The 247,237-nt window shown below is 31.9% G+C and overlaps 3 protein-coding genes and 5 long non-coding RNA genes across 13 annotated transcripts in view; 1 reads left to right on the top strand and 7 right to left on the bottom strand.

Annotated features, from left to right (window-relative positions):
• Positions 1-3,802, bottom strand: part of LOC148602847 (uncharacterized) — a 4,321-nt gene extending 519 nt beyond the window's left edge. The window contains exons 1-2 of the long non-coding RNA XR_015916287.1: positions 3,711-3,802; positions 1,097-1,191 (exon numbers count right to left, since the gene is read on the bottom strand). This is a non-coding gene — a long non-coding RNA (uncharacterized LOC148602847). The remainder of the gene's footprint in view (positions 1-1,096; positions 1,192-3,710) is intronic.
• A 20,926-nt stretch (positions 3,803-24,728) lies between these two features.
• On the bottom strand, positions 24,729-28,815 carry LOC148602848 (uncharacterized). Its single transcript, XR_015916909.1, has 3 exons — positions 28,733-28,815; positions 26,390-26,484; positions 24,729-25,040 (listed from the first exon to the last, which is right to left on the bottom strand). It is a non-coding gene; the product is annotated as an uncharacterized LOC148602848 (long non-coding RNA).
• A 12,635-nt stretch (positions 28,816-41,450) lies between these two features.
• On the bottom strand, positions 41,451-45,433 carry LOC148602849 (uncharacterized). Its single transcript, XR_015916905.1, has 3 exons — positions 45,394-45,433; positions 43,034-43,128; positions 41,451-41,684 (listed from the first exon to the last, which is right to left on the bottom strand). It is a non-coding gene; the product is annotated as an uncharacterized LOC148602849 (long non-coding RNA).
• A 14,839-nt stretch (positions 45,434-60,272) lies between these two features.
• Positions 60,273-64,308, bottom strand: LOC148602850 (uncharacterized). Its single transcript, XR_015916395.1, has 3 exons — positions 64,216-64,308; positions 61,856-61,950; positions 60,273-60,506 (listed from the first exon to the last, which is right to left on the bottom strand). It is a non-coding gene; the product is annotated as an uncharacterized LOC148602850 (long non-coding RNA).
• Positions 64,309-76,868: 12,560 nt separating this feature from the next.
• On the bottom strand, positions 76,869-80,941 carry LOC148602851 (uncharacterized). The gene is made up of 3 exons (XR_015916854.1): positions 80,858-80,941; positions 78,512-78,606; positions 76,869-77,162 (listed from the first exon to the last, which is right to left on the bottom strand). It is a non-coding gene; the product is annotated as an uncharacterized LOC148602851 (long non-coding RNA).
• A 44,334-nt stretch (positions 80,942-125,275) lies between these two features.
• LOC148602852 (calcitonin gene-related peptide type 1 receptor-like) lies at positions 125,276-171,318 on the top strand. 5 transcript variants are annotated; one of them, XM_088551257.1, is made up of 13 exons: positions 125,276-125,644; positions 150,490-150,570; positions 154,828-155,272; positions 157,735-157,826; positions 158,990-159,081; positions 161,642-161,795; positions 162,495-162,645; positions 164,907-164,967; positions 165,728-165,794; positions 166,856-166,938; positions 167,785-167,920; positions 168,891-168,932; positions 169,866-171,318. In XM_088551257.1, the coding sequence occupies exons 2-13, from the start codon at positions 150,517-150,519 to the stop codon at positions 170,169-170,171; spliced, it is 1,683 nt and encodes a 560-aa protein (XP_088407383.1). In that variant the 5' UTR covers positions 125,276-125,644; positions 150,490-150,516; the 3' UTR covers positions 170,172-171,318. The 5 variants fall into 5 exon arrangements, with proteins under 5 accessions (XP_088407383.1, XP_088407384.1, XP_088407388.1 ...); XM_088551258.1 differs by lacking the exon at positions 125,276-125,644 and adding an exon at positions 143,888-144,121 and having other exon boundaries at positions 169,866-170,495; XM_088551262.1 differs by lacking the exon at positions 125,276-125,644 and adding an exon at positions 144,214-144,232 and having other exon boundaries at positions 169,866-170,317.
• A 206-nt stretch (positions 171,319-171,524) lies between these two features.
• LOC148602853 (integrin beta-PS-like) lies at positions 171,525-197,419 on the bottom strand. Of its 2 annotated transcripts, none has more exons than XM_088551256.1 (23): positions 197,342-197,419; positions 192,518-192,587; positions 191,585-191,664; positions 190,023-190,127; positions 188,987-189,068; positions 188,446-188,577; positions 188,117-188,201; positions 187,605-187,692; positions 186,754-186,840; positions 186,016-186,099; positions 185,291-185,368; positions 184,308-184,493; positions 183,118-183,194; positions 182,735-182,792; positions 181,901-182,056; positions 181,114-181,253; positions 179,466-179,614; positions 178,595-178,704; positions 177,339-177,437; positions 176,750-176,888; positions 175,812-175,919; positions 173,157-173,323; positions 171,525-172,244 (listed from the first exon to the last, which is right to left on the bottom strand). In XM_088551256.1, the coding sequence occupies exons 2-23, from the start codon at positions 192,576-192,578 to the stop codon at positions 172,176-172,178; spliced, it is 2,340 nt and encodes a 779-aa protein (XP_088407382.1). In that variant the 5' UTR covers positions 192,579-192,587; positions 197,342-197,419; the 3' UTR covers positions 171,525-172,175. The 2 variants fall into 2 exon arrangements, with proteins under 2 accessions (XP_088407382.1, XP_088407381.1); XM_088551255.1 differs by lacking the exon at positions 197,342-197,419 and adding an exon at positions 195,279-195,326.
• Positions 197,420-199,298: 1,879 nt separating this feature from the next.
• LOC148602854 (neuronal acetylcholine receptor subunit alpha-10-like) lies at positions 199,299-225,859 on the bottom strand. Its single transcript, XM_088553078.1, has 8 exons — positions 225,384-225,859; positions 213,587-213,732; positions 213,233-213,277; positions 210,695-210,804; positions 209,415-209,953; positions 207,881-208,071; positions 207,509-207,583; positions 199,299-199,864 (listed from the first exon to the last, which is right to left on the bottom strand). Exons 1-8 carry the CDS (start codon positions 225,421-225,423, stop codon positions 199,481-199,483), a joined length of 1,530 nt encoding a protein of 509 aa, XP_088409204.1. The 5' UTR covers positions 225,424-225,859; the 3' UTR covers positions 199,299-199,480.
• Between the last annotated feature and the right edge of the window lie 21,378 nt (positions 225,860-247,237).

A 247,237-nucleotide genomic window follows, 5' to 3' on the forward strand; every position in this document is an offset into this window, starting at 1 on the left:
CTAATTGAAATCAATTATATACATACGCACATTTAACACATACGATGACATATTTATATATAAATTTAATCCAACTTCCATACGGGGAAATTTAAACGGAACAGTCATTATTTTGGCTACGCCTAGGGCAATTTTGTCACAAACATTACCGTCTTTGTCATATTAGAAAAGAAAGAATTCCTTCCGGGGGTATTCCACGAATTATTTCTTAATCATAACTTTTTCGTAGAGCATTATTTTTATTATCTTGCAAATTCATACAGATATATACAGATGTGCTTCCAAGTCAATATAAGCGTTTGTCAATGCATAAAAATAGTGCGTTTTGCGTAAAATTCTGTATGGTAATTTCCAAACATGTATTGTAGAAAATATTTTTCCATAATGGAAAAAATCCCTACATAATCCATATTTATGTTGTAAAAATGCCTTTACGAAGACTTACTAATCTAGAAATCACGTTCGGTGACTTATGATTTTTACATTAAAATTTGAAACCATGTTCATTCAATATCAACTTTAAGAAAAGATAAGAAAATCTATATAGTTTGATCTATCTGAACGTGGACATATTTTGTATTTTGTACGAGAAGACTTTTAATCACTTTTAAATGCCCGACATTATTGTCATGTCCATATAGATCGGGTTGGATCTTGATGTAATTGTGGTACGGCCATACGAGAAGAATTTCCTAGTCATAAAACTCTATATGTATAATATATTAATATTTACACTTAAGTTAGTGATTCAATACTGAAAAAAACGAGTTTAAATGGTACTGATTTTATTTCTGAGTTTTTCCATGTTTTAAAAATACTTTAAGAAACATCCTATCTCATAAAAAGAAAACTGATCAACCCCATTTCCTTCTTAAACAGCCCATGTTAAAGACCCATAGATTTATATATAACTGTTGAAAAGTGACAAAATCATGTACTTTGTGCCCTGGAAAATAAAGCAATTCAATTAGCCTATCCGTGTATGTGTTTATATAGCCAGTTACCAATGACAAATAATAAAAAAGGACTTGAACTTAATTATTTAAATGTTTCTAAAAATAATAACTTTTTATATATTTTTTTATTATACACTTACGTCTATACGTTGGTTTCTTCTTTTTATTGTTCCTGATTTTGTTTGTGATTGTTTGATTCTCTCCTGAAGGTTCGTTAACTTAATCAGGCGATCATCTATAAATGGAAATATCAAGTGTACTTACATGTTAGAGTCATTTCAAGAACAAATACATTGCGATTTTCGCAAATTATGAAAGTTTCACTTCATTTATTTTGGGGTATTTTGCAGCTTGCTTTATGATATGGGTTCTGTTCATCATTGAAAAGCATGTGGTTACCAGTAAAAGAGTTTTTTAATTTGTTTTTTTATAAATTGTTTCATTTATAATCTGAAAAGTGAGTACTCAATTTTTCACTGACAAATTTTATAGATTTTTACGAACTGTTCATAACATCAATAAGTATCTGGTTTGGAAAATATCCACAACTGAGAAATAATCTCACTATACTAGTATGATAACATGGTTATAGATACGGTAAACGGTTGCGGTATGGCGGTTTATTTTTGGTGTGTAAAATCTTGATATTTGAAACAAAAATGCATTTGAACAACGTTTGCGTTTCTAATTCTCGCGGAAGCTAATTTGTGAATTGAGTACTGAATTTCAGAGTGAATAAATTGTTTAAGGCGTTTTTGAAACAGACCGCTAAAATGCGTCAAAAATAATACTTTCGCAAAATTGCCCGCCAAGCAGTATTTCATTTGTACTGGTTTATATTATACCGGTCAAAATATATATGAAATTCGGCAAGAGATGTAAATGCAATCGCACTTTATAATTACTTAGTAATTAACAATTTATTCATCTGCGGGTGTTTGCATGTATAAAGTACATACTTTTCATCCAATAACTTTTTGAACTTACATAATGAACTGTCGACCAAAGTTTCATAAATACAATGGTCTAACAAATATTTCTTTTTTTTACTTCATTCTGAAATAATTGCTTGACGAAGTAAATCTGCCAATATTAATATCCATTTTTTTTTTTTTTTTTTTTTTTTTTTTTTTGGTTACCTCATTCTTTATCTTCCTTGCAGATTCAAAGAAATATTGTTCCACAGTTTTTCTTTGGTTTCTTTTAATAGAAATTACCTATAAATACTTGTTTCACTAAAAGTATAATATTGGAATTCTATCCGATTTGTTCTGTTTCTTTGTTATTAAGAATTGAAAGACGGAATTGAATTATCAAAATTTCATATTTATCTTTTTGACCTTAAATGCAATTCCACATAATACACAATAAATGCATAAAACGCAGTCGTTTTAACACCTCATTAGATTTTAAAATGTTCAAGTTAAGATTTAAATCCTATATACACAATAATTATAAGTTAAAGAGACTTTTATGAAACAGTTAGGACATTTTCATTATATCTTCTCACATTTCTTTCTTTTATTCTTTTTAATATATTTGTCCTATGTTGTTTGAGGTCGATACGAACTCCCTGTTAATAAACATTTTTAATTACGTTGATTGAATGGTAGCAAGTACTCCATTTTTTTTAATTATTTTGTATTTTGATGTATTTTCAGATACCCTTGCATACAATTCTGAAGATTCTCTTTGTTTCTTTCTTCGTGTGCTCAGTGCCTTACATTTGTTTGGTATGATATAAAAAATATAAGTTATGGAAAGTCAGTCAACTACAGGTAATTAAGAACTTTGCTATCTAAAAATCAGGTAAAATAAGTACAAAATGTGGCACATAAAGACACATATTTTTGCATTGCTGAGTATGTATGCTTCATAGCCTCCAGAAATATCAATACAAATGTTTGTAAAATTTGCCTTTTTTAAGACATTGATAAGTTAAATTTTGTTGAAATACAATACGGAAAATTACCTTTTCCCTATATAAGCAGTAAAAACTATATACGGCCAAGATACTTCAGGGTAAATTTTAATAGCGTTTCAGTTACTTCTTGCTTATTTGATATATTTGAGGCAAAAAAGATTAAATTAAGGAAAGTTATGTGCCACCGATTGCCTCATTCTTACACAAAATGCTACTTTGATATTCAACATGTTTATGAAACAATTGATGAGCTGAAAATGCGAAACATGGAGATTAAGAGACTAAGTGTAAAATGAATGACCGAATACTGGATAAACGATAAGATTTTACCCCTTTAATAGAATAGAAGTTGGAAGCAAGTGCCAATGCATTGGAAATACTCTAAATAAACATAAAAGGATCTTAAACTACTCTATCAGTAGAAAACAAAATGAAATTGTCTTTCAAAATGCAAGATCAAATTTTCGTTAATTAAAAAAAGATATTTTATGAAAATAGTTATAAACAAATATCTAACACATTAAGTTCCACGGATAATTTTGGCCGATATATTTGCCGTTTTAAATTTTTAGTCCTTATAATGCTGAAAACTCTACTTCATAAAATAAAAAGGACCAGAACACTATTATTAAAACTCTTTTATCAATGATATTTCCAGACATAACTATAATCATACAACTTTTTTTTTCAAAAACGCAACGGAAGGGAAATTCACAATATAGATTTCTACAAATGTAACAAATCAATTTTTTGGGCAAAGTATTATTTTTATTTATCCTCGTATTATTTGCCGTAGAATAAAGCAATTTATTAGATGTAGCAAAACTTACCGCAAGCAATCTCAATATCTTTCTCAACAGAATAGGCCACATGGCACACTGTGAGATAGAGAAACAAATAAGTAAGCATTGAATTCTTGGAAGGCATTTTCGGACTGTAGTGAAATTTGTTTGACTCTCTCCATTATATACAAGACTAGCAGCCTACAATTTTCTTTGTATAAACATTCCACAAACATAAGTATACCTAGTTACCCAATCGCTTTGGCAGTGATTCAACAAACCGTATCTACTATGCATAGCAAAGTTATGAAAATCAGCTCCGGATGTTCCGAACCACAATTAGTAGGAGTCGGAACTAACTTTTGAAATACATCAATTTGTTTTTCTTATACACGTATTTACATTTTTACTAGTTGCTAAAAAAATTATACTTTAAACATGATTTTGTTGATTGAATTGCATACTTAACCATTATTACGTGGATTATGGGATTTTACTATAGTGATACATACGATTTGTTATTATAAACTCAAGAATAACCGGTCTTAATTCAAAAACGGTCATTTTTTAATAGATGTTAGGGAACAAATATTCATAATGTTAGTACATTGATAATTGGTTATATATATGAATTTGACGACTCTATTCGCTACACTGCTCCAACTATGGCCATGGCCATGGTATATAAAAATATAGCTCTTGCTGGTCGGGTCATTGTTCCTCGTGGGATTAATCATACATTGTATACTTAGATACAGCTCTAGATTCTGATTCAATGGAAAGAATTTTTATTTTTTTTTAAAATGTGTGCCTCCCAATTTATTATTGGTATGTTGTAATAATATTGATTTTTTGTAATACATGTTCAGTAAAGTTAAGTCCAAGAGATGACCCTGACCTCTATGTTATATACAATGAAAATACATATTAAAGAATGATTATACATATATAATATTCAAAATATGAGTGCTTTGTTTGTTATTTTGCTATCTTAAAATAAAAGATTAAAATAGAATTTTCAAAGATGATTTTCGTTTTTTTTAAGCAATATAGGTATATGCTTCTTCTGATTCTTCATCTATTTTTTTAAAAATCTATTTGCTTTACAAAATGTTGTATATAATAAATGAATTAATAGTTGATCTCATTGCACATTGAATCATGTATATTTTAATATACAAAAATGACATAACTCTTGAAATCAGTGATATGTTTGTATCGTATTCAATTTCATCAAAAACTATCAAGCTCTCGTCTGAAACAGAAGGAAATCAGTCTACGTTTTTCTGATGCCTAAATGAGATTGATGTAAAATGCGGAATACAAACGTTCCAATGACTTGTAAGAGTTGTGTCCCTTACCCCAGGTCTACCTCCTGACATGAGCAAAATCCTTCTCAATTCAAACACACATTTTTCTATTGATGTAGTTTCAATATTGCACAACTGCAAATATCAGGAATATACATATTTGAATTTTCGTTTTAACTGTAACATTGAATCGAACGTTATTCCGGGAAGGTTTTTCGTTTTTTTATTTTTGTTTTTTGTTTTTGTATTTTTTTTTTGTGGTTTTTTTTTTGTTTTTGTTTTTTGTTTTTGCTTTGTCTGTTTTAACGAGAAGCTTATTCGTTTTCGCCTACATTAAGCAAAATATTTATTGACACTCAAACGTGTTCCAGTATAAAATGATTTATTCATGGCAGAAATATTAGCTTACTTTCGTTTATACAATTAACGGAATTGAGTTGCTCGATGGCAAAAATACTTTGGTTTATATCATTGTGTTAGCACAAAAAATAAACAGGATTTTAATTTCATAGGATTGTGATTTCGTAAAGCAGAACTATTCTTTGGTACAACGATTTTAAACTTGAACGGCGGAAATCAAAAGGCTGTAGTCAAATAACAAAGATCAGTTCTAGAAAACAGACAAAGAACATAATATAATTGAAATAATACATACAAAGTAACAAGCGTAAATGAGTTACTCGCACTCTACTAAAAACTGGGAGCATGGACCAGGTGCACCGGTAGGGTAAGCATCCTCTGCTTTTCTAGAAACACCCGCCGAGTTGCTCATTATTAAGAAAAAGAAAGGTAATACTTTAACATATTAAAAATACATTGAAGCCTGAATAATCAAAACCTGTCCAAACCATGCATGCAAAATTTAAAATCTCTTTACATTAATTTAAGCGCATTGTAAAGGTCGAAAAGGGGTTCGCTGTATTGTATGAATGTTTTGAAATTTTCGAAAAATAATGTCGAAAACATCCTGTTGCACTGGGTTTTCAAGGTGCAACTTGTATGATACATGATACATATGTGCACCAAAAAGCATTTATATAAGGATATTTCTCCTTGAATACACTCTGATAGCATTAGGATGGTTATGTTATCCAAAAGTGACACTATACCAGTCAAGGAGTAAACATTTAAATGCGTTCGAGGAAATGAACTTTGGCAATTTTTTTGTCTTTGTTTGTTTGTTTGTTTTTTGTTTCAAATACGTCACCAATCGATTATATAAATATGTTGATAAAAAATTATGTAAGATTTATTGTGTAAACTAACTGTATAGAAATTGGTTTAACATTTAAATTAAAAATAGACGCAAAAATATCAATATTCCAGTGTAAGAATCAAAGTACGAACTTTTAAGACAGTCAGGCTAGAAATACTACATTTTCTATGATATTTTTACGCTTACCCTACCGGTACACATGGTCCGTGATCCCAGGTTTTTTTTAGTGGAGTCCCAGTTGCTCATTTGCTTTTGTTACTTGGTATGTGTGATTTAGTTAATTTATGTTCTTTGTTGTGTATGTCTGTTTTCCATGTCTTGTTTTTGTCCCGGGATAACATTCTTTTTATTACCACTAAAACCTTGGTTCCCTTATTTACTCATGGACCTGCATATTTTAGGAATTTTCTCACATGTCCCACTGTAAATTCCGGTACAATACACAACTAACTTTACACTATTGTTCGTTGTGATGGTCTAACGACTTGTACACGTTTTAAGAATATATGATCGATAGTTTCAGAGGAATGGGACTTTTTAATATTTCAATGATTTTTGTAACATGTCATATTGGACGACAGGCGTTCATGGAGCACCTGTTTACTTTGGTCACGCATTTTCGATTGAATCAATATAATTTTATGTGTATCAAAGTTTACAGATGTTTTTATACATTTGGAGTGATGCTATATATGTTTTTTTATAAACTGTCGAGTTGCTCATAAAATGTCACGTCCAGATTAGACGCAAGTTGACAGGAATGGGACATACATGGGATTTGCGCATGACAAAACCGGCGCTGGGTTATGGAAAATGGAATAGAATAAGAAGTTTAAGTGGGGAAAATATAATAAAATATCGCTTACATTTTGCTGCATAAAAATTAAAATTCACAATGTACCAAGGCGTTAGAAAATCGATATTGTTAATTAAACAAAACGTTGAAGGAGAATAACAGCGTAGTATTTGTCATCATATATTTATGAAGACTGATAAGGAGTAATGCATATCCGTTGTAGTTATTGTAAGGCCTAGTGATTCATCAAGTAAGGCAAAATGGAAAAATTCAGAAACATGCATGTAAAATCCAACCGATCAGACAATATAATTTTACTCAAGGATGATTTCCATATTTTGAAAAGATTTTAATCGTCAGGGAATGGTGGATGGTAATGGTGATTCGTACCATTCCCTTTTCACTGCCTGTTTATTTTCTTAAGTGTAAGTGTGTGTAAGAAACATGCAAAAAGAGAAAAATCAGAATCATGTATTTCAAAACCCCAACGACCTGACAATAAAATATTACTCAATGATGCTTTCTCTATTTGAAAAGACTATTTTGTGTTCTCTGCATCCTTGGATTTGCAAAGAAATTTGTCGATAGAATGTTAAAAGAATAAAGTTTTTGACGGAGTGATCTACCCTTGCATGTTCATTTTCAATGCATTTCAATGAAATTATAACTCAATGGTCCAGTACAATATGGAAAATATTGTATGTTTTCCTAATTCTAATGGTGCAAATAGTCAAAATACACTATCAAAATGATGGATTTTTTTATATCATATTTCATCTACTGCCTGTTTATTAGAGGGATTGACACTTATAAACCCTCGTGATCGGCACTTGACACAGTAGGCATAGATATTATTTTCATCAAATTATATACTGGCGAGTATTATTTGTTATATGTCTTCTTTCCGACTTTTCAAAACTTTCAGATCGGAGCAACTTCATTACAAGAACAAAAGAATTAACTTGTAATTTTTCAAAATATTCATTTGTTTACAACTTTTTGTCATGTCATCACTGATGATTTTAACATTATTCAAAATGGAAATCTCTGAGAAGAGATAGTTCACGGTCCGAAGATCAGAAAACCCAACAAATAAACCAGTACCTTAATTTTAATAATAAAGCAGTGACCTAACTAACTAATCTTAGCTAAGCACAAGTCCTTTATGGCCCCATTGAATGTTCTTTTAATCGGAAAGTCTGAGGACTAACTTTATTTGTATTGGGTTGCAAAACTGGATAAAAACATACAAGCAAAGGTACACAGCAAGATCATATACTTGTTCAACAAAAGGGGCTGTCTATATAGCTCATAATTTTGTTTTCAACAGTGAAGGAACGACAATAAAAATATTGTGAAACTCTTTACTCGCCGCACGATAAATTGAAAACACGTCTCAGAGAAATCATCCACAAACTATTGATCTGCAAGAATGGTAATTTGCACCAATTTATTGCTTAAAGCTTCGATCCTACATATTTAATCTAAAATTGCTACACCGAGCAACAAATAATTAGTATTCTAGAGTTTCTCCTCAATAACACTTTGGGTGGGCAATTATTTATCGGCATTCCAATAGGCACAAGTTGTGCTTCATCGCTGACATGTTGTTTTTTCCTATGAATCGGAGTTGGCTCAAAATCTTGTGGAAGAGAACAGGTAAAGGAGACAAGATCAATAAAAAACATATCGATATATTGAAAAAACTGAACTTGGAAAATGGCTTTCTGTTTATTTATCAACCAGAACTAGAAATTAAAGAGACTACTGACACAACATCCTCTGAGTCATTTTAGACATTCACCTCGAAATTGACCACAGTAGTCATTTCGTAAACAATATAGGACATATGAGACGATTTTGATTTTAATATTATAAATTACCCTTTCTTGTGCAGTATTATACAAGTTTGCCCTGCATACAGTTTTGATGTTTCTCTGTTGTTAAGGTTTGTCAGAATTAGCAACGACTATTTTGACATCTTACGACACCACCGTTGACCAGGCTTTTGGAACAGGGTTATAAGAAAATACTTCTCATACGACGTCTAAAATGTTTTATTGCCGATATCTATATCTTATTGAAAAATATTCTCTTTCTAAAAAACAATTATAGATGATGAATGTTCATAATATCAACACATTAATAATTGGTAGTATTTACTTGTATACTATCATTATTTCATCTTGCGCTTGACGCACTTTCCACACAAGGTTCAAGACTAAACGAAACTCGTGGCTAGGATTCACATCATATTTATTGTATTTAGTTATTTTTTCTTCAACTATTCATTGCTCATATCTTCTGTACTGTTTTGATGCTACCGATTTGGATTGAAATATACCGGAAGTAATTAACCGTAATGGAATCGGGAGGTTTAGTGCGCTATAAAATTTGATTCAACTCGTCTTTCATAATCAAATGCCTGTACCAAGTCAGGAACATGCGGTTGTTTCGTTACCTCCTTGTTTTACCCAGATGTATTGCAATTTGTTTTACGGACTTTCTTTTTCTGCTAATCTTTTGGACCACTGCCTAGATTTTATCAGCTCATTAATTTTGTTTTTGCTCTTCATTTGGTACAATTTCATAGAAAGCAAGTTAAATTATAATAATATATATAAATGAAATCTAGAATGTGATATTTCTAAAAAGATCAAATCAATATTTGGTATATCCGAGTTTGTTTTAAATATCATTGGTCAAAACAATGTACAAAAAAATTCGGAACAGATAAAAAAGGAACTGTATGCAGTTAATAATGCAATATACATTAATATTTATACCAGTCCTTTTTGAACTGAAAACATGTTATAGAGTCGTATTTGCGGGTTCTCGGTACCATTTCTACAATATGTTCTCAATTACACAATAAATTTTATGATATCCAATTATCATTTATCTAATTATAATAAGTATAGTATAGTTTGCTTACATTAAACAGCGTGACAACGTGTCTGTCAGCAAGTCAAAAATAACAACACGTGAATGTGAAACCTTTACTTCATTATAAAAAATACAAAGTTTCACTAGCGACTATCTATTTCAACTGCCATAGCTAGCGTACAGTGTACAGCCAATTATAGACAAATATGACGCGTCCAAGGTGACCGTAATAGGTTACGTTACGAAAATGTAAAAAAGTACCGTTATTGTCCGAATAAAATCGAAATAAATCACGTAATTGCATAAATGGTCACCCCGTGGTAAAACAGTAATACATTGGATTTTACTTGATTTATTTTCCAATTTTAAACATGAAATGACCATTTATAAAGCGTTCTATGTCTTTTCCTTCGGTAATACTTCGATATATTGACATGGCAGTTACAACAAAATCATTGAAGCCAATTGGACACTACAAGAACTGGAATCAGCCATCAGCAAGAATGAAGGTCAAACCAAGTAAATCTAGAAGTATGGTGATCAAAAACGGAAAGCTAACAGAAGAAAGTTTCAAGATTTGGAACGAGATAACACCAATAGTCTCGAAGAAAACTGTGAAATGTTTGGCAAAGTTCTTCAACCAATCACTTACAGACAGGCAGAATGTAAGGGAAAATTGTAACCGGCTAGACAATTGGATGACAATTGATAATAAGAGAGGACTTCCAGGAAAGTACAAAGCATGGATTTATCAACCGGGATGCTACCTCGTTTGCACTGGTCACTGCTGGTGTATGATGTACCAATGACCACGGTTTAAGTAATAGCGACAACAGCAAACAGCCAGTTGAGTAGATGGCTTGGTGCACCAAGGAGTTTCTGCAGTATTGAATTATATAGTTCAGGGTCAAAATTACAGCTACCTTTTAAATCCATCACAGAAGAATTCAAGGTGACTAAAGCACGGCAACGAGACAGCAGCGACGAGAAAGTACGAACAGAAAGAGTAATGATCAAGACAGGGAGGAAATGGTCAACAAAGGAGGCAATCAATGAAGCTTAGTCACGCTTGATGCACAGTGAGATAGTGGGAAGAGTGACAATCGAAAGACAGGAATTTGATGTCACACCAACAGACAAATGGGGAACAGCAGAATGAAAAAGAAAGGTGGTACAGAGAGAAGTGCGGACAATGGAGAAAGACGCTAAAATGCTGAAGGCAGTCGCAATGAAGACACAAGGCAGCTGGTCAAAGTGGGAAGGCGCAGGGCAAGCGAAGCTAGGATGGAACGATCAATGGAATATGGAACCATCTAGACCGCAATTTAAGCTGAAATCAGTGTATGAAGTCCTTCTAAGTCCTACTAACCTTGTAACGTGGGGACTGACAGAATATCCGAAGTGTGTATTATGTCGAAATTAAGAACATATATTATCAGCATGCTCAGACTCGTTGAAAGATGGAAGGTACACTTGTGGACATGATAAAGTATCAGCAGTATTGGTTGACACCTCAGAGAGAAGTGTAAAGAAGCCGAGGAAAAAGAAAGCTTTAAATTTGTCAACTTTGTGAAGAAAAGGGAAAGGACACAATTCTGGTGTTGAAGGAAGTGGTCTATTAGGGACAGCAACAGATTGGCAGATGAGGGTAGACTTGAGACAGAGAATGGAGTTTCCAAACAAAATAGCAGTACAAACAAGAAACCCGATAGTGTCATCTGGCGACAACGAAGCATGCAATGCTTCTAGAACTTACCGTGCCATGGGAAGACAGAATTGAAGATTGAGGAAGAACCTGCAATACCAAGAACAGGTGAACGACTGTCAACGAAATTGATGTAAGATCTGGTCGTTTGCTGTAGTAGTGGGAAACAGGGGCTTTGTTGGACAGTTCATGTGAAGTGCCATGAGAGCAATGGGGATTAGTGAAGCATCCAAAAGGAGATTGTATAGACTGAGTAGAGAGGCAGAGACAGCATCTATGTGGTTGTGGAGAATTCGAAGGGGGTAGACAAATGGAAGACCAATAACTGAGATGAAGAGCCAAGTGGTTCCAGAGTGGGACTTGAACACCCCAGTCGGCGCACATCTGGAGGTTGTAGTGGACAGCTCCGAAACAGCCGAGGAAGGAGGAACCAATACGGAGCCACGCATCATTCCACCACGACGCTTACAGGTAATCATTTTATTTCAGAAAAGTTATGTTATATTCCCTATAAATCATTTCACACATACTGTGTAGCAATGGCCACGTGCCACGTGCACCATCAAGTATGAAACCTAACAATAACAATCGTCAATGAATTAAACTATGTACCTGTCTATGTGTGAACACTGTGACCCTATAATACAAACGAGTATTGTCATATCTTACATCGTTCTACTTAATTCGCCCTTTACTTCATTATAAAAAATACAAAGATTCACTAGCGCCTATTTCAACTGACATAGCCAGCGTAAAGTGTACAGCCAATTATGGACAAATATGACGCGTCCAAAGTGACCGTAATAGGTTACGTTACGAAAATGTAAAATAAAGTACCGTTATTGTCCGAATAAAATCGAAATAAATCACGGAATGGCATAAATGGTCAACCCGTGGTAAAACAGTAATAAAATGGATTTTACTTTATTTTATTTCCTAATTTTAAACATGAAATGACCATTTACAAAGCGTTCTATGACTTTTCCGTCGGTGATACTTCGATATGTTGACAAAGTCACGTGCTTAACCAAGTTAAAACAAAGACAGATGAACATATTTTGTAACGTTTTAATTCCATTGACTTTCGAAAAAAAAACAAACTACTAGATTATGTATTTTATACGCATATTATCTGCCAGCAAGTCAAAAATAACAACACATGAATGTGAAACCTGTCGATACCAAACAATTTTTTGATATTATAATTGATTTGGATTAGGCCAATGCTCAATATACACATATCTTTATACATTTTGCATTAAATAAAATAACTTTGAGAGGTTGTCGAGTTTAGACAAGGTTTTAGATTTTCATAATTTGGTTTGGACAAGTTCCATAGGTATAAACAAATCAAATGAAAAAAAAATACAAAGAATTGGAAAACAAAATATCCCTCTCAATTTTTTAACCCATGCGTTGCACGGATAATATCAATTCATAAATATTTCAAAGAGGGTCATTTTCAAGGATTACTTAAGACAAGTTTCTGGCGGTTTTGTTGAACTATTGTGAGGATCCGAACAGCATCTGACGTTCGAAATTCACTTTACACGCTGCAGCAAATGGAAGAATCTTGCTATATCGGCAAAAATGTGAATAATTGAACGCGACGTTATCTGATTGTCAACCGACGTATGATTTGAAAAACCCTTCTAATTTCTAAAGGCTTGTCTGCAGCGGTTAGTAAGAGGGAAAACGAACGTCTGTCACCGCGTACAGCTTGCTTAATTTTAGGCAGTTATACCTGATCTCCTTTCAGAAATTGTAAAAGAAACCTTGGTCTATATCATTATTGATATTACGTATGTAAAGATAATAACGCATATTTAGAATTTTGTTGAAAGCCCTTCGATTTTGTCTTTTTTCCTATGAAGCCCTAGCTATATTTAGACAAGTAGTTAAGTATATGTGTGTTTCTTTTTTTTTTTTTTTTTTGCTTAAGTATACATGGTTATGTTCTGGTGGAGAAAAAAATCGGGAATTATTAATGTGCTCTGTTTTTCGTGGGTGTGTCTGGCTACATGTAATCCATCGGAGTACCTTTTGCTTCTTTAAACATACGTCTATCTAAATTGACGAACAAATTGAACTGGGTGTTTAATTCAGATTTGTTTTGCAATGAAAAAATATAGACGCGCATAATTTTCCAATCTCTCTTAAAAAAACCGACAAATATGTGTTCAGCCGTTTTAATAGCTACAACTTTAGAATGTCATAGTAAGAATTAGTAGAACTGTAGTTAATTCGAGTTGTATGAAGTTCTTGTTAACTCTAATAATTCATCAAATCTGATTGGTTCCTTTCTTGGAATTAGAAGTGGGGATGAATGAAGTACCTTGTGTACTTTAAAGACTCATCGGATGCTTGGGTTTGTTGTATATTCTGTATGACGAATACCTAGTGTATGAGTCAAGTTTGCTCTAATTAGGTTCTGACTAGTTTATCAGGTTATTTTTAAAGCACTTTTTTTGCTGTATTTCATTATGTCGTTCTTCGTCAAACGATATTTGAATTTTTGAAACTGTAAAAAATATTTGTGTGTGTATGCTTCCTTTGCCATTCGTTTAAATGGTGACAAGACACTACAATCAATAACAATTACTTGATTAATGAAAGAAGTAAATCTTATACATTTCTCACGAGGTAATGACAGCATTCCTTACTCGGGTAGGGATGTAGATTTTTACGCCAAAAAGAATTATCATACCAAAGTGTGTGCGCATTTTGGCTTTTATATTTTTTTCCCGTTAAAAGCCGGCCATCTTGAGTAGCATATTGTATTATGCATCACGGAAAACTTACTTCTGTGTGTTTTGTTTATTTTGATCAATCTTTCAGTATTAGTCTTGGCGAGCGATCAGCTTAAAAAAGTATATTGTAGATTCTAATATAACGTCTTCATATCGTCAAACAGTATTTGTCGGAACAACCCCACCTTTAGTACCTTTGCACTGTCTCTTTTATTTCGCTGTCGCTTCGAGACAAAACACCCATTTACAAACGTTTACGCACGCAATGAATTAACGGCTGAGAGACTATCTGATTGAAATCAATTATATAAATACATACATTTAACACATACGATGCCATAGATATACAGATTTAATCCAACTTCCATATGGGGGAGGTTAAACGGAACAGCCATTTTTTGGCTACGCCTACGGAAATTTGGTCACAAAAAGTACCGTCTTTGTCATATTAGAAAAGAAAGAATTCCTTCCGGGGATAGATTTGTACTCATCGTAACATGGATTTGGCATTTATATTCGATTATTTGACACCGAGCGATAGCTCGGTTTTAAATAATCGAATATAAATGCCGTACCCATGTTAAAATGAGCAGCACAAATCTACCCCCTCCACAATTTATTTCTTAATTATACCTTTTTCGTGGAGCATTATTTTTATTATCTTGCAAAATCATACACATATATACAGATGTGCTTCCAAGTCAATATAAGTGTTTGCCAATGCGTAAAGATAGTGCTTTTGGCGTAAAATTCTGTATGATAAATTTTCAAACATTTATTGTAGAAAATCTTTTTCCATAATGGGAAAAATCCCTATATAATTCATATTTATGTTGTAAAAATGTCTTTAAGAAGACTTGCTTATCTAGAAATCACGTTTGGTGACTTATGATTTTTACATTAAAATTTTAAACCATGTTCATTCAATATCAACTTTTAGACAAAATAAGAAAATCTATATGGTTTGAACTATATTAATGTGTACATATTTTGTATTTTGTACGAGAAGACTTTTAATCACTTTTAAATGCCCGACATCATTGTTATGTCCATAAAGATCGGGTTGGATCTTGATGTAATTGTTGAATTTCCAAGCCACAAAACTGTATATGTATAATATATTATTATTTTCACTTGTGTTAGTGATTCAATACTAAAAGAAGCAAGTTTGAATGGCTGTGATTTTATTTCTGAGTTTTTCCATATTTTAAAAATACTTTAAGAAACATCCTATCTCATAAGAAGACAACTGACCAACCCCCTTTCCTTCGTAAACAGCCCATGTTAAAGACCCATGGATGTATATATAACTGTTGAAATGTGACAAAATCATGTACTTTGTGCCCTGGAAAATAAAGCAATTCAATCAGCCTATCCGTGTATGTGTTTATATAGCCAATTACCAATGACAAATAACAAAAAAGGACACGAACTTAATTATTTAAATGTGTCTAATATATGATAACTTCTTATATATTTTTTTTATTATACACTTACGTCTATACGTTGGTTTCTTCTTTTTTATTGTTCCTGATCTTGTTTGTGATTGTTTAATTCTTTCCTGAAGGTTCGTCAACTTAATCAGGCGATCATCTGTAAATGGAAATATCAAGTATACTTACATGTTAGAGTCATTTCAAGAACAAACATATTGCGATTTTTGTAAATTATGAAAGTTTCACTTCATTTATTTTGGGGTATTTTGCAGCTTGCTTTATGAGATGGGTTCTGTCCATCATTGAAAAACATGTGATTACCAGTGGAAGAGATTTTTAATTTTGTTTTTTTAATTCTTTAAATTGTTTTATTTACAATGTGAGAATTGATTATCCAATTTTTCACTGAAAAAGTTTATATATTTTTACGAACTGTTCATAACATCAATAAGTGTCTGGTTTAGAAAATATCCACAACTGAGAAATAATCTCACTCTACCAGTGTGATAACATGGTTATAGATACGGTAAACGGTTGCGGTATGGCGGTTTATTTTTGGTGTGTAAAATCTTGATATTTGAAACAAAAATGCATTTGAACAATGTTTGCGTTTCTAATTCTCGCGGAAGCTAATTTGTGCATTGAGTACTGAATTTCAGAGTAAATAAATTGTTTTAGGCGTTTTTGAAACAGACCGCTAAAATGCGTCAAAAATAGTACTTTCGCAAAATTGCCCGCCAAGCAGTATTTCATTTGTACTGATTTATATTCTACCGGTCAAAATATATATGAAATTCTGCAAGAGATGTAAATGCAATCGCACTTTATAATTATTTGGTAATTAACAATTTATTCATTTGTGGGTGTTTGTATTCTACCGGGCAAAATATATATGAAATTCTGCAAGAGATGTAAATGCAATCGCACTTTATAATTATTTGGTAATAAACAATTTATTCATCTGCGGATGTTTGTATGTATAAAGTGCATACATTTTATCCAATAACTTTTTGAACTTACATAATGAACTGTCGACCAACGTTTCATAAATAGAATGGTCTAAAATTTTTTTCTATTTTTCACTTCATTCTGAAATAATTGCTTGACGAAATTAATCTAACAATATTGATATCCATTTTTAATTGTTCTAAAACATTGAAAAAAGGCAATCGGTTCTTTTCCATACCTCATTATTTATCTTCCTTGCAGATTCAAAGAAATATTGTGACACAGTTTTTCTTTTGTTTCTTTTAATAGAGACTACCTATAAATACTTGTTTCACTAAAAGTATAATATTGGAATTCTATCCGACTTGTGCTGTTTCTTTGTTATTAAATGAATGAGGGAATTTTATTATCAAAATATCATATGTATCTTTTTGACGTTAAATACAATTCCGCATATTATACAATAACTGCATAAAACGCAGTCATTTTAACACCTCATTAGATTCTAAAATGTTCAAGTTAAGATTTAAATCCTATGTACAATAATTATAAGTTAAAGAGACTTTTATTAAACTGTTAGGACATTTTCATTATATCGTAGCAAGTACTCCATTTTTTTTTTTTTTTTTTTTTTTTTTTTTTTTTTTTGTATTTTGATGTATTTTCAGATTCCCTTGCATTCAATTCTGAAGATCCTCTTTGTTTCTTTCTTCGTGTCCACAGTGCCTTACCTTTGTTTGGTATAATATAAAAAAATATAAATTATGGAAATTAAGTCAGCTACAGGTAATTAAGAACTTCTCTATCTGAAAATCAGGTAAAATATGTACAAGATGTGGCACATAAAGACACATATATTTGCATTGCTGAGTATGTATGCGTCATAGCCTCCAGAAATATCAATACAAGCGATTGTAAGATTTGCCTTTTTTAAGACATTGATAAGTCAAATTTTGTTGAAATACAATACGGAAAATTACCTTTTCCTTATATAAGCAGTAAAAACTATATACGGACAAGATACTTCAGGATAAATTTTGATAGCGTTTCAGTTACTTCTTGCTTATTTGATATATTTGAGGCAAAAACGATTAAATTAAGGACAGTTATGTGCCACCAATCGCCAGATTCTTACACAAAATGCTACTTTGATATTTAACATGTTTAAATAACAATTGATGAGCTGAAAATGCGAAACGTGGAGATTAAGAGACTAAGTGTAAAATGAATGACCGAATACTGGGAAAACGGTAAGCTTTTACCCCTTTAATAGAATAGAAGTTGACAGGAAGTACCAATGCATTCGAAATACTCTAAATAAACATAAAAGGATCTTAAACTACTATATCAGTAAAAAACAAAATCAAATTGTCTTTCAAAATGCAAGATCAAATTAAAAAAAGATATTTTATGAAAATAGTTAAAACAAATATCTAACCCATTAAGTTCCTCGGATAATTTTGGCCGATATATTTGCCGTTTTAAATTTTCAGACCTTATGATGCTGAAAACTCTACTTAATAAAATAAAAAGTACCAGAACACTATTATTAAAACTCCTTTATCAATGATATTTCCCGACATAACTGTAATTAGACAGCAATGTTTTTTTTAACTAATCAATTTTTTAGGCAAAGTATTATTTTTGTTTGTTCAACGGTAGAGTATCCTCGTATTATTTGTCGTAGAATAAAGCAATTTATTAGATGTAGCAAACCTTACCGCAAGCAATCTCAATATCTTTGTCAAAAGAATAGGCCACAAGGCACACTGTGAGATAGAGAAACAAATAAGTTAGCATTGAATTCTTGGAAGGCATTTTCAGACTGTAGTGAAATTTGTTTGACTCTCTCCATTATATACAGGACTAACAGCCTACAATTTTCTTTGTCTAAACATTCCACAAACATAAGTATATCTAGTTACCGTATCGCTTTGGTAGTGATTCAGCAAACTATCTACTATGCATAGTAAAGTTATGAAAATCAGCTCCTGATATTCCAAATCATAATTAGTAGGAGTAACTTTTTAAATATATCATTTTTTTCTTCTACACGTATTTAAATTGTTTACTACTTGCGAAAAAAATATACTTTAAACATGTTTTTCTTGATTAAATTGCATACTTAACAACAATTACGTGGATTATGTGATTTTACTATAGAGTGATATCATTTAACACATATGATTTGTTATTATAAACTCAAGAATAACCGGTCTTACTTCAAAAGCCGTCCTTTTTAATAGATGTGAGGGAAGAAATATTTATAATGGTAGTATATTGATAATTGGTTATATATATGAATTAGATGAACGACTCTATTCGCTACACTGCTCCATCTAACGATGTAAGAACTGTCAAATTTGCGACATGTTGTATACAATGAAAATGATAAAAAAAATCGTATAATAAATTATATAAGATTTATTGTGTAAACTAACTGTATAGAAATTGGTTATCGGTAATAATATCAAAATAATAACATTTAAATTAAAAATAGACACAAAAATATAAATAGAAGATTCCAGTGTAAGCATCAAAGTTCGAACTTCTTCCATTTCAATGAATACTTCGCACTACTTTTAAGACAGTCAGGCTAGAAATATTACAAAATACACAAGATATTGCATTTTCTATGATTTTTTTACGCTTTCCCTACCGGTACACCTGGTCCGTGATCCCCGGTGAGTCCCAGTTGCTCATTTGCCTTTATTACTTTGTATGTACGATTTAGTTACTTTATGTTCTTTGTTGTGTATGTCTGTTTTCCATGTCTTGTCTTTGTCCCGGGATTACATTTTTTTTAATTACCACTAAATTCTTGGTTCCCTTGATTATTCATTGACCTGGATATTTTAGGATTTTTCTCCCATGTCGCACTGTAAATTCCGGTACAATACACAAAAAAACTTTACATCACTTTAACGACCTGTACACGTTTTAAGAAAATATGATCCATAGTTTCAGAGGAATGGGGCTTTTTAATATTTCAATGATTTTTGTAACATGTCATATTGGACGACAGGTGTTCATGGAGCACCTGTTTACTTTGTTCACGCATTTTCGATTGAATCAATATAATTTTATGTATATCAAAGTTTACCTATGTTTTTATACATTTGGAATGATGCTAAATTTGTTTTTTTTTTTTTTTAAACTGACGAGTTGCTCATAAAATGTCACGTCCAGATTAGACGCAAGTTGACAGGAATGGGGCATACATGGGATTTGCTCATGACAAAATAGCGCGCTGGGTTATGGGAAATGGGATAGAATAAGAAGTTAAAGTGGGGAAAATAGAATAAAATATCGCTTACGTTTTGCTGCATAAAAATTAAAATTCACAATGTGCCAAGGCGTTAGAAAATCGGTATTGTTAATTCAACAAAAGTTGAAGGAGAATAACAGCGTAGTAGTTATCGTCTGATATATTAATGAAGATTGATAGGGAGTACTGTATATCCGTTGTAGTTATTGTAAGTCCTAGTCATTAATCAAGTAATAAAAAGCAGGCAAAATGAAAAAATTCAGAAACATGCATGTAAAACCCAACCGATCTGACAATATAATTTTACTCAACGATGATTTCCATATTTTGAAAAGATTTTAATCGTCGGGGAATGGGGAGTTAATGGTGATTTGTACCATTCTCTTTTCACTTCTTCTTTATATTCTTAAGTGTAGGTGTGTGTAAGAAACATGCAAAATGGGAAAAATCAGAATCATGCATGTCAAAACCCCAACGACCTGACAATAAAATATTACTCAATGATGCTTTCTCTATTTGAAAAGATGTGTTCTCTGCATCATTGGATTTGCTAAGAAATTTGTCAATAAAATGATGAAAGAATGAAGTTTTGGACAGAGTTATCTGGCCTTGCATGTTCATTTTCGATGCATTTCAATGAAATTATAACTCAATGGTCCAGTACGATATGGAAAATATTGTATGTTTTCCTAATTCTAACGGTGAAAATAGTCAAAATACACTATCAAAATGATGGATTTTTTATATCATATTTCATCTAATTATATAATGGCGAGTATTATTTGTTATATGTTTTCTTTCCGACTTTTCAAAACTTTCAGATCGGAGCAACTTCATTACAAGAACAAAAGAATTAACTTGTAATTTTTCAAAATATTCATTTGTTTACAACTTTTTCCATGTCATCACTGATGATTTTAACATTATTCAAAATGGAAATCCCTTAAAAGAGATAGTTCACGGTCCGAAGTTCAGAAAACCCAACAAATAAACCAGTACCTTAATTTTAATAATAAAGCAGTGACCTGACTAACTAATCCTAGCTAAGCAAAAGTCCTTTATGGCCCCATTAAATGTTCTTTCAATCGGGAAGTCTGAGGACTAACTTTATTTGTATTGGGTTACAAAACTGCATAAAACATACAAGCAAATGTACAGAGCAAGATCATATACTTGTTCAACAAAAGGGGCTGTCTGTATAGCTCACCATTTTTTTTCAGCAGTGAAGGAAGGACAAGAAAAATATTGTCAAACTGTTTACTCGCCGCACGATAAATTGAAAACACGTCTCAGAGAAATCATCCACAAACTATTGAACTGCAAGAATGGTAATTCGCACCAATTTATTGCTGAAAGCTTCGCTCCTACATATTTAATCTAAAATTGCTACACCGAGCAACAAATAATTAGTATTGTAGAGTTTCTCCTCAATAACACTTTGGGTGGGCAATTATTTATCGGCATTCCAATAAGCACAAGTTGTGCTCACCTGTTGTTTTATTCCTATTAATCGGAGTTGGCTCAAAATCTTGTAGAAGAGAACAGGTAAAGGAGACAAGATCAATAAAAAACATATCGATATATTGAAAAAAGCTAAAATTTGGAAAATGGCTTTCTGTTTATTTATCCACCAGAACTAGAAATTAAAGAGACTACTGACACAACATCCTCTGAGTCATTTTGGACTTTCACCTCGAAACTGACCACAGTAGTCATTTCGCAAACAATATAGGACATATGAGACGATTTTGATTTTAATATTATAAATTTCCCTTTCTTGTGCAGTATTATACAAGTTTTCCCTGCATACAGTTTTTATGTTTCTCTGTTGTTAAGGTTTGTCAGAGTTAGCAACGACTATTTTGACATCTTACGACACCACCGTTGACTAAGAGAGAAGCTTTTGGAACAGGGTTATAAAAAAATTCTTTTCATACTACGTCTAAAAAGTTTTATTGCCGATATCTATATTTTATTGAAAAATATTCTCTTTCTAACAAAACAATTATAGATGATGAATGTTCATAATATCAACACATTAATAATTGGTAGTATTTACTTGTATACTATCATTATTTCACCTTGCGCTTGACGCACTTTCCACACAAAGTTCAAGACTAATCGAAACTCGTGGCTAGGATTTACATCATATTTATTGTATTTAGTTATTTTTTCTTCACCTATACATTGCTCATATCTTCTGTACTGTTTTGATGCTACCGATTTGGATTGAAATATACCGGAAGTAATTAACCGTAATGGAATCGGGAGGTTTAGTGCGCTATAAAATTTGATTCAACTCGTCTTTCATAATCAAATGCCTGTATCAAGTCAGGAACATTGCGGTTGTTTTGTAACCTCCTTGTTTTACCCAGATGTATTGCAATTTGCTTTACGGACTTTCTTTTTCTGCTAATTTTTTGGACTATTGCCTAGATTTTATCCGTTCATTAATTTTGTTTTTGCTCTTCATTTGGTACAATTTTAGAGAGAGCAAGTTAAATTATAATGATACATATAAATGAAATCTAGAATATGATATTTCTTAAAAGACCAAATCAATATTTGGTATATCAGAGTTGTTTTAAATATCATTGGTCAAAACAATATAAAAAAAATTCGGAACAGATAAAAAAAAAAGGGCCTGTATGCAGTTAATAATGCAATATACATTAATATTTATACCAGTCCTTTTTGAACTGAAAACATGTTATAGAGTCGTATTTGCGGGTTCTCGGTGCCATTTCTAACATTAAACGGCGTGACAACGTGTCTGTCAGCAAGTCAAAAATAACAACACGTGAATGTGAAACCTTTACTTCATTATAAAAAAAAAGTTTCCTAGCGACTATTTCAACTGACATGGCTAGCGTAAAGTGTACAGCCAATTATGGACAAATATGACGCGTCCAAGGTGACAGTAATAGGTTACGTTACGAAAATGTAAAAAAGTACCGTTATTGTCCTAATAAAATCGAAATAAATCACGGAATGGCATAAATGGTCAACCCGTGGTAAAACAGTAATAAAATGGATTTTACTTGTTTTATTTCCTAATTTTAAACATGAAATGACCATTTACAAAGCGATCTATGATATTTCCGTCGGTGATACTTCGATATGTTGACAAATTCACGTGCTTAACCAAGTGAAAACAAAGACAGATGAACATATTTTGTAACGTTTTAATTCCATTGACTTTCGAAAAAAAACCAAACTACTAGATCATGTATTGTATACGCATATATGCAAGGAAGTCAAAAATAACATCATGTGAATGTGAAACCTGTCGATACCAAACCACTTTTTGATATTATAATTGATTTGGATTAGACCAATGCTCAATATACGCATATCTTTATACATTTTACATTAAATAAAATAACTTTGAAAGGATGTCGAGTTTAGACAGGGTTTTAGATTTTCAGAATTTGGTTTGGACATGTTTCATAGGTATAAAAAATCAAATGAAAAAAATACAAAGAATTGGAAAGCAAAATTTCCTTCTCAATGTTTTAACCCATTCGTTGCACGGGGAATATCAATTCATAAATATTTCAAAGAGGGTCATTTTCAAGGATTACTTAAGACAAGTTTCTGGCAGTTTTGTTGAACTATTGTGAGGATCTTAATTTTCAAGCTCCGAACAGCATCTGACGTTCGAAATTCACTTTAGACGCTGCAGCAAATGGAAGAATCTTGCTAAATCGGAAAAATGTGAATGATTGAACGCGACGTTATCTGATTGTCAATCGACGTATGATTTGAAAAACCCTGCTAATTTCTAAAGGTCTGTCTGCAGCGGTTAGTAGGAGGGGAAACAAACGTCTGTCACCGCGTGCAGCTTGCTTTATTTCAGGCAGGTATACCAGAAATTGTAAAAACAACCTTGGTCTATCTCATTATTGATATTACGTATGTAAAGATAATAACGCATATTTAGAATTTTGTTGAAAGCGCTTGGATTTTGTCTTTTTTCCTATGAAGCCCTAACTATATTTAGACAAGTAGTTAAGTATATGTGTGTTTCTTTCTTTTTCTTTTGCTTCTGTACACATGTTCTGGTGGAGAAAAAAATCGGGAATTATTAATGTGCTCTGTTTTTCTTGGGTGTATCTGGCTACATTTAATCCATCGGAGTACCTTTTGCTTCTTTAAATATACGTCTATCTAAATTGACAAACAAATTGAATTTGATGTTTAATTCAGATTTGTTTTGCAATGAAAAATGCATCGACGCGCATAATTTTCCAATCTCTCTTAAAAACCCGTCAAACATATGTTCAGCCGTTTTAATAGCTACACCTTTAGAATGTCATAGTAAAAGTTAGTAGAACTGTAGTTAATTCGAATTGTATGAAGTCCTTGTTAACTCTAATGATTCATCAAATCTGATTAGTTCCTTTCTTGGAATTACAAATGGGGATAAATGAAGTACCTTGTGTACTTTAAAGACTCATCAGATGCTTGGGGTTTGTTATATATTCTGTATGACGAATACCTAGTGTATGAGTCAAGTATGCTCTAGTTAGGTTATGACTAGTTTATCAGGTTATTTTTAAAGTAATTTTTTGCTGTATTTCATTATGTCTTTCTTCGTCTAACGATATTTGAATTTTTGAAACTGTAAAAGATATTTTTGTGTGTATGCTTCCTTTGCCATTCGTTTAAACGGTGCTAAAAATACTGACGGATAGACAGACATCCATTTGGAGCAAAATCACTATATCATTTTGTTGTCATTCTACGTTTTTTCCTCAAGTGTAGAAAATTATAAAATATTCTTCATAATGATTTTGTTGACAACAAAGTTAAATATGATATTTATTTATTTTCAGACATTTATTTAAAAAAAATAAAAAAACGTACATAAATGTAAATTATAAATATAAAAAATTGTATAAATAAATGAATAGAAAAATAAACATTTGTTTTAACTGTTGTGGACGTCAGGCAACACCAACTTAACGTTGTATGGTAATCTGCTAATCACTTCAGGTAATCATTCAATATATCTTTTACGAACACCTTTCATTTAATCTTTCGATTTCTGCGACAAGACACTACAATCAATAACAATTACTTTATTAATGAAAGAAGTAAATCTTATACATTTCTCACGAGGTAATGACAGCATTCCTTACTCGGGCAGGGATGTAGATTTTTACGCCAAAAAGAATTATCATACCAACGTTTGTGCGCATTTTGGCTTTTATAATTTTTCCCGTTAAAAGTCGGCCATCTTGAATAGCATATTATATTATGCATCACGGAAAACTAACTTCTGTGAGTTTTGTTGATTTTGATCAATTTTTCAGTATTAGTCTTGGCGATCTGCTTAAACAAGTATATTGTAGATTCTTATATAACGTCTTCATATCGTCAAACAGTATATGTCGGTACAACCCCACCTTTAGTACCTTTGCACTGCCTCTTTTATTCGCTGTCGCTTCGAGACACAGCACCCATTTATAAACGTTTACGCGATGAATTAACAGCTGAGAGGAGACTATCTAATTGAAATTAATTATATAAATACACACATTTAACACATACGATGGCATAGATATACAAATTTAATCCAACTTCCATACGGGGGAATTTAAACGGAACAGCCATTATTTTGGCAACGCCTAGGGACATTTTGTCACAAACATTACCGTCTTTGTCATATTAGAAAAGAAAGAATTCCTTCCGGGGATAGATTTGTTCTTATTGTAACATAGATTTGGCATTTATATTCTCATTTAAGAGCTCGCTATCGCTCGGTGTTAAATAATCGAATATAAATGCCGTACCCTTGTTAAAATGAGCACAAATCTACCCCCTCCACGAATTATTTCTTAATCATACCTTTTTCGTGCAGCATTATTTTTATTATCTTGCAAAATCATACAGAATTATACAGATGTGCTTCCAAGTCAGTGTAAGTGTTTGTCAATGCATAAAAATAGTGCGTTTGGCGCAAAATTCTGTATGGTAAATTTCCACACATTTATTGTAGAAAATCTTTTTCCATAATGGAAAAAGTCCCTACATAATCCATATTTATGTTGTAAAAATGCCTTTACGAAGACTTACTAATCCAGAAATCACGTACAGTGACTTATGATATTTACTTTAAAATTTTACTTTAAGAAACATCCTATCTCATAAGAAGAAAACTGACCAACCCCATTTTCTTCTTAAACAGCCCATGTTAAAGACCCATAGAATTATATATAACTGTTGAAAAGTGACAAAATCATGTACTTTGTGCCCTGGAAAATAAAGCAATTCAATTAGCCTATCCGTGTATGTGTTTATATAGCCAGTTACGAATGACAAATAATAAAAAAGGACTTGAACTTAATTATTTAAATGTTTTTAAAGATAATAACTTTTTATATATTTTTTTTTATTATACACTTACGTCTATACGTTGGTTTCTTCTTTTTATTGCTCCTGATCTTCTTTGTGATTGTTTGATTCTCTCCTGAAGGTTCGTTAACTTAATCAGGCGATCATCTATAAATGGAAATATCAAGTGTACTTACATGTTAGAGTCATTTTAAGAACAAATACATTGCGATTTTCGTAAATTATGAAAGTTTCACTTCATTTATTTTGGGGTATTTTGCAGCTTGCTTTATGATATGGGTTCTGTTCATCATTGAAAAGCATGTGGTTACCAGTGGAAGAGTTTTTAGTTTTGTTTTTTTTTTAATTGTTTAAATTGTTTTATTTAAAATCTAAGGATTGAGTATCCAATGTTTCACTGACAAATTTTTCATATTTTTACGAACTGTTCATAACATCTATAAGTGTCTGGTTTGGAAAATATCCACAATTGAGAAATAGTCTCACTCCACTATTATGTTAACATGGTTATAAATACTGTAAACCGTTGCGGTATGGCGGTTTATTTTTGGTGTGTAAAATCTTGATATTTGAAACAAAAATGCATTTAAACAATGTTTGCGTTTCTAATTCTCGCGGAAGTTAATTTGTGCATTTAGTACTGAATTTCAGAGTAAATAAATTGTTTTAGGCGTTTTTGAAACAGACCCCTAAAATGCGTCAAAATTATACTTTGCAAAATCGCCCGCCAAGCAGTATTTCATTTGTACTGGTTTATATTCTACCGGTCAAGGTAGTTAATTTTAGAACCCATCGGTTCTTTTCCATACCTCACTATTTATTTTCCTTGCAGATTCAAAGAAGTATTGTTCCACAATTTTTCTTTGGTTTATTTTAATAGAAATTACCTATAAATACTTGTTTCACTAAAAGTATAATATTGGAATTCTATCCGATTTGTTCTGTTTCTTTGTTATTAAGAATTGAAAGACGGAATTGAATTATCAAAATCTCATATTTATCTTTTTGACCTTAAATGCAATTCCACATAATACACAATAAATGCATAAAACGCAGTCGTTTTAACACCTCATTAGATTTTAAAATGTTCAAGCTAAGATTTAAATCCTATATACAATAATTATAAGTTAAAGAGACTTTTATTGAACTGTTAGGACATTTTCCTTATATCGTCTCACATTTCTTTCTTTTATTCTTTTTAATATATTTGTCCTATGTTGTTTGAGGTCGATACGAACTCCCTGTTAATAAACATTTTTAATTACGTTGATTGAATGGTAGCAAGTACTCCATTTTTTTTAATTATTGTGTATTTTGATGTATTTTCAGATACCCTTGCATTCAATTCTGAAGATTCTCTTTGTTTCTTGCTTCGTGTGCTCAGTGCCTTACCTTTGTTTGGTATGATATAAAAAAAAATATAAGTGATGGAAAGTCAGTCAGCTACAGGTAATTAACTTCGCTATCTAAAAATCAGGTAAAATATGTACAAAATGTGGCACATAAAGACACATATTTTTGCATTGCTGAGTATGTATGCTTCATAGCCTCCAGAAATATCAATACAAATGTTTGTAAAATTTGCCTTTTTTAAGACATTGATAAGTTAAATTTTGTTGAAATACAATACGGAAAATTACCTTTTCCCTATATAAGCAGTAAAAACTATATACGGCCAAGATACTTCAGGGTAAATTTTAATAGCGTTTCAGTTACTTCTTGCTTATTTGATATATTTGAGGCAAAAAAAATTAAATTAAGGAAATTTATGTGCCACCAATTGCCTCATTCTTACACAAAATGCTACTTTGATATTTAACATGTTTAAGAAACAATTGATGAGCAGAAAACACGAAACGTGGAGATTAAGAGTTTAAGTGTAAAATGAATGACCGAATACTGGGTAAACGGTAAGCTGTTACCCCTTTAATAGAATAGAAGTTGACAGGAAGTACTAATGCATTCGAAATACTCTAAATAAACATAAAAGGATCTTAAACTACTATATCAGAAGAAAACAAAATGAAATTGTCTTTCAAAATGCAAGATCAAATTTTTGGTAATTAAAAAAAGATATTTTATGAAAATAGTTATAAACAAATATCTAACCCATTAAGTTCCTCGGATAATTTTGGCAGATATATTTGCCGTTTTAAATTTCAGACCTTATGATGCTGAGAACTCTACTTAATAAAATAAAAAGTACCAGAACACCATTATGAAACTCCTTTATCAATGATATTTCCCGACATAACTGTAATTAGACAGCAATGTTTTTTTTTAACTAATCATTCATTTTTTTGGGCAAAGTATTATTTTTGTTTGTTCAACGGTAGAGTATCCTCGTATTATTTGCCGTAGAATAACGCAATTTATTAAATGTAGCAAAACTTACCGCAAGCAATCTCAATATCTTTCTCAAAAGAATAGGCCACATGGCATACTGTGAGATAGAGAAACAAATAAGTTAGCATTGAATTCTTGGAAGGCATTTTCAGACTGTAGTGAAATTTGTTTGACTCTCTCCATTATATACAGGACTAGCAGCCTACAATTTTCTTTGTCTAAACATTCCACAAACATAAGTATATCTAGTTACCATATCGCTTTGGTAGTGATTCAGCAAACTGTGTCTACTATGCATAGTAAAGTTATGAAAATCAGCTCCGGATATTCCGAACCACAATTAGTAGGAGTCGGAACTAACTTTTAAAATACATCAATTTGTTTTTCTACACGTATTTAAATTTTTACAATTTGCGAAAAATTTATACTTTAAACATCTTTTTGTTGATTAAATTGCACACTTAACCACAATTACGTGGATTATGTGATTTTACTATAGAGTGATATTATTTAATACATATGATTTGTTATTATAAACTCAAGAAAAACCGGTCTTACTTCAATAGCGGTCCTTTTTTAATAGATGTTAGGGAACAAATATTCATAATGTTAGTATATTGATAATTGGTTATATATATGAATTAGATGAACGACTCTATTCGCTACACTGCTCCATCTAACGATGTAAGAACTGTCAAATTTGCAACATGTTGTATACAATGAAAATGATAAAAAATCGTATAATAAATTATGTAAGATTTATTGTGTAAACTAACTGTATAGAAATTGGTTATCGGAAATAATATCAAAATAGTAACATTTAAATCAAAAATAGACACAAAAATATAAATAGAAGATTCCAGTGTAAGAATCAAAGTACGAACTTTCTCTATTTCAATGAATACTTCGCACTACTTTTAAGACAGTCAGGCTAGAAATACTACAAAATACACAAGATATTGCATTTTCTATCATGTTTTAATCTTACCCTACCGGTACACCTGGTCCGTGATTCCAGGTTTTTAGTGGAGTCCCAGTTGCTCATTTGCCTTTGTTACTGTGTATGTATGATTTAGTTACTTTATGTTCTTTGTTGTGTATGTCTGTTTTCCATGTCTTGTTTTTGTCCCGGGTTTACATTCTTTTTATTACCACTAAAACCTTGGTTCCCTTGATTACTCATTGACCTGCATATTTTAGGATTTTTCTCCCATGTCGCACTGTAAATTCCGGTACAATACACAAAAAACGTTACATTACTTTAACGACCTGTACACGTTTTAAGAAAATATGATCCATAGTTTCAGAGGAATGGGACTTTTTAATATTTCAATGATTTTTGTAACATGTCATATTGGACGACAGGTGTTCATGGAGCACCTGTTTACTTTGTTCACGCATTTTCGATTGAATTAATATAATTTTATGTATATCAAAGTTTACCAATGTTTTTTATACATTTGGAATGATGCTAATTTTTTTTTTAAACTCAATGTCACGTCCAGATTAGACGAATGTTAACAGGAATGGGACATACATGGGATTTGCGCATGACAAAAAGGGTGCTGGGTTATGGGAAATGGGATAGAATAAGAAGTTTAAGTGGGGAAAATATAATAAAATATCGCTTACGTTTTGCTGCATAAAAATTAAAATTCACAATGTGCCAAGGCGTTAGAAAATCGGTATTGTTAATTCAACAAAAAGTTGAAGCAGAATAACAGCGTAGTATTTATCGTCTGATATATTGATGAAGATTGATAGGGAGTAATGCATATCCGTTGTAGTTATTGTAAGGCCTAGTCATTAATCAAGTAATAAAAAGTAGGCAAAATGGAAAAATTCAGAAACATGCACGGAAAATACAACCGATCTGACAATATAATTTTACTCAAGGATGATTTCCATATTTTGAAAAGATTTTAATCGTCGGGGAATGGTGGTTAATGGTGATTTGTACCATTCTCTTTCCACTGCCTCTTTATATTCTTAAGTGTAGGTGTGTGTAAGAAACATGCAAAATGGGAAAAATCAGAATCATGCATGTCAAAACCCCAAAGACCTCACAATAAAATATTACTCAATGATGCTTTCTCTATTTGAAAAGACCATTTTGTGTTTTCTGCATCGTTGGATTTGCTAAGAAATTTGTCAATAGATTGTTAAAAGAATGACGTTTTTGACAGAGTTATCTACTCTTGCATGTTCATTTTCAATGCATGTCAATGAAATTATAACTCAATGGTCCAGTACGATATGGACAATATTGTATGTTTTCCTAATTCTAATGGTGCAAATAGTCAAAATACACTATCAAAATGATGGGTTTCTTTCTATCATATTTCATCTACTGCCAGTTTCTTACAGGGACTGATACTTATAAACCCTCGTGATCGGCACTTGACACAGTAGGCATAGATATTTATTCATCAAATTATATACTGGCGAGTATTATTTGTTATATGTCTTCTTTCCGACTTTTCAAGAACAAAAGAATTAACTTGTAATTTTTCAAAATATTCATTTCTTTACAACTTTTTGCCATGTCATCACTGATGATTTTAACATTATTCAAAATGGAAATCCCTGAAAAGAAAACCCAACAAATAAACCAGTACCTTAATTTTAATAATAAAGCAGTGACCTAACTCACTAATCCTAGCTAAGCAAAAGTCCCTTATGGCCCCATTAAATGTTCTTTCAATCGGGAAGTCTGAGGATTAACTTATGTGTATGGGGTTGCAAAACTACATAAAAACATATAAGCAAAGGTACACAGCAAGATCATATACTTGTTCAACAAAAGGGGCTGTCTATACAGCTCACCATTTTTTTTCAGCAATTGAGGAAGGACAACGAGAATATTGTAAAACTGTTTACTCGCCGCACGATAAATTGAAAACACGTCTCAGAGAAATCATCCACAAACTATTGAACTGCAAGAATGGTAATTCGCAACAATTTATTGCTGAAAGCTTCGATCCTACATATTTAATCTAAAATTGCTACACCGAGCAACAAATAATTAGTATTCTAGAGTTTGTCCTCAAACACTTTGGATGGACAATTATTTATCAAAGTATCGGCATTCCATTAGGCACAATTTGTGCTTCATAGCTAACTTGTTGTTTTATTTCTTTGAATCGGAGTTGGCTCAAACTCTTGTGGAAGACAACAGGTAAAGTAGACACGATCAATATAACATATCGATATATTGAAAAAAAGCTACATTTGGAGAATGGTTTCTGCTTATTTATCCACCAGAACTAGAAATTAAAGAGGCTACTGACACAACATCCTCTGAGTCATTTTATACTTTCACCTCAAAATTGACCACAGTAGTCATTTCGTAAACAATATAGGACATATGAGACGATTTTGATTTTAATATTATAAATTTCCCTTTCTTGTGCAGTATTATACAAGCTTTCCCTGCATACAGTTTTTATGTTTCTCTGTTGTTAAGGTTTGTCAGAGTTAGCAACGATTATTTTGACATCTTACGACACCACCGTTGACTAACAGACAGGCTTTTGGAACAAGATTATAAGAAAATACTTCTCTTACGACGTCTAAAAATGTTTTATTGTCAATATCTATATCTTATTGAAAAATATTCTGTTTCTAACAAAACAATATTAGATGATAAATGTTCATAATATCAACACATTAATAATTGGTAGTATTTACTTATATATTATTATTATTCATCTTGCGCTTGACGCACTTTCCACACAAAGTTCAAGACTAATTGAAACTCGTGGCTAGGATTCACATCATATTTATTGTAATTAGTTATTTTTTCTTCAACTATTCATTGCTCATATCTTCTGTACTGTTTTGATGCTACCGATTTGGATTGAAATATACCGGAAATAATTAACCGTAATGGAATCGGGAGGTTTAGTGCGCTATAAAATTTGATTCAACTCATCTTTCATAATCAAATGCCTGTACCAAGTCAGGAACATTGCGGTTGTTTTGTAACCTCCTTGTTTTACTCAGATGTATTGCAATTTGTTTTACGGACTTTCTTTTTCTGCTAATCCTTTGAACTACTGCCCAGATTTTATCAGTTCATTAATTTTGTTTTTGTTCTTCATTTGATACAATTTCAGAGAGAGCAAGTTAAATTATAATAATATATATAAATGAAATCTAGAATGTGATATTTGTTAAAAGATCAAATCAATATTTGGTATATCAGAGTTGTTTTAAATATCATTTGTCAAAACAATATAATAAAAATTCCGAACAGATAAAAAAAAGGCCTGTATGCAGTTAATAATGCAATATACATTAATATTTATACCAGTCCTTTTTTAACTGAAAACTTGTTATAGAGTCGTATTTGCGGATTTGTGGTACCATTTCTACAATATATTCTAAATTACACAATAAATTTTATTATATCTATTTATCATGCATCTACCAAAAATGATAGTAAGTATAGTATAGTTTGCTCAACATTAAACGGCGACACAACAATTGTTTGACCAAATGTTTGAATAACCAATGTAAATCTATATCGTTATATGGGACAGTGAATAAATCTTTGAGACCAGGATAAGGACAAAAATTATAAAAAGAGCATGATTCCGTGATGCCGGCTATACAATGGAAATTTACAAGCACAGAAAAGATCATGAAATGACCAAAATAACACATACATAGAGACAAAACAAAATGACAAACCTGTCTTACGAAAGCGGACACGCACAACAATAAATATAAAATAGCCAATACAGCATGTACAGAAAAAAACTAAAGTAGAAAGCAAACCATACCCCACTTAACACTGAAACCATGGAACAGGCGCAAAGATAAGGAAACGTCTGGTGCGATTCTAGAAAGTCGGTAATCGATATGTTATGTAATATTTTCATATTTACACGTAGTTTTATGTACAAGTTAATAAATTACTTCTCTTCTTAACCAACTCCAAATATATAATTGGTCCTATTTCACAGTATTGGTATTTCTTTGGTGTTTTCTATTGAATATGATGGTATTTTCTATTTAAAATATTGGTGGATATCGATGTATGTTAAAAGATTTGTCTCAAAGTCTTATCTTATACATGTAGAAGAATAACTAACATGAATAAAAATTGTCATAAACCGTGATATTTGCTAGTTGATATTTTCATGATTAATTTTATTATATAAGTCCATCGTCTTTATTTCAAGCATGGCAAATTATAGTGTTTCAAACAAGAATGCTGGAAGTACAGGTATCCATGAACCATTCATCGAAGGTTTTAGTAGAGTACTTTTTTAGTTTCTATGTGTAGTTTTGGTGGGTATGTGACATTAATGATGTTTGTCTATTTTGTTTGTCTAGCCTTTGGTCTTGAATATTCTCATACTGTTGTATAAGAGACTGAAACTCGTTGTAAAATGAAAGGGATATTTTTACCATCATTGACACACGATAATTCAAATACATCAAGTGACGATCAGAAGGCTCTAGCAAATTTCATTTCTAAAAAAATTGACCACAATATGAATGAAATCATTTATGTCATGAAAACTTGTTACATGAAAATAAGTACTACCATAGATAGACAATTTGTATAGTGCTACCGATATAACTATGATTAAAGAACTTCCTACATTCTTGGTCTACTTTCCTTAACATTATATATATATATATATATCATTTAGTTTAACCACATGCTTTATTTTTAGATCGTGGTCTGCCTGCCTTATAATCTCAAATTACATAATAGGATGATTATAAATATCGTTTATGATAGCTTACACACTCTTCTTTACATTATAAAAAACAACTAAATTAAGTCATTAAGAAGAGGAAGTGATTGATAAAAACATCGTTGTTACTATAAATATGTGAATTTCAAATTAAAACGATTAGCGTGTTGATTTTCCGTTGATGTTAATGAATTGTATGAACTTTTCGACCTTAAAACTATGATCAGGTCCACTTTTCAACATTTTAATGAGGTAACTTCTTTGATTACCCGTGTGAAATGACGTGTCACGTGCTTCTTCATATGGAAGATCAGTTAAAACACTTGAAAAATATTCTTGGGAAAAGCTTCCGGTTGCGAAGTGAAAGTCTATTAAAAAAAACGAACAATTGTAACTTAGTGTACAAATTTTTATCATATTACAATTGTTTTCAGTGTATAGAAAGTAAATACTTACAGTTCAGACATTAAGCCATACAGGTAAACATTTTAAAAACAACAAGATAAGAATAAATAACTAAACGACAATATTGTTATCATTAAAATAAATCTGGAACCCTTATTTAATAAAACTGTTGGCGAAACGGAAAAAGAAAAAGAAAATATCTAAATATGCAAATATAGTTGATATAGAAAATTGTTACATTGAGATTAATTTTGAAAAATGTGATGTCTCTGTATACAACTGAAAAACGGATACGTTTGACTGCACAGAATAAAAAACCTTCAGATCTTTTTCTTCCTCTTTCTTATACAGATATGTATGTGAGATGTAGAATTAATGAAAGTTGAACATGATTTACATAAAAATATGCCTATGTACAGTTTTTTGTAATATGATATCAATTTTTTATCAATGATATTTCGGCAACCAGTACGCATTTTTCTGTGGTAAAACAGGTACATATTTGAGTAGGATGTTTGTTGAAGCCATCCACCACAGATTATATAAAACCATTACTGAATTTCAATCCCCTCAAACAAGTGATTGTCTATGTCAAGTGTCAGTTATGTCTCAATTCTTCTCTCGCTCCGAAATGTGAAGGCGGTTGCTTACACTTAATGTAGATTGAAATTCTTATTTCATATCATTCTCAAATGTTTATTTAAAAATCTCTAAATTGAATATTGTTAAGATCATGACATAAATGCATTAACCATCATACGTATCTGAAGTCTTGCACGTGTACTGCTATTTTAAACAATTATTATTAAAATAATTATTTAGCCCGAAAGATGTTTCGTTTAGACCGATTTCAATGTATATCATCGTACCTGGTTTTAAAATACATTTAAAGTTATATAAGGAGACTTAGATGTATAAAGAGAGAGACATGTTCAGGAGGTAGATCTACGGTAAGAGAAATAACTCTTGAAATCAGTGATGTTTGTGTATATATATATAATTTATTCTGATAAAATCGATGTAGTACAAAGATATGCAGAATAACATATTTTTACAAATTGCATTGAGTTGTACAGTTGCGGAGGGAAATACAATCATAATTTTTTAGAGGTCAGAGAGAATCCAGAGTGCCATTTATAATTCTAATGAATTTGCACAATTTTCTTAGTTTGGATTGCTGTTTCTGATTCATAACAACACTAAATTTTAAAATATTACAGTTAAATATGAATTTTTTATCAATGTAAAGCTTTCTGTCGTTTCGAAAATTTGAACATTCCATCAGGTAGTGGTACTCATCACCAATAACCTCTCTGCATACATGGCATGTTCGTTGATTACGCTCTACATGTTGCCATCTGCCGCTTTCTATGAGTAGTTTGTGGTTCGTTGTCCTAAACTTCGAAAATGTAATAATATCTTTGTCGTTTAGTATGTTAAAATATTGTTCGAAGTTATGTGAATTCTTGAATAACCGATAGTTAATAGTTTTTGGTGAGTTGGTGATGTTTCCTGCCCATTTCTGCTTATACTGGTCCTCTTGTCTTTGTTTTATTACGTGTTTTATATTAGTTGTATTTTAAAAAGTCCAAAGATGCGAAAATCTACAATTATCGAGAATATTTTTCATCTTGTCTAGAAGTCGTGATCTAAATGTAGATATTTGCATTAATCTAAATAGGTATTTAAATATAATTGAAGCAATTTTGTTTTCTTTTCCTGTTATCAGTTTTGTCCAAAACGATATCAATTTGGTTTGTATGTCTATGTATAACGGAAAACAACCCAATTCTCTATAAATGACATCATTCTGAGTCGATGAATTTAGGTATAAGAGGATCTTATAAAATTTTAATTATACTCTTTCCAAAATGTCAATATTTTCAAATCCCCATATTTTACATCCATATAGTAATATCGGTCTGACAAGTATATTGAATAGATCTATGTGGCACTTTATAGATAGATTATGCAGACGACCTTTCCTTAGAACTTCATTCATAGCACAAGTTGCTTTGTCCTTGAGTTGCTGTTTGCATTGTTTAAAACTGCCAAATTTACTAAAGGTAATTCCTAAATAATTAAAGTTGTTTAATACTTCGATTTGACGGCCGTTGTAATAGAAATTTGGATAATTTGTTCTTCCTTTTGAGAAAATAACTATCTTAGTTTTGTTAACATTAACTTTCGTCTTCCATGTCTCGCATTAGTTTTTAAACTTGTTCAAGGCTTCCTGCAGTTGTTCTGGTGTTTCAGCTAAGATCGCTGTATCATCGCATACAAGATTATAAAAAAATAAGAAATATTCCTAGCTTTACTTCTATTTCTGAACTTATGTTGTTCAACCCGGCAATATTTTCGGAAATGAGGTAATCTTCCAAGTCATTTAAGTACAAAGAAAACAGAAAAGGCGACAGATTTTATCCTTGTCTAACGCCACCTGCACATGGGAATAATGCCGATGTTTGATTATCATAACTTTGGCTTGATTTTATATTCTGGTACATATTGTAGATAATACGGAACATTTTACGTCTATATTGCTGTTTAATAAGTTTTTCCAAAGAGATTTACGATCAACAGTAACAATGCCTTTTCAAAGTCTACAAATGCGCAGAATAGTTTCTTTTTTAGAGTGTTGTTGAATTTCTATCAGGGAATTAAGGATGAATGCACAATCAATTGTTGAGTAGTTTTCTCGGAATCCGTTTTGGGTTTCTTTGAACAGTGATGTTTGCTCAGCAAAATTCTTGAGGCGCTCATTTAATACGGCTGTAAAAATTTTCCAAAACAGCTAACAATGGTTATTGGTCTATAGTTTTTGTAAATGTTCTTGTAAATCGGTTTTATAGTTCCTTGAGTCCATTTCGAAGGACTTTTTCCGGTTTCGAATATCACATTGAATATTTTTACGTACATGTCTATTAGGATATGGGACGATGATTTTAGATATTCGTTGATCAGTCCGTCTTCTGCACAAGCTTTATCATTTTTTCAAATTTTTGAATGCCTTTAATATTTCATCTTTTGTTATTTCACAGTTTAACATTTTATTAATTTCCTGTCCACTGTATCGTGTATTCGTATCAATTTCGTGTGCTTCGTCATCTTCGGGTGGTGCTCTGTAAAGTTCTTTGAAATAAGTGACCAGTTTTCCGAAGTCGATCTTAGATTGGTTTGTAATTTTCTTTGTGTTTAGGATTCGCCAGAATTATTTGGAATCATTTTGTTTTAAGTTATCAATTTTGTTTCTAATTTCTCTTCTGTGTTCCTTGTGTGCTTTATTTAAGATATTTTTATATTCTTTCTCGACATCTTTAGTTATTTGTCAATGAAATGGTGACATGTTTTTCTCTCGTTTTTCAGCTTATGGAATTTTGCCCTTTCTACTTTGCAATCATTGTCTACACTTTCTTGCGTTACTTCTATGACATCGCCCATTTCAGAATTTATAATTTCTATTTCTGTTAAATTCAGATGCTCTAAATAAAGGTTTGATTTTCCCATTTTTCCATTTTCTTAGGGACTTGACATTTTGCTGGTTAACTAGGATCTCGTCGTTTTGGCAGTCGGTTTCCCCAGTTTGTTTCAACAAAATATCTAATGCCGAATGGATATCTGAGTAGAGACATGAAAATTCTAGTACTGTCAAATCTATGAAGTTTTTGATAAGGTCTTCGTTGCATAAACAGTAGTCAGCTACACTAAAATTACGGCATGTAAACTTTCCGCGTTTAAGTCGCCCGGTGTTGTGCTATTCATTATAAAGAAGTTATTTCCACGACAAAATTCTAATAATTGGTTTCCGAATCTATATCTAATGTTATCCCTACTATTTCTTTTGCGATTAAATCCAAATTTTTCTAAAGTGCAGATGGCATTAATTGACATATTTTCCATTTCTAATACATTGAAATCACTATCAGGGATATAGATAAAATCCTGTTCTGAACCGGTCCTTGTATTAAAATCACCAGTAAATAAAGACTTTGAAAATTTGTTGGACAGCTCAAAGTATTCCATATCTATTTCATTAATTGCATCAGGCGAAGAGTAAGAAGTATATTCTGGAGGAACATAAACAACTTCCAAGAGTATATCGTCTTTTGGACTAATTTTGTTCGTTATTTTACACCATAAGACATTTTTGCATTCTGTTTTAATATATTCAATAGTTTCCTTAAGATTTGTTTTGTATGCTATAGCCAAACCTCCTGATCTTCTCTTGCCAATATTTGATCTGTTTTTGAAAATAAATTCGTATCCTTTGTAAATCAATACTATCGATATCATCAAGTTTTGTTTCTGCAAAGCCAGCAATTTAATTTTGTTTGATTAATTCAGGGTATTTAAGTTTTGATATTATTCCACAACAATTAATGTACATACGTTTTAAATAATTAGAATAAGTGTTTAAAATGTTCGAGGACTCTCTCGACCTGTCCTACATATGTGTAGTGACATTTTCTTCATTTATAGGTTCGTTTGGGTCAGTTTCACGGCGAGTTCTTTTGAACCGACGTTCTGCTACGATCTTGTTTTCAGCTTCTTGTGTTTGATTTTCACGGATCAGGATATCTCGGTATTCATTGCTTTTAGTTTCAGATGGTTCGTACTGTTTTCCGTTTATATATAATTTGTCTCTCACCATTTTAACTTTCTTACCTTCGCTCTTAGCTTTTCTCATGACCGGGTATAGTAATTTCCGTCTTTTCTCGATTTCGAGGGGAAATTGTTCACTAATTCCATAGCGCTTTCCCTTCAACTTATTTGCGTTGTTCAGAACTTCTTCTAATTCGTAATGGTGGATAAATTTTGCTACTATCGGGCGTACGCTGTTTTGTCCTGGCTTTCCAAATCCAAACCTATGGACATTGCCTAGATTTACTCTGTATGGTATTCCTAGCTTGTTTGAGATAAAGTTCTGCACTTTCAGTTGACATATATCATCGCGCTGAAATGCTAAACCAGAGAAAATCAGGTTGTCTTTCATACTTCTACACTTAAGATCTAGCACTTCTGTCTGTAGTTCTTTAATAAAATTCGTGGTTTGTATTCCCTGTCCTTTCTCTATTGTGTCAATTTTTCCTTTTATTTCGGCTATCTGTTCCGCATTTGTTGAATATTTGCCAAAGGTATGAATCGACTATTTGTCCCATTTGTTCGAAGTCATCCTCTACTTGCTTATTTTTCTCTTGTAATTCTTATATTAAGTCTTCGTTTTTTTGAACACGCGTTGTTAGATTTGATAGGTTTTCACTTATTTGGGTGATTTTCTGCACTTTCCGTTCGATGTTCTCCATGCTTGTTGATAAACCATGGATCATTGTCTTTATTTCCAGGAGAATTATTCTTGAGCCTTTAGTTCCAATCTCTAGTTGTAGATCATCATCAGTTTGTAGAGGAGTTGTCGCCATTTTGACGTTACTATGGTATTGAATTGTTATCGTACTTTGTGACGTCCTGGCTTTAGAAGTTTCTATCGCATATCAAATATTAAATTTAAACGTTCTAGGTAAATTATCGTCTATTTAGCCACAAGGAAACCAGCACCGACGAAATTTGAAACTCTTCAGGAGGTTTTTATGCTAATTTCTAAAGGTCTGTCTGCAGCGGTTAGTAGGAGGGGAAACGAACGTCTGTCACCGCGTGCATCTTGCTTTATTTTAGGCAGATATACCAGAAATTGTAAAAACAACCTTGGTCTATCTCATTATTGATATTACGTATGTAAAGATAATAACGCATATTTAGAATTTTGTTGAAAGCGCTTCGATTTTGTCTTTTTTCCTATGAAGCCCTAACTATATTTAGACAGGTAGTTAAGTATATGTGTGTTTCTTTTTTTTTCTTTTGCTTCTGTACACATGGTATTGATCTGGTGGAGAAAAAAATCGGGAATTATTAATGTGCTCTGTTTTTCTTGGGTGTATCTGGCTACATTTAATCCATCGGAGTACCTTTTGCTTCTTTAAACATACGTCTATCTAAATTGACGAACAAATTGAATTTGATGTTTAATTCAGATTTGTTTTGCAATGAAAAATATATCGACGCGCATAATTTTCCAATCTCTCTTAAAAACCCGACAAACATGTGTTCAGCCGTTTTAATAGCTACACCTTTAGATTGTCATAGTAAAAGTTAGTAGAACTGTAGTTAATTCGAATTGTATGAAGTTCTTGTTAACTCTAATGATTCATCAAATCTGATTGGTTCCTTTCTTGGAATTACAAGTGGGGATAAATGAAGTACCTTGTGTACTTTAAAGACTCATCGGATGCTTGGGTTTGTTATATATTCTGTATGACGAATACCTAGTGTATGAGTCAAGTATGCTCTAGTTAGGTTATGACTAGTTTATCAGGTTATTTTTAAAGTAATTTTTTGCTGTATTTCATTATGTCTTTCTTCGTCTAACGATATTTGAATTTTTGAAACTGTAAAAGATATTTTTGTGTGTATGCTTCCTTTGCCATTCGTTTAAACGGTGCTAAAAATACTGACGGATAGACAGACATCCATTTGGAGCAAAATCACTATATCATTTTGTTGTCATTCTACGTTTTTTCCTCAAGTGTAGAAAATTATAAAATATTCTTCATAATGATTTTGTTGACAACAAAGTTAAATATGATATTTATTTATTTTAAGACATTTATTTTTAAAAAAATAAAAAAAAACGTACATAAATGTAAATTATAAATATAAAAAATTGTATAAGTAAATGAATAGAAAAATAAACATTTGTTTTAACTGTTGTGGACGTCAGGCAACACCAATTTAACGTTGTATGGTAATCTGCTAATCACTTCAGGTAATCATTCAATATATCTTTTACGAACACCTTTCATTTAATCTTTCGATTTCTGCGACAAGACACTACAATCAATAACAATTACTTGATTAATGAAAGAAGTAAATCTTATATATTTCTCACGAGGTAATGACAGCATTCCTTACTCGGGTAGGGATGTAGATTTTTACGCCCAAAAGAATTATCATACCAAAGTGTGTGCGCATTTTGGCTTCTATATTTTTTCCCGTTAAAAGTCGGCCATCTTGAATAGCATATTGTATTATGCATCACGGAAAACTATGTTCTGTGAGTTTTGTTGATTTTGATCAATTTTTCAGTATTAGTCTTGGCGATCTGCTTAAACAAGTATATTGTAGATTCTTATATAACGTCTTCATATCGTCAAACAGTATATGTCGGTACAACCCCACCTTTAGTACCTTTGCACTGTCTCTTTTATTCGCTGTCGCTTCGAGACACAGCACCCATTTATAAACGTTTACGCGATGAATTAACAGCTGGGAGGAGACTATCTGATTGAAATTAATTATATAAATACACACATTTAACACATACGATGGCATAGATATACAAATTTAATCCAACTTCCATACGGGGGAATTTAAACGGAACAGCCATTATCTTGGCAACGCCTAGGGAGATTTTATCACAAACATTACCGTCTTTGTCATATTAGAAAAGAAAGAATTCCTTCCAGGGGTAGATTTGTTCTTATTGTAACATAAATTTGGCATTTATATTCTCATTTAAGAGCTCGCTATCGCTCGGTGTTAAATAATTGAATATAAATGCCGTACCCTTGTTAAAATGAGCACAAATCTACCCCCTCCACGAATTATTTCTTAATCATACCTTTTTCGTGGAGCATTATTTTTATTATCTTGCAAAATCATACAGATTTATACAGATGTGCTTCCAAGTCAATGTAAGTGTTTGTCAATGCATAAAAATAGTGCGTTTGGCGCAAAATTCTGTATGGTAAATTTCCAGACATTTATTGTAGAAAATCTTTTTCCATAATGGAAAAAGTCCCTACATAATCCATATTTATGTTGTAAAAATGCCTTTACGAAGACTTACTAATCTAGAAATCACGTACAGTGACTTATGATATTTACTTTAAAATTTTACTTTAAGAAACATCCTATCTCATAAGAAGAAAACTGACCAACCCCATTTTCTTCTTAAACAGCCCATGTTAAAGACCCATAGATTTATATATAACTGTTGAAAAGTGACAAAATCATGTACTTTGTGCCCTGGAAAATAAAGCAATTCAATTAGCCTATCCGTGTATGTGTTTATATAGCCAGTTACGAATGACAAATAATAAAAAAGGACTTGAACTTAATTATTTAAATGTTTCTAAAGATAATAACTTTTTATATATATTTTTTTATTATACACTTACGTCTATACGTTGGTTTCTTCTTTTTATTGCTCCTGATCTTCTTTGTGATTGTTTGATTCTCTCCTGAAGGTTCGTTAACTTAATCAGGCGATCATCTATAAATGGAAATATCAAGTGTACTTACATGTTAGAGTCATTTCAAGAACAAATACATTGCGATTTTCGTAAATTATGAAAGTTTCACTTCATTTATTTTGGGGTATTTTGCAGCTTGCTTTATGATATGGGTTCTGTTCATCATTGAAAAGCATGTGGTTACCAGTGGAAGAGTTTTTAATTTTGTTTTTTTTTTAATTGTTTAAATTGTTTTATTTACAATCTAAGGATTGAGTATCCAATGTTTCACTGACAAATTTTTCATATTTTTACGAACTGTTCATAACATCTATAAGTGTCTGGTTTGGAAAATATCCACAATTGAGAAATAGTCTCACTCCACTATTATGTTAACATGGTTATAAATACTGTAAACGGTTGCGGTATGGCGGTTTTTTTTTTTTTGGTGTGTAAAATCTTGATATTTGAAACAAAAATGCATTTGAACAATGTTTGCGTTTCTAATTCTCGCGGAAGCTAATTTGTGCATTTAGTACTGAATTTCAGAGTAAATAAATTGTTTTAGGCGTTTTTGAAACAGACCCCTAAAATGCGTCAAAATTAGTACTTTGCAAAATCGCCCGACAAGCAGTATTTCATTTGTACTGGTTTACATTCTACCGGTCAAGGTAGTTAATTTTGGAACCCATCGGTTCTTTTCCATACCTCACTATTTATTTTCCTTGCAGATTCAAAGAAATATTGTTCCACATTTTTTCTTTGGTTTATTTTAATAGAAATTACCTATAAATACTTGTTTCACTAAAAGTATAATATTGGAATTCTATCCGATTTGTTCTGTTTCTTTGTTATTAAGAATTGAAAGACGGAATTGAATTATCAAAATCTCATATTTATCTTTTTGACCTTAAATGCAATTCCACATAATACACAATAAATGCATAAAACGCAGTCGTTTTAACACCTCATTAGATTTTAAAATGTTCAAGCTAAGATTTAAATCCTATATACAATAATTATCAGTTAAAGAGACTTTTATTGAACTGTTAGGACATTTTCCTTATATCGTCTCACATTTCTTTCTTTTATTCTTTTTAATATATGTGTCCTATGTTGTTTGAGGTCGATACGAACTCCCTGTTAATAAACATTTTTAATTACGTTGATTGAATGGTAGCAAGTACTCCATTTTTTTAAATTATTGTGTATTTTGATGTATTTTCAGATACCCTTGCATTCAATTCTGATGATTCTCTTTGTTTCTTGCTTCGTGTGCTCAGTGCCTTACCTTTGTTTGGTATGATATAAAAAAAAATATAAGTGATGGAAAGTCAGTCAGCTACAGGTAATTAAAAACTTCGCTATCTAAAAATCAGGTAAAATATGTACAAAATGTGGCACATAAAGACACATATTTTTGCATTGCTGAGTATGTATGCTTCATAGCCTCCAGAAATATCAATACAAAATGTTTGTAAAATTTGCCTTTTTTAAGACATTGATAAGTTAAATTTTGTTGAAATACAATACGGAAAATTACCTTTTCCCTATATAAGCAGTGAAAACTATATACGGCCAAGATACTTCAGGGTAAATTTTAATAGCGTTTCAGTTACTTCTTGCTTATTTGATATATTTGAGGCAAAAAAAATTAAATTAAGGAAATTTATGTGCCACCAATTGCCTCATTCTTACACAAAATGCTACTTTGATATTCAACATGTTTATGAAACAATTGATGAGCAGAAAACACGAAACGTGGAGATTAAGAGTTTAAGAGATTAAGTGTAAAATGAATGACCGAATACTGGGTAAACGGTAAGCTGTTACCCCTTTAATAGAATAGAAGTTGACAGGAAGTACTAATGCATTCGAAATACTCTAAATAAACATAAAAGGATCTTAAACTACTATATCAGAAGAAAACAAAATGAAATTGTCTTTCAAAATGCAAGATCAAATTTTTGGTAATTAAAAAAAGATATTTTATGAAAATAGTTATAAACAAATATCTAACCCATTAAGTTCCTCGGATAATTTTGGCAGATATATTTGCCGTTTTAAATTTCAGACCTTATAATGCTGAGAACTCTACTTAATAAAATAAAAAGTACCAGAACACCATTATTAAACTCCTTTATCAATGATATTTCCCGACATAACTGTAATTAGACAGCAATGTTTTTTTTTAACTAATCATTCATTTTTTTGGGCAAAGTATTATTTTTGTTTGTTCAACGGTAGAGTATCCTCGTATTATTTGCCGTAGAATAACGCAATTTATTAAATGTAGCAAAACTTACCGCAAGCAATCTCAATATCTTTCTCAAAAGAATAGGCCACATGACATACTGTGAGATAGAGAAACAAATAAGTTAGCATTGAATTCTTGGAAGGCATTTTCAGACTGTAGTGAAATTTGTTTGACTCTCTCCATTATATACAGGACTAGCAGCCTACAATTTTCTTTGTCTAAACATTCCACAAACATAAGTATATCTAGTTACCATATCGCTTTGGTAGTGATTCAGCAAACTGTGTCTACTATGCATAGTAAAGTTATGAAAATCAGCTCCGGATATTCCGAACCACAATTAGTAGGAGTCGGAACTAACTTTTAAAATACATCAATTTGTTTTTCTACACGTATTTAAATTTTTACAATTTGCGAAAAATTTATACTTTAAACATCTTTTTGTTGATTAAATTGCACACTTAACCACAATTACGTGGATTATGTGATTTTACTATAGAGTGATATTATTTAATACATATGATTTGTTATTATAAACTCAAGAAAAACCGGTCTTACTTCAATAGCGGTCCTTTTTTAATAGATGTTAGGGAACAAATATTCATAATGTTAGTATATTGATAATTGGTTATATATATGAATTAGATGAACGACTCTATTCGCTACACTGCTCCATCTAACGATGTAAGAACTGTCAAATTTGCAACATGTTGTATACAATGAAAATGATAAAAAATCGTATAATAAATTATGTAAAATTTATTGTGTAAACTAACTGTATAGAAATTGGTTATCGGAAATAATATCAAAATAATAACATTTAAATCAAAAATAGACACAAAAATATAAATAGAAGATTCCAGTGTAAGAATCAAAGTACAAACTTTCTCTATTTCAATGAATACTTCGCACTACTTTTAAGACAGTCAGGCTAGAAATACTACAAAATACACAAGATATTGCATTTTCTATCATGTTTTAATCTTACCCTACCGGTACACCTGGTCCGTGATTCCAGGTTTTTAGTGGAGTCCCAGTTGCTCATTTGCCTTTGTTACTGTGTATGTATGATTTAGTTACTTTATGTTCTTTGTTGTGTATGTCTGTTTTCCATGTCTTGTTTTTGTCCCGGGTTTACATTCTTTTTATTACCACTAAAACCTTGGTTCCCTTGATTACTCATTGACCTGCATATTTTAGGATTTTTCTCCCATGTCGCACTGTAAATTCCGGTACAATACACAAAAAACGTTACATTACTTTAACGACCTGTACACGTTTTAAGAAAATATGATCCATAGTTTCAGAGGAATGGGACTTTTTAATATTTCAATGATTTTTGTAACATGTCATATTGGACGACAGGTGTTCATGGAGCACCTGTTTACTTTGTTCACGCATTTTCGATTGAATTAATATAATTTTATGTATATCAAAGTTTACCAATGTTTTTATACATTTGGAATGATGCTAATTTTTTTTTTAAACTCAATGTCACGTCCAGATTAGACGAATGTTAACAGGAATGGGACATACATGGGATTTGCGCATGACAAAAAGGGTGCTGGGTTATGGGAAATGGGATAGAATAAGAAGTTTAAGTGGGGAAAATATAATAAAATATCGCTTACGTTTTGCTGCATAAAAATTAAAATTCACAATGTGCCAAGGCGTTAGAAAATCGGTATTGTTAATTCAACAAAAAGTTGAAGCAGAATAACAGCGTAGTATTTATCGTCTGATATATTGATGAAGATTGATAGGGAGTAATGCATATCCGTTGTAGTTATTGTAAGGCCTAGTCATTAATCAAGTAATAAAAAGTAGGCAAAATGGAAAAATTCAGAAACATGCACGGAAAATACAACCGATCTGACAATATAATTTTACTCAAGGATGATTTCCATATTTTGAAAAGATTTTAATCGTCGGGGAATGGTGGTTAATGGTGATTTGTACCATTCTCTTTCCACTGCCTCTTTATATTCTTAAGTGTAGGTGTGTGTAAGAAACATGCAAAATGGGAAAAATCAGAATCATGCATGTCAAAACCCCAAAGACCTCACAATAAAATATTACTCAATGATGCTTTCTCTATTTGAAAAGACCATTTTGTGTTTTCTGCATCGTTGGATTTGCTAAGAAATTTGTCAATAGATTGTTAAAAGAATGACGTTTTTGACAGAGTTATCTACTCTTGCATGTTCATTTTCAATGCATGTCAATGAAATTATAACTCAATGGTCCAGTACGATATGGACAATATTGTATGTTTTCCTAATTCTAATGGTGCAAATAGTCAAAATACACTATCAAAATGATGGGTTTCTTTCTATCATATTTCATCTACTGCCAGTTTCTTACAGGGACTGATACTTATAAACCCTCGTGATCGGCACTTGACACAGTAGGCATAGATATTTTTTCATCAAATTATATACTGGCGAGTATTATTTGTTATATGTCTTCTTTCCGACTTTTCAAGAACAAAAGAATTAACTTGTGATTTTTCAAAATATTCATTTCTTTACAACTTTTTGCCATGTCATCACTGATGATTTTAACATTATTCAAAATGGAAATCTCTGGAAAGAAAACCCAACAAATAAACCAGTACCTTAATTTTAATAATAAAGCAGTGACCTAACTCACTAATCCAAGCTAAGCAAAAGTCCCTTATGGCCCCATTAAATGTTCTTTCAATCGGGAAGTCTGAGGATTAACTTATGTGTATGGGGTTGCAAAACTACATAAAAACATATAAGCAAAGGTACACAGCAAGATCATATACTTGTTCAACAAAAGGGGCTGTCTATACAGCTCACCATTTTTTTTCAGCAATTGAGGAAGGACAACGAGAATATTGTAAAACTGTTTACTCGCCGCACGATAAATTGAAAACACGTCTCAGAGAAATCATCCACAAACTATTGAACTGCAAGAATGGTAATTCGCAACAATTTTATTGCTGAAAGCTTCGATCCTACATATTTAATCTAAAATTGCTACACCGAGCAACAAATAATTAGTATTCTAGAGTTTGTCCTCAAACACTTTGGATGGACAATTATTTATCAAAGTATCGGCATTCCATTAGGCACAATTTGTGCTTCATAGCTAACTTGTTGTTTTATTTCTTTGAATCGGAGTTGGCTCAAACTCTTGTGGAAGACAACAGGTAAAGTAGACACGATCAATATAACAGAAACTGGCAGTAGATGAAATATGATAGAAAGAAACCCATCATTTTGATAGTGTATTTTGACTATTTGCACCATTAGAATTAGGAAAATATAACATATCGATATATTGAAAAAAAGCTACATTTGGAGAATGGTTTCTGCTTATTTATCCACCAGAACTAGAAATTAAAGAGGCTACTGACACAACATCCTCTGAGTCATTTTATACTTTCACCTCAAAATTGACCACAGTAGTCATTTCGTAAACAATATAGGACATATGAGACGATTTTGATTTTAATATTATAAATTTCCCTTTCTTGTGCAGTATTATACAAGCTTTCCCTGCATACAGTTTTTATGTTTCTCTGTTGTTAAGGTTTGTCAGAGTTAGCAACGATTATTTTGACATCTTACGACACCACCGTTGACTAACGGACAGGCTTTTGGAACAAGATTATAAGAAAATACTTCTCTTACGACGTCTAAAAATGTTTTATTGTCAATATCTATATCTTTTTGAAAAATATTCTGTTTCTAACAAAACAATATTAGATGATAAATGTTCATAATATCAACACATTAATAATTGGTAGTATTTACTTATATATTATTATTATTCATCTTGCGCTTGACGCACTTTCCACACAAAGTTCAAGACTAGTTGAAACTCGTGGCTAGGATTCACATCATATTTATTGTAATTAGTTATTTTTTCTTCAACTATTCATTGCTCATATCTTCTGTACTGTTTTGATGCTACCGATTTGGATTGAAATATACCGGAAATAATTAACCGTAATGGAATCGGGAGGTTTAGTGCGCTATAAAATTTGATTCAACTCATCTTTCATAATCAAATGCCTGTACCAAGTCAGGAACATTGCGGTTGTTTTGTAACCTCCTTGTTTTACCCAGATGTATTGCAATTTGCTTTACGGACTTTCTTTTTCTGCTAATCCTTTGAACTACTGCCTAGATTTTATCAGTTCATTAATTTTGCTTTTGTTCTTCATTTGATACAATTTCAGAGAGAGCAAGTTAAATTATAATAATATATATAAATGAAATCTAGAATGTGATTTTTGTTAAAAGATCAAATCAATATTTGGTATATCAGAGTTGTTTTAAATATCATTTGTCAAAACAATATAATAAAAATTCCGAACAGATAAAAAAAGGCCTGTATGCAGTTAATAATGCAATATACATTAATATTTATACCAGTCCTTTTTTAACTGAAAACTTGTTATAGAGTCGTATTTGCGGATTTGTGGTACCATTTCTACAATATATTCTAAATTACACAATAAATTTTATTATATCTAATTATCATGCATCTACCAAAAATGATAGTAAGTATAGTATAGTTTGCTCAACATTAAACGGCGACACAACAATTGTTTGACCAAATGTTTGAATAACCAATGTAAATCTATATCGTTATATGGGACAGTGAATAAATCTATGAGACCAGGATAAGGACAAAAATTATAAAAAGAGCATGATTCCGTGATGCCGGCTATACAATGGAAATTTACAAGCACAGAAAAGATCATGAAATGACCAAAATAACACATACATAGAGACAAAACAAAATGACAAACCTGTCTTACGAAAGCGGACACGCACAACAATAAATATAAAATAGCCAATACAGCATGTACAGAAAAAAACTAAAGTAGAAAGCAAACCATACCCCACTTAACACTGAAACCATGGAACAGGCGCAAAGATAAGGAAACGTCTGGTGCGATTCTAGAAAGTCGGTAATCGATATGTTATGTAATATTTTCATATTTACACGTAGTTTTATGTACAAGTTAATAAATTACTTCTCTTCTTAACCAACTCCAAATATATAATTGGTCCTATTTCACAGTATTGGTATTTCTTTGGTGTTTTCTATTGAATATGATGGTATTTTCTATTTAAAATATTGGTGGATATCGATGTATGTTAAAAGATTTGTCTCAAAGTCTTATCTTATACATGTAGAAGAATAACTAACATGAATAAAAATTGTCATAAACCGTGATATTTGCTAGTTGATATTTTCATGATTAATTTTATTATATAAGTCCATCGTCTTTATTTCAAGCATGGCAAATTATAATGTTTCAAACACGAATGCTGGAAGTACAGGTATCCATGAACCATTCATCGAAGGTTTTAGTAGAGTACTTTTTTAGTTTCTATGTGTAGTTTTGGTGGGTATGTGACATTAATGATGTTTGTCTATTTTGTTTGTCTAGCCTTTGGTCTTGAATATTCTCATACTGTTGTATAAGAGACTGAAACTCGTTGTAAAATGAAAGGGATATTTTTACCATCATTGACACACGATAACTCAAATACATCAAGTGACGATCAGAATGCTCTAGCAAATTTCATTTCTAAAAAAATTGACCACAATATGAATGAAATCATTTATGTCATGAAAACTTGTTACATGAAAATTAGTACTACCATAGATAGACAATTTGTATAGTGCTACCGATGTAACTATGATTAAAGAACTTCCTACATTCTTGGTCTACTTTCCTTAACATTATATATATATCATTTAGTTTAACCACATGCTTTATTTTTAGATCGTGGTCTGCCTGCCTTATAATCTCAAATTACATAATAGGATGATTATAAATATCGTTTATGATAGCTTACCCACTCTTCTTTACATTATAAAAAACAACTAAATTAAGTCATTAAGAAGAAGAAGTGATTGATAAAAACATCATTGTTACTATAAATATGTGAATTTCAAATTAAAACGATTAGCGTGTTGATTTTCCGTTGATGTTAATGAATTGTATGAACTTTTCGACCTTAAAACTATGATCAGGTCCACTTTTCAACATTTTAATGAGGTAACTTCTTTGATTACCCGTGTGAAATGACGTGTCACGTGCTTCTTCATATGGAAGATCAGTTAAAAACCTTGAAAAATATTCTTGGGAAAAGCTTCCGGTTGCGAAGTGAAAGTCTATTAAAAAAAACTTAGTATACAAATTTTTATCATATTACAATTGTTTTCAGTGTATAGAAAGTGAATACTTACAGTTCAGACATTAAGCCATACAGGTAAACATTTTAAAAACAAAAAGATAAGAATAAATAACTAAACGACAATATTGTTATCAATAAAATAAATCTGGAACCCTTATTTAATAAAACTGTTGGCGAAACGGAAAAAGAAAAAGAAAATATCTAAATATGCAAATATAGTTGATATAGAAAATTGTTACATTGAGATTAATTTTGAAAAATGTGATGTCTCTGTATACAACTGAAAAACGGATACGTTTGACTGCACAGAATAAAAAACCTTCAGATCTTTTTCTTCCTCTTTCTTATACAGATATGTATGTGAGATGTAGAATTAATGAAAGTTGAACATGATTTACATAAAAATATGCCTATGTACAGTTTTTTTGTAATATGATATCAATTTTTTATCAATGATATTTCGGCAACCAGTACGCATTTTTCTGTGGTAAAACAGGTGCATATTTGAGTAGGATGTTTGTTGAAGCCATCCACCACAGATTATATAAAACCATTACTGAATTTCAATCCCCTCAAACAAGTGATTGTCTATGTCAAGTGTCAGTTATGTCTCAATTCTTCTCTCGCTCCGAAATATGAAGGCGGTTGCTTACACTTAATGTAGATTGAAATTCTTATTTCATAACATTCTCAAATGTTTATTTAAAAATCTCTAAATTGAATATTGTTAAGATCATGACATAAATGCATTAACCATCATACGTATCTGAAGTCTTGCACGTGTACTGCTATTTTAAACAATTATTATTAAAATAATTATTTAGCCCGAAAGATGTTTCGTTTAGACCGATTTCAATGTATATCATCGTACCTGGTTTTAAAATACATTTAAAGTTATATAAGGAGACTTAGATGTATAAAGAGAGAGACATGTTCAGGAGGTAGATCTACGGTAAGAGAAATAACTCTTGAAATCAGTGATGTTTGTATATATATATAATTTATTCTGATAAAATCGATGTAGTACAAAGATATGCAGAATAACATATTTTTACAAATTGCATTGAGTTGTACAGTTGCGGAGGGAAATACAATCATAATTTTTTAGAGGTCAGAGAGAATCCAGAGTGCCATTTATAATTCTAATGAATTTGCACAATTTTCTTAGTTTGGATTGCTGTTTCTGATTCATAACAACACTAAATTTTAAAATATTACAGTTAAATATGAATTTTTTATCAATGTAAAGCTTTCTGTCGTTTCGAAAATTTGGACATTCCATCAGGTAGTGGTACTCATCACCAATAACCTCTCTGCATACATGGCATGTTCGTTGATTACGCTCTACATGTTGCCATCTGCCGCTTTCTATGAGTAGTTTGTGGTTCGTTGTCCTAAACTTCGAAAATGTAATAATATCTTTGTCGTTTAGTATGTTAAAATATTGTTCGAAGTTATGTGAATTCTTGAATAACCGATAGTTAATAGTTTTTGGTGAGTTGGTGATGTTTCCTGCCCATTTCTGCTTATACTGGTCCTCTTGTCTTTGTTTTATTACGTGTTTTATATTAGTTGTATTTTAAAAAGTCCAAAGATGCGAAAATCTACAATTATCGAGAATATTTTTCATCTTGTCTAGAAGTCGTGATCTAAATGTAGATATTTGCATTAATCTAAATAGGTATTTAAATATAATTGAAGCAATTTTGTTTTCTTTTCCTGTTATCAGTTTTGTCCAAAACGATATCAATTTGGTTTGTATGTCTATGTATAACGGAAAACAACCCAATTCTCTATAAATGACATCATTCTGAGTCGATGAATTTAGGTATAAGAGGATCTTATAAAATTTTAATTATACTCTTTCCAAAATGTCAATATTTTCAAATCCCCATATTTTACATCCATATAGTAATATCGGTCTGACAAGTATATTGAATAGATCTATGTGGCACTTTATAGATAGATTATGCAGACGACCTTTCCTTAGAACTTCATTCATAACACAAGTTGCTTTGTCCTTGAGTTGCTGTTTGCATTGTTTAAAACTGCCAAATTTACTAAAGGTAATTCCTAAATAATTAAAGTTGTTTAATACTTCGATTTGACGGCCGTTGTAATAGAAATTTGGATAATTTGTTCTTCCCTTTGAGAAAATAACTATCTTAGTTTTGTTAACATTAACTTTCATCTTCCATGTCTCGCATTAGTTTTTAAACTTGTTCAAGGCTTCCTGCAGTTGTTCTGGTGTTTCAGCTAAGATCGCTGTATCATCGCATACAAGATTATAAAAAAATAAGAAATATTCCTAGCTTTACTTCAATTTCTGAACTTATGTTGTTCAACCCGGCAATATTTTCGGAAATGAGGTAATCTTCCAAGTCATTTAAGTACAAAGAAAACAGAAAAGGCGACAGATTTTATCCTTGTCTAACGCCACCTGCACATGGGAATAATGCCGATGTTTGATTATCATAACTTTGGCTTGATTTTATATTCTGGTACATATTGTAGATAATTCGGAACATTTTACGTCTATATTGCTGTTTAATAAGTTTTTCCAAAGAGATTTACGATCAACAGTAACAATGCCTTTTCAAAGTCTACAAATGCGCAGAATAGTCTCTTTTTTAGAGTGTTGTTGAATTTCTATCAGGGAATTAAGGATGAATGCACAATCAATTGTTGAGTAGTTTTCTCGGAATCCGTTTTGGGTTTCTTTGAACAGTGATGTTTGCTCAGCAAAATTCTTGAGGCGCTCATTTAATACGGCTGTAAAAATTTTCCAAAACAGCTAACAATGGTTATTGGTCTATAGTTTTTGTAAATATTCTTGTAAATCGGTTTTATAGTTCCTTGAGTCCATTTCGAAGGACTTTTTCCGGTTTCGAATATCACATTGAATATTTTTACGTACATGTCTATTAGGATATGGGACGATGATTTTAGATATTCGTTGATCAGTCCGTCTTCTGCACAAGCTTTATCATTTTTTCAAATTTTTGAATGCCTTTAATATTTCATCTTTTGTTATTTCACAGTTTAACATCTTATTAATTTCCTGTCCACTGTATCGTGTATTCGTATCAATTTCGTGTGCTTCGTCATCTTCGGGTGGTGCTCTGTAAAGTTCTTTGAAATAAGTGACCAGTTTTCCGAAGTCGATCTTAGATTGGTTTGTAATTTTCTTTGTGTTTAGGATTCGCCAGAATTATTTGGAATCATTTTGTTTTAAGTTATCAATTTTGTTTCTAATTTCTCTTCTGTGTTCCTTGTGTGCTTTATTTAAGATAACATATTTTTACAAATTGCATTGAGTTGTACAGTTGCGGAGGGAAATACAATCATAATTTTTTAGAGGTCAGAGAGAATCCAGAGTGCCATTTATAATTCTAATGAATTTGCACAATTTTCTTAGTTTGGATTGCTGTTTCTGATTCATAACAACACTAAATTTTAAAATATTACAGTTAAATATGAATTTTTTATCAATGTAAAGCTTTCTGTCGTTTCGAAAATTTGAACATTCCATCAGGTAGTGGTACTCATCACCAATAACCTCTCTGCATACATGGCATGTTCGTTGATTACGCTCTACATGTTGCCATCTGCCGCTTTCTATGAGTAGTTTGTGGTTCGTTGTCCTAAACTTCGAAAATGTAATAATATCTTTGTCGTTTAGTATGTTAAAATATTGTTCGAAGTTATGTGAATTCTTGAATAACCGATAGTTAATAGTTTTTGGTGAGTTGGTGATGTTTCCTGCCCATTTCTGCTTATACTGGTCCTCTTGTCTTTGTTTTATTACGTGTTTTATATTAGTTGTATTTTAAAAAGTCCAAAGATGCGAAAATCTACAATTATCGAGAATATTTTTCATCTTGTCTAGAAGTCGTGATGAAAATGTAGATATTTGCATTAATCTAAATAGGTATTTAAATATAATTGAAGCAATTTTGTTTTCTTTTCCTGTTATCAGTTTTGTCCAAAACGATATCAATTTGGTTTGTATGTCTATGTATAACGGAAAACAACCCAATTCTCTATAAATGACATCATTCTGAGTCGATGAATTTAGGTATAAGAGGATCTTATAAAATTTTAATTATACTCTTTCCAAAATGTCAATATTTTCAAATCCCCATATTTTACATCCATATAGTAATATCGGTCTGACAAGTATATTGAATAGATCTATGTGGCACTTTATAGATAGATTATGCAGACGACCTTTCCTTAGAACTTCATTCATAGCACAAGTTGCTTTGTCCTTGAGTTGCTGTTTGCATTGTTTAAAACTGCCAAATTTACTAAAGGTAATTCCTAAATAATTAAAGTTGTTTAATACTTCGATTTGACGGCCGTTGTAATAGAAATTTGGATAATTTGTTCTTCCTTTTGAGAAAATAACTATCTTAGTTTTGTTAACATTAACTTTCATCTTCCATGTCTCGCATTAGTTTTTAAACTTGTTCAAGGCTTCCTGCAGTTGTTCTGGTGTTTCAGCTAAGATCGCTGTATCATCGCATACAAGATTATAAAAAAATAAGAAATATTCCTAGCTTTACTTCAATTTCTGAACTTATGTTGTTCAACCCGGCAATATTTTCGGAAATGAGGTAATCTTCCAAGTCATTTAAGTACAAAGAAAACAGAAAAGACGACAGATTTTATCCTTGTCTAACGCCACCTGCACATGGGAATAATGCCGATGTTTGATTATCATAACTTTGGCTTGATTTTATATTCTGGTACATATTGTAGATAATACGGAACATTTTACGTCTATATTGCTGTTTAATAAGTTTTTCCAAAGAGATTTACGATCAACAGTAACAATGCCTTTTCAAAGTCTACAAATGCGCAGAATAGTTTCTTTTTTAGAGTGTTGTTGAATTTCTATCAGGGAATTAAGGATGAATGCACAATCAATTGTTGAGTAGTTTTCTCGGAATCCGTTTTGGATTTCTTTGAACAGTGATGTTTGCTCAGCAAAATTCTTGAGGCGCTCATTTAATACGGCTGTAAAAATTTTCCAAAACAGCTAACAGTCCGTCTTCTGCACAAGCTTTATCATTTTTTCAAATTTTTGAATGCCTTTAATATTTCATCTTTTGTTATTTCACAGTTTAACATCTTATTAATTTCCTGTCCACTGTATCGTGTATTCGTATCAATTTCGTGTGCTTCGTCATCTTCGGGTGGTGCTCTGTAAAGTTCTTTGAAATAAGTGACCAGTTTTCCGAAGTCGATCTTAAGATTGGTTTGTAATTTTCTTTGTGTTTAGGATTCGCCAGAATTATTTGGAATCATTTTGTTTTAAGTTATCAATTTTGTTTCTAATTTCTCTTCTGTGTTCCTTGTGTGCTTTATTTAAGATATTTTTATATTCTTTCTCGACATCTTTAGTTATTTGTCAATGAAATGGTGACATGTTTTTCTCTCGTTTTTCAGCTTATGGAATTTTGCCCTTTCTACTTTGCAATCATTGTCTACACTTTCTTGCGTTACTTCTATGACATCGCCCATTTCAGAATTTATAATTTCTATTTCTGTTAAATTCAGATGCTCTAAATAAAGGTTTGATTTTCCCATTTTTCCATTTTCTTAGGGACTTGACATTTTGCTGGTTAACTAGGATCTCGTCGTTTTGGCAGTCGGTTTCCCCAGTTTGTTTCAACAAAATATCTAATGCCGAATGGATATCTGAGTAGAGACATGAAAATTCTAGTACTGTCAAATCTATGAAGTTTTTGATAAGGTCTTCGTTGCATAAACAGTAGTCAGCTACACTAAAATTACGGCATGTAAACTTTCCGCGTTTAAGTCGCCCGGTGTTGTGCTATTCATTATAAAGAAGTTATTTCCATGACAAAATTCTAATAATTGGTTTCCGAATCTATATCTAATGTTATCCCTACTATTTCTTTTGCGATTAAATCCAAATTTTTCTAAAGTGCAGATGGCATTAATTGACATATTTTCCATTTCTAATACATTGAAATCACTATCAGGGATATAGATAAAATCCTGTTCTGAACCGGTCCTTGTATTAAAATCACCAGTAAATAAAGACTTTGAAAATTTGTTGGACAGCTCAAAGTATTCCATATCTATTTCATTAATTGCATCAGGCGAAGAGTAAGAAGTATATTCTGGAGGAACATAAACAACTCCCAAGAGTATATCGTCTTTTGGACTAATTTTGTTCGTTATTTTACACCATAAGACATTTTTGCATTCTGTTTTAATATATTCAATAGTTTCCTTAAGATTTGTTTTGTATGCTATAGCCAAACCTCCTGATCTTCTCTTGCCAATATTTGATCTGTTTTTGAAAATAAATTCGTATCCTTTGTAAATCAATACTATCGATATCATCAAGTTTTGTTTCTGCAAAGCCAGCAATTTAATTTTGTTTGATTAATTCAGGGTATTTAAGTTTTGATATTATTCCACAACAATTAATGTACATACGTTTTAAATAATTAGAATAAGTGTTTAAAATGTTCGAGGAATCTCTCGACCTGTCCTACATATGTGTAGTGACATTTTCTTCATTTATAGGTTCGTTTGGGTCAGTTTCACGGCGAGTTCTTTTGAACCGACGTTCTGCTACGATCTTGTTTTCAACTTCTTGTGTTTGATTTTCACGGATCAGGATATCTCGGTATTCATTGCTTTTAGTTTCAGATGGTTCGTACTGTTTTCCGTTTATATATAATTTGTCTCTCACCATTTTAACTTTCTTACCTTCGCTCTTAGCTTTGCTCATGACCGGGTATAGTAATTTCCGTCTTTTCTCGATTTCGAGGGGAAATTGTTCACTAATTCCATAGCGCTTTCCCTTCAACTTATTTGCGTTGTTCAGAACTTCTTCTAATTCGTAATGGTGGATAAATTTTGCTACTATCGGGCGTACGCTGTTTTGTCCTGGCTTTCCAAATCCAAACCTATGGACATTGCCTAGATTTACTCTGTATGGTATTCCTAGCTTGTTTGAGATAAAGTTCTGCACTTTCAGTTGACATATATCATCGCGCTGAAATGCTAAACCAGAGAAAATCAGGTTGTCTTTCATACTTCTACACTTAAGATCTAGCACTTCTGTCTGTAGTTCTTTAATAAAATTCGTGGTTTGTATTCCCTGTCCTTTCTCTATTGTGTCAATTTTTCCTTTTATTTCGGCTATCTGTTCCGCATTTGTTGAATATTTGCCAAAGGTATGAATCGACTATTTGTCCCATTTGTTCGAAGTCATCCTCTACTTGCTTATTTTTCTCTTGTAATTCTTATATTAAGTCTTCGTTTTTTTGAACACGCGTTGTTAGATTTGATAGGTTTTCACTTATTTGGGTGATTTTCTGCACTTTCCGTTCGATGTTCTCCATGCTTGTTGATAAACCATGGATCATTGTCTTTATTTCCAGGAGAATTATTCTTGAGCCTTTAGTTCCAATCTCTAGTTGTAGATCATCATCAGTTTGTAGAGGAGTTGTCGCCATTTTGACGTTACTATGGTATTGAATTGTTATCGTACTTTGTGACGTCCTGGCTTTAGAAATTTCTATCGCATATCAAATATTAAATTTAAACGTTCTAGGTAAATTATCGTCTATTTAGCCACAAGGAAACCAGCACCGACGAAATTTGAAACTCTTCAGGAGGTTTTTATGCTAATTTCTAAAGGTCTGTCTGCAGCGGTTAGTAGGAGGGGAAACGAACGTCTGTCACCGCGTGCATCTTGCTTTATTTTAGGCAGATATACCAGAAATTGTAAAAACAACCTTGGTCTATCTCATTATTGATATTACGTATGTAAAGATAATAACGTATATTTAGAATTTTGTTGAAAGCGCTTCGATTTTGTCTTTTTTCCTATGAAGCCCTAACTATATTTAGACAGGTAGTTAAGTATATGTGTGTTTCTTTTTTTTTTCTTTTGCTTCTGTACACATGGTATTGATCTGGTGGAGAAAAAAATCGGGAATTATTAATGTGCTCTGTTTTTCTTGGGTGTATCTGGCTACATTTAATCCATCGGAGTACCTTTTGCTTCTTTAAACATACGTCTATCTAAATTGACGAACAAATTGAATTTGATGTTTAATTCAGATTTGTTTTGCAATGAAAAATATATCGACGCGCATAATTTTCCAATCTCTCTTAAAAACCCGACAAACATGTGTTCAGCCGTTTTAATAGCTACACCTTTAGATTGTCATAGTAAAAGTTAGTAGAACTGTAGTTAATTCGAATTGTATGAAGTTCTTGTTAACTCTAATGATTCATCAAATCTGATTGGTTCCTTTCTTGGAATTACAAGTGGGGATAAATGAAGTACCTTGTGTACTTTAAAGACTCATCGGATGCTTGGGTTTGTTATATATTCTGTATGACGAATACCTAGTGTATGAGTCAAGTATGCTCTAGTTAGGTTATGACTAGTTTATCAGGTTATTTTTAAAGTAATTTTTTGCTGTATTTCATTATGTCTTTCTTCGTCTAACGATATTTGAATTTTTGAAACTGTAAAAGATATTTTTGTGTGTATGCTTCCTTTGCCATTCGTTTAAACGGTGCTAAAAATACTGACGGATAGACAGACATCCATTTGGAGCAAAATCACTATATCATTTTGTTGTCATTCTACGTTTTTTCCTCAAGTGTAGAAAATTATAAAATATTCTTCATAATGATTTTGTTGACAACAAAGTTAAATATGATATTTATTTATTTTAAGACATTTATTTTTAAAAAAATAAAAAAAAACGTACATAAATGTAAATTATAAATATAAAAAATTGTATAAGTAAATGAATAGAAAAATAAACATTTGTTTTAACTGTTGTGGACGTCAGGCAACACCAATTTAACGTTGTATGGTAATCTGCTAATCACTTCAGGTAATCATTCAATATATCTTTTACGAACACCTTTCATTTAATCTTTCGATTTCTGCGACAAGACACTACAATCAATAACAATTACTTGATTAATGAAAGAAGTAAATCTTATATATTTCTCACGAGGTAATGACAGCATTCCTTACTCGGGTAGGGATGTAGATTTTTACGCCCAAAAGAATTATCATACCAAAGTGTGTGCGCATTTTGGCTTCTATATTTTTTCCCGTTAAAAGTCGGCCATCTTGAATAGCATATTGTATTATGCATCACGGAAAACTATGTTCTGTGAGTTTTGTTGATTTTGATCAATTTTTCAGTATTAGTCTTGGCGATCTGCTTAAACAAGTATATTGTAGATTCTTATATAACGTCTTCATATCGTCAAACAGTATATGTCGGTACAACCCCACCTTTAGTACCTTTGCACTGTCTCTTTTATTCGCTGTCGCTTCGAGACACAGCACCCATTTATAAACGTTTACGCGATGAATTAACAGCTGGGAGGAGACTATCTGATTGAAATTAATTATATAAATACACACATTTAACACATACGATGGCATAGATATACAAATTTAATCCAACTTCCATACGGGGGAATTTAAACGGAACAGCCATTATCTTGGCAACGCCTAGGGAGATTTTATCACAAACATTACCGTCTTTGTCATATTAGAAAAGAAAGAATTCCTTCCAGGGGTAGATTTGTTCTTATTGTAACATAAATTTGGCATTTATATTCTCATTTAAGAGCTCGCTATCGCTCGGTGTTAAATAATTGAATATAAATGCCGTACCCTTGTTAAAATGAGCACAAATCTACCCCCTCCACGAATTATTTCTTAATCATACCTTTTTCGTGGAGCATTATTTTTATTATCTTGCAAAATCATACAGATTTATACAGATGTGCTTCCAAGTCAATGTAAGTGTTTGTCAATGCATAAAAATAGTGCGTTTGGCGCAAAATTCTGTATGGTAAATTTCCAGACATTTATTGTAGAAAATCTTTTTCCATAATGGAAAAAGTCCCTACATAATCCATATTTATGTTGTAAAAATGCCTTTACGAAGACTTACTAATCTAGAAATCACGTACAGTGACTTATGATATTTACTTTAAAATTTTACTTTAAGAAACATCCTATCTCATAAGAAGAAAACTGACCAACCCCATTTTCTTCTTAAACAGCCCATGTTAAAGACCCATAGATTTATATATAACTGTTGAAAAGTGACAAAATCATGTACTTTGTGCCCTGGAAAATAAAGCAATTCAATTAGCCTATCCGTGTATGTGTTTATATAGCCAGTTACGAATGACAAATAATAAAAAAGGACTTGAACTTAATTATTTAAATGTTTCTAAAGATAATAACTTTTTATATATATTTTTTTATTATACACTTACGTCTATACGTTGGTTTCTTCTTTTTATTGCTCCTGATCTTCTTTGTGATTGTTTGATTCTCTCCTGAAGGTTCGTTAACTTAATCAGGCGATCATCTATAAATGGAAATATCAAGTGTACTTACATGTTAGAGTCATTTCAAGAACAAATACATTGCGATTTTCGTAAATTATGAAAGTTTCACTTCATTTATTTTGGGGTATTTTGCAGCTTGCTTTATGATATGGGTTCTGTTCATCATTGAAAAGCATGTGGTTACCAGTGGAAGAGTTTTTAATTTTGTTTTTTTTTTAATTGTTTAAATTGTTTTATTTACAATCTAAGGATTGAGTATCCAATGTTTCACTGACAAATTTTTCATATTTTTACGAACTGTTCATAACATCTATAAGTGTCTGGTTTGGAAAATATCCACAATTGAGAAATAGTCTCACTCCACTATTATGTTAACATGGTTATAAATACTGTAAACGGTTGCGGTATGGCGGTTTTTTTTTTTTTGGTGTGTAAAATCTTGATATTTGAAACAAAAATGCATTTGAACAATGTTTGCGTTTCTAATTCTCGCGGAAGCTAATTTGTGCATTTAGTACTGAATTTCAGAGTAAATAAATTGTTTTAGGCGTTTTTGAAACAGACCCCTAAAATGCGTCAAAATTACTACTTTGCAAAATCGCCCGACAAGCAGTATTTCATTTGTACTGGTTTACATTCTACCGGTCAAGGTAGTTAATTTTGGAACCCATCGGTTCTTTTCCATACCTCACTATTTATTTTCCTTGCAGATTCAAAGAAATATTGTTCCACATTTTTTCTTTGGTTTATTTTAATAGAAATTACCTATAAATACTTGTTTCACTAAAAGTATAATATTGGAATTCTATCCGATTTGTTCTGTTTCTTTGTTATTAAGAATTGAAAGACGGAATTGAATTATCAAAATCTCATATTTATCTTTTTGACCTTAAATGCAATTCCACATAATACACAATAAATGCATAAAACGCAGTCGTTTTAACACCTCATTAGATTTTAAAATGTTCAAGCTAAGATTTAAATCCTATATACAATAATTATCAGTTAAAGAGACTTTTATTGAACTGTTAGGACATTTTCCTTATATCGTCTCACATTTCTTTCTTTTATTCTTTTTAATATATGTGTCCTATGTTGTTTGAGGTCGATACGAACTCCCTGTTAATAAACATTTTTAATTACGTTGATTGAATGGTAGCAAGTACTCCATTTTTTTAAATTATTGTGTATTTTGATGTATTTTCAGATACCCTTGCATTCAATTCTGATGATTCTCTTTGTTTCTTGCTTCGTGTGCTCAGTGCCTTACCTTTGTTTGGTATGATATAAAAAAAAATATAAGTGATGGAAAGTCAGTCAGCTACAGGTAATTAAAAACTTCGCTATCTAAAAATCAGGTAAAATATGTACAAAATGTGGCACATAAAGACACATATTTTTGCATTGCTGAGTATGTATGCTTCATAGCCTCCAGAAATATCAATACAAAATGTTTGTAAAATTTGCCTTTTTTAAGACATTGATAAGTTAAATTTTGTTGAAATACAATACGGAAAATTACCTTTTCCCTATATAAGCAGTGAAAACTATATACGGCCAAGATACTTCAGGGTAAATTTTAATAGCGTTTCAGTTACTTCTTGCTTATTTGATATATTTGAGGCAAAAAAAATTAAATTAAGGAAATTTATGTGCCACCAATTGCCTCATTCTTACACAAAATGCTACTTTGATATTCAACATGTTTATGAAACAATTGATGAGCAGAAAACACGAAACGTGGAGATTAAGAGTTTAAGAGATTAAGTGTAAAATGAATGACCGAATACTGGGTAAACGGTAAGCTGTTACCCCTTTAATAGAATAGAAGTTGACAGGAAGTACTAATGCATTCGAAATACTCTAAATAAACATAAAAGGATCTTAAACTACTATATCAGAAGAAAACAAAATGAAATTGTCTTTCAAAATGCAAGATCAAATTTTTGGTAATTAAAAAAAGATATTTTATGAAAATAGTTATAAACAAATATCTAACCCATTAAGTTCCTCGGATAATTTTGGCAGATATATTTGCCGTTTTAAATTTCAGACCTTATAATGCTGAGAACTCTACTTAATAAAATAAAAAGTACCAGAACACCATTATTAAACTCCTTTATCAATGATATTTCCCGACATAACTGTAATTAGACAGCAATGTTTTTTTTTAACTAATCATTCATTTTTTTGGGCAAAGTATTATTTTTGTTTGTTCAACGGTAGAGTATCCTCGTATTATTTGCCGTAGAATAACGCAATTTATTAAATGTAGCAAAACTTACCGCAAGCAATCTCAATATCTTTCTCAAAAGAATAGGCCACATGGCATACTGTGAGATAGAGAAACAAATAAGTTAGCATTGAATTCTTGGAAGGCATTTTCAGACTGTAGTGAAATTTGTTTGACTCTCTCCATTATATACAGGACTAGCAGCCTACAATTTTCTTTGTCTAAACATTCCACAAACATAAGTATATCTAGTTACCATATCGCTTTGGTAGTGATTCAGCAAACTGTGTCTACTATGCATAGTAAAGTTATGAAAATCAGCTCCGGATATTCCGAACCACAATTAGTAGGAGTCGGAACTAACTTTTAAAATACATCAATTTGTTTTTCTACACGTATTTAAATTTTTACAATTTGCGAAAAATTTATACTTTAAACATCTTTTTGTTGATTAAATTGCACACTTAACCACAATTACGTGGATTATGTGATTTTACTATAGAGTGATATTATTTAATACATATGATTTGTTATTATAAACTCAAGAAAAACCGGTCTTACTTCAATAGCGGTCCTTTTTTAATAGATGTTAGGGAACAAATATTCATAATGTTAGTATATTGATAATTGGTTATATATATGAATTAGATGAACGACTCTATTCGCTACACTGCTCCATCTAACGATGTAAGAACTGTCAAATTTGCAACATGTTGTATACAATGAAAATGATAAAAAATCGTATAATAAATTATGTAAGATTTATTGTGTAAACTAACTGTATAGAAATTGGTTATCGGAAATAATATCAAAATAGTAACATTTAAATCAAAAATAGATACAAAAATATAAATAGAAGATTCCAGTGTAAGAATCAAAGTACGAACTTTCTCTATTTCAATGAATACTTCGCACTACTTTTAAGACAGTCAGGCTAGAAATACTACAAAATACACAAGATATTGCATTTTCTATCATGTTTTAATCTTACCCTACCGGTACACCTGGTCCGTGATTCCAGGTTTTTAGTGGAGTCCCAGTTGCTCATTTGCCTTTGTTACTGTGTATGTATGATTTAGTTACTTTACGTTCTTTGTTGTGTATGTCTGTTTTCCATGTCTTGTTTTTGTCCCGGGTTTACATTCTTTTTATTACCACTAAAACCTTGGTTCCCTTGATTACTCATTGACCTGCATATTTTAGGATTTTTCTCCCATGTCGCACTGTAAATTCCGGTACAATACACAAAAAACGTTACATTACTTTAACGACCTGTACACGTTTTAAGAAAATATGATCCATAGTTTCAGAGGAATGGGACTTTTTAATATTTCAATGATTTTTGTAACATGTCATATTGGACGACAGGTGTTCATGGAGCACCTGTTTACTTTGTTCACGCATTTTCGATTGAATTAATATAATTTTATGTATATCAAAGTTTACCAATGTTTTTTATACATTTGGAATGATGCTAATTTTTTTTTTAAACTGTCGAGTTGCTCATAAAATGTCACGTCCAGATTAGACGAATGTTAACAGGAATGGGACATACATGGGATTTGCGCATGACAAAAAGGGTGCTGGGTTATGGGAAATGGGATAGAATAAGAAGTTTAAGTGGGGAAAATATAATAAAATATCGCTTACGTTTTGCTGCATAAAAATTAAAATTCACAATGTGCCAAGGCGTTAGAAAATCGGTATTGTTAATTCAACAAAAAGTTGAAGCAGAATAACAGCGTAGTATTTATCGTCTGATATATTGATGAAGATTGATAGGGAGTAATGCATATCCGTTGTAGTTATTGTAAGGCCTAGTCATTAATCAAGTAATAAAAAGTAGGCAAAATGGAAAAATTCAGAAACATGCACGGAAAATACAACCGATCTGACAATATAATTTTACTCAAGGATGATTTCCATATTTTGAAAAGATTTTAATCGTCGGGGAATGGTGGTTAATGGTGATTTGTACCATTCTCTTTCCACTGCCTCTTTATATTCTTAAGTGTAGGTGTGTGTAAGAAACATGCAAAATGGGAAAAATCAGAATCATGCATGTCAAAACCCCAAAGACCTCACAATAAAATATTACTCAATGATGCTTTCTCTATTTGAAAAGACCATTTTGTGTTTTCTGCATCGTTGGATTTGCTAAGAAATTTGTCAATAGATTGTTAAAAGAATGACGTTTTTGACAGAGTTATCTACTCTTGCATGTTCATTTTCAATGCATGTCAATGAAATTATAACTCAATGGTCCAGTACGATATGGACAATATTGTATGTTTTCCTAATTCTAATGGTGCAAATAGTCAAAATACACTATCAAAATGATGGGTTTCTTTCTATCATATTTCATCTACTGCCAGTTTCTTACAGGGACTGATACTTATAAACCCTCGTGATCGGCACTTGACACAGTAGGCATAGATATTTTTTCATCAAATTATATACTGGCGAGTATTATTTGTTATATGTCTTCTTTCCGACTTTTCAAGAACAAAAGAATTAACTTGTGATTTTTCAAAATATTCATTTCTTTACAACTTTTTGCCATGTCATCACTGATGATTTTAACATTATTCAAAATGGAAATCTCTGGAAAGAAAACCCAACAAATAAACCAGTACCTTAATTTTAATAATAAAGCAGTGACCTAACTCACTAATCCAAGCTAAGCAAAAGTCCCTTATGGCCCCATTAAATGTTCTTTCAATCGGGAAGTCTGAGGATTAACTTATGTGTATGGGGTTGCAAAACTACATAAAAACATATAAGCAAAGGTACACAGCAAGATCATATACTTGTTCAACAAAAGGGGCTGTCTATACAGCTCACCATTTTTTTTTCAGCAATTGAGGAAGGACAACGAGAATATTGTAAAACTGTTTACTCGCCGCACGATAAATTGAAAACACGTCTCAGAGAAATCATCCACAAACTATTGAACTGCAAGAATGGTAATTCGCAACAATTTTATTGCTGAAAGCTTCGATCCTACATATTTAATCTAAAATTGCTACACCGAGCAACAAATAATTAGTATTCTAGAGTTTGTCCTCAAACACTTTGGATGGACAATTATTTATCAAAGTATCGGCATTCCATTAGGCACAATTTGTGCTTCATAGCTAACTTGTTGTTTTATTTCTTTGAATCGGAGTTGGCTCAAACTCTTGTGGAAGACAACAGGTAAAGTAGACACGATCAATATAACATATCGATATATTGAAAAAAAGCTACATTTGGAGAATGGTTTCTGCTTATTTATCCACCAGAACTAGAAATTAAAGAGGCTACTGACACAACATCCTCTGAGTCATTTTATACTTTCACCTCAAAATTGACCACAGTAGTCATTTCGTAAACAATATAGGACATATGAGACGATTTTGATTTTAATATTATAAATTTCCCTTTCTTGTGCAGTATTATACAAGCTTTCCCTGCATACAGTTTTTATGTTTCTCTGTTGTTAAGGTTTGTCAGAGTTAGCAACGATTATTTTGACATCTTACGACACCACCGTTGACTAACGGACAGGCTTTTGGAACAAGATTATAAGAAAATACTTCTCTTACGACGTCTAAAAATGTTTTATTGTCAATATCTATATCTTTTTGAAAAATATTCTGTTTCTAACAAAACAATATTAGATGATAAATGTTCATAATATCAACACATTAATAATTGGTAGTATTTACTTATATATTATTATTATTCATCTTGCGCTTGACGCACTTTCCACACAAAGTTCAAGACTAGTTGAAACTCGTGGCTAGGATTCACATCATATTTATTGTAATTAGTTATTTTTTCTTCAACTATTCATTGCTCATATCTTCTGTACTGTTTTGATGCTACCGATTTGGATTGAAATATACCGGAAATAATTAACCGTAATGGAATCGGGAGGTTTAGTGCGCTATAAAATTTGATTCAACTCATCTTTCATAATCAAATGCCTGTACCAAGTCAGGAACATTGCGGTTGTTTTGTAACCTCCTTGTTTTACCCAGATGTATTGCAATTTGCTTTACGGACTTTCTTTTTCTGCTAATCCTTTGAACTACTGCCTAGATTTTATCAGTTCATTAATTTTGCTTTTGTTCTTCATTTGATACAATTTCAGAGAGAGCAAGTTAAATTATAATAATATATATAAATGAAATCTAGAATGTGATTTTTGTTAAAAGATCAAATCAATATTTGGTATATCAGAGTTGTTTTAAATATCATTTGTCAAAACAATATAATAAAAATTCCGAACAGATAAAAAAAGGCCTGTATGCAGTTAATAATGCAATATACATTAATATTTATACCAGTCCTTTTTTAACTGAAAACTTGTTATAGAGTCGTATTTGCGGATTTGTGGTACCATTTCTACAATATATTCTAAATTACACAATAAATTTTATTATATCTAATTATCATGCATCTACCAAAAATGATAGTAAGTATAGTATAGTTTGCTCAACATTAAACGGCGACACAACAATTGTTTGACCAAATGTTTGAATAACCAATGTAAATCTATATCGTTATATGGGACAGTGAATAAATCTATGAGACCAGGATAAGGACAAAAATTATAAAAAGAGCATGATTCCGTGATGCCGGCTATACAATGGAAATTTACAAGCACAGAAAAGATCATGAAATGACCAAAATAACACATACATAGAGACAAAACAAAATGACAAACCTGTCTTACGAAAGCGGACACGCACAACAATAAATATAAAATAGCCAATACAGCATGTACAGAAAAAAACTAAAGTAGAAAGCAAACCATACCCCACTTAACACTGAAACCATGGAACAGGCGCAAAGATAAGGAAACGTCTGGTGCGATTCTAGAAAGTCGGTAATCGATATGTTATGTAATATTTTCATATTTACACGTAGTTTTATGTACAAGTTAATAAATTACTTCTCTTCTTAACCAACTCCAAATATATAATTGGTCCTATTTCACAGTATTGGTATTTCTTTGGTGTTTTCTATTGAATATGATGGTATTTTCTATTTAAAATATTGGTGGATATCGATGTATGTTAAAAGATTTGTCTCAAAGTCTTATCTTATACATGTAGAAGAATAACTAACATGAATAAAAATTGTCATAAACCGTGATATTTGCTAGTTGATATTTTCATGATTAATTTTATTATATAAGTCCATCGTCTTTATTTCAAGCATGGCAAATTATAATGTTTCAAACACGAATGCTGGAAGTACAGGTATCCATGAACCATTCATCGAAGGTTTTAGTAGAGTACTTTTTTAGTTTCTATGTGTAGTTTTGGTGGGTATGTGACATTAATGATGTTTGTCTATTTTGTTTGTCTAGCCTTTGGTCTTGAATATTCTCATACTGTTGTATAAGAGACTGAAACTCGTTGTAAAATGAAAGGGATATTTTTACCATCATTGACACACGATAACTCAAATACATCAAGTGACGATCAGAATGCTCTAGCAAATTTCATTTCTAAAAAAATTGACCACAATATGAATGAAATCATTTATGTCATGAAAACTTGTTACATGAAAATTAGTACTACCATAGATAGACAATTTGTATAGTGCTACCGATGTAACTATGATTAAAGAACTTCCTACATTCTTGGTCTACTTTCCTTAACATTATATATATATCATTTAGTTTAACCACATGCTTTATTTTTAGATCGTGGTCTGCCTGCCTTATAATCTCAAATTACATAATAGGATGATTATAAATATCGTTTATGATAGCTTACCCACTCTTCTTTACATTATAAAAAACAACTAAATTAAGTCATTAAGAAGAAGAAGTGATTGATAAAAACATCATTGTTACTATAAATATGTGAATTTCAAATTAAAACGATTAGCGTGTTGATTTTCCGTTGATGTTAATGAATTGTATGAACTTTTCGACCTTAAAACTATGATCAGGTCCACTTTTCAACATTTTAATGAGGTAACTTCTTTGATTACCCGTGTGAAATGACGTGTCACGTGCTTCTTCATATGGAAGATCAGTTAAAAACCTTGAAAAATATTCTTGGGAAAAGCTTCCGGTTGCGAAGTGAAAGTCTATTAAAAAAAACTTAGTATACAAATTTTTATCATATTACAATTGTTTTCAGTGTATAGAAAGTGAATACTTACAGTTCAGACATTAAGCCATACAGGTAAACATTTTAAAAACAAAAAGATAAGAATAAATAACTAAACGACAATATTGTTATCAATAAAATAAATCTGGAACCCTTATTTAATAAAACTGTTGGCGAAACGGAAAAAGAAAAAGAAAATATCTAAATATGCAAATATAGTTGATATAGAAAATTGTTACATTGAGATTAATTTTGAAAAATGTGATGTCTCTGTATACAACTGAAAAACGGATACGTTTGACTGCACAGAATAAAAAACCTTCAGATCTTTTTCTTCCTCTTTCTTATACAGATATGTATGTGAGATGTAGAATTAATGAAAGTTGAACATGATTTACATAAAAATATGCCTATGTACAGTTTTTTTGTAATATGATATCAATTTTTTATCAATGATATTTCGGCAACCAGTACGCATTTTTCTGTGGTAAAACAGGTGCATATTTGAGTAGGATGTTTGTTGAAGCCATCCACCACAGATTATATAAAACCATTACTGAATTTCAATCCCCTCAAACAAGTGATTGTCTATGTCAAGTGTCAGTTATGTCTCAATTCTTCTCTCGCTCCGAAATATGAAGGCGGTTGCTTACACTTAATGTAGATTGAAATTCTTATTTCATAACATTCTCAAATGTTTATTTAAAAATCTCTAAATTGAATATTGTTAAGATCATGACATAAATGCATTAACCATCATACGTATCTGAAGTCTTGCACGTGTACTGCTATTTTAAACAATTATTATTAAAATAATTATTTAGCCCGAAAGATGTTTCGTTTAGACCGATTTCAATGTATATCATCGTACCTGGTTTTAAAATACATTTAAAGTTATATAAGGAGACTTAGATGTATAAAGAGAGAGACATGTTCAGGAGGTAGATCTACGGTAAGAGAAATAACTCTTGAAATCAGTGATGTTTGTATATATATATAATTTATTCTGATAAAATCGATGTAGTACAAAGATATGCAGAATAACATATTTTTACAAATTGCATTGAGTTGTACAGTTGCGGAGGGAAATACAATCATAATTTTTTAGAGGTCAGAGAGAATCCAGAGTGCCATTTATAATTCTAATGAATTTGCACAATTTTCTTAGTTTGGATTGCTGTTTCTGATTCATAACAACACTAAATTTTAAAATATTACAGTTAAATATGAATTTTTTATCAATGTAAAGCTTTCTGTCGTTTCGAAAATTTGGACATTCCATCAGGTAGTGGTACTCATCACCAATAACCTCTCTGCATACATGGCATGTTCGTTGATTACGCTCTACATGTTGCCATCTGCCGCTTTCTATGAGTAGTTTGTGGTTCGTTGTCCTAAACTTCGAAAATGTAATAATATCTTTGTCGTTTAGTATGTTAAAATATTGTTCGAAGTTATGTGAATTCTTGAATAACCGATAGTTAATAGTTTTTGGTGAGTTGGTGATGTTTCCTGCCCATTTCTGCTTATACTGGTCCTCTTGTCTTTGTTTTATTACGTGTTTTATATTAGTTGTATTTTAAAAAGTCCAAAGATGCGAAAATCTACAATTATCGAGAATATTTTTCATCTTGTCTAGAAGTCGTGATCTAAATGTAGATATTTGCATTAATCTAAATAGGTATTTAAATATAATTGAAGCAATTTTGTTTTCTTTTCCTGTTATCAGTTTTGTCCAAAACGATATCAATTTGGTTTGTATGTCTATGTATAACGGAAAACAACCCAATTCTCTATAAATGACATCATTCTGAGTCGATGAATTTAGGTATAAGAGGATCTTATAAAATTTTAATTATACTCTTTCCAAAATGTCAATATTTTCAAATCCCCATATTTTACATCCATATAGTAATATCGGTCTGACAAGTATATTGAATAGATCTATGTGGCACTTTATAGATAGATTATGCAGACGACCTTTCCTTAGAACTTCATTCATAACACAAGTTGCTTTGTCCTTGAGTTGCTGTTTGCATTGTTTAAAACTGCCAAATTTACTAAAGGTAATTCCTAAATAATTAAAGTTGTTTAATACTTCGATTTGACGGCCGTTGTAATAGAAATTTGGATAATTTGTTCTTCCCTTTGAGAAAATAACTATCTTAGTTTTGTTAACATTAACTTTCATCTTCCATGTCTCGCATTAGTTTTTAAACTTGTTCAAGGCTTCCTGCAGTTGTTCTGGTGTTTCAGCTAAGATCGCTGTATCATCGCATACAAGATTATAAAAAAATAAGAAATATTCCTAGCTTTACTTCAATTTCTGAACTTATGTTGTTCAACCCGGCAATATTTTCGGAAATGAGGTAATCTTCCAAGTCATTTAAGTACAAAGAAAACAGAAAAGGCGACAGATTTTATCCTTGTCTAACGCCACCTGCACATGGGAATAATGCCGATGTTTGATTATCATAACTTTGGCTTGATTTTATATTCTGGTACATATTGTAGATAATTCGGAACATTTTACGTCTATATTGCTGTTTAATAAGTTTTTCCAAAGAGATTTACGATCAACAGTAACAATGCCTTTTCAAAGTCTACAAATGCGCAGAATAGTCTCTTTTTTAGAGTGTTGTTGAATTTCTATCAGGGAATTAAGGATGAATGCACAATCAATTGTTGAGTAGTTTTCTCGGAATCCGTTTTGGGTTTCTTTGAACAGTGATGTTTGCTCAGCAAAATTCTTGAGGCGCTCATTTAATACGGCTGTAAAAATTTTCCAAAACAGCTAACAATGGTTATTGGTCTATAGTTTTTGTAAATATTCTTGTAAATCGGTTTTATAGTTCCTTGAGTCCATTTCGAAGGACTTTTTCCGGTTTCGAATATCACATTGAATATTTTTACGTACATGTCTATTAGGATATGGGACGATGATTTTAGATATTCGTTGATCAGTCCGTCTTCTGCACAAGCTTTATCATTTTTTCAAATTTTTGAATGCCTTTAATATTTCATCTTTTGTTATTTCACAGTTTAACATCTTATTAATTTCCTGTCCACTGTATCGTGTATTCGTATCAATTTCGTGTGCTTCGTCATCTTCGGGTGGTGCTCTGTAAAGTTCTTTGAAATAAGTGACCAGTTTTCCGAAGTCGATCTTAAGATTGGTTTGTAATTTTCTTTGTGTTTAGGATTCGCCAGAATTATTTGGAATCATTTTGTTTTAAGTTATCAATTTTGTTTCTAATTTCTCTTCTGTGTTCCTTGTGTGCTTTATTTAAGATATTTTTATATTCTTTCTCGACATCTTTAGTTATTTGTCAATGAAATGGTGACATGTTTTTCTCTCGTTTTTCAGCTTATGGAATTTTGCCCTTTCTACTTTGCAATCATTGTCTACACTTTCTTGCGTTACTTCTATGACATCGCCCATTTCAGAATTTATAATTTCTATTTCTGTTAAATTCAGATGCTCTAAATAAAGGTTTGATTTTCCCATTTTTCCATTTTCTTAGGGACTTGACATTTTGCTGGTTAACTAGGATCTCGTCGTTTTGGCAGTCGGTTTCCCCAGTTTGTTTCAACAAAATATCTAATGCCGAATGGATATCTGAGTAGAGACATGAAAATTCTAGTACTGTCAAATCTATGAAGTTTTTGATAAGGTCTTCGTTGCATAAACAGTAGTCAGCTACACTAAAATTACGGCATGTAAACTTTCCGCGTTTAAGTCGCCCGGTGTTGTGCTATTCATTATAAAGAAGTTATTTCCATGACAAAATTCTAATAATTGGTTTCCGAATCTATATCTAATGTTATCCCTACTATTTCTTTTGCGATTAAATCCAAATTTTTCTAAAGTGCAGATGGCATTAATTGACATATTTTCCATTTCTAATACATTGAAATCACTATCAGGGATATAGATAAAATCCTGTTCTGAACCGGTCCTTGTATTAAAATCACCAGTAAATAAAGACTTTGAAAATTTGTTGGACAGCTCAAAGTATTCCATATCTATTTCATTAATTGCATCAGGCGAAGAGTAAGAAGTATATTCTGGAGGAACATAAACAACTCCCAAGAGTATATCGTCTTTTGGACTAATTTTGTTCGTTATTTTACACCATAAGACATGTTTGCATTCTGTTTTAATATATTCAATAGTTTCCTTAACATTTGTTTTGTATGCTATAGCCAAACCTCCTGATCTTCTCTTGCCAATATTTGATCTGTTTTTGAAAATAAATTCGTATCCTTTGTAAATCAATACTATCGATATCATCAAGTTTTGTTTCTGCAAAGCCAGCAATTTAATTTTGTTTGATTAATTCAGGGTATTTAAGTTTTGATATTATTCCACAACAATTAATGTACATACGTTTTAAATAATTAGAATAAGTGTTTAAAATGTTCGAGGAATCTCTCGACCTGTCCTACATATGTGTAGTGACATTTTCTTCATTTATAGGTTCGTTTGGGTCAGTTTCACGGCGAGTTCTTTTGAACCGACGTTCTGCTACGATCTTGTTTTCAACTTCTTGTGTTTGATTTTCACGGATCAGGATATCTCGGTATTCATTGCTTTTAGTTTCAGATGGTTCGTACTGTTTTCCGTTTATATATAATTTGTCTCTCACCATTTTAACTTTCTTACCTTCGCTCTTAGCTTTGCTCATGACCGGGTATAGTAATTTCCGTCTTTTCTCGATTTCGAGGGGAAATTGTTCACTAATTCCATAGCGCTTTCCCTTCAACTTATTTGCGTTGTTCAGAACTTCTTCTAATTCGTAATGGTGGATAAATTTTGCTACTATCGGGCGTACGCTGTTTTGTCCTGGCTTTCCAAATCCAAACCTATGGACATTGCCTAGATTTACTCTGTATGGTATTCCTAGCTTGTTTGAGATAAAGTTCTGCACTTTCAGTTGACATATATCATCGCGCTGAAATGCTAAACCAGAGAAAATCAGGTTGTCTTTCATACTTCTACACTTAAGATCTAGCACTTCTGTCTGTAGTTCTTTAATAAAATTCGTGGTTTGTATTCCCTGTCCTTTCTCTATTGTGTCAATTTTTCCTTTTATTTCGGCTATCTGTTCCGCATTTGTTGAATATTTGCCAAAGGTATGAATCGACTATTTGTCCCATTTGTTCGAAGTCATCCTCTACTTGCTTATTTTTCTCTTGTAATTCTTATATTAAGTCTTCGTTTTTTTGAACACGCGTTGTTAGATTTGATAGGTTTTCACTTATTTGGGTGATTTTCTGCACTTTCCGTTCGATGTTCTCCATGCTTGTTGATAAACCATGGATCATTGTCTTTATTTCCAGGAGAATTATTCTTGAGCCTTTAGTTCCAATCTCTAGTTGTAGATCATCATCAGTTTGTAGAGGAGTTGTCGCCATTTTGACGTTACTATGGTATTGAATTGTTATCGTGCTTTGTGACGTCCTGGCTTTAGAAGTTTCTATCGCATATCAAATATTAAATTTAAACGTTCTAGGTAAATTATCGTCTATTTAGCCACAAGGAAACCAGCACCGACGAAATTTGAAACTCTTCAGGAGGTTTTTATGCTAATTTCTAAAGGTCTGTCTGCAGCGGTTAGTAGGAGGGGAAAGGAACGTCTGTCACCGCGTGCATCTTGCTTTATTTTAGGCAGATATACCAGAAATTGTAAAAACAACCTTGGTCTATCTCATTATTGATATTACGTATGTAAAGATAATAACGCATATTTAGAAGTTTGTTGAAAGCGCTTCGATTTTGTCTTTTTTCCTATGAAGCCCTAACTATATTTAGACAGGTAGTTAAGTATATGTGTGTTTCTTTTTTTTTTTTCTTTTGCTTCTGTACACATGGTATTGATCTGGTGGAGAAAAAAATCGGGAATTATTAATGTGCTCTGTTTTTCTTGGGTGTATCTGGCTACATTTAATCCATCGGAGTACCTTTTGCTTCTTTAAATATACGTCTATCTAAATTGACGAACAAATTGAATTTGATGTTTAATTCAGATTTGTTTTGCAATGAAAAATATATCGACGCGCATAATTTTCCAATCTCTCTTAAAAACCCGACAAACATGTGTTCAGCCGTTTTAATAGCTACACCTTTAGATTGTCATAGTAAAAGTTAGTAGAACTGTAGTTAATTCGAATTGTATGAAGTTCTTGTTAACTCTAATGATTCATCAAATCTGATTGGTTCCTTTCTTGGAATTACAAGTGGGGATAAATGAAGTACCTTGTGTACTTTAAAGACTCATCGGATGCTTGGGTTTGTTATATATTCTGTATGACGAATACCTAGTGTATGAGTCAAGTATGCTCTAGTTAGGTTATGACTAGTTTATCAGGTTATTTTTAAAGTAATTTTTTGCTGTATTTCATTATGTCTTTCTTCGTCTAACGATATTTGAATTTTTGAAACTGTAAAAAATATTTTTGTGTGTGTGCTTCCTTTGCCATTCGTTTAAACGGTGCTAAAAATACTGACGGATAGACAGACATCCATTTGGAGGAAAATCACTATATCATTTTGTTGTCATTCTACGTTTCTTCCTCAAGTGTAGAAAATTATAAAATATTCTTCATAATGATTTTGTTGACAACAAAGTTAAATATGATATTTATTTATTTTAAGACATTTATTTAAAAAAAATAAAAAAACGTACATAAATGTAAATTATAAATATAAAAAATTGTATAAATAAATGAATAGAAAAATAAACATTTGTTTTAACTGTTGTGGACGTCAGGCAACACCAACTTAACGTTGTATGGTAATCTGCTAATCACTTCAGGTAATCATTCAATATATCTTTTATGAACACCTTTCATTTAATCTTTCGATTTCTGCGACAAGACACTACAATCAATAACAATTACTTTATTAATGAAAGAAGTAAATCTTATACATTTCTCACGAGGTAATGACAGCATTCCTTACTCGGGCAGGGATGTAGATTTTTACGCCAAAAAGAATTATCATACCAACGTTTGTGCGCATTTTGGCTTTTATAATTTTTCCCGTTAAAAGTCGGCCATCTTGAATAGCATATTATATTATGCATCACGGAAAACTAACTTCTGTGAGTTTTGTTGATTTTGATCAATTTTTCAGTATTAGTCTTGGCGATCTGCTTAAACAAGTATATTGTAGATTCTTATATAACGTCTTCATATCGTCAAACAGTATATGTCGGTACAACCCCACCTTTAGTACCTTTGCACTGTCTCTTTTATTCGCTGTCGCTTCGAGACACAGCACCCATTTATAAACGTTTACGCGATGAATTAACAGCTGAGAGGAGACTATCTAATTGAAATTAATTATATAAATACACACATTTAACACATACGATGGCATAGATATACAAATTTAATCCAACTTCCATACGGGGGAATTTAAACGGAACAGCCATTATTTTGGCAACGCCTAGGGAGATTTTGTCACAAACATTACCGTCTTTGTCATATTAGAAAAGAAAGAATTCCTTCCGGGGATAGATTTGTTCTTATTGTAACATAGATTTGGCATTTATATTCTCATTTAAGAGCTCGCTATCACTCGGTGTTAAATAATCGAATATAAATGCCGTACCCTTGTTAAAATGAGCACAAATCTACCCCTCCACGAATTATTTCTTAATCATACCTTTTTCGTGCAGCATTATTTTTATTATCTTGCAAAATCATACAGAATTATACAGATGTGCTTCCAAGTCAATGTAAGTGTTTGTCAATGCATAAAAATAGTGCGTTTGGCGCAAAATTCTGTATGGTAAATTTCCAAACATTTATTGTAGAAAATCTTTTTCCATAATGGAAAAAGTCCCTACATAATCCATATTTATGTTGTAAAAATGCCTTTACGAAGACTTACTAATCTAGAAATCACGTACAGTGACTTATGATATTTACTTTAAAATTTTACTTTAAGAAACATCCTATCTCATAAGAAGAAAACTGACCAACCCCATTTTCTTCTTAAACAGCCCATGTTAAAGACCCATAGAATTATATATAACTGTTGAAAAGTGACAAAATCATGTACTTTGTGCCCTGGAAAATAAAGCAATTCAATTAGCCTATCCGTGTATGTGTTTATATAGCCAGTTACGAATGACAAATAATAAAAAAGGACTTGAACTTAATTATTTAAATGTTTTTAAAGATAATAACTTTTTTATATATTTTTTTTTATTATACACTTACGTCTATACGTTGGTTTCTTCTTTTTATTGCTCCTGATCTTCTTTGTGATTGTTTGATTCTCTCCTGAAGGTTCGTTAACTTAATCAGGCGATCATCTATAAATGGAAATATCAAGTGTACTTACATGTTAGAGTCATTTTAAGAACAAATACATTGCGATTTTCGTAAATTATGAAAGTTTCACTTCATTTATTTTGGGGTATTTTGCAGCTTGCTTTATGATATGGGTTCTGTTCATCATTGAAAAGCATGTGGTTACCAGTGGAAGAGTTTTTAGTTTTGTTTTTTTTTTTAATTGTTTAAATTGTTTTATTTACAATCTAAGGATTGAGTATCCAATGTTTCACTGACAAATTTTTCATATTTTTACGAACTGTTCATAACATCTATAAGTGTCTGGTTTGGAAAATATCCACAATTGAGAAATAGTCTCACTCCACTATTATGTTAACATGGTTATAAATACTGTAAACGGTTGCGGTATGGCGGTTTATTTTTGGTGTGTAAAATCTTGATATTTGAAACAAAAATGCATTTAAACAATGTTTGCGTTTCTAATTCTCGCGGAAGCTAATTTGTGCAATTAGTACTGAATTTCAGAGTAAATAAATTGTTTTAGGCGTTTTTGAAACAGACCCCTAAAATGCGTCAAAATTATACTTTGCAAAATCGCCCGCCAAGCAGTATTTCATTTGTACTGGTTTATATTCTACCGGTCAAGGTAGTTAATTTTGGAACCCATCGGTTCTTTTCCATACCTCACTATTTATTTTCCTTGCAGATTCAAAGAAATATTGTTCCACAATTTTTCTTTGGTTTATTTTAATAGAAATTACCTATAAATACTTGTTTCACTAAAAGTATAATATTGGAATTCTATCCGATTTGTTCTGTTTCTTTGTTATTAAGAATTGAAAGACGGAATTGAATTATCAAAATCTCATATTTATCTTTTTGACCTCAAATGCAATTCCACATAATACACAATAAATGCATAAAACGCAGTCGTTTTAACACCTCATTAGATTTTAAAATGTTCAAGCTAAGATTTAAATCCTATATACAATAATTATAAGTTAAAGAGACTTTTATTGAACTGTTAGGACATTTTCCTTATATCGTCTCACATTTCTTTCTTTTATTCTTTTTAATATATTTGTCCTATGTTGTTTGAGGTCGATACGAACTCCCTGTTAATAAACATTTTTAATTACGTTGATTGAATGGTAGCAAGTACTCCATTTTTTTAAATTATTGTGTATTTTGATGTATTTTCAGATACCCTTGCATTCAATTCTGAAGATTCTCTTTGTTTCTTGCTTCGTGTGCTCAGTGCCTTACCTTTGTTTGGTATGATATAAAAAAAAATATAAGTGATGGAAAGTCAGTCAGCTACAGGTAATTAACTTCACTATCTAAAAATCAGGTAAAATATGTACAAAATGTGGCACATAAAGACACATATTTTTGCATTGCTGAGTATGTATGCTTCATAGCCTCCAGAAATATCAATACAAAATGTTTGTAAAATTTGCCTTTTTTAAGACATTGATAAGTTAAATTTTGTTGAAATACAATACGGAAAATTACCTTTTCCCTATATAAGCAGTAAAAACTATATACGGCCAAGATACTTCAGGGTAAATTTTAATAGCGTTTCAGTTACTTCTTGCTTATTTCATATATTTGAGGCAAAGAAAATTAAATTAAGGAAATTTATGTGCCACCAATTGCCTCATTCTTACACAAAATGCTACTTTGATATTTAACATGTTTAAGAAACAATTGATGAGCAGAAAACACGAAACGTGGAGATTAAGAGTTTAAGTGTAAAATGAATGACCGAATACTGGGTAAACGGTAAGCTGTTACCCCTTTAATAGAATAGAAGTTGACAGGAAGTACTAATGCATTCGAAATACTCTAAATAAACATAAAAGGATCTTAAACTACTATATCAGAAGAAAACAAAATGAAGTTGTCTTTCAAAATGCAAGATCAAATTTTTGGTAATTAAAAAAAGATATTTTATGAAAATAGTTATAAACAAATATCTAACCCATTAAGTTCCTCGGATAATTTTGGCAGATATATTTGCCGTTTTAAATTTCAGACCTTATGATGCTGAGAACTCTACTTAATAAAATAAAAAGTACCAGAACACCATTATTAAACTCCTTTATCAATGATATTTCCCGACATAACTGTAATTAGACAGCAATGTTTTTTTTTTAACTAATCATTCATTTTTTTGGGCAAAGTATTATTTTTGTTTGTTCAACGGTAGAGTATCCTCGTATTATTTGCCGTAGAATAACGCAATTTATTAAATGTAGCAAAACTTACCGCAAGCAATCTCAATATCTTTCTCAAAAGAATAGGCCACATGGCATACTGTGAGATAGAGAAACAAATAAGTTAGCATTGAATTCTTGGAAGGCATTTTCAGACTGTAGTGAAATTTGTTTGACTCTCTCCATTATATACAGGACTAGCAGCCTACAATTTTCTTTGTCTAAACATTCCACAAACATAAGTATATCTAGTTACCATATCGCTTTGGTAGTGATTCAGCAAACTGTGTCTACTATGCATAGTAAAGTTATGAAAATCAGCTCCGGATATTCCGAACCACAATTAGTAGGAGTCGGAACTAACTTTTAAAATACATCAATTTGTTTTTCTACACGTATTTAAATTTTTACAATTTGCGAAAAATTTATACTTTAAACATCTTTTTGTTGATTAAATTGCACACTTAACCACAATTACGTGGATTATGTGATTTTACTATAGAGTGATATTATTTAATACATATGATTTGTTATTATAAACTCAAGAAAAACCGGTCTTACTTCAATAGCGGTCCTTTTTTAATAGATGTTAGGGAACAAATATTCATAATGTTAGTATATTGATAATTGGTTATATATATGAATTAGATGAACGACTCTATTCGCTACACTGCTCCATCTAACGATGTAAGAACTGTCAAATTTGCAACATGTTGTATACAATGAAAATGATAAAAAATCGTATAATAAATTATGTAAGATTTATTGTGTAAACTAACTGTATAGAAATTGGTTATCGGAAATAATATCAAAATAGTAACATTTAAATCAAAAATAGATACAAAAATATAAATAGAAGATTCCAGTGTAAGAATCAAAGTACGAACTTTCTCTATTTCAATGAATACTTCGCACTACTTTTAAGACAGTCAGGCTAGAAATACTACAAAATACACAAGATATTGCATTTTCTATCATGTTTTAATCTTACCCTACCGGTACACCTGGTCCGTGATTCCAGGTTTTTAGTGGAGTCCCAGTTGCTCATTTGCCTTTGTTACTGTGTATGTATGATTTAGTTACTTTACGTTCTTTGTTGTGTATGTCTGTTTTCCATGTCTTGTTTTTGTCCCGGGTTTACATTCTTTTTATTACCACTAAAACCTTGGTTCCCTTGATTACTCATTGACCTGCATATTTTAGGATTTTTCTCCCATGTCGCACTGTAAATTCCGGTACAATACACAAAAAACGTTATATTACTTTAACGACCTGTACACGTTTTAAGAAAATATGATCCATAGTTTCAGAGGAATGGGACTTTTTAATATTTCAATGATTTTTGTAACATGTCATATTGGACGACAGGTGTTCATGGAGCACCTGTTTACTTTGTTCACGCATTTTCGATTGAATTAATATAATGTTATGTATATCAAAGTTTACCAATGTTTTTTATACATTTGGAATGATGCTAATTTTTTTTTAAACTGTCGAGTTGCTCATAAAATGTCACGTCCAGATTAGACGAATGTTAACAGGAATGGGACATACATGGGATTTGCGCATGACAAAAAGGGTGCTGGGTTATGGGAAATGGGATAGAATAAGAAGTTTAAGTGGGGAAAATATAATAAAATATCGCTTACGTTTTGCTGCATAAAAATTAAAATTCACAATGTGCCAAGGCGTTAGAAAATCGGTATTGTTAATTCAACAAAAAGTTGAAGCAGAATAACAGCGTAGTATTTATCGTCTGATATATTGATGAAGATTGATAGGGAGTAATGCATATCCGTTGTAGTTATTGTAAGGCCTAGTCATTAATCAAGTAATAAAAAGTAGGCAAAATGGAAAAATTCAGAAACATGCACGGAAAATACAACCGATCTGACAATATAATTTTACTCAAGGATGATTTCCATATTTTGAAAAGATTTTAATCGTCGGGGAATGGTGGTTAATGGTGATTTGTACCATTCTCTTTCCACTGCCTCTTTATATTCTTAAGTGTAGGTGTGTGTAAGAAACATGCAAAATGGGAAAAATCAGAATCATGCATGTCAAAACCCCAAAGACCTCACAATAAAATATTACTCAATGATGCTTTCTCTATTTGAAAAGACCATTTTGTGTTTTCTGCATCGTTGGATTTGCTAAGAAATTTGTCAATAGATTGTTAGAAGAATGACGTTTTTGACAGAGTTATCTACTCTTGCATGTTCATGTTCAATGCATGTCAATGAAATTATAACTCAATGGTCCAGTACGATATGGAAAATATTGTATGTTTTCCTAATTCTAATGGTGCAAATAGTCAAAATACACTATCAAAATGATGGGTTTCTTTCTATCATATTTCATCTACTGCCAGTTTCTTACAGGGACTGATACTTATAAACCCTCGTGATCGGCACTTGACACAGTAGGCATAGATATATTTTCATCAAATTATATACTGGCGAGTATTATTTGTTATATGTCTTCTTTCCGACTTTTCAAGAACAAAAGAATTAACTTGTAATTTTTCAAAATATTCATTTCTTTACAACTTTTTGCCATGTCATCACTGATGATTTTAACATTATTCAAAATGGAAATCTCTGAAAAGAAAACCCAACAAATAAACCAGTACCTTAATTTTAATAATAAAGCAGTGACCTAACTCACTAATCCTAGCTAAGCAAAAGTCCCTTATGGCCCCATTAAATGTTCTTTCAATCGGGAAGTCTGAGGATTAACTTATGTGTATTGGGTTGCAAAACTACATAAAAACATATAAGCAAAGGTACACAGCAAGATCATATACTTGTTCAACAAAAGGGGCTGTCTATACAGCTCACCATTTTTTTTCAGCAATTGAGGAAGGACAACGAGAATATTGTAAAACTGTTTACTCGCCGCACGATAAATTGAAAACACGTCTCAGAGAAATCATCCACAAACTATTGAACTGCAAGAATGGTAATTCGCAACAATTTATTGCTGAAAGCTTCGATCCTACATATTTAATCTAAAATTGCTACACCGAGCAACAAATAATTAGTATTCTAGAGTTTGTCCTCAAACACTTTGGATGGACAATTATTTATCAAAGTATCGGCATTCCATTAGGCACAATTTGTGCTTCATAGCTAACTTGTTGTTTTATTTCTTTGAATCGGAGTTGGCTCAAACTCTTGTGGAAGACAACAGGTAAAGTAGACACGATCAATATAACATATCGATATATTGAAAAAAAGCTACATTTGGAGAATGGTTTCTGCTTATTTATCCACCAGAACTAGAAATTAAAGAGGCTACTGACACAACATCCTCTGAGTCATTTTATACTTTCACCTCAAAATTGACCACAGTAGTCATTTCGTAAACAATATAGGACATATGAGACGATTTTGATTTTAATATTATGAATTTCCCTTTCTTGTGCAGTATTATACAAGCTTTCCCTGCATACAGTTTTTATGTTTCTCTGTTGTTAAGGTTTGTCAGAGTTAGCAACGATTATTTTGACATCTTACGACACCACCGTTGACTAACGGACAGGCTTTTGGAACAAGATTATAAGAAAATACTTCTCTTACGACGTCTAAAAATGTTTTATTGTCAATATCTATATCTTTTTGAAAAATATTCTGTTTCTAACAAAACAATATTAGATGATAAATGTTCATAATATCAACACATTAATAATTGGTAGTATTTACTTATATATTATTATTATTCATCTTGCGCTTGACGCACTTTCCACACAAAGTTCAAGACTAATTGAAACTCGTGGCTAGGATTCACATCATATTTATTGTAATTAGTTATTTTTTCTTCAACTATTCATTGCTCATATCTTCTGTACTGTTTTGATGCTACTGATTTGGATTGAAATATACCGGAAATAATTAACCGTAATGGAATCGGGAGGTTTAGTGCGCTATAAAATTTGATTCAACTCATCTTTCATAATCAAATGCCTGTACCAAGTCAGGAACATTGCGGTTGTTTTGTAACCTCCTTGTTTTACCCAGATGTATTGCAATTTGCTTTACGGACTTTCTTTTTCTGCTAATCCTTTGAACTACTGCCCAGATTTTATCAGTTCATTAATTTTGTTTTTGTTCTTCATTTGATACAATTTCAGAGAGAGCAAGTTAAATTATAATAATATATATAAATGAAATCTAGAATGTGATTTTTGTTAAAAGATCAAATCAATATTTGGTATATCAGAGTTGTTTTAAATATCATTTGTCAAAACAATATAATAAAAATTCCGAACAGATAAAAAAAAGGCCTGTATGCAGTTAATAATGCAATATACATTAATATTTATACCAGTCCTTTTTTAACTGAAAACTTGTTATAGAGTCGTATTTGCGGATTTGTGGTACCATTTCTACAATATATTCTAAATTACACAATAAATTTTATTATATCTAATTATCATGCATCTACCAAAAATGATAGTAAGTATAGTATAGTTTGCTCAACATTAAACGGCGACACAACAATTGTTTGACCAAATGTTTGAATAACCAATGTAAATCTATATCGTTATATGGGACAGTGAATAAATCTATGAGACCAGGATAAGGACAAAAATTATAAAAAGAGCATGATTCCGTGATGCCGGCTATACAATGGAAATTTACAAGCACAGAAAAGGTCATGAAATGACCAAAATAACACATACATAGAGACAAAACAAAATGACAAACCTGTCTTACGAAAGCGGACACGCACAACAATAAATATAAAATAGCCAATACAGCATGTACAGAAAAAAACTGAAGTAGAAAGCAAACCATACCCCACTTAACACTGAAACCATGGAACAGGCGCAAAGATAAGGAAACGTCTGGTGCGATTCTAGAAAGTCGGTAATCGATATGTTATGTAATATTTTCATATTTACACGTAGTTTTATGTACACGTTAATAAATTACTTCTCTTCTTAACCAACTCCAAATATATAATTGGTCCTATTTCACAGTATTGGTATTTCTTTGGTGTTTTCTATTGAATATGATGGTATTTTCTATTTAAAATATTGGTGGATATCGATGTATGTTAAAAGATTTGTCTCAAAGTCTTATCTTATACATGTAGAAGAATAACTAACATGAATAAAAATTGTCATAAACCGTGATATTTGCTAGTTGATATTTTCATGATTAATTTTATTATATAAGTCCATCGTCTTTATTTCAAGCATGGCAAATTATAATGTTTCAAACAAGAATGCTGGAAGTACAGGTATCCATGAACCATTCATCGAAGGTTTTAGTAGAGTACTTTTTTAGTTTCTATGTGTAGTTTTGGTGAGTATGTGACATTAATGATGTTTGTCTATTTTGTTTGTCTAGCCTTTGGTCTTGAATATTCTCATACTGTTGTATAAGAGACTGAAACTCGTTGTAAAATGAAAGGGATATTTTTACCATCATTGACACACGATAACTCAAATACATCAAGTGACGATCAGAAGGCTCTAGCAAATTTCATTTCTAAAAAAATTGACCACAATATGAATGAAATCATTTATGTCATGAAAACTTGTTACATGAAAATTAGTACTACCATAGATAGATAATTTGTATAGTGCTACCGATATAACTATGATTAAAGAACTTCCTACATTCTTGGTCTACTTTCCTTAACATTATATATATATCATTTAGTTTAACCACATGCTTTATTTTTAGATCGTGGTCTGCCTGCCTTATAATCTCAAATTACATAATAGGATGATAATAAATATCGTTTATGATAGCTTACCCACTCTTCTTTACATTATAAAAAACAACTAAATTAAGTCATTAAGAAGAAGAAGTGATTGATAAAAACATCATTGTTACTATAAATATGTGAATTTCAAATTAAAACGATTAGCGTGTTGATTTTCCGTTGATGTTAATGAATTGTATGAACTTTTCGACCTTAAAACTATGATCAGGTCCACTTTTCAACAATTTAATGAGGTAACTTCTTTGATTACCCGTGTGAAATGACGTGTCACGTGCTTCTTCATATGGAAGATCAGTTAAAAACCTTGAAAAATATTCTTGGGAAAAGCTTCCGGTTGCGAAGTGAAAGTCTATTAAAAAAAAACGAAAAATTGTAACTTAGTGTACAAATTTTTATCATATTACAATTGTTTTCAGTGTATAGAAAGTGAATACTTACAGTTCAGACATTAAGCCATACAGGTAAACATTTTAAAAACAACAAGATAAGAATAAATAACTAAACGACAATATTGTTATCATTAAAATAAATCTGGAACCCTTATTTAATAAAACTGTTGGCGAAACGGAAAAAGAAAAAGAAAATATCTAAATATGCAAATATAGTTGATATAGAAAATTGTTACATTGAGATTAATTTTGAAAAATGTGATGTCTCTGTATACAACTGACAAAACGGATACGTTTGACTGCACAGAATAAAAAACCTTCAGATCTTTTTCTTCCTCTTTCTTATACAGATATGTATGTGAGATGTAGAATTAATGAAAGTTGAACATGATTTACATAAAAATATGCCTATGTACAGTTTTTTGTAATATGATATCAATTTTTTATCAATGATATTTCGGCAACCAGTACGCATTTTTCTGTGGTAAAACAGGTGCATATTTGAGTAGGATGTTTGTTGAAGCCATCCACCACAGATTATATAAAACCATTACTGAATTTCAATCCCCTCAAACAAGTGATTGTCTATGTCAAGTGTCAGTTATGTCTCAATTCTTCTCTCGCTCCGAAATATGAAGGCGGTTGCTTACACTTAATGTAGATTGAAATTCTTATTTCATATCATTCTCAAATGTTTATTTAAAAATCTCTAAATTGAATATTGTTAAGATCATGACATAAATGCATTAACCATCATACGTATCTGAAGTCTTGCACGTGTACTGCTATTTTAAACAATTATTATTAAAATAATTATTTAGCCCGAAAGATGTTTCGTTTAGACCGATTTCAATGTATATCATCGTACCTGGTTTTAAAATACATTTAAAGTTATATAAGGAGACTTAGATGTATAAAGAGAGAGACATGTTCAGGAGGTAGATCTACGGTAGGAGAAATAACTCTTGAAATCAGTGATGTTTGTATATATATATAATTTATTCTGATAAAATCGATGTAGTACAAAGATATGCAGAATAACATATTTTTACAAATTGCATTGAGTTGTACAGTTGCGGAGGGAAATACAATCATAATTTTTTAGAGGTCAGAGAGAATCCAGAGTGCCATTTATAATTCTAATGAATTTGCACAATTTTCTTAGTTTGGATTGCTGTTTCTGATTCATAACAACACTAAATTTTAAAATATTACAGTTAAATATGAATTTTTTATCAATGTAAAGCTTTCTGTCGTTTCGAAAATTTGGACATTCCATCAGGTAGTGGTACTCATCACCAATAACCTCTCTGCATACATGGCATGTTCGTTGATTACGCTCTACATGTTGCCATCTGCCGCTTTCTATGAGTAGTTTGTGGTTTGTTGTCCTAAACTTCGAAAATGTAATAATATCTTTGTCGTTTAGTATGTTAAAATATTGTTCGAAGTTATGTGAATTCTTGAATAACCGATAGTTAATAGTTTTTGGTGAGTTGGTGATGTTTCCTGCCCATTTCTGCTTATACTGGTCCTCTTGTCTTTGTTTTATTACGTGTTTTATATTAGTTGTATTTTAAAAAGTCCAAAGATGCGAAAATCTACAATTATCGAGAATATTTTTCATCTTGTCTAGAAGTCGTGATCTAAATGTAGATATTTGCATTAATCTAAATAGGTATTTAAATATAATTGAAGCAATTTTGTTTTCTTTTCCTGTTATCAGTTTTGTCCAAAACGATATCAATTTGGTTTGTATGTCTATGTATAACGGAAAACAACCCAATTCTCTATAAATGACATCATTCTGAGTCGATGAATTTAGGTATAAGAGGATCTTATAAAATTTTAATTATACTCTTTCCAAAATGTCAATATTTTCAAATCCCCATATTTCACATCCATATAGTAATATCGGTCTGACAAGTATATTGAATAGATCTATGTGGCACTTTATAGATAGATTATGCAGACGACCTTTCCTTAGAACTTCATTCATAGCACAAGTTGCTTTGTCCTTGAGTTGCTGTTTGCATTGTTTAAAACTGCCAAATTTACTAAAGGTAATTCCTAAATAATTAAAGTTGTTTAATACTTCGATTTGACGGCCGTTGTAATAGAAATTTGGATAATTTGTTCTTCCCTTTGAGAAAATAACTATCTTAGTTTTGTTAACATTAACTTTCATCTTCCATGTCTCGCATTAGTTTTTAAACTTGTTCAAGGCTTCCTGCAGTTGTTCTGGTGTTTCAGCTAAGATCGCTGTATCATCGCATACAAGATTATAAAAAAATAAGAAATATTCCTAGCTTTACTTCAATTTCTGAACTTATGTTGTTCAACCCGGCAATATTTTCGGAAATGAGGTAATCTTCCAAGTCATTTAAGTACAAAGAAAACAGAAAAGGCGACAGATTTTATCCTTGTCTAACGCCACCTGCACATGGGAATAATGCCGATGTTTGATTATCATAACTTTGGCTTGATTTTATATTCTGGTACATATTGTAGATAATACGGAACATTTTACGTCTATATTGCTGTTTAATAAGTTTTTCCAAAGAGATTTACGATCAACAGTAACAATGCCTTTTCAAAGTCTACAAATGCGCAGAATAGTCTCTTTTTTAGAGTGTTGTTGAATTTCTATCAGGGAATTAAGGATGAATGCACAATCAATTGTTGAGTAGTTTTCTCGGAATCCGTTTTGGGTTTCTTTGAACAGTGATGTTTGCTCAGCAAAATTCTTGAGGCGCTCATTTAATACGGCTGTAAAAATTTTCCAAAACAGCTAACAATGGTTATTGGTCTATAGTTTTTGTAAATGTTCTTGTAAATCGGTTTTATAGTTCCTTGAGTCCATTTCGAAGGACTTTTTCCGGTTTCGAATATCACATTGAATATTTTTACGTACATGTCTATTAGGATATGGGACGATGATTTTAGATATTCGTTGATCAGTCCGTCTTCTGCACAAGCTTTATCATTTTTTCAAATTTTTGAATGCCTTTAATATTTCATCTTTTGTTATTTCACAGTTTAACATCTTATTAATTTCCTGTCCACTGTATCGTGTATTCGTATCAATTTTGTGTGCTTCGTCATCTTCGGGTGGAGCTCTGTAAAGTTCTTTGAAATAAGTGACCAGTTTTCCGAAGTCGATCTTAGATTGGTTTGTAATTTTCTTTGTGTTTAGGATTCGCCAGAATTATTTGGAATCATTTTGTTTTAAGTTATCAATTTTGTTTCTAATTTCTCTTCTGTGTTCCTTGTGTGCTTTATTTAAGATATTTTTATATTCTTTCTCGACATCTTTAATTATTTGTCAATGAAATGGTGACATGTTTTTCTCTCGTTTCAGCTTATGGAATTTTGCCCTTTCTACTTTGCAATCATTGTCTACACTTTATTGCGTTACTTCTATGACATCGCCCATTTCAGAATTTATAATTTCTATTTCTGTTAAATTCAGATGCTCTAAATAAAGGTTTGATTTTCCCATTTTTCCATTTTCTTAGGGACTTGACATTTTGCTGGTTAACTAGGATCTCGTCGTTTTGGCAGTCGGTTTCCCCGGTTTGTTTCAACAAAATATCTAATGCCGAATGGATATCTGAGTAGAGACATGAAAATTCTAGTACTGTCAAATCTATGAAGTTTTTGATAAGGTCTTCGTTGCATAAACAGTAGTCAGCTACACTAAAATTACGGCATGTAAACTTTCCGCGTTTAAGTCGCCCGGTGTTGTGCTATTCATTATAAAGAAGTTATTTCCACGACAAAATTCTAATAATTGGTTTCCGAATCTATATCTAATGTTATCCCTACTATTTCTTTTGCGATTAAATCCAAATTTTTCTAAAGTGCAGATGGCATTAATTGACATATTTTCCATTTCTAATACATTGAAATCACTATCAGGGATATAGATAAAATCCTGTTCTGAACCGGTCCTTGTATTAAAATCACCAGCAAATAAAGACTTTGTTGGACAGCTCAAAGTATTCCATATCTATTTCATTAATTGCATCAGGCGAAGAGTAAGAAGTATATTCTGGAGGAACATAAACAACTCCCAAGAGTATATCGTCTTTTGGACTAATTTTGTTCGTTATTTTACACCATAAGACATTTTTGCATTCTGTTTTAATATATTCAATAGTTTCCTTAAGATTTGTTTTGTATGCTATAGCCAAACCTCCTGATCTTCTCTTGCCAATATTTGATCTGTTTTTGAAAATAAATTCGTATCCTTTGTAAATCAATACTATCGATATCATCAAGTTTTGTTTCTGCAAAGCCAGCAATTTAATTTTGTTTGATTAATTCAGGGTATTTAAGTTTTGATATTATTCCACAACAATTAATGTACATACGTTTTAAATAATTAGAATAAGTGTTTAAAATGTTCGGGGACTCTCTCGACCTGTCCTACATATGTGTAGTGACATTTTCTTCATTTATAGGTTCGTTTGGGTCAGTTTCACGGCGAGTTCTTTTGAACCGACGTTCTGCTACGATCTTGTTTTCAACTTCTTGTGTTTGATTTTCACGGATCAGGATATCTCGGTATTCATTGCTTTTAGTTTCAGATGGTTCGTACTGTTTTCCGTTTATATATAATTTGTCTCTCACCATTTTAACTTTCTTACCTTCGCTCTTAGCTTTTCTCATGACCGGGTATAGTAATTTCCGTCTTTTCTCGATTTCGAGGGGAAATTGTTCACTAATTCCATAGCGCTTTCCCTTCAACTTATTTGCGTTGTTCAGAACTTCTTCTAATTCGTAATGGTGGATAAATTTTGCTACTATCGGGCGTACGCTGTTTTGTCCTGGCTTTCCAAATCCAAACCTATGGACATTGCCTAGACTTACTCTGTATGGTATTCCTAGCTTGTTTGAGATAAAGTTCTGCACTTTCAGTTGACATATATCATCGCGCTGAAATGCTAAACCAGAGAAAATCAGGTTGTCTTTCATACTTCTACACTTAAGATCTAGCACTTCTGTCTGTAGTTCTTTAATAAAATTCGTGGTTTGTATTCCCTGTCCTTTCTCTATTGTGTCAATTTTTCCTTTTATTTCGGCTATCTGTTCCGCATTTGTTGAATATTTGCCAAAGGTATGAATCGACTATTTGTCCCATTTGTTCGAAGTCATCCTCTACTTGCTTATTTTTCTCTTGTAATTCTTATATTAAGTCTTCGTTTTTTTGAACACGCGTTGTTAGATTTGATAGGTTTTCACTTATTTAGGTGATTTTCTGCACTTTCCGTTCGATGTTCTCCATGCTTGTTGATAAACCATGGATCATTGTCTTTATTTCCAGGAGAATTATTCTTGAGCCTTTAGTTCCAATCTCTAGTTGTAGATCATCATCAGTTTGTAGAGGAGTTGTCGCCATTTTGACGTTACTATGGTATTAAATTGTTATCGTACTTTGTGACGTCCTGGCTTTAGAAGTTTCTATCGCATATCAAATATTAAATTTAAACGTTCTAGGTAAATTATCGTCTATTTAGCCACAAGGAAACCAGCACCGACGAAATTTGAAACTCTTCAGGAGGTTTTTATGCAGACATTACGTTATAGCATCTTTTAAACGGAGTTTTCAGCAGGAGCAATTTTCATGAAGCTTCCCTTAGCAACGTACTGGAAGTCTCTCCCAATCAAGGGATCCAAGGTTATAGCGGTAATCAAAAGAATGTAATCCAGGGACAAAGACCAGACATGGAAAACAGACATACACAACAAAGAACATAAAGTAACTAAAATCATACATACAAAGTAACAAAAGTAAATATGCAACTCGGACTCCACTAAAAACTGGGAGCATGGACCAGGTGCACCGGTAGAGTAAGCGTCCTCTGCTTTTCTAGAAACACCCGCCGAGTGGCTCATAAAAAGTCTAGTCCGGGGTAGACAAACGGGGAAAGGTAAACTATGACCCGTTGAATAAATCAGTTGTCATGATGCTGATGGATATATCATAACGATCCACGAGTTCATGATGACGACCATAAAACTTCTGTAGTTATGACTTCAATCTTGTAGCAACATAACCCTGTTCCAGAAGTCTATTTATTAGAGTTCTAGCGCGATGCAAAAAGTCTGCGTAGCTTCGGCCAGCTCTGGCATAACGTATGAGTTGTGACATGAACACTCCATACGCAGGAGCCGAAGGGATGTTGCCACAGATGAAAGGAAAGTTGACAATTTTGAATGAAAAGTCATCACGTTTGTCGTAAAGTTTGGTCAATAGTTTTCCTTCACCATCGATTTCTAAGTGTAGGTCAAGATATGAGGCTGACTTCACAGTGTCTGTAGTATCCTTTATCTCAAGTTCTTTTGGGTAGATGCAATGTATCAAATCCCCGAAATTAGGATTGTTTAAAGATAATACGCCATCTATATAGCGGAAACTTAGATTGAAGGATCTAGCCAAACGATATTATTTCTTTCTGATCAAATCAGCTATAAAGTCAGCCTCATAAGAGTGAAGAAATAGGTCAGCAAGTAAAGGAGCACAATTTGTTCCCATTGGAATGCCGACCGTTTGTTGAAAAACACGTCTACCACACTGGACAAATATGTTGTCGATTAAAAATTCCAGCATTTTGTAAACATCTTCCTCTGTATATTTGGAAGATGATTTGGAATTATTTCTTACAAAATATGAGGAATTTCTACCAAGAACTATGTATTTGTATCTAGGTGTACCATCTTTTTGGAAAAACAACGATGTATAATGTTTTTAATTCGGGATTTTAACTGAGTAGAGGGGAATAGAAGTATACAGTGTTGAAAAATAATAGGTTTTAATGCTATTATATTCAGATAATAGTCTTGAACTGATTGTCTCCAAAAGATCTTTCGAATTTTTCAGGATCCACATTGAATTAATACCACTACGGGAGTAACAAGTGTTGTGGTAGGACTGCAGACCCTCTTTGACAGTTGTGAGTATAGAAGTTAAAAGTTTTGAAAGAGGTTTGGTGGTACATTTTGCAGATCCAGCTATGAAACGTTGTTTGTATGGACTCTTGTGAAGTTTAGGAATCCAGTACATAGACGGTAAATCACAACCATCGTCCTTGGTAGAGATCAAAAGCGGATAGCACAGATTTATGGTTTTCCACAATCTCTTCTTTGGAGAGAGTGGTAGCAGTATAGGTCTTATCACTGCTATTTTTTTTCTACGTCTACATCTGATAATAAACATTGGATATAAAACGTTTTGCAGAAAAAACAATGTTGTTTTGGGCTTTGCCTGATGGTACGACCACATATTTGTCATGTATAGTAGACAATTTTTTTGCTACATCGGGGTCTTTGAAAACTGATGTAGCCTTGGCACTCATTGACCTACTTAAAACTTTCATTCGTTTCAAAATTAAAGACCTCACGGCCTTTAACCACTCTGACAGAGAATCAATGTCTTCTTGTTCTCGTTTTATCCATTTTCATGCATAGTCCTCGACGGCATCCACAAGAACTTTAAAGTTATAATTCCAATTTATGGAGCGTGGTTCACGGTACTTGGGACCTTTAGAAAGGATATTACGTAGAGATTCGTTTTCGATAATGGTTAAATCTCGCAACGACGTGACCAGAAGGATCATATTTGAATGGAGAGCTTTCGCAAGAACAGTCAGGTGGTTTAGCCTTGAAGTCCTCAATCTCGAGGTTCTGCAATAGCCTTTTATAATTGAAAATTTTGGATGCAATGGGTGAAGTATAGGAATATGAAATAATTGGTATGGATTTGTTTTTGTATGAAAGGAAGGAAAGCATCTATGGAGACATCATGTAACTTATAGTGGCGATGGCAATGACTCCTTTCCCGTCTTGTATTTTTGACAAATAAATTCATCACATTCATGTTATTGTTATATTGGCTTGAAAGGTTTCCTATACTTTTGATGTTGTCATTGCATCCGTAAGGTATTGCAAAACCTAGTCTTCGTCTCCAGTACTCCTCTCTTTCCCTACGATAATTTTTACTTAGAACGGGACTGTTTGTAGGATGGAAATATTTTTTTCTAAAACACGAATTTTTATGGAGAGGATTGAATGATCTTGTTGATTAAAGTGTTGATACACTGTCGGGAATTTGGTGGTGTTAATTCCCGAACGATGACCGCACATTCTTTTATTTAATCGTTCTTGCGTTTCTCCAAAAGTACGCTATTTGTGTGTTGTTTTCGTAAACATGTTTTACAAAGTTAAGTTATGCAAAACAAACTTTTATTCTGTTTCGTTGGGTCCAACATTTTAAGAAAAGATATAAAAATATTCTTTTGTATAATAATATAAATTCATATTCAAATTAGATTTTAATGTGCATCTTCTTTTTACAATATAGCTGTCTTCATTTGTCATTTACAATACTTTATTTTTTATAAATTTGATTTTGAATAGAGTATGTACAAAGGCGTATGTATGTTCCAATGTATCCAAATCTAACGTCTCAGAATGTGACGACTCTATTTGCTACACTGCTCCATCGGATCAAATTGATACAGGGAAGATATATAAACGTATAGAAAGGTCTGAAAAATTCCCAACGATGTTAGAACTGTCAACTTAGTACACAATAATACTTAGTACATAATATATATATATATATATATTTTTTCTTTAAAACAGTTTGTATATTATCATTGACATTTTTCGTGAGTGTTTCCCTCTTCATGTTATACCATTTATCTTATCATATCGCCCTCATTCAGTTCTTAAATGTTAAGCCTTAATTCTTACTTTTAAAAATATCTTTACCAAAAAATATTTAATATAAGTACTTCTCCTTGTAGTCGCAAAGATTTATTTTAAAAAAATAGATAGATTTTGACTTTTCATTTGATTAATCTGCTTCTTTCCTTTCATATGAGTATTGCATAAATATAACTATTATATTTTCCTTTGAAATATCTTTTAAAGTTTTCAAACTGAAGCTCTTTCAATGTGACGAATAAAACCTTTGATAAAACTGATAAAAAGGTAATAATTATTTACCAACAGTAATCAACTAAGTATTGTCAAGTTCCTGGGTTCTAGATATGAAACATTAAGTAGTGATATTTTCAGGTCACCATTCTGTAACAGTAGGGGATTATAGCTTTAATACAGTGATTCCATTTAAATCCGAACCCCTTTTACGTTTTTTAAACAGCTGTTCGGTTTATCCAAATACTTCACAATCTAAACAGATTTAAACATGTCTAGTCTCGACAAATTATTCAAGGATCGGTTTGAATAGGTTTCACTTTAATATAAAGCGCTTGTATAACACTGTTTGTCTATACCAAGACTGTAAATAGTTAATTTCCGAAACTGACGTTCAAAATTCACTCTAGTCGGGAAAAAGTGAATGATTTTTTTTTTTTTTTACATTATCCGATTGTCAAATGACGGATGACTTCAATAACCCGAGAATTTCGAAAGGCCTGTCTGCAGCGGTAAGTACAAGATAAAACAAACGTCAGCCATTGTGTGGAGCTTGGTAAATAATAACTGTAGTCCCTACGTCCGACCAAGCCGTGTTATGTGAGTAATATATCCCCTATATAACCCGTATACATGCATGTTTTTGGCTGTAAATAAATATAAAAGTCGGTCGCTTATAGTTGAAAATAAGATAAGTTTTTATTCCGTTTTTCAATAAAATTCGAGATCTAGACATTAAAACTCTCATTTTCGTGCGTGTCTGAGGTTTCGTACTTTAACTGCTTTTTTAAACAACAAGTTAAAACGTCAGCAATTTTAATTGTAACCCCAACAAATTACCTGGCAGATAAAGTCAGGTGTACATTTACTTGATGAATACCGTCCACACCGAACCATGGGTAAACCGAACACCTTCCTATCCAAACAAATTAAATTCTACAGTCTGCAAAATGTTACGGTTAGCCAGGATTTACTGTGCATTATCGTACTTGGGCTTAAAATACGTTTAAATTCAAATAAAGGAACTCTAAAAATGACTGGTTATGACAGATATTCGGGTAATCCAGGATCGGTTTAAAGAGTTTTCATTTTTTCAAACTGTAATTGAATTTCTGAACTCAGATAATTTTGTGATATGCTAATGTTTTGTTTTTTTTATTGACGCAAGTAAATAAGTCGTGAACCTTCATATTTTACTGCCCCTTATAGTATGCAACGGGTAAATGGAGAAATAACATTCCTAAATTGTCCTTTTATACACTGTTATTTCAAGCGAATCATAAAACTATCGATTGGGAGAGATTAAGTGGCACTCCAGCTGAGAATCATGCAAAATGTGTTTCATGGCTAAAAAGCCTACATATTTTTATTTTTGATATTTTGTTTGAATTGCCATAATAAACAGAAATTGACAGTCAGTTTGTCATATACTCCGTGTTCTTAAGAGATAAAAATTATATAGAATGCACTGTAGATTTCAAAATTAAGGGAGATAACTCTGTAATTGACGCTCAAATATAATAGAATCTATTAGATTTTCAATGTTGATTATCTCCTAAGAGCAGGCAGATTCGAACAAATATTTACACATTTCATAATATAGACCCATTAATCAACTTAATATCAAAAAAAAATATGTAGCCTTTTTTGAGGTATGTCACATTTTACAGATTTTGCATGATTCTTACAAAGACTACTACTTAAAATTCTACCCGATATACAAACATATTTTCCACCATTAGTTTCAAGAAGATTTGTTGAATTTCTAAAGATCATTTATGTTTCTAACATTTCGAAGTTTCTTGTATTGAAATGAGAATATAAAACATAATAAAAATATACAAAAATGCAAATTAGTTACAGGTCACAAAAATATCGAATTTCAGCAAGAAATTTCAGTGAACACGTACATATTGCTTAAAAAGGGTCAGATATTTTGCTCAAAGATCATACGGGTAACTAAAGACCGAAAAGATGAGGACAAGCATCCTACATATGGTACAATATGAGTGGAAAGTTTGAAAGCATACCAGTATGTAAGAAACATTTCAATATACAGATATTTTATTTAGAAGCAATTCAAAAATAATAATAACAGAAAACTTGTATTGTATCAAAACAGACCTTGCACTAGGAGTGTAAAGTAGTGCATCAATCAAACCTTTCAACGGGTCATAGTTCACCTTTCCTTGTTTGTCTACCCCGGACTTGACTTTTTATGAGCAACTCGGTGGGTGTTTCTAGAAAAGCAGAGGACGCTTACCCTACCGGTGCACCTGGTCCATGCTTCCAGTTTTTAGTGGAGTCCGAGTTGCTCATTTACTTTTGTTACTTTGTATGTATGATTTTAGTTACTTTATGTTCTTTGTTGTGTGTGTCTGTTTTCCATGTCTGGTCTTTGTCCCTGGATTACATTCTTTTGATTACCGCTATAACCTTGGTTCCCTTGATTACTCTTTTACTGAAGCATAAATGTATTGCTTTTAAGAATTAACATCAACATATATCATATTTTAAGAAGGCGAAATAAAGCTCAAAATCAAAATAAGATTAAAATTGTTAAAAATATCTACCAAATGAATAACGTCCCTTCGATGAAACCGGGGCACAAAGAAGAAAATATATAGCAGATTTAAACAAATGCATGACAACGTTCATTAAATAAAATTAATCTGATTCCTTGTTGACATAAACATTTTATTTTCTAACGCAATGCAAAATTACAATAATGATTTTCAACTTTATCGTTACAAGCCAGTGTAAGTGTTTGTGAGAATCAGGCAAAATGGGAGAAATCAAAAACCCCACCAGTCTGCCAAAGTAATGTCACTCAAGGATACGTTTTTTTATTGGAAAAGACCATTACTTGACCTCTGCATCACTGGCTTTGCTCAGAATTTTTTCAGTACATGTTAGAAAAATGAGGTTTCTGTCAATTATCTGCCCTTAAAATGTTAATTTCCAGTGCAACTCAATGGTCTAGCATGATATGGAAAATCTTGTCTGTTTTCTTTGATTCTGATTGTGAAAACAGTCAAATTAAACTATCAATTTTTTTTTTTCATAAAATGTTTCACCCACTGCCTGATTCTTACAGATACCGTCACTTAAAAAAAAAAAAAAAACAAAACATGAATTTTTAACGTAAATGCAAGACATAAGAATAAACGTAACAAATTTGCTCCACGTCAACAGTAAAGTGCCCTCGTATTATTTCAGCAGGGCCAATAGTTCATAAAAACTTATCGCTAATAATATGCACATGATCATTTTTCGAATACGGCATATGGCAAAATATTAGATGGAAAGTGAAATGCGTAATAAAGCAATGACTAATTTTTGTTTGACCTTCTTGATTTTTTTCAGCTTACAATTTCTTTTGTTTGTTCATTGCATTTTTACCCTAGCGGTGCGCCTGGTCCATGCTTCCAGTTATTATTGGAGTCCGAGTTGCTCATTTACTTTTGTTACTTTGTATGTATGATTTTAGTTACTTTATGTTCTTTGTTGGGTATGTCTGTTTTCCATGTCTGGTCTTTATCCATGGATTACATTCTTTTGATTACCGCTATAACATTGGTTCCCTTGATTACTCTTACCCATTTGCACCGATCATTTTGTTTTGATTCAGTCTACAATATAGGAAGGATATAAGGAGCAGCTATTTAGATATTCCGAACCACAATGAGTAGAAGTCGGAAATGCATTAAGAAAAACAACAAATACTACTATAGCTCTTTGCCCAAAGTCGAACTATGGTTAAGCTGAACGTGGTCTTCTTTCTTTTTACGATGATTCTGAAAAGTATTTCCCATAGTCATAGTTTTGCTCCCTAGCAGACGTTATGGACAGCGGAAAGTGTATATAGAGTATCTAAAACCACAATGCAAACACACTATCAAGACAAATTGTATAAACAAAAATGCATTTATCGGTTGTGAACTTAAGTACTACTATAACGCATGTTAATCGTACAGAGGTTTAAACTCTTTGAAGATTTTGACCAGTTTGAAAGATCAGTAGAAACCGGTTTATCATTTCAGCACGTTTTAGAGGAGTTCTAGTCGCTTACATTTCGTCTGTCTGTCTGTTTTCTTGCTTTGCTCTTTGTCTCCAGGATAGTACATTTCAATCACGATTCCTTGTATTCATTTTCTTACCAATTCTAATACATATGTATTTCAAACGATGACAAAGGTAAAGTGATTCTATAAACAAACAGTGCGTAATGGACTACATACAATGTATTTTTACGAAACTATACTTTGTTTCTGTATACAGAAGTCAACACATTCTCCTACATACATGTATATCAACTATAACAAGAAAAATAAATCTTTAAAAATGTCATTTTATGTACAATCTACATAATCTTTATTAAGTTCCGTGTGACAAACTGAAACAGGTATGAAACAGTAATAAAAGTGCAGTTGGTGGTGTTCCTACATACATTAATCAACTGAATTATGTTTTTTGTTATACATACTTTTCTGAATATCATGATTTTCACTTTAATATATGTATTAACATAGGAAACGTGAGATCAAGAGAATCAGGATAAAAGAAAACATTATTAGGGAAATAATGAAGACAAATGACACACGCAACAAAAAACTTGAAATTACTAAAATAACACGCCCAGAGAAACAAAAGTAAATGAGGAGCAATCCGGACTCATCTAAAACAGTAAGGATGGATCAGATGCACCGACAGTGTAAGCGTTTTCTGCTTTTGTAGACACGTAAGCCATATCGCTCTTAAAATTTTATGTACGGCGTAGACAAAAGAGGAAAAGAAAAACTATGACACGGAGAGCAAATATGGTTTCGAACATGCTCTTAGCTCATTGATTTATATTATCTTATCATGAGAATGAAACATTTCTTTCCTCGTGATAAGATGAATTGAGTATTTTGTCAAAACCATGTTTAAGTTACTAAAGATTTGTTAAACAATTTCCTTTTCCTTTCTGACATTCAGAAAACATTCTGACTACGTAGGGGCATTTTACTAATTACATGTACATAAATAAAATAGTTCTGTATAACGAAATTAAGAAATGTGAGTGCATTGTATAATGTACTTATAATGTACTGTTTTTTTTTTTGTTTTTTTTTTTGTTTTTTTTTTGTTTTTTTGTTTTTTTGTTTTTTTTGTTTTTTTTTTTAACAGCAGGACGTTACTTTACCGGTGAACTTAGTCTACGTCCCCACGTTTAGTAGAGTTCTAGTTGCTCATTTACTGTTGCTACACTATTTATTCATAATTTTTGTATGAATTATTTTGGTTATTTTATGTGCTTTGTTGTGTATGTCTGTTTTCCCCGTCTTGTGTTTTCCCTGGGTTACATTCATTTGATTTACATTAGAATATCGGTTCCCTTGATTACTCTTTAACATAAATGTATACGGTGAACTATCCGACACTTAGAACTACTGCTACGTAAATACATATATCTACGAATGATTGTAAATGGTTCGTTTACGACACTACAAAATAATTTGAATTACTAGTACTTAATTACAGTGTGTACATGGTACAAACATGGTGTAATACAGTGAATACAAAATAGTGCAATTTGAATCGGTGGGCATAAATTGTGTGTAAACACCCCATGGTGTCAACACAAATCATGTAACATAAGAAGAATTTATTTTTTGTTTTCTATCCTATTATATCTTTAAGTAAATACATAAGGTATTTGTGGGCATTTTGGCTCAAGCACCATTTAGGTCTTGCTACTAAAAAATATGTCCATTTGCTCAAAAATACAGGCAAGAAGTTTTGAATCAAGTTAAAACAACATAAAGTAGGTCCTCTCAAGCTCATTATTTCACACACATGGACGGGTAAGCAGTGAAACGAAAAATAAACGTTTGTAGAGTACAAAAACGTTACTCCAACCGTAAAATTTATTCTAACAGTAAACTATCTTCTTATAGAAAAGTACATTTTAGATATTTATATATGATATCATCTATAATCGTACCATATTGAAATATATCGAAAACTCATTACTAACTTTCCGGTATTTATTTTTAAACATTGTAAAAAGAATGACAAAATACCCCGACTCATTATCAAAGCATATACATCTTTGATAAAAGAAAACAGTCGTATGTTCTGGATGTGTTTTTTTAATTCATTGAAATCCAGCTGTATAAAACAGTTTAAAGAAAGTGCACGTGTTCATAACAAAATACGAATGCATAAGATCTACTTCCAATCGGTTTGGTACGATAATAAACACAAGGTCAATAGGGGTTTTTACTTAAAAATCTTACACGTAACAAATCAACTTAATATTACTTTGAATAAAGGCGTGCCACTATAAAGGTAAAGAACGCCTGCCCTTCCGGTGGACACAGTCCATTCTCTAAGTGTTCAATGCTGTACTTGGTTGCTTATTTACTTATTTTTTTTCACGTATTATTTTAACTATTTCGTGTTTTTGTTGTGAATTCTTGTTTTTATCTATTTCTATGCGGCTTCCCTAGACTATCTCCTCTTTGATTACCATTCTTACCATAATTCCCTTGATATTGTCATCAACCGTTGCCTATACTCAATATTACATTTTAAGAAAAGTCATACGAGACATGGAAATACGTCTTTTGGTAGCAAGTGGTATAACTACTGGCTACGTAGTTTACAATCTATTTTGTATTCTATTATTAACTACAACGATACAGAACAAAAACAAAATAAAGAAAATGTTTACAAAACAAATGAAAAACAACATTTTGCGTTGCTCTAAACTAAAGCCCTTTTCTTTGTACTCGTATTACTATAGCAGGCTAAATTATAGGGTTCTACTAGTACATTGTCCCTTATTTCATAGAGTGATTATTGTGATATTCAGGTAACACATAAGCACAACTTTATAAAAATTATAATCAACCACTACTCTATCAGTTGCATCTTTGAAAGTAACAAAATGGGACTGTTATTCAAACCAATACACACGACCAAGGCATTACAATATCCCTTCCATCAGTTTCAAAAATTTAGTGCAAATTTTCATTTTGGTCTGATTGAAAGAGTAATCAAGGGAACCAAGATTATAGCGGTAATCAAAAGAATGTAATCCAGGGACAAAGACCAGACATGGAAAACAGATATACACAACAAAGAACATAAAGTAACTAAAATCATACATACAAAGTAACAAAAGTAAATGAGCAACTCGGACTCCACTAGAAACTGCGAGCATGGACCAGGTGCACCGGTTGTTCATTTTAAATCATGGCTGTTTAATTAGTTATACATGTTTTATCAACTCGCCGATCACGAAGCGTGATCTAGTCTCTGACGTGGCCGGACAGTTTGTAAAACCAACGAAAGGAATTTATAACTTCGTGTCTTATTATACATTACGGAATATTATGCATTCAAAAGTGATTTGTCAATCAAATTGTCTGCTTAATAAAATATTCGCTTCACTTGTCGAAAGAGAAAGTATGATACATATATTTTAATATGTTAATTTAGATGTGGCCTCTCACGGTTACCTTTCAAAACACAATTTATTAGCAAAACATGTGTCATATGTACATTAACATTTACGTCACTATGTAGACATTTATCATTTAATACACTATAAGGGGTCTTTAAACAAATTATCAGTGAAGTAAAAAATACAAAAGGATTGTTGTCAATAATGCAGATAAGGAAACTTCAATTAACCCATTATCTTCTTTAGCTTGAACGGACTTCAAAAGATCATTATTATTTTTTTTTTTTTGGTAGTATAACGATGTTTATTTGCAACACTAGAAATTCAAACTCAAATTCAAACAGTTGTTACACACACACACACACACAAACATACACGTGCATTCAATTTGGCACAAAAATAGGTTATACATGGAATATTTTCTTAGTAAGATATCTATACTGTTTTTTCTTTCTTTCTTAAATTGCAACGGTTTTTACCTTGACTTTGCTCTACATTCATTTTAGTCTTCACTGAAAAAAGTCAGTTTAAGGATTATCCAAGGTTTTAAGTAGTATTCCATATAAATTTCAGACACTGCAAATTGTAGAAGTTATTCGTAGTTCAAGGATTCAAACCAAACAAACGATACATCTACGATCTACAAATTACGTATATCATTTTTGCCAAAAAATGTGTACTTTAGTGAACACAATATGTTACATTTATCACCCATTTAAAACAACAGAATCAGGGACGACAAAGTCTCAATTTCTATATATGTTATATATGATATAGAGTTTTATTTCAAAAGTGAACATCGAAAAAAATGTTCTGTGGTCAGTAGCTCTGTCTGGATAAGTAGTAAAAGTGAACTTGTGGGTTTTTGACATGCATGAATGACTTTCTTTTTTTGATTTTGATAAGGACAGCTACTGAAAGGTTATTATATTTTAAAACTTACTTCACTTGTGTTGTCGATAGACACATACAGTACCTTTCTGCTATTGAAAAAATGCTATTTAAACTAGTATACTGACAAAACAGCATTAGGTATTAGACAGTAGCAATTGAAAATGATTCCTCAACTTCACAGTTACATTACTGAAAAAGAAATGGTTGAGAAAATTTATATTTTATGTATTATTTTCTCCGATGATACAAATACGCGTCATATTTAAACCAGCTACACGGCGATCGATAACTAACTTCCTGCGATAGATTCTTCTTTTACATTTTCGAAGTGTTCTACAAATTTCATTGGACAAACCGATTCTCCTCTGGCCTTTTCTAGATTAATACTATATTTTCCAATTTCTATTCAACAATTTAAATTTTATCAACTCGATTGAAGAAATAACTAAATCCGCCCATTATTAAAGGAGAATCTCAATATAGATATATCTGCATGTTCTGCTAATGATGAAAAATGAGACAAAATATCGTGGGCTGTGTAGTCAATACATTCTATTTAACTAATTGTATACCAAATCTTTTTTTCGCTTATTTCACGAACGAACAGGTAAAATTTAAAAAAAAACTAATCACCACAAGTCTCTTTACAACATTTTGTTTGTAGGGTAGAACTTAGAAGCTACTGGGCTAATAATACATTACAAAGATATTAAAGTTGTCAGTCCACAGTCATTAGGTCATGATTGTCAAGATGATCTGATTTACCCAAGCTCCACGCAGCAGCAGTCGTTCGTTTCTTCTCTTACTAACCCCTACAGACAGGGTGTTTCGAAGTTCGCTGGTATTATTCAAATTAAAAATCGTGTAACAATCGGATAAGGTCGCGTGAAATCATTTACCTTTTCCCGACAAGATTCTTGCATTTTCAGAGGCGGCTGGCTGCAGCGTTCCGAATTTGAAACTACTGCAGCCAGCCCTCCCGGAATATGCAAGAATCATGCAAAGGAAAAGGTAAATAATTTTAAACGACATTATCCGATTGTGAAACAATATCAGATTTGAATTATATCCGATAATTTCGACAGGCCTATCTGCAGCAGTTTCTGAGAGATTGGTTTACAAATGTGCCGATAAGAAGTTCCCGTTTCAGATATGGTCAACGACCACCATCTGTCTTGAGATACGCTTCTTTTTCAACCGACGTTACTTACAGGTGAAATTTGCCATAGGATTTTAGCGTTTTTACTAATTTCCCTAAAACAATATCACTGTTCTTGTAAGGGAAAAACTTTCCATTCAATAGTATATGGGATAATAGTAAATGGGGAGATAGTAAAAAGGAATAAGGGACCGGGATAGTGTATGGGAGTGGTGATTTTGAATGTGGATAGTTAAAAAAATATGTATTGATATGATAAATGTATTAAATTTAATTCAAAATAAAAGTTAAAAGATTGAAGAATTGAAATAGAAAATTCAATTTGGTAATGTAAATATTTGATAACGAAAAATGCAACAGGATTATAAGCGGGAGGTGTTTGTCTATGGGTATGTCGAATGACGGAATGTTTTACGGTGTAAATGGGAAATTAATTCCATTTAAGAGTTGTTTCTGGTTTTATGTTGATCCTTATGACTCAAGTTATTCCGAATGTTTGTGCTTATTTAAAGAATTGAAGATTGACGCTTTCACTCTGAATGGATCAAGGGTTTTGCGAAAGAATTACGTGTGATATTCTTTGTAATATTTCGTTTGAATATTTAACACAACATTAATATCTAATCTAGAAAATTCTCTGTCAGACATTTGTTTTTATATTTGGTTGTATATATATATAAACATGCAAATAGTTATTGGTTTCTCATCTCAAAAAATTGTATTGAGAAGTGAAGTGCCGATCCTTTAGCATTTAGGAAGACTGACCCCTTACCAGTACGAACTTAAACCCACAAAAAATATTATTAGTGTCATAATGTGTCCTTACATTGAAAAAATAAAAATGACTATCCCCAATGTCAATATTCAATGTTCAAAGCTTGTCATTTATGATATTCTTTTTCTTTTCACTTTTCTCTATTACTCGTTGTTAAAAGCCTACACTGTTGTTACACTTTGTAAGGCAATACCCCTTATACATTCATTTCATTTTTATATCTAAGTTGTGGATTAACTAAGGGACATGACATATCTATTGTAGCCTAGATAATATCATTTATATAGGCATTTAATTAAATGAGACTTGTAAATTCCTCTAATTTTTTTAAAGATGTCAAATTTAACAGGTTGCACATTGTTGAATTGAAAGACCACTTCACAAGTCGTTTAAATTGAGATACGCATTCAAGGAGCTACCTTTAAACTGTTACTAGATCAATCTTTACGCACTTGTGAGCATAAATCATTTTTATAACAATACGATAAAGAAAATCATTTTGACACAAGGATATCAAATGTAAACGTGACAAAAATGTACCTGTAAATCTTACGATGGCAATTGATTTTAAATTTTAATGACACTTTTTATATGAATCGTGATAATTACATATATATTCTGGATAGGATTCAGTGACTAAACAAAGTCATCAGAATAATAACGTTTTTTCCCCATTGTTGCTACGGTGGTCCCTGTCAACTACTTGACGTCAATAGAATGTCCGCCTTCAATAAGATGAACGACTTCAATATTTCTTACGATTTTCAATTTTTAACCGGATGTACAATACCATGACGTGTGCCTTACTAGGACCAGGAACTAGTCTAGATTAATTCCGAAACCAACAGGCTTAATTTTTCACTCTGTTTTATTACAATACACGAAAGACTACTGCTAGTTCAAAACAATTTCAAATTTATCAGATTTTTCAGGTCATGTGTTAATTGGTTTTGTAACAATGTATTAAATCAAAAAATAAACACTAAAAGCATCAATGACACCGAGAAATACATCACCTGTGTAATATTCAATAAAAAAAAATACCAAACTGAAAATCTCTTGGCAAATTCATATAACAAATCGCACTATGAATCAAAACAACCGAAAAGTTTGAAACAACCGCCGATTGCCCTTACTTGATACAATTTCGTGCGTTAAACAAGGCATAATGGATCACAACATCTTGCTTCCATTACGGTAATTGTTAACGGTAATTACAATATGAATCGGCATCACAACATTGGCACTCTGCAAAATAACATCAGTCTTCAAAAATGTATATAATAACAACAAACTGACAAACGAGTGTAGGAAATGCATAATTTACTTGCATAAAAAATACTTTTAAAACTCCCGGTGTCATTAAAATGCAGTTCAAATAACAAAATTAATTATTCTTTAAAAAGTAGGATGGTATTTTTATTCATTAGGTTCGTTTTAATATTACTGTGAAAGGACTTTTCTTCGTGGGGTACCGACAACTGCTATTGTAATTAAAGTACTTTCACAGTAATGTTCATTGACCTTTGGTTTTTATTTAACCACCACAAAATATTCGTTTTGTCTTTAAATAAATAACTAAAAAAGGTTTTAAATGTCTATCATATATTTACATATATATTTCGCCTTTATATTCTTCTTTCTCTCATCTATTTACGGAAAAAAGCGTAGAATAACGACGCCTTATGTACTGTTGCAACCAAACAACAATATGAATCATTTTATGAATTATATGAGTACATCAAAATCTGACAGTATCATAGATGTGGGTGGAAACAGTGATTGTCCAAACTTAATGGTTACTAGATACTTCAGCACTTTTAGTAATACTTGTCTTACTACTGATTATTAACTCTGACAGTTCTTGCTTGTTTCTATTAACTGAAATGATAAACCAAGATGTAAGCGGGCGGTTTAGCGCGCCATACAAGTGGTTTGACAATTTGTTTTAACGAAATAACAGCATCAAGTCAAAACCATTTCGGCAGTTTTCAATCTACTTGTTTGCCTTTGTATTGCATGTATATTTTTACTATAGTTGTCCCTATAAGTTCAGAATTTTTGTTATTATTTTTATTCAAAGCTTTTTGTACGCCCATCTTTAGATTACAACTTAACATCATATTTGATATACAATCATGGGAGCAGTGCGTATTGCAAACTCTTTTTACAAGTTTACAAGAATATAATTAGTTTTATGTTCTAGGAAATATGAACGTTACAAAGGGGCATTAAATATCAGTCTTTATAAGAATCAGACAAGAGGTGACTCGTGCATGTCAAAAACCCACTAACACTCTTATTGTACACTCAGTAACAGCTACATACCACATGGCCGATCTTAGTTTGTCATTTGGTTCTTGAACTTTTGAGATAAAAATATTTAGATTGTGTATGAAATTGGCACATTGCAAGAGTTACCTTTCTTGATTCCGTTTAATTTGGTTGATTTAAGCAAGAGAACAATGTATGGTTTTCTCAAATGTACAGATATGATTACAGAAAGGTCTATTGTTACTCAAAAATATGGTATATGTAGACAAAAAGCATGATTTGTTCGGTGGGTTTTTCTACACCATGAATCTCCTCTACATTTCTTTTTTTAAACTGTGTTTTTCGTGAGACCATTCTATTCTGTGTTAATATTCATTTTAAAACCGCCATCTTAAGGCAACAAAAATATAGCTTACATTGGATGGATTTTAACTACCATATTTTGCAAACATTGTTTCTAGATAAAATGTCTTTAGGGGGCACGCAACACCTAAGGGAGATAAGTTGTATAAATCAGCAATTGTTCATTGTAATTATCCCCCATGAATCATAAAGTCACAATTTCTTAATTTTGTTTTATATTTTTCTTCCTATACCAAAGTAAACCACTGAATATAATTTCAAAAAAATGTATACGAGCCAAATAAAATTAAAGCGAACAGTTCATTAATATCCAAGGACATAGCCAAATCTGAAATATAGAACCTATAACGATAACGAGTTGATTATGGAATTTCTCACATCGAGTGAAATAAATTGTATAGTTTTGATTGCGAGGCTTGCCGAACTTTTCAAACTATAAAATTTATTTAACGAGATGTGAGAAATTCATAATCAAAAATATTTGAGTATAGATTATGTTTCTCTAATGCCAAAAAGGTCAATAATACCCAGAAATGAAAAGTCCGCGAAGCGTTATGAATCCGATTAGTAAGGAAACATGACGATTTTAAAGTTTTTTTTCACTTCAAATCTTCCGAGTCCTTTATAATTCTTATTTAAGGTAAGAAAACACCAACATTATCTCATTTAACTGAAATATAACTACAACGGCAATCGAGGCGATTCAAGATGGAATCCAAGACAATCGATTTCTAAGCCAATCTAAGCCGAGAACAAAAAAGTCACTAGTGATGAGAATATCTTTTTCCACACCGGTCAAGTAGTAGAGAAAAGATGATAAACAACACATAAAATATAACACTTCCAATATGAACTTTTAAAAAGTCAGAAGTGATATCGGGTGTCCCGAGAGATTGAGTATGCCATGAAAAACAGCTGCAAAAAGCTGTTTTATTTCAATTCGTATAATTAATTCTTATTTGAAAATTGAAATTATCAGCAGACCGGAAACCAAATAAAATTAGAAATATGAAGAAAACGGTAATATTTCTTAGAACTACGTTTATCATAAATTGTTCATTCATTTCTTAAGGAATTTTTTTTTTTTTTGACAGGAAATCGTGCCGCTTATATCTTTTCATTTGTAAATAAGGAAAATGTTTTTTTTTAACAATAAAAACCTTTAAGATCGTGAATAAATGTATTTTATAAAGCCATTCATATCTGTTTGATTTATCATATTGTAAATACACGTTAAAATTCCTTTTCACACCTAATAATTCGTTATTGCATACAGCTAAGTTAAGGAACGGGGTAACTGGAGATCACTTGTTTTTCTTCTTCTTTTTTTTGTAGATTTGTATGTTGTCATCCCATCTATTACTAATTGATTACATTAGAATTAAAGTCAGTGCATTTTGTGGATCAAATAACATTTGAATTTAAAAGTACATTCCATGTGCAGGAGACCGAATAATATATGGCTTTTCTATATTGCATGACATCTTCATTACAGTTGATTTTTCTTTAAAAATGGCAATTTCGGTGCAAAATAACACAACTTTAATCTAATACAGTTAGAATACACTTAAGATTTTACACATTAATTTGAAACAATCTTAAATTTTAATTTTAAGACTCTAATCCAATTAAACGTCTTATGGTTTCGTTATTATAGTTGATAACTATTGCAACAGTCATTTGGAAAGAAATTATCTCCCATCGTATGTAATGTGCACTTAAGTACAATTCTGTGTAAGAGTCAGGCAATGGGTGGCACATCATATTTCTCAATTTTGTCTGTTTTGCCACAAATATATTCAATTCATCTAGAAAACAACTGAAAAGCTATTTAAATTTATCCTAAAGCATCTGTGACGTAGATATTTCTTGACTGCTTATATAAGGAAGAAGTGCAGGAAAATTTCACGCCATTTTTCCATAGTGCATTTCAACTAAATATGACCTATCAATATCTTTAAAAGGCAAATTTTACAAACACTTTAATGTGATTTTTTTTCTGGAGGTTATGAGGTATAAATACTTGGTTAATACAATAAAATTGCTGTGTTTTTTCCCTTCATGCGCCACACCTTAAACACATTTTGCCTGATTCTTAGATGGAAATGTTATGTTTGCTATTTATAGTACTGTCTGTGTCAATTGAATTAGATTACAGGTTAATGTAAGAATCAACATCACATTCAACTCTTGGCTAGAAATAAAAGAAATGCGGAGACTTGACAAAATCGGCTTACTTTTCTTTCTCTTATATTTCATTTTGAATCAGGAAGATTTTTTGCATCCAGCAGTTAACAATTTTAGTTTGGTCTTAAAAGATATTAAGAGTAATATGCTTTATCAGCTAATAGATAAACGAATTTAATCAAAGTGAAAATAGTTTGTGTTTAGTTTAATGATATACGGAAAAAAATTTCGTTAACGTTCCCGCCTTAATAAGTCTTAACAAATTTTTCATCAAGGGGAAAACGTCTCGTTAAAAGGACTATTTCAGTAAATGTACCGTAAAAAGAGTCGATTCTCCTCTTATCTTATGAGGCGTCTATGGTTTGTGCAATTCTTACATTTTCAAAAATATAAATGTATCAATAAATTCAATTACCTAAATTGACATATTATATCGAAAATTTCCAGGCATTTTTTTATGTTTTACATATAAAAAGTATTAAATAGGGAATGATACTAAGTTTATAGTTATTCATTTATCTTTGTATAGGCGGGATGAGGCAAGATAAAGTGGTGGATCATGTCCATACATCATACATCAGCAAATATCAATTAGGGAAGGCTATTTCTGTGTTTTCCCACAGTGTATTGTGGTATTATTTGAATGTACGAGGTGGACGAAGTTCCTTAACTAGTCTCATATCGGAACTCAGGCGTTCTTCCTTCTTAATACGTGTATAACATACCAACGAGTTCTTGGGGAGAATATTTGAAACGTATTTGTTTCAATTGTCTAATACGTCTCTCTATTGTGTGTTTACGTACATAATTATTTTTGTTTTTACTGACGTACAGTATAAAAAAAACACAGGCAAGCCGCTGTATGCACGGCGGTCTGTAACCTCGCCATATGAACTGTGACAATCACATCCACTTATATAAGTAAGTCTTTATTATAAAAGTTTTCATAATTTTTCACTCTAAGGGAAGGGAATTATAATGAATAAGTTAACAATAGCCATGTCACAATGGCAAGTATTTTCCAGTTGGTGTACATTTTCGAGAGGCAATCCACAGTGTCGAAGGCATGAAAATAACTGTCCTTTTGGAAACATGTTCAGACGAAAACAACGAAAGTTTCTAGAGCAATATATAAGCTTTCTTTGGGCTACAAACCCTTCTAAAATGAAAGTCAAAACCAGCATTATTTACTAACTATAACACATTTGTTCAATTGCTTTCCGTCAGATACATTTACAGTTTTATAATTTTTCATCTCAAAAATGACGCATCTTCCAAATGGGCATGTGGGTCGGCAGTTGTCAGACTTCTTTTCAATACTTTTTCCTCCTGACGAAGGCCGTAAGGGGGAAATATTTTTCCATTTGACATATCACCATCTTGGATCTAGTAACCAGCATCAGCAGTTGCTATACATTTTTTTTATGCTTTATATATATTTGAATGTATGTAGTTCCTTTTTACTTTTTAACATGTTTATTTTTCACTAATTCTTTATTCGTGTATTAACGTTTAATATAAGCCACTTTACAACATATACATGTAATAGTTTTATACAAAAATGAGTTGCATTGTTTTTGGTCTTGTTAGTTGTTTGAATTCTTCGATTAAATGATTTATAAGATTAGATTCAAGATATGTTTGTTTGTATAAACTGCAACTACGTATCAAAGTACTAAGTAACAATCCCTTAAAAATTCACACACTGACAATTGTGCATAACTATAGTTTTTTTTGTATGCAGACCCGTTTACTTTTAGAAACCCACGTATTCATATCTCACTGAAACGGCCCACTGAAATAAAGAACGACGACTCTGTCTAGGTGCTTTTTTGTCATACATTATCTATATTTTTTTTTCTAAAACGTATGAAAACCGATTGACAAATCTGAGACTGCATATGTCGTCTATAAGTGCTTCTGAGTTAATTGTTTGACATGCATCGATCACCCTCTGTCTGATTTACTATAAAGAGTGTAACTTGAATCCCCTTAATTTAAAGAAAAACAACAAAAGCCAACAAAAAATCGACTTCTCCAATGAGAAACATCTGTCTTTATCTGCGGATGACAAACTGCAAGCGGAAGCTATTATAATATTTAAATTGTTAAGATAAGTAATTGTAGATACATGAACTCACTAATATCTATCATTTAGTTATGCTTTTGAAGCTATATCATGAATTGCGTGTTAACCCAGTAATATATGACCCTTTTATCTCTTGATCAATTTATTATAACTTAATATCTATGACATAATATATATGGGTACGAACTGAAAGATATTAATTCATAAAGGTTTGCTTGCCTCATTTATAATGTATGGAATGTATTGTTGTATAAAACGCATAAAAGTTGAAATATGAATAATTATGTTGGTTTTATGCATCTCATACAAGTAAAATTATCTTATGGTATACACCATATCTAATTTTATTTCAAAACATATTGTTTGGCATTTTTAAACACAGATCGAATTAATACAACTCTTTTATGGTCTATTTTTTTCATTTACAATTCACCATTGATACATGTCAGTCAAAGAGATACTTGTTCTTTTTTTTAATCCGAACATTGCTGGAGAGGCATGAAAGTAAAGCTAAGGCACAATAAAAGGCATATGTACCCCCTCCCCTATTTTAAGAACAAATAATATTAAAGGAAATGTCAAAATGTGATATACACTGTTTAATGGTTGATTAATGTTATTTCAAACTGGTTTTTAGATTTTCAGTTACATCAATTGTTGTTTAATGGAAGCCTCAAATCTGCCAAAATCAACAAAATGGGGAAATATATCAATTGTCAATGCTACTGTTGCTATTTAAGGACGCTTGCCCTACCGGTGCACCTGGTCCATGCTCCCAGTTTTTAGTGGAGCCCGAGTTGCTCATTTGCTTTTGTTACTTTGTATGTATGATTGTAGTTACTTTATGTTCTTTGTTGTGTATGTCTGTTTTCCATGTCAGGTCTTTGTCCCTGGATTACATTCTTTTGATTACCGCTATAACCTTGGTTCCCTTGATTACTCTTTCAATGGTTTGCACCAACGTGTCTTAGAAATAGTTTGACTGATTCGTTTTCCTATCAAAGTGGTATTTAGAAATCATAAACAATAATTTGGTGTCAAATCGGCAGAGGCTCTAAAAAATGCAAATAATGTTTCAAAAAGTGCCCAATGTCGGCATATTTGACACATACAAAATTTTGGATATTTTATTTTTCATCTTCGAAATAGAATAAATGTGATTGAATATGCTAAACCATACATTTAACATTCTAAATAAAACTAAAAATATTCTACAAATCAATTTATAGTCATGCAGTGGGCGAAATATGGACCTTACTGTGCCTCGTCCGATAAAAATCTTTATTAGCTCAAGCTCACTCTAGAGAACCTGCATAATTTCCAATGTATTTAAACAGAATTGAATTGGTTTATTACACAGTATGAAAAGGCATTCGTTTTCTATTTACCAATTAAAAGAGTTACGTACAAAAAAATATACCCTGTTACATATGAAAATTCAGCAGAAATTATTAGAGTCTACTGGTCCACATTTGTTCAAAATCTGGGTCTTGTTTCAATAGCCATTTCAAATTGAGATTTTCCTCAAATCTTCATCTCAAATTTCGACCAATCATTAAAGATTTGAGGTAAAATCCAGGACTTGAGGAAATTCTCAACTAAGGGTTGTTGCAATGAACTATATTTCAAACTTTTTTTATATAATTATCACAAGTGGAATAAAACCGCTATAACCTTGGTTCCCTTGATTACTCTTTCAAAAGTCTTATCATCGTGTGGTGTTTTCATCAGAGCCACCTTTGATCAAAACAGCATATCTATTTTTAGTATAAAACCCGTAGTGCCATGTTTACCTATATATGATGTTTTCATTACTTACACTCCCTAATTCACATAATGTATATATTCCTATGGTATAGGTCCAGAATTTCAAGTTAGTAAGTAGAATGAAAGCCGTATTAAGCGAGTCAAGAAGACTTTGCGATGAACCTCGTTTTTTATGCAAGAATGCTCTTCCAAATTCAGAGGGGATGTGAGCCTGGACCCCTATAAAGCCACCCTTTAGTAGAGTGAACTGACTAAAATATTTTACAAATTTTTTTCATTACTTATGAATAGAAATTATTGTTTTGGGAACTGGATTGAAATACTTCAATGAATCATTCTATCAAATGCATGAAGATGGGCTATAATTTAACAGAATTCAAGTAATAATTGATCTTGATAACGCACTTGATATTCTGGACCCTAGATCTATTTCTATCATTCGCCACTATCGAAACCATTATCATTTAGAGCAAACTAGGTAACTATTTTTTTCTAATCCAGAAAATGACTAGATTGTTCTAGATTACCACGCTTTGATTCCGGCTTAATGGTTCAGTTTTTGTTCTTCTAATACATTACTCTTTTAATTACAAACGACCTATTTTTATTTTACTTTCTAGATGTCTATTTGTTAGACATATGATATAACTTTAAAAGAAAAAAATATTTTGATTTTTGTTAAATTTGTTCTTCTTTAATCTAAAGATTACGTACATTAACTTATCAGAGGTTGATGCATTTCAAAGCAAACAATCTAATCTTATGGGACTTGATTAAAATATTAATATGAAAATAGGATGAAATTTCTAAAAATAAAAAGCAAAAGGAAGAGTATTTGGGCACTGAAGCAGTATCAATTTTAATCGGAAGACAGACAACAAAAATAAACATGTAATAAAGATAATGAATCCCAACGCCAGTGTATATTCGTAGAGTACGTAGTTCTCATAATGGTAATCAACGCGAATTTAACCTTTGACATTAGAAGCACTGAATGCCTGTTTTCAGTCTGACAGGAAGTCAACTTGTAATTGACATTAGAAGCACTGAATGCCTGATTTCAGTCTGACAGGAAGTCAACCTGTAATACTAAGGGCAAGAACATTATTAATTGGAATTTTTAACAATAATTTATAATTATAGCTCGTGTCTTAAAATTTCCTTAGATTATTTTAAATCCCAGTTCATGTAAAACTGTTAAAGACAAAATATCAATAAATCCAACTTCGTCCTATCACAGGTAACACCAGCATCATGTTGAGGTTTTCCATTGGATAGTATCGCTAACTCTACATTACGACACCAACATGAGTTAAATATGAAAATTAATAAACTGTTTTAGTGAAATAAGGTGCACTCGTTTATCTCTACAACCCCACATCATTTCCAGGGGAGAATGTTTCGACACAATTAATACCTGTGAGCACAAATGTTACATCCCTCTTTTTCCATTTATTTTAAATCATTTTCTTATATCATTTCGGTGTTGTAAAGACAAAAAAAACGCTTTAAAGACACTAACATACATCTCTAATAATATTAAGAACAGTAATGTCACGATATCTATTTACAAACATATATTTGAAAAATAAAGTTAAAGTGTTTTTCAAAATTAGAAAAGGGGTGTGTCATGCACATAAAACTCTACATAATTCTAATTTCATTTCTTATGCACGAACAGACAGAGACCCCAATGTGCTTGTGACTGTTTGTCAGACAGTAGTTACAGTTTTTAGACAAAATTTATGTAGAATATACATGAAATTGGTACTTTGTAAGAGTTATTGTTCTGAAGGTAGCTAATGTATATGAGTGATGAATGTATAGTTGTCTTTAAGATACATGTCTGAATACAGAAATGACTACAATTAAGAATAAACATTGTGCATGTAGGCTAAGAAGGGATCGTGTGTGCGGTGTGGTTTTCAGACCAAAGAATCATTTCTGCCAATAACATTGGCAGTGTCTGAATTATATATTGGTTGGAACAAATTATTAGACAGCAAGTTTTGACAAAATGATAAAGTGTTAGTATGATAGCTGTTACTTATTAAAGAGTATTAAAACAAAAGGACCAAGATTCGAAAATCAAAAGAATATATTCCACGAATAAAGACTAGATAGGAAAATAGACACACACAACAAAGAACATGAAATAAACAAATTAATAAAGAAAAATAAGAAAATGAGCAACCCAAACTGAACGAATGGTACATCGGTATGACAACTGAGAGCAAGTGGTTTCCATGTTTAGTTTTGACGTGAGAACATGTGTAATATTATGTTCTGCTGTAAACAACAGAGTAAGCTTTATTGGATTCAATATGAAAAAAACTTTAAAATTTTATCAGGATTAGTAATTTAACAAATAATATGTGTACCATATGCTAAAGGGTTGGATTGGTCTGTATCATTATTGGAAACTTGTTTCCAGAAATATACAGTATTATAAGAACAAGGTTTCTTTTTATTATACGAGTGATGATATGAGCTATTTCTAGACATTAACATTGTTTGTAAACAATAAAGAATTGTACCGAAGTAAATGTTTGTAGCATAAGAAAAAGGGCTTGATTAATGTATAATATGAAGAAGATGTAGCCTGTATCAAAGAGAACTAAGCAGAAATTATTGATACATGTATATACTTTTTTATAATCATGCTTTATACAATTTTACAACACCTATAGAAGACTTTCCTTTATAAAAGAGAAATCTGACAATGTGAGCTTTTTAGTGATTAACACTTTTTTAAGATCCGAAACTAGAAAATTCGAAAATTCTTACAGATTAACTTGTTTAATCCATGTATTCTATGATTTCAGAGTTTGCCACTGGTAGTGCAAAGAAACAATAATGATCAGAAATACATCTGAATTTATGGTTATTATCATTTTTACATCTGATTGCCCTATCGTTTTAAGTGAGGATGCAATATCAGCTAATTTATGTCTTTGGTGACATTTTATGGAATTGATTGTTAGATATTTAATCTCATTTTATCTTAAAACGTTACTTTAGATAATGATATTTTACATGTTACTACAAAGCTGATTCTAAACCTGAAAATGATATTATGTTCTATTCCGTGTAAAGAACTACTCGTCCCACTACTGTATTAAAGACTCAATGGTCCTGCTGTGTATTTAGGATAAGGTTTGATTATTCCACATTGAGTAGGCGGTCGCCCTACGCGTTGAAGAATGATACATATTATTTTCGGTTGAGGATAAGAAAGTCCTTATGGAGGACTTAGTATAAATGGGCATATTAAATATTGAGGCCAAATGGTCCTTTTCTGTGTTCAGGACTAGAATGTCCTTCTCCATAATGAGGACAAGTCGTTGTAACTCCATGTTCTCAAGACTTCATTGTCCCTTAATGAGTTTTCCGTTGTCTCATGATAGTTTTTCGTATTTGTCTAACCGTCAATTGTTTATCGTTCTAATGAGCAAAGATGGCGGATACAATCAGAGGTCAAAAATAAGTCAGAAACAACCAGTAATAACCAGAATTATTATCAACCTTCTGATTTGTTGAGTCACTTTTGGCAATATAGAATATATTTTTAAGTAGCACTCAACATCAGAATCATGCAAAATGTGATTCTTGGGTGGAAAGCCTACATATTTATATTTCTGATATTTTGTATAAAATGTCATAGTGAACAAAAAGTAGCATATGACTTTTCGTATAACCCTTGTTCACAGGAGATAAACATTATATAGAATGTACTGTATAATTAAAAATTAAGGTAGATAATTGACACTAAAATTCAATAGAAACCATTGAATTTTTTATGTGGATTGTCTCCTAAGAACAGACAGATTGGAATGAATATTACACATTTCATCATAAGGACATATAAAGCAACTTAAAAACAAAAATAAAAATATGCAGTCTTTTTAGGTGTTTCTTAAAACGGCTACTACTTAAAACAAACGTGAAGCTGTAACTTCATTAACGGCAATTAACCTATTTTCTGCGTTTCAAATAATCCAAAACTAATTACCGTTTGGATAAAATTTTAATTTAGACTGGAATTTATTAGAAATGACATAACAATATAACGAAAATAGGTATTGTTTTTTAATTTGTGAACAAGTAATGCTAGCATAACTAACATTGGGGCAATTTACGCTAGTTCATAAATGCTTCGAGGTTCATAAGCGTAAAATTACCATAAATGTTGTTTTATTGGTAATAAATTAAAAACAATACTTGAATGTTAAAATCTACACTGATACTTGATATCACTGATTTAACCAAATTAAACAAAATGCGACTGGTATATAAAAGCAGAAATCCGATTATTGAAAGTCTTGTCATGTATTATTTCATGTACATGTTTTAAGCCTCGTGGTATTCACAAATCCATTTTGATATACATTGAACCAATTCCTTCGTGTAAAAGCATATTATTTGCGTTAGAGGAAATGCGACTTCCTGTCAACTGCTTCATTTTAATAGTTTAAAGTGTCATGTATTTTTTTCTGTATACGTTCGTTATTTTTTGTACATTACGTGTGATGTGTACATTTACTCCTACTTCTTGCCTTTTTTTGACATTTAATGCGCTATTTATTTTGAAATGCATTTAAACTTAGTGTTGAAAATATTGATGTTACCGATGGAATTTTTTATTCTGCATATGACCGCAACAGTTTTGTAAATAATGAAAGAGTGACTATCCAAAAGTAAAAATAAAAGTGAAAAAATCTTGGAATCATCACTAAAATCATATGAAAAGGATATTCTATAGACAATAATTCATGTGTTTAGCAATTTTAATTTTTAAATTTATAACTATATAAACAATCTTCAGCCAGCGTTCACCAAAAAGAATGTTTTGTCTCCAACGAAATAAAATGCTGCGTAACATGAAATTCGGAGGAAATAATTATCGGTAGTATTATACACCGATGACCGCCGAATGCAACGTAAATGATAAATAATATTGTGCTGCATCTCAACCCTGTGACTCTCGAGAGACTAGTAGAAACACACGAGTGTCACTGATTTACGTTTTTTTTTTTTGTAATTAAAACGAGAAATCAAACATTTCTTTAGTTCGTTAATGTTTTCAACAAAATTGTTATGATGTTCCCTAATTTGCATATCTGCGGCAAACATTACGTGATTATTAACAAAATATTTAATTAAAATAAATGTAAAACTTACATTGCGAATTTTCTACATAAACAAAAAATACTGTTTCAAACACAATATTAATATCAGATGTTGAACTGGTTATTTGTTACGTATAACTGCACAGTTTTGAGAAATCTCGAAAAACAAATATGGAAATTGACAATACTTAATAACAAAAACTGATAAACGAATTTGACCCCTTACTATAATCCGCTTTGCAATGTTCATAATGCCCTGGGAGTATTTTCATTCCAAAGATAGTTATCGGATCTGCGATAGATTTTTTGGTTCTCAATGCCATTTGCGTACCTGTAGTTGCGAAACCTGGTTTGTATTTAAGTATTAAGTACTTCTCTAATTAAGAATCAGGCAAAATGAGCATAAAGTGTGGCCCATGAAGAAACAAAAACGCGCTTTTTATTGCATTGTCCAAGTATTCATAACCTCCTAAAATAATTATCAATGTGTTTGTAAGGATTGCCTTTTTAAGATATCTATAGGCCAAATTTAGTTGAAATGCATTATGGAAAATGGCAAGAAAACTGTCCCGTACATCTTCCCTATATAGGTAGCATCTGATTTCTATGCCACTGATGCTTCAAGGTAAATAAAATAGCTTTTTTGTTGTTTTCTAGATGTATTTAATATACATTTGAAACAAACTAATTTAAATGGAAAAAAATTATGTTCAACCCATTGCCTGATGTTCAATCAGAATAGTACTTAAAATACCCACATTTTTTCGACCCTTAATTTTGTGTTTTTCTTGTTAGATAATGACAGTATCCGCAAACTTCCAAAGAAAGGATACTATTTGCATATTGCAGTATCATTATTTCAATGACATCGGAAAAATACTAAAATTACATACTAGTATTAACATGATATGGAAAGTACAAGTCACAAGATACGTCTGTGTTCATGGTGTGTTTCGTCAAGAGTTTACATCCTAAACATATCAAAAGAAATATAACCTATTTATCAAAGCAGATGTTTTTATTTTTTTTTTTATTTTATTTTATTTTATTTTATTTTATTTCATTTTATTTTATTTATTTGTTTTATTTTATTTATTTATTTATTTATTTATTTTTATTTTTTTTATTTAATTTTTTTGTTATTTCTAAAACCAATTACTAGTAAGTAACCTTATGTGGAAAGTAAATTTCACAAGATATGTTTAGTTTAGTGTGTGCTGTCAAGAATTTACATCCTAAACATATAAAAAAATAATATCCTCTTCATCAAAGAATTCACATCCTAAACATATCAAAAGAATAATAGCCTCTTCATGAAATTAAAGCAAAATGGCATAATTCTACGTCCATATTAAATTCATAATGCCTGTAGTAAAGATAATTCATTGTACAAAATGATGCTTTTTATCGGTTCTGATATGCAATGTATCATTTGAAAAGCAGATTAAAATACAGACAGGACTATCGTTTGTATGCCCTCTTTTCATATTTTGATGTGCTTTTCTGAGAAAAGCATGCATTTGTCAATAGGGCAAGATGGGAAGGGTTGTAATGTTGTGCGTCAAGGTACGCTGCATTTTATGCGCCTGTCTCAAAACAGTGACTTCTTGCCTCTGTTTCTTGTTTCGTTTTCACTATATTTTTATGTTGCTGGAGTCTAGAAAGGCAACCATTTCTCTGTACTTGTGTATAATGTTGTTTGTTGCTGGTGCCAGCTGTAGCCTGACCTATGATGCGAGGATGTGGTCCTCGTTAATTATTGATTGATTGTCTTGACCTGACATATTTCATAACTGTCGGGTTGTTGTGTCCTCATATTCACCATATCCATTCCCGTTACATTCAATCTCCCAAATAAATCAACCAAATCAAACCAAACCGAAATCGATGGCTCCCGCAAAGTGCCAAATTCATGCACAATTTATATGATGTATACATTAAGTATGCAACAACCAACCGACAAACTAATATTATATTTATAGTTTAAAACTGTTTACGAATTCAAAAGTCGGCGGGATTTGGACACCTTTTTTTCTGATTTCATAATAACTACTGCGTAAGAAACAATTTTTCTGGATAAATGTGAGTTATTCTAATATTAATACTAATTCTAATACTAATTCTATAAGTAACGCACATCCGATAACTATCATTCGGATGAAAATACTCCCAGGGCATTATGAACACTGCGAAGCGGTTTGTAGTATTGGGACAAAACTCGGTTAACATTTTTAGCTTTTAAGTTTTGTCAATTCCTATATATATTTTTTTATTTCTCAAAATGTAAATCTATGGTAGGTCTAGGGCGCTGGACTTTGTGCAGGCGGTGTTGCCATAGATGCCTCAGCGGTACGAGTAAGAGTCCCGCGGAGGGAACGACCAAGAAGCAAATTTGACAGTTCTAACATCGTTGGGAATTTTTCAGACCTTTCTATGCTAACTTTATCTTCCATATATATATATATATATATATATATATATATATATATATTCTGAGATATTTCCATAAAAATTGTGATAATGAATTTTTTTGCGATTGGAAATTTTATTAAATCATTTGTATCTTGGAAATAGTCATAAGTAACAGTACTACATTATTAGCATCAGCAATGATAACAGTCAGACCAGCTTTTTAAAAAAATGTAAGGTGTAACCTAGCAATCAGTAGATAGAACCTGACTGAAAATAATGGTAAACCCTAGTCCGCGACTTTGGACCATAAATATTAACATTTGAAACGGTAATAAGTTCGTTTACCTGTGTAATTTTGTAATTTACGAAATAAATTTTATGGAAATAAAACGGATTCTAAAATCAAAGAACATAAAGTAGTAACATGAGATGTTACAAAAGTAGCACAATTCATACTAGATGTACTGGTGATTTCATAAAGCAAAATGATAGGCAGGCAAGACAGTTTATATGACATTTGCACAAAAGATGAACGCAATGACCTGTCTTTGATAAAGTAGTTAAGATTATGATTTATAATTCATCTCTGTAATTTATAAAAGTAATTGAATATAAAGGAAAATGCTGTTGAACTTTGGACTAAAATTTTAAATGACTTCTATCTTTCAAGCGAAATTGAAAGAAATATATCTTACTTGTGTAAACAACAGATAACGGTTTTGTCATACAAGAAATTGTGTATAAGTGTTATTCCTGTGCAGTCCAAGATAAAATGTACTTGAAAAGGGGAAAATATTTTTTTTATATATTGCTTAATTTTCATTGTATTTATTTTTTTTTCTACAACTTCTTATAATATGAACAATTCGTACCACATTCGCAGGATTTACCAAAATACAAAATTACTACTGTTTTACAAGAATACCAATCATAACAGTACACCACAATGAAACCTGCCTAAACCGAACCGCTTCTGGACAGTTTGGACTGGGGTTCGGTTAATAAATTTGAACTGACATGTGGATATTAAGGAAGTAGACCTAATGTAAGGAACACTACTCTCTAAATCAGTGATATGTTTGGATCGTATTCAATTTAACCAACGCCTATCAAGCTTTCTTTTGAAACAGAATGAAATCCGTCAAATTTACGTTGATTTTTAAATGAGATGTAAAATACTGATTACAAACGTTCCAATGATTTGTAAGAATTTTGTCCCTTACCATAGGTCTAGTTCCTTAAGACAAGTAGCTGGAGTATAGATCAAGGTTCACATTAGACAGGTTTCACTATAGTTTGTTGCATAAATTACGATAAAACGACTATACTGTAGTTAGGGAACTCAAACGATAATCACATCCTTTTTGGAATAATAGTTTTACCAGCGGTGAAAGCAGGTTAGGTGGCCGCTTGACTACATCCCTTTCACGCTTAGAGGGTATCTATTGTGCATAATATGTAACTTAGAATTTAACCCATCCTTTTTGAATTTTGCACATTGTGTATATGTTAATGAGATATATGCACCTTCTTCCATGATAACGGTAATGGTACTGATTTGAACCATAAGTTGAACGATCCTACAAAACCTGCTCATGCCTCTAGATTGTAATTTAAAGTATGTACACGGTTTTTGTAAAGAATGTTAATTACTAAAATATCCGATATCTACATAAAATATTTACACAACAATTTTAAAAAATGGTATGATTTTTACTCAAAGTCTAGATGAAAAGATCATATTAAGTGCAAGACGGTTTTCAGTTAATTAAAAGTCATTTATTGTTTCCATAGATAAACAATTTAAGCATTGATTTCCTTAGAGTTTTAAATTAGAATTCACGTAGCTTGAGTACAAGTTTTTGAACGAATATGGCACAATTGGAAAATCTAGAATGTTTATATCAAAAACCCACCTATGTGATAATATAAATACATACAATGAAGTCTTTTCTATTGAAAGTGACAATTATATTTGATCTCTACAAATACTTTAAGAATACTTTCATTGAAATATTGAAAAATGATTGTATTTGGCAGAATAATCTGCCCCTATAGTGTTTATTTACTGTGCGTTGCGATGAAATCATAATTCACTAACCACAATTATGCTTAAAATCTTATTCTATAATCCTGATGGTGATGGTGCAAAAGTCATATTACACCGCCAAAGTATAGGTTATTTCAGACCATGTTCCATTCACAGCCCGATTCTTACAGAGACTTATACTTAATAAAGCTGATGCTCTTATGAAGCCTTAGTTTTGTCAAACTAAAATATTTTAGCTATTGGTCAATAACAAGTTCTACAGACTTTTTATTGAATCTAGAACAAAGACATATTAACAAACACCTAGCGAAACTTACACTCGAAGTGAAACGTTGGTGATATAATGCTTCTGAAACTACACAATTAAAAAAAGGGAACAAATTATTTCAGTCCAATTCAATTATCTTTTAAATTCGTTTTTAGGTTGTTTCAAAACAATTTTTTTTCAAAAGGTTTTATTCAAACCTATAAAACCACAACGTTCATATTAATGGCTTGAAATGAAATTACTATTACAAGTTATGTAAATAAAATCTTTGTTTATTTAATTAAAAGCATTTCAATAAATGCAATATCATATATTAAACATTAAGTTATAAAGTAAAAAGCAATGCCCATGCTGTGATATCTCTCAAGGTTTCACTTTAGATCATGTGTACGTCTCCGTCTCCCAAGGTAGTTACGTTTTAAAGTGTCACATGATATCAAGTGGCCACTTCAGAGTAAAATGGTAGGGTCAAGATATGTAATATACCACTTTCTATTAAGCATACCCATGGAAATTTATAATGATATCTTAATTTGATATGTCCTCCATATGGAATTGTGAAATTCGTTTATATTTGTATTAACTGATAAGATAAAAAGTGAACATTTTAATAATCAGGATAACTTGAATGTTATTGATTTGTAAATACCACAACATTGTTCTGTACACACTGTTTGTTTCGTCGTATCGGCTTTAACGTATCAATCAGATTGTATGGTTTATCATATTGATATCGTTAGAGTCGAATTAACTCCGCGCTGAAAGACAAATGTAAACACGCCTTCAGAGAATTTAATCGTTAGACAGTTATGCTTCTTTTGAAGTTATTTATTTTACAGTAATGTTGTAAAGTGTTTGATAAAAGTGACAATGCATTTCTTCGCGAAACAGAAATAGGAAGATTGTAATTGACATCGAAGACTTGGAACACCAGTAGAGGTAAAGATTTTTTATGTTTCTTTTTTTTTTATTATTTCTATGTGCCTTGTGCATTTTATGTTGATAACCTTTTATACGAAGGACGAAATTCACTTAGAATTTTGTTTATTCGTAATTTCATTTTTCACTTTTAATCGCTTTTTAAGGTTTTGTTTAGTTCCCTGGTTGACATTTTGCTTTGCATATGTTTACTTGGTGTGATTTGGTTTTGTTTTATTTTTCTTTGCGATTAATTGGATGGTGGACTATGACCATTTGTATTTTTACTAAATTCTATCCCATTATTTGATTAAACCAAGTAGGATGCAATCGGATCAAGTGAGAGCTCTTCACTGCATTCAGATACAAGTAGTTTAACAAATAGACCTAGACTTTGATGTTTTGTCAATACTATCGATATATTCATTGATGATTTATATATAAGATTAACCTTCTTGAAATTGTATGTGTGTATGTGCCTTTCATCTTGCAAAATATTTTTTTTATTTAAGTGTGTTTTCCTTGACATTTCTTTCTTTTTATATTTTAAATTCAGATATTACGTGCATCAAATAATGCGATTTGTAGTCATAAATAATGCGATGTGTAGTCATAAATAATACGTCTTTCTTTTATTTCAAACTTAATTTTTTATTTGATTATGAACAAAAATCTAATATTGCACGTGAAACAAATTTTAATTACTGTGATTCAATGCAGACGCATGTTTGTTTGTTGTTTGTTTGTTTGTTTTTTTTTTTGTTTTTTTTTTGTTTTGTTTTTTGTTTGTTTTTTGTTTGTTTTTTTGTGTTTTTTTTGTGTTTTTTTTTTTTTTTTGTGTTTTTTTTTTCAATATTTCTCTTATAAGTACGTAGCGACTTTGTTCAGCGCAACTCATGATTCAAAGTAACCGATAGGTTGTCAATTGTCTTAAACGGATGTTTTACCTCTTTTCGGATTTTTGAAATGCACTGACATCTACTTCCTGCAAAGCAAGCTAGACGTTGTCAAGTAATTGTGCAAGTGTTTGCCGTGTAAAATACAGACATTTTCAGATAAAAGCTTTTAAAATACTTTTCTTCAAAGTTCAATTCCATTCTGCACTGCAAAAAAAATCAGTTTAACAAGAAACAATGAATTTCACAAGAATAAAAATACTTTTACTGTAAGACACGTATTAGTATAAAATAAATGAATAGATACCTGCAATTACCTGAGGATAGAATATGATGTCACAGTCATACATTGTTATAGCCCAAATTAGTATTAGAGAGTTGAATTGAATACAGTTAGCCCTTAAGATCATCACTGAGGAATACAATGACAATAAAATGCTGTATCACCATTGAATATCCTGAATAAAAATTACACAGATATGACTTAATATGAATAACCTTTATGCGGTAGTAGCTCGAGAAATAATGACCTTTTGCATACTGATGCATCTGCTCCATACATCATTTGTAAACAGAGTCCGGGATGCTAACTTATTCATCAGTTGTCTTATGTGTTTATCTTTCATCTTTATATTTAGTGACTTTATATTGTTAATTGTGGTGGGTGTGTGTGCTTTTTTGTCAAATCTTTTATTTTTACCGGATTATGCATATCATGTGTTTCAATAAAACCATAGTATCCATCGTTTTACTTTCCATTGCTAGAGCGTCTTAGAGTAATCAAGGAAACCAATATTCTAGTGGAAATCAAATGAATGTAATCCAGGGACAAAGACCAGACACGGAAAATAGACAAACACAAAAAAGTACATAAAGTAACTAAATTAAAATATGCAATGTAACAAAAGAAAATGAGCAACTCGGACTGCACTAAATACTGGGAGCATGGACCAGATGCATCGGTAGGGTAAGCGCCCTCTGCCTTTCTACAAATATCCGCGAAGTTCATAAAAAGTCAAGTCCGGGGTAGACGAATTAAGCATCTGTATTAGTTTTACTCAGTTTTCATGTATTTTCCTTACAATTCAATCCATGTCATGAACTTTGTAGTTACGTACGTCATATGTGACATTAAAAATCCAAAACTTACAAACAAAACGCTTTCTGGAACGTAACGAATTCTTATTCAGATGCTATGGTAAGGCTTCTGCTGCACTTCTCTGTGTTTTGTTTTTGGTTGTTTGTGCTTATCAGTTTTGTACTCTCAAACATGTTTCTGTCAATAAATGGATTTTACTCTTTAATACTCCATCTTTATTTAAGATAATATTCGGTATTTTTGCTTTGCTTCCCTCACCTGAAATATATTGACTTCTGATATAGATGGAAGAATACCCATTTGCCTCAATGACTTTTCGGAACCTCTGTCTGAGACTTGATCTCTTAATCTTTGCCAAGCTGACCATATCAAGCTGCAGGTCCGCTGGCATATTTTACTATATAAACATTTCTAAAAATATCTGCATTTTTAATGCACATGAATGCATGATGATATTTTATTAACAACTTATTTAATTTTGTCTATGATTTTTGTCGAAGGAATATGATAACTTTTCTAATACATAATCCATATCGTCCCGCCTTCAACCCTCGATCAATATCAGCCAGCATCAGACTAATAAAGGTGTCTCCGGATGAAAACTGGACCAATACGGATTATGATATCCATTATTTTTTATTAAGTATTGAATTAGTAGCGTCAAATATTATACATAGAGTAAGCTGTATATCTTGAGTATGATCTTGAATCAACTCGGGCGATTCCGTCGCCAACTTTATGTTGTATAGAATAAGCTTGGTCAGCGTAAAAACATATGAATGCAAATTGTTCGCGACAAAGATGTGGTGATGCTTAAGATATTTTGTCCGCTGTTTTATTTTGGTTATTTTATGTTCTTTGTGGTGCTTGTCTGTTTCTATGTCTGGTCTAGTTCCCTGGATAACAATAACGTTATTTTGATTTCCGTTAGAATCTTGATTTCCTTGATTACTTTTTGATTTTCAGCATATTTTACTAGATATTGTCTTGATTCATTTTGATCGTCATCTCGATTATTACAACACGTACTTTTCAATATTAATATAAAATGATCAAGAAAATATATTCAAAAACAGTAATAACATTGTCAAATATGATGAGTGTGCATATGTATTTCAAACACAGTATAGATAAAAAGAAACGAATTGAATTTTGACAATTTGAAAATACATATAATCAAAATGGGCCTTTTGATAAACTGCTGTATTTAACAAGAATATTGGTATCGTGTAAACAGTTATGGTCTTCATTAAATTTTCATGATCGTGTGAACACCGAAACGAATAGCTAAATTAAGTTGTATTAATAGTCTACATACAACAAACTACAAATGGTTAGAATCATTATTCAGTAACAATATCAATGGTTGTTTGCCAGTATCGGTTTATAATTCGTAGTTATTTCATATCGGAAATAAAGGAGCTGCAATTGGTTAAAACGTGGTCAAGTGGTGTTCATTAATTTACGTATAAAAGTCAAGACGCAAATATCACATAAACATGCCAAGGTCATGACCACATTCCTGAAATTATGTAATGTAATAAACACAATAATTGGTTTAATGAATTTATTATGACCATTCTTATATAAACGAGCAACTATTGTATATGTGATGCGATTCTGTGGTCCTTTTCACAAAAAAATTTTTAAGAGTAAAACTAGTCGTAAGTCATGACGTCATAGTAAATAAAAGTATTGTGGCGTCCTAACTTACGATTAATTTTACTCTTGCGAATTTTGTTAAAAGGGGCCACTGTACTTACAGTTTTAGATTTGTTTGTTTGTTTGTTTTGTTTTGTTTTGTTGTTTTTTTTTTTTTTTCATTTTCCAAACACCGGCCAGGTAATCTCGGGTAAGCGTGCTCGCAATACACGCAGGATATCATGGGTTCAACCCCATGCTGTCACACTAGAACCTTTTAAATTGGTATTCACTGCTTATCCGCCATGTCTTCGGTATTAAAGGGATAGAGTGACGACTCGTTGGCTGACTCAGAGTCAACATAATGGGTCCAAGTGGTTTTGTATGCCTACCTCTGGCTATTGCTTTTGTGAGCTAGCACAATAAGATTCCGCCTAGCATGTTGGACAAGTACTAAGCATGGTGTGATTGATCAGTAGCAGTATTTATAATAAAAAAAGACAGATAGAAGATGAATCATGCATGTCAAAAACCAACCGAATTCAGTTTTATTACTTGTTCAAAAATAGTTACTGATCACACAACAAGTCTTATATTTACATTTGGTTGTTCCGCTTGTGAGATTAAAATTATATAGATCGTACATGAAATGGAAACTTTGCAAGAGTTATTGTCCTTGATTTTGCTTCATCTGGTTGATTGTAGTGATTGATAAATGTATGATTTTCTGAAAAAGTGCAGATCTAAATGCAGAAATGATTAATGTTATGTGAAAGTATAGCATGTATAGACTGAGAAAAATGGTTTGTATGGTGACCAATCACCTTACTAATGGCAGAGTCAGATTTTTACATGGACTGGTACTTAAAATACATCAAATATCTGCCATAGGAAGTTAAAATATGATCCCTCATCATCTCATTAAAAAATATGACAACACTATTTTCAAACTGTGGGTATGTGTACAACGATAACATTAAGGTGTAAATATACAGAAAATGCTAATATTTCGAAATCTAAAGAAAATAAACTTTCTGGAATTTCAATCATCAACTTAAGCATATAGTTTAACTTTGGTAAATTGATAAATAAACTTTGGCTCAAACTAGTAAGACATTTCTACGCAAACAATTTTTACATAAAATCCAATAACTTAACATGACAGATTGAACATTTGACCCTAACACAAATGAACTATGTAAAATCTGCTTGTAATAAGCATTCCTTCTACGATGGTCCTTTTATATGAAAAAAAAGGTTACCAAAGAAAGTGTACATTTCTGTAGCACTGTTGCATCAAATCATAGTGATCATAAAATAATGGCTAATTGGTTTAATCTCAACTATATGGTTGCAGTGATAAAAAGTTTTAAAAAGCAGAAATATGATCTAAAGTATTAAGCAGTTGTTTGCAGAAATATGATATAAAGTTTTTAGCAGTTGTTTGCAGTGATATGGTATAAAGTTTTTTTTTTTTAAATTTATTGTTTTTAGTAATAAAGTATAAAGTTTTTTTTAAATATTTGTAGAGATATGATATAAAAATTAAGCAGTTGTTTGCACTGATATGATATATTTTTTTTTTTTTAATTAATTGTTTGTAGTAATATGATATAACGTGATTGCAGTTGTTAGTAGTAATATGGTAAGTTTTTTTTTCAAGCATTCTGTGCGTGGATATGATATACGTATTATAGCAAATGTTTGCAGTGATATGATAAAAAGTGTTTAGCACTTGTTTGCAGTGATATGATATACAGTTTTTAGCAGTTGTTTGCAGTGATATGATATACAGTTTTTAGCAGTTGTTTGCAGTGATATGATATACAGTTTTTAGCAGTTGTTGGCAGTGATATTATAAAAAAAAATTGAACAGTTGTTTATAGTAATATAATATAACATTTTTTTTAATTGTTGTTTGTAGAGATATGATATAAATTTAAGCAGTTGTTTGCATTGCTATGATATTTTTTGTTTCACTAATTGTTTGTAGTAATATGATATAAGTGATTGCAATTGTTAGTAATAGCATGATATAAAGTTGTTTTCAAGTATTCTCTTCGTGGATATGATATCAGTATTATAGCAGTCATTTGCAGTGATGTGACGAAAACACATGTTGCAATGCCATCAGTAATATTATCTTAATATTCTATTTAACGCTTTTTGTAAAGATTTAGGTGAAGTTTGAACTGTTATTATATCAAGTATCTCTTTCAATGTGTAACAGTAAAACAAAGACGTCTTCAGTGGTACGCAGAGCTATCATACAAACTATCTAACGGTGATTTTCATTGTCTCTATAGTGGACGTTTGCAGAGATAGTCTTTCTGTCGATATTTTTAAGTTGTCGTTCTAGTGTTGCCGTCACTTCAAACAAATTAAGTACTTCTCTGTCTAAGAATCAGGAAAAATGTGTATTAGATGTTGCACATGAAGGAAAAAACGCGAAGATTTCTTTGCATTATCCAAATATTTTATCTCATGACATCCAGAATTCACCATCAAATTGTTCTTCAAGTTTACCTTTTTAAGAAATTGAAAGGTCCAATTTAGTTGAAATGCAATATGGAAAAATGGCGGGCTTATTTTCCCGCACTTTTTCCCTATATCAGCAGTCAAAAAATATCTACGTAACTGATTCTTCAGGATATTTTTTTATTGTTTTCGAGATGTACTGAATATATTTTAGGCAAAAATTACTAAATTGGGGGAAATGATGTGCCACCCGTTGCCTGATTCTTAAACAAAATGGTACTTAAATGCTTGGTTTATTGATTTTTTTTTATATATGCATCTAATGGACACTATTGCATAATCTATAAGACGGAAGTTGTATAATTATATAGCTAAATTATATTTATGTTTCTAACTCATTGACAAAAATGTATGTTTTGGAAACAAAACCAGATACATATTTGAAATCGTAGAGCATTTAAGTGATAAAGGATTTCTTAATGTTCGGTTTTATGTGCAATTAATTGTTCATGCTCCCCATTGTTGTTCGTGCAGTTAATTGTTGTTCGATATATGTACTTAAAATACGTCAAGTGCTGAGGCTTTCATTGTGAATTGAAATGTTCAAAAAATAGACATGCATTTTGGAGCAAGCTAAAAAAAGAACAAATAATCATTTATTTACCTTGAAAATGGGGCTTTCTATTGGATAAAACTTGCTGTGTACAGTATTTATTTCCCGTACCAGAAAATGTTTCTTTTTCTTGCTTTGATACACTATTTGTGGCATCCATTATACTTTTAAGAAATGAAATAAAATGATTTTAGTATGTTTCAATGCTAACAAAATTTGTTTTCGCTGTAACAACAAACTATTTCAGTTAATGGGCATGACCTTTGGAATTATATTTTTTTTTTCAAAAACATGATTTTCTGACATGTGGTCTTTATAGAAAAAAATGGGCTTAGTAACATACTTTTTCTTACTCTTTCAAAGCCAGTCCATTTATATTCTGTATATATTTATATATATTGGACTACATAGCTATGAATGGCAAGAATTTTTTATGAAATTACATCTGGTCTTCATAGCTTTGAGATATTTCTATTTGATTATCTGACAAGTGGTTTGCGTCTTGACTTTTATACGTAAATTAATGAATACCACTTGACCACTTTTTAACCAATCTACAAAGCTATAAAACATTCATTAACTTGAAAGTCCGACACATAGTCAACATAGCTATGAAACACCCGTTTCATTGAAAGTCCGACACATAGTCAACATAGCTATGAAACACCCGTTTCATTGAAAGTCCGACACATAGTCAACATAGCTATGAAACACCCGTTTCATTGAAAGTCCGACACATAGTCAACATAGCTATGAAACATTCGTTACCTTGAGAGTCCGACACGTGGGCTATATTGCTATGAACGTCCTTTACCTTGATAGTCCGAAACGTAGTCAACATAGCTATGAAACATATGTTACCTTGATAGCCAGACACGTGGGCAACATAGCTATGAAACATATGTTACCTTGATAGTCCGACAAGTGGGCCACATAGGTATGAAATATCTGTTACCTTGATATTCCGACACGTGGGCCACATAGCGATGAAACATCTGTTACCTTTATAGTCATACACGAAGGTTACATAGCTATGAAACATCCGATACTTTGATAGTCCGATACGTGAACCTCATAGCTATGAAACATCTGTTACCTTGAAAGTCCGACATGTGGGCCACATAGCTATGAAATATCCGTTTACTTTTATAGTCCGACACGTGGGCTACATAGCCATGAAACATCCGTTACCTTGATAGTTCGACATTCGGGCCACAGAGCTGCTATGAAACACACGTTACCTTGATAGTCCGACAGGTAGTCTACATAGCTATGAAAAATCCGTTACATTGATAATCCGACACGTAGTCTACATAGCTATGAAACATCCGTTATCTTGATAGTTCAATACATGGGGTATATATTTATGAAACATCCGTTACCTTGATAGTTCGACACGTAGTCTACATAATTATGAAACATCCCTTACCTTAATATTTCGACACGTAGTCTACATAGCTATGAAACACCCATTACATTGATAATCGGACACGTAGTCTACATAGCTATGAAACATCCGTTACCTTGATATTCCGACACGTCGACTACATAGCTATGAAACATCCAATACCTTGATAGTCCCACACGTAGTCTACATAGCTATGAAACACCCGTTACCTTGATAGTCCGACACGTCGGCTACATAGCTATGAAACATCCAATACCTTGATAGTCCGACACGTAGTCTACATAGCTATGAAACACCCGTTACCTTGATAGTCCGTCCGACACGAGGGCTTCATAGCTATGACAAAAACGTTACCTTGAGAATCCGACATGAGACTACATAGCTATGAAACATCCGTTGCGTTGTTAGTCCGACATGTTGCCTACATAGCTATGAAACATCCATTACCTTGATAGTCCGACGCATGGGCTACATAGCTATGACAAAAACGTTACCTTGAGAGTCCGAAATGTGGGCTACATTGCTATTACACATCTGTTACCTTGATAGTCCGACACGTGGGCTACATAGCTATGAATATCCGTGACCTTGATAGTCCGACACGTGGGCTACATAGCTATAAGACATCCGTTACCTTGATAGTCCGACACGTGGTCTACATAGCTATGAAACATCTGTTACCTTGATAATCCGACACGTTGGCTACATAGCTATGAAACATCCGTTGCCTTGATATCCTGACGCGTTGGCTACATAGCTATGGACATCTCAACAATACTTTTATCAACTCAAACATAATCCCTACATCTTAAGAACACCTAGTGCCGTGATAGTCTGACATTGTCTACCTGGCTATGAACGACTTACACCATGCAATTTTAACATGTGGTCTGCATAGCTATGGACAAACCAGTACCTTAATTGTCTGACATGTGGTCTGCATAGATATGGACAGACCAGTACCTTGATTGTCTGACATGTGGTCTACATAGCTATGGACAACCCAGTACCTTAATTGTCTGACATGCGGTCTACATAGATATGGACAAACAAGTACCTTGATTGTCTGACATGTGGTCTACATAGCTATGGACAACCCAGTACCTTAATTGTCTGACATGCGGTCTACATAGATATGGACAAACCAGTACCTTGATTGTCTGACATGTGGTCTACATAGCTATGGACAAACCAGTACCTTGATTGTCTGATATGTGGTCTACATAGATATGGACAAACCAGTACCTTGATTGTCTGACATGTGGTCTACATAGATATGGACAACCCAGTACCTTGATTGTCTGATATGTGGTTTACATAGCTATGGACAAACCAGTACCTTGACTGTCTGATATGTGGTTTACATAGATATGGACAAACCAGTACCTTGATTGTCTGACATGTGGTCTACATAGCTATGGACAACCCAGTACCTTGATTGTCTGACTTTTGGTCTACATAGCTATGGACAAACCAGTACCTCGATTGTCTGACATGTGGTCTACATAGCTATGGACACAAACCAGTACCTTGATTGTCTGATATGTGGACTACATAGCTATGGACAAACCAGTACCTTGATTGTCTGATATGTGGTCTACATAGCTATGGACAAACCAGTACCTTGATTGTCTGACTTGTGATCTATATAGCTAGTAGCGTTAATGCGTGACACGTGTTCTTCACAGTTATCGTATACCTTGCGCATGAATCGTCTGAAACGAGGCCTATGTTGCTATGGTCCCCCTGTACCTCAATATTCTGACACTTTTAATCAATACCTACGGCCCGCCCGGTTCCTAAATACATAGGGGCTGCATAGCTATATGTATGAAAAAGTATGCACTTTAATAGTCCGGCAGACAATATCCTGAACCGTCTATGAATAATGGATAGCTACGACGATTAAGTACAGAAGTGACGATCAAGTACAGCCAACTATTTAAAATGTTTTATTGTGATCAGTTCATTTCTTTATTTTCCTTGTTAATGTAATTGCATATTTTCCGGACTGTAACATGATCTTTATAATCCCCTCATAATATTGAAACTGAAAAAAAAAACATATCTGAGTGCATGTTTCATGGCAGTCTCCAGCATATAACAACTCGTTCAATATCTCGTGCAGGTTAACGAACAATCAAACAGCCGTATCAATTTTTTGTACAAAGTATTATTTTGTCATGTTTTACTGATAAGCCTCGGTAAATTATTCTGCCTTCCTTGTCTGTAATGAGCTCGAACTATCCCACTGTCCCATTGACTTGATGTCATGTCAAGACAGTCTCTTATGGCAGCTTGAATGTGTACCAATATATATTGTATGGCTACCAGTAACAGCTTTTTTTTTGTCACTTCCTTTTTAATGAATGGACTGAACAGAAAGTCCCATACATTCAGTAATAAGGAAATGTACTTAGCAGTCGTCATATTTGTTTGATTAATTACCATTTACAAAACGACAACTATTCTGGGTGTTGCCTGGAACAAAATATTTTAAGATATTAAAGTCAGTTTTAAAATGCTAGAACGAAATTTGACAAAAACAAAACTAAGAAAGACATAACGTTCTATTAAGTTCTACGCGATATTCCCTATTCAAACACAGTTTATTAATTATAAACGGAATTTGAATCAGTTGAAACGTTTTGGTCTGAAATTTAAAAAAAAGTAAAGTATTTCAAAAAGACATTTTGGTAATGGATTATATTATTCAAAACCTCGTTATAGCCTATAACTCTACTTTAAAAATCATAATGACAGGATATGCCTTTCGATCCAGAAATCCAAGTATATATTAGCCGCGGATTCGTAGGGTTGAAACTGCCGAATGCGTCCCCTTAAATTGAAATCAAGAGTTTGCATGAAATTTGTTTTTTTTTAACTAATACTTGTCCCAAAAGTCGTCTTGCCTTTCTTCGCTCGGTCTTAATTCCTTTTACGCCTACCTTTTTTTCTCCTGAAATTCTGAATCCACCCCTGTCTAATCCAATCAGAATGACTCTTGAATTGTTGCGAGATAACGTAATCGAGATTACATGGCTAGAACAGTTTATGTTTGAAGAAAAGATGAATGTTATGATCCTAGAAATCAAAGAGGTGGCTATCATTATGGATGAGGATTACATGTCCAGAAATTTGTAATGATAACTATGGTAATAGTAAACATTATTTAGAATCATATACCTATCATGTTGTCAGTACTGAAATGTTCCAGACAGTCAATGAAATAAGTACCGGGTTATTATTTTTCGTAAAATAATTTGAATGCTGTCAATCTAATGTCCGCATTAGATGACAGTTCTCTTAACACCCAGAAGGCGACGACCCTAATACCGGAAAATTAATTTGGATTTGTTCGGATAAAATAGTCGTCATGAGAATCCAAGAACGAAGAAAAAAATATGGTTGTACTTAAGTAGCAGTCTTTGTAAGAATCATGCAAAGTCTGAAAAATGTGATGCACCCCAAAAAAAGGCTACACATTTTTATTTTTCTTACTGAGTTGCTTTATAGGTCTATATGATTAAATGTATAATAATACATTCCAATCTGTCTGTTCTTAGGAGATAATCCACATTGAAAACCCAACAGTTTCTATCGCATTTTAGTGTAATTTACAGAGTTATCTCCCTTAATTTGAATTCTACGGTAAATTCTATATAATTTATGTCTTGTTTGAACAGGGTTGATATGAAAAACCACATGTTGTCGTCTGTTTACTTATAATAAGATTTTTTTATCAAGATATCAACAAACAATATGCAGGCTTTTCAACAATAAATCGCATTTTGCCTTTACCTACAAAAAAATACAATTTATTCAATTAGAAGAACAAAATATATATATCAACTACATGTACATATATTATGCAGTTTTAAAAAGAATCACTGGTGTCTTCCAAGAATGCCAAGAAAATAAATATCATTACAGGTAATTGTATTAGTAAGAAATGATAATGTTACGGGTTTGGTGACTAACACCAACATTTTAAATCGTTATAGTATTGATGACAAATAATACAAAACTAAATTGCCATATCATATTTGATGACTTTTTAAGCAATATTAGTACAGCGTCACTCATGTCATTCTTGTTAATATCTTGATTCATGGCCTGAGATAGGGCCCCACGCGTCAAAATATTATATAGTTCAATAACAAAATCCTATTGCATCAGGGCAACAAAACATTCAGGTTGTTAAAGTTTTTGGGCCATATATCCGGATCGAAAAGTCGCATGTAAACCTTTTAATTAATACTTCATTTGGAAATTTGTGGTTAATATTAGTCATATTTTTGTTGTATCAAATTACTCAACGGGAAGTAACTCTATAGTAGGACAAGCATTTCTAACAATCAAAAACATTGTAGTAATGTGTAGTTTCTCTCTCGTAAAGATATAGATAATCGTGAATTCTGTATATACTGATTTTTTCTTTCATGTTTAATGTAAACTTATCATTTCTAAAGTTGATACAGTTCAGGGTTAACGACTATAGATAAACATATATTTTCCCCTACACTGATGTGCTAAAACTAATTTAAAACTTTTGTCTCAAATGGTAAGATCAAATTACAAACTTAGGAAATTTTCAATTCTAAAAATTCACAAAAAATAAAGTTAAGGCTACCTTGCTTGACCCTTGTATTTAAACTGAAATCAAGGACGCAAATTTGTCCATCCACAAAATTAATGGTTTTAACTAATAACCAGAAATTAGATTAAAAACACAGTAAACATTTGGAGGATCAGCGATCTCATAACAAATCATAAAATTTGCTTATGAACGATACTGCATTAATGTCATAGCTCGAAACGAAGAATGCAAGTCAGCGATAAGTTGGTATGTAATTCTTACGTTTAAATTCAAAAGTATAAATATTCGCCAACAGGATGTTAAAATGTTAACTTTTTTTATTTCAAGCTAGAAACACTAAAAACATTTCTTCTATTCCCAACATACATACAGTAATATATGTATAATCTCCAAACAACATGGATTAAGCGACTTTTACACTTTCTTAATTCCATTGATCTCTTAACCACAAACGTCTGTATAAAATACATAGCTTGTTTTTCTTGTCAGGGAGGAATTAGGATTTTATTGATACAATCTTCGTTTCTTTGGAATCTGCTACTTTTATTGACGATATTAATTACAATTCCTTTCTTTTAAAATAAGTATTTAATCGGCTCATATCAATGCAGTTATCGATGAACTTTTATAGCTTCCAACCGCCTCGTTGGTTTCGGAGTGGCGTGCTCACCTTGAATGCAGGATGTCGAGTTCGATCCTTGTTGGCCTGGTCAACAAAAAATTAAAAATGGTAGTCATTGCATGCTTCTCCGCCAAGTATGCAGTATTCAGGGCTCAGATTTTAGACACCACGCCCATTCCGTTCGTAACAATTCAGTTAATGCTAATTAGGTTCTACTGGTCCGTGCAAAAAATGGCTTGGAGCGAACCCAGCTGGCTTTAACTTTAAAAAACAATATAGTTCACTTCAGCCATATAAAGAATTCGACTGCGATAAATTGTCAGCAGCCTCATGTATACCCAATGTGGTACTTCTACCATTATTCCTGCCTTTACTGGCATGTTCGCACTGTTGTGTATGTACATGTATGTATGGATATATATACATGTACTTGAGGAGATGGTTTTATTTATGAGAGAAATAACCGTAGTTTTGTTCTTGTATAATCACATTTGCGCTGGTTGTATTTAATATTGTAAAGCACTACTATATTGAAGTCGAATCCTCCCCTAGCAACTTTCTAGACAGAGTACTTATAAGTAAAGTTGATATCATGGCAAGTTGGAAACAAATCTGACTCTGATATATATTTATACTTCAGTAAGTTGGAGGCAATGAACAGCTTTCTACCTGCAATGAGAGCTCGCCGCCCCTATGCTTATTTTCTAACTCAGTACATCGATATACCAATTAAAAATATATAATAATTCTTTTCGTATCCCTTTATTAAATAACCTGCATTTTTGTTTTCAGTGGGTTTAAAATTCTGCAAAGCCCTGAAAAGATGATGTCATTGCATTTATTCATCCCAACAGCAACAAAGACACGCACGCTGATCGACTTACATTTGTAGAATATTTTAAATAATATAACTGTCGTAATAAAATACTACGTGAAGCTGTATAGTTTCAAGGGGCATTCCCTCTTAAAGCCAGGCAATTAATATGCATAAACAATTCAAATTATGCAAGATTAATCAAGGGAACCAAGATTCTAGCGGAAATCAAAAGAATGTAATCCAGGGACAAAGACTATACATGGAAAACAGACACACAAATAAAGAACATAAAGTAACCAATGTAATACATACAAAGTGACAAATGTAAATGAACAATTCCGAATCCACTAAAACTTCGGAGCATGGACCAGGTGCACCGACGGGGTAAGCGTCCTCTGCTTTTATTTTCAAAAACATCCACCGAGTTGCTCATAAAAAGCAAGTCCGGGGTATACGGAAGGAGAAAGGAAAACTATGACATGTTGAACAAATCATTGTTCATGGCACAGATGGATACACCGTAATGATCAACGAGTTCATAATGACGACCATAAAACTTCTGTAGTGATGACTTTAATCTTGTAGCAACATAACCCTGTTCCTGAAGTCTTATTGTAAGAAGTTCAGCGCGACATAAAAAGTCTGCGTAGTTACGATATGCTCTGGCATAAAGTTTGAGTTGTGAAATGAAAACTCCATACGCATGTGCTGAAGGGATCTTGCCACAGATGAAAGAAAGTTGACAATACGGAATGAAAAGTCATCGCGGTTGTCGTATAGTTTGGTCAATAGTTTTCCTTTACCATCGATCTCTAAGTGTAGGTCACGATATGCAAGCATAACTTGGATGATACACTGTATAGTTCCCGTGACTGAAAATGTTTCCTGATGACTGATTTCTTCAAAAAGAGGAACATGGCAAAGTTTTCGACTGTGCAATGTCAAATATCGAGTTATCTCCCCTGGAATTATTCCTTTTAATCAAATCTTTACTCACTACATTACCAATTCATAACAATCAGGTTTTTATTCATCAAGTTATGATAGTAAAATTTAAATGGCAGACATCACATTGACGAAGTGAATTGTTTTAAAAACTATGTTTTGTCCACTGCCTGATTCGTACACAGAGTATAGAGCTCTACTGACCTTATTTACTTACAAACATCATGTAAGATACACAGCCTCGTGTAAGATCAGTTATCATAAGAAAAATAAGATATCAGCAATTGTATAAAATCAAAAGAAAACAAATCCAGCATGGAAGATAGATGATAACGTAAAGAAACTAGAGAAAATTATTTATTGATGGTAAAATCATCACCTTTGTGGTTATCAAAAACATGCCCTTTCAACAGACTTACAATCTCTCTCCTGTACTTGAAACCATTAGTCAAGAGATTAAGGTGACGAGCCAAAGTAAATGTTTATGTTTGTAAAATATACAATACCGTTACATATCAGTGATGTTCATAGAAATGTTACAATCTCTGACAGACTTTAGCCCAAACCACTTTATTAGAGAAAGGGGGGAAATAAATTGATGCCCAATTTTGGCAAAACAATACACAACCAAGGGCAGAAAAAAAAAACATGATTCAATATTTCCCCCCGGCCATCACTGAATAGTGTAGATTTTCACTCTTACATGAAAAAAAAATTCTCATTTTACAACGAATTTTTGCTCTCCTCCTTCGAGAAGAAAATGGAATGTTCCTCATAGTGTTATTCATTCAATGCTATGGGATTGTCTACAACGCATATAGCAATTAAATTCAAATCTAGATTATTTTCAAAGTTCATTTCAAAAGTAGCAATTGATTTCTTAGTATATTGATATATTTATAGCTTCTAAATTTCACTTCAATCTCTAAGTTTTAAAATAGCTTCCCATCATGCAATTTGATAAAAAAAAAATGAAGTATAGAAACTGTACATTTTTAAGAGATTGAAAACACTTTCATTTTTTTTTTTATTTTAATGCAATCAAATAAATCAAATTGAAAGATTTTTTTTTTTATTTTCTTACGAAAATCTCTGAATTGTAGACTTTAAATTAGTAACTTCTTAACAAAATGTCACGGGCATGAAAAAATAGGGGTCACGATTCTCAATTTTTTCAATATTTCGCTTTTAAAAACTCATTTTGGGCGGGAAATTAACCAAGACAAAGGAGAAAACAACATATTAACAAGAAAATTGTCGAATTTTCGTCCGAATGGTATACATAGAATGTAACCATCCAGACAAGATTTTTTTTTACAAAATTTGCGTAATATTGATGCAAAATAAAAGTTGGGTCATTGTTATCGCCTTTAGCAAAGTTGGCGTTCCTTACGTTGGACGTTTCGAACAGTATTGATAACGTAAGTTATATTTCGGGATTATGTAAACGTTTGCCTACTAACCGTGGTGAGTTTTGGACTATTCATGAGAAATCTTACCCCAAATTTTTAACATATTCTACGGGACATGAAAAGGTGCAGATTACTAACGTACAAGGCAAAGTAATATTGTGGAAACTTCTTTAATGGTTTCTGTAATGTTTATCTTTTTCTCTACCTCAAGGTTGTTAACATAGTCTAACCAAGAAAGGAATAAAAGTACCCAGCATGCATTTATAAATGAAACTGGAAACCTTTTTGATAGCACATGTATCTCTTTCATTACGATTAAAAGTATCCAGCATACATCTATAAATGTAACGTTAAGCCTGTTCTGAAATTACAGGTATCTCTTTCAATATAATACTATGTATATTTCCCGCCATCTTTATTTGAACCCAACACCCCGGTACATTTCTAAAGCACGCTGAAAATATTAACATTTGATCTATATTGTAACATTGAATGTTTTAGCTTAATTTGATAAAATCGTAATAGAAGTAAATATAATGCGAGTTTTTAAATCACCTAACTGTGAACAGAGAAGTGTTTAAGATAAAATCCGATATCTTAAATGTAATGATATGGTTTATCGCATGGTTGTGAAATTTAAACCATTCGCTTTCATAGCAAAAATCCTCTACGCTCAATTTTCTGAAACCATTTTTTAATGTACATATTTCTATGAATGTTAAAATAATTTTTTTTTTTCTTTTTTTTTTTTATTATTATTTTTTTTTTTTTTTTTTTTTTATTTTTTTTTTTTTTTTTTTTATTTTTTTTTTTATTGACTGTTTTTTGTTTGTTTTTTTTCTTTGGTTGTTGCTGTTTCGTTTTAGTTTCTTGTTTTTATTACTTTTTTGGTTTTTGGTTTGCTTGGTCTTATTTTTGGTTTGTTTGTTTTGTTTGTTTGTTTGTTTGTTTTTTTTATTATTTATTTATTCTTTTTTTTTTCGCTTGTCAATGAGCAAAAACGTACATTGTACAATATCTTAACATTACATATATATAAATGCTGGGGTATGCACATGTAGCCATAAGCGCTACATAGAATAATCATTAAATGGTAAAGACTCCAAACACCTTCGAAGTTGGTATTAATTTTCAAGTCAAACCGTGGATAACCCGGAGACTTTCTAATGACTTTTATTTTTACGCCAACGTTACCCAAATCAAATTATTGTAAATATAAATAAAATGAATTGACGTACCAAGTTACAACTGGTGATTTATAAAGGTGTATGTTAAGACCATTAAAAAAATTAAGCATTTTAATTAATTGTACTAAAATGGTCGAATTGACAAAAAGACTTCTTTTACTTTTATTATTCCATGTTAATATATAGGTTAGTGATTGAAAGCAGGGTCGTTTTTATAGCGAATAAAATAGTAAAGTTTGTCTTCCTTTGATCAATCATTACTTCCTGAAATGCTTAGGTGCATCTAGTAAGCTGGACAATTACCAAACATATTAAGTTTTATAGTTTTTTTATGGGTATTTGAATAGATGTCTGATATATTCAATTTTACAGTTGCCTTGATAAGGTGGTTGGCATTTGATTAAGGTAGTATACTGTACTTACGATAATGTATCTCTGTATGCGCTGTAATGTAACATGACGAGTTTAAAGTTTGTATACATATGAAGATATGTACGGATCAGATAAACTTAGCTCTCTAATGATCCAGCGAATCTTTGAAGGCTCAGTTAATGAAGACGTTAGAAAGCCTTCAATACTTATCGATCAATTAACCACTAATATCTCATTCGGATGACAGAACATTTTAATTTTTTCCTGCAATTATTGAAAGTGTTAAACCTTCGAACAGGAAGATTTATGTGAGTGGAGAATACTAAGATGTTTTCTAGAAGTGGATATCTTTAAAACTAATCTTGAGGGAACCAATTGTTCTGTGACTGTCATTTACAACCAGTGAAGGTAAGACAAACGTTCTCGGGTTTAAGCGAATTTTCATCTGGATTTAAGAATCTTTAAGACGCTTAATTTAATATATGTAAGCAAAGAAGGAAGTGTAATACACTTGAATAGGTATGATTCATTTTCACATTTAATTTAATTGCAGTTTGAATGGTTTTTTGTTTTGTTTTTTTGGGGGTTTTTTTTTCAGGTGAGAAATATTTTCATTTTTACAACGGAGCTCGAAAAGGAATATGCAAAGATATGATATGCGCATCATGAAAATTGTTTGCAGAAAATATTATTGTTTGTGTATATTGGTATATATTTTGCGCACACCATATGTTCCTAACAAGGCTACGTAGGTTATTCTATAATGTACTGTTTGTCCGTAATTACTCTGTCCTTTAGTACAAAACACACTGTTAAGTACTTCTCTGTCTAAGAATTAGGCAACATGTTTATAAGATGTGGCACATGAAAAAAGCAGAGTTTTCAATGCTTTATCCAAGTATTTTTACCTCATAATCTCTAGAAATAACTATCCAAGAGTTTATATTTTTAATGTATTGATAGCTGAAATTTAGTTGAATACATTACATACACATTTACTTCTGGATTAATTTAAACATAGTTTTTCGGTTATTTTCTAGATTTATTGAATATATTTGAGGCAAAACAAAACATATTAAGAAAATTGATGTGGCACCCATTGCCTGATTTTTACATAGAATTGTACCTACCTACATGTAACTGTTTTTTTTTTGTTTACATATGTTCCGTTTTTAAGCGCATATAGTATACAGAACATTTGTCGTGACGACTAAATATGACCAGTCTTTATGGGATGTCTAAAAAGAACAAATATATAATTACCATAATTGCAATGACGATCAAGGTTTAGAATCCCATTTTATTGAAAACATTTGTAAATTTCGTTCAAAACTTGGACAAACATTAGCAAATAATATGCATATAATTGCAAACCTGTTTCAATATTTACGAAATATTGACAAGTAGACTTGTCAAATGAAAGAGAGTTTGGAAAAGAAACCATAAGCGGGATGGAACCTCACTCTTTCGTTGAAAACATTTGTAAATTTCTCTCAATTTTTGGCCTAAAATGAAAATATATATATCACCAATATTGTTTTACTCGTGTAGCAGAATTGCATTATTGTTGCTAGATTTTTACCGGAAATATACTCACTTGCAATAAAGCTGTCGAAGCAGAATATGCTTACCCTTCCGGAGAACCTGATATCACTCCCGGTTTTTGTGGGAGTTATTATTGCTAGTGTGTGTGTGTCTGTCTGTCTGTCTGTACCGTCATCTTTGTTTTTATGTGTAATGATACTTTTTATTCGGTTCGCTACATTGTGTATATAGATTGTCTCCGTTTCATGTGTTCATGTTTAGGCCATGCTTTCTTTTATTTCGACGTTTTTGAATCATCCCACTACTGATGCTTCGTATTTTTTTTTCAACATTTACCCCCTTTCAATAACTTTATAGAACTTTGGATTGCCCCGTGGGAACAAATAATTATCATTACATGTACTAATGTCAGGCTTATTAATCTTTTTTCATTTCTTCTTGCTAAATTGCATTGAAACAAAACAGGCATTAGACAGTACTTATATGTCAGAGAAGACGTCATTCGCCAGATTCCAGCAAAATGAAAGAACAAAAATACCTTCCTTTTTTTCTACGAATACCCGGGTTAAGAATTACCATAAATTGATTTCAAGGCTTAAGCTTGTCAGTCCGTTCATTCATGGGCTTTTACACATGGGTCGGAATTCACTTAATTAAACCCTGTCGCCCTTACATTAAGCTTTCGTATTTGTAGAATCTATCGGCTTTAATATCATTAGCGTTAGTCTGACATGCTTGGATATAAAGCTTCGTGAGGAAATTTTTAATAAAAGCTTATGAGGCTAAAATGCTTAGACATTGAAATTGTGCTGGCTTTATGATTTAACCTCTTATTATTCAAAATTAGCATGTGTCAAGTTTAGATGAATCGTACGTCTGTTTATCACTAGGTGATATTAATTCTTTCTTATTTTATCGGTGTTTTCTTTTGTTTTCGTTTTTATTATTGCTAATAAGATTTAGCTTTGTTTTAGATATGAGATACAAATTTGACACTTTCTTACATTACGGTTTTCTAATAAACCAAATGGAAAGAAGTTCGATATACATCTTTGTACGCGGTATCAGTTTTAGATATGTGCATCATGCATACTTTACCACGAATGATTATCATTATTGTGTTTGTCCACCACTGTAATGGTCGGTAACATATTAACAGTATTGCTTTTCGTGTTATAACTACAGTTTTGCTGTCTTTAACTCGTCTGGATTTGTTGTTTTAATTAACGTCTGGGACCGGGATAAACACTCGACCGGAAGTAACTACCATCCTTCAATTTGAGTGCTTAAGATGTAGTGTATGCAGTGTCATCAATAGAAATGGCACCGGTACTCCTTAAGTTATCTGATCAATCGGAACTGCTTGGTCATTTCTGCTATACTAAAAAGCAACGTTTTTTTCCTTCTGTGTAACCAGAAAGGCTAAGTACTTCCGATTGGTAATCTAATTAAAATGAAACATTGATACATGTACATATATTTTAATGTTCAATTCAAATGTGCTGATCAATTTGGCAAGTGTTTAGCGTGTCCTAATTTAACTCTGATATTTCTTGGATTTTTTTATCAGGATAACTTTAAATGTTATTTTTCCTTCAGTACAGTAGGAAATAAAATCAACTTTGTACTGAAAGATAGGCGCAAGGAGGGGCATTTTAGTAGAATCATTTTCGTAAAATATAGTCTATATGAAAAAAACTCCACAATTTGACTGGAGCTCTCTAGTTTTTTTTCTTAAGGGGGTGGGCCTACGGTAAGGCACACAACTCTTACAAATCATTGGAACGTTTGTATTCAGCATTTTACATCAATTTCATTTAAGCATCAAAGTCACTTGGACTAATATCATTCTGTTTCAAATGAAAGCTTGAAAGGCTTGGGTAAAATTGAATATGATACAAACATATCACTGACTTCAAGTGTTATGCCCCTTATTGAAAGCCATTAAAGTGGTTATAATACTTCAAAACTTGTGTGATCGACTGACTACCAATGTCAAACGAATATTTAAGTGTTAGGTGTATTGAAGTTTTAAATGTTGTTCGCTGTGACGATCTTTCATTTGACTTCAATTTTGACATTCAAGGAACTATCCCGAGGTTTGCATGTTTGAACTTTAAGTAGTTTTCCAGGTAAAAATCATGCAAAATGTGATTGGTGTTTAGAAAGCCTACATATTTTTATTCATGATATTTTTTATTAAATTCTATAATAAATTGAAATTAGCATGTGGCTTTTTACAGAAGCCATGTTTTGGGCGATAAGAGTTATAGGAATGCACTGTAGAGTCCGGAATAAAGGGAGATCACTCTGTAAATGACACTAAAATTCAATAGAAAATATTAGGTTTCCCATGTGCATCATCTCCTAAGAGCAGACAGATTGAAATGAATGATTATAAGTAGCATTTCATCATATAGCCCTACAACGCAACTTAATACAAAAAAATAAAATAGATAGCATTTTTTGGGGTTTGTTACATATTACAGAATTTGCATGATTCTTACAAAGACGGATACTTTGACTGTGCAACTTGGTACCTTATGGACAAATACAACATTATAGAAATACTAGATTAAAGATATTATTTCTAGACTGGTGACAATACCTAAGTTACGACAATATTGATTTGATTGTAATCACAATGATGCAATACTTAGGAGCAGAAGTAAAAAGGTAAGCTTAGCTTAAGTACAAGTCCATATGAAATTAAGTCACAGACAGTTAACTTTAAAGGAACCGATGGTCATGTTCAGCTATCTTTGCCAGATTTTCATTTTCGAACTCCTCTGGTTGCCATCCTTTCATCTCCCACCACAATAAACAAAAAACAAATCAAAATCAAGAATGATAAGTCTTACAACGTGTCATTCTCATGGAAAATCTACAAAAAAATACAACCGAATGAAAAACTAAGACCGGTCTGAATTGCAAATTAAAGTCAATTCGGTGAGTTTACGAGATGCCTGACTCACTTCCTGTCTAATGTTAATAAAGACTGCTATTTAAAAACGTGAGAAAAAAAAGACTTAAAAGCTCTATAAATAGCAAACCAGTAACCCAAAGATATTGAATGGTCTTGTTCCCTCTGTAAATACACTTTATATCAAAAATAATTGATGTCACTGGCATGGTTAAAAAGTATTTAGCCCAAAGAAAATTAATTTTACTACCAGACTTCCGATATTTCATTTGAGATTTAAGATTCTATTTCAAAACGGAAACATTAATTCTTTCGATGCAGTAGTTTGGATAGCAGTCATTTCCTAGTCAGAAGTGGAAAGTACATTTGATATTTTTCAAAGCAACAGTTTACATAAGCACAATGTCTATTGTCGGCTTATTTTAATTATACATTACGATAGTAATTGTATGTAATACAAAGGAATTCCCGTAAGAGTGAAAAGGTTTGGGTTATCTGGTGATAATTGTTATGAATGTCAGTCTGTCAGATCTGTGAAAAATAATCCTGGGTGCTGTGTTCGTCTCTTGTCTGCTATAATTTACAGTTCGTATGATAGATAACTCACCAGATTTGCTTTGGGTTGTTTCACATGTAGTGCTAGTTTGAAATTAAACCATCCGGCATAAAAAGTTATTGATGTAGCCCAAATACCATGGGATCAATTAAGTCACCACAACACGTACATGTATCCAGAACAGTTTTCGCGGTTTTCATCAATCTTTTTAGTGTGAGTGTAAGATGTATACATTAAGTTTTGAAAATTAAGCTACAGTGGTAATTGGAAATAGCATTGAAATCTTTGAAATCAAATCTGCAGGATTACGGTGCTGAACTTTGATTTTTTTGGGGGAGGGGGTAGTATCAAAAATTTAAAATAAAATTCAGGATTGAAATTCAAGAGATACAAAGCCAGGGCAGGCCATAAGAAAGAAATAAAAGGCAGGATAGAAAATTCGATCCTAACCCCCCCCCCCACACACACACACTTTCCCCTAAAAATCAAATGGTTGCTTCCTTACATATTTCATACCAAACAAGGCATTTGTTGAGTACATGTTTTAATAATTATTAATGCAAGTTTACAAGTTAGTCCTGTATGTTTGCTAGACGTCAAGTAAAGCACAGATAAGAGGAAAATATGAACAATAAATTTGATATCTATAAAATTGTCCATGCATATCTATACACATGTATACATGATTTATTCGCCGTTACATATACAATGTAAAAGTACGTTTGTAATTTATAATCAATTTTTCTACTTTCATGCTAGATTGACTATTCTATTTTAAAACGGAAGTCATAATTTTCACATGTAAGGGTTAGACTTACGATAATTTCCTCATTAGAGAACATTGATAAAAGAAAATCTAACAGTTTACATAAATAACAAGTCTGGTGGCTGGACTTTCACTGATTATTCATCAAACTGCGACAGGGTTCAAATTGGAAAAATCATCTCTATTATCCTGGTATCTTCATTTGATGTATTGGATACCTTGGAATAAGCCGGATAAACAGTTTACAATAGACTATGGTTTTGTCAAAGCCGAAACGGTAATCTGAAAGTAATTCTAACTGCGGTCTTTGAGAAGAAATTCATATTATAAATTTTCTATTAGGATTTTCTGGATTTCAGAGTAAGTCGCAATAAACGTATCTATTAGTTTGGTCATCGTGACCTACAAATGAGATTTTTACAAAGGGCCAAGTTTCGTTATTTTTCTGTGAAAATTACATGGCACATAAGTAAATGTTACAGGCCAGTACGGTTAATGTAAGATGTCTTATCTTCATAATTTCTGTTTGGTAGATTTAGATGTCGCACCCCTATACTCGCGCGCTAGTTATGGGGATCAATTCGTGAGGGGTCACGGGCCAATGGCCCTGAAAATGCAACAATGACTCAAACCGATTGGCGTGCATTGATCTATTTCCCCTTTTGTATACAATGTGAAAATAATGCATTCAAATTACTGGTCAAGTGTATTAATAGAAATCACCCATGTTTTGTCTCAAGAATTGGTCACTGACCCAATATGAGAAAATCCAAGAGTTACATGTATATCTGGGTTACATGAATGTTTGCTGGTACCTCAGTAGAAAATGCGTAAGCTTGAATTAACATGATAAATTCAATTCCCGTCTGGTAGTGTCCTTTTACACGTGAAGTTATCCCGTTTTTCTGGTACACATGTACTATATACATGAATGCAAATACGGTAACCTATATTTTGAGCATAACCATTATTTGTTTTGATTCTAGGTGATGTAATGGACAAAGACCAAAAATATGCGTAGTTTCTTCACAGTTCCAACAGCGTTCCGGATTTTTATCTTGTCACAGGTACATTGTAATATACGGAAGCCGGTTAGGCCACTTGAAAAAAAATATTATGTCGTAAATATGACATCGTATGTCGAAATTACGATATAGAATAGTCGAAATTTCGATATACGATGTTGTAACTTCCACATAGCTATATCGTAATAACGACATAGGATGTCGTATTTTCGACATAACTATATCGTAATTTCGACATACCTATATCGTAATTTCGACATATATTTGTAAGATGTGGCCATAACCGGCTTCCGTAGTAATATATGTAGTCATCCTTTTCTTTTTTGAAATATCAGATTATTAAGGGGAGAGCAAACAACAAAGAAATTTTCCTATTCAGACAGTGCTACATACATGTACATGTGTACACTGCCAAATTAACATCACAGTCAATCTGATATCATGTGTACACATGAAGATAGGTAAGTAAGCAAAGGCGGATAAAGAGTATTTGAAATATTATCATTTACTCGATTAGGCCTAAATTTTAAGGATATTTGAAATATTATTATTTACTCGATTAGGCCTAAATTTTAAGGATAACAAAACTTGTTAACAAAAGGGATATTACAGGTTTTCATCCCCAGAACCTTTTTTTCTCTTTTTCTTTCTTTCTTGGATCCGTTACTGGCGAGTTCAATTGTACTCAATGTTATTCTGATAGCGTCCATGCAAAGATTAGGTAAGAATTTCATAGTTTTCTCGTTCCCATGTTGTTTAGATTTAATTATAAATAAAGATAAGATGTAGCGCTGGTTACCCCTACAGTTTTTATAATCCTCGTGGTACAAACCTTTGCTTCTGAAAATCTCTAATTCGTGGTCTTAAAATGAGATATGCTTCCTTACATGTAAATGACATTTCATAGTTCTGAATGGCTTATACAGGTCAATGCCGTGTTTGTTTGATGCGAAATTCTCGATTGGCAAATGCAATAACTACATGTACTTCAATGATATTTAAAACAAACAAAGTTCAACTAAAACAGACAATTCATGGTATAGGAGTTTATCAAAAAGGGTGATCCGACAAAGTAATCTATAAAAAGTGAGCGAGGGGAGGGGGTCCAGCAGTCATTTGTACATTTTTTATGATAAACTTTGTACAATACCAAACAATTCCAACAATGAAGGAGGGTGCGGGTCCACCAACCCCTGTAATCCTCCATTAGGTCCACCACTGCAGTGAGTCTGTAAAATAAATAGAAAAATATAAATCAAAGGTCTTGAATTCCAAACTTACAAATTATTTTTCTTTTATTTTACAACACTTTTTGTCAAAATTCCATATGCTTTCAAAGCAAAACTAAAAAAAAATATTATATTTTTAACTTTTTGCACCCATCTGACTTGATTTAAGCGTCCAATGATACATCTATAACGAGAAGACGTATCGCTAATGTGATTATTCTCTTAAGTACAATTTACATTTTCTTAATTGATTAAGTGTTTTGTTGATTATAGTATTGCACCAGCAGGTCTTAAGATTTAATTGTCCTCTTCAAAATCGTTTTAAAACGTATCCATTCATTTTGTGAGTGTTCTTAAAGTTTGATACAATTTGTTTCACAACGGAGACGTTTGTGTCACGACCCACACAGTGTTATATTTGCATGCTATTTCGAAATCATGCTCATGTTACGGTTATATGAAAGGACAAGGAATGCTTGAAACCAGTTATTAATTGCATTTTCAAGTCTGAGAGACAAATAATCTAATTGATTCAAGAAACGAGGCGATCAAGGTGAAATTCAGCCGACAAGTTTAAACTTACTCTCTTATTTCTTCCTTATTGACATTTTGTTTATTCTATCGCAAGATTATCGTTTATTGTCATTTTGTAACTGTTCAACGCACTTTAAGGAAACTAAGATAGACGATAATAATTCTTCTTATAAAGGAAGAAAATAATTTGTTGCTAAATTGCCCCCATTTTGACCAAACTCCTTTCTTCGCAAGTTCAAGTCATATCGTAAAAGAATCACATTGATTCTACTGTTAAAGCAGTCTGTGGTAAAGGAATTAAAGATATGTCGTCAGCCAGAAGATAAAGTGCAGTGTCAGTGTCCCGGCCTTTGGGTGTTTACAGTTTCCATTAGATAAAGGAATTTTGATATATTGTTCCTTTCAGTTATATTGAAAAACTTTCTAACAAGATTTATACAAGATTCCGCGGGATCCAGCACTGTGTAATTGGACCACAATAACCACATGCACGTTCCCCTGCATTAATCCTTCAATGTTTTCCATCTGTCAAGTGTTGCACTTGCTAATCGGATTGTTAAAAAGAGAATACAGATTGTTCACCTATTTTACAGTTAAGATGCAGCTGAAGCACAACACCAAAATAGGGCTTGTAAGTTTCGGTCGCGTCCAAGATTTGGTACTGTAGGGTACACATTCATATTTTAATTATAGTACATGCATCAGAATTTTTTATTTTGTCTTTAAACTTAATTTATAGTGTATATATACCGATAGGTAAGAGTCATATTTTATCACCGAGGTTTTTATTTATAGAGTTGTAGTATATTAATTAACCTCTGAGTGGGATTTGTGGATCCATTCTCGTGTATTAACAGAGTCACGTGACGAGACATTAGAGCCATATAAAATGAAGTGGACAAAAAGGAGACGCGCCATCCTCATCACATACATGTAAATTAAAGGCTATGTGGACATAACAAATTTACAATTCAAATAACACTGAGAAAATACAAGTAATTCTTCCATTGATATATCAATTATAATTTAATGGAAAATACAATTTTTATAATATACTGTTTCTGTAATATCATATCATAGAAATGTCTCTTGGGTCGTTGTATGGACCTTTGTTTCTTTGGATGGAATATGCATAATGAACTGTAATGTGTACCCTTCAGAAGGGTACGGTCACCATTTTATTGCTTTCCGTGTCCTAAATTATAGTAACGCGACCAACAAGCATGCAACTATGAACAATCGCTTTCGTCAGTGTCAGGATCAGGACAGATGAGTGTTCAGTTTTCATTAACTGATACTTATGGCTCAGTTAACTGTATCGGCACTACAGTGTTAACTTTATTTGTACTGCAGCGTTAACTGAAACTTAACGGATGGCGTTCAAAAATATTACTTTCAATGTTTTTGAACTAAGAAAGTTCGACCATACGCAATTCCTTCATAAACCTACAACAAAAGAATACCAAATGCACATAAAGAATTCCAAAAGTTCACATGAACAATAATTTTGATCTATAATATAAAGTACAAATCTTATTCTTTCTTTTGTATTTTGATATCATAACTCTGACTAGTCTGACCGTTGAAATACATTTTCCACGTACAATTCTGACAACTTGTTTGATATAATGTAATGATAGCTGTTACAAATTAAACAACAGAGACATCAAGGCGAAAAATGTTTAATTTAGATTTGTCTTAAAGTAATTTTGGCATGTCGGTTTCATAAGATTCTGTCTGACTTTATAAGACAGATAGATTATTGATGGAAACATTCATGCTAAACAAACTCATTGTTTTGCCCATACAAACTGGCTGTGTTATGCGTACATGTACTTTCATTTTCTGCAAATACAGTCATGATATTTTGACATGTACGGCAGTTGTCATGAACACTTGCCGAATATTTGTATTGCTAGAAAAGGCAAACACTTGTGCGATTTTACGTTACTTATGTAACTACTCAAGAGAATATCACTATGAATCATTACTTTACACTTACTCCAGATGTTTATAAACTCGTCTGGTATTTCAATTGACTACCTGTAACATTTGTACAGTACGTAATCACCTGTTCATTTATTATATATACATGTACAGGTACCATTACCTTCACCTACTCACGATTGTTATAATCTTAAATTGGTACTTTGAATGACTACCTTACTACGGTACAACTTGTTCAGTTATTACATAAAATGGTACTTAGGAGTACTACGTTACTTATGTAGTCGCCTACTGAGGACGGTTAGTATCCGTATACTACATTACTCATCTAATCACCTACTAAGGACGATTATTAACATGATATAGTACTATCGATTACTACATTACCTACTTGGGTCTGTAAGAAACCATATACAAATGTATCACATTAAATGTACTTATGTAACACCTACTGGGAACGGATATAAACATTAACTCGATTATATTACAACGTAACCTGTATAAACTCACCCAATCTGGTTTCACATATTTTTTATTTAATTTTATGATGTGTGTTTCCATTTCACTATTTTCTTGATATTGTTTACAGGTGATATGTGTGCTCTTGGCTGCAGTAGAAAGAACGTGTCATTCAGGTGTAGGGCATCATCCTCCAAATGTGTTTGGACTTTTCTCATGCGCTTGGTGCTATCAATATTTATTCATACTTAAACCTGAGCGGGACCTATTTGCTTCAGATCGGGTGCCATATTTATACAGTGCGTCAAAGAAGTCTCTGATTACACCCGATATCCATAATGAGACGTTTGTCAATGAGATCTGTTCCACAATAAACAGTGATGAATGTCGTCGCTGGAAGTCGTGTTGTATTGCCGCTAATAAATGTTGTGAAAAACAGTTATCTACCCCTGTGAAGAATTCAAATGCAACATGCGGACGGACGTGGGATGGCTGGGGATGCTGGGACGACACAGAACCGGGCCAACAAGTATATTTGTCGTGTCCATTATTCTTGCATTTTGCTGATCCATCAAGTAAGCGTATACCATCATAATACATGTATCATATACATGTAAATATAGGATACATTTATTAAAATATAATTTATGATCATTGGTATGACAATAAATGTAAATGATCCCTTAAAATGAATGTAAAAAGGGAGTAATAGAAAAGAATGTCCCAAACAATGAAATCTAGCACATATATTTTGGATGGAATAGTATGATACGTCTACACGGTTTTCTGTTAAACTATTGTATCCGGGAACTGTATCTGGTTATGTTAATCTTACTAAAAGACGAACGCTGTAGACTAAGTTCTCATATCGGTGATCAAACTTGAACCTAAAACTGAGTTGAGAGTCCAATTTCAGTCCAACTCTGGAAGTTAACCTGTAACACAGAGTCGGTGTCTTTATTAGTTTCGTATCTTTTGCAAAACCAAATATTTATCTGTTTTAAGCTAACATCTTAGAGGTTTGTTAAATTATGAAAAAAAATACATCATAGTTGATGCATTTTTGTAAAAGGTATGATAGTTACATTTTGTATTTATAAAAAATATCAGTTAATTCAATTTCTTTCTCTTTTAGCTTTTTCCATCGTCATTAGCTCTTAAAGCAGTATATCAATACTTTTAACCTTTCAATTTGTCATAAAATCATAAATTTACTGCATGCCATGTTGATATGTGTGGTTGGTGCAAATAAATAAACATCTATAAAACCTGATTACTTGCTCTATCAGAGAGCACCGACCTATATCAAATGTTTTCATAAAGAAATTCGAACTATAATGTTATTAACATTTAAGTGTCAGTCTCTGTAAGAATCAGGCAGTGGGTGAAACATGGTATTGATTTGACTATTTAATTGTGCCATCAGAATCAAGGAAAAAGACAAGATTTTCCATATCATTTTGATATATTTAGTTACAATGTATAATTTCATTGAAATGCACAAAAAAATGAACATTTCAAGGGCAGATATATAAATGTAACTATGTCAAAAATCTCATTTTTCTGCCTTTCTGAACAAATCTAGTGATCCAGAAATTAATAAAATAGTGGTCGTTGAAAAATTTCATCTTTGATAGAAATTATATTGTTAGATCGGTGGGTTTCTGGCATGCATGTTGCTTATTTTTCCATTTTGCCTTATTTTTACAAATACTTACACGTAAGTATCTCATAATGTAGGTAAATTACGTTGAAGGAATAGAGGAAGCAATTAAGTGTCAGTATCTATAAGAATCAGGCAGTCGGTGAAAAATGGTATAAAAACCCGTCATTTTGATAGTGTAAGTTGACTACTTGCACCATCAGAATCAAGGAAAACAGACAATATTGTCCATATTATGCTGTACCATTGACTTACAATATCATTGAAATGCACTAAAACTGAAATGAGAAATCGGTTCACGGTGCAGATGGATACACCATAGCGAGACATACATGATAACTTGTGTAGTGATTACTTTCTTTATAACTAATCTTGTAGCATCACAACTCTTCTCCAGAAACATTTTCATAATATGTGTAGCCCTGTACAAAAGTCTCCGTTGTTTCGGCTAGCTCTCTAGCATAACATATGAGGTATGATATGGGAACTCAAAACGCAGGTCCTGAAGGGATGTTGCCATAGTAGAAAGAAACTGTAGAAAAATAATATCATGCCAGCGTAAATACTAAGAAAAATGCCATATTGAAAACTTTGTTGGTGTTGGATGCTTCCATGGTATATTTCTGAAGTAATATACAACATTGTTCTTGAATATAGCTCTCGGGTTACTAATTGCTACGTAGAAATATACATTGTGTATAATTTTTGGGCCAGTTTCAGCCTGCCCTGTGGCATGGTGGTTTCCTCGTCGTTCATTGAAGACTTGTGGGTAGTTGTTTCTAACATATACACCTATTATCGTAAAATGTGGTATATGTGCAGCGAAGTACACATATTCTGATGTTGTTTGCTTAAATATATTTATAGAAATTTAGATTCGGTTGCTTGAACTTTAACGTACGTCTTCGTAAGAATCAGGCAAAATGGGAAAGTCAGAAACATGCATGTCAAAAACCTATCAATCTTAAAATACAGTTTCTCTCTAGGTTGATCTCTATATTTGAAACACTTAATCTCCGCATCACTGGATTTGTTCAGAAATTTTTCAATAGAATATGATAGAAATGAGTTATCTGCCCTTGAAATGTTCGTTTTCATTTCAATAAAATTATAACTCAATTTACCTAAATAGTATGGACAATTTTGTCTTTTTTTCCCTAAATCTGATGGTGCAAATTTGTCAACATTACACTTTCAAAAATGGCTTTTTTTCATACAATGTTTTACCCACTGCTTGATTCTCACAGAGAATAAAATTTTACATGTAACAAATATGGACTTTAGTCTATTTTATAGCTATAAAACGTTTTTTATGCAACCCACTCATTATACTACAAATAAAGGAATTTTGCTTTCTCATCATTGATTAAAAAGGAGAAGCTATCAAGGTTTGCCAAGCCAATGGTAGCTGGGAGAAAAGACATGGCCAGGAGTGGACCAACTATCAACCATGCATGAATATGGACGTACGTTATGTTTCTTAATTTATATCTACATAATTATATTTATATTGAATAGATATAATAGATATAATTAAAAGCTCTCAATGATGTTTTCGATTAAGAGAACATTTTAGTACACAAGGAAAAATACTTTATTTAAAGAACACTTGAATGTTAGTTCTAAATCTGACTTAAAAAATCCAGAAACTGCCAATTGTGAGGGGTTAAATGGTGCCGAAAAACCCACCGACCAAACCATGCTCTTTTGGTCTACACACACTGTATGTTTAGGTAACAAAAGCCTTTCCTGAATACAGATTTGTATTTAGGAGAAAATCGTACACTCATTCATCTCCTTCTGAACTCAACCAAATCAAGACCGACAACTCTTGCAAAGTGCCAATTTTAAATAGAATCTATATAAATGAAACAATTGAATGACAAACTAAAATACTGCAGCCATTTTCACAAAAAAATCGAAAGAGTCAAATTAGTCGTAAGTTGTGACGTCACATATTTAACTCTATTATGACATCATAATTTACGACTAATTTTACACTTACGATTTTTTGTGAAAAGGACATCTGGTTATAAGATCTACATAGGCAATATCATTTCATATGATTTTCACATAAACTACACATAATTTTCACATGAATTACACATGCTTTTCACCTGTAGTAAACAAACCAATTTTTTATGACAGTTCACGTGAAATCCATGGGAATCAAGTCTCAATGTATCCTAAATTTCAAGCTAAAATTATTACATCAGTTTAAGGTCAGGTTCATAAGAATTCACATATAGCTCAAGTCACATGCATTTCACATGAACACTATATGCTTATGTATGACTGTTTTTAAATCAGAAATAAAAGAGGCTTTTGTTTGCCTTTTTGTTTTGTTTTGTTTTTGTTTTTTTTTTGTGTTTGTGTTTGTTTTTTTTTTGTTTTTTTTTATTTTTAATTTTTTTTTGTGTAACCTGAAATTTATCTCCTCCTGTTAATTTATAAAGACTACTATTTAAAACAATTAAGATTTTAAGGTAGACAAAACTTCTGCAAACTTAATGTATTTAGTTATCAATATATTTTCTATATAGAACTAAATTTTAATACAGATTTTTTATGCATACTTAATGATAAATTGATTTATTTCTTATCCTAATAGTCTGATTATTATTTGCAGGATTTAAAGACGTCCATCTTCATTGGTTTGGGCTGTAGTGTGGCCAGCATTATACTTCTATGTCCGTCCATATTTATTTTTCTCAGATATCAGTAAGTAGATCGTTCCAGTATTTACTTCCTTTGATGAATATTTTACCGAAGTAATTAAATGTAATAAATGCACTGCCGATTAAATTAACGTTATATTCAAAGAAAAGCGTACATGAATATATACATACGCATGGGTTTGTACTAAGACTTCTTCAAGGGGCTGGACCTAAGGAAAGGGACACAACTCTTGCAAATCATTGGAACGTTTCTACTCAGCATTTTACATCAATCTCATGTAAGCATCAACATAACAGATTTCATTCTGTTTCAAATGAAAGCTTGATGAACTTTGATGACATTGAAAATGATACAAATATATCACTGATTTCAAGAATTTCCCTTACCTTAGGTCTATCTCTTTAAATATGCACAAGTTTCAAAGTTTGTTGCGTCTGTGTGTATATCAAACATTCACAAATTGATCAAATCGTAAAAATGTAAATCTTTCCAAGTGTCATTGGGTTTAAGGGGCAATACATTTCAAATAAAACGAGTTTGGGATTTGACCAAAATGGTCGGATTTTTTTGTACTCATATAACCTTTGACTATTTATAATGCACTGCAATGTTCCTGTATCGCCGATGTTTTGCCCAAAGGAAATATACGAAACTTCCGGTCTGCGTTAAACTTATGACCATCTTCTAACTGCATACTTCCGGTCCCAGAGCCACAAAACTTTAAAAAAAAAATGAAGTACAGAAATTTCTGTACTGTTTGCGACATAAAAAAATTCAAGAGTTCTCGATTGGAGTTACCGTGAAAATTAAGAAAATTCTCAGACTTAATCTAAGTTTTCTATTAGTATTATTTGGCACCAGGCCCGAACGATCGTTTTCGAGTCATTCATATGCCAGAACTTCTTCATGGAATAAGACATCGCTCACGCTTTTTTCCTAATATGATTATAAAGACTTTGCTAACTGAATATTCACACAAGGCATCTAATAGAATTTTGGAAAAATAAACCCACAATCTCAAATTAAAGGCACTTTTTAAATTGACCAGGTGAAAAGTATAATTGAAGTCAAATCCGGAAATGACACGAAAGAGTGTCCGGAATATAAAACTTTTCCCTTTTATTTAATAGCTTTGTTCGTAATAGAATTCATCTCATTTTATGTTGCTTTATCACTTTGAAACAAAAGTCGTAAAACACAGCTCCTGGTAATTATTTTAATCTATACCATACGTTATCCATTTGAATTCATCCGCTCTCCTGGTGAAGCGACACTGAGCTGCAGCGTAATCACATTTAACTATATACTTTCTAAGTTCTACAACGATGGCTCAAATCTCTGCATACAATAAGAAGGTATAAATAAGATATATACAGAGTCTTATTGACCTTTAACCATCTTGTCAGTAATAGTTTCTTCAGACCAATTTAATTATTTATTTGAATTACCACGCAATATGACTGGAATTTTTCATTAAGGTTTGTAATGAAAAATGTATAACTAAGGCGGAAAAATAATTATATCCTTTATAGACCCATCTGTTAAATGGACGGAAGTGTAAATTACGTTATAATTAGTAGATTTATATTATATTATCCTACTAAATAATGGCATTAAAACATAACTTATCCGCGTTGGTTTTGAATCTTCTTTTCTGGAAGTTCTTGAATGATGTGAACGCATGCTGTTGAGTATAATGTTTGATCCCTTGCCAGTGGCTTACCCAGGATGGGGTTTTATTGGAAATTTTTGAAAACCTCATGCAAGGCTTAGTCAAATTATGAGCATTTATAGCCTGGATCCCCATTTTTTCTTGACACATTTTCAAGATTTCGGGACCCGCCAATACAATTTATTTAAGATAGAACTGGAGACTCTTTCTTTTAAAATAGAATTTGAAATGTTCATTGGCTAGTTTTTAAAGTTTCATTATTCCATCCTTATAAATGAGGTGTCGCAACGTAGGCGAAAAATATGTCTTGACCAATCAGGTCAATTACTTTCAAAATGTTTATGTCTGCGTAACACGAGAAAACAAAAGAAGCCGCTCACAATCGCTTTTTCGTCGATTTTGGCGATAACTTGTTTAGGCTTTTACACTAGAGAAGCAAATGTCTCTTAACATAAAAAATCTGAAATTAGTCTATAGAACTGAATCATTTAAGAATTCTTCGTAGTAATCAATTCAAGTTTATGTTCCCTTGGCTCCCGTTGCAATTTCTCCGTTCTGGCGCCTGTTGACGCAAGCTAACTTGATATATGAACATCTTTTCTGGAACGGTAATGAGTGTGAAAGTCGTATTGAGATGTATTGTTATTTAGATATGTGGGATCCTTTTATATGCCCCCCCCCCAAAAAAAAAATGAATACATTTAAAGAAAGTGAAAAAAAAAGCAATCGCTTTATACGACACGAATAAATGTTGTTTCTAAACTGCGACCTATCATTGACATTATTATTTTAAATCTAGTAATATTGATTATAAAACAAAATTTCATTTATTTTGAAAATCTCTTCACCTTATCATTACATAAAGTTGACCCAATGTCGCGCATGTAACATTAAATTGAATTTTTCATTCGTACAGTTTCTTTGTTCCAGAAATCTGCGAAAACAACATAGAATTCGTCTTCATATTAATTTCTTCCTGTCTTTGTTGTTGAAAGAGATTACTGTGGTATTGTGGGATTTGTTTGTGACGTATGACAGAATAACAAATGCGATTAGTAGTGAATCAGTGCTCTTTCAAAATGGGGTAAGTTTTAGAGAAAAGCCATTATTGCCTGTTATACTTATTCGGTCTATTTGATGTGTTTACCCCAAGGCCCGTGGTGCACACTTCAAAATTTAGTTGCACCACGTGATTGGGGTTATTTCTTATAGACCGAAAAAATATAACAATCATTCCTTGAATAATATTTAAAGAACATCGCCCAACCATAATTGAATACACTTTGATATTAATCATAACTTTTCTACTACTTAGAAATATGAAGGTCTAAACGATAAACTTTCTTTGAGCATATTAACTTGCACTAGATAAAAATGCAGTTATTTCATTATTGCGTATCCCATTCTTATCCATTTTTGTCATGACCGTAGTACTCAATTCAGTAAACTACAATAGGGTTTATTATTCACGTTCTAGTTTCATTTTTCTTACCGGAATGTCTATTTTATTTATTGCCTTTCTTAATAATCCATTACATGTATGTGAAAGTAGATATTTGTCATATCTATCGATATTTTTTCACAGAAAGGTGTTTTTCTTTTAATACTGAACTCAACGCTCTGTAAATGTCGATTCTCCATCCAATAGAAAAGAAGATTAGGACCCATTCACGGAGTCACGTGACGCGACTTGCATACCCTATGTATATGTATCAATAAAATTTTACATATGAATGATCATCACCATTAAACATTTATTATTATGGTGTCATTTATTTTCCAGGTAGGATGTAAGATTCTTTCATTTTTGAAGATATATCTTAAAAGTGCCAGCTTTACATGGATGTTCTGTGAGGGTTTCTTTCTTCACCGATTGATGAGCGATGCTTTTTCACCTCCCAGATCACTGCTACCATTTTATGTTGCAGGTTGGAGTAAGTGTTATCCGCAGGGAAATAAATATAGTATCGTTATTTTCATAAATTTTATTTTGATTAGTTTTACTAATGCATTATATGATAATAAGTGGTGTAGTTACAATGTATTTAAAGAAGCCAAGATTTAAATGATGACAGGGTTTTTTTTAACGACCTTGAATACTAATGTATGCTTCTCGTGGTCGGTGTTAGTGGTTAGTAGAACCAACTGGTGTTGTGGCGGAGCCCAGCCTTCGGGATACTTGACCGCAGAACTCGTTCAGAGTTTGTCCTACTAACGGCTGGGCTGCTGTGTTGACGCTCTGGCCTTCTCCCAGACCCGACGTGGATCCGAAAGCGTTTCCCCACTATTTAGGAGTACGTCATCGTGTAGAAGGAAGGCGCTTCAATATGCTTGCGATAGGAACAAATCAAAATACTTTTATTTGCTACGAGAGGCTTCCGTATTGATTTTGGTCCTGGCTACGACTTTTGTCATGTATTTAGGATTAAGTGCCATTCTCTATAAGAATCAGGCAATTCTGCGTTGTTTTTTCCTTCGTGTGCCACACCTTACACACATTTTGCCTGATTCTTGGACAGAAAAATACTTAAATATACTTGTTTTGCACATGCATTTTAAGTGATTGTTTAAACCCTAAAAAGTATATTGTTAACCCCTAATGGTATAGACCACACCATTTTACTCAGGACACACTTAAAGTATCAAGATTAAATATATCGTATAATGAACATGACATGCAAAAATCAGTATCACATGCTTTGTAACAACCGTCGACCTACATGTATATCACCCTTCGGGCTGGTATCCCTTTGGATGATATAGGGGTTTCAGGTTGATATTGCATGTGATACATATTTTAGCATGTAAAATTCTGTATATATAATATGGAAGAATATATTGATACATTGTTAGCATCACTCGTATGGTTTTACCGTTTAATTTGTCGCTGTAATGCATGTAGATCAAAGACACTCACCATCATATCTGAATACCAGTGAACGAATTCTTCTTCCGTTTTCGTTGTTTGTCTATGACAGACAGCCCATGACAGATAGTTGTTAGCGACCGGAACACGCAATGTAAAAGTAGTCCAGTAAAGTTCAAAGAGTCAATAAAAAAAATAATCCAACTCTTTGTACGCAGGTTCACATCTTTGAATGATAATGTACATGTATGTTATAACATATTCAAATTTTACAAAAAAACTTAAGAATTAATTTCTATATAACGTTATTTTCGCGGTGATTACTGTTAATCACACGTGGTAAATCGGCGCCTAGTAATACGACTTGCATTTTATGCAAATTCAGTACTCATTACCTTCCATTGTAATTCCTCACCTTTGACTGTAAAAAGGGACGAAATACGTTCTTACACTCTTGGATTTCTTCTAGTCCTACGATAAATTCCTCGTCTTTTCACTCGTTCCGCTGTACGCCATCGTGAACAGACGGGACTTTTTCACATTGGTGGCAGAAATCCCAGATCCTCAACACTCGCGTAAAAACCTCACTCGTGCCAAGAACGTATAAAGATTTAACACGTGCGCAAGTTCCGCGCACTCGTTAGATCCAGGGGTTCTTCGGCACTCGTGATCATATTTTGGTTATTCCATCTTTCAAATTAATTATTCTATGAAGAATAGGTAGGTAAAAGAGTAATCAAGGGAACCAAGTTTATAGCGATAATCAAAAGAATGTAATTCAGGGACAAAGACCAGACATGGAAAACAGACATACACAACAAAGAACATAAAGTAACTGAAATCATACATTCAAAGTAACAAAAGCAAATGAGCAACTCGGACTCCACTTAAAACTGGGAGCATGGACAAGGTGCATCGGTAGGGTAAGCGTCTTCTGCTTTTCTAGAAACACCCGCCGAGTTGCTCATAAAAAGTCAAGTCCGGGGTAGAAAAACGAAGAAAGGAAAACTATGACCCATTGAATAAATCAGTTTTCATGGTGCAGATGGATACACCATAACGATCCACGAGTTCATGATGACTACCATAAAATTTTGTAAAATCGTTTTCTTGTTATAAGTTATTTTATATAGACACTTACATTGTATGGGAGAATGTCTTGCTGCACTATAAAATGATAGTATACCTTATTTCATACAAAAAAAAATACCAATGGTATGTGCTAGGTTGGATAGAAAATACTGGGTAGGTAGGGTAACCTTCAACAAACATTTTTACTCTGATATAATAGGAACTGTACACTATCCAGACATCCTTATATCGTTTCAGCTGTGCCTTTTACTACGACACTTGTATATGCAATTTTACGGGCTGTTTATGCAAATGCAAGGTAACTTTTTGCATGACTTATTTTGAAAAAAAAAGAAAACTAAACGTTTTTTTAAAAATGCATGAACATGGATATTTTTCCCAGTATTTCCAACATCATCTATTGTTTCATGATAATTGTTTAATTTGATAAATATTGAGATTACATGTAAAGTTAATTCCGGGATGTTTGGACGCCGCGGCTCAACAATTGACTGTCTTTAAAAAAAAAAGAAATTGCAGCAAATATACCAAGACGAAAATCAAGAAATAAGTACTAAATACACATCAGTTCTGCAATGCAAATTGATAAATGTTATTATAATAATAAATAAACAACAGTTCGCTACTGATCATAGGTAAAACAATATTTTTATATGACGTCCTTCAAAGCTCTTTAGACCACATGAAGAAACTAGTCCAATTAGAAACTCCATTTTATTATTGTTTTACCACGGGTTGGCCATGTTACATCATTGTTTTACCACGGGCTGGCCATGTTACATCATTGTTTTACCACGGGCTGGCCATTTATGTCGTCATTTAATGCCTCACTATCGTTCAGAGTAAAACAATGATGTAACATGGCCAGCCCGTGATAAAACAATGATGTAACATGGCCAGCCCGTGGTAAAACAATGATAAAATGGATATTTCGTGATTTATTTCTTAGATAACCAAACAGTATGTGAACCATTGGTCATGTATGACAAATTAATTCGTAGTTTTGTCCACCTAATTCTTCAGTGGTCTACATCTAAATAATGTCATTACCGTTTCAGCTGTTGGTCCACTGGTTATAAGAATTTTGAGTGGATATTTGATTCTTTAAATCTAATCTGTTTAGTGGTAAGCTGTATCAAAGCAATGTTATTTTAATGACATTTTTTAACTAGTCATGTAAGAGAAAAAAAAACGCTTTTGAAAAAGACCGTGAAATGTGACTTCAATTGTTGGATTTTTTTAACATCTGTGCAATTTCCACGTACAAGGTTGCTGTAATTGAATGACTTTGTGAAATGGACGGGCTTAAGGGGTTTAAAATATGTAAACCAGTAGAAAAACATCGTGAGATAAGTAGGAACGAGCTAAATATACTACTGATCATATGGTAGTATTCATTACAACACAAACAAAACCCCGGAAAGAACGGTACGATCAAATGATGCTCACACACGACGCTTAAGTGTCAGTCTCTCTAAGAATCAGACAGCGGGTGAAACATGGTATGAAAAAACCCATCATTTTGATGGAGTAATTTGACTATTTGATCTATCAGAATCAAGGAAAACAGGATTTTTCATATCATACTGGATCACTGAATTACAGTTTTATTGAAATGCACTGAAAATGAACATTTCAAGCGCAGATTACTCTGCCTAAATCCTCATTTTTCTAACATTCTATTGAAAAATTTCTGAGCAAAGCCAATAATGCAGAATAAAATTATGGTCGTTTTAAAAAAGAGGAGGCATCCTTGAGTGATAAAACATTGTCAGATCGGTGGGTTTTTGATATGTATGTTTCTGATTTTTCCCATTTTTGCTTGATTCTTACAGGGACTGACACTTAAACAAAGATTGTTTTAGAAGCAACTTGATACAATCATATCCATGTACTTAAAATAAATTTTGTTATCAAATCGATCGTTATAGATATACAACGCCTGACGATGTAAATAGTTGTTTTCTTCCTTCTGTTCAGCTACATTTAAATAGCTCAAAACTAGTTAAGAAGACATTAAGCAGAGATTGTAGACATTTTGCTAATTAGTAATTAGCATTATATCCCATTACTTAAGATAAACGATGAGGAAGGGTTGTATCGATGAATTCATGTCTTTAAACTTATCTTTAGACCGCTATGATTACCGTTTTGATACAGCATGGCATTGCCTTTTATTTGAACAGGTGAACCTGGTATTTCTCTGTAACATACTCCGAATACTTCTCACACAGATGCAGTCACATCCTAATGAGCCCAGTAATTTTAGGTTTGTTTTATTTAAAAAAAAAGTTAATGAATTTCTACTAAGTGAAACTCTGCAATACCGTGTTTATCATGCAGCGAATACATATAACGCATATGCAGTCTCGTCCTAACAAACCAGTAACTTTAGGTTTGTTTTATTTAGTACCAATCCATGTAAAATCCACACACTGCCTATGGTAGCGGTGATTCATGATGTAGAAAAACTCGCTGATCAAACGATGCTTTTTTCGGTTTACATATGCTATATTTTTACTTTAATGTAATAATGTATGTATAATTGAGAAAACCATTCATTTATTTGTCACTATAGCTACAATCAACCAAATCAAGAACGATAACTCTTACAAAGTGTCAATTTCATAAACAATCTACATAAGTTTTATCACGAAAATGCAACAACCGAATGACAAACCCTGCCTGCTTTTTATAAAGAATACTACTTAAATAGACAACAGTGAATTTCACCTTAATGATATACAATGTACTGTTCATCAAAAGCGCTTTAAGACGAGGTCAGGCATTAAAATGCAATTTATGACATTCAGACATCTATTACATGTGTCCTTATTTACATTTCATTATCCCAACCATTTTCAAACTATATGAAAAGAATAACTGAAAGATATTAATATTAAGATTTATTCCTTTGAAATCGGCTTGAAAAAATTTGCTGGTACTGTTTTAAGCTTTCGCACAGGCAGTAGTCTTGATTACGTATTTATTAATATTGTTACTGTTACTGATTTAAAGGCACTTAGTATTTGATAAATAAATAAAACCCACTTAAGATCAGTGTTTTAATTTTCATATGAATACCGACATTGTTTTTTTTTTCTTTTTTTATCAGGAAAGCTGTGAAAGCAACTTTCGTTCTCATACCACTGTTTGGTGTGCAGTTATTTGTTACTATTTATAGAATACCTGTATCTGCTCCCGGTGGACTCGAATATGAACGATTTTCAATAATTATAAGTAATCTTCAGGTAAACCTCAGTGTTTTTTTTGCGATAATCTTTAAATTGGGATCGATCTTAACGCTTAACATTATAAGAAAGATAATTTCCACAGAACAATTGTTGAATGATAGATTTGAACGAACTGACGTCAAATGGAAACAAATACTTTATCATTCGGTGTCGCGATCATTATTTTAAGATGGACCATATATGTATATTTTACTACTACATGTAATTGCAAAACACGAAATACGAGAAAAAACATTGAAAATAGCCGATTACATAATATCTGTTATATTAATATTACTAATTTTGGTATGCTGACACGTGTTTCAATAAGTTACATGTACCTTTCATCAGCAGTATTAGAACCAAGTATAAAGGAAGATCTTAATCCAGAAATAAATTGTTTACAAGAAGTGCTCAAAACCAAAAATATCAGAATGAAAAGCAAAATCAAGCACCGAGTTGTAATAAGGTTTGTAAGTCTCGTTCTAGTTTCAGTTTTCCTTCCGGAATTTTAGATGCAGAACGTATTGAAATCCGAAGGCCGGTCTGCATTTTATTTGTCACTTCCTGGAAATGAAAACGCTGTATCACTATGCAAAATCTTCTATTGACATGCTTTTCTTAACATTTTTATTCAGTAGAACTAGATATTTTTAATTTTTTTTATCAGTATTTGTTCACAAATATATATTTTGCTTTTAATATTGAACTCAATGCTATGTTAATGACCAATCTCTATGCATTTGAATGGGAGATAAGGACCCGTTCTTATGAAATCACGGAGTCACATGACGAGACTTACATACCCTATATATGAAGCCTCAGTGTCAGGTTTTTGAATACTATTAGTATACTGCTCTAAGTTTTGGTAAATATCACAGAAAAAAAAAAGATACAAAATATTGCATGTATATTTATTCGATCATCAGTTCTAATGTTGCATAGATAATACTTACTTGCCTAAAGATGTTTTCCAATTTTTTTTCAGGGATTTTTCGTTGCTTTGATGTTTTGTTTTATAAATAATGAAGTAAGTATAATGACTCGACAGTATGATATTAAAGAAATGTATATCCGCAGGTGTTAGTGAAAACATTAGACTCGAGGTTCGACTTTAGATCGCGATTGAACGCAGTTTGTGATGTTATTGAGAGCTATACAATAATAAACTTGTGAATTCAGGGTCTTTTCTGTCTCCGTCGTTGAGGTTATACATATAAGCTGATGTATCAGTTACATATTATGTATATATTAATGTAGTTTCTTCAGTAAAACAAAGTACATGTAGCAATATACAACTTTCAAACGATGGAATTCAAAGTTCATGAACATAAAAATGCCGGGATCATCAACAAGTCAATTAAGGAAGTCCCATGGCACCTAGGAAATAAAAAATGCAGCACTGAATAACGAATACCGCGAATCCGATAAGGCCAAGAAAAAATAGGTTTGTTTGAGGTTTTGTATTTTTCCTGCCTTCGCTAGCACATTGGTTCAGCATAATCAAAGTCAAATAATCCTTCAGTAAGTGTCTATATAAAATAATTTTAAATGATAAAATGATTTTACCTACTTACCTACCCATTTTTTTCATTCAATGCTACGTTAAACAGATGGTAGACTTCGGCTGCCATTTTCATCCCGATGGGGTTGTCTTATTGGTATATACACCATACCTATTCTCGTTATATATACTTTTCTTGGCCTTATAAGTTTAGGATTAACTCAGGAACCTTGGAAGAGGGAGCAGTTCCTGCTTCAGAAAAGACGCCATATGTGCTGATTCATGAAGGATTTGCATGCAATTTCATATACTTTATTTCTTTGTTCTTTATTTTTTTATAGATTGCCCTAAATACTTGTGTTTTTTTCTTCTATTTCTTATTTATTTCTTTCTTCTTTTTTTTTTTTTTTTGATAGCTTGGCCTAAATAATTGTTTACATTCTATGTTTACCTTGACAGGTAATTTCTCTACTTCGTCGTACATGGAGGCGTAGAGTGAGGGACCGCAGTATTTCACATTCAAGGAGTAAATTTAACTCAACATCAATTAATATGACGCTGATTTCTAGAACTGACGGAGATTTTCAAAGTGTTCATAAAGCTTTAAACAAGCAAGATGGTGGAAGTGGGGACCAAAGCACAGAACAAAACGGCGGGGGCAGTGTAAGCAGAGATGAAGAAAAAGCTCTTGTCTCAGAAAAAAGTGAGGATGATAGTTTTCAGAACAATTCTCCTCCTTCAGAAAAAGATCCATTAAACACATGAGATATAAAGCATTTTTCTAACTGCTGACTCATCGATTATCAGTATCGAGTCAGTTACAAGTCGATTAAGAACATTGGTCGAAGAATATAATTTGTTACAAACAATTACATGTATGTATATTGTGCAATATTGGATCGGAGATGTATATTCACTGAGGCCTATAGGTATGAATCATGATAGTATAGTAGTTAGTTGGCTAATGAACGTATATGTACTGTATTGAAAAACGACCGTCATTGTAGAAGAATTTTTGAAGGTGCCTTGATACATAGTGTTATATAGTAATTTTTTGTTTAGAATTCTTTATTGAAATGTTGTATACCACTCTCATAGTTCTGGTCCTATTGTTTTACGTATAAACCATAGCCCAACACAACAAATAGGGAGATATTGGAACCCTATTGTCCGTCCGTTCGTATTTTGTCGCAAATTATCTCGACTCCTAATAAATGATGGATTGATTTTTATTTCTTAAGTGACTTTATATGGATGGGCCATACGTTGTAAGTGAAATTGTTTACCGTCTGATATTACCTTCCTGTTTCGTATTACTGTCACGGTTTTCACAATATGGAATGATAGAGAAAATTGTTTTCATAAATTCCTTGGCTCCCACTAAACATAAAATATTCATTTTAAATTTGGTATGTGGCTTTATGTATAGATTGGGCATGCGTTGTAATCGACAATGGTTACTTCACATAAACTTTGCCTTACACACCATTAACAATCACATTAACATTAGTTAGAACAAGTATAAATAAGAATGAAGAAAGGTGCGAAAAAAATGAGTCCCCGTGCATGTAGAACTTGTTGAAGACATTTTGGTGATATCTGGCAGTATTTATTGTTTTGTATTTAGGTTATACACCGATTGCGTTTCACCATATTCGTTCTTTTGTCTGGTGGTGTGGCAAAGCACGATACAAGTATTGTAATACTTTGTTTTTTTCTTATTATTACTGTTGCCAATACTTGATTCAAACTTCGCTTTTAATTTATTGTGTGATAAATTTGAGAATTTGAAATGCTGCACTACGATACTAAATCTTCTGCTTTTCATTAACATTTATATAATGTAGAATAAGATATTTGTCTTTTTTTGTTCGTTGTTTATACAAAAATATATTTTGCTTTAAATACTGAACTCAACGTTATGTTAATGACAAATCTCTGTGTATTTGAATGGTAGACGAGGATCCATTCTCATGAGGCTACAGGGTCACGTGACGAGACTTACATACCCTATAGAGAAAAACGTCTACTATAATATTTCAAAGAATAAGCAAACAACATTGTATCTAAAAATTAAAGTTAGCAGTTTAATAACACATAACAGAGACGCTAACCAGATTATGTAACACAAGTTTAATGCAGGGAATCTAATCAAACAACAAGTTCAAGAATTCTCGATAAATGCAATAACAGTCAGACTTTTCTATTAACGACTTTAAATGGTGCACTTTTTCAATGTATCACGTAAAATTATACAAACAAATAAGACAAATATTTCAACTGAATGACAACTTGTTTTAATCAGTTCATTTGATTTAAAGCTGCTCCTGGCTTGTTGTTATCAATTTTGTAAGTGCTAGATGCCACTAAAAATACGACAAGGGTATGAATGATCCAAAACGAATGTTTCGTCAACAAATTCTAATTACATTTCGAGAAAGTGCTTCGTAAATACAATTATTGTACACATTTTGATTCTAGCATTGAATTCTAAAATGGTTCCAAGCGCAACCAGGCTAGTCCTTGGTATGTGTCTTAAGAAGGTAGACCTAGGGTAAGGGAAATAACTTTTGAAATCAGTGATATGTTTGTATTATATACAATTAATCAAAGACTTTCAAGCTTTCCTTTGTAACAAAATGAAATCAGTCCGAGTTACTTTGATGCTTACATGAGATTGATTTCAAATGCTGAATACAAACATTTCAATGATTCGTAAGAGTTGTGTCCCTTACCCTACATGTAGGTCTATTTCCTTAAGCATTTAAATCAGGATTGGGTAGAGTATCCAGGGTTATTATATTTCCGTGTAGCTGGATTGTATAGTGGATTCTCTCCCTGTAAAAAAATAATATTAATGGTTTTCGCACTAGCTAGAGCTTGATCTCGTCTTCAAAGTTTATAAATGTACCGCTTTACACCCCGACGGTGCACCTGGCTGATGTTGCCAGTTTTAGAGGAATCCGGAATTGCTAATTTACCTTTTGGTCTATGTGCGTGTCGGTTTTGTTATTTCATGTCATTCCTTGTATGTGTCTAATATTGTTTCATTGCCTTGTCTTATCGTAATCTTTGGATTATGCACTTTTTACCGTTCTTATCCTGGTTTTCTTGACTTCACTTTCAGGCATAGTCGTTAAGTGACCGGATCGGATTTTACCCTGGTCAGTAGGCTACGCCTCATCAGGTATAACATGTATAAAACCTAATGACCAGGGTTTTTTTGTATCCTGTAATTCACAGCCGAATCAGGCGTATAACCAACTGATGGTAGTAAATTCTGAATCCGGTTATTAATTGCCGAACGATGATATAACAAACTGACCGTAGTTTATAGAGTACCGGTCATTAAATGCCAAAATAAGTATATAACAAACTGACTGGAGTAAATTCCCTATCCGATCACTAAATGACTACATTGGCAGAGAGTGATAAATTAATTCGTAATCCTTTACAGTTTGATAATCTATCACTACAGTTGTCGTAGTCACGTATAACGAAAGCATGCCAGAAGCCCGACAATTACTTCCAATGTGTATGGTGAAAATAAAGCAAACGGTCTTTTACCTGTGTGTGAAAGACATAAGATACTTTGTTTTAATTGCCCACATATCCTATTTGTTGGACAATGCAGGGTTTCTTTGATGCTTTTTGTTTCGTAATTTCTCAACAAAATTAATATGTAAAATAATGTTTAAATTACGTTAGTACATGGCTTTTTTCAATTATTATTTCACTTCCTGAACTTACCGATTCCCACTGAGCACCTTCTGTTTCCAGTCTGAATCTCGCAAGTTCACGTTTGTCTTGGATTGTTGTGAAAATTTTCCAAATAAAGAGTAGAGCTATACCAAGTGCGACAATTCCCACCACAACACCAATAATGATAGGTAAGGCATCCACTTCTTCGGGACATTCTAAAAAAAGACACAGTTAATTTCAAGAGGAATTCTTGCAAATTATCAGTAAGTTTTGTTGGGGTTGATCACCGTAGATTAGTAAAGCTTACGTTAATACATAGGCAGTTAACTATATCCGTCTCGGTCAAATTGCTTCACGATTTGTGTATGATTCATGCAATCTGGACCGCTGAAAGCGAAGTGTTGGTTAGAATGATGCACCACCTGGTACATGCTCGCACTTTTTAGTGGAGTCCGAGTTGCTCATTTACTTTATTATTTCGTAAGTATTGTTTTTGTTAATTTATGTTCTTTGTTGTGTTTGTCTATTTGCCATGTCTGGTCTTTGTCCATGGATGGGATTGCATTTTGATTTCCGCTAGAATCTTGGTTCCATTGATTACTCTTCCAACTGATAGTCAATGGCAACACAACCTGGAGCAAGACTAGTGAATAAAACCATCACGCAACATAACACAATCAAAAACAAAAACAAAAAACAAATCAAAAAACAAAAACAACGAAACTGAAAGTAGAAACAGGGTTCGTCAGCAGATTCAGTTCCGGTTGCAAAGTTTTAAAAAACCGCGAAAAACTGTTCCCTAGTTTAATAGAAAAGTAAAAGAAAAATTCACAACGTCGACTTTAGTACTTTGATTTTGGTTTTAATGTCAAAATTATTAATGTTAAACCTACGTAAACCTTGAAAATCCGAAAACCTCTCAAAACCAGACACTTTATAAAATCCCGATTTAAATCTATTCCAGTCTCATTCGAACCAAAGGTAGCCGTTTTAGACTTTCTCTGAATGGAATAAATTACTGTAACCTTTGGTATTAAAGGTAACTGACATATTAGTTTACCTTAAACCTTCCGACACGGTATAAATTGCAATGTCACAATAGATTAAGGTAAACCTGACTATACAAAAAGGAAAATAAGGCACAGCGTTTCGTGCTGGTGGAACAACAAGTAAGATAGGTTAAAAACGTTTCATTTTTACATAATGATCTTAAATTTGTTTGCTTTTTTTCAGGAAATTATCGACATTCAATGAATAAAATGAACTCCCATTATGCAATTAATTGCTGTTTAGTCTGAACCAAAAAAAACAAAAACAAAAACAAACAAAACCAAAACAAAACAAAACAAAAACCTTATTAGCAGATCTTGTCTAAATGAAATAAGCCAAGTCTTTTGGTATTACTTTTCGCTATATATCTTAAAAACTCGTGTCAGAGACAACCTTTAGAGTAATCAAAGGAACCAATAATTCGAGCAAAAACCAAAACAATATATGTTCCAAGGATAAAAACTACACACACACACATAAAACAAAGCACACGCAACAACCAAAATTACACACAAAAACAATCAAAAGTAATGAATAACTCGGACTCCACTTAAAACATGGACCAGGTGCACCGGTAAGGTAAGCGTCCTCTGCTTTTCTAAAAACATCCGACGAGTTGCTCATAAAATGTCACATCCAGGGTAGACGTCAGAGGAAAGGGAAATAATGACACTGTGATCAAATCGGTTCTCAAGATGGATATACTATAACGATTCACGAGTTCATGATGACGACTATATATACGAAGATATTGGGAAACTGATACATCAGACTCATCTTGTTTTACTACATTCAGTTTTACCTTCGTTTGCGAAGACGAAAGAGGAACAACTCATGAGTCATTGATTGACATTTAGTTTTCGTAGTTCAATGTTATTTTCATTTTTGTTTGTTTAATTTTTTTGTTACAAGTTTTTCGTTGCTTCTATTTCAATTCTTCTTGACTTCGTCTTAGTTTCTCGAATTAATTACAGTTGAAATTATTTGTCACTGTGGTGACCCTTGATTTTACGTTTCATTATGAAATTCCAGTTTAAACAGAAAATTACCCATAGTTGACTGTATAAATGTTTGAAGAGTTCTGTTCAATGAAAACAAACTTTCCGAAATAAGCATAAGTAGGGAATTCGTTATTTAAGTGTCAGTATCGGTAAGAATCAGGCAGTGGGAGAAATATGGTATAAAAAACCAACCATTTGATAGTTTAATTTGACTTTTTTCATCATCAGAATCAAGGAAACAGACAAAATCTTCCATATCATGCTGGATCATTGAGTTACAAATGGCAAATAATGGTCTTTTCAAAGACAGAAAACATCCTTGAGTAATATTACATTGTTAGATCGGTAGGGTTTCGATATGCACGTTTCTGATTTTTCCCATTTTGCCTGTTTCTTACAAACACTTACATTAAATGGATTTTACAACAGGCGGATATGACAATACACATTTGAACATATGAGGCCATTTCATTCTAAAAGTCATTTCGTTATCAAGATTTAGCCAAAGACTATCCGTTGTTAAAGGAAAAAAATAGAGTTACAAAGTTCTCAGTTTCGTTAAGGCTAAAAATATAAATATGCGCATTTCCAATAATAAATTCTAAATTTAGTTCGTGTCCCTTTTGAACCTCAATTTCTGACAGTGTTTTACCTTTGTTCTTTGTTGCAAAGATTCGCAGTTCATTATTCTCAGTGTAGTAGTAAACGAAGTAAAATATACAGTCATTCTCATCTTTGAATTCACAACTGCTGTATTCACCTAATAATAGATATCATACTTTTAAAATAACTTTCTGATATCTCTCTTCCGATCCATATAGCGTTTTAGGGAAGTATGGACCGCCTCGCTTTCAAATTAAAAATGTGATGTCATAATTTAAACGTGACCTTACCCATGAATACTCCAGAGTAAACTAAATTTGAAAAAAAAAATTGTGAACAGTTCACGATAAAATTACGTCAAATTTATGCATACAGGCGAGTTGGTGCCCCCATTCCCCCACCCAAAAAAAAATCAAAGGACGTAAGATCTTCGTTCTAGATACTTGTGAGGTCGAACAATCGCTCCATATATTGCTATACATTGTATGACCCTCAACATCTCGGACTATGTGCTAAGCATAATTTTATTTCTATTTGTTATTTGTAAAGTACATAGTGTATACATAGTACATCTATCCCGATTTAAAAGATGAAAAATCGATAGCATAGTTCAGAATAAAACGAAGCTGCTCTTTAGAAATGATGTGAAGAGCTGAATATTAATGTCTTGGCAAATTAATCTGTACTGTTTGAGTTTTGTATTGTATAGACAGTTATTCTCATGTTTATTTATCGGTTCATATCATATTTACTAAACTTACTGAAAGCAAAACATAAATTTTAACAAATATTCTGTACAGATTACATGAAGTATGATATGTTAATGTAATATTAGTTTATTTCATTATTTGTTTTTGAATTTTGAATTTCTGTTGATCCGAATCCAAATCACTTACAGTGTAAGTATCGTTTATTGCAATGTAACGATTGATTTGTTTCTCGATTTGTTAAAAAAATCTTTGTGTTTTACTGAAATCATCAATTTACCTGTGCTATTTGGAGGACTATCTCGGACTTCAATATAGTTCTTAGCTATGCATTCCTGACAGTTGTCTTTAAGTTGGCCTGATTTATAGGCTATACATTCCACACAATCTCTGTGCTGGCGGCATACTAGCTCACAATTCTGAAGAGATTATTTTTGAAATTTTTTTGCGAATTTTCCTTTAAGACATACCAAAACATGTAAAAGAGTGAAATAGAACTAAAACAATTGAATTTATGTATGATTTACAATTTTCTCAACCATTAATACAATGCCTTATGTATCAAAACATCAGTACAATTTTGTATATGTAAGCTCGCCATGTAAAGCCCGCAATCCGCAAAATTTCACATGTGGTTAGCAGCCTTGCATTGAAAAAATGGCAACCAAACGCTTGTAAGAAGCATGTAAAATACCCTTGTTATAAAAATAATATTTGTGACACACAGGTCGATGAATATGATAACAAAATGGGCATGAGTTTTTGTTTTTTTTTTTTTTTTTTTCGAAGAAACAGCTTTTATACTTTTTATGAACAAGGATAAAGACAAGTTTTTTTCTCACATAAATATCATAAATCGTTATGCATACCGTACAATCTTCACATGTTGGTCCGCGATACATGGATCCCTCAATACATTTACACTGGTTGCATTCACAAACACCCTTTAAAGGTCCACCACACAAGCCCTGTAATCAGTAAATAATCAGAAAATAATTTAGAAGTATCAGTTACATTAAAATGAGTTAAGGCTTAGCCTTGCTTTGTTCTCAAAGAACATGTCGATAATGCACTGCTATGTTATTAATATTGCTGATTTCTCGACCAACGTTGATGTCCGAGACTTACTTCAACAATCGTCTTAGTCTGCGTTAAAAATACAATCACATACTAACTGATGACGTCACTTCCTAAATACTCCACATCCGATAGAAAGAATTTGAGCAAATCATGTTTCAGGGCATCTACATTTCCTAGGACGTCGCTTATGCTTCGTCTTTACTATATCTTAAATTATTTGTCATTGATAATGAAGCACAAATATTGTGCTACAATCTACAGTTGAGCAATCACATTGACAAATTATGATGTTTTTTCTTCAATTAGCATGTTACTAAAAGATCTTTTTCGTTCATTTTACATGAGAAAGGGAATGGACTCAGTTAAGTGCGAGCGAAGTCCTAGGCAAAAGTATCAGGTTCCTTGTTCAACAAATTAGGCTTTATGCAATTTATCATTTTGCTAAGTTTTTTTTCATTAGTAATAACTGAGAGACGACTAAGAGCATTCCAAATATTCGTAAAATTATCAGAAGAACTGTTCCGGGTTCGGCTGAGTTTGCAGGGTTTTATCAAGATCCTTCCCACGGCTACTGATCACCGTTTATGAATTAGTGGGAGACTAATGCACTGTAGTTACTCGGCCATTATTATTTGAAGTTTAAGTGTAAGTATTTGTAAGAATAAGGCAAAATCGGAAAAATCAGAAACATGCATGTCAAATACCCACCGATCTGACAATGTAATATCAATGGGAGATATTTTCTGTATTTGAAAATAACACTATTTAAACGCTGCATGACTGGCTTTGCTCAGAAATTTTCCAAAAGAAACTTAGAAAAATGAGGTTTTTGACAGAGTTATCTGCCCTTGAAATGTTCAGTGCATTTCAACGAAATTGTAACTCCAAAGTCCAGCATGATATCGAAAATCTTGTCTGTTTTCATGGATTCTAAAGATGCAAATAGTCATATTGCACTATCAAGCTGATGGTTTTTTTCATACCATGTTTCACCGACTGCCTGAATCTTACAGGGACTGACACTTTAGGGTCGATTCACACCTACCCCTGTTGAATCTATACACGAGTCCTGTCGTGTAGAACATCCACAGTTCTCGCCAGTAAAGCTGTCCGTACAATTACATTCACCACAATGGCAAACACCGTGATCTGGTCCTAATTAAAATATGATATTAACTCAGAGCGTTAGTCTACTTTAACATTTTTAAAATAACTTCAACGACTACTGTTACCATTCTCTCTATAAGCAAATTCGGACGCACATCCTAACAGTTCGTGTAACCGTACCCTTTATCTTGGTCTAATCTTTGTTACCGAATCATGAATACCTTCTTTTTTATGAAATTTTGAAAATTGTCAATTGAAAAGCTATCATTAAATTAAATTAATGAAATCGTTCTGAAATAGCTTGATCTATATCTTTCAACTCTTGGTCTGACCCTGGCCTTGATTTGTATTAAAATTGGTAGAAATATTTATCAGGCACAAGTTGTCATCAATCGTTTCAAGATTTACGATCAACGTCCACCTCCATAAAAAACGTTGTAAATTAATGGATAACGAAAAATATGATACCTCTACACAGCACGTTGTCAGTAAGTAGAAATTTTAAATAAATGTCTTACCTTACATAGAGCTGTTTGAAGGAATGAACAGTAAAAATATATGTCCCTCACACAGTGAGTTTTCAAGGAATAGAAATATTGAAAAAAGTAAATACCTTTCTTGGCATTTGATATTATTGTCTACATGTACCTCCACATAAGGCAACATTTACAATCGATAGCGACCTTCACACATAATTTTGTCAATGAATAAACAGTTGTAATGAATGCATAATTAGACGTTGAGTGTGATGAAAGTAATATTCAACTTCAAACAAAGCATTGTTGAAGAATGAGACTTATAATGCCTACCTCCACAAAGAGCATTGTTAAGGAATGGACAGCTATAATCATTACATTCACACCATTGTCCAGTATATTTAACATCTCTTCTAGTATTACATTCACAACGTCCACATATACAGTTTCCTCGACCGGAGCAAATCTTACCGTCTTCGGGACTGAAATATTGCAAATTATAGCTATTTTTTTTTAAGAATCCCTTTGATCTTGCTATACGACAATTTTCAATCTCACGCCAGTCGAGTGAGAATGAAAATTATCGCTAGTTTCTATGTCCCCGCATAACATACAAGCAAGCGGGGTAGGAATATTTGACGATCTATATAACCTGTTTGTTTACTACGTATGAAATAATGGCTAATTTGTGGCAATATTTTCTAGTCTATAATGGAAAATGATTAAATACAGTAACTTACCCGATTAGAAGGAATAAATCCCAAAATTATTCCACAAATTTTAAACGCGACTGTCATAGTTAACCGATTTTTTTTTAAATGTGTATCACAGCCGCACAACATATGTGACGTCACGTAGCACGTCGCTCAAAAGAACCCCGAAAGGAAATTTTGCAGCGCTTATAAAACTTGCATATATAAGTCAAGAAAACTGAAAATAAACGAAAACTAATATTTTACAACTCAGCAAAACAGCGATAAATAGATCAGCAAATATTTTGTTCAACTCGCGGGATTTTCTCATGCTCATCTCGTTGAAAAATAAAATAATCTAATAATATCAAGCTCCAAAGCGGCGTCTGACGTTCGAAATTCACTCTAAACGCTGCAGTCAGCCCTCTCAGAAAATGAAAAGAACTTTGCAAAATCGGGAAAAGTGGAAAATTTTAATCGACGTTATCCTATTGTCAAACGACGTTTGATTTGAATAATGTCCGAGAATTTCGAAAGGGTTGTCTGCAGATGTTAGTAAGAGAGGAATGGAACGTCTGCCTCTGCATGGGGCTTGGCAAAATATAAGACATACATGATCAATTTCAGGACTAATGATCTATAAATGTTATAAAAAATCAGTTTCAATATCATTTACATTTTGTTTTGGTTCTCGTCAATGTCCTCTGTTTTATTTTCTGCTAAATGCACATAAGATATGGAGTAATTTGCCATTGTCAAATTATTCGATTATTTTCAAAGTACGCAAGTTTATAACATCAATTTGAATATCATTTACACTTTGTTTTGGTCCTTCGTTTTTTCTTGTGTGTGTGTGTGTGTGTGTGTGTGTGTGTGTGTGTGTGTGCTAAATGCAGATAAGATATGGAGTAATTTGCCATTTGTTATGTATCAGATTATATTCAAAGTGCACAAGTTTAATTGTGATCAATATAAAGGTTCAAAGGTGAGTGCAAGATAATTGTTTGATAATAACTTGTTCATTTGGGCCAACTTAATGATGCAGAACTAGGGTAAGGGACATAATTTTTGAAACCAATGATATGTTTGTATCATATTCAATTTCACCAAAACCTATCAAGCCTTTATTTAAAACGGAATGAAATCAATCCAAATTACATTGATGTTAACATGAAGTTAACAAAAGTTCCAATGATTTGTAAGAGTTGTGTCACTTATCCTGGGTCTACCCCTTTAAACTTTTTGATGAACAATATCTGCATAAACGAAGGACAAATTCTATTACATACGCTTGACAGTTGTCGATGGATTCAGTATCGTTCATGGTATTACACAGGCAGGTAGCACCATAGTATTTATCGTCACAAAGACAGGAGCCGCATACAAAAGTTCCATGGCCGTTACATAGAGCACTGTTTCTGTTTTTTTCCTGAATTACAAATTTTCCAGAAATATTGATACCAGAAATGTAAAACATAAATGACTATTCAAATCGTTGATTAATTTCATGTTTTTCAAGTTGAAATATACAGTGTATCCTGCTAAGAAAAAACATCTTAAAGGTTTAAAGTTTGGGAAGGTGTTTGGTTTATACGGGTTCTAATATAACTCTTGAAATCAGTGGCATGTTTGTATCATATTATATTTTACCAGAGCCTTTCAAGCTTTCCTTTGAAACAGAATGAAACCAATCCAAGTTTCTTTGATGCTTAAAAGAAATAGATATAAATGGTGAGTACAAAGTTCCAATGATTTGTAAGAGCTATGTCCCCTATCCTAGGTCTACCTCCTAAAACTTGTACATGGGAGTTAAACATAACTATGAGGGTGACGTAAAAGATATATCTTATATTTAGGCAACTTAATATACAAATTTAATTAATAGAAAAATTGCTATTTATTACATCTTTGATGGAATGTCAGTAAGCATATAATGGAAGACAACCACCAAACATAAGCTAATTAATATAAATTAACTGTATCTTTATTTGCAAATAAAGTTATCTTTCTTTGCTCTTAAATATTTTGAACATATACAATGACGTAGTTGGTGACCAAGGTGTAACATAAACTTACAATAGATTGTGAATTCTCACAGTCACACTGACACAACAGTTCTAATCTTATTTCTACTTTGTCTACCAAACCAACTGGCTTTATGTCAAACCTCCGACTATAACTCTGTGCATCTTTGGGGCATTCTTTTGCTTCAATTTCTATTTCAAATGTGACCTAAAGTATGCATGTTTTACATTTATTTAATTTTGTTTGTTTTTTTGTGTCTGTTTTTTATGTCCGATTTTTGTTCTTGTATATCATTCTTTTGATTTCTGCTAGAATCTTGGTTTCTTGTTATACCTTTACATTAAATTTGAAATGGTTTTACATTTTATTTAAATGTTGTTGCACGTTTTGACTTTGTCTTCTAAATTATTCCATGCTGCTGTCGTTTGTAAAATCGTTATATGTTTGAATTTCCAAAAGAATAAAAATGTCAATATTTTTGCTTCCAATCAAATATCAAATACCCGATTGATACTGAATAGTAAGCTCCGAACAGAGTCTGACGTTCGAGGTCGAAATTCACTCTAGATGCTACAAATGACACTCAGAAAATTCAAGAATCGTCGGAAAAAAGTGACTTTGTCAAACGTCGTATGGCTTAAATAACGTCTGTAGCGATTAGTAAAAGGGAAAACGAACGCATGCCACAGCACAAAGCTTCGCTAAAAAGTTGACAGTTACGAATTATACATTTCGAAATAATATTACAATACTATAGACTGAAGCAAGTCCTTATGCAAATATTTTTTCCTTCTCATCGTAGATATAAAAGAGGAATTCAAAGATAAGCATGCTGATAGAATAGTTGGTTGAACAAAAAAAAAAACTACGTATATGTATACTTACAGAGTCGCCAACATTAAGATTTTCACATATATTGGTTTCTTTTAAAGGACCATCTTTTCTAAAAGTCAAAATAAAAACCGTTTTAAAGAATTCGATGAAACGCGACAAATGCAACAATGTGTAACTTAACATAAAAAAGTAAAAACTGTCTGTTCAAGTAAGTTTTTTTTTCAATATATGCAGTCTTGTTTTTATTTCCAAAGATCTGTTTTATTTATATACCGAACTCATCAGTGCATATCTTCAATTAACTAAGTTTCCAGAATGGCAGTACAATTACATACATTCAAAAAACATACACAGTAATTAGAACTAGCACTATCTAAATAAAGGTTTTATAAACTTCAAAGTTATTAACTTTATTGATCTTTTGTATAACATACTCTAGACATCTGCTCATATATTTAATTATTACATCTTGTGCTCCGGAAGATATCATTTCAACTCTGGAAGTAAATGTCTGAAAGTGCAGAGGATACAAACTACAAGATGACATTTTAAGGTAAATATATTGAAGACATAAAATCGACCTTAAATACAGTAATTTGTCACGTGATCATGAAGCGTGATGGATTATAAAAGAAAATAGGAAAACAGATGTATATTTAATTATCTGCCAATTAGCACACGACAACTTTTAAACCACGTTGCCAAAATTTATTTTCCGCAAGAGAATTTACATTTAATTTTATCGGTTATGGATTTGGCTTCCAATTTTGATAGTTTTGGTTTTGAGCACTTCTACTTAACTATTAGATTTTGGATTTATATCTTCTTATGTATTTGATTCGAATGCTTCTTATATGAGGTTACTAATTGAAAAAATGTGTACAGCATATCAAAATTTTCAATATTTATTGTTGGTATTTTTTTAATTGTTTTCTACTACTGGAAGAGAGTTCTCGATTCCAAATATTTCTTTACTCATGTTTACTATCCTTGTTGATTTTTTATTATTTTGAAAACCAAATAGAACTGTCTAGTAAGATGATTTTTTTAAAAACCAGTCCTACCCTGTTGGTAATTGATACATAGAAAATAATCAATTCAATAGTAAAATATGACCTGGCACACAAACGGAAGTTCTGGTAGAAGTGTCATTATATTTAAGAAGGTAGACATAGGGTAAGGCATTCAACTCTTAAAATCATTCGAACGTTTGTGTTCCAGCAGTTTACATCAATATTATGGAAGCAATGAGGTAACCTGGACTGATTTCATTCTGTTTCAAATGCAAGCTTTACAGCATTGGGTGAAATTGAATGTGATACAAACATATCACTGATTTTAAGAGTAATGTCCCTTATATTAGGTCTACCTCCTTAAATTAGTCACTTGTTTTCTGTAACCTATCTAAATTGATATGGATATTATCTGATGACGAAGTGTTCAACATGTTTTTGATATGAGTTATATACAAGTAAATAGAAACTGTATTTAACAGGTTATCAAAATGAAACTAAACAAAAACAAAATACATATAAATCGTGATATGAAAGGGAAGGCAATTTCTATGGTATTATGTACAACTGGTGTTACCAAAACGATATACTACCATGTAAAGCATGAATACCTTATATATTTCTATGATAATATCCACGATATTAGATGAGTCATTGGCTAACTGTCCGATGGCTGCACCTATAATCACGTTCTTTAACCTCTCATAATTTTGTATCTGCTTGTCGGTCACTGCAAATATTGGATGTATACTGTTCTGTACTATTTTAGCTGCTAGTTGACTCACCGAGGGATAGTCCTGTCGTAAATAAGTCACAAAGATGAAAATCAGTTTAGCAAGTCGACGAAGTACCTGATATAAGTGAAGAAATATTGAAACACAAAAATATCAATCATATACAGTAAAAGTACTAATTTTGGCTCCTTTTTACGCGGTGAACATAAAATCGCGAAAAATGTAACGCAAAATTGATTTTTTAACAATACATTATAGTAATCAATTTTTGAAACCGCCAAAATTGATACCTGCGAATATGTTCAATTGACAGAATCTGCGAAAATTTAAAGTGTATTGGAAATTTTGATATGCTGCACACGTTTTTCAAGAAATAAGGTCTCATCAGCAGTATTAAAATCATAAGTATAAGGAGATATAAATAAAAAGAGTATTTGTATACAAATCCACAAATATTTCAAATCCATCTCCGATAGGTTCTGTTATGTGGAACACAAAGAATTACATGTATGTCTCAATATCTGGTTGAAGCCTTCACGAATGAAGTATGACCATCACTTTAGTGCAACCACGAGGTTGAGAATGCTACGGAGAATGTATGAATATAAGTTTTACTTGAATAACTAAATTTGGAAATTTGGGAATATGATGAATAAAATTTGTTTAAAATAAGCTTAAAGTATATATCAAATTAAAGTCAATTATGTATATGCATGTCCCAAATCAACTATAGAATTACAATGTAAGAAAGGTGAGAATAATGCGAAGTATAGCAATTTGTATGATCGGTATCTTGTCGAACAGCCAATGAAGATTTTAAACGCAATTATATAAACGAACAAAACAATATTAATATGCACCTGGTCTCTGACTTCAACATAATCACCAGTGGAATTCAGGTGGCAACGGCCATCATTAGGGCGGATGATACCTCCTAGCTGTATAAAATATCTTTACTATACAAAACAACAATTAACAGACAAAGTTATTGTTTTCATATGCCTCGGCATACATTTATATAACTTGTTGGGTATTTCTGGACAAGACGATTTGTTCAGGCAAATGGAAACAACAATCTAGTCAGATTTTGTAACATTCTAGCACACTGAAAAGGGAAGTATAATGCACAGTCGTTAAATAATCTAACGCTCTCTATGCGCTTTTAACATTGCATCGACAATTTTTATGCACAATCGTTGAATAATCCAACGTACCATGTGGGCTTTTAACATTGCAGCGACCATGAAGTAACTTAATATTTCCAATCACAACCAATTAGGCACTTTTAAAAAGTAAATCATAGCAAATGTTTTGGTAAATGGTGCGTTATTTCTTCCTTTTGTCTTACTTCTTATGGGTCTATAAAGATTCGAATTTAAAGCTAATTCATTATTCATGATTATTTTTCTTAATACGAAATAATAATAAGGTGTAAATATGATTATGTTTCATATCTGTGTTGTATATTATATTATTTAAATGATGTCAAAGGAACATATCATACATGAGCTGTGACGGTTGAAATTTCTTTTTTCGGAAGACGTAATTAAAACACAAAATGAAAATATCATACACAGCATCTAACCTTTCCATCTCCTGCAAAATGAGCAGCAGCATCTGAAGCATAAATGAGCATTTTTCTGGACAACATTCGCCAACCTATAGCGTCCTGCAAATATGTCCAATATTGAGAGTTATTTTATTAGGTATATTATGAGGTATATACTTGGATAATACAAGAAAATCTGAGTTTTTTTTTTCATTATACGCCTTGTGCCTAACTTTTAGAGAGAAATGTACTTTATAGTTCAACAAGAGACTTATTTCGGGTATTTTTTGTCTTTTTTTTTTTTTTTTTTTTTTTGTCTTTTTTTTAATTGTTTTTGTTGTTTCTATTTTAAGGATTATATTCCTTAATTGCCGCTAGATTTTGCCCACCTTGAATATTCTTATATACCCATCCCGCCACACCGTCAAACAAGAGAAAACGTCGTGAACCAATCGATAATTAATGTTTAGCATAGCTTTGAGATGACGGATGAAGCAAGTTAAGGATCGTGTTAAAACTATTTTTAGAATTTTGACAGTTCAAGCAAAAAAAAAAAAAAAAAAAAAACCCAAAAAACAAAAAACAAACAAAAAAAAAACAAACAAAAAAAAAAACAAACAAAAACCAACAAATCAAATATTCTGTCAAATTGATCAAGCTGTAATACGTGACATATTTCATCGATCTGTTCACAATCATTTCGTTTGCTTGGCAGTGTGGCGGGATGATAATATTACAAAGCAACTAAAACAATCGACACTGTCAAATTCATACCTCACAAGCTATAGCTTGCATCACAGCATCCATACCTCCTTCTGGTGCGTCTAGACTTCCCGATACTTTGGCTTCCGATATCGCTCTCTACAAGCATTTTAACTAAATATATTATTCATGTATTCAAACGTATGATCTGCAGCGCAATACAGAGAGAATATTTGGTCCCAATATGTTTATATTAAGCCTGTCTAGCTAAATAAGCTATTAGATCTCAATTTCAATGTTGAACTTGCTGCAGAATTTTTGCTTATTTCTCTATCAACATGCATCTTCGTGTTAATTTGGTTTTAATTCTTTTATTATTTGCTTTATATTTTATTCAATTTTATTGTTCTTTGTTTCATACATTTATACACTTTTATACTTTAGAAAAAAAGATATATGTTAATATCACCTACTTCATGTAATATCTGCTTCAAGAGTAATCAAGGGAACCAAGATTCTAGCGGAAATTAAAAGAATGTAATCCAGAGACAAAGACCAGGCATGGAAAACTGACATACACAACAAAGAATATGAAGTAACTAAAATAATACATACAAAGTAAGAAAAGTAAATGAGCAACTCGGACTCCATTGAAAACTTGGAGCATGAACCAGGTGCACTGGTAGGGTATGCGTCCGCTGCTTTTCTAGAAACAATGATATGGTTCGGAACTGGAATCTTAAGTTATGAGATAATTGTTTATGCCCATTATGGCATTAGTTCCTTCAGAACTGAAACCTGTTCAACCTAAGGTATCAACAATGACGTTGAAAATAAAGAGCTCACACGGTTAAACTTTCAAGATTGTTCTAAATGTCAACAATACGAAGATAATCAAATAACATATTCTACATGCCACCCACCTGGAACAAATTAACATCAGCTGACAATATTTGGTGGTGTTTGAATCCATATGGTGGCACACATGACGAACAGCTTTTAGTAGCATCACTATTGGTACGAAATAATGGCAATCAGTGTACATGTGAAGTATTTAACATAATCCTTCTTATCTGATAAAAGACAATGTATACATACTTTCATGATAAAATGTACAATATCCCGCAACTTTTAGTGCAAATTATAAACCATTCCCATTATTATACGTTATATCTGATATGTGGATATTTACGCGTGTGTCTGGACCAAGCGTTATATTATTATTTGTTTAGTTTTTACAGGAAGTCAAATCTTAACCTTTTATTTTGTTGTGTTTTTGTAAAAAATTCAGATTATGTAAAAAAGATTTCCCTTGATTACTTTTGTTTTTGGAAATGCACATTAATTTTATTAATTTAGCGTGTTTTGTTATTTTCTACTAAATTATACCTATGTTTTGCATATGATTTCAGTGCGTTACATTATTAGAATATACCTATCTACAAACGGCAATTTAGTTTTGTCAATAAACGAACCAAAACCCATCTGTAAATCGTCAGTCAGGTTCTTCATTCTGTCCGCTATTAATATAAATGTCACCTTATTAATTGTATATCCATGATTACGGAGGTGTATGTAGGGAATTCACCCATATATATCCTACTGCTGCTCCCCCCTCTCTCTCTCTCTCTCTCTCTCTCTCTCTCTCTCTCTCTCTCTCTCTCTTGAGTGTTTTGTCATTTATTACTTTCTTAGTTATGAACATTAAGATTATCATCTCCATCGGCACGCACTACATTGTTAATTTTAAGCTTCATTTCCTACCGATTTCCAGGGCTAGTGTCGCCACTTTGTCCTTGTCATCCAGCATTGAGTAAGACAAATCCATTAGGTAGTATAAATCCACAGGATAGTTCTTAGCCACTCTAAAGGTCAAGTTAAACCGCTGAGGATCCTCTGTGAAGAAAAACTTTTTTCATTGAAATATTTGAAAATATTACCTTGTATAAAAAAACTTCGGTTCGGTTTACGCATAACATAAACCGCTTTCCGATTTATTCTGCGTAAATTGAACCAAATTTCTTTATACAGGATACATTGGTAATAAATTCAGATATTAGATATATTTTTTACAATTTAATATTTTGGCAAAAATATGATAAATCCATATCGATTTATTCCAATCACAAGCCTTTTTCTGGCAGGATTTATTCATTGGTAATAGTAGTCCAGTTAAAAGGAGTCTGGTTTATTCATTGGTCAGATTTTTTTTTGTTTTGGTCCAGGATAAATTAAAAAGGCTGCATCTTTTCTAACAGTACAAATTGTAATATTAAACTATACGAAATACTCATAGGTCCCTTACTTGGTCTGAGTTGAAGATGAATAACTTGAGGCTGTATCTGTATAGGTGGGTCTACATTATTACCATCTATCGGTAATTCATCCTGATATATCAAAATCAAATGTCATAAAAAAAGAAGAATTGCCTGAAACCATTTTAACACATTTTTGTATTGCAATATTATTTATGTCAAGTTATCTTTTCTTCAGCCGTCCTTATTGCTATGATACAATTTATCAGATAAAGTCATGAATGTAGACAAACATGCGCCTGAGAAAGCATGTTAAACTGGAGTTTTTCTTGATGAAGATATGTTTAATAATATTGCAGCCATGTAATTTCATTTCGTTTTACAAAAGAGAATTAAGATTTATTAGCGTAATCTTAGTATCTAATAAAATTCACATAAACAATGACGTTTATTCATTGAAATATACGGGGATTGTCTCTCTTTCATCTTGAACACGTGTATAGCATATCGAAATTTGCAATATATATAATTGGTATTGTATTTAATTATTACTGGATTAATGCCACTGTAGGTGGGCCTAACGTATTCACCATCCAGTATTTGGACTTTTCTGACACCGAATTGTATGATATTTTATTAATCATATATATATCAAAATTTGCGGTATATTTCAAAATACCTAAAACCCTAAGACTTCATTCATCGTATTGCACAAGGTAGAACATATCGGTGATGGATTTGGCTTCCTAATCGACGGTTTTTTTTTAATACTTCTTGTATACAATTAATTTTTGATTTTTGACCCTCCGTTTTATTCGACTATAATGTTGCTGATGAGAGGTTACTCATTAGAACACGTGTACCCCATACTAGTATCAAAATTTGCATAAATATGATTGGTATGTTAAATTTACTATTAAGGTTTGTTTCCTAATTTGTATCAATGAACAGTTACTATCCGTGATTTAATCAATATAAGGAAATGTTTACTGCATTTTCATGCTAAAACCATCTATATTGTATGAAAAACCAGGTTAAAACACGTGTTATCATAGACATTTTACATTGACAGATATCATTCCCTACCATTGTTCTGTTTAACGAACTACCAGGAGAGATCAGTTGCTCTATGGGGCATTTTGTATGCTCAGACTCAAGGTTACACCTCTCTCTGTTCTCCAAGTCATAAGCCTGGAACGAAGAAACAAATGGTGGCAAATGTGGCAGTTTGCATAAAAACTTTGAATTTAAGGTTTAAATGTTACCTAAGATGTGAACTAAGACGATAATTTTGTTTACAAAATGATTTTTGGAAGTAGACCTATTGTAAGGGACACAAATCATTGGAACGTTTATATTCACAATATTACATCTATCTAATATAAGAACCAAAGTAACTTCGACTGATTTCAATCTGTTTCAAATGAAAGCTTGAAAGACTTTGGCGAAATTATATCACTGATTGCAAAAGTTATGTCCCTTGGCCTATGTCTACTTCCACATATCATTTTGTAAAAGAATTTTAATCTCCAAGTGAGTAATTATAGTGAACAATTACTTATGTTCATTTTCTTACTTTAAGTACCAGTCCAAATAAAATTCAGACACTGCCAATGGTAAAGTGGTTCGTGGTGTAGAAAAACCCACAAAAAACGTTGCCTTTCAGACTACATTATTATGCTACATTTTTACATTACGATAATGATTTCTGTATTCAAATCTGCATTTTTAATAATATATATTATGTATATTTATCTCCCACGAAAATTAACCAAATCAAACAAAATCAAGAACGATTACTCTTGCTAAATCCCAATTTCATGTACAATCTATGTGATTGTTTTCTCAAATGTGCGACAACCAAATGAAAAACTAAGACTGGTTATGTGATCTGTAACTGTTTTTGAGTAAGAAATAAAACAGTTTTTGGTGAGTTTTTGACATTCATGAATCACATCTTGTCTGATTTTTTTTTTATATATATATTTACTGCTACTTAAATAGATTGATTGAATAAATACTTCCCTACATCGATACATTGTCCTCAGATATTTCCCATTGAGTTCTTTTTACAATTAATAGATAGAGTGTAGTTCTTAGAGCTACAAAATTTGTACACAAACTTTACTTCAGTAAAACAATTGATTTCACTTGATGAAAATTCCGCGATGCATGAATTAGAAAAGTTAAGTGGCTCTCTTTGTAAGAACCATGCAAAATCTGAAAAATGTGCTACATCCCCAAAAAGGCTACATATTTTTATTTTTGTAATTAAGTTGTTTTATGGGTCTATACCATGAAATATGTAATTATTCATTCATATCTGCTTGCTCTTAGAAAATAATCAACATTGAAAATCCAATATATTCTATTGCATTTGTGTGTCATTAACAGCGTTATCTCCCTTTATTTTGAAATTTACAGTGCATTCGATATAATTTTTATCTCTTATGAACACGGGTTATATGAAAAACTGAATGTTAATTTCTGTTTACTATAGCAATTCAAACAAAATATCAAAAATAAAAATATGTAGGCTTTTTACCCATGAATCACATTTTGCATGATTCTTAGCTGGAGTATTACTTAACATTTAAATTAGTACTTGGATCGGAAACACAGGTCTGCTTATGCAAATACAACCTTACCGGATCCTGGCACCACGTGCACCTTCTTCCGACAGATATACAGTCTCCACAAGTCGCCTTCCCCAAGCAAGGGTTCTTTCCTGTGATGAATGTTTTAAATCATAAGTAGACACATTTTGTATTAGGATATACATGCAGTACTGTGAAAGTACTATTATTCGTAGGGTACCAATTTCCGCGGTTCTCATGGGTGGGCTAAACCAGGAAGTTTGGTTACCGACGAAAAGGAGATTTCCTTATATTTGTGTACTGACATTCCCAAAACCCCGACTTCAAGAATCCACGAACTTGCGTTTATTGCATAATCCATGAAAATTGGTACATGTATCCATGAATAAAAGTACTTTCACAGAATATTTTAATTAATATTCATAATTTCAAGATCATGAGCAGTTCAATTAATTTAACAAATTACAAATTTGGAACAGACTTTCAAAATGTATTTTTTAATTAGCAAACGTATTTAACAAACTGATTCAAAGCAAAGCTACCAAAGCAAAGTAGAAGAGAGTAATCAAGGGAACCAAGAATATAGTGGTATCAAAAGAATGCAATCTAGGGACAAAGACCAGACATGGAAAACAGACATACACAACAAAGAACATAAAGTAACTAAAATCATACACACACAGCAACAAAAGCATTCATTAACCCACAGTGTCCATCAAAAATGCTCATACTTAGTCATAACCGTGCAGTTTTTTTTTTATTTTTCCACTTTTTACCTTGGTACTGTCGTTAGTTATATGGACTTTCCTTTTTTCTTCCCCTTTTGACTTTTGCCTAAATTTTAATAATTTTTTTATAAACCATTAATCTTTCTAACAGTCTATAAACATGTGAAAACAAGCCCCAAACCCACACATATCTGAGTTGTGTTATGATTATCTTTATCTTAATACAAAAATGCAATCATAATCATGCTTTACTTGCCTTGACATACTTGATAGGAACATACACACAGAATGAACATCACGACTCTTTGCTGTAACATGTTTCCTATCTGTACATTAATTGTAATAAAAAAAAATTAAAGTATTGAATTATATCATGACGGTTATGTAGTGTTCAACACCGAACATATATGAAAGGCGTTCCTTAAAGGTTTAGCTTTGACATTTTAGGTAACTTTTTTTATACTGCGACCGTGAGCAGTCAAAACAAATTGACTGTAATTTAAGAAATTGTATACGGCCACTGACTGAAAATAACTTTTGTGGTGTGACGTCATGAACGTTCCATTGTTTTGAAGTCGCCAGGATGCCGTCCACGTCCAATTAAAAGTGTTGCATTCCTTGATTAAAACGTCATTTTTCGTTTCAAATTTTCAAATTCAAAACAATAACTGTATTTACGAATTCTGCTCGAACCGATGAAAATGCTTTGTGCACTTTCGTATTTATCTATTTATTTTAAGCTTCATCTGTATATCAATTTTATCTCAAGTAAGTGCACTGTTATTGTCTTTATAACTTTTGACATCGATATTTCAATGATATCGATGATACATGTGTAATACCGAAGTATAATTCTGGAATATGTTAGTCGACTTACTATTTTAACCTTGGTAAAAAATAATTTATACAATCGAATCAGTCATGATATATGAAACATGGTATGAAAAAAAATCCCCATTTGGAAAGTGTATTTTAATTGCACCATCAAAATCTCTGAAAAATACAAGATTTTCCATATCAAGTTTGTAAATTGAGTTATAATTTCAGTAAAATGCACTTAAAATGATTATTTCAAGGGCAGATAATCCTATCAAAGACCTTATTTTGAAAAATTTACGAACGAATCCAGGGATGCAGAGATAAAAAGTGATGATTCAAAATTTAGAGTGAATTGCACTTACAAAATTTTACAAGTAATACTTTCGTAATAAGTTCGAACTGTACTAAGTTATATATTTGACGTACATTTTCGGTTACAGTTTCATTTTAGTTTTTAAACTTGATTATCTTGTCCATAAATTTGTTATTTTTAAAGGGTTTAACAGTTAACCAGGATAGATTATCTATATGGTATGCATATTATACTTAGACATAATAGAATATCATAATCATTTTAAGACTTACAAAAATTCAAATTATAACTCTTTCATAGTAAAGTTTGAAAGTCAACAATATGTGTTCTTTAAGGGTTCTATGACCTATATTTCCCACATTAGTATCTTGTGGCATTTCAATTATCAGTCTTTATACAAAGCAAGCATTTGGTGATCTATGCTTGTCGAAAACTCACCATGTTTACTTTGACATCCACAGGCATAAATAACCCATTAACTTAGATTGTCATTCAAAGGTGCACTTTCGAGATAGAAATAATACAGTTTGCGTTTGAAATTGGCATTTTACAAGTTATCATACTTAATTTGGTTTAATATTGTTGATTTAAGGAGATTAATGAATGGTTTCTAACAAATACAGATCTGAATTCAGAAAAGTCTATTGTAACGTTAATATATAGAATATGCAGAACAAAAATGCAAAAATGTTTGTTCGCTGCAGTTGTTTTTTTTTAAGATCAATCACCTCTACCATAGGCAGTGTCTGAATTTTATCTTGATTGGTACGGAAAATCCATTTTGATAAAACATGTATAATATCTTACACGGACTAGTTTCAATAAACACTAAATTTTCTTCATATTTTGCTCTTTTAATTTTTGATTCATGGAGGTAGACGTGCGGTTAGTGCACAACTGTTAAAAGTAGTAATATGCCTGCATCATATTCAATTTCAAGCTTTCATTTGAAATAGAATGAAATCAATTACTCTGATGCTTTGTAGAGATTGATGTAAAATGCATTACACACACGTTCCAATTATTTGTAAGAGTTATGTCCCTTACTCTAGATCTACCTCCTTAAGTGAGAAAATGTCATACGCTTGGATATATAGAGTAATATAGTTGGATTCTGCCAATTTAGAACAATGATTAATTCAGTGATGTTTGCAAGTTGTAAAAAATCTTAACAAAATAATGAGCACCTGGTCCATGCTCCGAGTTTTTAGAGGAGCCCGAGTTGCTCATCTCCTTATATTACTCTTTATGTATGATTTTAGTTATTCTATGTTCTTTGTTGTGTGAGTCTGTTTTCCATGTCCGGTCTTTGTCCCTGGATTACATTCTTTTGATTACCGATATAACCTTGGTTCCCTAGATTCCCTCTGCATATATACAATGCAATCTAAGGGAAATGGGAATTCATTTCTATGGCCAAAATCCCTTTTTTGGTCCCCAATTACGCGAAAATGTGTCCGTGACACCTTCATTTATTTTCACTTTCACTTTCACTTATTTCAAGATTAAAAATTTGTACAATATATGTCGAAATTCTGGCTTTTTATATGTTGGAGCCACGTTAACTTAAAACAAAATGATTATTGTGGTTAAAGTGAGACAATCCCAGCTCATTTCATTGCTGTGTTAAAAGCATTATGTACCTCTCCGTCTAAGAATCAGGCAAAATGTGTATGATTTGTGGCACATGAAGAAAAAATACACAGATATTTTATTGTATTATCCAAGTATTTATACCTCATAACCTCGTGAAATTACTGACAAAGTGTTTGTAAAGTTTGCCTTTTTAAGATATTGATAGGCCACATTTATACTCGGCGTCATCTTATAAATAAGATACTGTTAAAATTTGAATAATTTTTTTACGATTTTTATTGACACCTACCGTCGTATAAATTGTCTTAAATGACTTGATCATTCGTTTAGCCAAAGGGCTTCTCCCTAAAAATTGAATCGTTAAATTCCGGTGAGATTTTAATTCTCGGTCCCAATATTTACATTGTCAAAGGTCGGCCATGCTTACAGTGATCGGGTTGCTAGAAGATGTTGTTTACGTTAAAATTGTTTGTCCAAAAACCAAAGAACCCAGAATGCACTTTGGCTCCAATTTGGATATCTCGGATTTATTCTACGCGAACATCGTACAACACCGAGAAGTTGATCAAGCAGATGATTGTGACCGGAGTTCGACGGCAACTTACGAACTTTGTTTGTAAACAAATCGTCCCGTAGAAACCAACATGACGGATATTAGTATAGGATTTTCCCGTAAGGATTTGTTACGTACGATTTCACATCATGCATATATATCTTCAGATTAAGTGAAAGAGAGACAACTAAAGCGGTAAGTCCCTACAGTTTAAAAAATAGAGATTCAAATCGAAAATGTACTGGATGTGACGTCGAGTATAGTTGAAATGCACTATGAAAAAATGGCAGGAACATTTTCATAAACTTTTTCCTTATATAAGCAGTCACAAAATATCAACGTCACCAATGCTTCAGGATATGTTTGAGGCAAAAAAACTAAATTGAAAAAAACGATGTGCTACTCATTGCCTGATTGTTACACAGAATGATAAAACAATATGGTAGATCTGTTATATAACGAACGGCCTTATTTAGTAACAAATAGTTTCCTTTTTCCTGGGCCTGACCTCTAGCGACCAAATTGGCGTGTATTTTACATCACGCAGGAACCGCTCATCCTTTATATGAACGCATATATTTAGTTTACACGCTGGTGCACTTGTTGTCTTTCTCCTTATTCGTTCTTTTTTAATTCATAAATAATTAGATATGTGATAAATCGATATATCGTAATCTGTGTAAAGATATATGATATTAGTTTGCAAATTTAAGGTAGTCACTAAATAAACATCTAAACCAAACAGTGTTAAAATCAAACTTCAGCGGAAACTTCTTAAAGACCTTAAAACGAAGTGTATAAAAAATAGCAAACATGAACAAATATACCAATCATATATATACTGTAAATTTCGATATGCTGTACATATGTTTCAACGAGTACAAGAAAGATCTGAATTCAAGTACTCAAAACTAAAACGGTATTAATAGGAAGCTAATATCCATCATGAAAGGTTCTACCATGTGTTATACATAGAGAGAATTACAATCAATGAATAAATGAATGAATTGAACAAACATACTGAAACTGTCAGACTCCAGACAAAGGAAAGGGGGGGGGGGTGTCAGCTTAAAATTTTTCTTCAATGTGGGTTCTCATCTTTTGTTTTGAAAAGTAAGTTTTTACCTCTTCTTAATTTCTTTGCTCCCTCATTTTATTTATTTATTGGATTGCATTGCTCTGTATTTATTCCCTTATTTCTTGTTATAATCATGAATACTGTCCTTGTGTCACTAGACAATAACATTCTAGTCCGACTACAAAATCATAACTTGTGATTTCCTACATTGTACATAGGGTATATAAGTCTCGTCACGTGACTCCGTGATTTCATGAGAATGGGTCCTCATCTCCCATTCAAATGCATAGAGATTAGTCATTAACATAGCATTGAGTTCAATATTAAAAGTAAACATTTTTTTGTGAAAAAAAAACTGATAACAAATGACAAATATCTAGATCTTCTGAATAAAAATGTTAAGAAAAACATAGACATTGAAGATTTTGCATAGTAATACAGCGTTTTCATTTTCCGGAAGTGAACAATAAAATGCAGATCGGTCTTCGGATTCCAATACGTTCTATATCTAAAATTACGGAAGGAACAATGAAATTAGAACGATACTTACAAACCCTATTGACACCGACATTAAAATAGTTTCTGTTTTTTTAACAATACATCTAGTTAAAAGCTGAAGTATAATGTAATTTAATGTAATAGTGTCAAGAGAAAAGAAAAAAAATTATCCTGAAACAAAAATGTATTTATGTTCTATAGAAAAGTATCTAGTAGTACATACCTGATCATGTCAGTGAGGGACCTGATGAAAATACAACGTTTATTTCCCGGTTCAGAAGTAGAGATTCCGGTTTGTGATTTAACAGGAAACCAACCCAGTATGTTCGATCATGATATAATACACGTTTAAACTTCTCAATCATACAAGGTGAAGTACTTTTGTTAAAAGATACTATGAAGATGTTATATATGATGTTACACATATTTTTTTATAATATGTGTAATATTTTTTATAATATGATCAGATTCAAAAGGGGAATAGGTGTTAATACATCAAAGTACTTTAGCCTGTCGCATATTTTACACATGTCTCAAGTCAGGAATGTCTGTCCTATGTATGTATTTTTTTTGTTTTCACTTTCAGTGTTTTGTTTTGGTACAAAATTATTTGAAGTATGTTTTTATACTTGCTTACTTGCTTTAGAATAGTATTTTCATGGTTGAATTAAACTGAATTGTCTTGATAGACATGAAGACTTGTTGCAGGGTTTAAGAGTTTCAGTCAGCAATCGATTGTAGTAAACAGTCTAGATTATTCCAATGTCTTTATTGCTTGTATATGCCATACCTACATAAGATCATGAAAAGAAACTTGTCGGACCCGAATGACTTTAGAAATTTGACATTGGTTTATTTTAGACAGATGTTCGGATAATCAAATTTTAAAATACATTCTATCAGGGGAAAATATAAAATATGTCTGGTTTAGACAGGTTTTAAGAATGTTTTTAGTTTTCGTTAAGACTTATTTGACTTTGTTATGTTTCATTCCCCGTTAGAACTTTTGTTTGATAGTTTTGAGATTTTGATCAAACAATTTTCTTCATTGAACAAATACTTCAATATGCTTCGTTACTAAATGTTTTTTTCTACAGTAAACGACTATAAGTTTAAAATAACGAAATATATTATATGTAACTTAAAACCTAGATAACTTGAAATATAAGACTCAGGGAAGCAATTCAATAATGTATGTGCAATGTTTGTTATTTACGAGAGCAATGACTTTCAGCTACACCGAATCATCTTTAACATGGTTTACAATGGGAAGTATATCTTTCATAGTTAAAATTATATCCAAAAAATTGATCTCCAACTAATTGCTACCGTATATATTTGATTCTAGAACTTTCCCTATAATAAAATATACCACTGAAATGAAAACACTATTAAACATCGTGATAATTCAAAAATATATTTCAATTTTGTCGTGATTTACAAAGGAGGTAGACCTAGAGTAAGGGATTTAACTCTTGAAATCAGTGTTATGTTTGTAGCAAATTCGATTTCACCAAAGCCTCTTAAGGTTTCGTTTGAAGCAGAATAAAATTAATCCAAGTTAGATAAACGTAATAATACGTTGTCTTTTTGGAGTATATCACATATTACAGAATTTGCTTGATACTTACAAAGACTGCCACTTCAATATATTCAGTGAATTAGATTTTGATTCAAAACTGGTTAATCAATATTGTGAATCGACCGATGTAAAGTCAGGAAGAGAAGTGTTCAAGGCCATGGTTATGTTGGATTTGCCTTGTTTATGAATTAAACATTCCTTTCCTCTTTTGTCTACCCCCGGACTTTCTATGAGCAACTCGGCGGGTGTTTCTAGAAAAGCAGAGGACGCTTACCCTACCGGTGCACCTGGTCCATGCTCCTAGTTTTTACTGGAGTCCGAGTTGCTCATTTGCTTTTGTTGCTTTGTGCGTGTGGTTTTGGTTGCTTTGTGTTCTTTGTTGTGTATGTCTGTTTTCCATGGTCTTTGTTCCTGGATTACATTATGTTGATCACCGCCATAACCTTGGTTCCCTTGATTACTCCTTGGCAAATTCTAACAAGTCAGTGTATAACATTCCATGAAAATGCAAAAAGAACAAACAAAAGCAAATACAGCAATTCTAGTTCGTTATTAAGATTTAGACTGAGGCAATGTAAGAAAACCCGGACCTCGTTACACATTTTCTTGGTCCTACTTTATTCCTTATTTTTGAACTTTCAAACACATTGGCAACAAGTCTTCCCGTATGCCGTCAGGTAGTATAGTAACTTATGTTTTATAATATTTAAACTATGAAACTGAGCAGAGTAAGTTAATAAAAGATAAAATTCTCAATTTTTTTTGTGAAACGTCATCTATCTAATCATGTATGTCATTATCGATCGGAGTTCCGTACATTACTGGTCCCTGAACCATGACAACGATTGTCACGGTCAAGGTCACAACAACAAAAATAGAGAGTAACACTCGATCGACAATCTGTGCGATCTGTTGCCACTCCGTTTTAATTAAGTCCCGTCTGTCTTGGTCTTCTTGCCTCTTTTCGTGGTTTTCAATTGTCACTGAAATCTTCTGTAAAACGTTACGTAACTGATGTTCAAATCTGTCAAGTTCCGGCAAATGAGTTCTTTGTTGAAAATTGTTTTGTATATTACGAGGTATTTTGCCATTACTGTTAGGTTTTTCTTTGTTGACACAATATCTTGATGAAGGATGTTTTTCGTCTGACGCATTGTGTTGTTCCTGAAAACATAACAAAAACAATCATATTTGATTCATATCTCTATGATAAAGAGCTTCTCTTGTCCAAGACTTTCTTTTGTTAGTGTTTAGATCACGACATTGTCTGAATATTTTCATGGTTCTGTATGAATGCTTATTCCCTTTTAGCATTTTCTGTTTAAATTTATATGTTCTGGGTAAGTTCAAATAGCAGTTTGTTTGAAAATGAAAATGGCATCTTACTGCAAAAAGTCTTTACACATGCAGCTGCGGTCTTAAAGTAACCAATGTTTTCAAAAGCTATATGTACAATGTAACAAGAAAGCAAATCGCTTATTAATATGTTTTAATATCAAACATTTATACAATGCTTGCTTAATAGGTCTCACGTATCGTGTTAAAATAAATTCCGTATCAGTTTCCATTAGCAACCAAATTTATGAACCAATGTAATTGAGTTTTTTACAAATTACTTTACCACTGAACAAATATTTCTGACGTATCAAAAAGACCAATAAATCAAACGAAAAGCCATCTTCGGGCTTTTAGTGAAATCTTCCGCTCATACAAACACGTAATTGATAGTTGTTTATCACATAAAATCATCCATTCATTGAATGTAGATTTTCCTGTTTGAAAGATAAAAATTCCGGAAATTGTTGTTACTCAAAAACTGTGATGGAATTAATCATTCATTTATTTCCTTGTTTACCCAAATTTACTAAAACAGTCTTCGAATCTTGTCCAATTATATGACCTATATTTTTATACTATTTTTGTCACATGGAGTTTTATTTGACAAAATTAGGTTTAGGTTTGGAACTTGCCTACAGTCTTTTCTAAGTCGGTTTTCGCAACCGAACCAAATTATTATGGTGACTGAGTGTCAATCTAATGTTATAGAATTCTTTTTATACATAAACCAACGAAAAATGTAAATTAGTGAAAAACGAACATAAGCATGATTTACGGAAATGGGGGTTTGAATAAAAGTATGTGCATGTATTTATGTCACAAATTATGCTTGGGTAATACGTTAATTTAATATTTATAATTAAAAAACTTGAGCTGGATTTGTCAACTTTGGATATTAAGTAGAAATGCGTAATCTCGGAAAATTGTTCAAAAACATATCATAGGTTCTACGAACATAGCTGATAAAAAGTTGATTCAGCGATTAAAGGTATTTTGCATATTCTATTTAGTAGCATCTGGGAGAAAGCTAAGAAATACGCGCCGTGTGCTTTGAAAGTTCATTCATATGCTACAGAAGACCGCTGTACATAAATACACCTGTGTTTGGTCTTTTACATTTAGCATGTGAACATTTCCGGGAGTTTAAGCTCTCATATTTTTATTGTTGCCAAAAAATATTCCAAGCGGCATGTAAACAAAATTTGATATTTCTACTTTGAATCCGTAAATTTCACTGGTATGTAACTTATTTCCACAGACGAGTGTTTTATTATTCAATTACATAAAAAAAAATTAATAACGTACCAAAATTACCAACAAAAGTTGAATAATTTCCACTATATCTTTATATTTTGATAGCCTATATGACTGATCCACCTTATTAAACAAAAAGCTAGACCGAATGCAGTTGATCCTGGTTCTCTTACATTTATGGCTCCAGCTTCATGGACATGAACCAACATCTTAAGGCTGTAAATAAGGGTGACCGTAGAATGCACAGTTACAAAATGCTAGAATTTTTAATCGACAACATATTTGTCTTGTGTGGTGGACGTTTTTTTCAACAAACGGTCGGCATTCCAATGGGAACAAATTGTGCTCCTTTACTTGCTGACCTATTCCTTCACTCTTATGAGGCTGACTTTATAGCTGATCTGATCAGAAAGAAAGAATATCGTTTGGCTAGATCCTTCAATCTCAGTTTCCGCTATATAGATGACGTGTTATCTTTAAACAATCCTAATTTCGGGGATTTGATACATTGCATCTACCCAAAAGAACTTGAGACACTGTGACGTCAGCCTCAAATCTTGACCTCCACTTAGAAATCGATGGTAAAGGAAAACTATTGACCAAACTTTACGACAAACGTGATGACTTTTCATTCAGAATTTTCAACTTTCCTGTCATCTGTGGCAACATCCCTTCGGCTCCTGCGTATGGAGTGTTCATATCACAACTCATACGTTAATACGTTATGCCAGAGTTGGCCGAAACTACGCAGACTTTTTGTATCGCGCTAGAACTCTAACAAATAAGCTTCTGGAACAGGGTTATGTTACCACACGATTGGAGTCATCACTACAGAAGTTTTATGGTCGTCATCATGAACTCGTGGATCGATATGGTGTATCCATCAGCACCATGAAAACTGATTTATTCAACGGGTCATGGTTTTCCTTTCCTCGTTTGTCTACCCCGGACTTGACTTTTTATGAGCAACTCGGCGAGTGTTTCTAGAAAAGCAGAAGACGCTCACCCTACAGGTGCACCTGGTCCATGTTCCCTTTTTTTAATGGAGTCCGAGTTGCTCATTTACTTTTGTTACTTTGTATGTATGATTTTAGTTACTTTATGTTCTTTGTTGTGTATGTCTGTTTTCCATGTCTGGTCTTTGTCCCTTGATTGCATTCTTTTGATTACCGCTATAACTTTGGTTCCCTTTTAGATCCTTATTTTTTATTTGTATTTTCCTACTTTTTTCCTAAATGGCATAGGCTATGTGACATTATTATTTTCTTTTCTCTTATAAAGCGATTTATTTGATTATGTAAAACACAAGTCGATAATTCATGTTTTGAATTTCGGTACTAGTATAAATTAGTAAACGAGCCAATTGGATGGAATTCAAACACTTGTCTTATACAAATGAAAAATGAAAATGATTTGAGCTTCTTCCGGGGTTTTCGCCAGAGGAATGGTATTACATGGATAACCATTGCCGAAAACTATCTTGTATACTAATATTAATAACTGGGATGATGTTCCTTGGAAATCTTTATTTCTTATTTTATCTATGAAAATTAAACCACAGTCACACTGTCACGTGTTACCACATCATAAAAATGTGAGGTAAAACAGCAAAAGCCGTAACGAAACGTACAATGTCGCATTTAAAAGGTCAATACATGAAGTAAACGTAGCTCCATATTTATTTACCGTTTTATAAGTAGATTGCGATTTATTTGCTTTTAAAGCTAAATTAGAAAAATACCAATTCTTATCAAATAAACTTGAAAGAAGAGACGCAATCATGATGCCTTTCTTTGAACAAATATTTTGTATATTTATATTGCAACCGTTCTATTTGATCGGCCAAAATGCATTGACCGAATATTTACACGTGAATTACGATCACTGACTCACCCACTTTTCTGTCGTGATGTTACGGACGTAACAATGTTTTGAAGTTGCCAAGAGGTCAGCCGCTTCGAATAAAAAGCGTTGTTTTCCTTGCTCAAAACGCCATTTTGTGTAGTATTACAATAATAGTGCACTGACTTGACAAAAACTGTGATATACGTATTCGGCTCGAACCGGTGAAGCACAGTCTTCCAATTTTTACGCGGTTCTAAGCGTATATTAATTTTATGTTAAATCAGAGCACCGTTATTGTCGACGTCAATAGTGATAGATACGTTTGTTACGTCAATAACTAATACTTCTCTTATGATATTAAATTCAATCCAAATACGTTCTAGACCTGAGGAAACGTAAGTGTTACTTCCCGTCTTGATACTGGCAGAAATTGTTAATTTCCAACATGTATAAATTTAAGCTGGGTCATATGATTCACTACAGAATTATTGCAACTGTAAATCACAATACCGTCGTGTGAAGGCGTTGAAATCACACAGAGATACATTTAAGTTGCTTTGCAATCTTCGAGTCACTTTTTTGACGATAGCTATCGCATAAAAAGTTGCTCTGCTATATCAAGTTCAAGTTAAAATTCCAGCACTTCTTGATATACGGTAGTTTGTTTTCGCCGATATTAGGTAATGTCACTTAATCAAAGTGATTTTGTTATAATATTAATTCAATTTCTTTAGTTCACATAAGTTTCCACAATGTCCGTATTTTTACTTTTTTTACATCATGATAATTTGTTGAATTAAGTACCAGTCCATATATAATTCAGACACTCCCAATGGTAAAGTGATTTATGGTTAGGAAAACCACCAAACAAACGATGCTATATTTTCACATAACATAAATATTTCGGTATTAGTGTCTGCACTTTCGATAAAATCATATATTTATCTCCCATTAAAATCAACTAAATCAAACCGAATCAAGAACGATTACCATTGCAAAGGGCCAATTTCATGTACAATCTTTTTTGGCGCAACAACCAAGTAAAAAAAACTAAGACTGGTTATGATTTCAGGAACTGTTTGTGAACAAGAAATATAACTTAATTTGGTTGATTTTTGACGTCTGCCCGTTTTCTTTTATAAAGACTGCTACTTAAGTGAATACCTAATGGTATGCATCGGTCTTCATGGTGCTTAAATATTCAAAAACTGCCAGTTTATGTTGTTGGTGCATAAAGCCGTTTGTGAATATATGAATTTAGAAAAAAAGATTTTTTTTAAAATCCTTTGGTATTTTATTCATTTAATACCTTATGGCTGTATTTTACGTCACACTTTAACGGAAACTGACCGGTAAAGGAGTGAAGAACCAATAACATGAAGTTTGCTCGTTTCACTGGATTGGCATATCGTGCTGGTTTATGACTTCAGCGAATGAAATCAGATTTGATGCATTAAAGTGTATTTAAAAATGCTAATGACCAATTCTATCGATGACCTTGATTGTTTAACGCCTGTCCTGTCACTCTGGAATCTTACACTTTGTTAAAGAAAGATTCTAAGATAGAGAGATTGTTTGTATCTTGAAATTTTCGGATCATCTAATTAAAGGAAATAATGATAGCAGCTATTAGACATAGTGTCTGTTCATAATTGTTAAAGTTATGCGTGTTCCCTTTGTAATTTTACTTTTATCAGTTGTTCATCTTCATTATGCGTCATGTCATTATATTCCTGATTTATTGTGGTAATATTAGGATGGGATTTTCATCAATACTTCACTATTTGACATCGAGAGACTCGAATTACCACTTTTCAAAAAAACATATCTAAATGTGTTTTCATGTTAAATAATCAGATTGTTCGTGACTAATTCTTAAAATATGTATAACATGTTTCTGTAATCATGCTTTGGGAAAGAAAACTTCTTTGTAACGATCTTAATTGCCTTTTTTCTGCCCAAAGTCTGCGACGCAAATTTCATGATGTAAAGAATTGATATATTAGTTTCGGCAAGTAATATTTGTCCAAATTGCTCATGTGGTTGAACAAAAAGCAATTTATTCAGAAAATTTACTTCGACTGGAAATTGTCTGTAAATTCGTGTCTAGGACATTTAAAGATACATTCAGATTTACAGTTCTTAATTTTAACTACGTTACCGACGTGAATGTTTAGCTCAAACGTAAAATATATTCTAAAGGAAAACTGAAACTGTGCATTCTTGTTTCAATTAAATAGTAACAATCCGAAATGAGCATAGTATCCTTAAAATTGCAGATATTTGTTTGATTTTTTTTAACATAATGGCAAGGAAATTTGTAGATGTTTTTACGGTAAAAAATAAATTTCAGTAACTCAAGTTTCTAAGCTTCAAAAAACACTTTCTTACCTGCAAAATAAAAAAAAAGACAATTTTAGGGGGAAATATATAGTGTAAAGTATTCCACATACTGATGATTCAATATTTCGTCGGAAGTTATAATCACAATCCGGTGTTGGGGTGGATTCAGTATTCTTTGCTAAGTAAGTTTTTATTCATAAAACTTTGAATCAAGGTGAAAAGGATGTGGAAATAAAAACAAATGTGTGTTAAAATATTGAAAGACAGTTTTCCGTCTTAGAAAAATGTGAATACTTTCTTTTTTCAACATCATAATATAAAATTCTGGATACATTATATTTGATTAGTATATTTGTATTTACTTTTACAATCTTAGAAAAAAGATTGTAGAAATCATATTAGAATAATTATCTTGTATATTTTATATGATAATTAGAATATATTATACTACAACCTGTCACATTGTAAAAAAAAAGTAAGATATAAAGAAGAAAATAAGAGCATATTTAAGGCTGATATTTACAAGTCCTTTCAACAACAAAAAAAAAACAAAAAGACAAAATGTAACTTTAACGTGCTCTCTGAACATCATTCAAATAGGAACGCAAACAACAGACGATATAAAGAGTCAATATCAACCAGGAAAAGAAGCTTTGATGTAAACAAAGATATATAGTTCAGTAAATAAATCTGACAAATGACCAATATCTGACATAAATTGGACATAACGTTTTTGAAGCCTTATTTTTCTGCCATTAGTCACATCATTTTACTCCGTTGTCCTATGTAACTCAGGGTATGTAAACAAATATATATAATTCTGTTACTGTATATGACATGTGACCAATATTTTACATTAATTAGACATAACGTTTTTAGACTTTTTTTCCTCTGTCATTAATCACATCGAATTATCTTTGTTGAACGATATAATTCGGAGTATATTTACGTCTATATTGATTTACCCGGAGTATAAATACTTCAATGTATTGGTGATGAGCGACGAAATTTCTTTAATCCTCACTGGAAAGTGGTTCTGTCACTTTTGTTACAACTCTATTCGAATATTTACAATGAAAACTAGTTAAGTAGCACTCAACATAAATATCATGCAATATGTGATTCATGGTTGGAAAGCCTATATATTTTTATTTTTGATATTTTATTTCAAATGTAATGGTAAACAGAAAGTAACGTGTGGCTTTTCATATAACCGCTGTTCATAGGAGATATAATTATATAAAATGTACTGTAGAATTCAAAATTGAGGGAAGTAACTTTGTAAATGACACTAGAATACAATAGAAAGTATTATGTTTTCAACGTGGATTATCTCCTAAGAGCAGACAGATTGGAATGAATAATTATACATTTAATCGTATAGACCTATAAAGCAACTTAATTACAAAAATCAAAATATGTAGCCTATTTTGGATGTATTATATTTTACAGAATTTGCATTATTTTTACAAGGACTGCTACTCAAATGATGTCTCAAATTACCTGTTGTTACATCCTGATAAATGTATTTAACTTTTCACCTACATCATAATGGGTTTGGTTTCCTTTGGAGATTTTTAGTTTATTTGTTGTACGAACTGGTGTTACGAATATAGTATTTGATTACCTAGTTATTTTTGTTGGTTCCTTTCTGGTAGGGGAAGTTAAGGTAACCAGAATTCAAACCGTAACCAAAAGAATATTATTCAAGGAATAACGACAAAAAAAAACATGAAATAGCAAAAAAAGTAATCTTATTTCGTTGGAAAACCTGATCCAGAAAAATAATGGTGAAAGAATAACACCGAGAAAACTTACCATACACTGAATTAATCAGCAAGAAGAATATAAATGCGTCCACCTTGATAACGGACAAACAAAACGATGGGAAATAGGGAAGAGCGAACTTGATTGTAAGTGATTGCAATTTAGCCCACTTCCATACAACAAGGATTATAATGGAGGTGTTATCATATTAACTCTATTTCTTTATTTACAGACCAAAATAAAATTTAAACTTATACATACTGTGGTTTGATGTTCCTTTTCACTTACTATGGTGAAAGGTAAATATCCTTTCTGGGTTTCTTCTGTAGGCATGTACTTCAAATATATGTTACAATATGTCATTAATTTGAACTTACAAGTGTATGTTTTATTAGTGCAGAAATGGTTACTCAAGAATGACTTTAAAGTAAATGCAACCACCTTGTGATACTATAAAACAAAAAGGGTGGGTGGTTTTGTAATTTTCATTATAAAGTAGTCTCAATAAAGAAGAAGGAATGGCAAATATATAACATGGGTTTAGTTATTATGATTTCCGGACAGCTCCAGTCCAGATACGATCAAACATAATACAAAGTATTGTAATTCTGACAAATGATATAAGAAACTTACAACTCTAGATTGCCGCCAGTCAACAGATTCCATCTTCATACATAAAATTTTGGCAAAGAAATTATGACAGATATTCTTCAGCAAGGGAGGTACGTGGCGTCCCCTGTGACCTTTGTGGTGGATATTTAATGTAAACACGGTCATTCCAGTCGCTGTTGAGACTATACTTATTGTTATCCCGTAATATATGCCTGTAAAATATCATGTAGTTAAATCAAATGTATGTATATAAATATTCCATTGATTTTTAATTGATTTCTGGAACAGGGTTATGTTGCTACAAGATTGAAGTCATCACTACAAAAATTTTATGGTCGTCATCATGAACCCGTGGATCGTTATGGTGTATCCATTTGCACCATGAAAACTGATTTATTCAACGGGTCATGGTTTTCCTTTCCTCGTTTCTCTACCCCGGACTTGATTTTTTATAAGCAACTCGGCGAGTGCTTCTAGAAAAGCAGAGGACGCTTACCCTATCGGTGCACCTGGTCCATGCTTCCAGTTTTTAATGGAGTCTGAGTTGCTCATTTGCTTTTGTTACTTTGTATGTATGATTTTAGTTACTTTATGTTCTTTGTTGTGTGTGTCTGTTTTCCATGTCGGGTATTTGTCCCTGGATTGCATTCTTTTGATTACCCTATAACCTTGGTTCCCTTGATTACTCTTTTTAACCTAAATAGATTATATCGTTTTACATTGCTTTTATTTGTAATATCTTAAATTTTAATTATATAGTTTATACATACATAAAGTTATATAGTTATGTTTCTTTTGTTGTAATTCTGTTGTTTGTAGTTTTCAAATGCAAAAATAATATTGGACAAAATGTTCAGTTTCATATTGTTGTTCACCAGTTTATGTCTGCAAAATAGTGTTTTGTCATTACATTTTATTTTCATTTGAATGATTGTTTTTTTAATTCCATGGTAATTTATATAATTTTAATTGTTATTTCGCAATATGATATACATGCATCTCTAAACATTATAGGATTTACATATATTTTTGTATTGAAGTTTCCTATATAGTAGCATTAGGTATTTACAACTTGTTCTATTTCTAATTAAGTAGCACTCCAGCTAAGAATCATGTAAAATCTGAAAAATGTGATACACCCCAAAAAAGGCTACATATTTTTATGTTTGTAAGTAAGTTGTTTTAAGGGTCTTTATTGTGAGATGTGTAATTATTCATTCAAATCTGCTTGCTCTTAGGAGATAATCAACATTGAAAATCCAATAAATTCTGTTGTATTTGAGTGCACTGGTTATATGAAAAACCACAAGTTAATTCCTGTTTACTATGACATTTCAAACAAAATTTCAAAAACAAAAATATGTAGGCTTTTTACCCATGAATCACATTTTGCATGATCCATAGGTGGAGTCCAACTTAACAACAAGCTATGGTAATGTTTTCTTCCTCGTGAAACTCGTGTCTTCACTATGCTACCTTTGCCATTTTCAAAATATTTTATAAAGTATATTTTTATAAAGGGGAAAACTAAATACTGTCTTTAAGTCAATCATACCTATTAATGGTAAAACGTTTGATGTTGGTGGCATATTTTCTGCTACTAACATCATAAAAACTGTCATTGACAAGAGTGTAGTGATTCCCATTGTAACCTTCTCCCCGGAATCTGATGGAATGTAGAATCCCAGAAGAGCAACTAAAGTTATCAATATACACGGCATGATCATGTTGAAAATATAAAACAAAGGGCGCCTACGGATGTAAATATAGAACGTCACATCTGGGTATGGCTGTTCACAACAAGAATAATACACTACATTTCTTTCGACGTATAACTTTTGCAAACTCCATTCACTATTCTTTATGTAGTTTGAGACATCTCCCTCCGTTGTTGTCAGGGAAAGGTTCACCTGGAAACCGTCGTAAGTCCAGGATGCAAACAACATTGAACAGTTTTGTTCATCAAAAGGAAAATACCGAACGTTTATTGAGCATGTGCTTTTGAAAATAACCATTGACAACCATGTCACATTTCCATCTGACGTCACTATCATGTTGGAACTAAGGGATGAAAAGTATGTGGAAATGTCCGCACTGAAAAACAAAATATTTCAACAGTTTATTTTACCAGATGTAATTTATAAATATAATAAACCAAATTCAAATTAATTTCTTTAAAAAAAAGTTTATTTTGAACAATACGTCAACTTGTACTCTAATAAGGTATTCACTTTCTTCTATCTTAAAAAGCAATCTTTGCAAGAATCATGCAAATTCTGTAATATGTGATACATTCCAAAAAGGCTACACATTTTTATTTTGGTTATTTAGTTGCTTTATATGTATATATCGTCTGAATATAGCTGAAATATTGCTGCTCGGACGTTAAACCCCAACAAACAAACAAACAAATATATGTATATATGACGAAATTTGAAATTATCCATTCAAATCTGTCTGCTCTTAGGACATAATCCACATTGAAAATCCAACAGTTTCTATTGCATTTTAGTGTCATTTACAGAATTATCTCCCTTAATTTTGAATTCTACAGTACATTTCAAATAATTTTTATCTCCTATGAACAAGGGTTCTATGAAAATTTATATGATAATTTCTTTTAGCTATAACATTTTGAACAAAATATCAAAAATGAAAATATGTAGGCTTTTTAACCATGAGCCACATTTTGCATGATTCTTACCTTGAGTGTTACTTAAAAAAATTTAGTAGCACTATCGCCGAGTTTTCTCAGTTGATCTTGTTCTACTATATTAGGATTTAAACAGTAAACTTGTTTACAAACTGATTAAAATTAATCTTTGAAATCCTTACTTGTTATAAAGAAATATATCAGGTTTCCAGACCAAGTCGTGGGGAAGCCGTATTACTTCTACACCTCCATACTTCTTAGGATCCCATGACAGTCCATAATCTGTCCACATCTAAAACGTATACATCGAACCCCATAGATCATAGGGAAGTATTACAAAACAAACAATATTTAGACTGTTCGCTCTTTAGCATTGACACGAACAAGATGAAAAAAATCCTCTCCATATTTTAAGAGTTTTTTAATGATACTCACACATGCAACTTGTAAAAGAGTAATCAAGAGAACCAAGGTTATAACGGTAATAAAAAAATGTAATCCATGGACAAAGATCAGACATGGAAAACAGACTTACACAACAAAGAACATACAGTAACTAAAATCATGCATACAAAGTAACTAAAGTAAATGAGCAACTCCACTAAAATCTGGGAGCATGGACCAGGTGCACCAACAAAACCGTAATTTCGATTGTCTACCTTCATTTGAATGTTTGTGCAAATGACTACTTGTTTCATGAACATCCATCTACATACAATATAATAAGAGTTAGTCACAGCCTACAACCGAGCATAGCACTTATACACTTTTTATACAAGTTTCTTACGTTTGTTAAGACTGTCACATTGAAAAACGGACGTAGCCTGAAAGGGGCGAGATAGGATGGGTAAATGATTGTCCATATTTTTTTAATTCAGCGTTCAGGATCTAGAAACTACAAATAATTCTTCTTTTTTTTTGTTTATCTTGGTTTTTGAATTGCATGTTTTAATTTTAAATCAATTTAAAGTTTTTTTTCCACTTTGAATCCATTTCCCAGACCCATATTTGCGGGCCTATCTGAAACCTGTTCCGGTTTGACTGAACATCTATTGTAAGCCTCGCAGTGAATGTCTTATTAGATGTTGCTCTAATTACTAGAAAGACAGATATTGAAAGTTGATTCCTCCATGTATTTGTTCGGTGGTTTTAAACCAAAACATGAGTAAGTGTGAGTGTTTGTAAGAATCAGGCAAAATGAGAAAAATCAGAAACATGCATGTCAAAACCCCACCGATCTGACATTGTAATACCAGTAAAGAATACTTTGAAAAGTCCATTATTTGATTTCTGTATCACTGACTTTGTCCAGAAATTTGTTAATAGAATTTAATAGAAATGGAGAGTTCATTTTCAGGGAATTTCAATGAAATTGTAATACAATAGTGCAGCATGATATAGCAAATCTTGTCTATTTTCCTTGATTAAGATGGTGAAAATGTAATAATTGATTAAAGCTGATTTCTAGGCAGTAGTAGTAGTATAGTAAAATGGTCACAAACACTGAATATAAGATGTTTGTGGCGAGATTTATGACGTTATTCCAGAAATAACAAGTCGCATTTATGGAACTTTTACAAAAACCTTAAATTTTTAAACATTTCTGCAATTTTTAAAATGGTTTCTGTGTGAAATGGAAGTGGCCACACATCTTTTGACGCAAGATATTTTACATGAGATAATTATACATAAAATATATGGAACACGAATCTACACGCATGTGGTCATTGTTAAAAGAGTGACAAACTTGCATAAAATTTGTTGTTTTCTCGCTTGTTTTACATATTTTCCCAATCTCAACAAAATTTAAAGTTCTAATTATTATTACCATAAATCAATCAAATCAACTATAAAACACATAAATGAGCTGAAGAAACAACATAAAAATTGTTTATGTAGACTTTATTTTGTGGGCCGAATTTTGCCCTTAACCTCTTTGTATGTGACTTATATGTGTTAGCATGCGTAAAAAATCCAAAAAGATGATCTTCAAAAATATTTGGATTTTTTAACAGTCATGTTAAGCTTTATTATTTTCACATTTTATTTAATTGTGTTTGTCTGTATTTATCTATTAAAAGTTCTGCAACAGTTATGATATCCACTCATTCTAAATATCAAATTTGTTTAAATAAAACTTGAAAGTGAAAATCCAGGATGACATGTCCATTAAGCAAAAATATTCCTAAATCTGAAAGCATTCTGTCTAGACGAAGCAGTAAACGTGTAACTAAACTCTTCGTGCTTAATATCCTTTTTTGTTCAACTCAGATATTTTGGTCTGGAAATAAGGGGTTGATGAGCAGCTGTGTATTGAGTTGTAAGCCATTTGCATAAAAGAAGCATAGACAAAATGATGCAAAAAAGCACATATGGCGCCCGTTATAAATCAATGATAAAGGCGATGAATCCAACATTACACGTCTTGTATTAGGGATAAAATTATCAATTTTATGAAAAAGTTGAAAAAGGGTACGTTTTCCCTAACAAACGGACTGGCTGGTTGTTTGGAATATAACCCCTAACAAGTGGGAATAATTTGTCCAATTAATCATTAGATATATAGAAATTTTGTTTGATTTTATTTTTGCCTGAAAAAATGTTTTGTGGATAATTGGGAAACAAATTCGAAAATAAGATATCATTTTTGGAAGTTTAGATAGTTGATATTGTCTTTTTATGTTTGCAATGTTCTATATGTTCCTCCATCATAGACTTACCTGATTAAGCCAACAGTTCGTTGTTAAAATTTGATTCTTTTCATCCTATGCAAAAATCAACACATAATAATTTAACATATTTGCTTTACTTCATTTTGTAGTAAGTAGATGATTCGTTCAAATAAGCGATTTATGTTCATTGAAATAAACATATATTCAAAATGCATTTAGCAAGTGGAATGTTCAGATACTTTGTGGTATCATCAACTTTTTTATGACAGTATGGTGATTTTGAAACATCCTTAAATGAAACGGAAATTATTCTAAGTGTTCATTGAGTCTTAATAATGTTCAGAGAAATATGAAAAATCGAATACGTGTTCAATTAGTCCATAAACCTTTAAATAAACTTACTACATCTATTATTTGTGATAAAGCCAAACCAAAAGTAACGTTTAATGCCTGTGATGCATTTCTAGACGGACGGATTCTTTTGTCGTATGTTCTCGTCAAATCTCGAACCAGTCGCAGTTCATTTTCGTCAGCCTCTGCAAGCAATACTAAAACAAAATAAGTCAACATTATACATGTAGCATATTCTGTTGTAAGAGCAGTCGGTAGATGCAAGTGTTGTCATGTTTGTCCATCTAAACTTATATACGTACCAACCAAAATTTTGATACATCCTGGCAAAAAGGAACAAAGAATGTTTAATGTATGCAAATGATTTTTGTGGGCCTTCTTAATAAACGCCATTACTAACTGGTCAATCACTAACTGTGTAAATGAGAAGAATTTATAAACAGAATCAGTTAATGGTCAGTCACTCTACACCTAACATAAATCCCCTACACCATTTGCTTTGTAAAACCAACTGAGAAAAAAGTTTCTGCTAAGATCCCTATCATAAATTGAATCAAGTATATTTGAATTAAATCAGAGAAGGGCCATCAATGGCTTGGGTTGTATCTAACTCTGAAGATTAGAGGATTAATCTTATGAAGCAGTAAGTGAAAGTTATATTGACATAAACCGTGATTTATGAGAGTTTGATGTTAGAGTAATTCAACCAAAAAGGAAACCTTCACCACTAATTATAGGAGAGTGGAATTAGGGGGAGATTACTGAGCTTACTGCACTATACTCTTTGTCATTAAGTCGTGAAAATTAATGGTTTTAATGTACTTTTTGACGTTAAGTGTTATTAGCATTGTCTCGTAAACAAATGTTGTTTGAAAGGAAATAGATTCAAACTTCAAATATTTTAAATATTAGGTAGGCAATTATCATAACATGTAATTACTCGAAAAGGCAAAAAGAAAACTAATAATTCAAGTCGATGATCTGTTTATTACTTAGCTTAGAATACATGGACTACTAAGAGGATATAAAATGAAGTAGTATATTGCAGAAGAAACAGAAGTATTGAAAATATAAACCCTTAAATTGTTTTACGAAGGAACTTTTTCAAAGTTCTTCTTTGGTATACGTGTAAAACATTATTCGAAATACAGATAACCACAATATGGAATACTAGCCATATTCAGGAATTGAGCTATTTCAAGATGAATGAAGTGTTAATATGGAACTGTAAGCAGTTTCTTCATTCTGTAGACGTGAATGACAAATGTTTAATAAAGTAAAAAAAATTATCTTTAAAGTTGAGTCACCTATGTGTTCAATGTATCCCGTCTTTTGAACATATATCATTTTACAGACAAAGTTAAATTTGACATTATTGGCTCCAACTGTTAATTGTATTGTTGTTACGGAAGTCTGTACTATGTTTATAATTCAGCACAGCGTGTATTTAATAGTGTCATTTTCCAATTTGTTTTGCAAAGAAAGTTTGCTGCCTGATTGACAAGGGAAAAGTGTTGTATGGCTAATCATTTAGTAAACTGGCATTGCTTTGTTTGTATATGTACTTGAAGCATTGGTTTTCCAGTTTATTTTCTTTAGGTCTCAAAAAATAGATTTGTTTCATGCTTTTAGAGCAGAGCACTTTCACGTTAGCTTTTAGTTGTGTTCTACATTTATAAATGTAAATCTTCATCCACCACCAACAAAAAACGATGTGATGTCCCCAAGTGCAGTCATAAGGTTTTCTGTTGGTTGTCCTGTCAACGACATTTCTAATCACATTTTAAAAAAAAACTTATAAACAAGTGTAATTCTGTTTAATCGTTTCAATTACCTGTATGAACCAGTGAATCTTATCATCTTTAATTTTGTTTTTGTTCTTGTCCACATATTTTCATTTTATTGATTTATAATTATATTATTCTCGTAGGACATAAACTGCATTGAAAATACAACAGTTTGTATTGTATTTAAGTGTCATTTATATAGTTACAGAGTTATCTCCCTTAAATTTGAATTCTACATTACATTCTATACATTTTTTATCTCCTATGAACAACGGTTATTTGAAAAACCATATGTTAATTTCTGTTATTTATAAAATTTCAAACAAAATATCAGAAATAAAGATATGTAAGCTTTCCAACCCTGTATCACATTTTGCATGATTCTTAGCTGGAGTGGTACTTTGGTATCCTTTTTATTAATTGAATCTATATATGTTTCATTTTTGATTATACATGAATATCTTATTCATTTTATATGGCAGGTAAATATTCTAAACAAATGTTTTAAATACAGATCACAAAACTTAAATGGCACATCTAGTACCGTAAAAACTTTGGCACATTAATTTTTATACGCACACTAGCAACTTATTGTTCAAAAAGATTTCTTTTAAGAAAGAAAATTAGTTAAATCAACAAATGCCAGGGTTTACTTGTAATAGGATCAACACTTCTTTTCCAAAATTTATCAATGTGTAAAATCTGACCCTTCACTCACAAAACAAATAATATTCCGAAGGATTTGTGTTAGTCCACATTTGCACATTTTTATTCCTTTTGCAAACTATCTGAAAAGTCTTTTTGTTTTCTTTCTGTTTTCTTTCTGTTTTTTTTTAAACTCTCATTCAGTGAAAATGACACCCGGAATTGAAATTATAAACGACGGAATTCCAGCAAGCTGATATGATTTTCAGTTGAAATATTTGGAGTTAAAAAGTACTACTGATAACCATATTCTTTCAAAATTGCTGTTTTAAATATATGATGTCGACAATGAATAGAAAAATGAGATAGAAGCATTTCACGCTTCCAATGGTCCTAAATGTGTCGAAGCAATGGTAGCCGTAGAAGGTGAACCACCAATAATAATGAAAGAAAACACAATATGCTAACTTGATTGGAATTATAATGAAATATCAAGGAAAGAGATAGATGTGACCATGAATCAGCTTTGTGTACTAACGTGATATGTCTAGATTCACTGGGGATTAGATTCATCGAATTATTGGCATGTATTATGCTCTCAACATCCTGTACGTAACCGACTAAACAGAAGCGTCGGGATGAGTTGAATAAGTAATCTTTAAAGAAATGGAAATCAATATATGCTTCTGAAATGAACTCTTATTACCACGTGCTCCAAGTTAAGATTTTTTCAAAAGATTTTTTTTTCGTTATGATGAACGCTTTTAGTTTGACTGAGAAACATTGTTATAACTTTATCACTGCAGCATTCCTATTACATAAAGAATGTTCATGGATAATGTATGTGTTCATGGAAAAATAAGAAAGAAAAAATAGGCAGATAAAACTCTTAAAGTAATGTGGATAACGATCTTCATTTGACCTATTCATACTCTCTGTATGTATATCATTTAAGTTGATGACTATCGAGTCAGCAAGAATTCCGGTTGAATTACGGGCCTACATTATAAACATGACATACTTGAAAATTACATATACACTCGTTAACGTGTTATTAACGCGTATTAACCTCAAAGTGAACTATCATTAAGAACTTATTACGCCAATTTACTTATATTCATATGACAATGACATTAAATTTGAACAAAAAGTCACTGATTTGATATCTTGTAGTGTGAACAATGCATGATTATAGCATTTTTGTTCCAGTAAGACAACAAGTACAGAATAATTGTCAACTGATATACAGTAGATTTCTAGGCACCTAAGGAGGCAGCCCTAGGGTAAGGGGCACAACACTTGAAATCATTGATATGTTTATATATTCAATATAATCAAAGCCTTTCAAGCTTTTATTTGAAACAGAATGAAATCAGTCCAAGTTACTTGATGCTTTCATGAAGTTCCAAAAGTTCCACTGATTTGTTAGATTTGTGTACCTTACCCAAGGTCTACCGCCTTAAAATCATAAATGTTAAACCATATATTTGTACAAGATATTTGAGATCTTTGGGTTCCATTTAACCTCCGTTGTTCAACTACCGCTCCGTGCAAACAGACATTTAAGAATTGGCTAGGATAAAAAAAAAAATTGAAAAATAATTTTCGCGAAGTGCGCGAAGTGCAATAAACTAAATATGCACATGGAAAATTTATGCTATTTTTCAATAGACAAAATTTTTATCATGGCCAATTCTTAAAAAAATTTTTTGAAAACATATTTTTATCTTTAAACATGAGACAAGTAGCTCTGAATTTAACTGAATAAGGGCATGTCAATATTTGTTTTATCCATTGGGGTATAACAAAATCATTTTATGCAATCAGATTACAGTATTTACCTCAAATTAATTTATTAACTGATAAATATCAAAATCTGCATATTTTGAGTATAATACACGAATGCTTCTTTTTTTTAAATTTCAGTTCATGTATTCATTATTTGGGTTTTTTTCTATTTAATAGCTAAAATGTTAGGGGTTATCTTCTTCCTTGGAGCATTGACCTGATATATGGTTAAGAATCTCCTGCTTTTGAACGTTTGAAAAAACTCAAAATTGCATGTGATGTGGTAAATCAGTAGGCTTGACTGATTTTATCAGATGTGTATATAGTCCTTTTTGTGTTTACATATCCGTCAATATTTATTTTTAAGTAGCACTCCAGCTAAGAATCAGGCAAAACGTGATTCGTGGATGAAAAGCCTACGTATTTTTATTATTAAAATTTTGCTTGAATTGCTATAGTCAACAGAAATGAACATTCGGTTTTTCAAATAACTCATGGTCTTAGGAGATACAAAATTATATAGAATTCACTGTAAATTTTAAAATTAAGGGAGATACCTCTGTAAATGACACTCAAAAATAATAGAATCTTTTGGATTTTTAACATTGATTATCTCTTAAGAGTAGAGAGATTGGAAGGCATAATTACACATTTCATGATATAGACCCATGAAACAACTTAATTGCAAAAATAAAAACAATATGTAGCCTTTTGGGGTGTATCACATTTTTAAACGATTAAACGAGCTACTCAGACTCCACTGAAAAACAGGAAGCATGGACCTGGTGCATCGGTAGAGTAAGCGTCATTTGCTTTCCTAGAAACAACCGCAGAGTTGCTAATAAAAGAGTAGATGAAAGATGAAAGGAAAACTATTACTCGTTGAACCAATCAGTTTTCATGGTACTGATGGATACGCTGTAATGATCCACGAGTTCATGATGACGACCACAACATTTCTTAAGTGATGGCTTCAATCTTGTAGCAACATAATCCTCTTCTACAATGACTTGTCTTCTATGTTAGTACCAGCAGAAATTTCTAAGGACAAATAAAAGGCATTGATTTTTTTCCCTAAATGCCAAAATGCACATTTGTGCAAAGTTCAGTTTAGATACCCCTAATAGTTTCCATGCAGGATATGAACAGATAATGAACCTCGGGTTAGGTGAGCTTAAAACTCGTTTAGTAACGAATCAATTTGTTGATCATAGAATAATTATTGAAATTCAAAGCAATTTGCAAACTCTTAGATAAAGACAAAGGTGGTGGTATCCCTGAAAGTGTCTAGTAAAATTCTTGATAGGTTTTCTAGTATACAAACAATATTGAATAATCGAAACGAAATACATATCATAATATATAAGGAGATATTTCTTTTGATAATAAATCAATCATGTCTTTTAAAACAATTCTTTTAAAAATTTCAGTATCAAAAGTAAACATTTAAAAAATGCTTACTAATATAATTTTAAATAAACACTAACCTTCAATTCAGAACGGAAATGCTCTGAAATGTCATTCATATCAAACTTTTTCGATATTTGTATTGGGCGCATAAATATTTATGAATTTAAATGAAAAATACAATTGCATGTGAATGAAAAGCAAATACTAAGGCTTGAATTATTTAGTCTCTAGTGGTACTTTTAATGTTTTAAGGAAAAATGATCTTTTTCAAACAACAGATATAAATTTAGGCTATTGACAACGGGGTGAAAAGATTATTATTATGAACATGTCTCTGAAACCGAATAGTTTTATTGTAGTCTATATGTAGTTGAAATACTTAATGTCAGGGGATAGAGTTGGTCTTCTTATGATATATAGACCATTACCCAATGATCTGACTTACGCTTACCCTACCGGTGCACCTGGTCCATGCTCCCAGTTTTGAGTGGAGTCCGAGTTGCTCATTTACTTTTGTTACTTTGTATGTATGATTTTAGTTACTTTATGTTCTTTGTTGTGTATGTCTGTTTTCCATGTCTGGTCTTTGTCCCTGGATTACATTCTTTTGATTACCGCTATAACCTTGGTTCCCTTGATTACTCTTAAGTAGATAACTGGACAGTTGACAATAAAATTTGATCTTTCTGTTATTAAAAAGTTACATTAAAACCAGTAAATACCGAACTCTCAATAATCCCAAAGCCCTAAAATTTCATCGTGGATTGTGATAAGCTTAAGAAATCTAGGACAGTGCCGATTTCTGTGCACCTTAATTGTCAGTCTCTTTAATGATCAGGCAGAGTGTGAAACAGGGTGAGAAAGTGTAATTGAATTCTTCGCACCATCAAAATAAAGCAAAGAGGACAAGATTTTCCATACTATTTTGGTAAATTGAGTTATAATTTCATTGAAATGCACTGAAAATGAACATTTTAAGGGCAGATATCTCTGTCCAAAATCTCTCTTTTTTTCTAGCATTCTTTTGAAAAAATTCTGAACAAATCCAGTAATGCAGAGATCAAATAATGATCTTTTCAAATTTAGAAGTCCTTCTTAAATGAAATTATATCATAATATCAGTGGTTTTTTGACATGCATGTTTCTGGGGGTTTTTTTTTGTTTTTTTGTTTTTTTTGTTTTTTTTGTGTTTTTTTTTTTTTTTTTTTTTTGCCTGATTCTTACAAGTACTTACTCTTAAATGTCTTTGAAATAATCGTGTATTCTTTACTTACCAAATTAACTTTTGTTTTTAATTTGATCGGTCATCATATTGTTATAGTTACACTGAGAGAAAGTGTGTCACATCAAAGACTTCTATTCAAGAAGTACAATGCTCACTATCACCTTATGTATGATCATCATTTATTTTCTTTAACGTTGTTGTGTTAAAAAGTGTGACATTTAATCATCTTCATTCTTTTATATACTACTAAACTACCTTCTGTAATATATCTTACACTAACTTGTTATACAACAACTGAATCAAAACAAAGATATGTCTAATTTTTAACGCCATTGAACAATAAGGAAGCCATAATGCCATGAAACCTTACATTGTATCGGTCGTTCCTCTTATACTCAGACACGCGATGGCGGTATGACATACACGGAAAAGGCACAAAATAAAGAAATTATATGTTTAGGGAAACTGTCGTATTTATTTTTAAAGCATTTATTTTTTCAAAGCAATATGCCTTTCTAATACGTTTATATGACTGGTATTTTTGTACATATCGCTTATTTATAAAATATATATGCAATTTTTTCTTGGGAGGGGCAATACACAGATGTACTGAATCAACTCCCCTATTATCACGTATTACTATCATACACGTTTAATTATATGTGTTAATCGCAGCCATGACTAAAGTCAAATTTTGTGAAAAGGTTATGTGTCATTGTAATGTTTTATAGTGTGCCTGATATTCTTTGTCAGTCAGAGTCTAAACGTCTTTTTGAATTTATTCATGGCGACATAATCTGTCTTATTTTAGCTTCGCATTTTTTAATTTCACAGTTAACGTCTGTTAACATGCCACATTAACAATAATGTGGTTTCGGTTAAGCATGGTCGCTATGAGAACTTGAAGCCAATCCTCAACCGAGGCAAACCAAATGCATTAAAAATTGTAGTTACTTTCTCGGCCAAGCACGCAGTATTTAAGGAATAAAGTGGAAATTGTTAGCTTGGAGTCTTAATAATTGTCACATTCAATTAATCAGTCGTTTTCAATAATAGCAAAAACCTTGTTTCAAACATGCTCAATATCCCAAATGGTAATTTAATCTTTTAAAAGTATATTGTACCTTAGTCCCTTCACAAAATTTCCCGTTCTTTGGTAAAGGAGGTAGACCTAGGGTAAAAGACACAACGCTTAAAGATCATTGGAAAGTTTGTATTCGGTATTTTACATCAATCTTATGTAAGCATTTCATTAACTTGGATTCATATATTCTGCTTCAAACGAAGGCTTGAGAGGCTTTGGTGAAATTGAATATAATACAAACATATTTCATGAGTTATGTCCCTTACCCTAGGTCTACAATGACAATGATTGGCGCTAGTTTCTTGTCTTGGAATAAAAATTAACATTAAAAGATATGATAATTAAATTACATAATAATAAGTACGAGGAAATCATTTCACAGAATGTAAATCAGGTGGTTTCATTGATTGAAATTATATTAGCGATTTACAAAAGTTCTCTGGTTTGTTTTGAATAAAGAATATCATCTCAAATTCCAAATTTAATTATGTTTGCGGTATTATGGTATGTCGTTGACAACCAAGAAATTCTCATTGATATTCAATGATCAGTTACAAAGGTTGCCTTTCAATTTTGTATTTCGAAGCGTGAATCATGATCATATGTATTTTACATTACCTTTTTTAAAAAGTTCAGTTGTGGATGTTATAGAACTATCTTGTTTGTCCGTCTGTCTGTGTGTCAGTTAACATTCCGTGTTAGCCATATTCAACCTAAACCACTTAATCAATTTCCACGAGGATTTGGTTAAATTGAACTTTAATAAGGTTTGGGTTCATTCCATGTTCGAGAACTTTTAATTTATTATATTTCATTAAACAAAGTTTTATCCGTTAAATGTCCCTTGATATTAAAAATATTCACAAAATTTCTTTGCTACAAGCCAACAGTATGTGATGAAAAAAATATCATAATTGAGATGGATAATTGTTGGAACTTAATTATAGACAAAACTCTGAGAAATGCCTTTCAATTGTATTTCAGAAAATTATTCTATTAAAAATAATCTATAACTTCCGTGAAAAAATAAATAAGGTCAGAAACCAGGAAGAAAAATGCACCTGGAAATGTTTGGATTATTTGTCTGTTCAATTATCAGGCAATAATAAAACCATTTATTGACATGTTGGTTGTATAATTGGACTTGTACGATTCGCTTGCGTCCAATTAGAAAGTCAATTTAGGGGAAATGTGTGAATCAATTCATGGGTTAGGTTATCACCTACACTCAAAATTCTGGGTCTGTGAACAAAACGGAAATATTGCATCTTCAAGATATTCACAACAAGAAATATTTTTTGAAGCAACATATAGAATTACATCCTCGAAGTTAATTTCTTCTGCCTGCGAAACCGTGATAATTCCATGATCTATATATCAGAAATGTAGCTTGAATAGGCCAAGGACATTAAGGAGTCTGTTTAGTTTTAACGAGATCCGTTTCATTCGCGACAATGCATTTTAAAATCGGTCACAATTGAAAAAAAAGGTTGATATGAAATGAAGACGGTTAGCAATTGGGAGCAGAGATTTAAAAGCCTTTGTGTAACTTTATGAACAAAACTAAAAAGAAAGCAGTAAATTATAATGATAAAAAACATACATTAAAGGCGGTCATTATTTATCTCCAGGAGTGTGCCGGCAAATTGAAAAATTATCCCGGAAAAAAATAACTGACTCCCCCTTTTTCCAAACACAGAAAAATTCTCACCCCCTCCCCTTCTCAAGTACCAAAAAAAGTCAATCCCTCCTGCATTTTTTTTAGTACAATGACAAGTTACATAGTTATTGATCCTAGGCTAGCCATATTGGACTAAGGCGTAGCCGAAGTCCAATATTTCTAGCCGAGGATCAATAATTCAGCCAATATGGAAAACGTTACGCAATTACACTTTTATTGACTAACTAGTTCAATATGCTAGGCCAATATGGCTTTCAACCAGTCTAATACCACGTATTGGACGGGTAAAAGCCGTATTGGACGGCTAAATCCCGTATTGGATGGCTAGATCCTATATTGGCGCACTTTCGTATTTTATATTGTATTGGCAGTTCTTTTTTATCATATTTAAGCTAATATTCGAACGTTGGTCAATAAATAATTATATAGACAGGGTACAATAGTTTTCGCGATATAAAAATGTACACAACATGAATTAGTTTATTAAAACAGCATGTTCAAATTTGTACTCTGCAAAAAGTACTATACCTATACTTGTTGTACATTTGTACCTAAAACAACTCAAGGAAGATCATACCAAATATTTGTAGTAGATACATTTTCCAAGTTTTTTTTAAATATGATCTTGAATGAACATATCTAGAATTTTGATATAAAAAACACAGATCACCAAACTTGATTGTGAGATAATTGGGCCTTATTTAAGCCAATATATTACGAAATTTTATATGGCTTTTGTAGGGAATTTTCAGTATTTGGCACTTTCTAAAACAAACTTGTAGATAAATGTTTTATTACTTTATATCAAGAACACTTAACTGACAATATCTCATATTTCAAAACGAATATGGGGATCAACGAACTAATTTTCTTGCAAAATTAATAAAACTAAAATTCCCTACACATTTCAAAAGAACATTTTCCCGCCAAATATCTCTCCTGAAAGGATTTTTTAAATTTTTTTAATATTACCATTCTGATTTCTATGCTAAGAAATCATTTAAAAAATTCAAATTTATCGATTTTGACAGATTATGACAATTTAACACCTGTTCTAATATTAAAGTATCTTATTCGTTTCCTTACGTCCCCATTGTAATCAATTGCTTTGTCGGTTTCCTGTATTTTTTGTGTTTTATTCTAGTCGAGGAATTGTATATGTCTAAACTTTTAAATCGTGTTAACAAATCTGATTACCTAAAGGAAAACCAATGAGTTCTCATTCGTTTTTTTCCAGCGAACTTAACCATCTTTAACTAGTTGAATTAAGAATGATAATCGTAGTTCTCGGAAGAATAATTGGTTTGACTTTCATTTTCTAATTTGAATTACTGTTACCGGCGCACATTCAATTTAACTTGATGTAAATGAAATTATTCCTTAAAAAATATTCAATAATGTCGTCCTTTTTATCTGTGAAATATGTGATTTAAATGTTTGGTTGTGTCTTTCACCCTTTTTCCTCGGAAATCTTAAATGTTTTATAAATATAGTATTATGTTTTAAGTTTAAAAAAGAAGTTTTGCAAAGAACTGAGTTCTCTGGTCTTTTGGCATGCATCTTGAGCATTCGATGTAAACAAATACAAAAATAAAAATGTTTCCCGTTTCTATTCAAAAAGTATTACAGAATTATAGGAAACAAGTGTCAACCAAGAAGTGCTGTCAATTGCAGGTACGTTATCCTAAGAAAGTGAAAAATGGGACCATCTCTGGCATACATAAAGATCATATCTTAATCACGGAAACTCTTATATACTGTATCATGTTTGTTAAAACCGTAATTTCGTTGAGCAGACAAATTTGTTGTATGTGTTTGATACCGTACGTAACATCACGTTTTACAAGATATATCAAGTACATGCATCTTTTCCACTCTCCCGCTACCCTCTCTATCCACCCCCTCTCTCTCTCTCTCTCTCTCTCTCTCTCTCTCTCTCTCTCTCTCTCTCTCTCTCTCTCTCTCTCTCTCTCTCTCTCTCTCTCTCAGTATTGTATATGCACGTATGTTAACAAAATAGAAATGTTAAACGTACTATTGAAACAAACATTAAAATACAGCACAACATGGTCTTCATTTTTATTGAAGTCTTTTATGTAACGGAATAGTATTCATTTTAGAGTAACCTCAATTCAAATGAGTCAACATAAAGCGACATAAACCAAAAACGAATTCAAGAGACTCAGTTTCATGCTGTAGACTTTAAAATATTATGAAAATTAACTTACCTCTCATTTCACCGACCAACAAAAGTAGGAGCCATTCCATTTTACAATAAACAAATTTTCGTAAGTCCCATTTAGTGGGACAAAAAAGATAATAATGTCTTCATTGACCACTTAGATTTAACGCACTAATTGCCTTTTTGCACAGGTTTCAAAACTACTTTCTCCATTTACGGTGCATGATGAACTTAAACTTGTATTACAAAATTACCAGATTTAATGTTAAGTCGGAGAATATTCATCAAGCGAAAATTGATTGACGAGTAAATTCCATGGCATTGGAAACCGCAGAATACAAAAAACCATATAAAGTTAGAAAATTAACTGAAAACTTCATCTGATTCGAACAACAGATGTTATAACGAGACTATATTAACTGCGGACTAGCGATTTGTGAAGAATAGATCCTGATCATTTAGGTGATTGATTGAGTAGGATCAAATGTAATCTATCTATCATCATTTTAGAATCAAATTTGTGATGACCCCGCCTCATAGCAGGTCAGATCTAGTTTCAAGATCAATTAACTGGTCTTATATATGTACTTTGACGATTATGTAATAGATTTTCATAGTATGTAGACCAAGGAAAGTAAATATAAAATTTCAGACTGTATTTATACAAAAGCAAATCTGATTTCCTGTCTTTCAAGATGAACTCGTGTGAAAAATGTATTGACTAAAGTTTTAAAATATTTATTCGTATAATATTTATATTGAAACTTAAAACGAGTAAGCTTAAAAAGCACTTAGTAATAATTGTAAAGATACAACTAGAAATCAATGCGTTTTATGAAAAACAAAAAAAAAATATGAAATAAAATTACAATATTAAAATATTAGAGATTGATCTTTATAAGGGACAAAGGTCGCCTTGTTTGATCCGATGTTTTGCAGAGGTCTAAAAATGATAAAAAAAAGAATCCTTTTCTCTTAATGTTTCTTGTACTTTTTTATTTGTTCGTGCTGTTATCTTTTTATTAGTGTGAATGTTTGTTTTTTGTTTTTTGTTTTGTTTTTGTGTTTTGTTTTCGTGTATGTTTTTATTTTGTCTGTGTATGGCTATTTTTGTTTGGAAATGTTTTCTTTTTGTTTGCTTGTTTTATGGGATTGTTTGTTATTTGTTCTGTAGTATTTTTTTTCCTTTTCTTTTTCGTTTGGAAATTACAATATATGCATATTGACCTCAATTGAAAACGCATCCAGCATATTAATATTCCAATATTATCAACATGTTGCCTTTCGGTTCTTAGTAAAGTAATCGAATGAACGAGAGTTATATGTAGAAAGGCTCTTTTTCAGACTTTATTGCTATAACTAAATCGTTGAATCATCTACGACTTGGCAATTACCAGTCTGAACTAGCAAAAGTAGAATTTTAGATACAAATATCCTTAAGTTCCAAATTGAATCAAATGCCAAGATCTTATCAATATTAACTTCAAACTCACAAGATTTATTCACACATAACTATTAATGCGTAATAGACATGCCAAAAGCACTTGTTATGAGCTCAAACTGAAACTTAGGTTTTAATTTAGCATCGTTTTGTGATATACAACTACAGTAATCATCTTACTTTAATACACAATCAATTTTGATTATGAAATCTTTTGAATTGTTCTTTTGTTGATTTAATGAATAAAAACCTATTAGTGAATATGTGTACTATACATTTTTGCTTGTTTGGACACGTCCATAACCACCCGAGACCTCTACATAGCCGCTTCGACATTGCAGGATAAAAATATATATGGCTATGACCAGTCAACGTTATTTGTTTGGTATACCTGGTATTTGAATTTTTATTGGAAATACTGTCCTATATCAGTTTTATACATTACAGTTTGCTTAAGTTATTGAAATCTATCTGCAGTCTTATTATAAATATGTCGACTATTGTCGTATTAATGTATGCACATGACTAAGTATTAAAGATCACCACTCATTTTAAATAATGGGGCCTGTGCAATTCCGTGTGCATAAACGATATGAAGTTAAAATTCCAAACAAACTAGTATTATTTACATTGCGAAATGTGTTTTTGTTTGAATATTAAAAAAAATAATTAAATGAGTTTTTGTGGCGTAATTTTGTTGATAAGACATTCACCAATTGTACTGAGTTTTTGATATAAAATTTGATAAGGTTTTTCAAAATTTAAGACTATTAAATTCGGATTATTGTTCGATACGAATTTGATTTTACTTCTATTTATTCTCTCTCTCTCTCTCTCTCTCTCTCTCTCTCTCTCTCTCTCTCTCTCTCTTAAATACTCAAGATTCATGATAGATTTTATAATGATCCATGATCAATCTCTATTCATAAAATAGTTCATGTCACTCCCGTTATATTTCAATCTTTTGTTTGCGTTTTTCTCCCTGGCATTCCTTTGCTATGTGATTATCTTCAGCTATGGTGTACAAATGTGATATGCCAACATGATAGTGACAAAATAATAGATACACGTCATCAATTCCTTAATTATCAATTGGTTATCGTAAAAAATGATACTTCAAAAAGTAAATGATTACTACTTTTTATATGGTTGGCTATGTGTGTTCTGCTGCATAATACAAATTACTGTTGATGAAATTAAATGACATTATTTTTCTTGTAATGGTTGTAATGCTATATTTGATGTATAATTATAGGATTTTAAGCGAACAAATAATTTCTCTGTTTGATACAAAATAGATTTCAATATGCCATAGCATCGATATTTGGGGTTCATGCATACATTTCATTAACACGTGAAAAGACTGCCAATGTAGAAACCAGGCAGATCCTATATGGACGACAGTGTAAATTTTATCCGACTAATTTATTTGTTCTAGTGATATGTTAAATTTATCAAAATGAAAGAAAAAAACAAAGATTTGCTTGTTTCAAAGTGGTTGACGCAGAAGATGTGTTCCAAAATTGCCTAACAAATCAACTAAATCAAGCACAGATTAGTTTGCCTTTATTTCAAAGTTTTCATTGCTTTCTATGAATGTTTTGTCCATTTTTACCATTTCAAAAAACTAAAAACTAACATTATTTTTTTATCAAACATGTGTTTGTAATCTTAAATTGATGACTTTTTAACAAAATTGGGCATATTTCACCCACTGCCTGGGTCGCTTATGGACAACATAACCTCAAGAGTCGTTACGGTGTATCCATCTGCACCATGAGGACCGATATTTTTTTCAATATATCATGGATTTCCCTTCTACTTTCGTCTACCCGGCTTTTTATGAGCAACTCGGCCGGTGTTTTTAGAAAACCAGAGGACGCTTACCCTATTTGGTCAATGCTCCAAGTGTTAAGTGGAGTCCGAGTTGCTCATTTACTTTTGTTTCTTTGTACGTTTTATTTTGGTTATTCTATGTTCTTCGTTGTGTGTGTGTGTTTCAGTTTTCCCTGTCTAGTATTTGTATAAACCAAACAAAAACGTTAATCATATCAAATTGCGGTTTGCTGCTCACGTCTTTCCGGGAGTAATTTCTCAACAGTAGCATAGGAATCATGTACTTAGGAAGATTAAAAATAACGTAAATGCAAAAGGCACTCAAACCAAAGAAACAAAAAGCCAAATCCAGTACCGATAAGCTCTACTAAAGTATGTCAAATCAGCTACATTATTGTAGCTACCATGATCAAGGAATAAAGTCTCAGTGTTTTAGATGTTTCGAATTCTGTTTTTAAAACATTCAGTAAATAAAATGATACATGAATCGGGTATCCATAAGATTGACTATTGGGCTGGTGAATACCATTGGGGATATACGATCCACCACCTATGACATCGAGCTAGTTAAAAAGGATTTCCATTGAAATTATGTTCTTGTCTTGTCTACATTTTTTCAATCAGCCAATAATGTGGATGGTCAAGTCTTATTAGGATAAATAAGCACAAAAACGCATTTAGCTCCCTTCTCGGATTTATTGTCAACTTGAAACAACTATATTGCAAATCATGTATTTTAGACTCAAACCATCGATAAATTCTGTACATACAATAAAAGCTGATGGTGTAAAATTAATTAAGTTGATACATTAAACAGATTATAATAAATCTTGCTTTGTCAGACTGCATGAACTATTTATCGCGATTGCTTTGATTTCATGGTGATGATAATGTCCTTTATATTATTGTGTTGTTTATTTATAGCACTTGTTGTAGTGGTAGTTTGAGTACGCAAAGGTCCAATGACACGATAAAAGAAAAGGAGACACAATAGACAGAAAAAACATGAACATGAACAGGGCAAAAGCCGAGAACACCAAATGACAAACGGTTACACGTAACAACAGACAGAAAACTCAAAAACGAAAATTACTTACCAAATTTAATCCCATATGTGACACCGGATGCGGTGGAGGGTGATTATTATAGCATTATTGAAATAAGCTTCATATTCAAATATGTAAGTTTCTTTTGATGTGCAATACCAAATGGGGCAACTGTTTATTACGACTTAGGTTGTTTGGTAAAAATTGTGTAGTATTATCTGCTACTCAATGATGACTTAAAATGATGTGAATACAATTTAATTCTATGTCTATTTCATCGGTATTGTTTTTTTATTACTATTATGATTATTATTAATGCTTACCTGCCTTTGAAAAATTGTTGTTTTTTTTTCTACAGTTTTCCGGTTTACATTTTTTTCTTCAATTTTATGGATGAAATCACACAACTTTACTAGCTCACCTAGACATATTACATGCGAGCCAATTCCATCACTTGGCGTCTGTCGTCGTCTTCGTCATCGTTTACATTTTCTTCAGCCATATTCTCCTCTGAAACTGCTTGACAAAATTCAATGACAGTTGATGTGATTCTCTCTTAGGGCATTCTGCATAAAATTTATTCTTCGATATGTGATTCATATAAAAACAAGGCCGCCGTTACTTAAAATAGAGCATGGGGGTCAGACATATTTCTTTCGAACATATCTCAAAAATCGTAGGGTTTAGCCAAATTATTACATGATATAAAATTGTTCAATATGATGAGAACTTTCTGTAGCAAAATTTTCGTGAATATATAATGCCCCATATTTGAGTTATTTTATTATGTGGACTTTTGTGTTATTTTTCATTTTATACATCGTGTCAATTTGCTGAATTTTGATTGGTTCTATACGAGGGGAATATTCTGCTCTAACACATGACTCAAGATGACAGTTTTTTGTCTATTACCACTCGTGAAAAACAAAACTGGTTCACATAAAAATAAGATACGAGTTAAATCTTAATCAGTTTTGTGTTAGATGGAAAATTAATATGCGCAACGTCCATCGCACACATTAAAAGGATCTGATATCAATTATTGACATATCATCTATCATAGATGTTACTTATGATGCCAAATTTACTTCGAATCTGTACCTAAACATTTCTAATTGTATTGTCAAATTAAAGAGTGACTGAGGTTGGAGCTGGAAAAGAAAGTGTTCAAATGAGAATCTATGTCATTGTTGTTAAATTCCATACACTGCATTCTTGACCTTTTTGTATGTATTTGTTTGTTTGTTTGTTGTTGTTGTTAATTCTGTACAGACATATGATAACTGTTTGATTAACTAACTATTTTACAAGAAAACAGAAAAAAAAACAAAAATAAACATCTTATTGACATGTGTGTTTCTGAGCAGGGAATAGGTCCGCCACCGATACATTGAATAAAGGTCCCAAAAAGGGTATGATGCACAGTTGACGTTGACAGTTTGAAATGAATGTTTACTTTTTCAAAACAATTTTAACGTATAAAATAAAGCAGTTTTTTGCATATGTCTCCAAAACATCTAACTCGTATATTAAGCATGATGAAATCTATCAGTGGTCTTATTTTTGTGAAAATCTGCGTGGCGATGTTGAAATTAAATGCCTATTGCTGGAAGATTATTTTGTTTATTTTGTTGTTTCTAACTCGGATGTTACTACTTTCAAAAAAATCAACTGCTGGGTAGAATTCAGTAAATATTGATATAAACTTCTAGTTAAGGAAGAGTAATCAAGGGAACCAAGGTTATAGGGTAATCAAACGAATGCAATCTAGGGACAAAGACCAGATATGGAAAACAGACATACACAACAAAGAACATAAAGTAACTAAAATCATACATACAAAGTAACAAAAGCAAATGAGCAACTCGGACTCCACTAAAAACTGGGAGCATGGACCAGGTGCACCGGTAGGGTAAACGTCCTCTGCTTTTCTAGAAATACCCGCCAAGTTGCTCAAACACTTAAAATTAATAAATAATCATGAGGGAGGGAGGGAGGGAGGAAATAAATGAGCAAGTTGTTCATTGATTGTGGCAAGAGAGTAATGTATACATGTTAGAATATATTAATATTTCGTATTTATGAATTGGTAGTAGTAGTACATTCTATTGTTGAAATGTTGATTGTGCAAAATTTAAAACAACCATAAATTCATTTACTTGCCATCAAGCTGCTTAAGTGTAACACGTGAAATCATACTATTTCTCCTCCTCATTGTATGAAATGTGCATTATCCCAAAACGCGTGCCTACATTTCAAATGCACAGATATATACCCTTTAAGAACTGTACCAGTCAACCAACTAAAGTCGGCTAATGACAAAACGTTATCAAAAACGTGTTTTCCTGTATCAAATATAAATATGATCTATATAAGACCCTTGTAATATATGGTAACATTTAGCAAGATATATTGAATTATTTCGAGATATCAACCGGCGTCGGAGGACTTTATGATTTATTAGTTAAGTGTAGGAACATTTGACGATATAATTAACATTACGTTCTTCAATACACGAACTTTATAGAACTTTCTTAGTTGAGTATGATCAGAATTATACCGACAGCATTATGTATTTCTATCTAAATTGTACCTTTGATGCAGTTGATGTAAACAACACTGCAAAAAAGTTTCAAAAAAAGGAAAGCTAAGAAAGAACTTTTGAATTTTTTTTCCTTGCTACCTTTTCGTGCTACCGCGGAGAGGATCCTCTTCTCGATCCGCTTACTTTATCGTGATATCGCGAGGAAAGATTTCCTGTTCCAGCAGTGGACCTAAGGATTCTGGAAAAGTTGACTGAACATAAAGTAAAATGGAATGGTGTTGTTAGATCCTTTTGACAGTAACTGAAAAGGATAATAAAAATAGGTCATATTAAAATTAGATTCCAAAGTTATGTACATTAACTGTATATTTTTGCAAATTTAACATCTTTAAATGCGCTCATATGTTCTCATATGTGCTGACAATGAAAACAATTTTTGATTTTTTTATTCTGTTCTGAAGTTTTAGGTTTATTAACTTTAAATGAGAATAAAAAGTTTTAAACCGATTGAGTGGGAATGTATTAGTACTCATATAATATTAGAAAATATAAAAATACGAAAGATCATAATTCATTTGTGCAACTGGACACAGTCTGGACACTGAATAGAAAACTGCTTGGTATGAAATAAAAATGATAAATAAATGAAACAATGGCTAACAAAAAATCGGGAATCCGTTAGTCAATGCACAAACTAGGTACATATAAAAACGAACAAGAACCCACAAAATTAACAAAAAGATATTTGAAGGTGATTCCCCAATTTGGATTTTACCGAATCCTAGATATTTGCAGCGCACTTTCAACTTATTACATCTTGTATAACTTATATTACTAACTGCAATGGAAAAGACGATATAATTATAGATTCAATGTATCCAAGACATTACTTTGTTTTATTCAATACAATCATTAAGTATTTGATGTCGTATATCAACAAAGTTCTTGAGACTAATTGCTTTTCATTTTTCATTTTCTACCAATTCCGATAAGTGAAATGTCTGCAGTCAACTCATAAGGAGAAAATTTGTTTGGTATCATAACTGATATTAGGAGACACTTATATAAATATACATCAATGTTTTAGGTCAAAGTCTTAGGGGAATATCTTGATAAAATAAGGTCTATATCATGATGTATTTAAATAATGTTCTTACATATAATTACATATTAATGACATTTACTCATCTAGGAACTATTTTTTACTATACAATAGATGCTGATTCTGGGAATAATCCAGGAAAACCGTCCAAAACTTATTTTAGCAATTATCAATAAGGTAAGGACTACTAAGGAGAGGGGAAATAAGTGACAAATCAGACATTGACCATTGTAAATATAAAAGTATATCTCAAATGAATATTTCCATTTCCGGTTTGCTGTACATGAGTTTGCAAAAACCTTTCATCATAAGAATTAAAACCCAATACAAAGAAAAATTTAAATCCCAGAAGTAAAGTTTGTACAAGAAGTACTAAAAAAATGAAAGTCAAATCCAGTTCCGAAACGTTCTACAAAGTGCAATAAGTAGAACGAAGCCTCAGTGGTTAAATGGTTTAGAATTATATTATACGACCAATTGTACTATATCTTTTTTATGAATTCGGTCAGACAAATCCATATTTCTGCTGGTGAATTTGACTTTGGACCTTTGGTCCACCACAATGGTATCGATCCTGCGGTTGTTAAATACAAAAATACTACTCATTTAATTTTTGTTGGACGTTTTACCGATTATTATGTTTAATAACAAATTTGTTCTGTTACAGTTTTCTGCAAAAAAAGTGTTCTAGCGACTAATTTCTAGCTTTACTTCGAAATATATATGTATCTACTGTTTCAATATAAGGAGGTAGACCTAGCGCAAGGGACATAACTCTTAAAATCAGTGATATGTTTGTATCATATTCAATTTTACTCAAGGCTTTCAAGCTTTCATTTGAATCAGAATGAAATCAATCCAAGTTACTTTGATGCTTATATAAAATTGATTGATGTGAATTGCTGAATACAATCGTTAATTTGAATGATTTGTAAGAATGTACCTTGCCTCAAAACGGTCATTTTATTTTATTATATACTCAACCCAAAATGCATATTTATAGTAAATATAATTTCAAATTCCTGAGTTAAAATTCAAATATTTTCGGGCATTGTTAACCCTTGTGTGCGAAGGCCTGTAATGATTGATAATCTGACAAAAGAGTACTTTAACGTTTGTCTTTTTTTAAGTATCGGTCCTTGTAAGACTGCAAATTCTATAATATGGCATACACCTCATAAAAGCTATACATTTTTATTTTTGTTGCTCTATAGGTCTATATGATGAAATGTATGATCATTCATTCCAATCTGTCTGCTCTTAAGAGATAATTCAAATTGAAGATCCAATGGTTTCTACTGTATTGTAGTGTCATTTACAGAGTTATCTCCCTTAATTTTGAATTCTGCAGTTTATTCTATATAAATCATATCTGTTATGAACTCTGGTTCTATGAAAATCCCTATGTTGTTTTCTATTTACTTAAGGATTTTAAACAAAACATCAAAAATAAAAATACGTAGCCATTCCAACTATGAATCACTTTTGCATCATTCTTAGTTGGAGTACTACTAAGTAATGAACTTAAATTTAATTTTGTTATTAGCATTTACAGTTTCCTCTTGTCATCCTTATTAACTGATATTTTGGTTATTTGAAAGTGTATAAGAACTAAATAGGGTATTTTGGTGTTTCGAAATTGGAATGGAGAATGGCGAAACCATTAGAAAACGGTTTTACAGTCACTTATTGTTTTTTCAATATTGAATTCAATACGAAACAAAAATTAGTTATTTGTAATTCAGAGCTGTTTTTCTTCTTACATTTTAGAGAATAATACAATGAAATAATTATGCAAAATACTACCAAGGTTCTATGGAGAATAGGGTTTTACATAGTTGGGACGTTTTAAATATCAAAGATCTATCTTTAACACGCAAACGTTTATTCCTGGAAAATTGATTTATCCAGCGCGTATACTAGTTGATTTATTTAAGCCATGCAATGTTTGAAAGAAGAATAAATATGGCTGATCCATATGAGGGTAGTTTTCTAATACCATTTCAGTCTGACGTTTTGTTTTTGCTTGTTTTTTTAATTAATCTTTTATCCATATATACAGCCCCGTGCAGGTCCGGGTGTTAAAAGAATATGCCTGCAGCAGCGCAAAGCCTGTCGTAAAAGGCGACTAAATAGTGCTCAGAACCCTAGCCGGGGGCTAGGGCGCTCTGCCAACAGAGCAACTGGGTTGTGTGCCCCAGGTGGTGGAATGGGGTAACCCTGGCGTGTTACATGATGGAGTTGTCAGACTATAATACGGAAAACCTGACCGCAAACCATAGTGATGCACCGTGTTGGGAAAGATGCCACGTTCCTTACACGTTAAAGAACCCTACTGTGATATTATCCCGGAGTAGGAACCATAGGGCTCCGCCACAGGAGGTTAAATTGCCCGACCCTACCCACCTCTCCCTATTTCCAGTGGCAAGCAAAATTGTAGACACCGTTATCCTTGTGTCCCATCCCTTTTTCATTTCATCATCATTTCATGTTCATTTTATCATCAATTTCATGTTCATCGTCTGAATATAGCTAAAATATTGCTGCTCGGACGTTAAACCCCAAAAACAAACAAACAATCCATATATAGAAACCACGTTTGTTGAAATTAATTTAGGGAGCAGTAAAACATCAACATCAACCGTAATTATTGTTGCATATGGAATACAAAAATATCTATCACATGAACATTACAGATTCACTGTAGTGTACATGTATTTCGATGAGTAATCTCTAATTAGAGGCATTAGAGCTATATACAGTACATAGGAAAATCTAAATCGAACTAGAAATGCTATAAATTTCATACCCAACAAAAGCATTATGCTATATCAGGCAGACAAAGACATGAATATATAAAATTTTACATACGCACAATGTGTAGCATACTGTAAAGTACAATTGTTCGTGGGGTTCCAATTGTTGTTGTTTTCGTTGGTAATCCAAACCATGAAATTTGGTTGCCAACAATGAAAAGGAAATTTCCATTGATAAACCTAAAAAACACGAATTGATAAACCTAAAAACCAAGAATTAAGAATCCACGATCTTGTGTTTCTTCCCTAATCCACGGAAAATGGTATCCACGAATTTAAATACTTTCGTAGTAATTGGTTCTCATTTTAAATCAAACTTCTTGCAATGAAGGCTGCTTCGACAATTGTAAATATTGTAATTTATTGTAATCAGGATAATACATTACCATATATTTTTAACAAATATTTTTCTTTCATTCACAATATAAGCTACAAAATCAACGTTTGACAGATGTATGATAGTTACCAGTTAAAAGGGATAAAAACAAATTCCACTTGTCAGTTTTAATAGTATATTAATGTTTCAAATAACGAATATACATTTGTACTTGATTTATGTTTTGTTTCGTGTCATTTCATTTTGTTTTGTTTTTGTTTTATTTTCTTTGACTCAATTTGATTTTTGTTTGTTTATCTTTCTTTTCGAGTTGTAAACATATCTGATATATTTTAATTATGCTATATCGCGCTGGTAGAACTGTTTTCTATATATGATTGATATATTTGACATCAGCAGTAACATTTTATACTACCTGAATAAAAATTAACTAGTTGGTCATTGTATACTAATTGGACATTATGACCAATAACGACCATGATTCATCAGGAAACTGTCGACTAAGGGTCGTGTTGATTACCACTTTATTTATGCAAATACTCAGGATTTCATTTCAGTTTGTGCAGTCATTTGTTATCGTCGTCATATATTAACACTGTAATTGTATTAAGGTATAGTTTGCATTTTCTGGACGCATAACATTTGACTACCTAATATAAATCTGTAAATTGACCATCATAAAATTTAGATTTTCAAGTCTTGCACTTTTAGTTTATCGACTTTTAGTGGTGTATTCTTACGATTGTTATTTCCTTTGTTACTTGGTTTAAATAGAGTCTTTAAAAGAATCATGCAAATGCTGTAATATGTGAAACTCCCATAAAAATGATATACATTTTTGTTTTTGTTATTCAGTTGTTTTGAGAGTCTATTTGATGAAATATATTATCATTCATTCCAATCTGTCTGCTCATAGGAGATAATTCATATTGAAAATCCAATAGTTTCTCTTGTATGTTAGTGTCATTTACAGAGTTATTAAAACAATATTTTACCGTAATGTTTCTTAGGGTATGCAATCGTCAGTAAAAAAAAATAATGAAAATTAAATGAGAATGGAATATGTTTTGCTACAGATGGAGCTGCTAGTAAATATAAAGTGAAAGCCAAATCAAAAGGTATCATATTTGCCTAAGTAAGTTTCCAAATGACTTTACTTTTGTTGCATAGTACATTGAAGTATGTTTCAATTGAACCCTCGATAAATTTAATCACTAAGTGTCTTCAGAAGTCCCATTATATTAGTCCAATGGTTATGTTTACCTGTTTAAATTGAACTCTTTTCTTTTTCATTCTGTTTCAAAGGAAAGCTTAAAAGACTTTGGTGAAATTGAGTATGATACAAACATATAACTGATTTCAAGAATTATGTCCTTTACCCTAGGTCTACCTCTTTAACAGAAAAAATTTCACCGTTTAAAAGGTGTTGTTTATCTACTTTACTTTTAATGACTGTACCGAATAATCAGTAATCAGGAAGCAACGTATTCAATTGTTATTATCAAAGACTATGAATGAGGCCAACAATCTTGTGAAACTTCTTATTCATAAAAAACTGACATAACCCATCATACTGCCAACTATCATCACTCTAAATGATTTTTTTTTTCATTGTAATGGTATCCAAAATGTAGTGCTCTGTAGAAATTGGAGGTTTTGAAAAACAAATCAAGAAATCTAAGATCGAGATATCTTCCTTTGGATTCTCTTTTCACAGCTGTCTTCCTATGTCTATTGTTGTTTCAATGATATTAAATGGTGTAGCTGTTTTTCAAAGCTTTCGACACAAACTGATCTTAAAGAGACAATAACTGAACTTTAGATGAAAAGAGCACACATGAACTTGTTTGTTGATTGCTAAACAATCGAAGAACAGTAAGACCTGTTTTAACCAAACCCCTTGTACTTTTGAATTGGTAAGGTATAGACGGCTGCTCGGTTTACAAAGATTCGAAATACATTTGAAGCTGATATAGAGGGACACTAAAAAATGTCTGATTTGAACATGTTTTCGGTTTAATTAATGTCCCGTCAAGACAGTTTTTACTGTATTGTGATTAACTAATTACACCTTTTAAACTTATTTACAGCAAAAGTGATACATGGTTTTGATTTAAATTTAAACTTCTCCTTTGTGACAATACTGCAACCTCACTTTCCTTTGAAGAATACACTTCATAATTGATTGGCATCTGTCATGCATTTGGTTTGTACCTTTTTTTTAAAAAGGGCTAGAATACTCTCAAATAAATATCTAAAAAAAAAAGAAATTTAGTTAGTCTGTCGTTATACCTTTCCATATCTACAGACCTTTTATGGTCGCTTTTACATTTAAATTGACCTTTTTTTTAATTTTCTATCTCACAGAAAAGAATGAAATAAGATATCGTTATAACAAATTGATATTTATTTGTTTTTGTTTTTTGTCTATTTGTTTTGTTTTATTTTGTTTTGTATTGTATGTGTTGTTTTGTTTCGATTTGTTTGTTTTGGTTGCAATGAGACGAGTACCACGTGCACATCAGGATATGCTTACTCTTTCGAAGTATTAAATGTCGCTTGGATTTGTGTAAGAATTCGTATTGCAAGTGATGTATTGTTATGTCTGTAATTTAAATTTAACCGTTATCAACATTTTGCATTTGATTCGTCTGTTCTCTGTTTCATATTTTGGTTTCATCTTATTGTAATTGTAATAGATTTATCGGAGTTTTCCTTTTATCTTTTTGTTTAATTAGCACTCAAGCTAAGAATCATGCAAAACTTGATTCATGGTTGGAAAGCCTACATATCTTTATTATTGATATTTTGTTATAAATGTTATAGTAAACAGAAATTAACATGTGGCTTTTCATGAAACTTTTGTTCTTGGGAGATAAGAAATATATAGATTATACTGTAAATATCAACATTTAGGGAGATAACTCTGTAAATCACACTAAATACAAATGAAACACTGCATTTCAATATGGATTATCTCCTATGAGCAGACATACTGGAATGAATGATAATACATTTCATTATGTACACCAACAAAAGAACTTAAAAACAAAACTTAAAAAAAGAAATTTTCATAGGTGTATCACATATTACAGAATTTGCATGATTCTTACATAGACTGCTAATTAATGTGCTATTATATCTAACAATGACATGTCTTCTCTGTGATGGCATATTAACTTTCAGGTAGAGCCAGTTTACTTTATATTTGAACTTAAACACAGTTTAAAATGATTAATATTTTATTGTGTAGGTCCAGTTACTTTTCAACACGTCGTAGATATAAAATAGTGTCTTTTTATGACTATGTCGTAAAATTTGTCATAAAATTAATTTGTAAACTTGTCAACTTTGACAGTGTGTTTTATGTTTTTAATTATCTAAGGTCAAAGGTCACCGAAGGTTATATAAATAATGAATTCGTTAACTTTTCGACGCGACGTAAAGACTGGAATACATGAGTTTATTTTGATTTTTCATTATCAAATATGAAATTAACAATTCTAATTATCATATAATTACAAAAAAATATTAATATATCCATCGTGAATAATTGAACATACCTTTCTGTTAGCCTTTTTATACGATGTAAACAATATATGCCACATTCTAATAAAGACACGTGCAAGTACGGGTGTCAAAAGAATAGGCCTGCAGCAGCGCTAAGCTTGTCGTAAAAGGCGACTAAATAGTGCTCAGAACATTAGCCGAGGGCTAGGGCGCTCTGCCAACAGAGCAACTGGGTTGTGTGCCTCCGGTGGTGGAATGGGGTACCCCTGGTGTTTTACATGCTCGGGTTGTCATGCTATAATACGGAAAACCTGACCGCAAACCATAGTGGTGCAACGTGTTGGGAAAGATGTCACCTTCCTCACCCATTAAAGAACCCTACTGTGGTGTTCTCCCGGAGTAGGAACCATAGGGCTCCGCCACAGGAGGCTAAATTGCCCGACCCTACCCACCTCTCCCTATTTCCAGTGGCAAGCAAAATTTGTCGACCATATTATCCTTGTGTCCCATCCCATTTTTCATTTAATCATCATTTCATGTTCATTTTATCATCCAATTCATGTTCATCGCCTGAATATAGCTGAAATATTGCTGCTTGGGCGTTAAACCCCAACAAACAAACAATATATTCTAATTAAAATAATCATTTTCACCATCAAAGCATGTAAATTTTGAGTTGAGTATTTTACAGTTTGTCTATAAAATCGTATGAGCTCATAAGGTTTTAATTCATCATCTGATTTTTCTTTTTGGTAATTCCGCTAAAGTACTACATATTTGGGAAATCTTTTAATAATATAAAAGCTACATACTAGCATATACATTTTGTATCATAATGTATTTGAGTTTTTAATACTTAAGTCTAGTTGAATAGTCGTTCCTACTGCATCGTTCCTTTTATAGTTTAAATACCAGTCTGAAATACGAAAATATGAAAATAATGATGTATACGTAATGTTGTTTGTTACAAATCTATCCATGAAATACATATCAAACAAAGTCAATTATTTCACGGCATATTTCACCCTTTGTTTTGGACTACACATAGATTGTGTCGATTTATCAATACTAATTAAATGGAGTATGTGTAACTGTATAGATGATTAATTACCGATTTTGTGCTGGAAATTTCTATAAAAACCATTTCACTAAAAGAAATAGAATGGTTTTATTGCTTCGACAAAAAAATCCAAGACCCACTAATTAAGGACACAAATTTCACGCCTAATAGCAAACGCCAAATGTTGTTCGAAATTCACTGTAGACGGTGCCGGCAGCCCTCTCACAAAAACGCAAGAATCTCCAAAATTCGAGAAAAAGAGAATGATTTTACGCGACGTTTTCCAATTGTCAAACAACGTATGAATTGAATAACAGCACAGAATTCGAAAGGCCAGTCTGCAGCGATTAGTAAGAGAGGACACGAACGTCTGCCGCTGCGAAGAGCATAATCTAATAGAGGGGGAAGTCCTCATAACGGTAATCAATATGAATTTAATCTTTGAAATTTGAAATATATATAATTAATATTTTTTGTAACTGATCTTAGAGGTACTAAGAATCCAATTTCAGTCAGGAAGTTAATTAGTAATACACTGGGTAATACTGAGTAAGGATCTTTGCTAGTTTCGTACCTATGAAAAAGTAACAAAATGAATAAAATATAAAAACAAAATAAATCCCTAGTTGCTGTAAAACTTAAAAGGCATTATAATTTCGTCCTCATTACATTTGCTTCATATTAGACATTTGTATATGTTTGCAACGATTACATTTTAACTGAAATGACTAGTGACTAAGAAGAGTTGCCTTTAGGGTGTGTTTGTTTTACTTCAAATGTTAAAATCTTTTTTCCCAAGAGTACTGAAATTTGTTATACAGTACTGTAATTTTAGTTTAAACATAAAATTCGTGTCCCTTAAAAACATATACCTAATTAGAATGCAGTAGCCATAATTACTGCCAAGAGCTAGACATGCATTTCCTGAATACAATTTAGATAAATATATAATTGTCATTAACCCTAGGTTCATTATAACATTTTTAATAGGGTAACTAATGATATCTGCCATATTAGATGTTGTTATTTTAAAGACCAAATGTACGTGTTCCACGAACATACACGTTTTGTCATATGCAAATCTATTGTTCAAACTGCGATGTTTTATCAGAAAATAGAAAAATGAATAAAACAAAACATCTTTGTCTTATCGAACAATTGAACACTTCGGTGATCTCCGAAAAAAATGAAGAATCGTCTTAGTCATCATGATATTATTCTTTGGATGTACAAAAAATGTATGATCACATTTGATATAAGTTCCGTGAACTTGAAGCATATTTTGACAATAACCTTAGCCTAACTTTGATTTGATTTGATTGACAGAAATGTAGCAGAGTAAATCAGTCTTAAGTTAACACACGTAAAGACAACAAAGGTAAACACAAATAACTTATAAAAGCAATCTATTTACAAAAGTGTGAAGTGCTATTGAAAATCCAAGATATATCAACTACAGCAATGAAATATTTCGGTTTCTTTGGGCAAAATACATTCTAGAAAAACAGAGGATGCTTACCTTACTGGAGCTCCTGGTAATTGTTCCCAGTTTTTAAAGGAGTCCGGGTTGCTCATTTACTGTTTTATTTTTGCAAATGCTATTTTGGTTATAACATGTTTTTGTTGTGTCTGTCTGTTTTTCCTATCTAGTTTTTGTTTCGAATATATACTCGAATCTTGATTCCCTTGGATACCTATATAACCTTCTATGATTTAAATTAATGATAAAAAAAACATATTTAACTCTACATGACTATTTCATATTTCTCTACCCTGACATAGTCCTTGGAGTCCTTTTTCGAACCAGTGCATTTACCCGAGCATTGGTAGTTTACTTTTACAGGCTAGGGGTATGGAATAAAACTATTTGTATTGTTACAAATAATTATCATTGCCTTACTTAAAACCATGACCGTCGAAAATTTGAATCTAGATTTGTTGAAGCCTATACCAAGTCATGACCAATGTAATTGTTTCAATAATTTTGTCTAGATATTGATATGTGTTATGTGAAATATCCTCCTATTTCCAGTTGACATTTTCTTTAATTTAACTATCATTATGGTATTTTGTTTTATTTTTTATGTAAAATAGTCAAAATCTTTACTGAAATAAGACAACATTTTTCCCTGGTAAATAAAAACGTATCGTAAAAGTGTTTTATTCATTAGTTCTAGACGTATTTAATTGTTCCTTAAGTATGAACATTTTTTTTCTCTCTTAGAGATATCACATAAGTATTGACAATGGTAATGATAAGTGTCATCCACCTTGCATCTTCACAATACATTTAGTCTTATAAATTGTACAAATACTTCACAAGTCTTGGGCTTTCTTCAAATACATCTTAACAGTATACATATATCGTAGGGTCTACTTTGTCGCTTCCAAAACTAGAAACCAGAATTTCTTATGATTACGTTAATTTTTTTTTATAGTGTCCTTCAGCAGAAAAGCGTCATGTCATTAAATTTCAAATCGAGTTTTTGAATGCAAACTGAAAACCTAACATAACTATAAAGCAGATTTAATGGAGAGGATAGTAAAATATCAAACAGATACGAAGATGATCAAAGTCAAACCCCAAAAACAAGATTATAAATATGACGTATGTAAACAAATTTCATCTTTTTTTGCGCTGACGTGTGGCATAAACATTGTCGACATTTGATACAAAGATTCCATTGTGAACATGATTTTGCATACGAAATGACCTTCAGAAAATGAATTCTATTAAAAAGGGTTAAATTTGAATTAAATACTTTAAAAAATATGCGACCGAAAGGCCATATTATGACATACGATCATGTAGAAAAAGAGCCCACCTGTGCGAGACCCGAAATGGTAGTTCAGGACGTTAAAAAACATTGAGTCAGGAACGCAAACAGAAACAAAACAATAAAAAAAATATTGATTAAAGCTGTCTAATCGCCATTGACCTTCATAATATAGGTCGACGTGGTTTGTTTGCCTATTTCTTACATGACGACATTTTTTATTCTTTTCATAACAGCTGTCTAAATAAAATTTAAATTCTATAGTAGCAAATTTCTCCTTAAGGCCCGTGTAAAAGGATTGAAATTTTTATCAAGCAATAGTTTCTCCTTGTCTTGTACATGTTGATAGACGACCTTGGAAGAAGCTCAACGAAATGATATAAGTGAACTTTTCTAAGGAACACTTTTTCACTTAACTAATCTTATCATTTAAATGAACATTTCAAGGGCATATAACTGTCAAAAATCTCACTTTCTAACATTCTATTGAAACATTTCTGAACAAATCCAGTGCTTCAGAGATCAAATAGTGTTTTTTTTTAAAAGGAGAAATCATCCGTCAGTGAAATTATATAATCAGACAGATCGGTTGGATTTTAACATTCATGTTTCTGATTGTTTTTCCATTTTGCCTGATCCTTAATTAAGCTTACACTTAAAGTACAAATGTAATGCAAAAATATCCTTTTTATATCAATTGACCAATGTTGATTTGATAAATGCATTGTTCGTTCATGCAAATATTGAAAGCCTCCATTGTAAAACAATGGATGGTAATAGTGTTAATCTTGAACGTTATTACAGACCATGTGAATGATTTCAGAATTCTCAATTATTTCAATCAGCAGTTAATTGATCAAGTCTTTATTCGCCTTTCTCCCGAATTAATTATCTTTGATATGATAATGGATTTAATACTTGCAAAAAAACTGTATTATGCAACAAAGCAGGGTTGACATCAGTTCCGTTACAGTTACAGCGAGTAACGTTTATTTTTCTTTACTGATATCAATTCACAATGTTCAGTAATATTGTTAAAAGAGGTTTCATAATATAAACTTTGATTTTAACCCTATACCATCAAGGGGTTCTTTACAACATAAGAATGATATAAACTTCAAATTTACGCCTATATCAATACACGTTGTCCCTATCCCTTTTTCTCATAGAAATTTCACCAGTTTCTTTATACTAAGTCACAACTTCCCATTTAGCATTTTTCACTATCATATGACATTTTCAACTGAAATTTTATCCTTTTCATTCTTTAACACGAGAAAAATTGTTTTTTTTTTTTTTTTTTAATTAAATTTGATTTAAATTTTTCATTTGATAAATAGTTTTAAGTCTATTTTATCATTTGAAATCTCCATTGCCCATCTCCCCATACTCTTTTCCCGCAACGACCACATACCAAAGAATAGAAGGTTTATCCAATACCAATATTGTAACAGCAATGCTTAGCAATATGGTTAAAAAGGGTTCTATAAAAAACTCTTGATAATCTTATTCAACCAGTCATTAAATATTATTTTCATGGTAACAAAGACTGTTGCTAAGATACTAAAGTAATTTTTAGATGAACTGATACTTAACGGAGCATAAAAAGACATAGAAATGTAATTTTGTTCAATTTGAAAATTATGACTATTAAAACAAACATTTCTAAATGAAAATAAAATGTAAACTACTTACAACAATACGCCGTAGTAAAAAGATTCGGTAAAAACAGAATTTTTGAAAACATAATATTATATACAAAATAAATAATGGACACGCACTTAAAATAATTATGTCTTCAGGCTAGACATGCATACATATACGTGTGTCCTGGTATGAATGCTAATAACTTTTCATTTCTCATTAACCCAAAGCTCATTAAAATGCAAATTAAGTGTGGTTTTCTAAAGATGTCTTCTATTTGTGATAAAAAAATGCTTAAAATTTCTATAATTATGCTTTTAATTAATTCTAATTTTATGCTTAAATAACAAGTGGCATTTTATTTCCTCGAGATTTTTGTGCGGATTTTACACTTCCATAGCAGAAGCTTGTATGGAGGAATTCCAACGAACGAACGACAAAACAATTCATAACACATTTTTTATTTCTTTCTATTCAAAACTTTTCTAGACAATACGAAATGTTATAAAAAACCCTATGACTAACATTAACGAACAATTCTATTGTTTTAACTTAGATAAAAATTGAATATTGAGGTCTTGTTACTGAGTAAAATTTCACTCTGTTTTATCTAGTTGTTTCATTTTTTCCGAATTTTTTTATCTGAGATATAGAGATTACATTGCACACGTTGTTGAATGCGGTGCCGATGATATTTAAGCGGTATCAAAATGTTGTGTACAATATTTTATATGTATTTTATATCTTGTTTTTTGCAATTAGGTCAGAAGATGTGCTTTAACAATTTCTATACTTTTTTACCATCATCATCAGTAGAGAAAGAGTGTTGTATTGGTAAAGCCTGATTTATTCCCTGAACGGTTTGCGCAACAGAAATTGGAATTGGTCATCGATCACCGATCTGTTTCCGATCAGTCATTAATCCATTAAACAGGTGATCGCATCACGTGACCACAGAGCGGTCAATATATTTTAGGGATTCCTTTTTTATTGTTTGTCAATTGTACATATAATAACATAATGCAGTAGATTTAAACATCAATTACTACTTTTATTTTACATTTGTATTATTTGTTAAAGATCATCCATCATTTTACAATACAAAACTGCGAACAGATCGGTTATCGATCATCTGTTGTCGATCTGTCAGCGGTCAATTAGTAAGCGGTCGTCGATCCGTCAAACCGTTGCGCGAATCGGTTCAGGGACTGTAGATGGGATTTAATATGTCAATTAGTTATTGAGGGTGTGATTTTCTTTATAAAATAACGTTGTTTCCCTTCACTTGTGGCAATGTCGGTTTATTTTCATATACAAAGAAAATTTGAAAAGTTATCTATAAAAAAGTCATAGTATTGATTTCTTCATATATGTCATGCAGTAAATGTTATAACACTTTCTGATTATAAAGAATTCAAGTATAAAATATGCTATTTAGACAAACAATTGCTTCTTTACTTATATATTGTCCCCGCTTTCTTCTAACTCTTATCCTACCTGGTGCACCTGGTCCATGCTCCCATTTTTTTAGTGGGAGTCCGAGTTGCTCGTTTACTTTTGTTACTTTGTATGTATTATTTTAGTTACTTTATGTTCTTTGATGTGTTTTTCTGTTTTCCATGTCTGGTCTTTGTTCCTTGATTACATTTTTTTTCGTTTTCCGCTAGGGTCTTGGTTCCCTTGATTACTCTTTTGAACAAACTTTACAACATTTAATTTTAATCAAAAATTGTAAAAGAAATTTAATAAGATTAAAAAATGATGATGATGATGATGATCATGATGA

Source organism: Perna viridis, chromosome 11 (genome assembly GCF_037379345.1).
Source record: "Perna viridis isolate PV_CMFRI_1.1 ecotype Kerala chromosome 11, ASM3737934v1, whole genome shotgun sequence".
In the NCBI taxonomy this organism is placed as follows: domain Eukaryota; kingdom Metazoa; phylum Mollusca; class Bivalvia; order Mytilida; family Mytilidae; genus Perna; species Perna viridis.

Excerpts from the sequence above, each read along its gene's own strand:
- LOC148602852 (XM_088551257.1), top strand. The coding sequence starts at position 150,517 with ATGCGTAGTTTCTTCACAGTTCCAACAGCGTTCCGGATTTTTATCTTG. Across the intron at positions 162,646-164,906 it reads ATTTTATGTTGCAGGTTGGA|CTGTGCCTTTTACTACGACA; the intron begins GTAAGTGTTATC and ends ATATCGTTTCAG. Across the intron at positions 167,921-168,890 it reads TAATTATAAGTAATCTTCAG|GGATTTTTCGTTGCTTTGAT; the intron begins GTAAACCTCAGT and ends ATTTTTTTTCAG.
- LOC148602853 (XM_088551255.1), bottom strand. The coding sequence starts at position 195,311 with ATGATCAAGTCATTTAAGACAATTTATACGACG. Across the intron at positions 179,615-181,113 it reads TCCATCGACAACTGTCAAGC|TCCCGAAGACGGTAAGATTT; the intron begins GTATGTAATAGA and ends GCAATATTTCAG. Across the intron at positions 178,705-179,465 it reads TAACAATGCTCTTTGTGGAG|GACCAGATCACGGTGTTTGC; the intron begins GTAGGCATTATA and ends TATTTTAATTAG.
- LOC148602854 (XM_088553078.1), bottom strand. The coding sequence starts at position 225,423 with ATGGAATGGCTCCTACTTTTGTTGGTCGGTGAAATGAGAG. Across the intron at positions 210,805-213,232 it reads CGAACTGTTGGCTTAATCAG|ATGTGGACAGATTATGGACT; the intron begins GTAAGTCTATGA and ends TATACGTTTTAG. Across the intron at positions 209,954-210,694 it reads GATATATTTCTTTATAACAA|TGCGGACATTTCCACATACT; the intron begins GTAAGGATTTCA and ends TTTGTTTTTCAG.